The sequence below is a fragment of the Rhinatrema bivittatum genome, chromosome 3 (genome assembly GCF_901001135.1).
Source record: "Rhinatrema bivittatum chromosome 3, aRhiBiv1.1, whole genome shotgun sequence".
In the NCBI taxonomy this organism is placed as follows: Eukaryota; Metazoa; Chordata; class Amphibia; order Gymnophiona; family Rhinatrematidae; genus Rhinatrema; species Rhinatrema bivittatum.
In genome coordinates, this window is record NC_042617.1 from 500,967,802 (window position 1) to 501,256,159 (window position 288,358).

At 44.0% G+C, this 288,358-nt stretch overlaps 2 protein-coding genes across 3 annotated transcripts; both read right to left on the minus strand.

The window, feature by feature from the left end:
* Positions 1-4,143: 4,143 nt before the first annotated feature.
* On the minus strand, positions 4,144-146,346 carry TRAM2 (translocation associated membrane protein 2). Of its 2 annotated transcripts, none has more exons than XM_029596123.1 (11): positions 146,070-146,346; positions 93,703-93,766; positions 51,614-51,723; positions 43,020-43,136; positions 42,160-42,218; positions 34,295-34,379; positions 24,251-24,321; positions 23,537-23,641; positions 16,734-16,877; positions 12,919-13,094; positions 4,144-4,615 (listed from the first exon to the last, which is right to left on the minus strand). In XM_029596123.1, exons 1-11 carry the CDS (start codon positions 146,187-146,189, stop codon positions 4,542-4,544), a joined length of 1,125 nt encoding a protein of 374 aa, XP_029451983.1. In that variant the 5' UTR covers positions 146,190-146,346; the 3' UTR covers positions 4,144-4,541. The 2 variants fall into 2 exon arrangements, with proteins under 2 accessions (XP_029451983.1, XP_029451984.1); XM_029596124.1 differs by lacking the exon at positions 146,070-146,346 and adding an exon at positions 144,536-144,697.
* Positions 146,347-252,814: 106,468 nt separating this feature from the next.
* Positions 252,815-286,812, minus strand: XKR5 (XK related 5). Its single transcript, XM_029597029.1, is given in 7 exon segments — positions 252,815-256,453; positions 256,486-256,653; positions 257,639-257,750; positions 263,482-263,651; positions 268,029-268,238; positions 279,559-279,743; positions 286,634-286,812. Coding segments are annotated over 6 exon segments (1,821 nt in total). The 5' UTR covers positions 279,659-279,743; positions 286,634-286,812; the 3' UTR covers positions 252,815-255,392.
* Between the last annotated feature and the right edge of the window lie 1,546 nt (positions 286,813-288,358).

Genomic DNA, 288,358 nt, shown 5'->3' on the forward strand with positions numbered 1-288,358 from the left:
ATCTACAAGCTCAAACAAAAATAACCATTCCCTGTCTCCTAAAGAGAACAACTTTAAAAGCTTATGCCAAGAAAGATCTGTACCAAAATTATATGAGACCACAAATTAACTCAGCTTATATTAGGTTATCATTTCTGCTAGCAAACAAATGAGTACCCTACTGTTATGCTTTTATGGCTATATAATTTCACCCAGTGTTTGCCATTCAAACCAAAAATGCATGTATGAAAGGTAAACACGTAGACATTAATATAAATCCTTTTGGTCCCATTGTTCTAACAGAGCTGAGTTGCCAGATAGTTGGCTCTGTCAAGGGCAAAATCACCATGACTATTTCCTTTTCTCAGGGCTCATCACATCTCAAGGTTCATTGTTTATATTTATAGATTTGCTTTGTTAAATTCAAGTTATATGTATCAAATTTTTAGTTCAAAATTTTTTTGAGACCTAGAAAGGTAAGAAAAATGAAAATCTCTCTGGGGTTGTAATGTAAACTGCCTTTCGCACCCTAAAACTCAAAGTATTACTACTATAAACCAACAAAAGAGAAATCTAGAACATTTTTGTGAGGCTGAGTTCAGTGTTGCTGTATTAAAAAAAAACTCCCCAGGTTACCTTCTCAAATGAGGAAGGGGCCATAATGTCCCACCTTCCTACTCTGCTTTCTGATCATCAAGGAATTGCTTCGTCTAGTTCCTGGCTTATTTTTCTCCTGCATAAACACATGTATATACCTATGTACAATTATCGGCTGGAGTTCTTTTTTTGCGATCCAAAGATATAACAGAGAAATGCACCTGACCTTCTGAAAGTCTGTGGCAGAAACACAATACATCAAGGAAATTGTCTCCTGCATAACCTTGCGATAATACGTTTACGGCCTGGCAGTGTGAACAAATGCAGCAATAGACTACCTGGCTGGCCCAATAATTTAGTCATTCATGGAATTACTACACACCATGAAACAATATGGCCTCTCCTTTTCAATCAGGATGCCACAGGAAAAGATGCACTCTTCAACTTTCAGGTGAAAATACGGAACGTATTGGCAAATGAAGTTGGGATCGGAGCTTCAGTGCACCTCAAAGTTGAGATGAAACCATATGAAGCATCTCCTTTCAGCTGTCTGCATCTAATTTCTCTCTCGGGGACTCACCCTTTTTGGAAGATTCACGTACACCATTGACATTTTGGCACCAAAGGGCAACGTTTGATTTCCAACTTCAAAATATAGAAGATTTGAGCAAGAATCTTCTTAATTCTCAGGAGTCTGGCGAAGTTTCTGAGATGAATGATGAAATTTTAATTTTATATTGTATCCACAAATGTCAGTTTGTGTCAAATCTGTTTCACATCGGATTTTCAAATTATCTCCACGAAGATTGCACGAGACTCAGGGATCCGATTTGTACCAGCAGCTGATCCACAGCCAAAATACCCACCCCCCACCTCCCCGAGTCACGAAACCTAGAACTCCCAGTCACGTATCTTCAGAAGAGCTTAGTGTATAAATTTATGTGGGGGTGCAACAGGGCACAAGACTCTCAGTACTTCAGGTCCTTTCCAATGCCCATTACCAACAACAGAGCATGTGCCAGAAAAATCCGATTCCTGGCTGGGGGAGTGCACCAGCAAGATCTCCATCTCAGCATGCTTACCGAGGGGAAGAGCTCAGGAGAAGCTGCGGGTTATCTGGGACAGGCATGTTCTTGCCACTGACATCTCTCTCTCCTGCTGCTAAATGCTAATTCGTGATTCTCTTACCCTGAGGCTTCAGGCTAATAATGGGTGAAATTATGTCTGAAGAATCAGGTTCTCAATGGATTTGCTCAGCTGGGGCCTCCTGACTTCGGTATACGAGTGGAAGGCGTACAGCACTGGTACATGAAGGGGAAGGGACAGAGAGGCTTCACGCCATTTCCAGGCCCCCTGCCCATATTTTATTTGTTTTCCAATTTATTTAGAAGTTGTGGATTTTCCTTGGGCTTTACTAAATTTTTAGCTGGGTGTTGGGTTGTGCAAAGTGAATTGAAAAAAAATAGATTTAGGGTCCCAGGCGCTAAGCATTGCCTCCATATACGCAAAATGGGGAAACTCGAATTCATTCAGACCTTGGCATTAATTTAAAAAGAGAGATAATGTCAAACCAAATGTAGTGGTGCATAACAGCCGTATTGTGCAATACAGGTGAATCGCTTCCTCCAGTACAAAAGGGCTGACAGTGGAGGAAGGAAAAAGGAAGTGCGGAGTGGGCTTATAGCGCTGTCTGGCAGGAGTCAAGAGACTCATGCCTAGGATGGAAAATTTCCTGCCCTCCCCCAGACCTTGGAAGGCTCCCCCCGCTCCCCCTCCACTGTCTCTTCTCCACAGAACTCAGCTCTGGTGGCGATCCTCACAGGCCCTGCCCCTTCTGGGCTTCTATGCAGGAGGGGCAGGGCTGGAGAGTGCAGGCATGATGCCTGCGCGGTAAAGACCGCTGCTGGAGCTGAGGTCTGGGGGCACTGGTGTGCATAGCTCAGACATTTGGGGGGGAGAAGACATGGTAGCGACAACAAACCAGTGCCTTGGTGAGGCAACAAACCAAGGTCCAGATACGCTGAGGGGCGTGTTAAGAACATAAAAAGTTCCAGCTGGGTCAGACCAATTCTCGATCAAGCATGGCATCCTGTCTCCAAGAGTGGCTGGTCCAGTACCTTCCATTTGATGTCTCTGGCCACAAGTCCGAGTATATTCATCCATCACCCAGCTAAAAATTTAGTGGAAACTAAAGAAGGGCTCAAAATGTCACATTAAAAGGCAAAATGAAAAGGTGTTGGAAACAAGATGAAGTACACCGAACCAGCTGACTCCCCACTCACTAATTTCCAAAGGAGGCGGTTTTTAAAAAACTTGTGAAGCTTGCAGTAACCAGGGAACTGCAAGATAATTTGCAAAGGGAAAAGCCCTGTGGAGAAGCAGGTCAGCAGGAGAGCACGGGCATGCACTCTTGTGCTTTCATACACGGCACCTGCTCTGAAACACGTGCAAGATGAATGCATTAATGTACCACCCGGGATTTCAAAATGAAATCCCCAGATGGGCTTCCCTACGCCCGACCTAACCCGCCCAGCTTCAGCCACACTCGAGGATGGGTGGCCGTTTGGAATCTCGTTTACACGCAGGCGAACTGTGCAGCATTCCCTTTTTAGGTGAATGCCATACAGAAACCAGCGTGATACGTGAAGGCAGCGGTCGGGCGATAGGTGGGAGCGCGCCTTTCCACGCTCACAAAAGCTAACATTTCAGGATCCTGCACGCTTGTTATTAGCAACAACAACGACACAGCTTCACATTCTTCCCAGAATTACATTCTTTTTTGGTTTGTTTGGGTTTTTTTTTTTGCTTATTTTAGTTGGTAAAATTAGGAGATACCGGAGAAAAGTGACATTAACGTCTAGTGTGTGGAGAAAAAAAAGTCTCCAGAGGTTCCAATGGAGAAGGGAGACTCCAAGCTCTGAAGGAGAGGATTATGCATCCCCGAGACATTGAACTTTTCTGGTTTTTTTTCCTGCTCCCATAGAACTCGGAGCGACATGCTAAATCAGTTCACCCACTGCGTTGATCCCGGAGCTAACCACCTTCTTCCTAAACTGAGAAGGGCATCTGCTGGGTCTGTTTCCTGACGATCCGATGCGGGAGGATTCTTCGCCAATTTCCAATGGGTGTAGCTTGATGATGAAACCAAAACGAATCTCTAAGACGCTCCATTTCAGTTGCTGCTCCGGGGAACAGCTAAAATTGCATTGGATAGGACAAAAAGCAAGCATAAAAAAGCACTTATTCAAAAATGGCTTACGCACATCTTACAAATGCCATCAAATGTCATATTATAGGATCCTTGAAGTCCTTTAAGATGCACTTAATACGTGCAGACAGGTAAGGTACTTTAGATGGACAGCTACCAGTGTGCAAAGAGCAGGCCTGGGCAGACCAGAACAGGTTCCACACACAACACCCCCCCCCCCCCCCCAGTCTCCCATCGCCCTCCTGCTGCTTCTTGCAAGTCCTGGTTTCGCTGTATCTTTTACAACCTCAGACTCTTGTCACACCCCCCCCCCCCCCCCCCCCCCCGTTCAGGAACCAAAGGGAGGAACTTTTCAGGAATCTGTGGATACTAGAACCTTTTTTTTTTTTTTTTTACACAATGCAATAATTAAAAAAAAAAAAAATTGCACTGCATTCTGAAATGAGTCTTCCATGGTAAATAGAAAAGACCAGAAATGGAATGGCTCTGGGTTCAAACACATTACTACTAGGGATGGAACGGAGGGAAGGGACACAAAGATATGGGGGAGAAGAGAGGAAAAAGAGGTGATGGAGGAGGTGGTGGTGGTGGTGGAGGGAGCGGATTGCCAAATACTCCTAAAGAAAACTATTTTTCGAAGGCACATTTCACCCATGGAATGCACAGGTTACAAGAACAGCGCTGAAGGTATTGGTGATTAGTCCAGGGGGAAGAGGAGGGGGGCCTCCCCCTGCTTCTGGTCAGCGAGACTTTGGTTTTAAGGCGACTTCAGCTTCTTCAGTCGAGGAGAGGTTCCGTTCTCAGCTTTTAGTACTCCATTTTCATGATAGCCTAGCACGAGGAAGAGAATTAAAAAGAAAAACAAAATGAGGGTCTTTATTAGAACATGCTCACCTCTACTTTTCTACTGTAACAAAGATAAGAGCCATATTGTTTTATTTTGCATTTTTCTTTGCAGGATTCCTGGCATTTGCTCTGCTCTTCCGGCGGTAGCAATCATGATATTTTACAGGGATGCCCGTCAGGTCCCTGAAAGCGGGAATATGACAAGGCACAGCGATGGTGCAGCAGTCAAATACACCTGATAGGGAAGCCAGATGGGTTCAACCTGCAGAGCCAGGGTCCTTTTATTTCAAATTGCATATCCTTGCTATTGCACAAGTGTGAACAATTACCAGCTTTTTACTTTTTTTTTTTTTTTTTAAGAATTTTAATTGTTTATAAAAAGAAAATGTTTACAATTTGCAATCATTAATGTAGCATTGGATAACGTGCAATTAAACTAAGATCAGCTACATAAATGTTATAACTGGCAGATTACTACCCTTAACCAATTACTGTAAACTTGATTCTTCTGATGCAATTGCAACATTGCTCTCCACTTCAATGAGAGGGAAAAAGAGGAATTGAATTCAGACGACAGCCAACACTGGGCCCTGGACCTTTACAGTCCAGGGTACTGATACACAGATTTTAGGAAAAAGTGCAGGACTGCTTCTACAGTCAAGTCCAAAAGCAAAACATGTTCAAGCAGCAGAATTGTCTGAATTATTAAGAAGGTCGCTCACCCCGTAAAAAGGTTGCAAGCAGTAATTTTGCTATGGGTTTGACAGTTGCTTGGTTTTAATTGTAAATACTGCTACCCTTAACATAAGGCTTGGGGGTAACCTGTACAGAGCAGCAATTACGACTATAAGAAACTTGCTGGGCAGACTGGATGGACCATTTGGTCTTTTTCTGCAGTCATTACTACGGTACTATATTACTGTAGAGACTATTAGGTCTCCACTAGATGGCCCTAGTCCCTGCCCTTTAGTTATCAGCTAGGAGGGACAAACCATGCCAAAGACAACTCCCTTTGAGAATTGCCTAGGTGGCAGCATCCTTATTTGGTAAGGGAGAGTTAGCCTAGGGAGTGAGGGAAAGCCATGTGTTCAGTGAGCTTTCCAAGTTAGGCTTCCAGTCTAGCGCAGAGAGGGAGAGGTACTGCCTGGCCAATCTTGGTGAAAAACCGGCAGGAAGAGGGACCTAGAGGGATGATTTTTTTCTATTTTGCTCAGAGAATTTGGATTTTTGTGCCTTCTGGGAAAGCTCAAATCCCCTCTCCAGAGGTGCAGGAGACATCTGTACATCCCTTCACATCATCCAGAGGAGATTGCAGAGACTTGCAATTAAATACAAGTATTGTTTTTGGTAAGATAGGTGCTTTTCATCTTTTGGGAAAAAATATTTTGCTGCCCTCTTCCTTGCCCAGACCTGGACTGTAAGAACTGTTCCAGCAGAGGCCCTTCCTCCAGGAGGGATATATCTGTATTTTTTTTTTTTTTAAGGGGAGTCGATGAGGGAAGGAGAAAGAAACATTCTAGAGACCACCCAACAGAGTTTGTTTATTAATTTAGACATTTATATTCATTAAAATCAGATTAAACAAAACATATCAATTCAAAACAATTCACATACTTAACAATAAAATATTAAAAACAAAAACAAACATTAAAACAACAGAAAGGTTACAGCTTCAGAAAACTTAGCCAAAGGTTTCAGTAAACAACCATGATTTTAATTGCTTTTTATTCTGCCACAAATTGCAGATTTTTTGGTAAAATGTTCCACATCTGTGGTCCAATAATTGAGAACGCTCATTCATGAGGCTCCTTTGGATGCACTTGTTTTATAGAAGAAGTTTCTACCCCAGGATGCAGGACACAGGCAGATTGAGAGTTCAGGAGTGACCTCTGGACATCCGTCCTAGTTAGGACACCCCAACCACCTTGGGACACCAATTCATGCCACACTATAGATGAAATACTGGTTCCAGGCTGCAGTACCAAGGGACACTTTCACAGAGGGAGATACAACTTAAAGCTGTGCTCCCTTAAGGATAAAAAATCTGGATGTACTTCAACACTGTTATTTACTCTTATTGATTTTTATACAATCAACCTTAGTAAATATTATTTTGAACACCCATCGTATGAGTCCCGCCTGTCTGTAAAGGTACCTGTGTAGTACGTTTTAACTGATCATGCCAAAGAGGTGTTGAAGATCTTATGTACACATTGGCCAATATTGGTGATTCATGATATTTTTTAATCTTGACCTAGATTTGCCTATTCTCAAGGACGCAACATTCAATATATGTTGGTTCATTCTACTTCTGAGTCAATACCAAACAGGGACACTGAGGACTTAAGGAAAGGGAATTATCCCTATGGAACATATGATATGTGCACCCAAGCTATAACAGGTTGTCAGTGGTGTCACCCTAGTTTGAATCTTTTTTTTTTTTTAAATGTTACACTACTAGCGATTCAGAGAGGGTAATCTATGCCATTCAATGTCCTTGTGATTTGATCTATATTGGACGAACGAAGAGAAAAAATACGAGTACATATGATGGAATATAAGAGTTGTATCAAGACGTTGAAGATGACAGCTCTGACGGTGACTCATTGTGTACAAAATGCCCATCAATTTCAGGATTTAAAATGGACCATTTTGGAACAGACTGATTTGCCAGTTCGAGGGGGTGATATTCAAACTCGGTTGAATGAACGTGAAAAATTTTGGATCTTCAAATTAGATTCTATACAACCACGGGGTCTTAATGAATTAACTGGTATTCCATGGTATAATTAATTGTCCATTAATTGAGTATACATCATTTCCTTGAATAATATAAATACCTCCTCCTCTGCCATGTTTCTTTTAATTCATTATGAAGATGTAGTGATATTTGTAAGGATCGACTTGTTTTTTCAGATCATGAAGTGAGCATCAAGATTCATTAGAAATTGGACTTCATGTGAGCTTGGAGATTAGACCCCCCTGAAGCAGACTTTTTCAAAACATGAATTCATGTCTGGGTGTTTGACCTCTATGATATGGCAAGATAAGTACTATTTAAGTTTAAGTTGCTCACGTTTTTCTGATATAATATTAGGATCGAATGAGGATTGTTATTGCTCACTTCAGATTGAACTACATACAAGTTTTTATAAAAATTTTCATATAATTAAATAGAAATAATAAAGTAAAGTGGACATCAAACTAAGAGCAGCTTTCAAACTTTATAAGCTGAATGTGTCGATCCTACAAATATATAAAATAAATAAAAAATACTTTTTTGGGAGTGGGTTTTCAATATTGAAATATATGAGCAGAGGACACATCAGTTATATGGATACTAGCCAACACCTGCAAACATCTGCAGGGCAATGAAGACAATCTCTCCTCTCTCGTCCCTGTTAGACCACAGCTCTCTCATCACCCCTCCCCCCTGCTCAATCAAAGGACTTTCATCCATCCCTCTACCTAGCCCGACCCAAGTACATGTTCCCTTTTGCTCCTTCTACCTGTTCATGTCCAGAAGTTCCTCTGCCTTTCTCCAGTCTTGCAGCCCCAGGAGATGCTGTGCTTGCCTACGGTCTTGCAGACCCCCCTCCTCTTGACCTATGGCTCTAGGCATGCTTCTGCCCAAGTCTGGTCCCACAGCCTAATGGCACTGTAAAAAGCATGTATCAAGAGACTGCATGCCTATATACAGCCTTCTTATGTTCTTACACAAGTAGCTCAGCAGCCATCAGAATCCACAGAGCTCAGTGCGAGCTCAGCCTAAAAAAAACACTCATCCTCTTTCCCTCTGCTGGCATTTTCATGATCATTTTATTATTTGATTGTACTTTACTTTTATGTGTTTTACTCTAGATTTTGATACTTTACTCTTTTATATTATATTTATATTTAAGAACTTTAAGCCTGAGAAGTATGTGTTTTATTTTCTTAGTTTTAATATTGACTTTTAGTTTTGTAACCCTGTATTTTATTCTTTCAAATATGTAAACCATTGTGATAGCATGTCTGAATGACGGTATAGAAAATGTGATATTTTCTATACCGTTCAGTGCTATGAGCACAGCTCGGCAGCAGGGAGGGCATGCATGCTTCTTCATGAATTTGCACCCAGCTGACTGCTATGCTACATTAAGTTCCAATGTCTGTATGCATATATGTAGGTCCTGAAGTATGCGTATACTCCGGAAGGTATGCATGTATCTTACAGAGCATATGCTGATGCACATTCCACCTATTGCTGATGGACACCAACCAGAGGGCTAAGTGTTTTACATATACAGAGACAGATTATAGTTGCATACTGTTTTGAGTGGTGTTCACCTTTGAAATGCAGTTGATAAGAATTTGTAAATAAGAAGCTTTAAAGTAAGGTAAAAAAAAATCAGGCATCAACTGTCCCATTCCCATTTAATTGCTCCTTGAAAAGTATTGCTGTGTCACACAATCCATTTCAGAGTTCCAGATGAAGACGGTCCTGGTGATAGCTCTGACCACTGCTGCCATAGGTCACACCTGCACTAAATACTGGAGTACAGGAAGAGCCTCATTCTTGAGCACCATAACAGTTCCCCTTAATGGACAACTCTCTCATTTCTCCAGTCCCTACTTTCCAACTATTCTGATTCACACCCCCAGGATCTCAATCAGGTCTGGGGGAAAAAAAGCAGATCAGAAGCCAGGTCCCACTCTCCAAACAGCAGGGGCTCCGACTTCCTTCAGTTCACTTTTCATCCGAAAGGTCTTCTAATTCTTAGCATCTATCTTCCAGTGTCCTCAAGGTTTGATCTGGGCAGGTAATGATTTTGTCCATGCAGAACGAACATTTCATTTACTGTCTTCCTCTTGTGTCTGTTGCTGTGATCCCATTGATTCCCACGTGCCATCTTATGCTCCAAAAACAGCACTCTAACGCCGACAAACAGAAGAGATGAAAGATCGCAGCCTCATCTGACTCCTGATATGATGGGAAAGGGGTATGTTTTCCAGCCATTAACCATTGAAATGCTAAAAATATAGCATGCATTACCTTGACATACCTACAAAGCAACTCACCTATCTCAAACCTGCAGAGCATTCTGTCCAGGAAGTCATGGGAAATGCAGTTTAACACCTCTGGGTGTAGGTTCATGCTCAAATGCAGTAATCCTTAATATACTGGATCATGCCCTTGATTAGGGTCAGACTGTTCACTATCCTACATCCTGAAATCCTGCAGGTCTGGGTCCATGTGAAATAACGCTCTTTAGCTCGTTAGCCGTTACCTTTGCCAGAACCTTGTACTCCATAGAGAGAAAAGATGTGCTGCTGACAATCTCTTAGGGGATTGATGATTCTCTGGGAGCATACAAACTCACTGTTTCTTGAATTGCAATCGCCATCAGATGAAGGGCCCTCGTATTTCTTGCTGTAATGGATTTCTTTTTCAGCATTCATTCATTTGTTTGTACACCTTTTGTTTATTTATTTTATTTTTTGCCAGTTTATTATGTCACGTCTTCCTCACACTTTTACAAGCGTGCAAGCAGTCCCTCTCTCAGCACGTGCGGCATGCTGCCAAGCTCCATCTCCTTGTTCGGGTCCAGCTGGTTCGGCCTTGACAAGCTCATGCATCCTGACCGAGCTCAGCTGCGGGGCTGCTGCTGGCTGTGGTCCTGCTTGACTTGGAAGGATTTTGCAGCCCCAGGCAGCTCCTCCAAAGGGCTGTTCTTCCTGTGAGGGCTATGGTGACTCCCTTCCAGGAACCCGTCAGCGTGAACTGAATTGAAAACCGTGTGACCTCAAAGTCCTCAAAGAGGACCTCAAAGCTGCCTGTTATGGCCCTTGTGATATCCTCTCTCACCCGGAGCTTTCTGTTCTTGTCTGTCCGGGGAATTTCACAGTGTGAAGCTTCAAGGAGGAGCTGCAGTTCTTGTCCCTCTCCAGGTACTCCATTTGGGACCAAAAAGTGCCTTTCCTGGTCCTTCTTGGTTTCTTTCAGATCCTCAGTCATGCTCCATCCATGATACTCAGCTTGAGCAGAGTCTGCAGCTTATGCTGCAGAGCCCTGAACTTCCCTCTCTTCTTCCTGTCCCATCGATAAGACAGCCAGGGTAGGTTACAGATCAATATTCATAATAAAACAGACATACAAGCGATAAAACATAATGATCCCTCTCTGGCTGCCAATCTTCTCCTGAAAAAGCTGTGGAACCTCGCCTTCACCACACATACAGTGAGGGGGGGAACTGTCCTTTCCTTCCACTCGCTCATCTTCATGAAGGGCGCTGCTCAGTTTCCAGGGACCAAGGCCCACTGGAAAGCACCCTTGCACTCCTACTTGAAGGTGGATTAGTCTGTGGTCCATGACCTGTCGCCACGGGGCACTGTCTGACCTGTACGTGAGGAGGAAGTTGATCTAAGAGCACATAAAGCCGTTGAGTAAGTCCATAAGTAAGTCATACAGCCGGCTCCTTGCAAGAAGTATCCCTAATAATTTCCTGAACAGCCCAGAAGTAACATCCATTTAGTGTGCGCTCCCTGTATTGCACTGTCCATCCTCGATTGTGTAAGTGAAATCCCTTCCCATTACTATGATTTTGGAGGACACAGCCTGCAGTATGTGGCACCAGATCACTTCCAGATGCTCATTCTTGTCTGGGGGAACGCACATATTGATGAGCCTTAGGTGCTTTCCCGCCCTAGAGTCATCCATCATCTCCTAGGTGATTCTAATCTCCACACCAGAATGAAAGGGGCCCAAGTTAAGTGCATGACTGTGCTTATTGTCAGCAGGAAGCCAAATATCTACAACTTGTTGAATGTAGTTGAACTCTGACAGTATGTTTGCTTATGAGGCCATAGGTGTGGTCCTCCAGCTAGGCACAGTGTCAGCTTTTTTGCCTAATAAAGAATCAGCGAGTATTCACTGAAAGAAGATCACAGAGTTTGTCAAAAAGCCAGCTTTTCTTCTGCGCCAAGCTGGAAGATAAAGAGATCGGAGAAGCCAATCAGAACTGGCTCCTTACCCTGTTTGGATTCAGTAAAAATACTATGGCTCTTGGTGCCAGAATTCAGGAGCAGTTGTAGAGGGAGCAATGGCCAAAGTCTGAGCAGTTTTCAAGAAAGGAGGGAAGCTACAGTGGTGAGTGACTGCTCAGTTAGGAATCACGTCTGAATAGGAGTGGGACAACGAGGACTGGGGAGAGAGAGAGGGGCCGTTCTGGCCATCACAGAGGCACAGCTAGGAGGAACCCTTGAGAACCAGCTGCAGCAATAATAAACCACGGTGGTTGGTTTTTCCCCCTGCTTACCTGCCAGTTAATAGAAAGGTTCCTGCTGTTAAGGCAGTAGAGTCCGAGGGGGGGAGAGCGAGAGAGACCAACAGCAGACTGCACCAGGTAATGGAAGGGAGGAGGGAAACTGCTCCCAGCAATACTGGAGTTTGGTAACTAGTGTGCATACCCCTATTGGTACCCTCCCTGCCCAAGGACTTGCTGCACTGAGAAGGGTTTTTTTTCCACCCAGGGCTGGGTTTCTGTAAAACTGGAGTTCAATGATAAAACATCCCCATGGACGAGGACTAAAAAGTAAGTGGCACCAGCAGTTTCTGAACACAAACAAGAAAGGATAAAGACTTACACATTCAGCTCTAGGATGCAGTTGGGATTTTCAGTTGCTCAACACAACTAGGATTAGTCTGAATCCTAGGAAACCCTCCAGCATCAACGTATAAAGCTTGACTTGCTATCAAGTTCGTAACAGGATTGCAGTCATCTATAGTAGACACTATTGAGCAGACTATTAGGTGTATTTTTTTCCTGTAGTTATTAGGGTTGACCTTTCCCTGTTCCTGCTTACCCTTTACATTATTTAAATGCAAATTCCTGCAGTATTCTTTGGTGCCCTTTATTCTATGATTTTCATGTTATGATCTGCCTTAAGGTTGCCTAAATGTTTCAGTAAGTTAAAGTTTATTCTTATATTCGGAGTATCGCTTTTCAGACTAGGACGGGGCTTGGCAAATCAAATTGGTGGGATCCATGGACAAAAAAGGGGTACTCCAGAATGGTGGAGAACGGGCACAGTGGCACTGTCTATCCCCAGTTGATCAGGAACCTGCAAACCACCGATTCTCTGATTTATAGTGTGTACCAGTTTCCCCCCTCTCCTGGCACCCATTACATTGTATTGCCTGAGGGGGCACTACAGTTAGAAACTGGTATGATACCAAGTCAAGCATTGCACCAAACCATCCTCCCCCCTAGCCTACCACAGGAGTGGTATAGGTGCCCGGGATTTACCAGACTCTCTCTTTGTGGGTTTTGCTTGCTGTTTAGTCACGGTGGTCGTTGCAGCATTGGCGGCAGCGGCTCTCCTCTGCTCATTCCAGTATTCCCGCCAACGTCGGAGCTGAAAGTGAATGAAGCGCCACATCACCCAGGCCTGGGAAAGACAGAGCAGAAGCAGCACACACATCCTAGGAGGGGAAAAACAAACAAACCAGATGCAGCATATGGGCTCAGAGAAGAAGGTCAGGCTCAGCCTCGCCAGGTCTTCCCCACTATCCTCAAAAAATAAAATAAATAAATAAAGCTTACATCTTATTTCCTTCCAGCTTCACAGAAAATGGGTACAAGTACCTATGTCAACCTTACTTATGAAAGCAGGATTCAGCGCAGGGTCTATATTCAGTCAGCTGTGTGTGTGGACAAGTCCACGCCAGCTGAATATCTGGTTTAAAATTAACAAAATTATTTAGGGAGCTCGCTGAATATCAGCAGTGCCTGGAATAAAACCATGCCCTTGGAATGCACAACACCCCCCCCCCCCCCATGTAGCCTCTTAATTCTTAAATATGGACCTCTGTCCTTGTTTTATGAACAAACCTGGTGCAAGACTGTTTTGCATCCTAGACAAACCTTCTTCCCCACCCCCAAGTTAACTTTCAGGTCCCTAGGCCACTGCCCCCTCTTTGGAGATTTTGATAACACTGATCTACAGCCAAAATGAATGCAGTCAACCTCTACTAAATCTGGGTCACTGAGAATGAAAATGATGCTTAAAATTGTTGACTGGCTTTAGTTTTGAAGATATGCTACCAGGTCAGTATATACGACCTCTGACTTGGGAATTTGCAGAGGATAAGTGAGTTAAGAAGGGAAAGGATCTCAAATTAAACCAGAAATAACCAATATACATCTTTGACTGAATCTATGAATAAATCTATGACTGGGTTTACATAGCAAGGGTTTGAAAGCCTTCCAAGTTAGTGGTAGCAAATGTTCTTAGAAACAACAAGCCAGGCAACTATAAGGAGTTGGTGGGAAACCTCAAGGCATACAAAAGCCCTGGCTATAACATCTCAGTCATTTTTTGCACACTCATCTAAATTTTTTTCCACCCAACTCTGGAGCAGTGAGCAATGAGCATGGCGAGTGATTTCACCAGAACATTGCAGCAATGGAAATATGGTATCAAGGCAAATGGAGCCCATCGATGCTTGCAGACTATTGCTGACAGTGACAAGAGATGTTCCATTTAATGAATACAAGAGACAAGCCAAGAAGAGCTGAGTAGCCACTAAACTATGTACATAGATATACATACATTTTTTGGCCTTTTGTTTCAATGTAAATTTTATTCCTATAATCCTTTTGTTGATTTTTAAAAAAGAGTTACATAAACAAGACAGGTGAAATATTATTCAACCATAAATACACAAAAAGACCTAAGTTTACAATTTATGAGTAAAAACTCTAACCATGCACTATCTATGCAATAGACAGACATAAAATGTAAAAAACTGAATATCATGGAAACAGTAGCCAATCAGCTGGTTTAATTGTCCTATTTCAATTCAGCACATCAGCATCAATAATAAATGGCACATTGTATCGCTGAAGCAGACGACTTCTAAAAATCTGAATACCGGTGTAATTAAACACAATAATCGGGACCTCCCACTACAGGGCTGTTAAAAAAAAAAAAAAAAAGCAAGCCCTTACACACACACAGGTACGACAATATTCAAAAGCTTGCCCTAAAAAAATGCAGGCACATATGGCAGAGGCGTTCCAGTTGGGGTTAAATCAGGAAGGAAATTTATATAGCTTTGCATTTTCAGAACCACAATGGTTATTTTGAAGGCAAAAATAACCCAGAGAAAAAGCAGGTGCAGACCTCAGTAGGTGCCTGTTCCCAAAGCCATTTCCAAAGAAGAGTTATGTTTCGCCTTGAGACTTGGTGCAAAGCCCAAGGTAAAAGTGCCGGTGGACTCTGTACCAAAATTCAGTTTGGAAAATTTCTCCCATGCTTGGAAATATTAAAAACTCTGTTCCGTGCACTCTCTGTATACATAATAAAAATGTTTTCAGAAATCAGTCACAGTGTCTAATGAACGGATCACCTGTGATTTCTAGGGAAAGACTGCAAAATTAAAAAAAAAATGTACACATAAAAAAAAAATCCATAATGCATAGGTTGAAGGCAGTCTCTAGAATGGCTGGCTGGGCTGAACTAAGGCGTTTCCTGTTACTACTCACCAGATCAAAAATAAAATCCCAATGATTTTGTCTCTTCAGGACAGCAAAGCAAACTCCCTCCATCAGCAGGCACTTTGAGGGCAACTTTCAAACTATGTGCAGACGTGTACAGTCTGTGGGTACATTTTTACTGCAGCTTTGCTGATTTTCAAAGAAAAATCTTTCCTTTTTTTTTTTTTTTTAAATAACTTATCTTTGAAAATTGGGTTGGAAAAAGGTACATGAACAGACCAGCACCTGCTATTTGTGTGGGTACTTTTTCCAGCACTATCCCCTCCTCTCTCTGCATGGAAAAGTATGTGGATACTGGCATGATACATACACGTCTATGTGCAGGGTGGGCAGGCTATTTTCAAAGAGCCCATTTCCATGCATAAAACAGTGCTTTTACCCTCTGTAATGCCTCTGAAAATTGCTCTTTCTCCGAAAAAATACTAAACCTTCCAAAATAGTCACTCAGAACTTACTATATGTAGCAAATCTGCCATACCATAACAGCACTAACTGCTAGGACTGAAACAGCAACAAGCCTACTCGAGAAAAAGCAGTAATGCAAACTGTTACATGCTGAGCCTTAGAACAGCCTCACTATTCTTCCCAATAGGGAAAAGCAGTGTGGTTAAAAGAAATTGTCTGAGAACCAGGGTTCAAATCCCACTTTCCTCACTGACACACACTGTGAACTTGGGCAAGTCGCTTTATCTCCCATTGCCTCAGGCACTCACATGCATGTGAATTTTCAAAGTAGTTATGCACGTAAATGTAACATACTTTCACAGCAATTTTTGAAACCCATTTACCCGCGTTGAGTGCACTTAAAGACAGGTAAATCCTACTGACAATTCAATGGCACACTGTAGCAATTTTCAAAGCCCATTTACACATGTAGAACCCAGTTTTAAGTATGTAAATGATTCTGAAAATTAGGCCCTTAGATTGTAAGCTCTTTTGGGCAATGATTTACTGGACTAAAATTCTAAAACTGCTATAAGTATCTCTGAGCATTATCTAGAAAGGTGGACTAAAAATCCAAACTTATTCAAATAAATCCAAATGTATTAACACAAACAGAACGCAAACAAATCCTCACCAAATGCACAATAAGTGATCATAAATTATAAATAGAAATATGCAGACAAAACCTAAACTTCCATCCACGCCAGCCTTCCCCCACTTCCCTTGTTCCTTTCAGGACAGGAAGGGGAGGGGGAAAAACAGGAGATTTGGGGGGGGGGGGGTGCTGTATTTGGTTGCAGTGTAGTGGTTCTGCTCTGTCCAGTCTAATGTTGATCTCCCCCACTTCCTGCTCCATGCACACTACCTGGGGTGGGAGGGCTGGAGCAGTCAGAGGACTGTTCTCCGTTGTCGGATTCAACGTGCTGGTCACTAGAAGCAGTGGGGCAGAGCCCTGTGCCCTCATTCTAGCAAAGCCCTTGGTGGCGCCCCCATAACTGTTGCACTCTAGGCAATCACCCAGATCACCTAAATGGAAGAGTCGGCCTAGTTTATAAAACACAAATTTTTGCTGTAACCCATGAACGAGATGAAAGCGATTAGCAAGCCGGCACTCTCACCTAAAAGGCAACGTGTTGAAATTTCCTCTCTCCGGATCAAAAGCATGATTCTCCGCCCGAGCCAGCCCAAATCCAATGGCCAGCACAGAGAGGGTGAGGGTGAAGAGGCGGGTAACCACAAACACTCCTGCCCAGGCGTTAAACCTAGAGAAGACAAAAGAGACACCAATCTATCTTAACTACACTCGACTACGACCATACGTTCTGCAAACACTTATTTGTGCCAAGCACAATGGAGGAGGGGTTTCTGCATCAATGGCAGATACAGGCACAGTAGAAAAATCTGTTTCCGTTTTGTAGGCATACAAGTGTTTTTTTGGGGAGGGGAGCTGGTCTGGCAGGTCAGTGGTAAGCACTGCTAAGCTGGACCTGGCTGTTCCTTGGGCAGGTTGAGAGTATGGATGCTGCAGAGGCAGCACTGACCACCCCCCAGGAGTGGTGGGGGGAGAGGGGGACACCCAGCCACATCTAATGGTCAGATTCAAGGGACAGGCGTTCCAGGTTCCTATCTTTGCAGTCTATGGCTCTTGGGTCACAAATGGCACACTGATGGTTTAGCTGCATGGGAGAGTGGGAAGAAAGTTATTAAAAGCAGAGGTGGCGTTGGGGAGGGGAAGTGTGGGGAGAACATTCAAAAGAGTTGTAAATGGAGGAGAATGGTGCTGTGGCCTCAGTAGGAGCTGCATCTGACCGAGCCTGAAGCCCAAAGGGGGCAGGAGAAACTGCCAAGCAAAATGTTTAAAAGCAAAATAAAAAGTGTTTGGTCTGTGCAAAATTGACCTCACTCACTACATCATACAGTGAAGAACTTAGCCATTTCTCTCGAAGGAAGAAAAAAAATAAAGGCCCTTATGTAATAAGGTGCGCTGGGTTCTGTGCACATTTTTCTGCGTACAACTTCTCTCCTGATGCAACAAGCAGTACAGTGAACAAAAGAAAATGTGAGTAAAAAAACCCCAAAAAAACACAAAACAAAACAAAAACTGTAAGGTCCATATTCAGAAGTATTTAATCAGATATCTCAGAAGTTATCTGGGAGGACAAGAGTTAGGTGGATAAGTTATCCGACCAAGTCAGGTCATCCCATATACCTGTCCTAAAGTTAGCCACATAAAATTAACGGGTTAGCTTTAGGGTTGCTGGATATATTTAGTGGCATGGCCATGCCACTGAATATATAGGCAAAGTTAGCCAGATAAGTTTATCTTCCTGACTTGCCGAGCCACACAGCGGCTGCAAATGGACTCCTGTGTGATAGCCTAATGCTATCAAATCCCACGTTATTCAAGACATTAGCTATGACGTCCCCATGCAGAGAGGGGTGTTAGCTTCACTTGTTTTAGTAATTGTTTTAGTAATTGTTTACTGTTAGTTATCTATTTATTTTTCTATTTATTTATTAATTGTTATTTTATCTATTTATTATTACTTCTTAATTGTTAACATTATTATATATATTTTCCTGTTATCTGGATTAACCATGTTCATTGTAAACCGCTAACTTGAAGCGATAGTTACTGTTCATTGTAAACCGAGGTGATATGTATATTATACAGGAACCTCCGGTATATAAACCCTTAATTAAATAAATAAATAAATAAATAAATAAATAAATAATTCTGAGAATTTAACTTATGTTCAGACATGGAGTAAAGTTTCTGGGGCTAGTGTTAGTCTATGGAGCTGAACCTGGAGTTTGTGGTGCGGGAGTCCTGTACTTGGCATTTCTGTGCATAAAAAAGGGTTATGCACATTGTTGTGTGAAGAACATGATTTCATTGATTTGTGTGTATAAAAGTTGTGGACCTAAAAGTTTGTGAGCAAAAAACATGAGTTAGGAGCACAAGTTTTATGTACAGAAATCATGATTTATGCTCCTAACTCATGTTCTGTGTGCATAAACCATGCTGTGCGTGCAGAAAACATGTTTCATATAAATCATATTTTGCGTGCGCTAAGCATACCTTCTACACGTTTTCAGGTTAGCGTGCTCTTTTAAACTCCTGGTACATTAGCACACCGATGGCTTACTGAATCAGGAATTAAATTATTTTTTGGCACAGGTGTTAAACTGTACTCTGAATTTCAGCACATGGCTTTAATGCTCAGCTTGCCACACTGGTGGCCAAAGAGAGCAATTTTCAAGCTGTCTGCACAGGGACAAAGACCACACTTACTTTCTATTCATGGGCTTTGCACCAATTCTCAAAGCAAAACTACACACGTCTGTTCACTTTGAAACGTATCATTGGTACAATGTGCACCTGGTCATGTGTACCTAACTTTTCCGAGGGTAGATTTATAATTGAAAAGAGCAAGCCAAAATCTGAAAATGCCATCTTCATGCACACTTTTCCTTTCCCCGACCCCTCAACCTCAAAACGCCCTCAGAAATGCCTCCTCTCGCTGTGCAACATGCAAACCTTTAGCCACACTGAAAGGGAAGGGAAGCAATTTTCAGACAGCCATTTAAGGCAGGTAAGATGCTTTTTATCTAAGCATGACAGTGTCCCAAAACGTGTCCCTTACTATATACCTAAGTGTCCCCAAAGGTCAAAGAGGTGACGTGAGTACTGGTGTTTCAGACACTTCCCACCGGTGAGTAGTTTCTATATAGCAGAGGAACCCCAAAGGTTCCCAGTTCTTTCCTGCTGGCTCTCCTCCAGGGAGGTTGACTGGGTTCAAGGATGGAGCACCCAGGGCTTCAGGAGAAGGAGTGGAGCTTGAAGTCCAGGAGGATTCTGAGTGAATCAGGAGGTGATCCTTAGTGAAAAGGAGTGTGCTCTTCGTTCAAAAGTTCTTTTTTACTCAACGCACAATTAAACTCTGGAATTTGTTGCCAGAGAATGTGGTTAGTGCAGTTAGTATAGCTGTGTTTAAAAAAGGATTGGATAAGTTCTTGGAGGAGAAGTTCATTACTTGCTATTAAGTTCACTTAGAGAATAGCCACTGCCATTAGCAATGGTTACATGGAATAGACTTAGTTTTTGGGTACTTGCCAGGTTCTTATGGCCTGGATTGGCCACTGTTGGAAACAGGATGCTGGGCTTGATGGACCCTTGGTCTGACCCAGTATGGCATTTTCTTATGTTCATCCTCTGAATGGGAGGAGCCGGGCTTAGCAAAGTCCGAGGAGGCCATCTCTCCCTGGGCTTCCTCACAATGCTGACATAAGCAAGAATCCAGGTCAGCCTGTGCAGGCCTAATATGACAAGCAGCGCAGAGAGAAAAGCGCCTATGTTTCTTTGCTGTTGGAGCCATTGGCGACGGTAACTGCGTGTCCAGACAGCTCGCGCTTAAAATTTTATGAGCACAGATTTCAGGTGCCTACGCAGGCCGCAGCGAGGCACACACTCAGCCTGTGCACCAGGCTTTACTTGTATTCTGAGCCTAGAAAGTTGTGCGCATATGTACGCGTGTGATGTTATACGTACTGCACATACCGAAGCTCTATGGTGGACAATACAGGCACAAAAACATGCACAAGACTGCGCTGCAGCAGCCTACCATGAGGTGTGTCAACCAAGCTTAACGCGGGGCTTAGCGCTTACCGGCCAAGTACAGAGATAGTCTCAGGCTGTGGGGGGAGAGGGCTTTGGCTGTCACCGCCACGCTCGGCTTCCTGCACCCGCTGCCTTTCAGCTGCTTCAGCAGCAAGTCCACACCAGGAACCAGCTACCAGACCAAGGCACACCTCTGAGGGATCTCGGAAATCACCTCAGGAATTCTCAACTGCAGGAGGGACCTTTAGGTATCACCACAGGATATCTTTTCTACAATTTAAAAATAGAATTTCTTCTTCCAAAAGGTACTGCAATCCCCATAGGGAAAGCATGTCTGCATCTCCTGAAGATGGAGAAATACTGAAGGGCTGTGGTCACTGCAGGGGTGTATCTAGGGCAGTGGTTCTCAACTGGTGTGTCGCGACACACAAGTGTGTTGCCAAGAACACGCAGGTGTGTCGCCACACTCCCTGATCCTCCTCCGCCCAGACTTAAAATGCTGTCAGCCCGGGCGGAACGCAGCAGAACAGCTGGAGTCAGCGGCACCGGCATGGTCTCTTCTTCCCGCCCCCCCCCCCCCCGCGGCCCGAAAGAGGACGTGGTGAGCAGCGGGTGCGTGTGCGGGAAGAAGAGACCATGCTAGTGTAGTCAGCGTCGGCCCGAAGACCAGAAGAGAGGCGCGGCCGGAGGAATGAGCAGCGCGGCTCAGAGAAAAATGAAGAAGAACGTCAACCCTCGCGGCCCATGGGACTCCTTTCTCTGCGCGAGGGCTGAAAATGAAGGAGGTTAGGGTTGAGAGGAGGCTGCTGCTGCCGCTAGTTCCAGGGAGGGAGGGAGAGAGAGTGAATGAGCAAGCAAGCATGTGTGTTTGGGATCCTGTGTGTGTATGTGTGTGAGTGAGATAGCATGTATGTGAATGATTGAGAGCCTGTATATGTGAAAGAGAGTATATGTCTGTGATTGAGAGCCTGCCTGTGAGAGAGAGAACATGAATGCAAGTTTACGATTGGGAACCTGTATGTGTAAGTTTGTGATTGAAAACCTGTTTGCGTGAAAGAGTATGTGTGTGTGATTGAGATCCTTTGTGTGTGAGAGAGATCATGTGTATGTATGATTAAAAGCCTGTGTGTATAAGTAAGAGAGAGAGCATGTGTGTCTGTGTGTGATTGAGAGCTGGTTTAGGTGAGGGAGCATGTGAGTATGTGATTGAGAGCCTGTGTTTAAATGAGAGAGAGAGACCATGTGTGTCTGTGTGTGATTGAGAGCTGATTTAGGTGAGGGAGCATGTGAGTATGTGATTGAGAGCCTTTGTGTAAATGAGAGAAACAGAGAGCATATGAGTCTGTGTGTGATTGAGAGCTGGTTTAGGTGAGGGAGCATGTGAGTATGTGATTGAGAGCCTGTGTGTAAATGAGAGAAACAGAGAGCATATGAGTCTGTGTGTGATTGAGAGCTGGTTTAGGTGAGGGAGCATGTGAGTATGTGATTGAAAGCCTGTGTGTAAATGAGAGAAAGAGAGAGCATATGCGTAAGCATGTGAATGAGTGTCTGTGTGTGAGAGAAAAAGACCGCATGTATGTGTGTGATTGAAAGCCTTGTGTGTAAGCCTGAAAAGATAGGCAGCATGTGTGTAAATGTGTAATTAAGAGCCTATATAAGTGAGAGAAAAGCATGTGTATATGTGAGTGACTGAGAGCATGTGTGTATAGGTGTGTAATTGATAGCCAGTGTGAGAGAGAGAGCGCTGGTATGTGACTGAGAGAGGAGAAATTTCCAAGCAAACCACCCCTCCTCCTGCTAATTCAGAACAATCTCAGGACACCTGGATATCAAAATGTTCCCAGGTATGCAGAGCAAAAAAAATTTTGTATCCTTATTTTTCATTACTGGGTCTTTGTGTCTGCTATTTTGAAATATTTTATTGGTATCTAGAAATTTTTTATATGAGTTTTTAATTATTGGATATTCCACTCATCAGCTGTTTCAAAATAATCTGTTCTTTTTGTTAGTATGGTTTTACTGCTACAGATTTTATATTTCTTGATTTGTTTTATAAGGATGGGTGATGTTTCTTTTTTCCTTTATTACACTGCATATAGAGAGTCTGGTTTGTTGCAGTTTCCAATTCAGTTTTTGTCTGCATGCTTCTAGTTATACGTTTTGGTCTCTTTATTCTTTGTTAGGTGAGGGTCAGCACGTGATTCAGGTGAGGTTCTCTGCTGGCGTGTAGTTTCTGTGTAGGACTCTATAGCAGCCTGACTTGGTCCGTTTTCCTAATAGGAGATGTATTAGTGTCTTAAGGCCTGGTGTAATATTTCCAGTGTTGCCTTTTCTTAGGTAAGGTGGTTACTGTTTAAGTGCTGGAAATTGGTGCTGTTTTGGTGTGGGTTGTTTACTATTTATGCAATTTCTGTTCAGACAGAATATATATATATATTCCTTGTGTCATTTTAAACAATAAAAATAATTACTGGACCTTTACTTTTTATTTCCGCCGTGAATTGTAATGAGAGGTGTGTCACACATGTGAGTGTGGCCTGTCCAGTGTGTCACGATGGGAAAAAGGTTGAGAACTACTGATCTAGGGTGATGTCAGCCTTGAAACCTGACTGTCTCCATCTGCTGGCGGGGAACATAAACCCATTGGTCCTGCGTCCATCTGGCTACACGCTATGAAAATGGCGTTTGAATATGGACCTCTGTATATATTTGTTATCTGGTATCATGACTGAGATGCAATTGTAAATCTTCTTGAGAATGATAACGTGACTCAGAAATGTGAATGAATAAATACAATAGATTCTGCATATGATTAAAAATACTTGATTGTTTTTGTACTCCCTAATTCACAAACACAAATTTTCACATTTTGTACTGAATTTAGCTTTGGCAGGAACCTGTCCCCCAACCCTGTCCCATGCAGAAACAAAACAAAACAACAACAAAAACCCATATTGTCAGATATGAAAGTGTCTAACTGGTGCCCATCTGGGTCACATGACTGAAGGCCGCACTTCAAGAAGCAGGTAGCAAGTGACTTGATAGCATCAGAGCTAACATTTTGGGAGGAGTCGGCAGCATCTTATGTCAGCCATGAACTTCTCAGTACCATCATCCAAGTCATCAATTACAATATCGAATCCTACCAGTCAGGGTTGACCCCTATGGAGTCCCACCTCACCCACTACAAAGCAACATACACACAGTGTACATTATGAATCTATTGTGTAAAACAGAGTTGGAAACCTGACCGAGGCTGAGATGCATCGCGTCTACAGCTTCCGTCGCGGCAGCACTTACAACTTCTGATTGTTTTCATCGATGAAGTAGAACAGACGGGCCACATGGAAGAGGAACTCTGCGACGTGCTGTAAGAGCAGCAGGATCAGACCCAGACGGGTCAAACTAAGGAAAGAGAGAGAGAGAATGCAAAATAGTAAATCACTTCCCCCAGGCAGAGAGCGGCTAAGGAGTAGCCCTTGCTTTGCTCCAATGGAGCATCATTTCTAAAAGCCCAGCAGGCTGCAACTACTCAGGGAGCTGCCAACAGAAGGGGGAAAAGGCTTGCTGGTTACAGCAATGGGCTGCAAGCCAGGAAAACCAGAAGTCAAATCCCACTTCCCTCACCACTAATCTTTATGACCTTGGGCAAGTCACTTCCGCTGCCTCAAGCAGCCACTTAAGATGGTAAGCTCTCTGAAGCAGGGACTTATCATACCTGAAAACAATGTTATAAACCATCTTGAGCCAAAAACTGAAAAGGTGATCTAGAAATACAAATTATTATTATGTAAATTACAAGGCAAGATGGTCTGGTAGTGTGAAAATAAGCACCAGTGAAGATAAGGCTGCTTAGTATTCCCTTTGCTGTTAAAAAAAAAAAAAAGAATCTTGCACTTTTTTCACTTCAACTGCCCCAATGCTGACAAATGAACTGACAGCAAAACATCTGGAATTGCAATTTCTTTCATGAAAAGGTATCTGTACTGCAACGCGAGGACGCATTGAACTTACTTTAGAACGTATGCACCAGCTATATGAACCAGGTATAGACAAATATACTGCAGCTGGCGGGGGATTTCTTCCTAGGGAAAAAAAAATAAAGTTCATAAAGGAAGGGGAAAAGACAGAGGGATGAGCAGAGACTATGAGCAACCAAAGGGGAGAACACGGAGTCGGCATCAGCGTATGCTAGTGAGCCAGATCATTTTTGCTAGCAGGAAAAAGGAGCCATGCAAATATACTCAACCTCAGTTTGCACTGGGCAAGGATTATTTGCTTTTGCAAAACCATCAATTCAGAAAGCATATAAAGATTTTTAGTTTCTCAGGGTGTGCAACGCAGCCTCTGGCCCCCATCTCCAGGCAGATACAGAGGTAAGTAATGACACGAGAGCACGCGCAAAGAAGGTGGGCACCAGGCTAAGAGGTTTTGTTTTGCTTTCTTAAGAGAGGTATTACCTTGGCATGATAGGCTCTCAGCATTTAGGAGGCACTTTTGAAATAGTCTATGTAGTTTCAGAAGCATGCCAACGCTTTTAATTGCAGGTGTTCACAGCTAATTTTGACTGAGAAACTCCCCGGGCTCATCTCTGACAGCTAGCCAGTCGCCAAGGCACTGGAAAAATCATGCACCTACTTTTGAAAAGCCCAAGTATTGTGCATATGCTATTTTACTCCTGACCTAACACCCCTTTCCTGCACCCAGGACCGCCTCCCTTTATCCTGCTTAGAGGTCTGCACACGGTGAAAGCCCGCATGTTATCCGTCTAAATAGGTTTTGAATATGGACCTCCTAATGTTTTCCTCTTTTTAAGAGGTACAATACAATAACTTCTCATTTGTGGTAATGTATTAGTGTACATTATTTGCATTTTCACTGCACTTTTTTGCATATTACAAAAACCCCAGAGAAAGCAATGTTATCTGATTCCTAGAATTTTTCTTATTTTAGAAAAACTTCAGGTCAGGCATTTTTGATTTGAGTTAGTGCATTTGACTGCCAACCCTCTCCTGGAGGAAGTGGAGTTTTCAGGATTGCCATAATGAAAATGCATGAGATAGATTTCCATACACTAGGTCTCCTTATTTTGTGCATATTCATTAAGGATATCCTGAAAACCAGACTGGTTCATATGCCTCCAGGAGAGGGTTAGAAACCCTGAATTAGTGAGTGCACTTCCCTGACTGCATAGGGAATGCAGATTCCCCGCTGGCTGGCTCCACTTCTCCACACAGCATGATCCATGCTGGTTTTAACTCCTCCCTCCCCCTAGGTCTGCACGCATGGAATCAAAGCCTTATTCAAAAAGGACTTTTCCCCATTTTGTTCCTATAAAAAAATTAATCCTCTTTATTAAAGGCGGCCCTATGGTCCTGCTTTTCTTAGGGAAAAATTAGAGTTCTTTAAACTCTATAGATGCTTTGTGGAAAAGCTATAACTAAAACAACCTGTCTGGGAGGAAAACACACACACACAAAAAAAGCCAGCTGGCAACCCTAAGTGGTAGCACTGCGGACCAGGAGAATTGGCAGTGCATACCAGGTAGCCAAATTGAATTTAGAGAGGATTGTGCAGGTGAATTTGCAAAGGAGTTACACATGTAAAGGTAGCATACTATCTTAGCAATTTTCAAAAGCACACTTAACGCAGGTATATATGGCATATAGTGTTGCAATTTTCAAAAGCCCATTTCCACGGGTAAAGTGCATTTACACATGTAAAACCCAGTTTTAAGTAAGTAAATGCTTTTACAAATCAGACTCTAAGTGCATAACTCAGCTAAGAGAAAAAAAAACCCAACAAAAGAAAAACTTCTGAACACAGCAGCCCTATTGGCTCTCTGTTAACATAATATCCAGCCTGATTTCCAATTTATTTTCTCTTGTGCAAAAATGTTAAAGGAACATTGATTCTTACCTAATTTTCGTTCCTGAAGTACGCCAGATCAGTCCAGACAAGTGGGTTTATGCATCCCTATCAGCCAGATGGAGGCAGAGAACAAAACTTTGAGGCACCGCTACATAACCGAGAGTGCCACCTGCAGTCCCTCAGTATAGATCGGAACCCAAGCCAAGATGTCCACCTTAACAAATCCCCTAATAAACCTTGGGCGAACAGAGACAAAGTTGGAGCCCCCTGCAAACTAGGCCCCCTTGACTTAAAACATATACCAACTATGTACAGTTTTCATCACTCTGATCAAATCTTCCTAGACGTCTTTGATGCCGAGCTCCTCCAACACCTGGGGAATCAATGGACCTAGTTCCTCTTTCTGGAACAGCCAGACCACACACGGGTCATCTCCTTCCACGACCGAAATCGCCTCCGGATCCTGCATAGGATCCCCCAAGACCCCCAATGGATCTCGATCCAGGTTCTGTGTCGGATCTCCCAGGGCACTAACAGGGTCATTGTCCGGTGCCACCGGACCTCTTTGGAGCTGGTCAGGATCATCCAGGCTACCCGAAGAATTGTCCTCCTCTGGGGCTCGCCCGAGACCCAGCATCCGCAGGATCCCTCCTGACTCCACAGGCCCTCTAGCCCTCTTGGCTGTCTCTTTGGCCCTAACTCCTTCTGGGCTAAATAAGCCTTATGAAAGAGAAGCACAAAACCCGTGGAAAAGGCCTCCGGGCCCAAGGAGGAAGAGTCCTTATAGACTCCCTCCAGAGCCCCACCCTGTCCCCTGCCACCAGCAGGGTCCTTTCCCACAGGAAAAAGCATGAAAGGGGAATCCCGGGGCTCAGAAATGGCAGCCTGCACTTCTGCATGTGCTTCCAAAATGGCCACCGGCTCCCGGAGCCTCAGGAGCTGATCCAGCCTCCTATACTTTTTCGCTGTTCCCCGGGAGTCCTGCCGAGGTCCCAACACCCTCCCCAAGCACAATCATGGGAAAACGAGGCCTCAGAGAGGTAAGAATGCCTCAGCCTGCAACTGCGGCAAAGTCTGCTGCACTGCGCAGGAGCCAGCATGTCAGGGCGGTTAGGCCTGCACACGCGGTCAAGCCTAAAAATAAAAGTAGCAGCAGCGATCGCTCTGATTGCTGTCCCGGTGCTGAAATACAGCACTACCCGACTCCAATAAAGGCAAGCAATTCGGCCCGTTCCCTCTTGCCTGCCTCCCGGCAAGAAAAAACAAACTTACCTGCTCCTCAGGCCTGCACACAAACTCTGCTGCAGCCTCCCTGTCCCTGCTTCTCTCTTTTTTTTTTTTTTTTAAAGAAACAGGGCCTAAAGGAAAAACAGGAAAGAAAGACTACTTCCCCTGCTTCTGGAAGCTACCCACAGAGGAACCAGGCACACCGAGGGAGCGAAGGGCCCAGAGGGGGAGAGGGAACCAGGGCCCCTGGCTATCTACCCCCTTGCCAAAAAAGGGCCGAGTCCTGACAAGGATTGCCAACCCCCCCCCCCGCTTGGCCTGCTCTCCCCGAGGAATGGCCCACGAAGGAACCTAACACCTCGGGGAGCTGAATCTTCTTCTTATCCTCTTCTTCTCTTTTTAAAACACCACCTCCAGATTGCAGGTATGCACCTCTACCATCTGCTGGAGACAGAGAAATATTGAGAGACTGCAGGTGGCACTCTCGGTTATGTAGCAGTGCCTCAAAGTTTTGTTCTCTGCCTCCATCTGCTGGTAGAGAGGCATAAACCCACTCGTCTGGACTGCTCTGGGGTACAACCAGGAAGCTACGATTCTGCTATTTTCATTTTAGTTAAAAGGCAGCGAATGCAAGAGAAAAAAAATGGCTAGATGCAAGCACTTGGCGATCACAAGCAATGTCTGATGTTACGGTAAAGGAGGTGCGCTTCCTGACCTGCATGTCATAGCTCTAAGTGGGAGAAAGCAAAATCAGGGCATTGTGTACCCATCTACCATTCACATCACTGTTCAGCTTCAGTCCCGTGGAGCTGGAGATGGGATACTAACCGGGCATTTCCAAACCTTGTCCACACAGTGCTTCAGATTCATGCACAATACTGCAAGTGGCCAAGGCCTCCAGAGAGCAGGTGAGGGTCCTATCTGCCTTCCTCGCTAAGGACACATTTGTCACAGGCAAGGGCTAGCTTATTTAAAAAAAAAATCAGGCTTACCAGATAGCAACAAGTCATGAAGAACCAGTATTGGTCACGGACACATTGGTTGTTATTAGGCTTGCTTCAGTATAGACTCTCCTGTTTCAATTACTGGTGTGTCTGCTTCCTTTGCCTGCTCCAGGTCATGGGGAAACAGCTCGAGTGGTGTCCAGTTTTGTCCCACTGCATCTCTGGATGGGTAGTCCAGTTTTTCTCAGATAAACTGGAAAATACAAGTAACAGAGATGCAACGGGGCAAAAGCAGGAGTGGCTCAGCATGCCCCGATGACAAGCAGCCCATCTGGTAAATCCCCCAAAGTTAGCGGGTTGGTAAATGGGAGCATTTTCAGAAATTAACAACTTTGCCATAAACGAAGGCATTCATAACCACACAGGCAGCTAACTACCTACTGGAGAAAGCAATGAAAAGTCTGAGGAAGAGAGGAGGACTTTGCCTCGTTTACTCTGTGGCGGAGGCGGCAGCAGCAGCTGTGCATTCCTGTGGGCAAGCCCAGGGCTCCCTGTCAGCTGACACACGCACACAGCTGGGAGCCGTCACGTCAGTCAGGTACCAAAATGGGCAGCCAGATCTTCCCTGCCAAAAGGCGGCTGCAAATGCAAACCTCTGAAGTCATGAAACTAAAAAGCGGGCCGCGAAGCTTGCCTGGATGAAGAAAAAGCATTCTGTTACTGCAGTGCTATGTCACTGTATTTCCCAGGACTAACGATAATGTTTGATTGGTATTTTTGAGTTTGCAAATGACTAAAGAACTATTAAAAATGGAAAAAAAAAACCCCAAACCCAGGCCTGTTTTGATACTATTTATTTCTAAAGCGCTGTCAGCTGCACAGCTACAAAGGGTGAAATAGACAACCCAAAAAGCTTATAACAAATCTAACAGAAAGGGAGAGAACCACGTACATAAGGAGAGGACAGAAGAGGAAGCTAGTGTAATAAGATGTTAAAAGCTGTGCACTGAATTTCAGTACACAGTTTCTTAAACACCCAAACGAAAAATGTTTTTAACTGCCAATGCCTGTTAGCTAATCATAGGTTAAGGAATCAGGAGTTAAAAAATGCACAACAATGTCTGTTCTGTACTGTGCGGGATATAGGGTGGGGGTGGGAGGGGGGGGGGGATAGGAGGTTGGGGAGGGGGGGGTTACCCTGTAGGTTGTAGGACAAGTTCTTACAGAGAGGGATCTGAACACACCAGTCTCTGTGTTATCTGTTTTTTTTGTTAAAACTCAATAAAAATTGTTTTACATAAAAAAAAAAAATGCACAAAAAATCAAAAAGTGTGTAAAAAATACTTAGTGTGCATAGCATGATACTGAGGGAGCACTGAGAGCTGCAGAAGATTTTTCTGGCAGCTGAAGAGGATTGATGAGTAATTTTGGGACTTAATGTCTGGGGAAGAGTGAGACTGGAATAAACGAATCTTTAGTTTGTGTGCTTTATTAAAAAGGAAAGGTGGGTAATTCTAAGCGTGCGCCTCATAAAAAGAAAAGAAAGGGAGGTAATTCTAAGCGTGCGCCTCATAAAAAGAAAAGAAAGGGAGGTAATTCTAAGCGTGCGCCTCATATAAAGAAAAGAAAGGGAGGTAATTCTAAGCGTGCGCCTCATATAAAGAAAAGAAAGGGAGGTAATTCTAAGCGTGCGCCTCATATAAAGAAAAGAAAGGGAGGTAATTCTAAGCGTGCGCCTCATATAAAGAAAAGAAAGGGATGTAATTCTAAGCGTGCGCCTCATAAAAGAAAAGAAAAGGAGGTAATTCTAAGCGTGCGCCTCATAAAAAGAAAAGAAAGGGAGGTAATTCTAAGCGTGCGCCTCATAAAAAGAAAAGAAAGGGAGGTAATTCTAAGCGTGCGCCTCATATAAAGAAAAGAAAGGGAGGTAATTCTAAGCGTGCGCCTCATATAAAGAAAAGAAAGGGAGGTAATTCTAAGTGTGCGCCTCATATAAAGAAAAGAAAGGGAGGTAATTCTAAGCGTGCGCCTCATATAAAGAAAAGAAAGGGAGGTAATTCTAAGCGTGCGCCTCATATAAAGAAAAGAAAGGGAGGTAATTCTAAGCTTGTCTTTATTTCTTTTCCTCCCACTCACCCCTAAGCAGATTCTTTGATTTAAAGATTCTTATCCCATATAAGAGGAAAAGAGGCATTTTCACACCAAAAATCAATCAGTGATTTATCTAAAACAAGGGAGTGACCCAGCCCTTATCAATAGATTACTTGTCCCCCTGCAGGCCTTTGCCAAATTAATGTTAAATATACCACATACATTTAAAGGACTTTAGTTATTACATCCCTACTTCTTTAGCATCCTAAATTAACTAAGAACACAAGATGCAGACAGTAGTCTAGCAGTGGACACATAGCCACTGAAGCCGAACCAGTGTAGGGGTGATGTGGTCAATGTGGTTCTTTCCACTAATTAAACGTGCTTGAGAACTTCACTGTAGAGGTCTTCACGTAGGGGCTGGATGCCATCTCTCTCTCTCCCACTATTTATACACACGCACAGCATTACAGTAACTATGATAGGGAATGTAAATGCCTGAACTACTGACAAGGGGATAGCTAAAGCCAGACAAATGCCGGACTCTATAGAGAGAGGAATAACCAGTAAAAAAATAAAATAAATAAAAAGGAGGTGATGATGCCCTTGTACAGATCCTTGTTAAGGCCTCACCTGAAGTACTGTGTTGAGTTCTGGAGCCCGTATCTCAAAAAAGGATGGAGACAGGACAAAGGCAGTTCAGAGAAGGGAGACCAAAATGGTGTGGGGTCTTTATCGGAAGACTTATCAGGAGAGGCTGAAGGATTTAAATATGTATACCCTGGAAGAGAGGAGGTGCAGGGGAGATATGATACAGACCTTCAGATACCTGAAAGGTTTTAATGATGTACGATCCTCGAACCCTTTTCCGTTGGAAAGCAAACAGTAGTACTATGGGTCACGATATGAAACTCTAAGGGGGGCGACTCATACCATACATCAGAAAATATCACGGACAGGATGGTGGATGCCTGGAATTCCCTGCCAGAAGAGGTGGTAAAGATGAAAACAGTAAACAAATTCAAAAAGGCATGGGATGAACACCGTAGATCCCTAGAGGCTGGAGGCGGAAATGAAAAAAAGGGGGGCATGGAGTAACCTGCAAAGAGCGGCTGCTACTACTCCAACAGAAGGCAGGAGAATTGCTACCTTAAATTAGCCTTGATGCAAATGAAACACTGCTCTCCACTTCAATCTCAGCAGCGGAAGGAAAGGGGGCGGAGGGGGAGACCGGATTCAGATAACATCCAATGCTGGGCTCTGACTTTTACAGTCCGGGGTTACTGATACACAGACATTAGAGAAAAAGTGCAGAACTGTTTCTACAGCCAAGTCCAAAACAAAGCATATTCAAACAGCATCGTCTGAATTTTCAAGAAGGCTGCTCTCCTCTAAAAATGTTGCTAGCAGCAATTTTGTTGTGGATTTGACAGCTGTTTGGATTTGATTGTTAATATTACCACCCTTAATATAAGGCTTGGAGGTAACCTGCACAGAGTGGCAGTTACTGCCCTTAACAGAAACACTGGGGTAACCTGCATGGAGTGGCAGTTACTATCATAAGAAGCTTCCTGGGCAGACTGGATGGGCCAGATGGTCTTTTTCTGCCATCATGAGCTCCACAACCACGAGACGACAGCTCCTCGGAAAAGAAGAGACTGTAGAGGGACCTGGCATGGATGCGTTGATAGTGGCATGCTGGGCATGCTCAATGTGCCAGTGAAAGTTCTAGAAACTTTGACACAAGTTTTCTGTGCTGGGCTCCATCTGATGATGTCACCCATGTGTAAGGACTACCATCCTGCTTGTCCTAGGAGAACTGCTAATGCCTTCATTAGCATGGGATTTGCCTGAGAGGGTGTTAAATATGTATACACATTGTTATGCGCAAAGCTCCTTGCTTCCATCCATAGTAAAGTTAAACTGTGCAGTCTGTCGAGCGCGTCTTATTACATCAGCCCCACAGGAAATGAATATCCAAAGTTACATAGCGACTCAAACCAAGCCAACCTAGAAACACGTTTCCCAGGCCACTCTACTGATCATTTTTTCCATAAACTGGCTTTTTCTTTGTTCTTATCTTTATTTGAACCTGACAAGTTTCTCCTGCTCCTTTATGCTTCCAGCTCAATCAGAACCAGGGCTGGGAACTGGAACTGCACACCTTCGTATTTGTATGATTTTAATATATAATGAATGTTCTACGTTTTTTTGATTTTATTGTCTTGATTTTTATGAGGTATGATGATTTTCCCCCTTCTGCGTTTTCTCCTAACTCACTTTAGCCATTCACTGCAACAACAGTCCCTTGCCAGGGATGCCTTCTGGAACCCTGCATTCATGGGCCTCAAATCCAGCAATCATGCTTTAATCTGGCACCATAACTGACTCTCTCCTCCCAAGAGGTAGTGAACACTGCCTCCGCAACATCCCCATCCCTGGTCGACCCAGGAAGCAGGAGCCAAAAATGAAACCCAGCTCCTCTGCATGGGACATGCACAGCACTGCCAGGGAGCCACAGGCCAGCTCCAAACTGTTTTTTTTAAAGCAGGTCTTACACTTATAGATGCTTCAAACTGGCTGATATAAAAAGTTCTCATATAGATATACAATACTAAACAAAAGTGTTTTATACCTCCAGATTTCTTAAACATTAAGATGGATACTTTTTCCAAACTTAAGCTCTTGGTGCACAGCCAGACAAGGCTTCATTCCCTCCCTCCGTGCAGTGCCAGTGCAAGGAGTTCAGCCGCCTTGGGCAGTGATATCACCCTACCACATGATCTCTCTCTCTCTCCGTGATCTCGCTAATTATGCTTCGCGCCACGTGTGCCCTCACATTGACTGCGACTCCCTGCCCACTTCTGGCGCCTTATGCAGCTGCCCAGTTCGCCTAATGCCTCCCGCCGGCCCGACCTCTGTGCACACCACAGCACTGAGTCTTTTATGAAAGCTACAGACAGAGGAAAGGTGGACAATTGCCAGATCCAAAAAAAAGGAGAAAATACTCGTGGTTTTCTGTCTATCAGCCAATATAATGGGAATAGTTTTACAGCAACTATAAAAGTTTTAAAGGAGCTTAGTGATATCAACCTACATCGTCATCATCAGGCACCAGGTTTTAAGATTAATACTACCTCTTTAAAAAAAAAAAAAATTAAAAAACAAAACAAAAAAACAAATCCACCACCACAAATAAAATAAAGTCCTGGGCTAGACACACTATTTTTGTTAGGCTAATGAATGGTTCAGACGAAAGCTTTCAGGTCTAGTAAGGTCCAAGATGCAGGCAAAACTGTTTGAAAACTAAGAAGCTTTCGAGTAATCTACACCTGCTGTGTCCTCCTCTTCGGGTACAGGAAGCCCTGCTTGCTGCATAAGAACTGCCGACCTTCCTGGGAACCCCCTGGGGATTTCCCGGGCACCAGGGACACTCAAATGTTGAAATCGCCCACAGCTGCCAGCAGGAATGCACCTGCAGCCCAGACATAATGGTCTCTTTCCCCCAGACTTCCCCGGTTACTTACAGCCAGTTTATCACAATCACTACAAATTCTATTTGCATCCAACATTATGATTCTTTTCATAAATGCGTACAAACCATAGTTTGCAGCTGCTGTTCCTTATAAGCAAAACATTTTTTGGTGCATTTTACTTCCTGCAGCACGTGTGAAGTGGTCTCAAAGTTTCGGGTGGGATTTTGGGGAGGAGTTGTCACCTAATGCATTTACCAGCATTTGCTCTAGTAGTTTTCCTGTGAATAACTTTCATCACTGAATGAATGTCTGTCTTTCCGTTACCCCTAAAAACACTAAAGCTCTCACGCTCTGCTTTTTTTAGATCCGTGACTGGATTGCTTTGAGGGTTTTCTGGTTGCATTTCTCACAGGCACTACATAGAAGGATGAAGGGGAACGAGCACTCACCTTTCGCACCTTCTGGAAGTAAAGTTCAGGCAGGGCGTGCAGCCAATATGCCAGCTGGCAAAGGTAGAAAAACTTCACCTGGAAACTAGAAGAATTTTTAAAAGAAAAAGCAAAAACAAAAAAAAAAAAGCTGTGAAAAATGACAGAACTCAGACAAGCCCACGGGTACAACTCAAGAGTTCGTCAGAGACGAGAGACTGCACTTTGACATTACTAAACGCACCCGAGTGCTCTCAGCACATCCAGCGGCACAAGACCTGGAGTTGGCCAGATCTATGCAATGCTCCCTCAAGCCCAACGAGAAGGGAAAAATAACAGTTTAAAGGCTTTGCTTCTAAATTTAGTGCTCGTGAATGGTTGGTGGATTAAACAGCATTGGAAACATGGGATAAGAAACCTATAATAAATGCTAAACTGGGTCAGCCCATCTGGCCCAGCATCCCATCTCCAATGTGGTATATTAAACAGGGCATGTGCAGAGTGGTCTGCCCCCTAGCACGCCCTCCCAGAAGTCCAGATGGGATGGTAAGCAGCACAAAATTATTTCAATTTGTTAAACCTCAGGCGGATTGTGAGAAATTGCAGGAGGACTTTACAAGACTAGGGACAGGGCAGCCAAATGGCAGATGACATTTAAATGTAGACATGTGCAAAGTGATGCACATAGGGAAAAATAATCCAAACTGTAGTTACACAATGTTATGTTCTATATTTGGCATCACCAACTGGGAAAGGGATCTGGGCATCATCGCGGACAATATGTTGATCTCCTTGACTCAGTGTATGGCGGTGGGCAAAAATACAATGTTAGGAAAGGAATGGAGAACAAATCAGAATATCATCATGCCTCTGTATCGCTTCATGGAAAGGCTGCACCAAGAGAATTATGTGCCATTCTGGTTGCCACATCTCAGAAAAGACAGAGCTGAACTGGAAACAGTACAGAGCAGGGCAACCAAAATGATAAAGGGGATGGAATGGCTAAACAAGCTGGGGTTCTTCAGGATTAGAGAAGGGATGGCTGAGTGAAGATATGTTACAGGTCTATAAAAAAACGTGAGTGGGATGAAAATGGTACATGCAAATCGTTGTATAAAAAAAAAAAAAAAAAAAAAGACTAGGGCAGAGCTTCTCAACCACTGTGCCGATTTGGTCTCCCTTTCCCCCATGGTAGTATTGCATTGCAGCCTATAACTTTTGAACCTCCACAAGTCCCTAACAGCCCACCTTGTATGACAGATCACACAGCAGACCCCCAAGGGCAGCAGAAGAAACACCAGAAGTATTTGATACACAGGCAGATACAGTACAGTGTGCGCCAGCGGAGCGCACTGTTAACCCGCGTTTGGACGCGTGTTTTCGACGCGCTAGCTTTACCCCTTACTCAGCCAAGCCGCACATTTTACTTTCAGAAATTAGCGCCTACCCAACGGTAGGCGTTAATTTCTGCCAGCACCGGGAAAGTGTACAGAAAAGCAGTAAAAACTGCTTTTCTGTACACCCTCCGACTTAATATCATGGCGATATTAAGTCAGAGGTCCCAAAAGTAAAAAATAATTTAAAAAAAAAAAATTTAAATCAGCCACCGGCATGAAAACCGGACGCTCAGTTTTGCTGGCATCCGGTTTCCGAACCCGTGGCTGTCAGCGGGTTTGAGAACCGACGCTGGCAAAATTGAGCATCGGCTGTCAAACTCGCTGACAGCCGCCGCTTCTGTCAAAAAAGAGGTGCTAGGGACGCGCTAGGGGATTCGCCCCATTTGTCGGCTAATTTTTCCAATTCGCTTCCAAACAGGAGGGCTCCTTTAAAGAGCATTCTTGTGAGCTTCATCTTGGAGGTCACGTCGGCTGACCAGTTTCGGAGCCAGAGTTGTCTTCCGGCCGCCACAATGGATGAGACTCTCCTGGCTGAGGTGTGCACCAGGTCGGACGTCGCATCCGTGAGGAAGGATATCGCTGGTTCTAATGCTTCGATGGGCGTGGTAGCATTCCTGGCAAGTGATAAGCAGGCACGTGTCACCATTGCATAACAGGCAGTGATCTGTAGTGACATAACTGCTGCATCAAATGACTGTTTAAGGATGGATTCCTGACGTCTGTCCTGAGCATCCTCGAGTGCTGCTCCTCCTTCGACTGGAATGGTAGTGCGCTTCGTGACAGCGCAGACCATGGCGTCCACTTTGGGGAACACCAGGAGTACTTTGGCTGAGGGTTCCAGTAGATATAGGGCTTCTAGGGCCTGTCCTCCTTTGAAACTGGCCTCCGGAGCATTCCATTCCAAGTCGATCAGTTGTTGTACAGCCTGCAGCAATGGGAAACGGTGTGAGGCCTGATGGAGCCCAACCAGCAGAGGGTTTGTCTTTGGCTCCACTGTGGTGCTTGTGCCTGGGATGGCCAGCTCCTTCAGGCTCAGAGACACGAGGTCTGGTAACTCGTCTCTGGAGAAGAAACGCATCATGGTTCGGTATGGTTCCGTTCCTGGAGGGATTTCTCCTTCCTCCAGGGAGTCTGGTTCTTCCTCCGAGGTGTCTGTGTCCCCTAAGAGGAGGCTTTTGTCCGGAGGGGGCATGTCTCGGGGAGGCCGAGAGGGGCCTGGAAGGTTTTGATCTTCTGGTGGAGGCTGTGGCTGTGTCACCGGTGGCACCGATTGTGCCTGGACAAAGGTTGCAGCCCTTTGAAGAATTTACCCAGGAAAAGGTTCCTGGGTCCATATTGAAGCCAGCGGCGTTCCCCGAGGGGCCCAACTGAGTAGGGGCCAAGTCGGGGATAGAGAGGTCCAGGGTACTATCGTTGGTGGAGCCGGATTGCTCTACTGGCCGGGGGGGCCTTGTCCTGGTTCCCCCAGGGCCTCTTTGCACTGCAGGCACAGGGCAGAAGAGCCGCTCTCAGGTGGCAGGCTGGGCAGAGAGCTTGTCCCTTGGCTTTCTTGGCTGGTGGTGCCATGATTTGAGCATGTGGAGTCGATCAAAACTCGTCTGTGCGCCTATATGCACGCAGCGGGAGGCTTAGCTATGCGCTCCTGGTGCGTCGAAGATATGCGTGCAAGCTGCGGAAGATGTGCGTGCAGGCCGCTATGTGCGACTGGGGAGAGATGTGCGCGCCGCTATGCGCACCAGTTTAATTTGTGCACCCGGCGCCGTTGAGCTTGCCGCTGTGCGCCCGGCACCTTTGTGCGCGTCGCTGTGCACACGGCACAGGTGTACACGCCGCTATGCGGACAAGTAGTTTATGTGCCCAGCTCGCCGCTGAGCACACAGCTCAACTGTGCAGACAATACGGTGATCAAGGGGGGGAGATGGCGCTGGCGACCATGCAGCCAAGATGGCGGTCCCCCTCCCCCCCGAGGGTCTCCACGAGGGAGAACCCTCATACCGAATTGGGGTCTAGGCCGGACAGGGCTGTTCAACCCGATGGGACAGACACCGGAGGGCGATCTGTGCGGCTATCCGAGCCTCGGAGACTGGAGACTTTAAGAAAAGATTTCTACCTTATCTTGTCTCGGCGCTTCCCGGTCTCCAGCTGCGGGGGGAGAGGGAAATACCTTCACCGCCGCTCTCGGTATTGCACCCGCTGCCTCTCAGCCACTCCCGTTCCTGGGGGCTAAGTCCACGCTGGGAACCGGCTACCAGACCGAGGTTTACCTCTTGGGGATCTCAGAAATCACCTCAGGAATTCTCGACTGGGGGAGGGTCACTTAGGTATCACCGCAGGAGAGCGGGGCTCGTCTCGTAGAGGTAAGATTTTGTAATTTTCTTTCTTCTTTGGTTTGGATTTCCTAACGCTGTGTGTAGAGTCCCAAACTGCTAAGGAGATGGAGAAATACTGAAGAGCAGAGCTTCCTGCACGAGTATATGTAGTGCTGACGTCAGATTGAAATCTGACTCCGTCTCCAGCTATCAGGAGCACACTATACCCATTGGTCCTGAGCCCATCTGCTACACGCTAAGAAAGTTAGTTTTTTTTTAATTATTGAATGTTTGTCAGCTGTTTTAACATTTATTCTTTTTATTAGTATAATTTTAATATTATGGATGTTTTATGTCTTTATTTTACTGCTTGATGTTTTGTGAAGAAAGATGATGTTTCTGTTTTTCCACTGTTGCTCTGCATAATATGGTTTTGCTTATGGTTTCCAGTTCAGTTTTTGTTGGCATGTTTCTATTTTTACTTTATGGCTTATTTTGTTTTGGTGAGGGTCTGTCTTGTATAACTAATTCATGCTGTGAAACTGATATTTCTTATCACTGGCTTTTATGGCATTATGATCCTCCCCTCTTCATTTCTATTTTAACAAACGTTTGTTCTTTATTAATTTCACCTGCATGCAGAAAGCAGTTTTGCATGTTATTGCTGAAAATAATTTTTCATACACATTTTATTTTCACTGCTGTTATTAGACATTATTTATTTATTTATTTATAACTTTTTTTATACCAAAGTTCAAGTAACAGGGTTACTTAAAATTTCGGTTTACATTACAACAAGTAGCAAATAATGACAAATATGTCTTACAATGAACAAGGATGTGAACAACTTGGAGCATATAACTAGGAAAAAAGAACAATGTGTGCAGTTACAACGAATTGGATTAAAGTGGTATCAGGCTAAATAGGAGGGAAATTAACTAATGGAGGGGGAAGGGGGGGAAGACGTTACTGTGGCTGAGTAAACATAAACGTAGGTCATGGGTAGCGATAGTCTGTGACAGTCTGTGGAAGCTATGGATGACTCAAGAAATTATGGGAATGCTTGACCGAACAGCCATGTCTTGAGTCTTTTCTTGAACGTGGTAGGGCAATGAATCAGCCTGAGCTCAGGAGGAAGCAAATTCCACTGTTAGGTGATTATTTTAAGCAAGGGATGGACTTAGGCAATGTTCCTTTTAAGGACTGGGTTGCTGTGAACCTAAAATTGATAGGCTCTTTTTGCATCAAAAAAGTAGTGCTCACAGGGTAATGTAACAAAAACACTTGCTCACGTGCAAACATTTTTGCACACAGCAAACCAATCCTCAAAGGGAACACTGGGCATTGAGGAGAAGGAGATTGGGATTGATCTTGAATGGGGTTGGGTTTATAGAGAAGAAGAGTGCTGTTTGGGTTGGCCCTTGGAGAGGGAATATAATGCATGTTCAATTTAGTTAAAAGTACATATCCTGGCATTTTCACAGTCACATGACCAATGACAAGTAGGTATGAATGTATGTGACATTGTAAAATTTGGTTCAGTGCGCCACAAGGATCAAGCAAACTTAAAAGTGAGCTCTGATATAAAAAAAAGGTTGAGAAGCTCTGGACTAGGGGACACTCCATGAAGTTACTAAGTAGCACATTTAAAACAAAATTGGAGAAAATATTTTTTCACTCAAGGTACAATTATGTTCTGGAATTCATTGCTGGGGGACGTGGTAAATGCAGTTAATATAGCTGGGTTTGGACAAGTTCCTGGAGTAAAAGTCCATAAACTGTTATTAGCCAGGTAGACCTTGAGGTTAGCCACTAAAGATCCCTGGGCATTAGCAGCATGGGATCTGTCTACTATTTGGGATCTTGCCAGGTACTTGTGATTTGGATTGGCCACTGTTGGAAACAGGATACTGGGCTTAATGGACCCTCAATCTGACACTGTATGGAGGTTCTAGCCTGTGACTGATCTATTTCACTATATACTGTAGGTGTCGAGTCTATTGTTTCCTAGCTCTGTCCTGGAAGAACACCAAGCCAGTCTGGTTTTCAGGAAAATCACCAAAATATGCATGAGATAGATTTGCGTACAATGGATCTAGTTCCTAGAGGTTTCCAATTTATGTAAATCTCTCATATGCATACCATGAAAACCAAACCGGTTAGGTGTGTCTCCAGGACAAAGTTGAAAATCACTGAATCCCTTTTTGAACTCAGTTTAGATTATTTACCTCTACAATACCTTCTAGCAATGAGCTCCACAAAGTAAGTAGGAGTTGTGTGAAGAAGAAGTGCCTTTAAACCCAGCTTTAAACCTTGTTCTTGCATTATGAGACTTTGCGAATAATAGTTGCCCCCTTTACATTCTCCCTATTTTCAGGATTCTCCCGCTCTTATCATGATCGCCTCCCAGTCAGCCTTTTTTCCTAATCTGAAGACTCCTAGTTTGCAGCAATTCTCTCCTCATACTGAATTTGATCCAATTCTGATTCTCCTTTTTGTTCCTTTGTATTTTCCTTTTTGACCACCAACGCACTGGGCCATAGGTTTTAGAAAACTAACCACAATGTCTTGGAGACCTTTCCCCCCACTGAGTGATAACGGTCAAACTCGATCCTGTTACTGTGAGTTAAGCAGTGGATTTGAGCCTGAGCTTCAGAGACTACCTGGCCATTTGGGTTTTCAGGATTGCCACAATGATCATACATATGAAATATCCGCATGCACTGTATGCAAATATATCTCATGCATATTCATTGTGGATATCCTGAAAAACAGACTGGCCAGGTGGTTCTCGAGGGCTGGGTTGAGAATCACTAGGTTAGAGGTCCCTTTGTTTATCCACAGGACAGGTATAGGATGGGTAGCGAAAGTGCAAGATTCCCCACACTGCCCTGCCAAACACCTCCTAAGGGTGAGGGGACAATTTCCTCTGTGCTCATTTAATCCTTGCTCTGACAACATTGCTGCTAGGAAGTCAAGTGGTATCCACCGTCCCATAGAAACTGGGCTCAGACAACCAGCGCAGCTTTCAGATCTCAGAGAACACATTTGTGCTACCTCTTTAATCGTCCAACCCATGCCGCCTCCATCCCCTAACCACTGCTGCCCAGGCGTCCCCATGATCACCTTCCTCCTTTACTGCCATGTGTCTAGTCTAGCTTCTGAGGAAACAGATTTAAAGGTAAACCAGGCGACAAGTTAAAATTAAGCGCAATCCGGAAGCAACACAATTCTTTTCTCCTTCGGGAGGTGTATAAAACTAATTTCATTACCATAGAACGGCAGGGATGATGTAGCTCTAAAAGTCTTATGAATATTCAGAACTACTCTGGCTTGCTGAGATCATCAGATGGCGAGGTGGGATTCTGTTGCAAATCAATCACTGCATTTATGCAGATTCCCACAGCATACAGAGTACACGCGGAGGAACGGCACAATCTTTACCCAGGTAAAATATTACATAACTATGTAAGGGCTGGGTACAAAGTCTGCAGCAGCCATCCCAAAACACTCATAGAAACCAACTAATTCCCCCATCAGTGAGCTTCCTGTAGGTCTTATTTTTACAAAATGGTTTCCAATGGTTTGAAAGCATTTGATTGCAGTATGTCAACCTGGTAATCCTCCTGACTATTCCCACTGATGCTCTTTCTCCCATCCACAGTGAAATAACCATTTTTGCTATTAAAAAAAAAAGTTTGCATCCTAGAAATTCATTTCCACGTCCTTGGTAACTATTGAGCATACAAAAGACTTTTAAAGTACCTCCTTTCAGTTGCACAAATTTATTTATACTTAACATGCCCATCCAAAAACTCTGAACGATCTGAATACATATTTAGTACAAAATCACAAGTAAAATGAATCATATAAAAATGAACGAAAATATCAGAACAATTCGTGTCTGTTTGGGGGCAACATAATGTTTGTAATATGTTTTTGCTATTCTTCAATAAAATATATTTTGAAAAAAAACAAAACTATCTAGTCTAGGTCAATCAAAAACAGAATTAAAACTGAAAATACACAACTTCAAAAAGCGATACTACAGTCCTGTTAAGCATTACTACACACAAACAGAATAAGCACCAAGAAACATTTTACAAGACTTGTGCAGAAAAACCAAAACAAAACACTAGCCAGCTCAAAATGCAAGGCTGGCCAGATTGGGAGTACTTACGAGAGGTAAACATGAGGGTAGTTTTCCCACAAGCTTCGGGGATTCGATACATATCCTTCCTGAAGAACAAAGTCAAAATAAATAAAAAGAATAAAAACCTGAGAAATCTGAGAGGATGCAGACGCTGGCGCAGCCATCACACAGATGGAATGTAACAAACATTTGCTTACTGCTGCCTAGAAGGATCACTGTGACGAGGCCAAGATACAAGAGGCATGGAAAAAAGGGGGCACATCCCTTAAACTGCCATGGATTCACCCAGGGTTACAATGTGGCTCCCAGTTATTTGGAACAGGCTGATCCAGTTCTGGTGTTGTCCCAATTTACCACTGGGCTCGCAGTTCCAATTACTTTTTGAGAAAAAGGAATTCAAGCCCACGGAAGCAACTGGGCATAGCCAAGACTGGAGCAGCCCGGCCCAGCCGATATAGAGACATCTGGTAATCCTAATGTAATGTTTGTTAAACCACAACTGAAAATTCAGTGAATTATTTAAAATAATATTAAAATAAAAATGAAAAGGAACAAATAAAGTTTTAAAAGTATATGCTGAATATATCTGACAAAACAAATAGGACGTGAGCATTAGTCACAGACAAGTGATGAAAGGAAAAGATGGTAAAACAGCTGCAGTTTTTGGGCCTGGCAGGCAGGGGTTCATGGATAGTTTTCAGCAGTCAGAAACCCTCAAAACCTGAGGCTCAGGAACTAATGGAGTGAGGCCAAACTGTGCGATTCCTAGGAGCGTCTGTTGCAGACCGGCCGGCTGGGACTTCCTGGTCATAGTTGTTTGCTCACCCGCTACCCCTGCCGAAGCTCTGCAAGAAGCACCTCGCAGCAAAGTCCACTGTGTCACTCACCGTTACAATCACATACAAGCACCAGAACACGGACGCCAGATGAAAAGCCACCAGCTGACCAGATTCATTGAATTTGCTGTGCTTGAGTTTGGAGAGATGAAGCCGCCTGTTGATTTTCTAAAGGCAATGAAGACGACAAAAAAATATATATATTTAAAAATAAAGCAAATACATTAGCGCCACCAATCCTTAAAGAAAAATGTTTCTGAGTGCTGTCTCAAGGCATCCCTATCAGTAATGATGATACTATGAAGCTTATTTTATAGACATTGGTGAGTCAGAGACAGCAGATAGGATCAACAAAAGAAAGAAGTTAATGGTCTTTTTAGAAGTTATCATACAACTGGATACTGCCCATTGGTGCTTCACAGAAGATAACACTGTCAATCACAGCCACCCTGCGCTTCACTTCCTGTGCTCTGGGAGAGTTTCCTCAGCAACCAAAGAAACAGGCCACTTTACACAGGAAGCAGAGACTGATGCTGTTTTGGTTTTTAGCTACAAGAGTGATTCCCCATGAGACCGCTTAGTATTTTCATCCTGAAAGGCTGGCCTCAAAATAGATGTGTCTTCTCCATAGACACAAGAAGGGGGAACTCCTTTAACACATCTAGCCTTCAAATGGCAATTTACAGCTTGTTCTAGAAATATTAAAGGAAAATTGGTTCTTATCTGCTTTTTGTTGCTGTAGTACCGCAGATCAGTCCAGACTACTGGGTTTTGCCTCCCTGTCAGCAGATGGAGACAGAGAAAGATTCACCAACACTGTACATAACCCAGTGTGCCACCTGCAGTCCCTCAGTACTGAGCTGTACCCAAGCCAAGATGACAGCAACAACCATACATTTCTAAGAAGCTTCTAAGCAAACTCACTCCTCTCTAATGAGCCGGAAGAAGGTGAAGGTGCCCAAAAGGTCAACAGAAAACTCGTTTCCCAAATTTAACATAAGCGATTAGCATTGAAAACCTCCAACAACTCTGCACTATAATACAAAGCAACAGTACGAGTGGTGGACTCTCCCCTCCAGTAAATGGGTGGGTTTCTGGACTGATCTGTGGTACTACAGGAACGAAAATTAGCAGGTAAGAACCAATTTTCTTTTCCCTGTACGTACCCAGATCAGTCCAGAATCCTGGGATGTACCTAAGCTCCCCCTTAACTCGGTTGGGATGCAGAGAGTTCCGCTTGAAGAACACTCTCACTAAAGCTGGAGCCCCAACATCCAAGCGATAATGCCCAGCAAAAATGGCCAACGATTTCCCAGAAGTTACCGTGCAAATTTCATGCAGAGATACCTGATGTGACTCAGCGCAGGAAGTCGCCTGAGAACGTGTCAAGTGCGCCCCTAAACCCCCCGGCAGCAGGCACCCTTTAGAAATGTAAGTTGACTCGACCGCTTCCTTCATCCAGTGCACAATTGTAGCCTGCATGAGGTGTAGAGGAATCCAAATCCATAGAAGCTAGAAGTTCTACTGTCTAACCAAGATGGAACGCCTCGGGTAGAAAAGAAGGCATCATGCACAAAGATACCTGTAGGAAGGGATCTCAACACAACAGGGCCTGGAGCTCTGAAATTCTCCTGGCTGAACAAATAGCAACCAATAAAACCACTTTAAGAGTCAAGTCTTTAACTGTAGCTCTCTTTAGTGGTTCAAACAGAGCCTCACACAATCCTCTAAGGACTAGATTCAGATTCCAAGATGGACAAATGTTCCGCACCTGAGGACACAAGTTCATAGCTCCCTGAAAGAACCATAGAACATACAGATGTGCGGTCAGAGGATACGCTTGCACCTTACTCCGGAGGCAACCCAATGTCACTACCTGGATATCAGTTAAAGGCTAGTCCCTTTCTGTAGAAAAGCCAAAATATGAGACACCGGGAGGAAATGATGTCTTCGAGACTATCAGCAGCTTAAATTGTGAGCTCTCTCCTCAGCTGGTCTAATTTAGCTGATATTTCAGACATCTGCAAATTGTTGCTCCTTTTAATCCTCCAGCTTCATTGTCAAAGTACTACTGATGTCTACTAGGTGAAAATCGGTGGATTTCAAGCAATTTTCATATCAAAAATCTGAACCAAACTGAAAGTCTGCTTTCACAAAAATGGCGGCGATCAAGAACGCTGATGCTGACAGTGCGGTGGAAAACACTCCCAATTCCTCAATTTTGTATTTTCCTACCCGAACTGAAATACGTTCCTGGTTTGGAGAGCTATATCAAGACCTAAAACATTATAAACAAGAGATGATGGCGCTGGTAGGAGAAAAGAAGGAAGAGTTGGCAGAATTGGGTAGGAAGGTGGATGAAGTGGACACGCGGACGGAGTCGCAGGCAGAAGACTTATCCCTCATGCAACAAGAGCAGAAATCTTTGCACGCAGACTATGCTACCTTGGCAGAAAAGTTAGAAGATCTCGAAAATCATACCAGACACTGCAATTTATGCTTCCGTGGGGGTGCTGGAGTCCCCAGAATATCAGGATTGCACTGACATTGTGATTCCAATATGAAAAATCTTCTGTCTGCTACCTCGCCTGATGATTCCTCTCCTACCTTTGAAATCAAACTGGAATGGGCTCATCTCTCCTTAGGTCCGAAGGCGGACAACAAACCATGCGACATAATAGCATGTTTCCATAGTTTCCAGATAAAAGATAAAATTCATAACCTGGTTCGCAAACAAGCTTCTTGGTCTTGAAACAACCACATCTCTATTTTTGCCAATTTATTGCCGACAACATTGCGAAAGCGGCAGGAGTTCCGCCCTGTCACTGCCTCTCTCAGAAAGAACAACATTTGATATCGATGGCTGTTTCCCTTCGGGATATGGTTCTCCACAAAGGTTGTATCTCAAACTATCGCAGAGGCGAATGCGGCTTTCCAAGAACTAGGCCTTCTGGCCGTACAGCACATCTGGGCCTCAGCCTCTGGTCTCCAGTAAAGAAAATCTTCATCAGTGGCAGCGAGTAGGCAAGGGCAGGAGAAGACTCTGCCGTAACTCCAAGAGAACGTCTGTGACACAAGATGCAAAGTGAAGACACTAAGTGAACTTCAGGGTTTCCAAATTTGCATATGCCGATTCATAACTGGCATAAGTTGGGGAATGAGGACATATATACACTGATTATATACTGTTATAGTTCTGTTTACATTTTATAGCTTTCTTCAGCTTTATTTGTTGCAGAATGTTGTTTCTTTGATTTAATTAGCCACAGGAGGGGTCACTAATGGCCTAGATGATGTTTCCTCCTATAGACAATATAGGTCTACAAGTTTTTTCTAAGCAGACCAGTTTGGGAATGGGGATGGGGGATGTGGAAGAAGGGGGAGGGGTTAGAAATGCCAGAAATATCACCAATATCATTACTGGTAAATCTATTAGAGGGATGGAAGATAAGGTATTTTTTCTTGAAGTCTTCCTCACAAATGTTTGCTCCCCTAATCTGCACTATAAGTGTTGCTTACTTGCAATTTAACTACAGGCGTTTTTAAAATATGCTCAATTAATGTAAAGGGCTTTAATTCAGGGTGGAAGCAATATCTCCTTTTTGACGAAATGCGCCACCTTCATGCTGCGGTGGTTTTGGTGCAGGAGACCTATTTGAAAGCACGTTATGATCATCTAATGCGCTCAAGTGAATTTCCTTCATAGTTCTGGGCAGTATGTTCCAAGTCTGCTAAATACACAGGAGTGAGAATATTTATTCATAAGGTTCATATTTATGAGTTTATAGGATTTCATAAAGATCCAGGAGGTTGTTTCTTTATCCTGATTATTAAAATAGAACAAGAGCTTTACACTCTAGTCTCTGTCTATGCTCCCAATACACAACTATTTCAGTTGTTAAGCAACAAGATCTGGGAAAATTCTGCTGGATCTTTAATAATTGGGGGAGGGGGGGATTTTAATGTCACATTGAATCCTGTATTAAATAATTCCTCAGGCTTTTTCTCTGATGCTCAGGGTGGATGGAGTGGTTTGAAACCATTTCTTATGCATGTTAATCTGGTGGTTGTTTGACGTTCCCACAATTACACCTTTTATTCTTGTGCACATAAATCTTATTCTAGGTTAGATCTAGTTTTAATAGATAAGGGTATCAATAGAGTTCATTCCACTGATATCGAACCCATAACATGGTCTGATCATGCACCAGTTTGGTTCACAATTCAATTTAATAATTATTATAGAGGGCATTTATTTTGGAAATTAAATGATAGTCTCCTCATAGATGAGAACTTTTGTAGGTAAGTTCGGAATCACATGCAATCCTACCTTGCTATTAATGACATGCCAGAAGTTTCTCCGGTTACTTTATGGGCGTGTCTAAAAGCAGTATTGCATGGTTATTTTATAGCCAAAGTATCTTGAGAAAAAATGCAGAGAGAAAGTAAGGCACGAGTTAATCCATAAGATCTCAGAGGCGGAAAGCTCTCATAAGACCTCTCTCTTTCCTCCCAGATTTATCACGAACTACAAAATTGTAAAGCTAGGTTGCTTGAGCTAGATGCTGCATCAATAGCTCATGCTCTAGAACTAGTAGAACAGAGACATTTTGAGAGCGATAAAGCAGGTAAAATATTGGCCAACAAGCTGAGGGGGCAATGTAGTCGGAATAATATGGTGAAAATAAAAGACGAGAATGGGAACATTTTAACCACGAATAAAGAGATTAGACAACGATTCCTGAGTTTTTATTCTGATCTTTACAGTGCGAATCTTTCTAGAAAACCAAAGAACATTGACACTTATTTGACAGATTTCTTTGCCCGGTTTCACTGAACAACAGCGAGACTAGCTGGAATGTGAGATTTCTCAGCTAGAAGTTTTACAAGTAATTAAGAAACTTAAGATGGGTAAATCTCCGAGCCTCAATGGATATACAGCCCAATTCTATCATGTATCTGCTGATCAATTAACTTTACCTTTAATGAAAATGTTCAGTGCCCTTAGAGGAAATCAAGCTCTTAACCGTTTTTCCAACGTGCTGGGTATTACAGTTCTAGCCAAACCGGGTAGAGACCCAGTACTCTGTGGGTCTTCTAGACCAATTTCTTACTAAATTTAGATTTGAAAATACTTGCCAGATAGACTTAAGACTATCTTGCCTACCTTTGTCCACCCTGACCAATCAGGATTTGTTATAGGTCGTACAACATCTGATAATGTCTGAAAAATAACTGATTTTGTCTGGTGGGAGGGTAAGCAGAAGGATCCTTTTCTTTTACTTACAACTGACGCTGAAAAAGCGTTCAATTTAGTTCATTGGCGTTTCTTTTTAGCACCTTGGAGAAAATGAAGTTATTTTCTTGCAATGGATCTCTAAACTCTACGACCATCCCAAAGCATGTGTTAAAGTAAATGGAGGTTTCTCAGATTTATTTGAAGTAGCCAGAGATACGAAACAAGGTTGTCCCTTATCTCCATTAATTTTTGCAATTTTTTTGGAACCTCTCTACACAAGGATAAGAGCTAACCCACTGATTCATGGGGGTCATGCATGACTGATCTAGCCTAGTTTCAGCCATATTGCAGGACAAGAGCTCCAGTACATCGAACAGCAGGCAGAAGTGGGGAATCAGCTTTTAAATAAGGTCTGTGAGCAACATGGAGTGAGTGGACTGCTTATGCTAAAAGTCACTCTGCACAAAAACAAAAAACCAACCACCGTTTTGGTTTTACACTTTGGGATTCCCAGTCCTTATTGCTCGGTTTATGAGCTAAAATTATTTTTATATACTCTACAGCAACTCTGGTCCCTGAGTGCCACAAGCCAGAAAAGATTTCAAGCTATCAACACTGAATATTCATGAGAAGTATTTGCAAGCACGGCCTCCATTGCATGCAAATGTATCTCATGTATATTCATTGTGGATATCCTGAAAATCTGACTGGCTTGCAGTACTCGAGGACTGGAATTGCTTGCCCCTGCTCTAGAGGGACAGCTGTCAAATATCATAAGGAGAAAGGATCCATTGCGAGCTTTGTACTGCCAATTCTAGTTTCATTTGTAAATAAAAGACTAGAATCAAAGACAAACAGGACTGGAAGGATCCGCAAGAGGTCATTTAGTCCAGTGGTATCAATTCAGTCCTTTGGAGCCACTCTGGCCAGTCTGATTTATAGAATATCCACAATAAACAAACATGAGATAGATTTTTATACAGTGGGAGGTAATGCCAGTAAATCTCTTGCATGTGTTCACTGTGAATATTTTGTGAAGTGTTGCAAAGTGAATAAATAAATACATTAAATCAAGTTGGTCAGGTGGGTTTCTGAGGACAAGCTGAGAACCACTGATCTAGTCCATTCTCTGCTTCCAAAGCAGGACACATTGTACCGAAACCACCTCAAACACCTGGTCATCTAATTAGTCTAGTAGAAACATCTAGTGATGAAGATTCTACCAGCTTCTTAAGCAACTTATGCTGGGACTTTATTTATCATTAGACGTAGAAAGTTATTCTGAATTTCTATCCCAAAATCTCTCCTGTTGCTATTTAAATGTATTGCTTTTTAACCTATTACCAGTGAAGTTGAAGAACAGTTAACCATCTTCTTTATAACTTTCTTTACTGTTTTGAAGTTGCCTTCTATTTTCTAGATGTTCTCTGCAAGAAAAGGCCTAATGCCCTAGTTGTCTGTCTGTCTGTGACACCTGTGTTATGGTACTCCGGGACCAGGTACATGGAAGCGATGTGACAGGGACAGGAACTGGACACACGCTTCTGTATGGCCCAGGGAGACAGGGACAGCAGCTGGACACAGGCTTCTGTATGGCCCAGGGAGACTGTCCACTAGAGTGCTGTGCTGGGGAAAACACAGTGCCAACATCTCGAGCTGTGAAGATGGTGTTGTGACATATGCATCTGGCAACCTAGGGACGCCTGCCTCTAGATGGCGCTATGGGCCGGTAAAACAGAATGTCGGCACCAAGCCCCACAGGACAATACGCATGGTAAGAGTTGGCGCAGAGGAGAGGGAGAGGACGCTACCAGCTTTTGCACCAAAGTTCCATAAGCTAAACACACATATTTTATCTGTATACACCTCAGGATGTATAACTTTTCCAACTTATAAATAAACTAAACACCCTTGGTATGGGCATTATATTGACTGACCAGGTTAAAAACTGGTTGAGTGGGAGGTGACAAAATGTAGTGGTAAATGGAGTTCACTCCAAAGAGAGGGGCGTTACTAGTGGTGTGCTGCAAAGATTGGTCCTTGGCCCACTTAACCTTTTTGTAAGTGATGTTGCGAAAGAACTATTGGGAAAGGTTTGTCTTTCTGCGGACGATATCAAAATCTGCAACAGGGTAGACAACCAGAAAGGTATGGAAAACATGAGGAGAGATCCAGTGAAGCGGATCGATATCAAAATCTGCAACAGGGTAGACAACCAGAAAGGTATGGAAAACATGAGGAGAGATCCAATGAAGCTTGAGGAATAGCAGCTACGATTTAATGATAAAAAATGCAGAATCAGGTATTTGGGATGCAAAAACCTAAGGGGTATAAGTTTTCTATGCACAAATCAAGAGTGGGATCTGGGAGTGCTTGTGTCTTATGATCAAGGTGGACAAACAGGTGGATAAGGCGACGGCAAAAGTCAGAAAGATGCTTGGGTGCATAGGGAGAGTAAAGGTCAGCAGAAAAAAAAAGGGAAGCAATATTGCCCTTGTTTGAGTCCCTGGTGAGACCTCATTTGGAATACTGTGTACAGTTCTGGAAACCGCACCTTCAAATAGGATATAAACAGGATGGGTGGTTACTAAAATGGTCAGTGGTCTTCACTGTAAAGCATATGGGGACATACAAAGATTTAAACATGTATACCCCAGAGGAAAGGCGAGATGGGGGAGATATTATAGAGGTATTTAAATACCTCAGAGATATTAAGATGCAGAAGATGGGTCTCTTTCAATGGAAAGGAGACTCTGAAATGAGGGGGGAGAGTGGCTACACTGAGGAGTAATCTAAGGAAAGGGTGATGGATGCATGAAGACAGCTTCCCAGTAGAGGTGATATAGACAAGGACAGTATCTGAACTCAAAAAGACAATGGGCAAGCATAGGGGATTTCTAAGGGAGTGGTAAGTGTTATATAGCTAAGCAGTTGCGTGGATGGGTAGACTAGAAAGGTCGTATGGTCCTTTTTTGCTGTCATATTTCTATGTTTGTCTTTTCTCTAGGCTAAATAAAGCCAGCTCCTTCAGCTTTTCCTCACAGGTCAGATTTTCTAGCCTTCCTCTCATTTTTGTTGCTCTTCTCTGGAGCTTGTCCAGAATCTATCTTTAACTAGGAGTCCCAGAACCAGAAAGATAAAACTCCAACGAAGACCTGCCAACAGTGATCAAGATGAGAGAATTCTCACAAGTAAACTAAGCCGCTCTAAGCTGGAAGTCAAAGGGCAGCCACCCATAAGCAAGGTTAAGGTCCCATCTGTTACAAAGCAGAAACTTTAAAACAATTTATATTATAACAAAAGTGGGCTGTGCCCAGTTCTTAAGAAACTTAACACAGAGACACACACATGGTTTATTTACTTCATCCCATCTCAGAAAAACAGAAAGTCCAGAAGAATCACTTACGTCTAGGATATATTCCTGCACCACTGCATGCAGAATAATTGCTATGAAGACATAAAATAGGATGGTGACCAAATCTTTGATCCCATAGTGATAGTAAACAGTCTCACCATCTGTATTAAAAAAAAAAACAACATACAAGCTCAAGTATTCAGAACGTTATAGAACATTATATACCATAAGGTCAATATTCAAAGACATTTAGACAAATAACTCATACATTATCTATCTAATTGGCAGATTTATTACAATATTTTGCCATTTGTCTGGCTAGATTTTAACCAGATAAGTCATTATCCTGTTAAAATCTAACCAGATAAAAAAAAAAGAGGCGCTCCACTTAACTATAACCAGCTAAGGCCTGGATTTATTAAAATGCGAAAAATATTGCAAGAGAGAGAGAGAGACAGACAGACAGACATACTAGCCATAATGTGCTCACACTAGATAGGTATTTATATCTCCATGGGAAGTCCACCTAGTAACTCGAGGTGAGGTGTAGGGATTAGGGGCGACTGACATTCAAAGTGAGCCGTACGAACAGCAGAGTGCTCTCTTGTGAAGATTTGAGGATCTTCGAGTGAGGAAACTCAGCCAAAGATGAGATTTGTGTAATGTTCTCTCAACCTAGCTTGATGGACTCTCTACCTGGGTAACATCAAGCTAGGTTGAGAGAACATTGCATAAATCTCATCTTTGGCTGTTCGTACGTCTCACCTTGAATGTCAAATTGGCCCCTAACCCCTACACTAATACCTAAACCTCACCTCGAGTTACTAGGTGGGCTTTCCATAGAGATATAAATGTTCCAGGGGCATTTTGAAGAGGAGTTAAAAAAAAAAATCAGCCAAGTTAGTCAAATAACTTAACTATAACCCGCTAAGGCCTGGATTTATCAAAATGCGAAAAATATTGTATGAGAGGGAGAGAGAGAGAGAGAGACTAGCTATAATGCCCTCACACTAGATAGGTTATAATAATACAGAGGGTAATCTTTTTAAATATAACGCCCTATAGCTCTATCATTAACTCTACCACACAAATGGAGAGACAACAAATTCACAATATGTGTAATATTTATTGAATACATTCACATGTTCACCTATATAAACACTTTAAAAACTAAACTAGCACATACACACATTCATGCATCCCAATTAAAACAACAGATGTCCATACAATATTTTAATCCAAACAGAATATATATATAGAATGTATAATCCTTTCTATGTGATAATACTTTCTTAAAAAATGGAACTGAATTTTTACAAACACTTCTTTTGGGTTCACAATCATTTACAAATGTATCTCTCTCAATTCATGAATTCAAGCTGAAAAATATCAGTTTTACTGTATTATAAATCTTTATCATGACAAAAAGTATTCTTGGCTTTTAACCACTAGACCATGTTCCTTGATTTTAACCATATGTCCAACAAAAGATATCTTCGTTTCACCCCTAATGGACAGGGCTTCCTCAGGGACTGAGTTTTATCAGATGTTAATTCATTTTCCTCCACTAATATGGGGACTAAGTAACTAAAAGTTACCCTTCCAAGTTCAAACCATTACTTTAATAGATCAAGCGGAATCATTTTTTGACCGCATCAGTCACAATGATGTCACGTTCTCGTTAAGCGTGTTTAAATCATTTTACAAGAGCCAAATTGAACTTCATTCCGCTAAACACTGACAATGAAGCTGTAGTTCTACAGCGCCATGCCTCCGTGTCAAGGCGCCAATTCGCATGCTCAAAGGAACATTTCTGTATCGCTGGAAATGACACAACCCTCCGTCATTCAACCAAAACGTTTTGGTGAATCTGATAAAAAAAAATTTTTTTAACTCTTCAAAATGCCCCTGGAGCGCCTCTTTTTTTTTTTTAATCTGGTTAGATTTTAACAGGATAATGACTGTTAAACCAAAACGTTTTGGTGAATGACAGAGGGTTGCGTCATTTCCGGCGATACAGAAATGTTCCTTTGAGGATGCGAATTGGCGCCTTGACACGGAGGCGCGGCGCTGTAGAACTACAGCTTCATTGTCAGTGTTTAGCGGAATGAAGTTCAATTTGGCTCTTGTAAAATGATTTAAACACGCTTAACGAGATCGTGACATCATTGTGACTGATGCAGTCAAAAAATGATTCCGCTTGATCTATTAAAGTAATGGTTTGAACTTGGAAGGGTAACTTTTAGTTACTTAGTCCCCATATTAGTGGAGGAAAATGAATTAACATCTGATAAAACTCAGTCCCTGAGGAAGCCCTGTCCATTAGGGGTGAAACGAAGATATCTTTTGTTGGACATATGGTTAAAATCAAGGAACATGGTCTAGTGGTTAAAAGCCAAGAATACTTTTTGTCATGATAAAGATTTATAATACAGTAAAACTGATATTTTTCAGCTTGAATTCATGAATTGAGAGAGATATATTTGTAAATGATTGTGAACTTAAAAGAAGTGTTTGTAAAAAATTCAGTTCCATTTTTTAAGAAAGTATTATCACATTGAAAGGATTACATATTCTATTTGGATTAAAATATTGTACGGACATCTGTTGTTTTAATTGGGATGCATGAATGTGTGTGTGTGCTTAATTGGGATGCATGGATGTGTGTGAATGTATTCAATAAATATTAATCAATCACCAGAAGCTAAATATCCTCACCTACCAATTCACTCAATACAAAAAAAGGAGGATGTATTGTGTTCTATTTTATAATTTTTAAAGTGCTAAATAGATTATCCTTATCAACTCATTACATAGGAACGAGTATTCGTTCCTATGTAATGAGTTGATAAGGATAATCTATTTAGCACTTTAAAAATTATAAAATAGAACACAATACATCCTCCTTTTTTTGTATTCAATAAATATTACACATATTGTGAATTTGTTGTCTCTCTATTTGTGTGGTAGAGTTAATGTTTTCAAAGATAGGCAGTTAAGTAGCAATATAAAAATCAATAAAAAAAAAAAAGATGTAAAAAGAGCTTGTGGGCCATTCTTCCTTCTCCTCCTCCAAATTTAGTATATGGCTCTGTTGGGCTGTGCACCACCCATCCCAAAACCTCTCCAAAATAAAATAAAGTGTCACAGGTTCACAGGTCAGGCCTATACCCCCCCCCCCCCCCCTTTTCCCTCCTTCCTGGTTTCTATGTAATTTAATCTGGATGCCCTGTGACCCTCATGTCATTTTTATATCCTCGGTCACACGCCCCTGCCCCCCTGCCTGATCCCCTCCCCCTCCCTGAAACCTAAAAATAAAAAAAATGTTAAAAACTTACCCGATCCCAGCGCTCCAGCACGCTTCTGTCAGAAACAGCACTGGCAGCAGATACGTTTGTACCTCGCTCCCGGTTGGGTTTTTTTTTTTTTAAAGGTATTGGGAGGATGGGGTTAGGTCTATAGAAACTGCAGCAGGGTGAGTGGGTCACATGGTAGCCTAATTACATTACACAGAAGCCAGGAAGAGGTGTGGGGAGCAGGCTCAGCTCGTGGACCCACCATACTTTTATCTTCTTTAGGAGGGGTTTGGGGGTGGGGAGTGCACGGCCCGACAGAACCATATATTAAATTTGGAAGAGGAGAGGGTGAGAATTGCCCACAGGCCACTTTTACTTTTTTTTTTTTTTTGAGCTCACTACTTAACCGGATATCTTTGAAGGCATTTAAGTAACTAGCTATCCAGCCACACAACACCGGATTACTGAAAAAATCTAACTAGCTGGTTAGGTTTTTCAGTTACCCAGCTAACAGTATTCAGCAGGACATTTATCCCGCTGAATATCTAGGACATGTTATCCGGCTACCTTTATCCGAATAACTTGTCCACTCACCGGCCATCTGAACATTGGCCTCCATAAACATAAAAGCTTCAAACTGTGGCTAAATTTTCAAGGAATATAAAACAACATGCATGTCTTTTCACTTAAATCTGTTTCCCAGGAGGCTAAGGACAAATGAATAACTTACATCAAGTCAAACACAGTGTTTCTGACCAGCACATCCATTAAAAAAAAAAAAAATAAATAAGGGGAATTCTCACAAAAATCACAATGCACGTAGATAAAAATCTGTACCCTCCATTTTAATTTGCTTCATATTCACATGCCTCATTTCATGGACATTTTTAAATGTTACCCAAGACATGTAAAATAAAGCAACCTCTACCGTTTATAATAAGTTACTGAAGTAGCATGCTCAGTTAAATACAGCTCGGCATTTACAGCAAAAATCCAGTGAACGACCAGAGAAGAGACACAGAATTAATTACATGAGAGGCCTAGGGTTCCTCTCCATTGGTCAAAGGGGCAGGGATCACTAGGGTTACGTGCAGTGGTTCAGTAATGAGAGCAGTGTGATCCCGGCTCCTCAGGGCATCACAGCAGCTCTCCCCGTACGTCACCATGCCAAGGAGTAAGACATCAATAGTGATGTAACTGTTCGTCTGTAAACTGGCGATAACCTGGACATAAACAGGGGGGGGGGGGGGGGGATGGAGGCCATGCTTACTACCTTTCCCTGCAAACCCGCCCCTCTGCAGGGTAATATAAGTATTTAAGAATGGATAATCCCACCCTGCCAAAAAGTATCTTCCACAGGTGAAAAGGAAAGTCTAGGATGCATTAGCAGAAGACGCATTTTCCCTTGAAGGCAGGAAGATGGTCTGTGTGTATCTGTCTCAAGAACCAGGCACTAAAATAAACACAACACAGTTTTATTTTACTGTGCTTGATGCTGGAAAAATGAAATAGATTAACAAAAAACAATATAGTAACATAGTAAATGTTGGCAGAAAAAGACTCAAGTGGTCCATCCAGTCTGCTAAGCAGGTCTTTTTTATTTTTAGGGTAACTGCTGTTCTGTGCAGGTTACCAAATCAACACGAGTTACCTCTTTTGTCATCTCCGTCATGTAATCTTTTGTGCTTATCATTCCATGCCCTTTTGAATTCCATTACCATCCTTGCCCTCACTACTTCTACTGGGAGGGCATCCATGCACCCACCACCCTTTCCGTAAAGAAATACTTCCTGATATTGGTCCTGACTCGACCACTTTGGAGCTGTCCTACAGTTTTCTTTCCATCAAAAAATATTTAATTCCTGTGCATTAATACTGCCCCCCTCCCCCAGTGTATACACATTTAGGTCGGTCAATCTCACCTCATAACTCTTCTGCGGCAGGCCCCACACCATTTTGGCAGCCTCTCTCTGGACTGCTTCAATCCTGTTTATCCGTTTTGAGATACGGTTTCCAGAACTGCACACACTACTCCAGATGAGGTCTCACTATTATCACATCTTTTCTTCTGTTGGTTATTCCTCTCTCTATCCAGCCCAGCATCCCTCTGGCCTTAGCCACTGCCTTGCATATTGCTTCATCACCTTTAGATCATTGGATACTATCACCCCCAAGGTCTCTCTCCCAGTCTGTGCACAAGAGACTTTATCTCCCCCCATCACATACAGCTCCTTTGAATTTCTGCACCCAAATGCATGACTGCACTTCTTGGCATTAAATCCCAGCTGCCAATCCTTCTCTTATTCCTCAAGTTTTCTTAGATCACTTTTTATTTTCTTTACTCTTTCAGAAGTGTCCACCCCATTGCAGATCTCAATATCATCCTCAAAAAGACAAAAAAACTTTTCCTTCTAACCCTTCCGTAATATCACTCACAAAGATTTTGAATAGAACCAGTCAAAGAACCGATCCCCGATGCACTCCATTTATGTTTTTGTCCTCAGAGTAGGTTCCATTTACGACTACTCGCTGTCATCTGTCAGTCAATCAATTTCTAATCCATTCTACCATAATGGGACCCATTTCCAGACTTTTCAATTTGTTCCTATGTGGGACTGTTTCAAAAGCTTTGCTGAAATGCAGATAAATCACATCAAGTGCTCATCCTTGCTCTAACTCTCTAGTCATGCAATCGAAAAAGGTCAATCAGATTTGTCTGGCATGATGCTCCTCTGGTAAACCATGTTGCCTCAGATCATGCAACCCACTGTACTGCAGATAGTTCACTATCCTTTCCCTCGAAAGTATCTCCATTAATTTTCCCATTACCCAAGGTAGCTAACCAGCCTGTAGTTTCAGTCTCCACCCCGCTACCATTTTTGTGAAGCAGGACCACAATCGCTCTTCTTCAATCCTGTGGCACCATTCCCGTTTCCAATGATCTATTGAACAGGTCTTTCAGCAGACTCGCCAGCACCTCTCTGAGCTCCTTCAGTACCCTGGGATATATATCTCATCCACTCCTATGGCTTTGTCTACTTTCAGTTTCGCTAGTTTCACCCAAACACTCTCTTCTGTAAGTCGAATGGTAACTATCCCCCCCCACCCCCCAATCCGTGCTCTTATCAACCAGCAATGGCCCTTCCCCGAGGTCTTTAGTGAACACCAAAATGAAGTGTGCGTTTCATGCTCCTACTTTTTCCTCTTCTCCACACAGTGATCCTTATCTTAGTTTAATATTACAAAACCACCTCTGGTCTTCCTCCTTTTTCTGCTATATCTGGAAAATGTTTTGTCACCTCACTTTATCTCTTTGGCGATCCTTTCTTCCACTGGAATTTTCACAATCCTGATTTCTTTTCTCGCCTCTTTTAATTTCATCAGATATTCTGTGTGCCTCTTTTTGAATTCCTTTGTCCTTGATCTTTTTGCCTTTTATTTTTTCTGCCACCATTTTAGAGAATCATATTGGTTTCCTTTTCTTATTTTTATCAACTTTTCTTACATGAAGATTTGTTGCCTTTGTTACAGCTCATTTTAAATTTAGCCCACTGTTTCACTTCTCCCATCTCCTCCCAGCCTTCTAGCTCTTTTTCTCAAGGTACTTCCCCATTTTTTCCAACATCTGTATTTCTGAAATCTATGACTTTGACCTTCGTGTGACTTCTCTTCTTCTTAGCTACTGTATCAAACCATACTGTCAGATGATCACTGGCGCCCAGACAGGCACCCACTCAGACAGAGATATTATTTCCATTTGTGAGTATCAGGTTCAGTAGCACTCCTTCCCTTATGGATTTCATCACCATTTGTCTAAGCAGAGCCCCTTGAAGGTATCCACAATCCCCCTACTCCTAGCAGATTCTGCAGCAGGGATACTCCAATCCACATTCAGTAGATTAAAATCTCCAACGAGAAACATTTCTTCCTTCTCTCCTAAATCTGTCTAGTTCTTCTCTCTGATTCAGAGGCCTGTAGACCACCCCCCAGTGTAAATGGAAGTGCTATCATTATTTTTTATCTTTTAAGACTGCCCAGAGCGCTTACCCCATGTCCTCTGCATTTCAATTACTAAGATATTGCTTTTGACATAAAGAGCTACTCCTCCCCATTTTTTTTTGCCCCCTCCATCTTTTCTCAACAGGTTATAACCTGAGATGGCTGTATCCCATCATGAGACTCACTGAACCATTTCTCCATAACAGCAACAATATCCAAGTCCACCTCCACCATCAGGGCCTGCAAGTTTGGAATTTTGTTGCTCAGACTGACAGCACTTGTGCTCATAGCTTTCCAGCTTTTTTCCCCGCTTTACAGCAATGCTCTTAACACAATTTCTTTTTATAGGTAACCAGATTCAGCCCTAAATAGAAACATGAAGACAAAAACTGAACTGGAAACTTCAGCAAGCCAGACTCTGTATACAGAACAATATTTATTTATTTATTTACTTTTATATACCGACATTCGTCGGAACATCATGCCGGTTTACATTGTAACAAATTAACAAGAGAGTGAAATACAATAAACAGGGAAGGGGAAGGGGGAGCAGCAATGAAGGAGGAGAGAGGACAACAGTACGAAGGATAGAGAAAGAGAGATATTTTATAGGAACATTCGAAATATAAATTAACAATAAACAATATATGTACAGGTGGATATTTGAAAAAATATAAATTAACAATAGACAATATGGGGCGGATTTTAAATGCCCTGCGCGCATTGGTTAATATAGCTCAGATTTTCCTGTTGATTTCTGAGGTGTTCCCCAGCAAATGAACAAGTCATCCATGACCCTTTGATTGAAGGACTACTCATATGGCTGTAACACTCTGCTGAATTGTTCCTCTAATGTATTTTGGATTCCCAGAAGGTAGGTCACCTGGAAATGGGCATTGATGTTTTGCTCACAATCAGATTCAGATGGCCTCCTGACAAGAATGTGTAAAGTTCCGATACACAGAACATAGCTACTTGGTTGTCTGTCTGAATTAAGATTCTTTCCTAAAAGGATGTGAGAGAAAGCTCTCAGAGCATACAAATGGCTTGCTGTTCCAGATGGTAGATTTGCAGATGATTCTCCACTGGAGACCACAATACTTGGGTCCACTCCACACAGGTCTTCACCTCCACCCTTTGGTGGAGTCATTGGTAAACAGGCTCATTTGATGGAGTAGGACTCCTAGGAAGAGACCAACCTTTAGAACTTCTGAATTCATCCACCACTGAAAGTTTGCTCTCATCCCGGAGGTTGTATGGCAAAAAGCCAGTGACTTTTTGCCATACAACCATACAACAATAAGAGTGTGTGCATAATTTATCTTGAGCCACCAGCCATGCACAGAGACTGAACCAATGTGCAGGCCTAAGCATCACAAAGATGGAGTCTTCAACTATGTGAAGATCTTGGCTACTTCAACTAGAACTATGAATCACACAGAAGAGAAGAAATTGCAATTGTTCTTTCCTATCAAACATTTGTCTGTACCTCACAATGTGCTAGAACACCCAGGACAAAAACTGAACATGCCCTTGATGAAAACTTGTATCTAGTCATAAAACCAGTTATGAAATGGGTATTTTTCAGCATATCTCCACTGATGAACTCACTACCCACAGTGAAAATATTTATATGCATCTGGACTCAGACTGTGTTATTTGTATCCCACCCTGTGTCTATAGATGGTGGTAACATCCAATCAAGATCAACGCTGGATCCTGTAGAACTGAATATGCAATGAAGTTCCGAACAGAGAAAATGATTCTGAACTATACAGACTGTGAACATTTTCCTAAAGGATTTTTCCCAGGGAATTTTCTTCCCCATAACTTTGCCTCCTAGCAAGCCTAAGAGTGAGTCCCGTGCTCAATATAGGCTGCTCCACTAATCTTTAAGTAGATGCCTTGCCAACTTATTCCCTGAAAGAACTTTGGCAAGCCAAGGACTTCTTTAACCTGTTCCTGCCAGCATATCTCACAGAGACATCTGTGAGATCTCTGAGCTTTAATGTTCCTGTCATTTGCTGGCTCGGTTGTTGAATTCCGGAACTATGCTTCTAGCAGGATTGTGACTCACCAACAGCTGAGAGTGAGATAAACTGGTTTAAATAATCTTTCAGCTGGGTTAATTAGTTTGGCATTGTGTATTTGTCAAGTGCAAGCTGACTTGGTGATAACGCAAGAGTCATTCTCATTTTTCATAATAGTGCTTTGCTCTGTAAAATTAGGAACTTAAAAAAGAAAATATATGTATGGTATTAAACCTTGTATACTTATGCTGCTACAACAAAACTGATTGATTACCTCACACAAAATTTAAGCAACTGCTCCCTTAAAACTAATTAATTCGTATCATCAGATTATCAGTTAAAACTGCTATAAACACCTGCATCTTATTTATTCTACAAAGTCAGGGATATTTGGTGTGCCTTTCTCTGCACCTCCTATGATGCCACATACGTCTGAACCATATTTAAGCCCCACCATGGGGGGGAGGAGGAGGTGGAGGGAGACAGCCTTCCCATTTCCCATGCTTACAGAAATGAGGGGGGAGGGGAATTTCCCATCTTGATTTCCTACATCAAAAGCCTAACAATGCTGCTCTCTGACGTGCAGCTGCACTGCTCTGCCTCATGCCAAGTCTTGAGCTCTTATTTACCAATGCCTTCCTTACAGCTTCCATCTTTCAGATGTGAAACTGCTGCTGTATCTTGGGGGACATACGACAGCTGCAGCAGCTGTGGTCTGGGCCCAAGCATCAGTAGCAGATGGTATGTGTAACTATGATAAACATCTGGTGTCCACAGATACAGGCTTTAAACCTGCTCACCCTAGGCTTTTTGGCCTTGGGCTTCTCCTTGCTTTTAGACATCTGTTGTATCTAATTTTTTTTTAAGAACTTAAAAGTAATGGCTATTGAAAAATTGGTGACCTTTCTTGTTGTTCTAACTACAGATTTGCATTCAAAATTTCAATCCCAAGAACAATGTATTTCTATTTGTGAGAAGAAGATATCTGAAACAGAGGCTTCCTTAGTGCAAATTAGAGGTACAGAGTAATAGGATTAAAGATTTATCTGTATCTTAAAGGACTGAAAATATTGGAAATTCTCTCAAATCTTTAAATTTGAGAGTTCTTAATTTTTCTCAAATGTCTCTAATTTCTCCTTCTGAGTTCTTTACCTATTATTTAAAGGAGGTTTTTCAAATTCCAGAAACTGCTTTGCCTCCTATTGGGAAACATTTATTATTTTAGTAACAGAGATCATGGAATAGAACAATTGATATTTAAACAAACAGAGACTTTGTTTATTAACTTATTACATATCTTTAAAATTTTGCAGCATATAACCCTATTGTGTTATGGTGAAACTGAAAAAAACAAAAACAAAAATGAAAAATTTCAGAAAATAAAGAAAAAAACACAAAAAAACAGAAAATGAAAAATAAACCCTAGAAGTGCATATCATTATTGTCCCATTTATACATCTACAATATGCTTAATATAAAAGTTCCTAAACTAATATAATAATATTATTTGATAAGATTGTGTTACTTACAAACTTCCTTTCAGTGTCCATCCCATGTATGTCGGCATGTACTCTATGTTACCTGATCTATTTAAACTGACTTCAACCAATCATAATGCTCACACCCCTTTGACCATATCAGGACAAACCAGTCCTTTAAAAATGCCTTTAATAGTCATAAAGGGGGGGGGGTGTCCTAATATTCTTTGAAAATGTATACTAAAGAACACTCAATATGTAAATCATTTGCTCTGTGTCCAATTTCTATCACTAATCATTGTATCAACTGGCTACAATATAGAACATATTCAGAAAACCTTCAGAAAACCTCCCATTCATTACTTTTGTAATTTGGAACAGTCTATAGCGGTTATTGTACATAGTAAGATTTATTATTTGCCTACTCCTAAGAAAGCAACTGGAGCTGCTTCAGTGGAATTCTCTACTGGTTTTTCAAACTTTTTGGAGAATTCTGGAGAGGATAATGTGGTTGGGTGAGCTACAATACTCATATTTTCCATCTCTGTTTTTGCCATAAGAATGTTTTGTTCAAAGGGCAGATAATTTGGATGTTTCCTGATCTTGCTAGAGTCAAGCAGGAATGTAAGAGGAAGTTTCTGGCCATGAAACCTGAAGTATTGTCTCTCGGGGCTACATGTGTTATTCGTCACCCTTGCAAATGGGTTATAACTCTTGACGCTTCTAGGTTTCTTGTTTTTGATCTGTTACAGCTAAGAGAGTTTATAGATGCCAGACATAGCATTGTATTGTAATCTGCCTCTGTGTTACGTGTAATTGAGATTAATGGGTAGTGTTCTGCACTGATGTTTTCATCTTTTGATTTGTATTACTTTTTTGTAAGCCTTATCATTGGCTTTTTTCTGTTCCCCCTCTTAATTGGGGTCTAAAGTTGGCTTATGCTATATTATAAAATTTGTATTTTTGTATTTCTGTTGTATGATTTAATCTTGCGTAATGCCTTTTTTCTTTCAAATGTGTTGTATATTTGATTTGTTTCAAAATGCATAAATAGAAAATGTAAAAAAAAAAACTTTAAAATTTCTGTTTGAGGTGCTACCAAGGTAGTGGCAGCAAAAAAAAAAAAAAAAAAGAAAAAACCTGAAGCAAGCAACGAGGCATATAGGGGGCACTAGGCACCAAAAGGTATGAAAAAATTCAAGAGAATTGGACATGCCCATGCAGTAACTCAGATGAAGAAAGACCAAGAGGCTCATTAGGCAGCGTGGCAATTCCCGCACATGCTCAGTAAAGACTTACTGAACTCTGAGAGCTGGGTCTATGTTAGTGCTGTTGGATAACATCACTCACATGTAATGGCTAATTCATGCCTGCTTGTCAATGGAAAAAATATGCAAGGATTTTCACTTTGAAGATTGATGTGGGTACAAAGTGGCATCTGCTTTTTCTGCAGGAAAAGTTTTGCTGAAGAACATGTTGAGATTTGAAAATGCCATCTATGTATATACTTTTCCTCTCCTGGAAGCACCTCCTTTCAATGCAGCTAAAAGTACATGTATTGTGGAACAATGAGCAGACTTTTAGCCATACTGAGGGTGAGCAAATTTCAACATCCGATTTATATGGGTCAAATGCTTTGGAGTGAATTTTCAAAGGATAAAAAGTAGCATACATTGTAGCAATTTTCAAAAGCTGATTTAGGCATGTAAAACATTTTGGAAAACTCAGTGAAAGTAAAAAGTTGCAATTTTCAGAAGATATTGGATAGAATTTAAGAAATGTTCTTGTTTTTAAAGCTCTAAATTCAGGTGGGCCCTCATATCTAGCTGATCTACTTAAGTACTATGTCCCGACTCTGACCTTAAGGTCCAAAGATAAGAATTTATTGGTAATGCCTGCTATTTAGACAGCACGATTGCATGAGACATGGGTTAGGACTTTTTGTGTTGCAGGGTCAAAGTTATGGTATGACCTACCTGAGACTGAAAGGGCCTGTAACAATATTAAAATATTTAGAAAGCAACTTAAAATGTTTAGGCAGGCTTTTGATCCTTAATGTTAAGGAAGTGCACTTCTAAGTGATTAAATAACATTTTTTTAGGTTTGTTTTTACTGTTTTAATAAGTGAATCTATTTTAGATGTTAAACAATTTGGGGCAGATTTTAAATACTTGCGCGAGCGCGTACTTTTGTTCGCGCAGCAGGCGCGAACAAAAGTACGCTGGATTTTATAAGATATGTGCATATCTTATAAAATCCGGGGTCGGCGCGCACAAGGGGGTGCACATTTGTGCAATCTGCGCACGCCGAGCCCAGTGCGCGCTGCCTGTTCCCTCCGAGGGCGCTCCGATTTCGGAGCGGCCTCGGAGGGAACTTTCCTTCGCCCTCCCCCCACCTTCCCCTCCCTTCCCCTACCTAACCCACCCCCCCGGCCCTATCTAAACCCCCCCCCTTACCTTTGCGCGCGTCGGCCGGCTGCCCTGCTCCGTGGTCCGGTCCCGGGGGCTGTTCCGGAGGCCGCGGCCACGCCCCCGGAATGCCCCCGGGCCGAAACCATGCCCATGTCGCTGCCCCCGAAACCCTGCGCCCCACCCCCCTAAATGCCGCATCATCCCGACACGCCCCCGACAGGAAGCCCCGGGACTTACGCGCGTCCCGGGGCTCTGCGCGCGCCGGCAGCCTATGCAAAATAGGCTGCCGGCGCACAAGGGTTTTAAAATCCGCCCCTTTATGTTATTGTAATCTGCCTAGCAAGCATTGATCGATATAGACGGAAAATAATCATTTCTAAATAAATAATACATAGAGCCATTTACTTATGTGAAACCCAGTTTTATGTGCATAAATCCTTTTGAAAATTACCTCCTTTGAAAATTCCCTCCCCATGAATACATATTTACCAGCAATCAATCACATACTGTAATCCCCCACCCATAGTTTTATGGGGGATCAGTATGGAACATTTTCTCCTTCCTATTACTAAAAAATGTCTCATTTAATATAAAAAAGATTGGCAGAGAAATAAATACTTTAAAGCATCTTAAGAATGTTTAAATCTGTAAAGAAAGTAAGGAAGCATATGTTAGCCATATAAAAATATTATTATGTCAAGGAGAAAAGTGTAAACTAGAAAAATTAGAGAAAAATATCCTCAAATGCTACAATGTTATAAGGAGGGAAAAAAAAAGAAAAAATAAATACTTTATACAGATTTATGTATTGAGTTACTTCTTGATTGAATTTGGCATCCCCAAGTCGTCCCCTGTTCACTATTCAAAAAAGAAAAAGAAAAAAAAAAGAGAGAGACTTACTTTGATCATATTCATAAAATACATATCTAGCTGTACAGAAGAGACTTGAGAGTTTTGCCCGGTATAAAGTAGTTTTCATTTTTAGAAAATCTAACCATCAATGTTTACTTTGGAATAGAAACAGAATTAGGAAATTAATTTAGGTTAGAATTAAAAATTTTGGAACCTAGGCCCGCGGAGAAGGAGTCTGAAAGCTTTTTCTGACCTAATAACAGCTGCTCGAGTCCGGGGTAACTAGCAGCAGCTGGGATTGCTGACATTGAGGGGTGGGACCTGGAGGTAGGTCCCGGAAGTGCACCCTTATAAATCGGCCTGCACGCGGCGCGCAGCAGACGCCGGCGCGCCGCTTTGCCTAAGGGACGCATGGCTTTGCCCGGCTTTGCCTGGATTTCATAAGGACTTTAACTTCTTAACTGGAACATTTATAACATTTCTTAGAGTTTATTTTCACAACTCCCTTCTCCAAGAGTCAACAGAGACATGGTAAGGCAAAATACTGGCATAGTTTGGGGCTGGTGCGGACTTACCCTATTGTTTAGGCAAAAGTAAATTATCAATACTTGCTATGCCTGCAAAACGAAAAGGTAAGATGAGAGTTTATCCTTCCCTGCCATTACCTTCACCCATTCAACAGGAGATAAGCCGCTTTATGCTCTCACCCATGCCCGATTTTATAACATGCTCCATGCGCATGTTATAAAATCGGGCATAGAGTTGTTCGCGCCGGGTTGAGCGAATAAATCTATGCCCTCGCGCTGTTTTTAAAACCTGGCCCTTAGTTTCTCTGCCACCATGTGGAATTTCAATATTTTGTTTGATATAGTAATGGTACTGGTTAATTAAGAAATGATGATATATAGTGATATTATACTTATTATATGTAATGAATAATTACCAATCCATGTTTTTCTATTGCAAACTAATGACTTTGTTTGTATTATTGAAAATTATAAATAAAGAATTAAAAAAAATGTTTTGGGACCTTTACAAATATTTTTTAAAATGGTCCCACATGTTAATGAGCTTTCAATATCCTCACCCCTCCCCCCCCCCAGGTCCTTCAGGCATCAATTCATCATCAATATAACCCAAATCACCATAACCAACACAAGCAAAAATCTGTTTGAAGCAATTCTCTAACAAAGGCAAAAAAAGCCTTGCTCGAGCAGTTTTTAGATATGAAATAAATAAAACCTATTTGTTCCTTTTCTAGCCTTCATTGTTCCTGGAGACAGCTACTAAATTTCCTCAAGTTAATTTCTGTATTGATTGGCAGCTGAGACAGATTAATCCCAATGGTAAACAGATCTAGGAGAATGTTTTGAGATGCACTGTGCATGCAGTGAACCCAGGTCCATGCTTTCTGAGCACCCAGGGGCCTATAGGCTGCACGTTTTGTGTTTCTGTTGCTTATTTACCATAGCTTCCATTCTCTAAAATTTGTTTCTCCGAATTAAAATTCTATTCAGTGAGCGAGGAAGAAATCCTGTGAATAAAAAAAAAAATAACTGCATTCTGGAGTTCAGAAGACAGTGCTGCAGACCTCAGTGCCTTTTGTATAACTGGGGCTTATGCAGGTTTGTAAGCCCAGCCCCTGCTCTGAGCAATCACCACCGAGCAGTCAAAGAGCTGCTCGCACTTCCATCCATCCATCTGAATTGCACGTGCATAATTCAGGAGACAAAGCGCTAAACTCCAAGCAATTCAATACCACACACGCATACTTGAATATTAATATATTATGGTTATTATAGTTAATGATGTTAGCATATTACCCTTGAAACACAATGTTTCTGTAAAGCCTGTTGCTGTTAAATGTTTTACTGTTTAAACTGTTATATGTAAAGCCTGTTGCTAATTTATTGTTTCACTGTAAACCGAGGTGATGTATAACTATACGTACCACGGTATAAAAGAATCTATAAATAAATAAATAAATAAATAAATAAATAAATATAGCAGCTACTTTACAAGTAACACACACTATTAAGTTACTACACATACCAAAAATGGTTGCACAACAGAGGAGGTCAAGGTTTTGAAACAAAGAAGCACTCTTCAAATTCTGTCAGTTTATGCCATCATAGCCTTGTTACCTTGAACCTGCGTAAGTCTCTCGAGTCTCCCCATCAAGACCAAGCCTCCTTCTTACCTCATGTCTCCGACTATCTGACCCCAGCGCACAGGTCTCCCTGCACAGATTCGGCCATCTCTGGTTTCCTCAGAGGTCTCCTCTTGCAGGACATGCGTATAAATGAGGCTACCATCAGTTTGCCCTGCATGGCAGCATCTCAAGGTATCCCAAAATCTCACTCCCAGGAAAGAGCTAGGCTTCAGGACACACGCTTGATCTGCAAGGAGCGGCAGGGGAACCCGCCACATTCCAGGAGAGGGGAGGGAAGAGAGAAAGAACAGATACCAGTTCCCCCTCCATCTAGAAAAAGCTGCAGAAGGACAGGGCAATAGTAATGCCCACTAACTGTAATCCCCACTAAAATAAAAGTTTAAAAAACGATATATAAAAAACTAAATGTGATATGCTAATTTTACTTGGTATGGATACAGCAAGGTGTTTATGACTGGGGGGGGGGGACTTGGGAGGAGGGTGAGATGGAAAAGAGATTTGGGTTTGGAAGAACTGAGGGGGATATGGAGAGAGGATATGAGTGGGGAAAGGTGATGTTTAGTGGGTCAGCTGTATGGAGGCAAATGTATTTTAAGTGTGAGGGATAAAAAAAAGGGGGCAGAGAAGGAAGAAATAGAACAAGTGGAGGAAATGGTGGGGGCCGATGGCTAATGCAGACTACATCGGGAACTATCACTCAGTGCTGGCAAGAGGAACAAGGAGTAGCAGAAGGGTCTGAGAGAGAGAGGTGAGGCGATAATGGTTTGGGGTGAGAAGGTATTTTTTAAAAAGTGGAGCAACCTCGGGAGAGGAGATGGAGAGATCAAGAGGGCAATGGAGGTGAAGAAGAGGTATGAAACCAGGGGGAATTGGAGGGGTGGGGAAAAAAATTAGTGGGGGGAAGAGAAAGGGGAGATAACGGGTGAAAGAGGGTGGGAGTAAGAGAAGGGGCAATGGTGGGGTGAAAGATGCAAGGAAGGGAAATGGAAGAGAAGGTTCAGACAAACTCATCGGCGACGCAGCACACTGAGGGCTATGCTTTACCCTCTCAGCTGTGCTATCACCACCGCCCATCCATACCTGCTTGCCTCACTTCGGCTGCTATTCTTGTTGATGGAGCAAGGGAGTAATGACAAATGTCAAGATATCCTTGCACCCAAAGTTACAGGATTTCTGAAGGAATGCCCCTCACTACTCCTGCAAAATATCCCAATCACTAAGACGGGATTATAAGAGGTCATGACTTTATGGAATTTAGTTATCAAATACAAGCAAACCCACTCCTCAAATTACTGGTGGGTACTCACAATCACAACGAATCTAAAAAGTGAATAAAAACAGGACACACCTGCAGGGGTAAGAACTCACATGACCACTACCTGGCCACTGACATGTTGCTTTATTCACTCACTGATGAAGGCTTTTGCATAAATGAAAACATCAGTAGCCAAACAGGTGGCTGCACAAGTTCATTTGATGGCTACTTATCGCTATAGATAGATATAATGAAACCTGGGTGCATCAGATGTACGGAATTTAGTTTTTATCTGACATATAATGGAAGAATGGGACGGTTAGGGCTGCCAGTCAGTGCAAGCCATGCATCCACATGGGATGTACTATCCTCCTGGTGCATAATCTATACCAGGGGTGGGCAATTCCATTCCTCGAGGGCCACAAACCTGTCGAGGTTTTAGGATATCCTAATGAATATGCATGACATAGATTTGCATACAACTGAGGCAGAGTGCATGCAAATCTCTCATGCATATTCATTAGGGATATCCTGAAAACCAGACTGGTTTGTGGCCCTCGAGGACCGGAAGTGCCCACCCCTGATCTATACTTATATACGGCTACTGCAGCCCCCTGCGTTAGCCATACATAAGTCACATTCATGTGACTTGCTGAGTTTTCTCTGGAAGAAGGGAAGGTTTAATTAGGTTCTTACCTAATTGGCTTTCCTTGGGGCCGATGCAATAACTATGCGCAGAAAGTGGGCACTGAACAGTCAGCGCCCGCTTTCTTAACATGCCCCCAGGCGCATGCAATATTTAAATTAGGGAGTCGTGTTAGCAAGGAGGTGCTAGGGTCGCTTGCGTGCCCCTAGCGCTTCCTTGCTAACGAGAACCCGATCGACGGTCATCTGCTGGTTAGGAAAACCGACACCGAGTTTATCGGCGACAGTTTTTCTAAACGCTGCACAGCCGCACAGCCAGGGGGTTCAGGAAACGGACACTTGTCAGTTGAGCGTCCGTTTCCTGCACCCGATTGCCGGTGTTTTTTTTTTTTAACTTTATTTTGTTTTGTTTTTCCTCCTACTTAATATCTGTACTAGTTTTAAGAGCGCTCAGCTATTAATGCCTGCACCAGGCAGGCGTTAGCGCTCAGAAATTAAATGTGCGTCCTAGACGCACATTTCTTTTTGCATCGGGAGTGAATGACTAATAGCCTCAATCACATGCATTTGCATGTGAGGAGCGCTATTAGATTCACTCCGCGTTGGACGGGCGTTGTAGAAGCGCTTATCTCCTTATTGCATAAGGGGATTAATTAGCGTCTATACAACTGTATTGCATCGGCCTCCTTGTGTCCTACAATGGGACTAGTTTTTATTTATTGAATTTTCAACATACATTTACAAGAATATTTCTTGCTATATGAAATAATAGATAAACTGATTACTTTATCCATATAATATAACATTTAAAGGTATTCTAATACAAAGGTTTCTGTTTTAAACCAAAGAAAAAATAAGTGATACCTCTTGAATCATGAACGACTAAATACATTAAGGGGTAGATTTTCAGAGCCCTGCTCGCCTAAATCCGCCCAAAACCGGGCGGATTTAGGCGAGCAGGGCCCTGCGCGCCGGGAAGCCTATTTTACATAGGCCTCCCGGCGCGCGCAGAGCCCCGGGACTCGCGTAAGTCCCGGGGTTCTCGGAGGGGGGCGTGTCGGGGGCGTGTCGGGGGCGGGCCCGGTCGTCGCGGCGTTCCGGGGGCGTGTCGGCAGCGTTTTGGGGGCGGGTACGGGGCGTGGCTACGGCCCGGGGGCGTGGCCGCGCCCTCCGTACCCGCCCCCAGGTCGCGGCCCGGCGCGCAGCAGGCCCGCTGGCGCGCGGGGATTTACGTCTCCCTCCGGGAGGCGTAAATCCCCCGACAAAGGTAAGGGGGGGGTGTAGACAGGGCCGGGTGGGTGGGTTAGGTAGGGGAAGGGAGGGTAAGGTGAGGGGAGGGCAAAGGAAAGTTCCCTCCGAGGCCGCTCCGATTTCGGAGCGGCCTTGGAGGGAACGGGGGGAGGCAGCGCGGCTCGGCGCGCGCAGGCTATACAAAATCGATAGCCTTGCGCGCGCCGATCCAGGATTTTAGCCGATACGCGCGACTACGCGCGTATCTACTAAAATCCAGCGTACTTTTGTTTGCGCCTGGAGCGCAAACAAAAGTAGGCTGTTCGCGCTTGTCTGAAAATCTACCCCTAAGGTAAACTAATTCTATAAGAAATAGTGCAATTAATACCCCTTTATCGACTTCATAGCTGGTGTTATTTCTGCAAGAAGACTCTAAAGATTATCTGGATCTGTAAACAAAAAAATTTTCTCTTCATACTTAACGCATCTACAGGGGTATTTAAGTAAGAAAAAACCACCCCTATCTAAGACTTCTTTCCTAAGTAACAGAAATTTTACCAAATCAGGGAATATCCATATTCTCTGCCCGTAAAACAATTTCTGTCTATTACGGAAAAAATATTTCATAGGATTATCCTTAATCTGTAATGAACGCAAATTGAATCAAGAATGTTCCTCTATCTTTTATTTCAAAGTCCTCATGGGACTTTTGTAGAAAATCAGAAATATTTATAGAATTTTCATCAGGGATCTTTTGTTCTATACCTTCACCACCCTTAGGGGTAGATTTTCAAATAGCGCGCATAGGCGTACTTTTGTTGGCGCTCCAGGCGCTCCAGGCGCCAACAAAAGTACGCTGGATTTTAGTAGATACGCGCGGAGCCGCGCGTATCCGCTAAAATCCGGGATCGGCGCGCGCAGCCTACCCCCGTTCCCTCCGAGGCCGCTCCGAAATCGGAGCGGCCTCGGAGGGAACTTCCTTTTGCCCTCCCCTCACCTTCCCCTCCCTTCCCCTACCTAACCCACCCACCCGGCCCTGTCTAAGCCCCCCCCCTTACCTTTGTCGGGGGATTTACGCCTCCCAGAGGGAGGCGTAAATCCCCACGCGTCAGCGGGCCTCCTGCGCGCCGGGACGCGACCTGGTGGCGGGTCCGGAGGGCGCGGCCACGCCCCCGGGCTGCCCCGGGCCGTAACCACGCCTCTGGGTCCGCCCCCGAAACGCTCCCGGCACGCCCCCTAAACGCCGCGCGGTTCGGGCCCGCCCCCCGACACGCCCCCGCCCCCCCCGACACGCCCCCCTCGGAGAACCCCGGGACTTATGCGAGTCCCGGGGCTCTGCGCGCGCCGGTAGGCCTATGTAAAATAGGCTTACCGGCGCGCAGGGCCCTGCTCGCCTAAATCCGCCCGGTTTTGGGCGGATTTAGGCGAGCAGGGCTCTGAAAATCCGCCCCTTAACTTCTTGGGCTATCTGAATTTGTTCTTGTTCCCTTTTTCGGGTTCCGAAATAAAAAGCTCTTACAATTACAGGTGAACACTGTTCTGGAATATTAAGAACTTGTAAAGTATAACTTTTAAATAATTCCAAAGGACGCAATTGTTTTATAATTGGGAAATCAATAACTCTCAAATTCAATGTTCTTATTGAATTTTCTAAGTTTTCAAATTTTCTTTGAAACTCTCCTTCCATATTAATTTGATGATTCTGAATGTTTTCAATTTGTAAAATACGTTTATCTAAACCATCTATTTCTTTTTGATGCTCTTCTATTTTTTCAGTGTTTTTCTTTAAAGAGTTATTAGTTTCCAGTACAGCATCAGTTAAATTTGTAATTGCAACATCTAATTTAGCAATATAATTCCACAAGGTTTCCAATGTAATATTTGCTGGTTCGACATCAATGTAGTAGAAGGTTTTAATACTACTTCAACATCCTGTTTTTTTTTCTTAAGAAAGTTTTCTGACTTAGGTGTACTTTTGTGTTTAGAATTCAGAGAAAAACTTTCCAAATCTCCAAGTACAGATGATCCATTGGGTTCTTGACCCTCTAACTCTGCAGCTTTTAATCCTTGATTTTCTTTTTCTATGAAATCTTCTCCTGTTACCTCCAGTATACTTAGATCTTCTTGCCGTGTACCTGGCCATTCTAAGGAGGGAAACCCCTTCTTTTCCAGGTGGTGAAGGTGTTACCGGCGCCCCTGGGCTCAATGAGGTCTCTTTGACCAAAGGGGATGGGCTCCACTCTGAACTCATTCCTATAGTGATCTGCTCTACAGGGGTATCCTGGGGCATACCTAACCATTCCTTTACCGTCCTCTGCCCCAGTACAACATTTGCAACATTAGAGAAAGGCTTTAGCCTTGCCTTCCTTTTGGAGTGCGGCATTAAACACTTAGGGGCAGATTTTCAAAGGGGTATGCGCGTAAGATACGTGCGTACCCCTCGAAAACCTGCCCCAACCTTCCCCTGCGCGTGCCGAGCCTATGTGAATAGGCTCGGCGGCGCGCACAAGCCCCGGGACACACGCAAGTCCTGGGGCTTTGCTAGGGGGGGCTTGTCGGGAGCATGTCGCAGCGGCGCATCATCCGGGGGCGGGGCCACGGGCGTGGCCGAGGCCTACGAAACTGCTCCCGGGCTGGGGAATTGTGCGCCGGCGGCTGGCCCAGTGCGCGCAAGTTACGCCTGCCTCGGGCAGGCGTAACTTTGCCAACAAAGGTGGGGGGGGGGGTGGAAGGAAAGTTCCCTCCCAGGCCGCTCCGATTTCGGAGCGGCCTGGGAGGGAATGGAGGCAGGCTGCGCGGCTCGGCGCGCGCAGGCTGCCGATTTTGCGCAGCCTTGTGCGCACCAACCCCGGATTTTAAAAGATACACGCGGCTACATGCGTATCTATTAAAATCCGGCGTACTCTTGTTCGCGCGGGCGTACTTTATAAAAATCTATTCCTTAGGTAATAAATAAAAAGGTAATCAATCACCGGGCGAAGAATGGTATGGAAGGTTCGCTGCACTTTATAATTGAGAGGTGCCATAATGGAGGTTTCAAGGCAGAAGGTATTTAAAATAAATGTACCTGAGATCAAAGTGGTGGAGACCCATCAAATCTTAAAGAGAGGAGGCAATCCAAACGGCGTTGGGCAGGGATCCAAACGAAAACTAATCGAAATCCAAGCGAAGCCAGGCAAAGCCCGGCAAGACTGCATGCCGTAAGCAGTCGCTCTTGTAGGTCAGCTTCCGGGTCCCGCCCTCGACGTCACCACCAATCACGCTGCTGATTACCGTCGGGGCAAGGAAACCTCTCACCCCCGGAGAATTTCAGCAGCGATAGGAAACACTCAGTTCCTTCTCCTCTCAGCCTTGACAAACGGACTAGTTTTTAAAGTACTAATACCAAAGGACCACATACAATTTATCAAACAATTCATACAATTAACATGGTTTTAAACAAATGAACTGTCAATATTTTATTCCACACATAACAATGCATATACAATACAAAAGTCATAATACATGTGCAAAATCAATCATATATCAAATTTATATCTCACTCCAACATACATGACCAAAAATATATTTTTTAAAAAGCCCTGTCATCCATTACCCCACTCATAATACATACAACTAAAACTATAAGATAATATGTAGCCCAATAGTTCTTCAAAACAATAATCTTTACTTGTAAAGCGTCAAATCTCTCTTTTCTATAATACACTTGCTCTTTACCCTTCTTAATAATTCCTTTATTAAGATCCTCGATCTGTATATCTTATTTATAATTCCCTCTTGCAATTCTCTTGCTGAAATCTACAACTCTATTATCTTTTTTATAATTCCCAATGTAGGGACCCTCGTTTCACCCACACTGGGCTTCTTCAGGGGACAAGCTTCTCCAAAGAATCAATGAGATCATAATTATGAGAGAATCACTGGTACGACTTCCATAGAAGTCACTGCACATACAGAATACATATATTACAGCCATTCTTACAACTGTTTCACAATGATCACCTCCTATATCTTCAAACAGATTTAAAAAACTCCTTACCAGCAACCATGTCTTCTGACTTAAAACATTCACAAGCAATTGATAGTATTACTAATGATTGAGATTTGACTCAACTGTGAATGGTTTAAGTAGGTTAGAAGAGATGGTTGCTGGTTGACTTGTTTGGCCTCTTGCCCTGCTTGATCATGGAAATCAGCACTTAATGTGGCCTGTTGTTCTAGAAGCCCAGTCCGTAACTCCTGCTGATGGACCCACCAAGGGAAAGAAAGCCACTGGGAACTCCCCTCCAGTGCTTGCTCCTTGGCACCGGAACTCGGAGTCCATTGAGTAGGTTCCTACAGGAGGTGAAGGTGAGTCAATTCCTCAGTACAACCCTCCTCCTTCAGTCAATGACTATTTCTGAGCTCCTCGAGAAACCAAAGAGACTAAAACTCTTGGTTACCCTAAGGAAGTTAAGGGAAGATCAGCCCTCAGAAGGACTGTCATCCATGAGGGGCCCCTCCTGGCCCTGGCTACACTAGGGGAAATGATCTTAAGGAAGGCCATTGCCCTACAGTTACCCCTTCCATGCCTATTCTATGTAGCTGCAGCACCAGACTATGTGTCTGCACATCTGTTGAGGCTGAGATAATACTGAAGTGCTGGGGCAGCACTGGACACTTATATTGAGAGCAGGCTCAGCGCTGAGCTTTTCTGTGCCTCTGCCTCCTTCTGCTGGCCAGAGGACATAATCCCATTTGTGCAGACTGGTCTGGCAGGATGATGAGGAAGAAGAAAATAAAGGGCTTATAAAGGACAGAATGCTGCCATCTTAGAGGACGGAACATTGAGTCACTATCCATGGGATGTCATCTTGAAGGGGCAGTAGCATCACCCTCACAATCTTAAAATAGTGTTTCCCAATCAGTGGGCCATGTAAAAGTCATCCCTGCCTGATGCTCAGATCCAGGCTAGCACCTGAGCTCTGTTCTCAGAACCTTGCAGCAACAATACACACCAGTGGTGGCTCTTAAACATATAGGAGCTTCTTTCTCATAGGAAGTGTAATCATGCATGTCTCTTCCTCCTAGCTATAGCATGAGCCTCAAGAGTGTAGTAATTAGTGGAAAGCACCTCCTCATCAACCCCTCATCAGCCTCTTCCAAGTCCTTCCAGCCTCTGTGCTATCCTCAGGTTGAGTGCAATGGGGAGAGTATGCACTGTGCACGGGATGTGAGTGCTGGGAGCAGCAGCAGTAGTATAGCAGCTCTAGCAGCTGTGTGTGGTAACCAAGGTAACTGAGACGGTCACCCACATCACACAGACACACACCCTTCTCCTGCACTTGTATACAGAGGGAGCAGATCCTTCATGACAGGTTCATGTATGTCTGATCCCCTTTATTTTAAAATTTTGAAGAGGGACTGGTCGGGTTTTCAATGCTTCCCTAGCTTTTCCTTTGGCCACATGAGGAGTCCTCTCCATGTCCGCACTGCTTGTTCCGTGGAGGTTGGTGTGCTCTACATCATTTTCGCTAAAGTAGGTGTACACTGGGCTTGAAAAAGCTGGAAAACATTGGCTTAGACATCAAGGTATGTGTGTGTTCTGTTTTATATAACTTATATAGCCGGTCCTGTTTGTGCATACAAACATCATCCAAGGGTACTTAGATTCCAGGTCCAAATCCGAATTGGGGGGAGGGGGGGAGAATCTATTCTCCTGGGCCCCTGGCACAGTTATTTACTATATCAGTCACGGTCTCACACTCTAGCCGAAAGATCTCCACCAGGAGCAAACAGGTCTAGTATAAAAGCAAGGACACCAAGATTTGTAAAATGGGTAAAAAGAATCAAACCAGTGTCCATCCAGTGCACTAGGTAAAAGAAGGAAAAATCAGAGGCCAAATGTGGTGTTCCAAATAATCAATTTACTGTAACTTAAAGAAGAATATCAGGCCAAAATCACAAAAAATCAAAACTAACATAAAAAAAATCACCATGATGAAAATAATGATTTCCTTGTCCATTTTAGATCTTCTTACCTTTCTTGCATCTTTATCCAGAGAAAAGATATCCTCACCAGTGAGTGTGGGATAGCTAGAGTGGAGCTCCAGAATAAGCTGTTCAGACAGAAAAATTATCCCCAAGCACAAACACGTTTGAAAAATCCCAACTGGTCAAAAACTCTTAAACAGTCTCTATAATTATCTTCTGAAAAGCCTTAATACTTCTCTTCAACCGTGCTGTTAACTAGTCTTCTGGGCAAAATGATCCTTTGATGCAGCCTTTTGGGATACCAGCAAAAATCTTCTCAAAAACAATAGCTCTTCTTTCTCCTAATCTTCTCCAAGATGCCAGAGACCCAGGGATGATCTCCAGCTTCTGCAATCCAATAACTCTCTCTCCAAATCCTAGCCCACTCTATAGTCACCTTCCCACTAAAGACAGAACATTTATATCCCACACAAGCCTCCCCCAAAAAGGCAGGATTATGGCAAGGGGAGGAATCCTATATATCAAAACCCCCTCCTACTATCCATTGCTGGAAAAATACTAGGGCACATTTTAGTGACTGGCAAAGCTCCATCACACATACATAAGAGAAATGTCACAGCAGATGAGTAATGGCACCAATGGATCCCTGCTAAGCACTCCTAAAGCACACAGGACATTTAAGGATAAGGAGCTTCCCTTCATTAATTTGACTTTGCAAGAGGAATAGGATAAGATTTTTTAGGAATTTAGAAGCCATCTGATCTCCTGCAAATTTGCTTTAACCTTCTTCCCTCTGGGTCTTCTCCCAGATATGTTGTCTGGGGGAAAGAGTGGTTTAAAGAGAATGGGCCTATTGAAAGAAATGAAATGTTAGGCTGCTGGATTTTGAATCTCTGAGATGTACTTATGATTTGGCTTTGCTTACATACAATATAGAAGGGTATTACAGATTACTTAATAGAAAGAAATGACAACAAAAAGGTACATCATCTGAGGTTTATAGCTTACAGAGGGACAAAGCAAGTAAAAGACATAATTCCATTTAACATGGGAAAAGGATCTGAGATATATCATATGCTTACAGAGATGCAATGGGAAAATATTCAGAACATGGCATCAAATCCTCTATTTTCAGTCTCAGTTTGGAAAACATATAAAATATTGTCCAGACAGCATCTTGTGCCACAAAGATTAAATAAAATATACTCAAGCTACTCCCCTCACTCATGCAGAAGGATGCGAATTGTTAGGGAATATGATATGCATTTGGTGGTATGGCCGCAAGATTTCTTTTTATGGAGAAAATTTCAAAATGATAACCAAGAATTTTACAACCGTAACACAAAGACTTTTCCACTTGGATTTGGAGATCCCTGAAATTGGGCCTAAAGTAAACAAACTGATGTCTCGCTTGTTGGTGGCTGCACAATGATGCCCTGTCATGTGGCAGGAAGCAGCCAGATCCCTCTGCTGTCGATGATTGAGAAATTACTACTTAACCTGATAATTTCCTTTTCTTTAAGACAGTCAGATTAATCCAGGTTATGCACCTCTACCAGCAGATGGAGACAGAGCAAACTGTCATCACAGTATATATAACCATGCAGTGACATCAGCCTGCCAGCAATCTCTTCAAAAGCAACTCTGGACAAACTAGAAAAACTTGATTAAACAGATAACCATTTCAACACTCAGACAACAAGGAGCTCAGACAAGAATGTATTAACACTAGTCTAGGGACTGGACTAACACCAGTAATCCATGTAACACATAGCTACTGAAGAGGACCATAATACAACTATTTGGCGACCAAGGAAGGGAAGCTGGATTCATTTGACTGTCCTAAAGAAGAGGAAAGTATCAGGTAAGCAGTAATTTCTCATTTCTTAGCATCCAGTCAGATGAATCCAGAACAAGTGGGATGTACCCAAGCTACTCCCAAATAGGGCGGGAGACTGCCTGTGGTCCAATCAAAACTGCACGTGCAAAAGCTGCATCCTTCCGAGCTTGCACATCAAGGTGATAATACCTGGAAAAAGTATATAACAAGGACCACATCGCAGCTCAGCAAATGTTGACAAGAGAGAATTTCACTTTTGCACATGACGCTGCCTGAGCCCTAGAGGAATGAGCCCTGACATGACTTGGTAACGGCTTCCCAGCATCAACATATGCAGCCGTGACTACTTTGTTAATCCAGCGAGCTATGGTAGCCTGCGAGCCCAGTTCTTCTTGCCTAGTATAGCCATGAAGGACAAACAAGCGATCCGTCTTCCGTAAGGCTTAGTAAACTCCAGATACCTGATAATATGTCTCTTGACATCCAAAGGTTGCAACAGACAACACTCACGCCTTTACATCTGTTTCTCTGTCCAGAGATGGTAGAGAGATGGATTGCTTCAAGTGAAAGTCAGTGGCCACCTTCAGTAGAAAAGAAGGAACTGAACGCAGCTGTAATGCCTCTGGAGTCACCATGAGGAATGGCTCCCGGCAAGACAAGGCCTGCAGTTCGGAAACCCTATGCGCAAAAAAAAATTGCCACAAGAAACAAGGTCAGGTTACGCATCGGTCTAAATGTAGGGCCCACTAAGAAATCCAATACCAAATTAAGACTCCATAAGGGCACCGGAAACCGCAAGGGAGGACAAAGATGTTTCACTCCTTTCAGGAAAGAGGCCATAATCAGGATGAGCTGACAAGGATCCACCATTCACCTGACCTCTGAAACAGGCAAGAACTGCTACTGTACTTTAAGGAATTAAGTGCCAAGCCATCCTGCAAAAATTCCAAAATGAACCAGATCTTGACTGAACAAGAAAGAGTACCATGATCCTCACACTAGGCCTCAAACACTCACCAAACCCACACACAGGCCAAGGAAGTGGAGAACTTTCTAGCTCTTAGCAAGGTGAAAATCATTGCCGCAGAGTATCCACGTTTCAGCAAGTGAGCCCTTTCAAGACAAAATCAAGTCTGATCTTCATGAAGAACAGGACCCTGCCACAACAAATCCCTGTGCACCAGAAACCGAAGGGGTGATTCCACCAGGAGCTGCCATAGAGCCACATACCACAATCTCATTTATTTACTTATTTATTTGTCGAGCTTTATATACTGTCATTTGGTTTCGCCATCACAACGGTTTACATGATTCCACAGATAGAGTTATACAGAGTTAATTTGCTATCTAAGGGTTAGTGCATACAGATGTTACAAAATACAGGATTTGTGAGCACGTATAGGTATTATAAGTGAAAGTACATCTCCGTGTTGTAGGTATTAATGTCCAGAAGCGTGGTAGTATGAGTTAGTGCGCCTGAAGGGGCATTTTAGTACAAATTCCAGGTGTACGTAAACAATGTTGGTTATAAATTTTCATGTGGTTGCAGGAGTTTTACAGGATCATAAGGTTTAGGAGGGATTTCCTTTGTAGTTTTGGTAGGCTTTGGTGAATAACCAGGTTTTTAGTTCTTTCTTGAAGGATTTTAAGTTTGGTTGTGTTCTTGGATCTGTTGGGAGTGTGTTCCAGAGTTTGGGGCTACCGAGAGTTATGGCTCCATCGTGGGTTGAGGTTAGTATTCCATGCATTAAGAAAGGTGGAAAGAAAGCAAAACGATTAGTGGCATGGTTAAAAGAAGAGGTGAAAGAAGTTATTTTAGCCAAAAGATCTTCATTCAAAAATTGGAAGAAGGATCCAACAGAAGAAAATAAGATAATGCATAAACTTTGGCAAGTTAAATGTAAGACATTGATAAGACAGGCTAAGAGAGAATTTGAAAGGAAGTTGGCCATAAAGGCAAAAACTCACAGTAAAATCTTTTTAAAATATATCCGAAGCAGAAAGCCTGTGAGGGAGTCAGTTGGACTGTTAGATGAATGAGGGGTTAAAGGGGCACTTAGAGAAGATAAGGCCATTGCCAGAAAGATTAAATGATTTCTTTTCTTCGGTGTTTACTGAAGAGGATGTTGGGGAAGTACCTGTACTGGAGAAGGTTTTCATGGGTAATGATTCAGATGGACTGAATCAAATCACGGTGAACCTAGAAGATGTGGTAGACCTGATTGACACACCTAAGAGTAATAAATCACCTGGACTGGATGGTATACACCCCAGAGTTCTGAAGGAACTAAAAAATGAAATTTCAGACCTATTAGTAAAAATTTGTAACCTATCATTAAAATCATCCTTGTACCTGAAGACTGGAGGATAACTAATGTAACCCCCATATTTAAAAAAGGCTCCAGGGGCGATCCGGGAAACTACAGACCGGTTAGCCTGACTTCAGTGCCAGGAAAAATAGTGGAAAATGTTCTAAACATCAAAATCACAGAACATATAGAAAGACATGGTTTAATGGAACAAAGTCAGCATGGCTTTACCCAAGGCAAGTCTTGCCTCACAAATCTGCTTCACTTTTTTGAAGGAGTTAATAAACATGTGGATAAAGGTGAACCAGTAGATGTAGTGTACTTGGATTTTCAGAAGGCATTTGACAAAGTTCCTCAAGAGAGGCTTCTAGGAAAAATAAAAAGTCATGGGATAGGTGGCGATGTCCTTTCGTGGATTACAAACTGGCTAAAAGACAGGAAACAGAGTAGGATTAAATGGACAATTGTCTCAGTGGAAGGGAGTGGGCAGTGGAGTGCCTCAAGGATCTGTATTGGGACCCTTACTTTTCAATATATTTATAAATGATCTGGAAAGAAATATGACAAGTGAGGTAATCAAATTTGCAGATGATACAAAATTGTTCAGAGTAGTTAAATCACAAGCAGATTGTGATAAATTGCAGGAAGACCTTGTGAGGCTGGAAAATTGGGCAATAAAAATGGCAGATGAAATTTAATGTGGACAAGTGCAAGGTGATGCATATAGTGAAAAATAACCCATGCTATAGTTACACAATGTTAGGTTCCATATTAGGTGCTACTACCCAAGAAAGAGATCTAGGCGTCATAGTGGATAACACATTGAAATTGTCGGTTCAGTGTGCTGCGGCAGTAAAAAAAAGCAAACAGAATGTTGGGAATTATTAGAAAGGGAATGGTGAATAAAACGGAAAATGTCATAATGCCTCTGTATCGCTTCATGGTGAGATCGCACCTTGAATACTGTGTACAATTCTGGTCGCCGCATCTCAAAAAATATATAATTGCGATGGAGAAGGTACGGAGAAGGGCAACCAAAATGATAAGGGGAATGGAACAGCTCCCCTATGAGGAAAGACTAAAGAGGTTAGGACTTTTCAGCTTGGAGAAGAGACAGCTGAGGGGGGATATGATAGAGGTGTTTAAAATCATGAGAGGTCTAGAACGAGTAGATGTGAATCGGTTATTTACTCTTTCGGATAATAGAAAGACTAGGGGGCACTCCATGAAGTTAGCATGGAGCACATTTAAAACTAATCGGAGAAAGTTCTTTTTCACTCAACGCACAATTAAACTCTGGAATTTGTTGCCAGAAGATGTGATTAGTGCAGTTAGTATAACTGTGTTTAAAAAAGGATTGGATAAGTTTTTGGAGGAGAAGTCCATTACCTGCTATTAATTAAATTGACTGTTTTTGGGTACTTGCCAGGTTCGTATGGCCTGGATTGGCCACTGTTGGAAACAGGATGCTAGGCTTGATGGACCCTTGGTCTGACCCAGTATGGCATGTTCTTATGTTCTTAATTGTTTAGGTCGTACAGGTGGCATTTTCAGGAGGCCTTTGTTGGTTGAGCGGAGGTTTCGTTGCGGTGTGTGGAGTCTTATCTTTGTTTTTAACCAGTTTGTCCTTCATGTATTAGTTTATGTATTAGGGTCAGTATTTTATACTCTATTCGGAATTTTATTGGGAGCCAATGTAGTGATATCAGAATTGGGGTAATATGCTCGTTTTTTTGTTCCAGAGAGGATTCTGGCGGCTGCGTTTTGTAAGATTTGTAGTGGGCGGATGGTGGAGAGTGGTAAACCGAGTATTAATTAATTGCAGTAGTCCAAGCTGGAGAAAATGAGTAGTTGTAGGACGGTTCTGAAGTCATCTGGGGATAGGAAAGGTTTTAGTCATCTTAGTGTTAGTAGTTTGTGGTATCCCTCCTTTATTTTAGTAGTGATGTGGTTCTTGAAAGATAGTTCACTGTCAATGATGATCCCTAAGTTGCGAGCGTGCGTGACTGGTGTAATTTCTGGTTTTTGGTTCTCCATTTTTAAGGGAGGAGGGGGTGAAGGCTTCTTTTTTCTATCCAGGATGATAATTTCTGTCTTTTCTATATTTATTATGAGTTTCATGTTGGTTGGTCTTTTCTTTATTTCGGTGATGTAGGTGGCTGTTTTTTTGTAGGTTTCCTCTATTGTATTCATTATTGGGATTAGAATTTGGATATCGTCCGCATATAAGAAGTGGGTAAGCCCAAGGTCATCAAGTAGTTTACATATTGGAAGAAGGTAGATGTTAGAGTGTCGCTGATAGTGCTGAGCCTTGGAGAAGTCCAGTGTTTAGGTTTATTTTCTTTGAGAGGGTATTGTTGAATGAGACCTGGTAGGTTCGGTTTGATAGATATTGCTCCTATTTCGGTCAGACGGTCATTAAGGATTGCGTGATTGACCATGTCAAATGCAGCGGATAGGTCTAGGAGGATTAATAGGTAGCTTTGGCCATTTTCAAAGCCTCTGAGCACTGTGTCATTTAATGAGAGGAGTAATGTTTCTATGCTTAGATGTTTCTTGAAGCCGAAATGCGCGGGGGAAAGAAGGTTGTTCGTTTCTAGGTAGTCGGTGAGCTGGGAGTGTACGATCTTTTCAATGATTTTGGCAATGAATGGTAGGTTAGATATGGGACGGTAGTTTAGTGGATTGTCGGGTCTAGGTTGTTCTTTAAGATGGCTTTAATGATTGCTGATTTTAGGCCATTTGGGTAACTTCCTTCTGTGAGGGATAAGTTGACTATGTCGGTTATCGTTTTTGTTAATGTTGGTTCAATAGCTTTGATTGTCGTTATGGGTATGCTGTTGATAGGGTGCAATGCTGGATTCATTTTTTTGATGATTGATTGGATTTCCAGTGATGAAGCAATGTCAAAGTTTGACCAGCTTTGTGTTTGTTTAGTTTGGATTTTGATGCTTTGTGTTTTATTATTGAGATTGTTCTTGATGAGATTGTTAATTTTCTCATTGAAGAATTCTGCAAGTTCATCACTACTTTTCTTGGGGTGAGGAGTTTTCTGGTCGTTTGAGGTTTTGGTGATGTTTTGTATGACTGTGACTAGCATTCTGGGGTTATGTTGGAATTTGTTTATTTTGTTTAAGTAGAATTCTTTCTTTGCGTTGTGGATAAGTTTTTTGTAGTATGCTAGGTGTGAGCTGTAAGCGGTGAGTAGTGTGGTTGATTTATTGTTATGCCAGGCTTTTTCCTTTCTTCGGAGTTCGCATTTGCTGTTCTGATACTCTCATTGTACCATTGATTCCAATGTTTTGGGTTTTTTATGTTTTTTTTTCTTATGTTGGAATTTAATTTATCCACGATTGCTTTAGTAATATTGATCCTTTTCAGCGTTAGACAGGTTAAGGTTTGTTAGTTCCAATTTTAGAGTTTCCTGGAGCTTCTCAATATTGAGTGGGGGGCGGTATGTAATCTCCTTAGGTACGTTTTTTTCAGTTGTGAGTTTGGAGTTGTAAGTCAGGTGTGTTTGAATTAGAGAGAGTGGTCTGACCAGGGGATTTTAGTTATGTTTGTGTGGTATGTCGAGCAGATGTTTCTATTGATAAAGACAAGGTCTAGGGTGTGACCAGCTTTGTGGGTTGGGCCAGTGATGATTTGTTTTAATCCAAAACTTGAAAGGGCGTCAGTGATCGTCCAACAGGTGAGTGAGAGGTGGCGTGCTTCCATGTGTAGGTTGAAGTCACCTAGGATGATGATTGGTTTATTTAGAGTCAAATTGATCAAAAGAATTCGATTAGTGGGGAGCAGTTTTTAATCGAGTGACCCGGGGGGGGGGGGGGGGGGGGGGCAGTATATTAGACAGATTTGTAATTTTGTGGAGTAGAATAGTGTGATTTCCAGGGGTGAACAGTTGGTTGATGGGTGTGTTTTCATCTGTAGGATTTTTCTGGTGATTAGCATTAAACCTCCCCCTTTCTTTTTTGGTCTGGGGATTGAGAATTTTCTATAGTTAGGGTTATTGATTTGGTTGAATAGGACCTGGTCTGAGTTTTTTATCCAAGTTTCCGTGATAGCTATGAAATCAGGTTTTGCATCGTCGAGTAGATCTGTGAATATGGGAATTTTCTTTATAATAGAACATAAGAACATAAGAAAATGCCATACTGGGTCAGACCAAGGGTCCATCAAGCCCAGCATCCTGTTTCCAACAGTGGCCAATCCAGGCCATAAGAACCTGGCAAGTACCCAAAAACTAAGTCTATTCCATGTAACCATTGCTAATGGCAGTGGCTATTCTCTAAGTGAACTTAATAGCAGGTAATGGACTTCTCCTCCAAGAACTTATCCAATCCTTTTTTAAACACAGCTATACTAACTGCACGAACCACATTCTCTGGCAACAAATTCCAGAGTTTAATTGTGCGTTGAGTAAAAAAGAACTTTCTCCGATTAGTTTTAAATGTGCCCCATGCTAACTTCATGGAGTGTCCCCTAATCCTTCTACTATCCGAAAGAGTAAATAACCGATTCACATCTACCCGTTCTAGACCTCTCATGATTTTAAACACCTCTATCATATCCCCCCTCAGTCGTCTCTTCTCCAAGCTGAAAAGTCCTAACCTCTTTAGTCTTTCCTCATAGGGGAGTTGTTCCACTCCCCTTGGGAGTTGAACAGTAGGAAAGATAATAATATGTAGCTACTGTGGACTTTTGTGTTGTTCTGTGTGATATTTGTGTGGTAGTACTCACGTCTGTTCATTTGATTTCTTTGTGGTTTCTTCGGTTGGGTATCTGTGTTTTGCTTCATTATGTTGGAGCTATTGCCATCGTTATCATGGATCAGGCTGTCTGTCATTTCAGAGGGAGAGTCGAAATGGGACAAGTATTGATTTGTTTGTGTGCTAAGGTGTGCATTAAGGTTTGCACTAAGAGGAGCACAAAGGGGAGTGCCCCTTTGTCGTGTCCCTTTGTCGTGCCCCTTTGTTCCGTCGCCGGCTTTATGTGTTCCTAGTCGCATGTGATGACTGGCCTCGGCGCCTCCCAATGAGGTAGGTCTCAGCGGAGACTTCAGCGTTTGGGGGCCGGCAGGGAGGCGGTCGTGGCAGGAGTACATCATGGGTCCGGGGGGTCCGCTGGTCCTCACCTCGAGGCCACGTGTACGCCCACTCGCCGAGGGGCGATCGCCGGAGGGTCTCGATCGCGGTCGGCGGCGAGAAGGAGGCTCAGGGCTCACCGTCGCGGTTCCTGTCCCTCGGCGCCTCCCGATGAGGTAGGTCTGGGCGGAGACTTCGGTGTTTGGGGGCCGGCAGGGAGGCTGTCGCGGCAGGAGTTGATTGCGGGTCCGGGGGGGTCCGCTGGCCGTCACCTTGAGGCCACGTGTAGGCCCATGCGCCAAGAGGGCCAATCTGAAGCAACTAAAAGCACCATCCCTCTGTGGTGCTTGATCCTTTGGGCTAATCTGCCCAACACGGGCCATGGAGGAAAGGCATACAGCAACCTTGTCTTCTGGCCACTCCTGACCCAAGGCAGTGATCACCAATGATGTCGGACTCTCCTGCGACTGAAGAATCGTGGAACTTTCGCATTGTGAGAAGTTGCCAGCAGGTCTACAAAAGGGAGACCCCCAGCAATCCAGAATCAGCTGAAACACTTTTGATTGCACCCATTCTCCTGGGTCCAGACTCTCCCTGCTAAGAAAGTCTGCTCTTACATTGTCTTTTCCTGCTATATGTGAGGCTGAGATCATCTGGAGATGTAGTTCAGCCCATTCCATAAGATGATCTATCTCCTGTGACACTTATTGCCTCTTGGTTCCTCTGTGCCAATTTATGTAAGCCACAGTCGTTGCATTGTCTGACATTATCCAGACCACTCAACCCTGCAGCCTGTTGTCAAACTGCAAACATGACTTCCAAACAATGAGTTCCAGAGAGACTCTTCTGCATCACAGTGCCCTTGCACTGTCAGCTCCTGACAGTGAGCTCCCCACCCATTGAGGCTCACATTTGTCATCAGTACTAGCCAGTCTGGTAGTGCTAGGTAAATTCCCTTCCTTAGATGATCCGGCTGTAGATACCACTGTAGTCGGGAGGAGACCTCCATTGGCAGGTGGAGCTGAATCGATTATTCCTGAGACCGCAGGTTCCACCAAGACAACAGGGAGCGCTGCCAAGGACACATATGCAGGGTTGCTGCCATTAAACCAAGTACTTGCAGGCAGGACCATACAGTCGGGCACAGCATGTTCATCAACAGACGTAGCTGTGCCATCAAATTCTGAATACGAGCTTCCAGCAGGAAAACCTTGCCCTGCTTCACATCAAACTGAACCCATATACAGTCCAATGACTGGACAGGCTGAAGACTGCTCTTGGCCAGGTTCACCACCCAACTATCTGGGACAAAAGGACTGAGACCTACCAAAAGGCCGATTCCTCTGAAAGGTCGCTCACGCTTGGATCCCCTAGCATAACCTCTCATGCTAAAGGAGCGTGGCATCTGCTTCTTATCCTCTGGTAATCAAGGGACCGGTGATTCGCCCCACTTACTGGCCAGTTTCTCCAACTTGCTCTCAATCAAGAGCGATTTCTCAGTCTTAACTGATACTTGGCCGCTATCACTGCTTGGAAGAGACTGCACATACAAGTGCACCCACCTTTGGAAAACGTTAAAGAATTTCTCTCCCCACTGGATCCAGAGGGTACAGGGCTTCCAAAACCCAACCTCCTTTGAAATTAGCCTCTGGGGCGTCCCACTCAAGATCAGTCAATTCTTGAATCTCCATCACAGGGAAAAAACAAGAGGCTTTATGCAGAGAAAATAAAATGGGATTTTTCTTTGGCTCAGACACAGAATCTACACCAGGTACTCTTAGCATATTCAAGGTCTGGGTAATCAGGGCCGGCAGTTCATTTCTATGGAAGAACCATAGCATAGTCCTATACGGTTCCAATCCCGGAAGATTTTCTCCATCCTCTGGAGAGTCAGAACTAGCCCCATCATTCGTACTATTCGAATCCCTATCAGGACCTGCTGCCAATCTCTGTGTACTCCGGCGCTTAACAGGTCCAAGCAAGGTTCCTCCCTGCGACTCTGCCCTGGGAGCACTGGACAGGGCTGAGGTCTCCGCCTGAAAAAAGAATTGCAATCCCTGGAAAAATTTTACGCTTGAAAATGTAGAAGGATCCATGCCAAAACCAGAAGGCACCTGAGGCGTACCCACTGAGCTACCTTCCCCTGCTGACGAACCAGTTAGGGGAGCTCCAATATCAGGAGGCCCACCTGCCGCATCTTTACCCAGACCCACATCCGGCTGGGAAGAACCAGGCTTAGTGAAATCAGAGAAAGATAATTCTCCTTGAGCCTCCAAACAGCAGTGGCACTAGTTTGTGGGCAGTCCAGGGTGAGATGCCCAAATGACAGGCAGCAGAAAGGAAAAGGTGCTTAGGCTTCTTAGGTATAGGTGCCATTAAGCCGCGAATGAAGGCGTGCGACTAGCTGTTTTGTTTTTTTAGGCGTCCCAAACCTGGGCATCCCTACAATTAGGCACCACAAAAAACTTAAGAGCACAGGTTGGCCATTTTGCTGTGCGCACAAGTTTTTTAGGGATGCCCAGGTATATATGTATATACACACACACTCATACATACACACACACAGAAACAGACAGAGAAGAAGAGTATTTTTTTTTTAAACTTACCTGAGCTCAGCCTTACCTGGCTGAGTACAGAGACGGTCTCCGGCTGTGGGAAGAGAAGGCATACGTCACCGCCGCACTCAACTTCCTGCACCTGCTGCATTTCAGCTGTTAAACAGCTACGTCCATGCTGGCTGAAAAATCAGCTAATGGACCAAGGAACTCATCTGAAGGACCAAGGAAATCACCTCAGGAATTCTCAACTAGGGAAGGAACCATTTGGTATCACCACAGGAGAATGGAGCAATTTAATTTTCCTTTTTCTTCTTTTCAATTCGAAGCAATCCCCTGTGGAGAGATGCATGTCCACCATCTGCTGGAGATGGAGAATGCTGGCAGGCTGTCACTGCAGGGATATATATACTGTGATGTCAGTTTGCATAACCCGCTTGTTCTGGATTCATCAGGCTGGATGCTAAGAAATGGCGGGTTTGTATTTGGGAAGTGTTTACAACAGACAGGATGACATTTGGTCTTAACAGCACACCGACAAATGCATTTTGGAGGTCCCTTTTGGAGAGTTTTGACAATTCAAGGTGATCAAAGCCTGAAACATCTAATTATCTGATTCAAGAAATGAAACTGAGTCAATGTGCATACAAATGCTGAAGTCTTCTAAACTGTTCTTAAAAAGGCTTTTGTGGACTCTATAGATTTCTAAAGCATCAAGCCTCATTGTTATTGGAAGCATTGGCGTTTAAAGGACTTCAGTAAAGGTTTTCCATTCGTTAATACTACAAACAGTGCACACCATATCAAGCACGCTCATCTCTCTCAAAATTATTCTTTTTAAACAATATAATGTTAAAAAAAAAAAAACCAACAAGAGAAAAAACATCAGTAGTCTCTGAAGGGATATTTGAAAAGGGATCTTTTGTAAACAAGATAACATTAGTATGCTTGAGAAATCAATATTTTTCTTTTGTAATTCCTAACTTATTGAATCAGCTCATAGGGTCATTCATTTTGACATCTGACCTGTTTTAAATCATCCTTAAAGCCATGGTTGGTTTAATTAAAATGATATTAAGACCAAGTTGTAATTGATGTAAGAGTGACAGTGTTAGGGACAGAATGATTTTTTTGTAAAAAGGATATTAAATAGATCCAATTTTATAGGACACTCATGCAGTTTAGGTAGGAAGGCTTAATTGATTGGCTGCGTTAAGATGGTTCTACGTATGGAAAGTGTCTGTAATGTTGCAATGTTGCTCTATGCTATTTATAATACATTGCTTTAAATTGCATTTTATGTATGTATTTGTTTTGTAAACTACTTTGAGAAAAAAAAAAGGCTTTATGGCCTATCTAGTCTGCTCATCTACCCAACCAATTTAGCTTTACAATTTCCATCACTCCCACAGAGATCCCCTGTGTTTCATGAATTCGGGTAATGTTTTTATGTCCACCACCTCCTCCAGGAAGCTGTTCCATGCATCCACTACCCTCCCAGAAAAGAAATATTTCCTACGATTACTCTTGAATCTTCCCCCTTACAGCCTCATTCCATGACCCCTTGATTTAGAGCCTCCTATTGAAAGAGGCCTGCTTCCTGTGCATGGAAACGTTTGAGATAGTTAAATGTCTCTATCATACCTCCCTATCTCACCCATCCTCTAGGGTATACATGTTTAGATCTTTAAATCTATCCCCATATGCTTTAGAATGAAGACCACTGGCCATTTCAGTAACCACCTTCCTGACCAATTCCAACTAGTTTATATCCTTTTGAAGATGCAGTCTCCAAATGAGGTCTCACCAGAGACACACAAGGAAAGGCTGAAGAGATTAGGGCTGTTCAGCTTGGAGAAGAGACGGCTGAGGGGGGATATGATAGAGGTCTTTAAGATCATGAGAGGTCTTGAACGAGTAGATGTGACTCAGTTATTTACACTTTCGAATAATAGAAGGACTAGAGGGCATTCCATGAAGTTAGCAAGTAGCACATTTAAGACTAATCGGAGAAAATTCTTTTTTACTCAACACACAATAAAGCTCTGGAATTTGTTGCCAGAGGAGGTGGTTAGTGCAGTTAGTGTAGCTGGGTTCAAAAAAGGTTTGGATAAGTTCTTGGAGGAGAAGTCCATTAATGGCTATTAATCAATTATACTTAGGGAATAGCCACTGCTATTAATTGCATCAGTAGCATGGGATCTTCTTAGTGTTTGGGTAATTGCCAGGTTCTTATGGCCTGGATTGGCCACTGTTGGAAACAGGATGCTGGGCTTGATGGACCCTTGGTCTGACCCAGCATGGCAATTTCTTATGTTCTTAAGGGCAATATCACCTCCATTTTTCTGCTGATCATTCCTCTCCCTAAGCACCCAAGCATTTTTCTGGCTTTTGCTTTATCCATCTTAAGATCATCAGATACAGTCACCCCCAGATCCCATTTTAGCATTAAATCTTAGCTGCCAGACTAAGCCATTCCTCGAGCTTCACTAGATCCCTCCTAATATTTTCCATATGGTTTATGTTTTATTTTTGATTTTTTATACAGTCACATCAGTAAATACCTTCACAACGGTGTACAATCGTTTAAAATTGAGGAAATACAATGATGAAATAAAATAGTAATAACAGCTAAAATATAGTCTATAGCTGTTAAAATTAGACTAAAAGTACTAAAAGACTAAAAGTATATACCTGGCTGTCTGCCAAAATGTTGAAAAGAACTGGTCCAAGGATCAATTCCTAAGGCGTACAGCTAGTAACCCCCCACCCCCCACACACACACACTCGAAATGAACACCATTTACTGCTACTCTTTGTTGCCTTCCATTCAGCCAGTTTCTAACCCAGACAGTCACTCTAAGGCTAATATCAAGAGTTCTCAATTTATATATAAGCCTTCTATGCAGAACCGAATTAAAAGCCTTAATAAAATCCAAGTACACTACCATCGAGCACTCCCTTCATCCAACTCTTTGGTCACCCATTCAAAGAAATTGTCAGATTCATTTGACAAAATCTTCCTCTGGTAAAACAATGCTGCCTCAGATTTTGCAATCCATTGGATTCCAAAAACTGCACTATCCTCTGTTTTTCAGCTACTTCTTTAGAAAACCACAGTGGCCTCTTTTTCCTCTTTCCTTTATTTTCTTTCCTTACAAAAAGATTGTCCTTTTAACATCTCTTTGTAGTTTTGAGAGTTCTCCCTGCAGAGAATCCAGGATCGCCCTGCTTCTAGAAGATACTGCAGATGGGATGTCCTGCAGATTGAAATCCTCTAGCAATAGCATTTCTCCTTTCATAGCAATCCTGTGAATATCCTCCATTAAATCTCTATCCATCTCCTCTGTCTGGGATGGAGGTCTGTATATTGTACCAATAAAAATAGATGTTCTATTCTCTCACTTTTATAGCAATATAGTCGAAAAAGACCCATCTAGTCTGCTCAGTTATCTGTCCACACCGCCAACAATATATCCCAGCTGCCAGTCAGTTCATGACCGCCTGTAAGAGGTCGCTCCTTATCCTCTTATTGTGCTTCACCTTCCCGAGTAGCTGAGCATGCAAGTTCACTTTCAGGTCACACCTCCCATTTCCAACTACAATGTCCCACAAAAATCTGTATAGCCACCAACAGCAGCAAGATGTTACCTGAACATGTGGCATCCTTGGTCCATTGTGGCCTTTTTTTCTGGATGGCACCCCGCCGAGACCAATCCAGTTAAGTAGAGCGTGGCTTGCCAGGCAGACCCAGCTACATGACTTCCTATTATTATTGTGCATGCTGCCTGTTAATTCATTCTTCTGCTATTTCTTCACCTTTTTTGGTTTTTTTAAACCAAGGATCCTCTGTGCTTGTCAGATACCTTCCTGGCACCAGTAACCATTTTAGCCTCCACTGCCTGCTCTGGAAAGGCATTCCATTCCACAAAACATGCACTTCCCCCCCCCGTTGCTCCTAAGTCTATCTGTTCCACCTGCAAAACCTCTCTTAACTTAACTCCTCTTCACATACTGGTCTCATAGGTACCCCATCTCCTCCACTTGAAGATGCCCTTGTTATTAAATACTTATACACCATAGTTGTTCAGCAGATCACCTGTAACCACCACCCTCCCAAACGGACAAGTATCCACCTTAAGCTCTTACTCTCTCCTTCTGTGGAGGAGGATATGTCTGCTTTATAGATTGCTAACCTGAGCATTACCACAAACCCTGCATCTTTCCACAGACCCCCCTCCTCCCACTGGCAGACAGAATTATTAACAATCGAGCTTTATCCTCAAATGGACAGTCAAGCCTAAATTAAAAGCAGTAAATCGGATTTGACCTTTACCTTTTTGAAAGCAGCCATTTTTATAGGGTTTTGGGGTTTGTTTTTTTTTGCTGTAGTCTGATAACAATTGTGTCAGTTTCCCCGTCCCACCCCATGGTGTAAAATGGTACAATGTCCTCCATTCTTTCCAGCAAAGTGCTTCTTTCAAAATTTTTGCATACTGAAAAGGACTAAAACGAAAGGTCAACAAAATTTACAAAAAGTTTGCCCACAGTGGGCCTATGTCTGCATGGAATGGCAGCTTCTGAGTTCTCTCTGCTTTTACATACCAAGTAAAAAAAAACAAAAAAACCCCAAGAAGCCCCACATAATGAACCTTATTACTAAAAAAATGTTACTAACCTTTCCACATCCAATGAAACAAAGCTTGGTTAGCTTCCAGGCACCCCCTCGGCCCTGCATGCTGGAACAGTGCTTAAATCATGCACTACAGGCAGCAGAGCAGAACAATCTCCTGGGAGAAATTACCTCACACAAACCTGAAATTTGGAGGTGCTTTTTGTCATGTGGGTACCTCTTACTGTGTAAGTGACTGGACTCACAGAACCACACTGCTTGCAGGCCTTTTCCCAAATCTGTGCTCTTGTATAATAATACACTAGCCTAGGGATCATACAGGATCAAATCCTTCACAGGAACCATGAATTTCAGCTGAAAATTGATTCTTTCCTTACCTGGTGCTGGCAGACTAATATTATACTGAGGTAAGATAAATAAGAAAGCCGTCTTAGCTGTAACCTATAGAAAAAAAAGAAAACAAAACAAAAAAAGAAAACAAAATTAAAATCAGAGCCCATTTAATGTGAGATTAAAAAAAAAAGTGAATCTACAGAGTTCCAATTAATTGTCTTCATCTTCTCAGGAGTTAAAGTAGCAGTGCCCTAATTTTCAAGGCCTAAAGACAGTGCTCCTTTAATAACGGCCACTACCCTGTTTTCTGAATCTCCTTCTTGGAGTCTGCTCTTCAGCTGCTTTTACTCTTCTCAGGCTTTATGTGGATCAGTAGTAGCTGTACTGGTTTCTAACACTCAGCACAGCAGGGCCCTGATTTGGAAAGGAGGTGACAAAATCCAACCGTGCCCCACAGGCCTTCCTCCTCTTATAGCTAATATCCTAGTAAGCTGGGTTAAGTGGGCGCAATAAACCATGCACAAAAGGCAGGAGTTAACTGGTTCCAGCATATCAATGTTTTATGGTGGCGAAAATAAGTGCAGCACTATATGTGCCACTTCAAGACCCTGTGTTTATCATTCTCGTTTGGGGCAGTGCAGACAGGAGTGCAACTCCGGTGCCCTTCCGGAGCATTCCTCCATGTAACTGTACCGCAGTCCTTCCAAACATGACCATGGCTGATTTTGTCAGCCGCTGCCCCTAGGCGCTGATTCAGTGCCTGTGCCATGCTGCTTCTCTACCCACCATCACCTCAGCAAACTTTTATGCGCAGTACCCCTGGACTTCTGCTCCAAAGGCAATCCTCAAAGCGTGCATGGGGATCAAGCCTGCGCTCATAGGCCCTGCCCCTCTGGACTTCCATAGTGGAGGAGAGGGGAGCAGCTGTAAATCAGGCTTAGTCTCTTGTGTACACTGTGCTTTCAGGATTGCTGCTGAAGCCAAGGTCTGGTGATGGGGGGAAGAGATAATGGTGGCAGAAGTAGTGGGATGGGGTGCACGCTGAGGTCCAGGGCGGAAACTTTGCTGACATCAGAACAGGCCTGTGTATAAATGCAGGCCTACCTAGAGCAGACCATGGCTCCACGGCACTCTTCAATGGTCAAAACAGGGGGGGGGAGGGGGTCTGGGAGAAAGTCAGTTCTAAAACTGTACCACAGATATTTTCACCCTTCCTAAAAAGCATAACACGCATTACATACATACATATTTTATACATGCACAGTATATACTGGCATCTGCAGGCAGAATATCTTAAAATGTACCATGCACGAAATGTTAGTTGCCTGTGTGCCCAGATATTTTTCCAGCCTTGACTCAGCTAATGTAGGCAGGAGTTCATTAGCAAAGGGTTTCATCTTGTCTTGTAGGAAAAAAAAATTCATTATAAATTAGGAAACCTGTTATTTAAAGAAAATAGAGTGATGTTCCTCATTAATCAGTGCCAATAACTTGAGAAAAATCAAACAGATGCCAGAACGTGAATGGAAAAAACACCCAAATACTGGCATTTCCATCCAGCACCAACATCTGACTTTTGTCTAATTCAGAATCACTGAACAGGAAAGGTACGGTACTTAAAATGCTAATGTTATACACAATACCTCCCAAGATGCCCAATACAAAGCAGTCCTCAGTTATTTTACCGCAGAATGTGAAAGTGTTAATAACTGCTATCAGAGAGGTACCAACGGTTTAATTAAGAGATTAGTCTGAGCGGCAGAACACACTGCCTCAAGATCATGCCCATGGACCTTTATTTGAAACTCAATTGACTTTTCCCCCTCCTCCTCTAGCAGTCTCTCTCAACAAAAGCAAGATCTCAGTTTTCTCTTTCGTCCACCTTCCCCAATTCTCTCCATCTGATCCCCACCCCTTACACACCTCGATTCTCTATCTGCTGTCTGTCTCGTTTCACAGTTGTGCTTCAGGTCCCGGCAAGCTGCCATTCCTAGGATGTGCTTTAAAAGCTAATTACCTGAGAGAGACAGCAGGTCCTGTATTTTTTTTTTTTTTTTAAATAAACTCCTTGAGGCCGTTATTCAAAATGGCACTTAGCCGGATTAAGTATTACATATTCTGCTAAAAGGCGCCGCTGACTATCCGGCTAGGCTCAGCGGGTGCCACTCAGCCAGATAAATCATTTACCTGGCTAAGTCAGTGACGGGGACTGGCCGGATCGGTGAGCTGTGGAGCTGGCCGGATATGTTAACCGGCTAACACTATATTCAGAGTTAGCTGGCTGAATTATCCGGCCAACTCCGTTTGGGCCACAGGACTGTCCTGAGGTTAGCCAGTTTAACTTTATCCAGCTAACTTTAAGATAGCTGTGTATATATTCAGCGGCGTGGCTGAATAAGGGCCTCCTTATTTTATACCCTCCTTCATCTCCAGCTTGGACCAATGGCCACAGCTCAGCTCTTTCTGGACTTGGTACTAGTTTCTGGTTATTTAGCCTCTGATCTGTTTGCACCTCTTCCTTTCTTTCTTTGAATCCACGCCTGTTTACGGTTTATACCTGCATCTGCCCTGCCATTTTTTTTTGTTTGTTTGTTTGTTTTGGTCCTGGTCTGCTCCTGCACCCTCAGGACACTGGCTTCTGACCTCAGCTTGGCCAGGAACTTGCTCTTCCCTTCCACATTTATTTAATTTTTTGCTAAAACGCAATAGTTTCAGTTTGCTTGCACCTGAACAATCTGCATCCTACACTTCAGTCGCAACCGTAAACAATATACTTGTACCCTCCCCACTGGCCTTAGCCAACAAGAAACCAAAACACACCCGGTTGTGGGGCCCATTAACAATTCCTAAAGATACTCAGCCAGTGCTCCGAGTTGAGCGCCCGCCCAGCCACTTCTCCTGGGCGCTCAATTCTTTATTTAAATGAGGGGGTCACGCTAATAAGGAGGCGCTAGGGACAACAGCATGTCCCTAGCGCCACCTAGGGGTGGCTGTCAGCGGGGCCAGAGAACCAACGCTCTATTTTACCGGTTTCTGAACCCCCTGACAGCCACTGTTAGGAAAATGGACATCTGTAAAACTGAGCGTCTGTTTTTCTAACCTGCTGACCAGCAGGTTGATTTATTTATTTATTTTTATTTTTGGTTCCTCCGACTTAATATCGCTTGCCTTGAGCAGGCAATTTCTGAGAGCAAAATGTGCGGTCTGGCTGCACATTTTACGTTCAGTATCCTGGGCGACTAACTAATAGACTCATCAATATGCATTTGTGTATGATGAGCGCTATTAGTTTTCTGGGGGTTGGACGCGCGTTTTCGATGCACTATTACTCCTTACAGTATAAGAGGTAATAGACGCGCGTCGAAAACACGCGTTGAGCGCACCATACAGTATCAGCCCGTGTGTCTGAATTTCATCTAACAAGTTAAGTCTGAATCTTTCAAGTTTAATCTTAAAAAACTGAATCTGCAACATGCTTTTGTCTTGTAAAAATCTGCAGATGTAGCCTAGGGTTAACTAGCTGTCCTGATCTCTTCTGGACAGTACAGATTTTTTAGGTACCATATGGAAAAAAAAAATGCCCCAGATTTTAGCCCTCCGGCTGCAGCTTAGCATCCGATCCTCCCCTGTGATTGCACAATACAGTGGATGCTTTGATGCTACTTTATATTCAAAATATGTCGGATACGTTTATTTTGGGTCACTTACATAGACTTCAGGCCATGATTTAATCAGAGGTCCAAAAAATGTTTTTGCAAAAGCTATAGCCAGCCCCCAAGCTGGTAAAAGCAAGCCTTTGTCAGAGTTAAAGATTTAGAACTAGAGATCACGATAGGAGGCTCCGAGTGGGCTCGGGAGCAACATCAGAAAGGGTTATGGATGCCTGGAACTAACTCCCAATGAAGGTGAAAGAGGCAAAAAAAAAAATCAGTAACAATTCAAGAAAGCACATAGTGAGTACGGAGGATCACTAATTGCAGAGAATTGAGAAGAAAACCAGAGATCAGCTGGGGGTCTGTAGTACTGTAAACTGGAAGTAAACTGGGAAGACTAGCTGGTCCTTATCTGCTATTACATTCTCTTTTTCTGTGCTTTTTTCTAATGATTTAGAGTGGCAATGAAAGTCACATGTGCAAAAACCTCCCTCCATGAAGATATTAAACAGCCTCCCCACGTGTGCGGAAATTTAATGGGTGAAAGGTGGCAACCCTAACGTAGCCCTGGACTACAATTTGTAGCTTCTTTCAAAGTCACCAATGACGATGATTGTAAGGCATGTTCTAGTGTTTTACTGCCTTGCAGTCTCTTGAAATATTATATAAACGTCAGCATTATCCCCTGCGCAGCAATCTGTCTTTTCACCCAGTTGCTAACATTTCATTCCCAGGCCCACTTGAATTTTTTTCTCGCTGCCAGTGGGCAAGATGCCATCCTACTGAATAAGACCAAATTTACTGCCTGCCCATCGGACCCAAGCCCAGCGTGGTTCATTACTCACCCTTTTGAGGCAGCTTTCAAATCCTAACCACTTCTCTACAGTAAAGACACTTCCTATAGACTTGTTTGTCAAGTAGGTTAGTCTTGACTAGACTGTTAGCTGCATGGAGCAAGGAGTGTCTTTTAGAAATAACTAGTAGTGGTAGTAATTAAGAAATGTCAGGATAACTCATGTGAGTGGTTACTTCAAACTGTGAACACCTCATCCAGGGAAGACACTGTCCCACAAGTCTTAAAAACTGCTTTGATTTGCCCCCATCCTGAAGAAATCTGGCTCAGACCCAAAGGATTATGCTAATTTGAAGCCTGGGTCACTTCTGCCTTTGTTACCTAAAATTATTGAGTGGGTTGTAGCTGTTCAGATGAGAGAGTTGGAGGGAAATAAAATCCTTGCTTATATAAGGTAGGGCTTCTGATTTTTGGTTAAACCCCAATAAAACCCAAAGGTGAAATTAGCGGGGGGTTTTTTGTTTTAACTGAAAACAAACAAACCCTAAAAAAGAGGTCCACTTTAGATGCTCCGACGACATCATCTGGCTGCTGCCAGCAGCTGCCGGATGACAACATTGGAGCAGGCCAGCAGGGAGCTCAAGCTCTGCTGGCTGAAGGAGGTTATGAGCAGGGAAGGAGAAAGGCATGGAGAAGGGGGAAAGGGTGGGGGGGTTGGACAGAGTGAAGAGGGCCGGGAAAGTGCAATGGAAGAAGAGGAGAGAGTGTGAAATGCATGGGGAGAGAGGAAGGGAGGAAAGAAAGGGAAGGGGGAGGGATCCACTCAAACCCGCCCCCACACACACAGTGCAACACAGCATGCAAACATTTTAAGATAAATCAATTTACGCCTTATTAAATTGAATCCACCTAAAAGATGCCAAAATTTGAATAAGCAGCACAAAAGACATCATTAAACACCTTTTTTTTTTTATAACCACCAAAAACACCTAATTATCTGAAAAATTAACTCCTAAATTTGCATTTTATAAACCCCTAAACTCAAAAGCCCTAATTATTCTCCTTGGCACTAGTTCTCTTAGGCCATGTGCCATTTTTGACCCTTTGGTCGTTCTAGTCTTATACAAGGTCCTTCTAATGATGGTTAAATGGCACTGCACTTAAATAGTTTGATTCGTTTTAGAGAACCATTATCAATCTGTAATGATGGAGCATCATCACTCCTGGATGCTCCCCGGGGCTCGATTCACTCTTTTTTAAAATATTTTTTGTTTGAAAAGTAGGTTTTTATTATTCAATAAAACAAACAAAAAGTTAAACATCCCAAAATACGGATACAATAAACATTTTCTCCCCAATCACAAGACACCCTTACTTTCAGCGTGTAGCACAATAAAAAATTCCCAGGTCATGTCACTGATAGGCCTTAATGATTCTGCTTTACACTATAGAAAAAGTACATGTTTCATCTGTATATAAAATTAATCATCTTTGTGAATCGTTTGGTAAAGATTTTATATATGCTCCAGTAACTTGTAAACCATGGATTGTAATCTTTCCATTTTGATAGCTGAAGTTCTAAATTCCATTTACAATAAATCTGTTTGGTCTCTCTATAATATGTACTACATTTTTCCCCAACAGTGCTGGACTCTGTTGTATCCCCATAAACAAGGTATCAAAGTGGCACTCCACCTTTTCCATTTAATCTGTGTTTAGAACAGCTAACAGATATAATTGACAGCTATTGCTTACAAGCTGTCTGCTAGACAACATACGGGTCCCTCAAGTGCAATCTACCAATCCTGCCAGTATCAATCAAAAGCTGGAAGTCATATATACCACTGGCTGAAATAAGTTGTGCCTTAATTCTTGTAAAATGGAAGTTTGGTAGGTAGGGCATTTGCCAAAAGAAACTTTAACATCTTCATTGCTGTTGTGCCATCAGCCACAGACTCCCTGCAGAGCTTAGAAATTTTGTTTTGACTTGCTGTCGGCAATGGAGCCACACATATTGCTAATATTTCCAAGGTATCTTCTTTTTGTTCCAAGATCCCCTTTGGCAGATTAACAATTATTTATCTAAAGGAGATCTACAATTCCAGCACTAATTCTTCCTCACTTGGACTACTGTAATTGCTTATTAATCAGGACTTCTGGCAAAATCCATTTGTAAGCTTCAATTAATCCGAAATAGTGCAGCCGGGCTCCTGTCCAGGACATCTCATCAGGATCCTGTCACTCCTATTTTGGTTTGTTTACACTGGCTGCCAGTTTCAATTTAAAAGTCTTTTACTGACATTTAACGTCATCCATGGTATTAGCCCAATATATCTTTGTTCCCTTTTTAGCATGGTATGTCCCTGCAAGACAGCTGAGATCAGCTAATGCTGCTTTACTGGTAGGGGAAGGCGTGGTTAGCCCTCACCAGGACCCATGCATTTTCTTTCTAGGTTCCAAATTTGTAGAACATGCTAACATTAGAGGCAAGAGGGACTGTCAACTGATATAAATCAGTTTAAAAAGATCAATAAAACATGGTTATTTACACAAGCCTTTGGGGTTTAATCCTAGTAATTGACTAAATGATCTAGTGGTTCCCTAGCTTGTTTGTTTTCCTGCCATATGGTGACTGTGTTGGAATGTTATTTGGGCAGATGAGGCTGTTGATATACTTTGTGAGTTTCTACAGTGCAAGCTATTGCGAGGTTATTATGCTAGTTATTTTATTTCATGTTTATTTTTAGTTTCTCTGTTTTATGATGATGTATGTGTTTTATATTTCAGTATGTAAGGATTTATATACTCTTATTTATGTTGCTTATTTATTTTATTTGTAATATTTTTATTCTGTACCACGCTCTTGAGATTTATTTAGTAATGTGTAATATAATAAACTGTTATTTGCTCCTAAAAGCAGCCTAGAAATGTTTCATTTGTGAAAGCTTGCCTCTACTGGCAAATCTTCATCAAACAGAAAGCTGAATGAAAGGTGGCATGTGTCTTGTTTTTAAAAAAGGACTCTTTTTGCACCTGAGGGATGCAACTGGGGGAAAGGGAAGACACCCCAGCAACAAGAAAAGAGAATTCAGTTCCTTACACTCAAACCCTGACCCTCATGCCAACCCACACATGTGCAACCTGATAAAAAACAAAACAAAACCACAACAATATATTATTAGCCAGTCACTACTGCTCTTTTAAAAAAAAAATGTTCTTTCCCACAGAAGTAATTAATGATGTAAGAACATTCTGCTTACAAGAAGGTTTTTGTCTGGTCAAAAAGGCAAGTTTCTATAAAAGGGATCCACTGTGGCAGCACAAAGCGCAACAGAGAGGAGAATGACACCACTCAGCGGCTGCCGCTTTCACAGGCTGTTTGAGAAGAGTAAATAAAGCAGTCCATGTTTCCAGGATGTCTTCACCTTTCCCATCAGCAGAGCTATGCAGCTTGGAGGCAGGCTCCCTGCCAAATTCCTGCCTGCGTCAACACTGGCATCAGCTGGAGCTGGGAATCTATTAAGTGGGGTGCCAGGTGATAATGCACAGACGGGTGGCATCCAGCAGGAAGTGGATGGGTGATGAGCAACTATTTATTGGAGATTGCTCCATGTTCATTAGCAACTGTGAGCTTCCCAGATATAACAGGAGATCCCCAGGCCCAACTTGCCAGCGAAGACAGTGTCATTAGAACAGGCTTCCCACGGTGCATCCTGCTAGTGGTCAAGCAGTCTCTTGAGTGTCTGGTATTGTGCTGTTGGCTCAACATTTCAGGTAACTGAAAAGAGGTCCCCAGAGATTCCCAGCAGTATTTGCCAACAGCCCTCGAAAACCTGTAGTTGCAGACAAAGTCCTGTATTAAGATAGCATCACATTCCATCTCTGGTCAACCGGAGCACAATCAAAGCTTTATAAAGTCTGGAAACCCCTGGGAAAACAGATCCTCACGGCTTTTTATTCTGGCAGCAGGAATTGTTACACAAATGATATCTCGCAATACGGTCACTAGAAAATGCGCAGCACGTCTCTTTATTGCCTCAATAAAATTATGCTGCACTAATTCCCGAAAACCTTCGAGAGCAAAAATGAAATGGCTGAAAATGTATTTCAACCAAGGACTGGTGTTAGAAGGGAATTTACAAGACCACATGCTGAGAGCAAAATAAAAAAACAGACCTCCAGAATAGCTTTGTAGAGTAGGCCTCATCCTAACAAAAACAGACTGTGCACCCACAAACATGTTCAATTCCACTCTCATTGTTTTCCTGCATTTTATTTTAAATGCAAAAGCTTTCAATGTCCCACACCACTCAGCATCCAACAGCAATTGCAGGATATGCAGAAAAAAATATATAAACCATATGCTGGATACATGGGAAAACATGTAAAGAAGGCTTAATTAGCTTGTTTGAAATCTGCGAGCTGTGAGATGATCCTTAAGTCTCCATATCTTACTTCTGTCACAAAATTTTAGATATTTATGCTGTCAACCATTCGAATTTCAGTATATCCAATCTCTTGCCTGCCTGCCCTTGTTTTAAGTTTTCTTTATGTCTTTTATGATTGTTGTGTAAACCGGTTGTTTTTCATTCCAGTTTTATGAATGTTTTAATTTGTAACCCGCTTTGATGCTTGGGGAGCGTGGGAAATAAAACTGGATTAAATAAACAAAGATAAATCCTGGAGATAAATGTACACAGAGGTAGTAAGAACAGGGTTGAGATGCTGAGTAAAGACAGGGTGGCGGGAAGGTGGTAGGCAGGATGGATATTGTTGGTTTAAGAAGGAACATCTAGGCCAGTGGTTCTCAACCCTGTCCTGGGGACCCCCCAGCCAGTCGGGTTTTCAGGATATCCACAATGAATATGCATGAGAGGGTTTTCAGGATATCCACAATGAATATGCATGAGAAAAAATTTGCATGCACTGCCTCCATAACATGCAAATTTTCTCTCATGCATATTCATTGTGGATATCCTGAAAACCCGACTGGCTGGGGGGGTCCCCAGGACAGGGTTGAGAACCACTGATCTAGACTCATCTACCCCAAATGGTAGAGGACCAAAGCAAAAAGACAACACAACTGACTTACAGAAGGAGCAGTATACTGCAGACGGTCAAGCCTGTATGGTTAGCCAAAATACTATCAAGGGAGTTAGGTCCACACTCCGTGTATACACAAAAGACTCTTTTGTCCCTCCCGACACAGCACTACTCAGTGAAACACTGTGCCCGTGTCAGGGGACATCTTAAATTGCTGTTTAAAGGTTGCCTTGAATTTCAGGAGACCTTTGAAATGATAATTTGTGCAGGTTTTAACAGATAGAAATAAAGAGAATTCTTATTAATTGAAAAGAGAAGGACTTTGAATTTTCTACATTCTCCTTTTCTTTCAAGCCTGTATGGTTGACAGCTGATTCTTTTCAACATTTTTTGAGAGCGTTATCGAGAAAAATATTGGGGAAAGTTTGGGGTTTTTTTTGCAGATTATACCAAAATCTGCAACAGAGTAGACACCCAGAAAGGCATGGAAAACATGAGGCGGTATCTAGCAAAAAGATTGAGGAATAGCCTAGAGCAGGGGCGGCCAACTCTGGTCCCTCAAAAGCCATAAAAAGGCCAGGTTTTCAGTATATCCAAAATGAATATGTACAAACAATGGAGGCAGTGCATGCAAATCTACCCCATTCATATTGTTTATTTATTTAGAGTTTTTTATATACCGATAATCGTTTGGAACATCTAATCAGTTTACAGAAAATGTAATGTAGCCACTGGCTTTACAATAAACATCGAACATTGGATAATAATACAAATGCAAGAAGCAAAAAAACAAGGGGAGGAATTAACTGTAGGATAAAATCAGAATTAACTATAGGATAAGGCCAAATCTACATGATATATGTACAGAGGCTATAGTATAAAGTCAAATATACATGACATATGTATAGCAGCTACAGGCGACTTTTGCAATATTTACAATTGGAAGGTGCGAGAGATGAGGAGGGGAGAAGAGGAAGGAGGGAGCAGGAAGGGAGGAAGGTAGGGTGGGACAAGGGCTAAGGGGTTAAATGTGGGGGGAGGGTGGAAGAGGGGTGGAAGCTGAGGGTGGAAGTGGGATGGTGGATGCGGGGTAAAGGCAGTAGGGACAGGGTAGATGAGGTCAAAGGGGGAATGGGTAGTTGAGGGTCATGTGAATGCTTGCATGAAAAGCCAGGTCTTGAGGTTCTGCTTAAATTTCTTAGGGCATTGATCTTGGCGAAGGCTGGGTGGCATTTTGTTCCAATGTGTAGGACCTGCTATGGAGAGGGCGCGGTCTGCGGTGCATTTGAGCTTTGCGGTTTTGTGAGAGGGCATGTGTAGGGTTGCCAACTGTTAGGTTCTGGTGGGGCTGCTATGGGTGCAAAATTGGAGGTGATCATTGAACCCGGGCATGTTCACTGGGAACATCCTGAAAATCTGGCCTGTTTGTGTATCTTGAGAACCAGAATTGGCTATCCCTGCTCTACAATCTGACAGCTAAAATGAATTGCTAAAATTGCAGAGAGTCATGCATTTAGGCTGCAAATCAACAAGGGGGTGGTACAGTATGGGGGCGAAATTCTAAGCATGAAACAAGAACAGGATCTGGGGGAGATTGTATCTGATGATCTCAAGGTGAATAAGATGACGGCAAAATCCAGAAGTATTATCATGGCTACGCTGGCCAATTTGAAGGTACCTCCTAGGCATGGGTATGCGGGGTTCAGGAGCAGGCAGGACAGTCAGAGCTCTTCTGCCTGACCAGCCATCTTTCCTTCGGGTTGGACCCTTAGGTGCTGGTGGCTGGCAGTTCTTATGGGGGGTGGGCAGTGGAACTGGCAGGCAGCAAGAAGCAAGGGACAGGAAGGTGCCTGGGCACACTGAACACAAACAGGGGTTTGCACGGACAAGACAAAGATGGACAAGTAAGCACAAGATAGAACAGGTCTAGAGACCAAACAAGGAAACATAAAAAGAACGGAACAGATAGCACAAGGGAACCACACTGTCACAGGGCCACAAGCAGAGACGCGACTCCACGCTGAGGTGGGAAGTAACCTCTGAAGGAGATTTTTATAGGACTGGCCTTGCTGCATCATGCAGCTTTCAAGGTGGAGGCCAGAATGGATCCAAGAATGGCCCAGTGAAGGCCCCTGCTGGCAAGGGGGGCCGCCTAGCTGCCAGTATTGTTACAAGCATGCATTGGGAGAAGAATGGTTAGCACAAAAAAGGAGGTGATATTGTCCCTGTATAGATCCCTGGTGAGACCTCATTTGGAATACCGTGTACAGTTCTGGAAATGCACCTTCAAAAGGATATAAACAGGATGGAGTCGGGCCACAGGGTGGCTACTAAAATGGCCATGTGGTCTTTGTTAAAATCTAAACAAGTATAACATACAGAAAAGGTGAGGTAGGGGAGATATAAGAGACATCTGCAAAGGAGGTGGGTCTCTTTCAGTGGAAAGGAGGTTCTGGAAAGAGGGCACATGGGATAAGGGGGTAGACTCCGGAGAAATCTAAGGAAATATTTCTTCACAGAAAGGGAGGTGGATGCTTGGAACAGACTCCCAGACTCCTTGGACAGTATCTGAATACAAGAAAGCATGGGACAAGCACAAGCAATCTATGAAGGAGTGCTAAGGATTGTACAGTTAAGCAACTAGTGTGGATGGACAGATTAAATAGGCCACATTGGAGAAATTACTTACCTGATAATTTCGTTTTCCTTAGTGTAGGCAGATGGACTCAGGACCAATGGGTATAGTGTACTCCTGATAGCAGTTGGAGACTAATCAGATTTCAATCTGACGTCAGCCCTAGTACATATACCCCTGCAGGAAGTGCAGCTCTTCAGTATTCTCCTCGAAAAGCAATTGTGGATATATACATGACTGAATAACTTGAACTTGGATAACTTGATTACCGGTAATTTGAATTGGTTGAATTGGTTATAGCTGGAGACTGCCAGTGCCCTCAACTGAGAAATGTCGACACCCGGTAGGATGGGTGTTCTAGTTGGAGGAAAGCATGGCTTACCCGTGAATCACTCGCTCTCAGGGATGTCACCCGAGAATTCCATGAATAACAGCAGCCGTGGGTGGGATGCCGAGTCCATCTGTCTACACTAAGGAAAACGAAATTATCAGGTAAGTAATTTCTCCATTTCCTAGCGTGTAGCAGATGGACTCAGGACCAATGGGAAGTATAAAAGCTACTCCCGAACCCGGTGGGAGGCTGCCCGTGGCCCATTTAGTACTGCCTTTGCAAATGCTGTGTCCTCTCGAGCCTGAACATCCAGGCGGTAAAACCTGGAGAAGGATTTACTTCTTATTTTTGAATACTAGATATGAATACTAGACAGAAACACTTTTGGTGAGATAAATGTTAATATTGTTGAAACTTTTTGTTCTGAATTCATTCATGGATGATTGCTTGTTGTATAATGGAAATGCATAAATAAAAAATAAAAAAAAAAAAAAACCTGGAGAAGGTGTGGATGGAGGACCATGTTGCCGCCCGACAGATCTCGGCGGGTGACAGCATCTTGGTTTCCGCCCAGGACACTGCCTGGGCTCTAGTGGAATGGGCCTTGACTTGTAAAGGCAGTGGCTTGCCTGCTTCTACGTAGGCCGCCTTGATGACTTCTTTGATCCAGCGGGCTATGGTTGCTCACGAGGCCGCTTCCCCTTGCTTCTTCCTGCTGTGAAGGATGAATAGATGGTCCGTCTTTCGAATGGGTTCCGACCTTTCCGGATATCGGACTAGGAGTCTGCCGACGTTGAGGTGGCGTAGACTGCGAGACTCTTCTGAATTCTTATGCTCATCTGGCGATGGTAGCGAGATGGTTTGGTTGAGATGGAAATGAGAAACCACTTTGGGGAGGAAGGACGGGAACGTGCGTAACTGGATGGTTTCCGGGGTGAGTCTGAGGAATGGCTCCCGGCAGGACAGTGCTTGTAGCTCAGAGATACGATGGGCCGAACAGACTGCCACCAGGAAGGCTGTCTTCAATGTTAATAGTCGGAGGGACAGGCTGCGAAGAGGTATGAAGAAGGCTCCTGCTAAGAAATCTAGGACCAGGTTGAGGTTCCAAAGAGGCACCGGCCACTTTAGGGGTGGTCGGATCTGCTTGACTTCCTTCAGAAAGCAGGAGACATCCGGGTGAGAGGCTAGGCTGCCGCTCTCACTCTTGGTAATAAGTGGGCCTGAACAGAAAACCAACATGGAGAAGGAAATCCCCAGAATCCCTCTGCTTTTCTTTAGCCTGCTTGGGCTGAATGAACTCTAAGTGACTTTCTGAGCATGACTTGCAGAATTTCCCTGGATATCTATGAATGCAGACAAGCTGGCACCAGAAAGGTGAGGCCTATTCATTGGGTCACAAAGAAGAAACCAACGGCGGGAGCTTCAGAAACTATTCTCAGGAGTTTTTATCAATACAGCCACAGATGTGTTAATTATCTTGACCAGTAAGATTTTAACAGAACAAAGGACTATCTCGAGAGTGAGGGCAATGGGCACTCTCTCGGTTGTATTGCCCTTATTACCGAGCGTAGGGTTTCCATGAGGAAGCGAGAAATCTTCAGGTGGTGGTTGACCGACTTGAGGTCCAGGATGGGTCGGAACGTTCCTTCTTTCTTGGAAATGATAAAATAGATGGAATAATGGCCAGTATTTATTTGTTGTGCGGGCACCGGTGTTATAGCCTCTAAGGCTAGCAATTTAGTCAGTGTAGCTTCCACTGCCATCCTCTTGGAAGGGTCGTGGCAGGGGGATTCCACAAACTTGTCTGGAGGGAGGTGGTGGAAATCCAGGTAATATCCCTCTCGAATGATGGCTAGGACCCACTTGTCCGAAGTTATCTCGACCCATCTTTGGTAGAATAGGGCAAGTCTGCCCCCTATGGCTTCTTCCTTTGGACGGGTTGGCTGATTTTCATTGTGGGGTGTGGCTGGAGCATGGGCCCGAGCCGGCTCCTCTTTTGTTGTGCTTGTTCCGAAAGGACTGGCTCCTGCCTGCGGGGCGAGCCGCTTGATATGTGCTTCTGTATGGGTTGAAGCGCTGTGATCCTCTGCCCCTGGAAGTTCGGGGGAAGGGTCGCTGGTTTCTCTTATTCCTGTTCTCCGGTAGCCGCGACAGTGGGGATTTGCCCCATTTGTTGGCTAGCTTCTCTAGTTCGCTTCCGAACAGGAAGGTTGTCTTGAAGGGCATCCTTGTGAGTCTTGTTTTGGAAGATGCGTCGGCCGACCAGCTTCGGAGCCAGAGTTGTCTTCTCGCTGCCACGGCTGATGACACTCCTCTAGCTGCGGTGTGCACCAGATCAGAAGCGGCATCCGTGAGGAATGATACTGCTGGTTCCAGGGCTTCCCCAGGAGTGTTGTTCCTGGTCTGTGATAAGCAGGCGCATGTCACCACGGCACAACAGGCTGCGATCTGTAGAGACATAGCGGAGACGTCAAAAGACTGTTTGAGGATGGATTCTAGACGTCTGTCTTGAGCATCCTTGAGTGCTGCTCCTCCCTCAACTGGGATAGTAGTGCATTTCGAGACCGCACAGACCATGGCATACACTTTCGGACATGCCAGGAGGTCTTTGGCAGCTGGGTCCAGAGGGTACATGGCTGCCAAGGCACGCCCCCCCCCCCTTTGAACGAAGTCTCCGGGGCATCCCATTCCAGGTCAATTAGCTGCTGGATGGCTTGTAATAGTGGGAAATGGCGGGGGGGGTCTGACGGAGTCCCTCTAGTAGGGGATTCGTCTTAGGTTCCCCCGAGGAACTTGTGCCCGGGATAGCAAGCTCTTTCAAGTTGTGTGTGACCAGGTCTGGAAGCTCGTCCTTGGTGAAGAAGCGCCTCATGGTTCAGTGGGGCTCTGTCCCCGGGGGGAGTTCCCCTTCCTCCAGGGGGTTCTGATTCCTCATCTGAGTTGTCTGTGTCTCCAAAGGTGGGGCTTCTGGGCAGTGGAATCACTTCCCTGGGCATAGAGGGTCCCGGGATGTTGAGGTCCTCTGGCGGAGGTTGTGGCCGTATTATCAGAGGCCCCGGTTGCATGTGGACGAAGGAATGCAGGCCTTTGAAGAATTCCACCCAGGAGATAGATGCTGGGTCTAAATTAAGAGGCACTGTGTCCCTGGGGAGTCCCGTTTGAGGGAGGGTCCCGCTGGGAGACGCCAGGTCCGGCGTACTTTTCGAGAAGCTGGAACCCGGCACCAGCTGGGGAGGGCCATGGGCTGGATCCCCCAGGGCCTCCTCGCACTATATACATAGGGCCGTGGCCTCCTCATGCTGTGCAGCTCTAATGTGGCATGCTATGCAAAGGCACTGAGCCTTAAGCTTCTGTTCCGGTGGTGCCATGGCTTGTGTGCATAAAATACAGGGCCCAGGTGGCTTAGTTATGTGCTCCGGTGCGTCGAAGTTATGCGCGTAGGATTGGTACGCGCTCAGGGAGATGTGCGCGCTGCTGTGCACACAGATCAAAGTTATACACCTGGCACAGTAAGCGCGTGGCTATGTGCGTCGCCTGTGTGCACGGAACTTGGGCGCGCGACGTTGTGTGCACAAGATATTTGTGCACACGGCTCTCCTCTGTGTGCACGGATCGGGGCGGCGGACAGGGCGGTGAACAGATCAAGATGGTGACTGCAACCACGCGGACAATATGGCGACCATCTCGGAGGGTCTCCACGTGGGAGGACCCTCAGATCTGACCGGGTCTAGCCCTGCTAGGGCAGATCAACCCAGTGACACTGGTCCCAGCTGGCGACCTGTGCAACTCCTCGAGCTTCGGCGACCGGAGACTTTTAAATAGATTTCTACCTTACCTTGTCTTGGCGTTTCCCGGGCTCGTTCCGGGTGGTCTCCGGCTGTGGGGGGAGAGGGAAAATACCTTCACCCCCACGCTCGAAGTTGCACCCGCTGCCTCTCAGCTTCACCCGATGTCGGGGGCTAGGTCCCTGCCTAGGGTCGGCCGCCGGACCGAGGCTTACCTCCGAGGGATCGCGGAAATCACCTCGGGAATTCTCAACTGGGGAGGGACCCAATGGGTGTCACCGCAGGAGAGCGGGGCTCGTCTGTAGAGGTAAGATTTCTTCTTGTTTTGGTTTTCTTTGCTAAATTACTCTATCGCTGTGCTAACATGCATAGAGTCCCGAACTGCTATGGAGACGGAAAATACTGAAGAGGTGCACTTCCTGTAGGGGTATATGTACTAGGGCTGACGTCAGATTGAAATCTGATCAGTCTCCAACTGCTATCAGGACTATACCCATTGGTCCTGAGTCCATCTGCTACATGCTAGGAAAGGTCTCTTTCTGCTATAATGCTTCTCTGTTTCCATCTATCCTTAGCTAAAACAGTGTAGATGGGCAAACTGGATGAGCTAATTGGTCCTTATCTGTCATCATTTACTATGGACTTCACCCATACCAGCCCTGTTCCCTGCAGGTTGAGCTTCGCTTAGGCAAGGGCCTTTTTTTTTTTTGTTTGTTTTTTTAATTTGCATTATTTCGCTTTTCAGGCACTTCAAAGTGGATTACATTCTGGTTCTCTCTGTATTTCCCTGTCTCCAGTGGGCTCACACTCTTAAGTCTATACCTGAGGCAATGGAAGATGAAATGACTTGTCCAAGGTCACAAGGAGCAGCAGCAGGAGCAGCAGCAGCAGCAGGATTTGAACCCTGATTTCCCTGGTTCACAGCCCTACTGCTCTAACCACTAGGATGTTCTTCCACCACTGTAAGATGTAGTCAGATGAAGTTGGGTAGTAAAGCAAAGTCAGGGGCTGGCAACAAGCAAGTGGTGTCGAGGTCCAGACCAAGGGCAGGGCAGACGGAGGTCAGGCAAAGTCAATGTCCAAGCTGAGGTCAGGGCAGGTAGCAGTCCAGAAGAGTAGTCAGAGTCTGAGGCCAGGGTCAGAACCAGAAGTCAGACAGAGACAAACAGACAGATAGACGACACAAGAACAAGGCACTGGGGACCAAGACACGGCAGGAGCAAATAAGGCAAGGCAAGGTAAGGCATGACTAGGTTAGGCAAAGAAACAGCAAGGCAAGACGAGGAACCAACAGGCAAGGCAAGCACAAAGATAGGAATAGCAACTCGCACTGCAAGAGCAAGAGGACCTGTTGCTGAGGCGCTGATGATCAGAACAGCTGAGTTTAAACAGCCAGCCTCCCGCTGTGGGGCCTATATCTAAGACAAGTGCACATGAGTGGTAGCAGTGGCATCCAAGATGCGAAGAGGAAGGCCTAGAGTTGGGACAGGTCGGCGGCGTCCTGGGGTTAAGTGTGGCCATTCACGGGGCCATCCCATGGTCGGTCAAGTGTTACAGATTTGTTTTAGCTCCTCTGAAACATCACCTTTAAATATAATTTCTGGCATGGGTATCTCCCTTTGATCTTCCTCCGTACAGGCCTTTTTACCACTTGATCATCTAATGGTCCATCTGACTCCCTTGCAGGCTTTTTGCTTCAAATGTACTGTACCTGCGAAAGATTTTATTATGAGTTTTTGCTTCCATAGCTTCTTTTCAAATTCTCTTTGCCTTAATATCACCACAATATTAAGTTGGAGGATGTACAGAAAAGCAGTATTTTTACGGCACCTTGGATGTGGCGTTGTGGAGGCACTAATCCCCTTTTAGCATAAGGGGCTGTGGACGTGCCTACACAACCCGCATCCAACTATGGGTTAAAGAGTGCGCTCAGCTGAGGGCACCGTATTGCATGGGCGCACAAGAATGGCATGAATAGCCTAAGGCACAGTGAGAGAGGCAAACATAGAAACATGATGGCAGAAAAAGCCCCTATGACCCATCCATCCAACTAATTAACATTAGAATTCTCATCTCTTCCTTAGAGATCCCCTGTATTTATCCCAGGCTTTCTTGAATTCAGATATTGGTTTTGTCTCCATCACCTCCACTGGGAGGCTGTTCCACACATCCACCACCCTCTCTGAAAATAAATATTTCTAAGATTACTCCTGACTCTACCCCCTTTCAACCTCATCTCATGACCCCCTCATTTTAGAGCTTCCTTCCCAGTGAAAAAGTTCTCACCTCCTTTTGCATGGAAACCTTTGAGATATTTGAATGTCTCTATCTTCAACCTCCAAAGTTTTTGCAGACCCCCACACGCTTCTCTTTCATTTTTACGTGCAGTTATATGACATATATAGAAAAGTTATTAAAGTACTAACAAAAAGAGAATTGTAATTATATATAGGTCAGATTCATTCATAATAGAACTTATTAAATAATGCTTAGTGATATAATAACTGCAAAGCACAGCAGTAAAGGTACAAGAATGTACTTATCTTTAATAACTCACGTAGTATAACTACAGGCAGCCACACAGCTGAATCTGTCTGGATCTGGAGCGACTTGGGGAAATGGACTTGTGAAGCAAGGGGGTGGGGGGGGGGGGGAGAAAGAGAAAGCCTGGCAAGGATGGACTGGTGGAGGAAGAGAGAGAGAGACTGACCAGGGTAGACTGATGCAGGGAAGGAGGGAGAGAGAGTGACCAGGGTGGATTGGTAGAGAGAAAGAGAGACTGGCAGGGATGGACTGGTGGACCGAGAGAGATTAGTGGCAACAGAGAGACTGAAGGGGATGGACTAGAGGAGGGAGACAGTGCCACTGGCATGGCTGGACTAGTGGAGGGAGAGAGGATGACTGTGGAGCGGGGAGAGAGAGAGAGAGAGAGAGACTGGTGGGGAAGGGGGAAGGAGGGATGTTTCAGATGGCGCACATCACTAAAAGGGAGAGGTGGAGAGTGCTTTAATGCACATACTCCCCTCCCAACCACTCCCCAATGCTTTTTTACTGGTGTCATCTCAGTAACAGCAACACAAACTCCCTCTATTACCAGGAACGTTGTGTAATACAAAATCCTGCAAACAAATGTACTCACAGCCTACAGGAAACCTGCCATGCCATAACACCCCAACTGCCAGACTCAAACAGTAACAACCCTATCTATGAAAAGGCAATACCTGAAATATTACACCAGGCCCTAAGACACCAATACACCTCCTATTAGGAAAACAGAAAAAGTCAGGTTGCTATAGATCCCTATACAGAAACTACAAGCTAGCAGAATACTTCATCTGAGTCACACATGCAGAACACAGACTGGCATACCCCCAAGGTTTTAAACACAGCATCTCTTAATGATGAAGCACTCAAAGGCACAGAAGAAGGACCTGACCAGATACAAAATCAAGAGACCATAAAATAGAAATACGAATGTGCAGACAAAAACTAAACTGGAAACCACAAGTCAGAATCCGTATGCTGTGCAACAATGGTAAAACAGAAACATCATTCCTCATAAAACCCATACAGAAATATAACATCATAATAGTAAAAACATACTAATAATGAATATTTCAAAACAGCTAATTAACAGAGTAACATCCAATGATTGGTAAATTTAAAAATTGTAGGTTTTTAAACACCAAAAATAATTTTAAAAAAATAAATAAAAAATAATAATAAAAATAAAAATAAAAATCCTCTGCTCTTCATAACCAGGAACTTTTCATTTCAGTCACCCTGAGATGTCTTGGATTAATGAAGTGTGGTGGGGGCGCATAAACTTTCTCCTCTCTGTCATATACACATTCTATAACACACAAATATTCATTCTCTCACATATTCCCTCTTCTTTCTCCCATATCTCACACACAGACTTTCACTCCAATAGATTCTCTCACACAAACATGCAGGCTCATTCCCGCATGCGCCCTCTCTCTTATACACACTGGGGTAGATTTTAAAAAAAAGCGCGTTCACGTACTTTTGTTGGCACACCAGGTGCAAACAAAGGTACGCTGGATTTTATAAGATACGCGCGTAGCCACGCGTATCTTATAAAATCCTGGATCGGCGCGCGCAAGGCTGCCGATTTTGGGCAGCCGGCGCGCGCCAAGCCGCGCAGCCTGCCTCCGTTCCCTCCGAGGCTGCTCCGAAATCAAGGGCAGACTCCGAAATCGGAGCGGCCTCAGAGGGAACTTTCTTTCGCCCTCCCCTCACCTTCCCCTCACCTTCCCCTACCTAACCCACCCCCCCAGCCCTATCTAAACCCCCCCCCCTACCTTTATCTATGGATTTATGCCTCGGGGGCATTCCCCGAAGATAACGTCACCCGCGATGGATATTTAAGGTCTTGGAATTTGGTAACACATCGAGTTAGCAAGGGTTTCGCTACCTAAACTACTCTGCCTCCTTGGACTTACCAGAGGTACCCGCTCCCCGGGGGCCTCACTCTCTCCTTGTTTTTTCAGGTGACAGTCTGGAACCGGTACTCGCTCCTCGAGGGCCCTGATCCCAGACTTGCTTCATATACTCCTCTGCCTGGAAGTTTTCACTACCAACTATATCAGCTACACCCTTCTCTTCCATCCCATTCCCAATACTCCGTTTCTTCCCACCTCCCCATCCTGCCTCCTCCTCCCCACTCTTGATCCCTCTCCCATTCCTTGTCTTCCCTCTCCCTCTGACTTCCATACCCCTCCCACCTAAGATTCCTTCTTCATGTCCCTTCTCTGCAGTCTCATCTCTTTCCATTCCTTCTTCCCCAGTACCAAATCACTAAGATCCCTTTTCCTCTAATAAGAAACTAAATTAACTGGACAAAGAAATAGCTGAAAAGGACTTTATTTGTATAAAATTAAAAATAAATTGCAAATATTTGCAAAATTGTGCAAATTTACCAATTACTTTTATTAGAAACAAAGCGCACACTGCAGTCTGCTTACTAACTATAGACTTACACTAAGCGACATTTTGTGGAGGAGTCACACCCAGGAAGTACATGCAGTGACTCCTTTCCACACACAAAAGGACAGAGAGGAAAAACTGCCGTGCCTGCCTGCCACTGCTGACAGTGAAACACAGATCTCTCTGTCCTTGCACTGCAGTGCTGAGCTCTTACCCCTAGTGAATAATACTGTATCCCTCTAAGAGAGAGATTACAGTGTCTTCTATGACACAGTGAAGAGCCCACCTTGCTTTCTCCCGTCTAAGTTCTTCTAAATTTTTTCTTTCACTCAGTCTCTCCATATTCCCTCTCTGGGAATCAACAGAAGAATGAATGAACAAAATGGTGACTGCTTGAAGTTAAGCTTTTCTTTCATTTGAAGACTGAAAAATCCATGAAATCACACTGAGACAGGCTAGTTGAAAAGGTGCTTTACCTTGTCCATCCCTACTCTGCTCTTCGTTTGAAGAGAAAACAAAACAAACACAAAAAAAAAAAGTACTTTTCCTTGCCCCTTAGACTATAATGTATCAAAAAATGAACAAAACAAAAGTTTTTAGTTTTCAGGAGGCACTGTCCATTTATTTCAGAAAAAAACTGAAAAATGTACTCATTTATCGCATTTTACCTATTCATTTCAAAATGAATGCATATCTGACTGGCTTAACACGGCACTGCGCGTGCATGTACCACAAAGAAACCTGAGATCTGCAAATAAAGCTCTACTAACTGTCCCCTCTGTCAAATCAGCACATCTCACGCAAGTAAGGGAAAGAGCACTTCACTGGCTGGTCCTGTACTCTGGAACACCATGCCACTCGAAATAAGACTACAGACAAATCTGAAATTATTCAAAACTAATCTGAAAACCTGGCTTTTTAAACAAGCATTTTATAAAGATAAAGAAAAGGAGAAAAATAGTTGAGCGATAAGGATGCACCAAGCTAGAAGTTTTTAGTAACCTACATAAGCATATTAATGTTAAAATCAAACTGCCTAATTTGTTCCTAACAATCAGGTTTAATTTACACACCTAGTTTATTATGTTAATTTGTTACCGTACTATGATGGCACATGAGTAATTTGTAATCTATACCACCCATATTTCTCTTTATCGTGCCCTTCTGTAAACCGTTGTGATGGTATTTAACTTAACGACGGCATAGAACATTTTTTAAATAAATAAATAAAAATCCTTAGTTAGGCAAATATTGCTTTCGCCGCTAAATGCCAGCTGAAGAGCCTTAGAAGCAGATCTGAAGAAAGAAGCATCCTGGAAGGTCACTAGAATAAGTACCCGACGAGAGTATAATAGGAAAATGCCGCCAATGATCATGAGGTCTCTGAAAAGAGATTCCACTGGGAAAGAGTAATGAGGGAGGCCAAACAAAAAAAAACAGGGAAGGTGGCAGGAGGGTCATAAGCAAAGTAATGATGAGTCCGACTTTGGTGATACTTTAATCACAATTATTACTCAACTGCAATGCATGAGGTTATTCTATCGCTTTGTTGATATTTGTAATCGGATGCCTGTATGATTCAGACGTGTCTGCTGAAGTGCTCTAGGATCCCGTTTAGAAGGAACATATTTTACGAAAACGAATTATTTGTAACTTTTCAAGCTCAGCAACTGATTTTACAATTGGTTGGCAAGAGGTCATCAAAGAGGAGCAGGGAAAGGGAATGCTATCTGTGCAGATGAATAATGTGTTCCAGAAAAAACTCTTGACTCTACCTAAATTCTTTTCTCCCTGAGACTCCAGTGCAACCCAAAAGTGCTCGTGACCACGAAACCAAAGATTTTTTTTTAAACTCTTACCCATTGGGGCTACGGCTACAAGTGTAACAGAAATTTGTACTGGGCTTTACAGGCAAGTCATGATTAAATTCAGGAGTTGCATCACAAGCCCTTGCAGTTTCAGCAGAAATTTGTGTTTACTTAGGGAAGGAAATGCCAAACTTTTTTTTTTTTTTTAGGAAATGGTCTTGAATTTATGACAATGCTTTCCCCTCGCCACCACTACCATACATATAATTTGATAGTTTGATTTTAACAAACTGTGCCAGTTTTTTTTTCCCCTAACATTCACCAAGAAATGTCGAGGCATTTTGCATATAAAAAGATTTGTAGGGGCAATTGGTAGCTTATATAAAGAAAGTGAAATAAATCATTTGGCCAACAGTTTATTTTATTACTTATGAGTTTGGACTTCACATGATTCTTTCTTACCCTTAATCTTTACTCTGTCCATACATTTTATTGGATCAAATGTAATTCTCATCTAGTGAAGGAAAGCAGTCCAAGACTTGGGTAAAACAAACAAAAAAAAGTACACGTTGAGACAACTCAACCTCATGCCAATCATCAAACGTGATGCAGATTTCTTTAAAGGTCACAGTGAAAAGGTCATGATAATCACACAGGAAAGATTGTTCAATTAGTTCTTACCTGCTAATTGTCTTTCCTTGAGCCCAGACAAGTGGGTCTTATCCCTCTTACCAGTCAATGGAAACAGAGAGCCAACTGTTTTGTCCCGACGTCCCTGCCTGTATAACCTGGGGCAGCAGGGAAGGCTTCAGAAGTCTCTTGCCCAAGCTGAAGAGTGAGGTTTTCCTGGAACTTAAATTGATTTTATGCAACTTATACCAAACCCCCCAAAAATCGAGTAAGACTGAGCCTCACTTCTGCTATTCTCTCCCCTGGACTGCATTTCCTTCCTGGAACATGGCTCTATGGTTTTATTTTCTTATTCCTTCAATTAATAACTGTACACATACTTTTTTTGGTGTCCAGTCTGTATTCAGGGTGATCTCTAGACTCTGTCAGGACTCAAGGAAAGACAATTAGCAGGTAAGATCTAACTGAACCTACTTCATTGTCCTGCCAGACCAGTCCAGTCAAGTAGGATGTACCTAAGCAGTACTTCCCCCAAGTAGGAGTACTCTAGTGCTGCTTCTAGTACCCCTGTAGCAAAGGTTGTGTCTCGTCTTTTGTGAAGATTCAGCAAGGACACTCATGTAGCTGCCCTGCAAATTTCTCCTGAGGTCACTACTCCGCACTCTATCCAGGATGCTGCCTGAGCTATTGTGGAGTGGTCCTCTAACCCCTCCAGTATTGGTTTTCCCTTTATTATATGCCATTGTGATTACTTATTTAATTCATCATGCAACTGATGCCTCTGCAGCTGCTTTATCTCTGCAGGCCCCTGCAAACACCACAAATAGCCTGCAATTCTCAAAAATGTGTGACTTCCAGGTATCTTAATAAAATTCTCCTGACCTAGAAGCCTGAGGTCCTTTCTCTGACCCTAGCGTTCTTTTTTGAAGCCTGGTAAGGTAACTACTTGATTGGAGTGGAAACCTGATACAACCTTTAGTAAGGAGGATGGGACTGGCCTAATTGTGACTTTCTCACTCAGAAAGATAAGGGTCTCTGTAAGAGAGTACCTGTAACTCTGAGATGCTTCTAGTTGAACAGATTGCTACCAATACATCTGTCTTTAGAGTTAAATCTTGTTAAGAGGTTCAAATGGTACCTTTGTTAATGCCCTCAGGAACAGGTTCAGGTTCCACAGTGGGTCAAGAAGCCTTACTGGCGGCCTAATGCAGCTTGCTTCCTTGAGGAAGCAGGCTATATCTGGGTGTGATACTAATGGGGCCCCTGTAACTTGTCCCCTGTAACATGCTATGGCAGCCTCTTCTCACACCATGCTTCAAATATTCTCCAAACTCGGTATAGACCAATGAGGTAGAGCTTTTTCTGAATTTCAGTAAGGCTGACATCATCTGAACTGAGTATCTTCTTCTGATGAATCTCTTCAAGGGTCATGCCATAAGACAGAACCTTGCTGGGTCCTCCATGGGCACCAGTCTATGGGCATATAGTAGATCCTTGTTCTGAGCGAACCTGAGTGGTTCTCCAATTTTGAGCCTGACCAGGTCTACATACTATAGTCACCTTGCCCAATCTAGAGCTACTAGACTGATTGAATATGGATACACTATCTTTTTCAGCACCTTTCACATTATTGGCCAAGATAGGAATACATACAGCAATGCATCTCTGGGCCAGATTTGTGCCAGGGCATCTATCCCCCTGGATTCCCCTTCTCTTCAGTTGAAGAACAACTTCGCCTTGGTGTTCTTTTGTGTTGCCATTAGATCCCATCGGGGACACCCCCATTTGCTACTATTTGGTTGAAGGCTTCTCCTGGGTCTAGCATCTGGCAGCTTATAAAGTCTGCCTGTATGTTGAGTGCTCCTGCTATGTGTGCAGCTGATATCTCCAAGAGATGTTGCTCTGCCCATCTCATAAATCATTTTGCTTCCTTTGCTACCTGTAGGCTCCTTGTTCCACCTTGTCTGTTCCCTTTTGGAACAGCATCCCTGTACCACTTCTCCATGAGACTGCACCCCCTATACTATTCTGCTCATGTCTGTGGCTACCGTCATGCATTGTGGGGGTTCCAAGCTGACTCTCCCCCCCCCCCTTTACCAGATTGGCCCTGACTAGCTAACAGTCTAGGCTGTTCTTGGCCTACTTCATCAAAAACAGTACCTTGCTGAAGTCCAGATGGTCACCATAGTGTAAGGAAAATAGACTCCTGTGCAGTGGGTGCATGGAGGCCCTTGCCCAGGGTTTCTCTTCTATATTTGCAGCCATTGAACCTAGCAGTTATAGATACTCGTAGTCTTGCAGGAAGGCTGATTCACGAATGCCTCTCACCTGGGCCTGCAGCTTGTGGATTTTCTTGTCTGTTAAGGAATCCCTCTCTAGCCTTGTATCAAGCTGTACCCCAATGAAGGTCATTAGCTGTGATGGCTCCAACTGGCTTTTGTCCTTGTTCACCATGCACCCTAACCTCTCCAGTGTCTGTATGACTCTGGTCATCATCTGGCACCCTTCTTGTAAGGAGTTGGCTCTTTTAACCAATTGTCTACATACAGATGCTCTATTACTCCCTTCTTGTACAGAGAGGCTGCCACCACTACCATGATCTTTGTAAAAGTCCTGGGGGCATGGCTAAACCAAAGGGTAACGCTTTTAACTGGTAGTCAAGTATCACAAAGTACAGGAAACATTGATGCTGTCTCCTGATTGGAATGTGGAAAGTAGGCCTCAGAGATCTGGGGCTGATAGAAATTCTCCTTTTCTTACTACCGTGATTACTGTATTCAAAGTTTCCATGTGGAAATGAAGCATCATCAGAGACTGATTTATTCCCTTCAGGTCCAGGATCATATGACAAGGTTCCTTCTTTTTTGGGGACAACAAAATAAATAGAGCAATTGCCCTTGCTTTGCGGCTCTGTTGGTACTTGTACTTTCGCCTACAGATATAATAATCTGTCTAGTGTTGTTTGCACTGCATCTCTCGTGTCATTTACATAGAGATTGCACAAAGGTGTCCTTTATTGGGGTTTTAGGTTCTTAGGCCATATCCCCACCTGATTACTTCTAGGACTCAGTGGTTCCTTGTATTTTGGGCATGCTCCTCATAATATCATTGTGGACATCCTCCTACCAATGGGGCGAGGAGTGGCTCTGCACACTGTCAAAGAGAGCCCTTGGTTGGACCTTGGTCCTACTTATCTGTGCTACCGTGTCAGCTCCCACAAAAAGGGCGGTACCCAGGCTGGATCTTTGTGAGCTGAAAGATCTACCTGGTCTATATCGTTTATATTCCACACTGGACAGATATTTGGAAGTAGCGGACTAAAAGATTTTAAATAAGATAAATTACTTTAATCAAGATTTTCCTAAGCTTCCTCTGGGTCCCATCCTGCCTTTATCCTCCAGCAACCTTTGGGGTTTTGATTCCCCGAGATCTTTCTTTAATTTTTTCAGCTCTTGTCCAACAGGAGTCTGCCCTTGAATGGAAGCCTGTTAAATTTAGATTTGGAGGCCAAATCAGCTGATCACATCCTTTCCCACAGCAGGTCTCTCTCCAAAACCATAATTGCCACATATTTGGCTGATAAGCTCACAAGATCATATAGTGTATCTGCTACAAAGGCTGCTGCTGACTTCAGCTATGCCTTCTCTGCCCCAATGGCTTGTGATGCCTCTAGGTCTGCACTCTGCATCCGCCTAACCAATGCTCATGCCACATACTCTCCACAAATGGCTCCCTGGAGCAAAAGGCTGATTCCACCTTCCTATCCTATGGATACTTTAAGGCTGTCCCTCCTACAAATGGTATTGTGGTCTTCATTGTAATTGCCGCATTTACTCTAGGGAGCATTAATAGCTGTTCCCATTGCTGCTATTGCACTGGATATAGCCTTATTCATAGTTTTCCTGAATTTAAATATTGAGTTGGATGCGCCCTCTCTGCTTCTAGCATCTCCAGTATGGCTATGTGTACTGGAAAGGCCTTAGAAGGCTTCTTTATTCTTGTTAGGATCTAGTCCCCTCTTATTCCTTCCTGTTTTGGTTTATTCTCTTCAAATGTCAATGACTGGGTCGCTTTGAGTATAAGTACCCCCTCCCCCCAAGATTTCTCACTCCTAAACAGGCTGCCAACTACATCAATTAATTCCCCTTTTTCTTCCTCATCTGGGGAATCTCTCAGTGATTCCTCATCTTTTTCCGAGTGGGAACCTTCTCCTTGCACTTTAAATTTCTTAGATGGCTAGGGTCCTGCCATTGGAGGGGTTTTTTTTTCCTCCACTGCTTTCCTGTCTCTATCTTTCATTCGACAGAAAACTTTATTCATTTTCACAAATTCAGTCGTAAAATTCTACTCCTCCTCTTCAAGGCCCCGTGTCTCTCCATTGCTCAAAAGGGAACCTTAAAAATAGCTCAGAGGATGCAGAGGAATGCCTAGAGTCCTGCTCTAGCAATATTGGGGAAGCTAAACTAGAGAGGCCCTGCTGCTCTGCAGAGGCTGCTTTAGATGGGCCTGACTCCCTTCCCAGTGCCATGTTCTCTTCTGCCCATTCACAGCTCCTACAAAAGGAGCCAAGCCCCATACTTCCTGCCACCATACTTGCTCTCAGAGGAATGCTGACAGCATCAGACTAGTCAGTGCTGTGAACCGCGGCTACTGCAGCTTTTTTTGGGGGGGGGGAGGGGAGGTTCTTAAAGGCACAGCTCCTAATCTATACTAGTAAAGAGAAATTCAGGGATCTAAACCAAAATTACCCTAGGGCAGTGGTTCTCAACCTTTCTAATGCCGTGACCCCGTAATACAGTTCCTCATGTTGCGGTGACCCCTCGCCCCGCCCTCGCCCTGCGAGGGCGGGACGAGGGCGGGATGAGGGTGGGGCTTTGGTCATATGGGGGCGGGGTTATGGATGGGGTTGGATTTTAGTGCATACTTAATTATTATGACATTTATAAACAGAATCACCATTCCTCATAAAATAATAAAATTAAGAAACATAAAGCATCAGTTATAATAGTAAAACCATACTAATAAAAGAATATTTTAAAATTACTGATAAATAGAATTTCTATTAATTAAAATCATATACATTTTTATAAATTCCCAAACACCAATAAAATATTTCAAAACAGCACATATATCAAATAACACACAATAATTAAAACTAATAAGGATTTTAAAAAGCCCCTGCTGTCCATACATGGGAGCTCTTGATTTCCAGTCACCCTGATATTGTCGAGGATTAGGAGGTTATCCTCTCTCTCTCACACATACTCTCACTTGTCCATTCTCTCTCATACATACACTGTCACATACATACACATTCATGCTCTTATACCACCATAACCTCTTGCTCTCACAGACACTGATACACTCTCAGGGTGTAAGACACTCTCCCCCCCCCCCCCACTCACACACACTCTTACTCCCCTGGATTTTCTCATACACACTCATGCTCTCACTCTTACTGGCTCCCTCACAACCTCAGAGCCTCTCAGATAAAACTCTATGCAGCAGAAATAATGCTGAATGTTGAGAATTGTGTTATGCCGACTAATCTGGAAAATGCACTAATTTCTACATGAGTCATAATGAATCAGTCCTCAGCTGCAGGCTTCAATTGATTATCCTGGCTCCCTTTAATTTAATGTTTGCCAAATACAGTTCATGTGTAACAGCAATCCTAATTCTCCACCAGATCAAGCTGATTTCACATCCCACTTCATACTTTGTCACCTCCAGCTGAGTCAAACAATTAATCTAATTACTGCCACTGCTGCCACGTGGCTATTGGGGAGGCGCTGATTGCTGCTATTGGCACTGAAGCCCATTCTGCTGCCTCCTCTGTGCAGGCCCCCTGGGTTTCCACTTCCTCCATGTTGATCTCGTACATTGTGAGATCCGCCATAGAGAAAGTGCTACTCTTGCACATTCCCAAAGATTACATGTACCAATCAGTAAAAAGTAATTTATTTTTTTTTACATCTGCTTCCCTTTATTTTTTTGCCATTTCCTTTTATATTGCCTTTTTTTCTGTTTCTTTTCTCTCCACCTGTCTTCTTCCCTCAAACACACAGTCAGGTTCTCATTCTCACATGCATTTCTCTCACACACACACAGGATCTCACTGTCACATGCTCTTTCTGTCATGCAATCATTCATACACACAGTCTCTCACTGGCACAGGCTGTCTGAGTCTCACACACAGGCTCTCTCACACCCCCACATGCTGCCTTGCTCAAGCACAGGCTCTCACTGTCACATGCTGTCTCTTTCACACACACAGAGGCTCTCACATGCTGTCTCTGCAAACACACACAGTCTCTCAATTCACTCTCACACACAATCTCTCAACTCATCTCATACTCGCACACACCTCTCTCTCACCTCTGGGCCTCTTCTTTACGGGTTGCCACAGGATGGGCTCTGCAGCGGCCCTAGTCTTCCCGCCCCGCTGCTCCTCTTCTGCACGCGGCTGACGCGCCTCCTCCTTCCTGCCCGTGCGGCTCCGGCAACATTTGTCTTCCGGGGCAGGGCGGGCAGGAAGTACCGTATTTTTCGCTCCATAAGACGCACCTAGGATTCAGAGGGGGAAAATTTAAAAAAAAAAAAAAAATTGTGCTAAACCGGCTCTGCGTCTGGGCGTCTTATGGAGCAAATTAGGGGAGTGCATAGCTTTTTTTTTTCTCCCCATTTTGTTTTCGGGTCTGGGGAGGGCCATTTCGGTCCACTCCCCAGATCAGAAAACTTTTTTCTCTGGGAACCCCTCCCCCCCCCAAAAAAAAAACCCCATCCCACACTTTAAATTAACAACCCCCACCCTCCTGACTCCCCCAAGACCTGCCGACTTAATTTACCACAACCCCCCACCCTCCTGACCCCCCCCCAAGACCTGCCGACTTAATTTACCGCACCCCCCCAAGACCTGCCGACTTAATTTACTGTAACCCCCCACCCTCCTGACCCCCCCAAGACCTGCCGACTTAATTTACCGCAACCCCCACCCTCCTGACCCCCCCAAGACCTGCCAAACGTCCCTGGTGGTCCAGCGGGGGTCCAGGAGCGGTCCGGGAACGATCTCCTGGGCGTGGGCCGTCGGCTGCCAGTAATCAAAATGGCGCCGACGGCCCTTTGCCCTCACTATGTCACTGAGACCGACCAATAGCAGCGGTCGGTCCCAGTGACATAGTGAGGGCAAAGGGCCGTCGGCGCCATTTTGATTACTGGCAGCCGACGGCCCATGCCCAGGAGATTGTTCCCGGACCGCTCCTGGACCCCCAGGGACGTTTGGCAGGTCTTGGGGGGGGGGGTCAGGAGGGTGGGGGGTTGCGGTAAATTAAGTCGGCAGGTCTTGGGGGGGTCAGGTGGGTGGGGGGTTGCGGTAAACTAAGTCGGCAGGTCTTGGGGGAGTCAGCAGGGGGGGGGGGTTGTTAGATTTTTGTTTGCTTTTTATTTTATATTCGCTCCATAAGACGCACATACATTTTCCCCCCACTTTTGGGGGAAAAAAAGTGCGTCTTATGGAGCGAAAAATACGGTAAGTAGGAGGAGCACCGCGACGCGCTCCCTTTTGGGGTTGGAGGAGGCAGGTCTCCAGCTTCGCCCGCCTCCCCGCAGCAGCCGCGGCACCGCGGACCGGCAAAAAACCCCAACGGCCCGGTACTGGTCTGCGGACCGGGCTGTTGGGGTCGGTCCGCAGACCAGTTTTGGTGGAACGACCTGTGTTTTGGTCGAACGACCAAAACACAGGCGACCCCTGTGTTTTGGTCGTTCGACCCCCGCCGGGGTCGCGACCCACAGGTTGAGAACCGCTGCCCTAGGGGGAAGGAAAAGCGACCACTTCAAATGACTGTCATCCCTGGAAGCCACCCCCTGCTCGACCAAGGCTTCTGCTGAGGAAAGGAAATCTTTAAAGAGACTGTCGCCTCAGGAACCATTCCACCTTCCTGTTGGATCAGAAGTTGCCTACCATTTGCTGGCGGCGAGGACTACCGACGCCTTCCCTACTGCACCAGGCTATATAGACAGGGATGTCAGTACAAAACAGTTTGCCCTCTGCCTCCATCTGCTGGTAGGATAGACAAGCCTCACTTGTCTGGATTTGTCTAGCAGGATGATGAAGCAGCAGAAATCTCAGATGCTGCAGGGGAAATCAAAGGTCCCTGAAATGTTTGGATTCCTTGACTGGGAGTCATAGGCAAGGAAATGTCATATCCTGACACAGAGATGCAAACTAATCCACTTTCTGGATGATAACTTTGAGCCAATATTGACTGACAACTCCTTGCTTTGTGGTACCTGTAGTGCTAATTTCAAAGGAAGAAAAGTATGATTATAAAGACCACAATGCACTGGAATACAATTTCAAAGGCCAAGAGTGGGGAAAAAAAAAGTTTCTTTAGAGCCTGGGTCACTTGGTTTCTATGGTAGCTCTGTTTAAAAAGGAAAAGCTATGATTGTTCTGCATCTACATATTGCTTCTAAAGCCCACACAGCAAGTAGCAACGCTGAGCTTATGTCAGTTATAAACTGTATCTTCTAGAAATTCTTTACACATCTTTTCTATAAAGTCCCTGAACCCTGGGGGGCGGTCATGTCTTGAAAATGGCTAAAATCTGTGCCCATATTCCGACCGTGCCACACCTAGGGACACAGGAAAAATTAAAAAAAGAGAGAAAGAAAAACACCCTTCAGGTTCTAGATCCTACAATTGTTTTAAGGTTATATTAGCGCTTACACGGGATTTTTCAAAATACTGCAGTTTCATTTTTCAGAATTACTACAGCCCATAAAGGACAAATTATTCTGGAGGACCTCACAAAAATATTCCATGCATTTGCCAAGTAAGCCATTTATCCCTCAGATAATTTTGGAAAGGAAACCAGTTAAACAAAACAAACAAAAAAAAACAACAGTCAAATCAATGCAACAGGATACTAATGGCAATAAAATAAGCATATGCAAATGATGTATAAGAACCCCCAATGTTCAGCAGCACAATCAAGGTTTTGTTTCCTTAAGTTAAAAGAAAGTAAATGACTCAGAAGCGGCAAAGCCTCAAGTTATGTGCCATCCCTAAATCAAAATTATTAATGAAGAAACTACAGACCAGTTAGCCTGACTTCAGTGCCAGGAAAAATAGTGGAAAATGTTCTGTGATTTTGATGTTTAGAACACATAGAAAGGCATGGGTTAATGGAACAAAGTCAGCATGGCTTTACCCAAGGCAAGTCTTGCCTCACAAATCTGCTTCACTTTTTTGAAGGGGTTAATAAACATGTAGATATAGGTGAACCGGTGGATGTAGTGTACTTGGATTTTCAGAAGGCGTTTGACAAAGTTCCTCACGAGAGGCTTCTAGGAAAAGTAAAAAGTCATGGGATAGGTGGCGATATCCTTTCGTGAATTACAAACTGGTTAAAAGATAGGAAACAGAGAGTAGGATTAAATGGACAATTTTTTCAGTGGAAAAGGGTATATAGTGGAGTGCCTCAAGGATCTGTATTAGGACCCGTGCTTTTCAATATATTTATAAATGATCTGGAAACGAATATGACGACTGAGGTAATCAAATTTGCAGATGATACAAAATTATTCAGATTGGTTAAATCGCAAGCGGATTGTGACAAATTGCAGGAGAGCCTTGTGAGACTGGAAAATTGGGCATCCAAATGGCAAATGAAATTTAATGTGGATAAGTGCAAGGTGATGCATATAGGGAAAAATAACCCTGCTGTAGTTACACGATGTTAGGATCCATATTAGGAGCTACCACCCAGGAAAGAGATCTAGGAGTCATAATGGATAATACTTTGAAATCGTAGGTCCAATGTGCTGTGGCAGTCAAAAAAGCAAACAGAATGTTAGGAATTAGGAAGGGAATGGTGAATAAAACAGAGGATGTCATAATGCCTCTATATCGCTACATGGTGAGACCGCACCTTGAGTACTGTGTACAATTCTGGTTGCCGCATCTCAAGAAAGATACAGTTTGGATGGAGAAGGTACAGAGTAGGGCGACCAAAATGATAAAGGGATTGGAACTGCTTCCCTATGAGGAAAGACTAAAGCGGTTAGAGCTAGAAGAGACGGCTGAGGGGGAATATGACAGAGGTCTTTAAAATCATGAGAGGTCTAGAACAGGTAAATGTGAATCAGTTATTTACTCATTTCTAATAATAGAAGGACTAGGGGGCACTCCATGAAGTTAGCATGTAGCACATTTAAAACTAAATCGGAGAAAATTATTTTTCACTCAGTGCACAATTAAACTCTGAAATTTGTTGCCAGGGGATGTGGTTAGTACAATTAGTGTAGCTGGGTTTAAAAAACGGTTTGGATAAGTACTTGGAGAAGAAGTTCATTACCTGCTATTAATCAAGCTGGCTTAGAAAATAGCCACTGCTATTACTAGCAACAGTAGCATGGGAGAGACTTAAATTTTGGGTACTTGCCAGGTACTTGTAGCCTCGATGGGTCACTGTTGGAAATAGGATGCGGGCTTGATGGACCCTTGGTCTGACCAAGTATGGCAATTTCTTATGCTCTTATGGAGAAATTACTTACCTGATAATTTCGTTTTCCTTAGTGTAGACAGATGGACTCATGACCAGTGGGTTTATGCTCCCCTGCCAGCAGATGGAGACAGAGCAAGCTGACGTCACCCTGCAGTGACCCAAGCCTGCCAGTATTCTCTTCAAAAGCAGTTGTGGACAGACTAGCAAAAGATTAAAACCCATGATTAAAAACAGGTAACAACTCAACCAACCATAAATACTAAACTCACGTAAGATTCTAGGTACCCCAGGAAGGAAGTGACGTCATCGGGAACGATGGCACCTTAAGTCCGGAGCTCCTCCCGGTGTCGGACAACCATCCCTGGTTTATGCGTTAAATACCCCAGATTTTTGCTTCGTTAACCTCTGGAATTGTTTTGGATCCTGTCCGGATGACGACGAGAAAGAAATCGGTTGATTTCCATCAGTACTCATATTGCAAAATAGTGGGGGACCGCGAGGAACAACAAAACAAAATGGCGGGCGCCATGGAAGAAGAAGATGGCGGGCCCGAGACGGACATGGAGCGGGACATTTCAGTATCAGCGGATTCCATACCTACACAAGCGGAATTCAGAACTTGGTTCAGCGATTTGCGGTTAGATTTTAAGAATCATAAAAAAGGTATCATGACGGCTATTAATGATATGAAGGAGGATATCGCTGACATCGGGCGCTGGATGGATGAGACTGAAAATAGACTGGACACTCAGGGGGAAGAATTTAAAAATTTGGAACACGACACGAAGGGAATACAGAATACTTGTGCTGATTTGGCAACCAAACTCGAAGATCTTGAGAACCGAACAAGAAGACACAATCTGCGGTTTAGAGGTGTCCCAGAGTCCAACGATACTCAGAATTGTGCAGACATTATACAAAAAATTTGAGCCTCTGTGCTGGCTGATATTGAAGGCGCAGCTACTGGAGAACAGGCTCACATTAAAGTTGATCGGGCGCACAGAGCACTGGGTCAGAAGCGTCCGAATCAAGCCAGAGACATTATCGTATGTTTCCATGACTATACAGAAAAGGAGAGAATCTACCAGAAGGCTCAGCAACAAGCGTCTATAACTTGGAGAGGACATACAATAACTATTTTTGCGGAACTGGCGGCTACTACCCTCCGGAAACGCCAGGAAATGAGAGCGGTTACGGCCTTACTTAGGCAGGAGGATATATGATATAGGTGGCTATATCCCTTTGGGCTGCAATTTATGAAGCAAGGTACTACTTATAGGATTCACTGTCTGGAGGAGGCGGTGAAAACACTTACAGAGGCAGGATATTCACTTCAGGATGTGAAGAACTCAATGCCGACTCCGGCTCCGACCTCCAGGAGATCAGAACATCCGCGCTGGCAGAGGGTCGCTCGTGGAGGATGGCATTTCCAGCGGCATCCTACAAGCCCTTTATCCACCCCTAAAAATGCCACTTGAAGGGGACTGGCATACACAGGGCTTTACTAAAATGTTTTGTTATGCTATTTTACTGGATGCAAAATGTTTTGTGTCTTTTCTCTGTGGTTCTCGTTGGACATATGTTCTAGGGCTAACCCGTACCTATTATCTTATCCATCTGGGGTATAAAGCTCAGAAGGTTGGAAACCTTAAATCTGGGTGTTACTATTGTTATTGGTTTTATAGCATTTTTTATGCTAGGGGTGGTCGTCTGGGATACGGAAACATGAGTTCCTGATGACTTTCCTCCCTGGTTACTTTCCAATCCTCCCTGCGGGGTCGACTGTTATCGGGCATAGTTGGGGGGGGGGGGGGAGGGAGGGGAAGGGGATATGGGATCTCACTGCTCGGATAAGTATTCTGTAGGACTGGATTTTAGGGTATCGGTTGTTCCCTATGTCTACATGGGGCAGGGTAAACAGGCGGGAGTACAACGGTTCATCAGCTTGTCTGGAAGGGACACTTATTTCGGGCCCTTGTGGTATGTCTTAGTTGCAACAATGCTACATGTTCCATATTTTATGGATGGCAGATTATAAGATAATGTCCCTGAATGTTAAGGGACTAAACTCATTCCGCAAACGTAAACTGTTACTCAATGATTTACAGCGTCAGAAGGTCGCCATCGCGATGATCCAGGAATCCCATCTCACAACCCGTCATTTGGGTTTAATGAGATCCTCACAATATCCCATTCAATACTGGGCGGCGGCCGGTAAATGCTCGAAGTATGCTGGGGTTGGCATTCTTTTTCGGAAAGTGTGTATTTGATAAGATTAAGTGCATTCGAGCTAAAGATGGCAGATACCTACTTTTGGTTATTTCTATTGATGGCCATAAATTTAGCCTGGTTATGGCCTATGCACCCAATCAACATCAAGTGGTATTTTTTCATGACTTGGCTGACATTGTCCAACAATCAGTGGAGGGTTCCCTCATTTTTGGGGGTGATTTTAATATGACCCTGAACCCATCATTGGACAACTCTCGGGGATCAGCAGCAGCCACCCATAAAGATAGAAAAGCGTTAAAGAACTTGATGAGTGACCACGTGCCGAGCGGCCTGGGCCTGCCTTTGCCACCTGTACCGTCAACCACAGGGTATCACGCCTTTCCTACACATACAAAATAATGGTTATTTTCTACCGGGAGAGGGGGACACACCCTTTAAGAGATGGAAAGCGGAGGGACTCATATTTCTCTCTCAATTGTTTGACCCGTCCACTGGGACCTTATATAGCTTTGGGGACCTCCAACACCAATTCAATATTCCACACACTGATTTTTATGCCTTCTTACAAATTCGCCATTTTATGCAGTCCTGTGCTGCGCATTGGAATGATTCCTCACGCCACACTGCCCTCAGACACCTTCTCTGCACAGCGGCTAATAAGCCCCCCAAAATCTCGGGTTTTTATAAAGAATTGGCCCAACCGAGAGAGATAGGTCATTTGCAATCCTTATACCAGAGATGGTCCATTTGGAGTGAGCTGGACCTTACTTATGAGGATTTTTTGAAATGTTTTGCAACTATTCCCGATATCTCCGTTAATGAGGATATGCGGGAGACCCAATACAAATTCTTATGGCGGGGCTACATTCCTCCCACTCAAGCCTATAAGGCTAACCTTTGTGATTCTCCTCTTTGCAGAAAGTGTGGAATGTCTCCAGGTACTTTTACCCATGTTTTTTGGACTTGCCCGAATGTCCAGTCTTTGTGGCGGGCGATCAGCTCCTTTTGTGCTCGTCTTTGGCATTGTCAGCTACCACAGACACCTGCATTTTGGCTGTTGGGGGTTGTGCCCAGTGATATTATGGCAAGTCCCCGTAGAGCACTATTGAAAGCTTTTATACTTAAAGCGGCCCTCACAGGCAAGAAAGTGATCCTTACAAAATGGCTGGATGCTGATGCCCCAACGTGGGATATATGGTTTACACTATTTCTCCGACTTTTTACTCATGAAATGTATATCTGTAATCACCAATCATCCTTGCATACCTCAGATCTTGCACTGCTATGGGCACCCTTTCTTAAGTACTTACAACCCACCACGGGATAAGATAGCGGGCTCTTTATGATACATTGCACTGGCCGTCACTGATTTTTTCCTGTTCTTGTACAGCCCATACACAGGATACACTCAAGTGGGAAGGGAGGGGGGAATTGGGGATGGCAGGGATGGGGGTAGGTGGGGGGAGGGGAGGGAGATGGGGGCTTTGTTACCCTTAGATCTGATGGGTCGATGTGCACCCTATCCAGCATCAAGCTCCTGTTGTGAGAATTGTTTTGTGGTCTGACTAATGTACGACGAGCTGAGTTTGCTGGTTTATTATGTTCAGTTTAGGTACTTGGTGTGGATTGTAAACTTTAATTACCTGTTGTTCGATGTTGTACGGTATCCTACCTTGTACTTTGTACCCATTATGTGCTGATGTATGGTTACGGTCCCATCACTGGGAATATATGAACAAAACTCAATAAACAGAGTTAAAAAAAAAAAAAAAAAAAAAAAGAACTTGATGGCGGATCTAAATGTGGTAGATGTGTGGAGAAATCGATTTCCTAAATCTAAGAATTATAGTTATTATTCCCGTTCACAGGAAACCTACTCTAGAATAGATATGATCATGGTGGATAAGGGACTGGTATCTAATATCACGAAGGTCGACATAGAAAATATTATATGGTCAGACCATAGCCCGGTTTGGATAGAACTTTCCTTGCAATTTATTGATAGAGGGCAATTATTTTGGAAATTGAATGACTCTCTTCTGGATGACGACACGTTTGTTCCCCTTTTGAGAGACACCATTAAGGAATACTTACATCTTAATGATACTGGGGACGTATCCCCTGCTACAGTATGGGATGGTTTGAAAGCTGTCACCCGGGGTTAAGAAACAGAAAGATAAAGAAAGGAGTTTATTGTCCCAATTAAGCCGGGCAGAACGGGCTCATAAAGCTCACCCTACACAGGAAAACTGGCATGTCCTACTAGGCATTAGAGAAAATCTGGCGAACTCAGACGCCGCATTGATACCGTTCCATTTGGATATTCTCAAACAGAAGTTTTTTGAAGGGGGGGAACAGAGCTGGGAAGCTACTTGCCCGCAAATTGAAAAAGTTTCAAACGTAAAACAATATAGTAAAAATAAAAAATGAAAAGGGGACGATTCTGACTGGGGCCAGGGATATTAGACAATGCTTTCTCCAATTTTATGCTGCTTTATATAGTGCAGATAGCAATATTAAAGAGGAGGCTATAATCTAGATAATGTAGAAATTCCTTCTTTAAATGAGTTGGGACGCCTTTGTCTTGATAAGGAAATCTCTTCATTGGAAGTACGGGCTGCTATTAAACATCTTAAGGTTGGGAAATCTCCGGGCTTGGATGGATTCACAGCAAAATTTTAAAAGACTTTTGAGAATGAACTAATAGCACCTCTTACTAAGATGTTTAACTCCCTGAGAGATAGTGGTCTAATTTCCAGGACTCCTAATACGGCGGGCATTACCATTTTGGCCAAGCCGGGGCGTGACCCATCCCTGTGCGGGTCTTATCGCCCGATCTCTCTTATTAATTTGGATTTAAAGATCTTGGCCAAGATTTTGGCAGATAGATTGAAGGGGGTGGTGACAGATCTTATTTACCCTGACCAGGCTGGTTTTATTCCGGATCGGATGGCCTCGGATAATGTAAGGAAGGCAATAGATTTTATCTGGTGGGCACAAACAGAGAAGGTAACTGCTTTACTCCTCACTATCGATGCCGAAAAAGCATTCGATTTAGTACATTGGCCGTATTTATTTAATTTACTAAAGCATATGCAATTTGGTCCCCAATTCATCCAATGGATTTCCAAATTATACGACTCTCCAATGGCATGCCTTAAAGTGAATGGAGGATACTCAGCTCCATTTCAAGTACAGAGAGGTACCCGTCAAGGGTGTCCTTTGTCACTTCTATTATTTGCCCTTTTCTTGGAGCCATTCGCCATCCGAATTCATAATAATCTGAGGATAACAGGTATGCATATTGGGGATTTCTCCTCTAAAATGGCCCTTTTTGCAGATGATATTCTGTTTTCTGTATCTGATCTGGACACATCTTTACCGGAGATTGTAGCGGAAATTTCCAAATTTAGTTCTATCTCAGGCTTTAAAATAAACTGGGATAAGTCAGAAATATTAAATTTATCTGTACCAGTTGATCAGGCAGCGAACTTAAAGGCGACATTTGCGTTTAAATGGCCGTCTAAAAAGATTAAATATCTGGGGATATATCTTGGCAGCCTAGATATTTTTCATTTAAACTACATGCCCTTACTAACAAAAATTTATAAAGAACTAGAAGAATGGGACAGATACCATATATCTTGGATGGGCAGAATTGCTGTACTAAAAATGAATGTTCTCCCGTGTCTTAGCTGTCTATTCCAAATTCTCCCTATCTTGGTTCCTCAAAAGGATTTACAGCGGTGGCAGAGTAGGTTTATGAAATATATATGGAAAGGCAGAAAACCCAGAGTATCCAGGAAAATTCTATATCTGTCTAAAAATCAGGGAGGATTAGCCGTTCCTAATCTGATGTGGTATCATGCGGTGGCCCATATCCGAGCTATCGTCGATTGGCATAAAACGCCCGTAGATAAAATTTGGGTGAAAATGGAACAGGCTATGGTGAGTAATATGCCCTTGCCAGCTCTTATTTGGCAGTCGCGCACTTCATGGCAGACACTCAATATGACCTCCTTACCACTACAGACTATGCTTTGGAATTGGGATAGGTGGAGATGGAGATTCTTAGGCTCAAAGGTTTACTCCACCAATCATATCTGTTCCACAATAGGGCTTTTTTGCCGGGGATCCCCTCACAGGCCTTTACTGATTGGAAAGATAGACAGATACACACTATTGCACAGGTGTGGGGGCCTCAGGGGATGTATGCTTTTGAGGATTTAAGCACTAAATATGACTTTTCTCCTCAGGAATTATATCGTTACCTACAATTAAAGCATTTCTTAATGTCTATCCCAGTTCGTAGCAACCTACTTCAAGGGGTCACCTTTTTTGAAGGGTTATGTAAGAGGGCTAATAAGGTGTCAAAAATTATCTCCAAGTTATATAGGTTTTTAAATGAGGACTTGTCAGATAAACCTCACTTTATTAAGTCCTGGGAAAAGGACCTTGGGCTGGAAGTGGATATGGAAAGTTGGCAGGAAGTTTACAAGAGTATTGGAAAGGTTCTGATAGCTGCTTCATTAACTGAAAACTGCTATAAACTGGTTTACCGCTGGCATTATAGCCCCCAGCAACTGCGCAGGTTTTACCCTGGAACATCCGGGAAATGTTGGAAACAATGCCAACAGGAGGACTCTTATATGCATGTGTGGTGGACTTGCCCTTATATACAACAGTTCTGGCAGCAGATATTCCATTGGATCTTGGAGATGCGCTCTACTAACGTGACTTTTATTGCCAGTCAAGTCTTGTTTAATGTTTCAGAGTCCTTAATATCTCTTCCCTGGGCGACTCTAGAATATCATATATTTGTTGCCACGCGCTGTGTTATCGCCCAATATTGGGGCACATCCACTATTCCCAAATTGTTTGAGGTGCAAGACGAAGTTTCTCTAATATATATAGAGTAAAATTACTGCATTTAAAAATAAGAAGGTCCGTGCCTTTCAAACATTGTGGGAACCGTACATTACATGGAGAATACTCGGAGGGGACTAGGAGCTTTTGAGGAATGTTGATGATTTATTACTCTACTATACGGGATTGAAGTTTATAGAGTTGCATTGTTAAAAACTTTGCCTAAATCAGTAGATAATGCCTGATATAAGATAAAGGTCTACAGCAAGGGAAGACGCTGAATTGTTCATGCTGTAAAGGAAATTTGACATTTTTTTTTTAATTTTGATTATACCTCTGAGTAGGGGAGGGGTTTGGGGGGATTCTGGGGATATTCATGAGAATGTGATGCATTTTTTTTTATTGAAGAGTCAGGTGCTTTCAATGTATACGGTTATGTTTGCTTCATAGGGGGACATCGATTTCTTTATGTTTGACTGTGACAGATGTTTGGGTTATTCTTTGTCTGGTTAACCGGTGTATGCAATAATTGTACCCCTCATTATCTGGTAAATTTGTATTGTTTTATTGCATCATAATAAAAACACTATAATTAAAAAAAAAAAAAGATTCTAGGTACCCCAAGTTAGGGACAGGATGAATACTTACCAATAATCCCTTGGGACCCAGAGCCCCACAGGATGACTACTGATACACTAATGCAGCAGCCGAGGGCGGGAAGTTGAGTCCATCTGTCTACACAAAGGAAAATGAAATTATCAGGTAAATAATTTCTACATTTCCTAGCATGCAGACAGATGGACTCAGGACCAGTGGAATGTACCAAAGCTACTCCCCAACAGGGTGGGAGGCTGCCTGCGGCCCAGTCAACACCACACGTGAAAAGACTGCATCCTCCCAGGCCTGAACATCCAGACGATAAAACTTGGAAAAAGTGTGTAAGGAGGACCATGTCACAGCTTGGCTGATATCGACGGGAGACAACAGACTAAACTCCGCCCATGACACTGCCTGAGCTCTAGTGGAAAAGCCCTAACCTGAGTAGGCAATGGCTTTCCAGCATCCACATACGCGGCCGTGACTACCTTCTTAATCCTCGAGCTATGGTAGCCCGTGAAGCCAGAGCGCCCTGCATATTCCCGGAGAACAAACAGGCGATCCATTCAGAGTCCTCCAGATACCGCACAACAAGGCACTTGACATCCAAGGAGCACAAGAGGCGATACTCCTCCGCATTCCTGACCTTCTCCAGGGTGGCAAGGAGATGGACTGATTCAAATGAAAGTCCAAGACTACCTTGGGCAAGAAGGATGAAACAGTTTGCAGCTGTAACGTCCCCAGAGATACCTGAAGGAATGGCTCCCGGCAAGACAAGGCCTACAGCTCAGAAATTTAACGTGCAGAACATACAGCCACCAGGAACACAGTCTTCAAGGTCAACAACTGTAAAGAAAGGCAATGCAGTGGTGGAACTTAGGGCCTGCCAAAAAATCCAGCACCAAATTAAGATTCCACAATGGAACCGGTAACCTCAAGAGAGACCTAAGATGCTTCACTCCCTTCAAAAAATGGGCCTCATCAGAATGAGGCGACAATGAAATACCATTCACTAGGCCTCTGAAACAGGCAAGATCCGCAACATGCACATTCAAGGAATTAAGGGCCAATCCTTTATTCAATCCACCCTGCAAAATATTCAGAATGAGAGGAATCTTAACTCAATGAGGAAGACCACCCTGCTCCTCACATCAGGCCTCAAAAACTCTCCAAACCTGCACATAAGCCCAAGGAAGTGGAGTAAGGTGGCAATCACTGCAGAGGAATAACCATGCTTTAACAGGCGAGCCATCTCAAGGGCCAAACCGCAAAAAAGAACTAAGTCAGATCCTCGTGAAGAAGCAATCCCTGCTGTAAAAGATCCATGTGCAGCAGAAGACAAAGGGGGGCCTCCACCAGGAGTATTCACAAATCTGCATACCATGGACGCCTGGGCCAGTTCGGTGCCACCAGAAGTACTAGCCCCCTATGGCTTTTGATCTTGCAAATTATCCTGCCAAGCAAGGGCCATGGAGGAAAGGCATAAAGCAATCTGTCTTCCGGCCAGACCTGTATGAAAGCATCTATTCCCAGGGCCCATGGATCTCTCAGACTGTAGGATCGAGGATCTTTTGCCTTATGAGAAGTCGCAAGCAGGTCGGAAGGCACCAGCGATGCACAATCAGCTGAAACGCCTCGACTGACAACACCCACTCATCTGGATCCAGACTCTCCCTGCTGAGAAAGTCTGCTCTTAACGTTGTCTTTACCTGCAATGTGAGAGGCCAAGATCATTTTCAGATGACTTTCTGCCCATTCCATAAGCTGGTCTATTTCCTGCAACACTTGCTGGCTCTTGATTCCTCCCTAGCAATTGATATACGCCACCGTCGTTGCATTGTCCGACATCACATGAACCGCATGATCCTGCAGCCTGTGGCTGAACTGCAAGCATACCAGCCGCACCACCCGGGCCTCCAAGCAATTGATGTTCCAGCGGGACTCTCTGGCATTCCAACGCCCCGGGCCATTAACTACAGACAGTGAGCACCCCAAGCATGGAGACTCGCATAGGTTGGCATAGGTTGTGAGTACCAACGAGGTCGGAGAGGACAAGGGAGCTCCCTTTCTCAGATGATCCTGAAATCACTACTGGATGTGGGAGCAGATTTCCATCGGCAGGTGGCGCCGAACCACATAGTTCTGAGACTGCGGGTTCCAACAAGATAGCAGAGAGTGCTGAAGAGGACACATATGCGCCCTTGCCCCTGGCATCACTTTCGGGCCAATACAGTAAAGTCTGCGGGAGAGCAGGCGAATGCCCGCTCTCCCGGCACGCGCACAGGCCACTCTCCTGTGCACGCGATTCAGTATGCAAATTAGGCCTGGCGGTAAAAAGAGGTGCTAGGGACACTAGCGCGTCCTTAGCGCCTCTTTTTGGACCGGAGTGGCAGCTGTCAGCTGGTTTGACAGCCAACGCTCAATTTTGCTGGCGTCAGTTCTCGAGCCCGCTGACAGCCACGGGTTTGGAAACCGGACGCCAGCAAAATTGAACGTCCGGTTTTCGACCTGTGAGCCGCAGGCCGACTTCAAATTTTTTATTTTTTTTTTTAACTTTTGGTAACTTTCGGGACCTCCAACTTAATATCGCCATGATATTAAGTCGGAGGGTGCACACAAAAGCAGTTTTTACTGCTTTTCTGTGCACTTTCCCGGTGCCTGAGGAAATTAGCACCTACCTTTGGGTAGGCGCTAATTTCTGAAAGTAAAATGTGCGGCTTGGCTGCACATTTTCCTTCCTGAATCGCGCGGGAATACCTAAGCGGGCGCTATTAGGTTCGGGGGGGGGGGGGTTGGACGCGCGTTTTCGACCCCTTACTGAATAAGGGGTAACGCTAGCGCGTCGAAAACGCGTGTCTAATCGAGGGTTAACAGTCCGCTCCGTCGGAGCGCACTGTACTGTATCGGCCCGTTTCAGGGTAAACAGAAACAAGACAGACCAGTTGCCTTAGCTTGAAGATATTTATTGGCACATAATTGAATAAAATATTCATACATTTAAATACATGAATATCCATATAAAAATATAAATACGCACATAAAAAATGTATATAGTAGAATAGGGAAAGAAAAGGAATTATGTATGAATGTATTGCAACATAATTCCTTTTCTTTCCCTTCTTTTATTATATACATCTTTTATGTGGGCACTGAAACCACAACCCTCAGTCTGAGAAGCCTTTGAAACATGATCTCCACTGCCTGCTTCTTCTGAGGAGAGTGGCAAGGGAACACCATGAACAAGTCCCAAGGAATACTGCGAAATTCCAGGGCATAGCCTTCTCGTATCACCTCCAAGACCCACTGGTCCGACGTGATCTTGACCCACCACCATAAAAGAGAGAAAGTCGTCCCCCTCCCTTTTTCTCTCTCTGTGTGTTATCTTCTTATTTTCTCAGCAAAGTTGTTAACACGCTTTGTTCTATAAAATGCATAAAGAAATAAAGAAAAAAAAAAGTCATCCTCCTATTTCCTGTTCCAGAAGGTGGGTTGGCAAACCTTCATCATTGGGAAGCTCAGGAAGGTCCACCACCCAAGCCTGCTCCTCTCCTAGGCTGTCGTGGACGAAAGGACTGAGGCCTATCGAAAGGCCAAGTCCGCTGAAAGGTCATCCCTCTGTAGGGACGAAACACCTGGAACCCTGGAGACAAACCCTCATATCAAAAGGGGCGCTATAACTGCTTCTTATCCTCTAGCAACCAAGGAACTAGAGACACACCCCACTTACTGGCCAGTTTCTCCAACTCGCTCCCAAACAAGAGCCAGCCTTTAAAGGGCATCTTGGTGAGATTGGCTTTGGAGGCTGTGCCAGCGGACCAGTTTCACAACCACAGTTGACGCCTGGCCGCTATCACTGAAGCCACTCCTCTGGCCGAGGTCCAGACCACAGACCAAATTACAGTCTGTGTCTGCTAAAAAAGGCAGTAGCAGGCTCCATAACCGCTCTGGAATTCCCTCCAGACTCATAAACCTCTTGAGAGAACAGCAGACAAGATCTCGCCACTAGGACGCAACAGAAGGCAATCTGTAAAGTCATCACCATCGCCTCATCAGCTTGCTTAAGAATCCTTCTATCATGTACGTCCTTCAAGGCCACTCCTCCCTCTACGGAGGATAGTTGTCCGCTTAGAGATGGCACATACCAATGCATCCACTTTGGGAAAAAGCAAACACTCTCTCACAGCCAGGTCCAGGGGGTACAGGCCTTCCAATGTCCGACCCCCTTTAAAATAAGCTTCTGGGCGTCCCATTCCAGATCAATCAATTCCTGAATGGCTTCCATTACAATGGGAACAGTGGAAAACTTTGTGCGCATAAAAAGCATGCCCAAAAATCGGGCGCACAACGCGTGTGAAGAGCCATCACGCCGCGCACACCGATGGCCTGTAGAGGGCAGCAGAACACGCACAGGAGCGAGAAAACAGCCACCGTGGCCTACCATGCAGCGTGCAAGAAAAAAGTCCAAGTGCGGGGCCTAGCCCAACGGGGCGGGGGAGGTGCTCAACCCGCCAGGGTGTCCAGTTCCCCAACCCGCAACGGGAGCAGGAACAAATGTTGGTATGGAGCGCCGAGTACAGAGACCGGAGGAAGTCCTGAAACCCCTCTACCTGATTCAAGGTAAAACTTTCTTTCCTGTTTTTTTAAACCTTACCTGTGCTCAGCACTTACCAGCTGAGTACAGAGACAGTCTCCAGCTACGGGGGAAGAGGGCATCTGCCATCACTGCCACGCTCGGCCTCCTGCACCCACTGCCTTTCAGCTGAACTAGCAGCTAAGTCCACACCGGGAAACCCAGCTACTGGACCAAGGCATATCTCCTAGGGACTACGGAAATCGCCTCAGGAATTCTCAACTGGGGGGAGGGACCTTGAGGTATCACCGCAGAAGAGCGGGGCTTACTTTTCCTGAATTCAGAATTTCAAATTTCTCCTTCCAAAAAGTTCAAAACAATCCCCATAGGGAAATGCACGTCCACCATCTGCTGGAGACGGAGAATACTGGCAGGCTGGGGTCACTGCAGAGTTATATATATACTGTGACATCAGCTTGTGCCATCTCCATCTGCTAGCAGGGGAGCATAAATCCACTAACCCTGAGTCCAACTGTCTACACGCTAAGAAAGTTTGCTCATCTCCACTCTTCTTTCATATTAAAAAAGGATTTAAATACAGGGGGAAAAAATTTAACTCCTGAAAAATAGTAGGAGGCCCTTGCTATGTGAAGTGTCCACACCAAGACCAGATTTAAGATTTGGGGGCCAAAGGCAGGACTGGAGCGAGCAGGGATGGAAGGGATCAGATTGCTACAGTGGTGCCCCTTTCTAGCACATGATCCTAAAAAAAGGGGATGCAAGCTTTTCTTTGGCCCAGCTATCTAATACCCTAGGCAGCTGCCTGTACCTAAATCTGGGCCTGGTCCACACCAGGGCAGATTATTATATAAGTCCCCATTTTATAAATGTTTCAAATTAAGTTATGCTTCAAGAAATGTATGAGATAATACTGCATAAGGGTGATCACACATAGCATGTGGTATAACAAAGAGATGGCTACTCAAAACCAAAAAGTAAACCAAACATTATCAATTCCAATTTGTTTGGTACAAATGTCTATCTCAGGGGTCAGGAACCTATGGCTCGGGAGCCAGATATGGCTCTTTTGATGGCTGCATCTGGCTCGCAGACAAATCTTTAATAAAAAAGTAAAAATCTAACAATATCCCCCACCCTCCTGATGCCCCTCAAGACCTCCAAAATTAATTTACTACAACCCCCACCCTCCTGACCCCCCCCAAGACCTGCCAAAAGTCCCTGGTGGTCCAGCAGGGGTCCAGGAGCGGTCTGGGAGTGATCTCCTGGACTTGGGCTGTCGGCTGCCAGTAGTCAAAATGGCGCCGACGGCCCTTTGCCCTCACTATGTCACTGGGGTCGACCAATGGCGGCGGTAACCCCTGTGACATAGTAAGGGCAAAGGGCCGTCGGCTGCCAGTAATCAAAATGGCATCGACGGCCCTTTACCCTTACTATGTCACAGGGGCTACCGCCGCCATTGGTCGACCCCAGTGACATAGTGAGGGCAAAGGGCCGTCGGCGCCATTTTGACTACTGGCAGCCGACAGCCCAAGTCCAGGAGATCGCTCCCGGACCCCCGCTGGACCACCAGGGATTTTTGGCAGGTCTTGGGGGGGGGGGGTCAGGAGGGAGGGGGTTGTAGTAAATTAATTTTGGAGGTCTTGGGGGGCGTCAGGAGGGTGGGGGGTTTTGTTAGATTTTTACTTTTTTATTAAAGATTTGTCTGCGAGCCCTGGACCCCTGCTGGATCACCAGGGACTTTTGGCAGGTCTTGGGGGGGGGGGGTTAGGAGGACGGGGGTTGTAGTAAATTAATTTGGCAGGTCTTGGGGGCGTCAGGAGAGTAGGGGGTTGAGGTAAATTAATTTGGTAGGTCTTGGGGGAGTCAGGAGGGTGAGGGGTTGTAGTTAGTATGGCTCTCACGGAATTACATTTTAAAATATGTGGCGTTCATGGCTCTCTCAGCCAAAAAGGTTCCCGACCCCTGGTCTATCTAGTCAGATTCATCCAAGGGCAAGTTAAGAAATTACTTATATTTTACTAACTTTTTACAAATGATGTGTGCTCTCCCACCAAGATATATATATATATGTAAAAATTTATTTTTATGTTTCCTTTGTTAACTAAGCTGTTTCATTGTATTCGACTAAGGATTTTTTTTCCTGCTTTTTCTGTTTCACTGTAAACCGGCATGATTTGCATTTAATGCAAGAATGTCGGTATATAAAAGTTAAAAATAAATAAATAAATAAGATGTTGGCAATAGCTTCTTTACAAAACAAGTCCCATTACAAAGCCAGATATAATCTTCAACTTCCTTTAACCTAATTTTCTACAAATAAAAAGGGAAAATCTCGGTTCATCAGGACATCAAAAATTACTGAATCCTCTTGCAAGGACAAACCCCTCTCAATGTATAAGCAGAATATTTTTTCGCAAGTCATTTCTGCTTTTATATCTTGGGCTCATTTGATTCCACTGAGCTGTTCAGGTTTTCTGCTATATGCAAATGTTTTATCTCGTTAAGGAAATGACTTGTCACTTCTGCATTTAAGCGAACGAAAAGGATTGCTGGGTAGTTTTAACTAAAATGCAAACAGAAAGCTTCGGGGAGAGGATCCCCCTCTCCGCTTTTCCAACTCCAGTCTCCCAGCTGTGCGCCGGTCATTTCAAAGTCTGAAACGTGGCAGTGAGCTGGAAGTCTGGAAAAGTAAAGAGGGAAAAAAAAAGAGAGAGAGCGAGCGAAAGCCTTTCAATGAAAGGCCTTCGAGAGCGCAGCTCCCCCGTTATGAGTGGGCGGGAAGCGCGCGCCTCCCGCCACAAGGGCCGAACATTCCCCGGGAGCGAAGCTCTGGCCCAGGACAGCAGCGCAGAGTTTTGCTAATCGCCGAATTCCTCACATGTTTTCATTTTGTAACTGCACCAGGGCTCAGCCTGTCTGAATATTTTCGTTTTCTCTGCCCCCCCCTCCCCCCCGCTTTACTGCGGGAGGCTCCTCTGTCAGTGTCCCAGCAGCAGAGAAGGGAGAGGCGATACAAAAAAAAAAAAAAAAAAGCCGCCAGCCTGGGGATTCTCTGGGGCAGTCAGACTTTCCTCTTCAATTATTCATCTCTCTCCGGTTTTCACAAACAAAAGAAATTAGAGAAAAGAAGCCGGGCCAGGACAAGGAAAGGGATATGAATTCAAGCCTGCAATAACTTGTTATGTCTGCGAGTCTTTTATCCTCAGTCTGACACCTACCCCTCCCCCTCGGCATTAATGTCTTCTGTTTATAATTATTCACTCAGGCAAATGCCAATATTTAGAATTAATCGTTTAATCCTTTCCATACCTTTTGTTTTATAGTAATGAGTAAGATCCGCCCCCTCCCTCCCTTTTATCTAGTTGCAGGATTACTCTTGTACAAGGAGTTCAGGGAAAGTCCTGCTTGTCTCGGTTTTTGCACGGGGATCCTGAAGGAGAGGGGAATAAAGCGAACCGTACGACTCCGCTTTCATTTCCTCTGCAATCCTTCTTTTGTGGGAAGCAATGCACACCGATCCCAGACATAACTTAGCGGGGCATGGACGGCTGTGCCAATCTTATCTACTCATCTATCTCCAACAATCTGATGCTTTTAGTTTCCAGTATCCCCCATCTTTAAAGTTCCATGGATGGTCAAGCTCCTTCTCCCCCACCATTATGGCAAACTTTACAAAGTGCAAACTGACACTCCATCCCGAAAGTGAGAGGAAGCTGCCCAAGCAACAAGGTGCCTACTGTTCCTTTAGCCCAAGTAGCAAGTGCCTGGCGGTATGAAGGAACAGGAAGGTCTAAAGCAGACAGGCCGCCACCTTTCAAAGCTGGACATATCTAAGGCCATATGTTTGGGGGGGGGGGGGGGGGGGGGGCGTAGGACTGACATTTTTGTTTTGGAGTCGTGCAAATGCTTCCTTCTATAGAGCGGCCCATTCAAATCTTAGAGTCCCAGGGAGGGACCAGACAAGCCTCGCACCAGAGGGAGTCTAAGTCCAGATCCCATTCCTGTACTGAAATGGAGTAAAAGACGAAACCTCACCCTTACACAGCATGGCCAGACAGACCCATTCTTCCTGCACAAGTCAAAGCCAGTGGCAGAGCCCCACTCCAGTAAGGACACTTCTACACTGACCCCCCCACCCTCCCTACATAGTTTAAATGAGAAAGCCGGGCATTATATTAAACCTCCTGTTCACAGCCCCATGCTTTAAAGTGAAAAAATAACTTCCTTCCCACCATCTCCACCTTCCGGCTGGGACGGTACCATCTGTAGAGGCAGAAAGGCCTGACCTCTCTCCTAATCCCAGAGGGAGGAAGAGAAGAGGCATCTCCCAGTTACACGGTGCCCGTCACCAAGTCACATTTCAGGAGCTACCGATCCTGATTTTTTTTTTTTATTTGCAATGCATATATGGTGGGTGGAGGACGGCGAGCAATGAAACCCGGCAGCCGGTCTCACCTCGAACATAAGTCCAAGGAGGATGCACACCACGATGCAGAAGCCGATGTCGGCGTGGTTGTGGATGACAAACTCCTGACTGAAGAGGGGGTAACTTTTGGTTCTCTTGCGGAAAGCCATGACCTGGGTCTAGTCGTTCTGGCCCAGTACCCGAGAGCCGCAACCCCACACGCACCAGACGGGCTCTGCTCAAACTTCTGCTCGGGCGCAGGACAGCAGTAGAGCGCAGCAAAGAGCCGCATTCCTCACATTTTTTTTATTTTGTAACTGCCAGAAAGCTTTTTTTTCTCTCTCTCTCTCTCCTTTAACTTCCTGCGGGGAGGGGAAGGAAAAGGGGAAAAAAATCTCAGGCTGGGAGGCGCCCCTCTCAGAGTCCCAGCAGCGGAAGAAAAAGGGGGGGGGGGGGGGCGGTGCAAAAGTAAACAAAGCCCCAGTCTGGAATTTTCTTTGGGGGAGCGGGAGGTCAGACGAGGGTAAGAGCTGCCAGACTTTCTTCTTCAACTCTTAATTAATCTCTCTTATTTACGTAAACAAAAAGCAATCAGGAAAGGGAAGCCAGGGCAAAGTATATGCAAGAGATACATTCTAAATAGACTACAATCGGTGTATGCAAATTTATCTCGAGCACATTGCTTGTGGATGTTTCGAAAAGCCGACTAGCTGTGAGTCTCTAGGACAGGTTTGGGAAGCTGTGACTTATGGAAAGGAAGCAGACCCGAAGTCTGCAATAATTTGGTACGTCTGCGAGTCCTTTATCCTCAGTCTGACACTTGCCGCTTCCGCCAGGTCACCCGCATTCTGCCTGAGCACTAATCGGTTTCTTTTTCTTAATTATTATGGAATCTGGCAGTGCAGATTTAGAATTAATCGTTTAATTCCGACCCTATCCCATACTTTTACATTAAGGACGAGGACCCCCACCCACTCCCTCTAGTTCCAGCATTACTAGGAATTAGTTCAGGGAAAGTCCTGCCTGCCTCGGTTTCTGCTCGGGTAACCTGGGAGGGAGGTCAGCAAAACAGTACAACTCCGCTTTCATACTTGAAACAATCGACACTCTACAACACCTCCCCCACCCCCCTTATGTGGGAGGCACATCAAGCCCAAACATGCCCCCTCCCTAGGCCTTGCTCTAGATGGGCACGAATGGTTGTGCCAGTAGTCCTTGTCTGCTCAGATCTCTTCAGGAATCTGATGCACCCAGCTCCCTTCACCTACTCCATCTTTAAATCTCCATGGATAGCCAGGGTCCTCAACCCCCACCTCTAGGCTGGGACAATGAGCCATGCTGCTCCATCTGGAAAGGCACGGAGCCCTGACACCGCCCTCACCCGGGAGGGAGGGTCTGAGCAGGGGTATCCATGCCTGTGGTGCGGCATTTGGGAGGAGGAAGAGGAGAGGCATTTCCCGGCTGCATGGTGCCTGTCATTAAGTCACATTTCAGGGGGGTTGCCGATCTGATTTGCTTTTTTTTTTTTTCTTTGCAATATGTGTGGAAGGAAGGCAAGCAATAAAACTCAGCAGCCAGTCTCACCTCGAACATGAGCCCAATGAGGATACACACCACAATGCAGAAACCGATGTCGGCGTGGTTGTGGATGACAAACTCCTGGCTGAAGAGCGGGTAACTTTTGGCTCTCTTGCGGAAAGCCATGGCCTGGTCCTAGTCGTTCTGTCCCAGAGCCGGAGAACTCCGGCCCCTCACCCACCAGCCCTGGGCTCTGCTCAAACTTCAGCTTCTTCCCTCAGCCAACTTCTGCAGCCCGGCCCCCTGCGCCTGCCCTCCCTCCGGCGCAGGCGCACTGCACCCCACCAGCTTAACCCTACTTCCACCGTAGCCGCACAGCACTGAAGACACCGTCCCTGGCTGTAGGGGCGGCGGAAGGGGGCGGGGGGGCTACCACTAAGTCTGGTCGCCTGGGGCTACAGTGTTCCTTTTTCATAGATCTTGTCTGTTAGGGTGCAGGACCCTTTAAGAATCTGCTGGTGCCCACCTCTCCCCCTGAGTGTAAGCACCGACCCCTTTACCTTAAAAGGAAGCGAACGCTGCCGGGTCGCAGGCTAATGCCCCCTCTCTAGGAGTAGGGGGTGGCGCGCTGGCGGGTCCCACCCCTGCCCTGCACGTTTACTTTGGGACAATCCCAAGTTTCTGGAGGCAGAAGATGCGCTTTCGGGAACGTGGGGAATGGAAGAGCTGCTTTTTAACACTCAGCCTCTTTGTTTCAGGCGCTGAGGAAGTTCCTTAGGCAGAGAGTGTTTCAAACCAAACCGGGTTTGAGTAGGGGCAGCGCTGAGGATGCCAACTGAGGGAGGAAATGAGGAGTAAAGCAGAGACAAAAACTTTGGGCTAGGGACAGAGCGACCGAATAACAGCAAATGGGAAGAAGGATGCTAAAGAGCAGTAAGACGGGAGGGCGGCAGGTTGGTGCAGTGCCATTGAATCTTATAAGGTTGCATTGTTTACGTGGATAATTTAATACTTTAGCTTAATAATTTAAATGATCAGTTTAGAATACAGGTTTTGAGGAGGAGATACAACATCCCTCCTTTCACCCCTCATCATGGTTTTTGATTTTCAAATAGAAAACTGGAGGTATTATATAGAGTTAGTCATTGCAGGATGTCATTAGTACTTTCTGTTTTCAGATGACATGCAGGAAAGCCAAAAAAGGCATAGTTTATAAGCACATAAGATAGATCATTCTGAGTCAGATCAAAGGTTCATCGAGTCCAGCATCCTGTCTCAGACAGTGGCTAATCCATATCACAAATACCCAGCAGATCCCAAACAGAATAAATGTATTTCTTGTTGCTCACTCCCATGGATAAGTAATGGCTTTTCCAATTCTATATGGTAATATTAATTTATGAACTTTCTTCCAGAAACTTTTCCACACTCCTTTTGAATTTATATTTATTCAAATGTATTAATTGCTTATGCCCAGGCCCTAAGCAATTCACATAGTAAATAGTAGTTAGAAAAATACAAACTCAAACAAAATATCACACCATGTAAAACAAAACGAAATGAGCCATTACCAGGATTGTGGTCAGGTGTCTTAAAATCTCAATGAATGTCCAACTGTATCATATCAGACAAAAGCTAGCCCCAGTAGAAAATATTTTAATAGTGCTTTAAAGGATTTAGTGCATTCCATCAGTCTCACTGCATCTGGTATTGTGCTCCAAATAGCGTGTGCAGGAAAAGGCACAGTCTCTTAACAGTGACAGTGGAGCTGCCCTTACTGAAGGTACCACAAAGATCCCTCTTTCTTGAGATCTCAGGTTTCTTGTTGGTTTATCTAGTCGCAACAGACAACTTGTCCACAGTAGGGAGTTAGTACTGAGAAGCTTATGGGTTATGAGTAATACTTTTAAACTTGACTTGAAAATCCATGGGTAGCCATTGAAAATGAAAAAGAGTTGATGTAATATGATGAAAGTGCTTCTTGCCACTAATTAAGCGAGCTGTATAGTTCAAAGGTAAGGGTTTCAGTGTGGAAGCTGGCAGCCCAAGATAAATAGCATAACAGTAGTCCAAGATGGGTAGCACAGCTGCCTGCACCACCACTTTAAAATCTTCAAATTGCAATAAGGTTTTTAAACTGAGCTATGCTACATGCCTTAACAACATACTCCAGCAACACATTCCTCAGCTTGATTGTGCACTGAATTAAGAAATATGTTCTCTAATTTGTTTTAAATCTGCTACCAGTTAGTTTCATGGGGTGTCTCTAGTCTTATTATTTGAAATAATAAATAGCCATCCCCTGTGTTTCTGTTCCACCCAACTCATGATTTTATAAACCTTTAGCATATCCCCTCTCACTTGCTCCTTTTCGAAGCTGAAGAGCTCCAACCTGTTTAGCCTTTTTTTTCATAAGGGAGTGGCTCCATCCCCATTATTTTTTTTTTTTTTTGCCCTTCTGTGCACCTTTTCTAGTTCTGCTTTTTCTTTTTAGAGATGGGGTAATCAGTACTGCACACAGTATTCAAGGTGGGGACGGTTCTATAATGAGGCAGGGTGAGGCGGCTGCTTCAGGTGGCAAAATTACCCCCTGAAACCTTCCTGCCACAGCTGCCTCACCCTGACTTTATTATGCCTTTTTTATTTTTTGTATTTCCCTGCCGAAGAGAAGAAGAGGGGCTGCTGGCGCTGCAGCCCAAAGAGAAACCTGCCAGAAGACAGCCAGCCATGCAGGGCCAGAAGAGAGGCCTGCAAGGCCGCGGCAGAGCCCATCCTGCCGCGGTTGGAAGAAAGCCGTGTGGGGGCCCCTGTAGATCCCATCCTAGCCAGCAGCAGCTGAAGATTGAAAGAGAGGCCACGAGCCACCGCTGGAGCCCAAGCTGGCAGCGGCAGAAGAAATGGAAGAGGGGCCACCCCTGGAGCACAAACTGGCTACAGCTGAAGAGAGAGCCTTAGCGTGCCTATGGTCAATATGGCCATGGCCGTAGGCGCCGCTATGAAAAGGCATCAATGAGAGCAGTGCAGCTGGCCGCCAGCAGGTCCCCAGCAAAAGAAAAGCAGCGTTGCCCCGTCAAAAGTGATGGCGTGGTAAGCACTGCCTTAGTAAATGGAAAAGCAGCACAGCCCTGCTAGCAATACTGCTGATTCTGGTGGGGCTGCATTGCCTTTCCATTTACTAAAGCAGTGCTTACCACGCCGACAATTTCAGCAGGGCCGCACTGCTTTAGGCCTGGTGTAATATTTGTAGTATTAGCATTCATAGGTAGGGTTGCTGCTGCTTGAGTGCTAGCAGTTAGAAAAACTTTTTTCTCATGGCTCTCCGCGGGTCATGCCCATGCCCAAGATGCATTACAGTAGGCCTAACACCATATAGATTCCAAGCATCTCTTGCTTTTTTGCAGGGTTTTCTGGTTGGCACCTCAGCATTGCATGTAAATATAATATAATATGTATTGTAAATTATATTTTTATCTCAGAAGACTGTGCTTTGAATGTTCTTTATCATGTAAAATCTATATTATAAATGCATAATTTTTAATTGTGTGTGAGGAGGGTGTAATGGGGGGGTGGGGGTGCAAGGCTATAAAGTTTTCCTAGGGCCTCTAATACCCTTGCACTGGTCATGGGCATTGCTGTATAAACATTTAACAGAATCTCTCAACTCGTGCTGTCATGTCTTGGGTAAAGAGGGAGGGCGCAGATTTTCACTTGGTCATAGATGCCAAATTGCCTGGCTACAGCTCTGGCTGAAGAAATGGAAGAGAAGCCCAAGTGTTGGCACCGGAACCCAGGAGAGTGATGGCCGAGAGGAGAAAAGAGGCCACGAGCTGCCGCCAGAACCCGAGCTAGAGGCGGCAAAGAAAAAAGGAAAGGAGTCCACGGGCCTCCTCCAGAGCCGAGGTCGGTGGCAACTGAAGAATGGGAAAAGGCACAATTTAAGTGTGTGTTGTGTGTGAGGCAGCCTGCTTGTGGGTGTGTTTGTATGTGTATATACGAGAGTTTTTTTGTGTGTGTCTATGAGGGAGAGTGCCTGCGCACATGTATGCATGTGTTAGAGTACCTGAATATGTGTGTGTGTGAGAGAGGTTAAAGTTCGTGCTCCCTCCTCCAATCTACGACAATCTCAGGAGGACTGAAAATCTAAAGTTCCTAGGAATGGAGAGTGGGAGAGTTTTTCTTTTTTTTCTTTTTTTTTATATCCTTGTTAGTTTTAATTATTGGATGTGATGTATCTGCTGTTTGAAATATTGTATTAGTGTTGGGTAATATTTTAAACATTTCTAGATGTGTTTTTAATTGGCTGAATTTATCAGCAGGTTTGACATTCTTTTTATTGATATGTTTAATGTTTATATTTCTTGATTGTGTTTGCATTGCTTACAGAGTTTGGCTTCTTGTGATTTCCAGTTCAGTTTTTGTCTGCACATTTCAATTTATATTTTATGATTTCTTTATTCTGTATTTGGTGAGAGTCTATCTGTGTTTTGCTTGTGTGACTGAAGCTTTAGGTATTCTGCTAGCATGTAGTTTCTGTGTAGGGATTTAGAACAAACTGACTTTAATCTGTTTTCCTAATTGGTATTGGTATTGGTGTTTAGGGCCTGATGTAGTATTTGCCGTATGACTTTTTCATAGGTTGAGTGATGGCAATTATGATATGGAAAGCTTACTATATTGGAATTATAGTTCAGTTTATTCCTGGCTTTTGTTGGACCAAGTCCACACCCAGTGCACTTTACCATAAGTGTAATATCATATGGGATCCAGTAAACCACCTTGATTACTATAAGAAAGGTAGTTTATTAAGTCTATTAAACTATTATTGAAAGTGTGTTTTGTTTTGTTTTTCATGAGGAATGGTGAAATTCTTGTTTTTCCATTGTTGCACTGTATAGAGTCTGGCATGATGCGTTTTACAGTTCAGTTGTTGTCTGCACATTCTATTTATACTTTATGTGGCTTTATTCTGTATTTGGTGAGGGTTTGTGTTCTGCATGCAATGTCTGAGATGAAGCATTCTTTTAATATGTGGTTTCTCTGTAGGGATCTGTAGTAGCTTTAGCTTGGCCTGTTCTGTTTCCTGATAGGAGGTGTATATTGCTATTTTAGATTCTGGTGTAATATTTGTGGTATTCTTTTTCTTAGGTAGGGTTGTTATTCTTTGAGTGTTGGCAGATAGTACTGTGTTGATACAGGAGGACCATGCCGAAATATATCACAATAGGTATGATGCCATATGAATTCCAAGATGCAAAGTTTTCTTGTTGGCATCACAACAGTGCATGAAGTTATCACAACAACGTGAATATTAATTTTACCTTAGAATGTAATTTTTCATGTAAAATATGTTGTTATAAATGCATAATTTAAAATTGCGTATGGGTAAGTTGGGGGAGGGGGCACCAGGTTGTAAGGTTTGCCTAGGGCGCCTAATAGCCTTGCACCGGACCTGATTCCACTCATTAAGGAAGGTGGAAGGAAGGCCAAATGATTACCGGCATGGTTAAAAGGTGAGGTGAAAGAGGCTATTTTAGACAAAAGATCTTCCTTCAAAAATTGGAAGAAGGATCTATCTGAAGAAAATAGGAAAGAGCATAAGCATTGGCAAGTTAAATGTAAAACATCATTAAGACAGGGTAAAAGAGAATTTGAAAAGAAGTTGGTCATAGAGACAAAATCTCATAATAAAAACTTTTTAAAATATATCCAAAGCAGCCTGCGAGTGAGTCGGTTGGACCATTAGATGATCAAGGGGTTAAAGGGGCACTTAGAGAAGATAAGGCCATCGCAGAAACTAGCAAGCCGATGCAATACTGGCACGCCGATCGACCTCTCTGGGGCGGTAAAAAGGAGGCACTAGGAGAAATTGTGTGCCCCTAGTGCATCTTCAGAGGTGGGTACCCAGCAGAGGTGCCTTTCAACGGGTTAGGAAAATGGATGCTCAATTTAAGAGTGTCCGTTTTCCTAACCTGACCACCAGCACGTTTTTTTTTTGGGGGGGGGGAGGGGTTGGACAGTTCTACTTTTTCACTTTCTCTGATCTAATATCGCCACAATATTAAGTTAGAGAAAATACAGAAAAGCAGTATTTTCTGTTTTTCTGTACACTTTTTGGGCTCCTCAAAAATTAACGCCTGTTCTGGGGCAGGTATTAATTTTGGAGAGTAAAAATGTACGCGTCGGGCACACATGTATTTTTTTCAATGGGGGGGAATAGCTAATAGCCTCATCAATATGAATTTACAAGTGATGAGCACTATTGGCTACGCACTCTATTGGACGTGTGCTAACCCCTGTTTTGCATCGGGGGTTATGGGTGCACATCCAATCGCTTGTTGAGCCGCGTGGCCAGCGCACGGTATTGCAATGGCCTATAAATAAATTCTTTACTTCAGTATTTATTGAGGAGGTTGATGAGGAGATAACGTTCCTGAGACGGCTTTCAAGGGTGATGATTCAGATGAACTAACCCAAATCAAAATGAAGCTAGAAGATGTAGTAGACCAGACTGACAAACTGAAGAGTAGCAAATCATCTGGACCGGAGGATATACATCCCAGAAAGAAACCAAAAATTAAATTTCAGACCTATTACAAGTAATTTGTAACCTATCATTAAAATCATCAGTTGTACCTGAAGAATGGAAGGTGGCCAATATAACCCTGAAATATAAAAAGGACCCTAGAGGCGATCCGGCAAACTATAGGCCAATGAGCCTGACTTCAGTGCTGGGAAAAATCGTGAAAACTATTATAAAAACAATAAAATCACAGAACATATAGATAGACATGATTTAATGGGACACAGTATGGATTTACCCAAGGGAAATTTTGCCTCACAAATCAATATTTTTTGAAGGGGTGAATAAACATAGGGATAAAGGTGAACTGGTAGATGCAATGTATTTTGATTTTCAGACAAAGTCTCTGATGAGAGGTTTCTAAGAAAACTAAAAAGTCATATGATAAGAGGAGATGGATTGCAGACGGGTTAAAAGACAGGAAACAGAGTAGGATTACTCTTTGTTTTCACAGTGGAAAAAGGTAAACAATAGAGTGCCTCAGGGATCTGTACTTGGATCAGTGCTACATGATCTGGAAAGCGAGTGAGGCGATCAAATTTTCAGATGACAAAATTATTCAGAGTAGTTAAATCACAAGTGGATTGTAATAAATTGCAGGAGGACCTTGCGAGACTGGAAGATTGGGCATCCATATGGGAGATGAATATAATGTGTACAAGTGCAAGGTTATGCATAAAGGGAAAAATAACCCATGCTGTAGCTGCACAGTTAGGTTCCATTTTAGGAGTTACCACCCAGAAACAATTCTGGGCGTTATAGTTGATATTACATTGAAATCATCGGCTCAATGTGCTGTGGCAGTCCAAAAAGCAAACAATGGGGGTCATTTATCAAATCGTGTTATGGCGTTTTCTCATGCGTTAAGTGCCTTTAACGCCTGCAAAAATCCCTTAACGCATGCGATAGCACTATAATGCATGAGGAGGAGTTAGGGGCAGGCTCAAAGTTTTGCAAAGCCCTATTGCATGGCTTTAACTACACCTTTTTCATTGGTGTTAGGCTGAGAGAGAGAGAGAGAGAGAGAGAGAGCATGCGAGTGCCTAGCTGTATTGCCTTCCCACTAGATAGGTATTTATATCTCTATGGGAAACCCACCTAGTAACTCGAGGTGAGGTTTTAAGACAAATGTTTCCACCTTTATTCAAGGATATTTAGAGTAATGTTTCGGTCCCCCGACACGGGCCATGTTCTGCCACATAGGCTGCATTGGAGGGACAGGAGCCCGGAGGACACTGTTATTAAATATTGTTCCAAGAATTCAGTAATAGGAATTGCCAAAGGTTGGAAACGGGCACCTTGTGGAGGAGTATTCAAAGGAGCTTACAAAAAGCCATAATCAATGGCTTGCAGAGAGATTCCAACCCTTACAACAACGCAACGCATTAACCTGAAAACCGAGTGGTGGCGGCGTCTCCGTAAGGCCAGTCTTCACTTTGTATTTTTTGAGCTACTCATCATAAGGATCCGTGAAACTTCAGCGCTGTACCATTTCTTCGGGTTAATTACCACTAACGTACACCGCTCATCATCTCCACTTCCTATTAGCTATAATATTCCTAATACCATATGGGTTCAAAGTGGCTTTTTTGCAGAGTTTTCTGGTTGGCATCACAATAGTGCATGTAAAAATAATGTGATATTTTTACCTCAGAACCATGAATGTTTTTTTCATGTAAAATCTAATGAAATTTAATGTGGATAAGTGCAAGGTGATGCATATAGGGAAAAATAACCCATGCTATAGTTACACAATGTTAGGTTCCATATTAGGAGCTACCACCCAAGAAAGAGATCTGGGCAAAATAGTGGATAACACATTGAAATCATCAGTTCAGTGTGCTGCAGCAGTCAAAAAAAGCAAACAGAATGTTGGGAATTATTAGAAAGAGAATGGTGAATAAAACGGAAAATGTCATAATGCCTCTGTATCGCTCCATGGTGAGACCGCACCTTGAATACTGTGTACAATTCTGGTCGCCGCAGCTCAAAAAAGATATAGTTGCGATGGAGAAGGTACAGAAAAGGGCGACCAAAATGATAAAGGGGATGGAACAGCTCCCCTATGAGGAAAGGCTGAAGAGGTTAGGACTTTTCAGTTTGGAGAAGAGACGGCTGAGGGGGGATATGATAGAGGTGTTTAAAATCATGAGAGGTCTAGAACGGGTTAATACGAAACAATTATTTACTCTTTCGGATAATAGAAAGACTAGGGGGCACTCCATGAAGTTAGCATGTGGCACAGTTAAAACTAATCGGAAAAAGTTCTTTTTCACTCAGCGCACAATTAAACTCTGGAATTTGTTGCCAGAGGATGTGGTTAGTGTAGCTGTGTTTAAAAAAGGATTGGATAAGTTCTTGGAGGAAAAGTCCATTACCTGCTATTAATTAAGTTGACTTAGAAAATAGCCACTGCTATTACTAGCAACGGTAACATAGAATAGACTTTGTTTTTGGGTACTTGCCAGGTTCTTATGGCCTGGATTGGCCACTGTTGGAAACAGGATGCTGGGCTTGATGGACCCTTGGTCTGACCCAGTATGGCATGTTCTTATGATCTGTTATCAGAAATGTACGGTTTTTAATCGTGGTTGGTGATGGGAGTGAAGGAGGGGGCACAAGGCTATTAAGTTTGCTTAGGGCCCTTGCACAAATTTGAAGAGCGTGCACCATACCATTCATCCATCTCCCACTTCACCAGGGGGTAAATGCTGGGGAAACATGGGAGGCAGCTGTAGGGTTCCTGGGAGAGTGGCAGGTTTGCCAATTTCCTAGAAATTTTATGACTGGCAGTTTATCCGTCACTCCTCTGGGAACTCCTCCTGCAGCAATTCATTCACCGAAGGGGCCAGACTCCAAGGGGACCCTCTCCCATTGGCCTTCAATGATTTCAGCTGTACCATGCCTTTCGGGGGGGGGGGGGGGGGGGGGGGTTGCGGGAGCGCCATCGCATCCCTTGCCTCAGGCATTAGATTGTCTTGAGTCATTTCTGATTGGCATCTGATACTTATCCCCTCCTTGAGAATGCACAGACAAGATCAATGGCAAACCATCATAAATCTTCAAAAGCATGAGGAAAGGTTAGGCAATGGTTACTAATGAAGCTTCGAGATGCCTGTTTTAACAGGCAACTATTATGTTACTGATAAATGTTTCCTCAACATACATGTGGTCTACTGATATACAAAAGCTGACAAGGAGAAATAATCATTTATATCACATATGTGGTATGACAATAAGAAAAAATGTTTAATGTAAAAGTCTGATGGAATAGTCAGATGTTGAGAAAACAACTGTAGTATCACTACGAGGGATGGTGCAATCCTGGACCTAGTGCTCACAATTGGGGATAATGTCTATAATGTCCAGACAGGTGCCCACCTGAGTACAAGTAATCATCAGACGGTATGGTTTGATATTATAAATAAGATACAAAGAAGTCAACGAAGACCCGAATTTTGAATTTCAACTATATGGACTTTGACAAAATAGTGATGTACATGCAGGAAGAACTGGAAGACTGGGAGTAAATGGGTGAGGTGGAACAGTGGGCTAAATTAAAAGGAGCTATTACAAAGGCAACAAAACTATATGTTAGAAAAGTAAACAAAAGTTCAAGGAAAAAGAAACCAATTTGGTTCTCAAAGGAGGTGGCTGCAAAAATAAAGGCAAAAAGATCAGCTTTCAAGAAATATAAAAGTTCCCAAAAGAGGAATATAGGGTCAATACCTGGTGAAAATGAGGGAGATGAAAGAAATCAGATAGCAAAAGGTCAAGCGGAATAAAGGATTGCCCATGAGATAAAGAGAGGTGACAAAAATTATTCAGATATATAAGAGAAAGAATGAAAGCTTGAAGTGCTATACTGAAATTGAAAGGTGATGAGGAGCAATGTGCCAAGACAGACAAGGAAATGGCAGAAATATTAAACAAATTCTTCAGTTCTGTGTTCACTAAAGATGACCCTGGAGAAGGACCATTGCTGGTTGACAAAGACCGTAGAAGGGAATGAACTAGACACAACTCCTTTTACGGAAGAGTATGTATGGCAAGAGCTAGGAAAACTGAATGTGGACAAGTCCATGGGGCCAGATGAGGTACATCCTAGGACAGCGCTTCTCAACCGGTGTGTCGTGACACACCAGTGTGTCGTCAAGCACCGGCAGGTGTGTCGCGTGCTCCTGGTCTCTCCCGCTGCTCTTCCTTCCCTGCTGCCGTTGCCACCTGGCTATCAGCACATTCAAGCCCAGTGGGAACAGCAGCGATGCTAGAAGATGCTGTGGCACCCATGGCTGGCCTTTTCTTCTTCCCGCACCTGCCCCCCCCCGTGACCCGGAACAGGAAGTGATACAAAGAGCGGTGCACGGGAAGGAGAAAGGCCGTGCCGCGTGGAAAAGTAGCAGCGGTGGCGGCAGCAGCGGCCCCCGAGCAATCTAAACAGCTGGTAATCGGGAAAGGAGACAGCAGCATGAGCCTCCCGCAGCCGATGGGATTCTTCTTTCTTGGCCTGCGGGGGCTGGAGGAGGAGGCTGCTGCAGCTACCATTTGTGCTTGGGGGGGGAAGAGGAAGTGAGTGAGAGAAAGAGAGAGAAGCAGCCAGCAAGCCTGTTTGTATATGAGAGAATGTGTGTGTGTGATTGAGAGCCTGTGTGTGAGAGAATGTATTTGATTGAGAGCATGTGTGTGACTGAGAGAAATGGTCAGAGAGCTGATGTGTGTGTATATGTGAGAGACAGTGAAAGTACTGCTCAGGGAGATGACTGATGTGTATGTGAGTGTGAGTGTGAGAGAGAGAAAAAGCATGGAAGTGAGAAATCTGGGTATGTGCATGGGAGTAAGAAGCCTGATTATGTGAGAGAGAGCATGGGAGTGGGAAGCGTGTGTGTGTGTGTGTATGCATGAGAGAGAGAGAGACTGGTTGGTAAGGTGACGGTGTGTGTGAGAGAAAGAGACTGGTGTGTGTGAATGTGAGAGAAAGAATGTGATTCAGGGAATGAGAAGCCTGTGCACGTGGAGAGCGAGCATGGATATGAGAGAGAAACTGGTGTGTGTGTGTGTGTGTAAGAGAGAGAAAGTGATTATGGGAATGAGAAGCCTGTGCATGCGAAGAGAGTGAGCATGGGAGTGAGAAACTTGTGTGTGTGTGAGACACAGCATGGGAGTGAGAAGCCTGCATATCTGAAAGAGAACATGGGAGTGGGAAGCCTGTGTGTGTGTATGCATGAGAGAGATCAGGTGACTGGTGTGTGTTTGTGTGTGTGAGAGAAAGAAAGTGATTATGGGAATGAGAAGCCTGTGCATGTGGAGAGAACAAGCATGGGAGTGAGAGACTGGTGAGTGTGTGTGTGAGAGAAAGTGATTATGAGAGTGAGAAGCCCATATATGTAAGTAGAACACGGGAGTGGGAAGCCTGTGTGTGTGTATGGCATGAGAGAAACTGTTCAGGAAGGTGACTGGTGTGTGTGTGTGTCAAAGACTGGGAGATGATGGTGTGTGAGAGACAGAAACTGGTCATGGGGGCATGACTGGTATGGTGTGTGTGTGAGAGACATGGGCACTAAGGAAGAGGACCATGAGTATAGAGCTTAGCCTCTACTGCTGCTTCTGCTGTGTGCTACGGCCTGCATGGAAGAGGAGTAGGAGAGCTGCTGGAGGGGGTAAGTAAAGGTGGCTTTTTAAGTTTATTTTTCTTGATTGACTGCCATTTTAATTATTAATATTATGTGATGTCTGCTTTTTTGAAATATTTTATTGGTGTTTGGAGAATGTTTAATAGTTTTTATGAGTTTTTAATTGTTGGATGTTATTCTGTTCATAGCTGTTTTGAAACATTTATTCTGCTTATTAGTATAGTTTTACAATTATTTCTGTGTGGGGATCTATAGCTGCTTGCTAGTTCTGTTTTCCTAATAAGAGGTGTATTGGTTTTTAGGGCCTGATTTAATATTTGTAGTGTTGCCTTTTCATAGGTAGGATTGTTACTGTTTGAGTGTATTCCATAATACAGGTGTAACTATGTGCAGATTAGTTTATGTTCATTACTATAGATCCTGGGAATATGTTAGGTCGGTTCTGTGTCTGTTACCGAGATGAGATATTTTACTAGCATGTAAGCGTTTTTATCAGTCTTATTTGTTGTCTTTTCTCAAGAGGACATGCATTGGTGGTAAACTGCTGTCTTTTCATAAGTAGGGCTATTGAGCCTGGAAGTAGAAGGAGTTTGAGTTGCTGTTACTGAGATGACACTAGAACCAGAATATCTTTTTTGTATGGTGAGTTGTATGGGGAATGTCGTAATTCTGCTTTACATCCATTATTGTGGGTCAGGGGGTTCCCGTGGGTGCAAACTGTACTTTTACATCTAGCCCCGTGACGATCATGGGTCAGTGTGTCATGCATGTGAGAACCATCTGTCAGGTGTGTCCCGACAGAAAAAAGGTTGAGAACCACTGTCCTCGGATACTACAAAAACTCAGTGATGTTCTGGTGAGTCTGCTAAATAACCTGTTCAATAGATCCCTGGAAACAGGAGTGGTGCTATGAGATTAGAGAAGAGCGGTTGTGGTCCCGCTTCATAAGAGTGGTAGCAGTGAGGAGGCTGGAAACTACAGGCTGGTTAGCTTCACTTCAGAGGTTTTTTCAATAAGTTTGGTGGTGAAGTTTGTTTAGATCATGCCTGAGCTCAAGTTTAAAACTCACTGTTTCAACTAAGCACATCTAGTGCTTTCAAGCACCGCGGGTGGCTCCACTGACCCATGGCTTAGGATCCTTATTTGCTGCAGGTTCAATCCTTACAAACGCTTCGTGCAATACACACTGAAGTTCAGCATTCACGTCAAGTGATTCAGTTGATCACCCTAGATTTTCTAGACTGCATACAATCAACCCAAAGTATCCTGCATCGAGATGCTCTAACCCTTAAGAGTCACAGAAGTTTTGGTCCCACTGATGCAGGCCTTGATGCGAAACATGGCTGTGTCAGGGTCCTTGTGTGTTTTATATTTTCTGTGACTGTGTACTTAGAAATATATACTACATTGGTGATTGTATGTACAATTAAAATGTCTATCTTGTTAAGAGATATTGATCAGTATATTGTTTGCCACACATTACTTTTTGTTGTAAATTTGTGAGGATGACAGTTTTCAACCAGGACAGTCTAGATGGGTAAATATTTAATCTCCTGGCGAGATCCTTTCAAAAACTGTCCTACTTGTGCTGTTGGTATGGTAAAATGATTTTAACACAGCCTGTAAAGGATCTCTCTCTCACACATACACACATGCATATTGGCTCTTTCAAACATCCTCTCTCACACGTACTTACAGGCTCTCTACACACAAACACACTTGCTGTCTCACACACATCTCACACCTTTCCCTTCCTCTCTGTCACTCACACCACACTTCCCTTCCCTCTCCTGCCCTCCATTTTGGTCTCTTCCACCCCAGGTCTTCTTACTACTGTTGGTGGGGAGTGGGACCCCTTCCAGGACATCTGCAGCACCACTATCTCTGTGGGGCCTTCCTACTGCTGGCAGGGAGTGGGAATCCCATCAGCACATCATCCGCAGCACCGCCGCCACTGTGAGGTATTCCTACTGCTGATGTGCTGGTGGGATACCCACTCCCTATCATAATAGAACAAAGCCACCGTGGTGTCTTCCTACACCCCCCTCCCTTGCCAGCATGTCATCTTGCAATGCTGCTCTGCGGACCTTCCTGTCAAGAGAATGTATTTTGGGGGACAGTTTGCTATTGCCCCCAAATTTTTCCAGCTGCAGCATCTGCCTCACCCTACCTCATTATAGAACTGCCAAGATGCTAATCCATAAGGAGCAATAATGGATTTGTCAACTTTGGTCCCTCCAGCCGCGAGGTTTGAATTTCTGTACTGTGTCATACTGTTGGGTTTGTGGCATAGTGTGGACATAGTGTGGACACAGTGTGGGAACCACAGCGATAGGCTAGACTCAGAAAGCAGACCCTGGAGATGGAAAGCTTTATTGTACTGCTGTAGATAGATGGTAATTATGCAGGAAGGAATGGCACTGAAGTCCAGCAAGGTGCCAATACGCTCAGACAGTCTTAGATGGAGAAGTCTCACCCAGATGTACAAGGTTGGTGTTGGGGATCTGCTGCTCGAGTTAGCAATCTGTTAGTGAACTGCTGCTGGATGCTCCTGTAAAGGGAGGAGTTAGCAATCTGTTGTGGGATCGGCTGCTAGAGAGAGTAATCGGATAGGATCTTGCTGCTGGATACTCCCACAAGGGGAGGAGCCAGCAATCTGTTGTAATACTGCTAGCGGTTAGCAATCTGTTGCAGGGTCTGCAATGCGGATGGGAGGAGCGAGCAGATGTGAATAGCAGTCTGATGGAAGTCCCTCTCCTAAGGGAGGAATAGCAATCTGTAGTGAACTGCCTCCTATGGGTCTGCTAAGGAATGGCAACATAAATGTAGACTGCAGAGTTGGCAATCTGTACCAGCGGAGTACTGGAGATGGTGCTTAGCTGGACAGAAAGTAAATAGGTGAATCCTTGGGCCGATGGCAGATGACAGCACCCTCAGGAGGGAGTCCTAAGAGGGACCACCAGCGAGGCTGGAGTATGGAGACAGACACAGATAGTTTTTTATTAGATAAGTAGTATAACCACCAGAGGTGGCAGTAGTGAGTTGGTATGCCCAGCAGGACTGAAGTCCCTCAGATACTGGAACTGTGATTCCCAGGTCGCTGAGCTGCAAAGAGATAGTGAATAGACAGGATATGCAAATATACATAGCCAGTACTAGATGGTATCTCACACAAGGTCTTGATATGGTAGTTGGAAAGGGTTAGGCCCTTGAGGAGCGAGTACCTGGTTCCAGGAAAGCTCTGAGAGCGGTGGTCACTCACACTAACCTGTATCTGGAATAGCTTCTAGTCAATAGAGAATCTTCAGAGTGTTCAGGAACATAGGCCCTCGAGGAGCGAGTACCGGTTCCTATATACCATCTGAAATAGTAACTCACAATGTCTGTACCTGTGATGGCTTCTGGGCAAGGAGAATCTTCAGAGTGTTCAGGAACATAGGTCCGTGAGGAGCGCGTACCGGTTCCTGTCTGTAGTCTGAGATAATAACTCACAATGTCCGTCTCTTGCGATCGCTTCTAGGCAATGGAGAGTCTTCAGAGGGTTTAGGAACATGGGCCCTCGAGAAGCAAGAACCGGTTCCTTTCTGTAATCTGAAATAGAGAAAGAGAAGGAGGCCCCCGAGGAGCTCATTGCAGCATTGCCTCTCCGGACCTGGTAGGTCCGGAGAGGCAATGCTGCAAGAGTGAAGCAGGTCCGGAGGAATCCTGCAAACACTCCTGTGGTGCAAGGTAGTCTTTGGACAGCCAGAGCTAGTCCAATCAGAGTCCTTGCTAACTCAAGTTTTTAGCAAAAGAAAAGACCTTTTATGTTGGAAGTAGATGACGTCAATACAGGGGGACGCCCCTGAGGTTTGCGCCTTTGCTGGTACATACTTCGGAGCGTGCGCCCTATGTCATCAGGAACATGGCGGATCCACAGCGTCGAGCCGGCCCGGGGATGCCGGGGAAGCAGCAGCATGGAGACCCCGTGGCATCAAGCCATCCATCAGGCACGGAGGGAGTCGCCACACAGGTAGAGAGGGTGGAGCGAGGGCGAAAGCAGGTAGGATTCCGCTGAGCGGGATAAGCCGAACCTGGTGGGTGGAAGTGGAGAGCTGGATCATAAAGGTACTCACTGAAGAGTAGTGCAGGAATCCTCCTGGTGATGGTGAAGGCGGACCCGAGGTCCGTAGTGCTGGATACTCTGAGCTGGTAGGCACTCGAGGAGCGAGTACCTGGGAGCGCAGAATCCTGAAAGAGAAGAGAGACTCCCGAGAAGCGGTTGTCTAGTTAGTAGAAACCCCGAAGGGTAGTTGGAAGCGAAAAACCCCCAAGGAGCGGGTGCCCAGAGCTTCTTCAGGAGCGAGATCCCCTGGAGGGTAGCGAGGAGTCTAAGCATGCAGCTTAGAAGTGGTCAGAGTAGCTAAACTGAAGTCCTTGCTAACTCAGTGGTTCCATCTGAGTTAGAGCCTTAAATACCCCGGCAAGGGTGGAGAACATCCGGGGGAGCTGTCCAAGGTTTCCCGCGCTAGCCCCTTTAAGACAGGGGCTGGCTTCACCAAGTGCATCTAAGAGACGTCGGGGGGCGGGGCTTCAGTGGCGGCAGCGTTCCTGCAGCGGAGAGAGGCCTCTCGACGCCGGAGCAGGTCTCGGGGAGAGCGGGCGTGCCCCCGAGCTCTGCTTCGGAGCCCTGAAGAGCAATGGGCCGTGGCTGAAGCAGGTGAGCTCGGTCGACCACGGCCTCTGTGGTTGACCGGCGTAACACATACAATTTTGTGATGCTTGACTGTGGGAATTTTTTTTTTTAAGACAATTTCTTTATTTTCATAACTTGTATTGAGGTGGGTCAGTGTCAGATTGGATAATATTAGACCAATGGAGGATTAGCAGAGGGATGATTGAATGGAATCTGATTAGGTGTAAACTTTGGATCTTGGCCATTTAATCAATGTTGATTCGGGGTGAGGTTGCTGTTTGTTTAAGGGGTCTCCAAACTTTTTAAAGAAAGGGCTGCAAGGGACATTTGAAATCCCAAGAGAGGGCTGGGGGCAGGGGAGTGTCCTTTTGGAGATGTGATGCTTTGGGGGGGGGGGGGGGGGTGGATTCTTCCTTGCAGTCTGGCTGTTTATGTGATTTGAAATGCTACTGAAGGGCGGAGGCAGGCAGTTGGATTCCCGCAGAAGTATGGCAGATAGGAATATTTTTACTGATACCCTAGGAACGTTACAACCCTGGTACACCCCTGGAATCTATCCCGCCTGCCTGCCCCCTTCTTGAGCATCTGCATTTGTCCCCTGGGGTGATGGGGGCTGAATAGCTGTGAGCTGTGTTTGTGGCACACTTTCTCCCACTCACACCCCGTACACTCTTGCTCTCTTTTTCCATCCCCTTTCTCACCCTTCTCCTCCTTCCCTCCTCTCTCCTTCGCACTCCTTTTCCCTCCTCTCGCACCCCTTTTCTCCTTTCAGTCTCTCTCTCTCTTTTCTTTCACTCACACGTACTGCATCTTTCCCTCCCTTCACCCTGACTGGGGATTCTGTTCGGCTGGTGGGGTTTGGAGAGCCCCCCTCCCCTCCAGCACTTCCTACTCCTTCAGCCATCATGCATGGTAAAAAAAATAAATAAAATAAAATGTAAACCTTGCTCCGCGGAGCGATTCTGCCACAAGCAGGGAATTGTTTGGCAAACTGGAAAAATTACTCATGGGAATGGATGTGGCCTGTGGGCTGTAGTTTGGGGGGGACCCCTGGCTTAAATCATTATGGAGGCAGTTCTTCTTTAAAAACTTTCCTGGGAGATATGGTTCCTCACAGTTTGTGCTGAAGCAGCCTTGGACTTTAAGGTTTTGGGGTTTGTTTTTTTTTACCTATGATGGTCCCGTGAGCCACCTTACTCACCTCAGACGCTGCTAGCGCAGGACGCCACCAACGGCGCTTTGCGGCGGGAACATCACCATTGCTCTTGCATGCCCGGCTGCCCCTTAGGCATGCGCGCACCTGACGACCCATCTCTTAAGGGTTCCACGGCGGGAACGCAGCCGCAGCGCCCTTTGATGACATCATCAGCCTCCCTGCATTTAAATCTCCTCTCAAGGAGCAGAAGACGTCTCAACAGTAGGTCTCCTGCTGTGCCTTGTGTGTGTTGCTATCCCTACATTGTCTCTTTACTTTGTTGGTGCCTTGGCCTTGTTTGTCTCATTGTCTTGTCCTGTTCCCTTCAGCTTGACTTCCTGGATTCTGACCCTGGCTTGCATTCTGACCTTCTGAGATCACTGCCTGGACCTGATCCCCTGCTTTGGACTCGACTTCGCTCTGGATGCTGCCTTCCCTAACCTCCAGCTCATTTCTCATTTCCATTGTCTGCTGCCTTGCCTTGTCTCATCTCTGGATAGCCCCAGGGACCCACCCGACAGAACCCAAGTGCTCAACCAGCTTCTTGCCTGAGCTTGCTTGCATGTGAACGTATCTGGATTCCAGCTCCTGGCCTGTAGATTCAGCTTCCTGCTCAAGTCTGCTTTTGTGTGAAATTGTTCCTGATTCAAGTCCCTGGCCTGCAACTCCAGTACCTGCTCAAGCCTGCTTCTGTGTGAATCCATTCCTGACTCCAGCCCCTGACTTAGCTTACTACACAAGTATGCTACTGCTTGCAACCCATTGGATCCTTGAGCTCTTCCCAGTCTGTCCAAGGCCTGATCTGGCCCGGCCTGAGCACCTCGTGCCAGGGCTTAGTCCTGCCTGAGTCTGTAAGTAACTGGAGAGAGAGAACTCAGCACCTTCACAGAGGCATTAAAATATCCTCCGTTTTCTTTGCCAATGCCGTTCTTTTCCAAATAATTCTGTTAGGTTTTTGACTGCTGCTGTACAGAGGTGAGGATTTCAATGTATTGCCCATAATGATTCCAAGACCCTTTTCCTGGATGGTTATTCCTAATTTGAAACCCAGCTTTCTGTATCTAAATTTGGTGTTAATTTTCCCTGTCATCTGCCATTTAGATGCCCAGTTCTTGTTATGAATTGTGTCTCTTGCTGCACTTACCCACTCCATCGAGTGGCGGACGAGCCAGCCTCAGTCAACACCGCAGTCACCCTGGCCCCTCTAGCAATTGCTTTAGGTGTGTGCACACAGCACGCTTGGTTATTTAAAGGAGCCATGCCGGGAATTCCCTCACGGCGTTCAAAGATAACTTCAGTGACTCCCCCTTCATAAGGTTGCTCCAGACGTCACACAGATGCCTCAACAACAGGTCCCCTGGTGTCCTTATAGCCCAGTCCATGCAGCTACTCTCTCTCTCTTGTATTATTGCCTTGTATTCCTTCCCTTGTTCCTGCCTCTCTAGTCTAGTCTGTGCCTGGTCCTTCCCCGTCACTTCCATGTCTGTCCCTGGTTCCGCTATTGACTGTCTTGTCACTGTACCTTCGGCCTGATTCCCTTGTTTGTCTTCAGCATGGATTGTTCTCTGCCTGACTGCTGCCTGGACCTGACCTCTCATTCGAAACCAGCCTCGCTTGCCTTCTGCCTTCCTCGATCTTCAGCCCGGTCCTCGTCTGTGCTGTCTGCTACCTGCCCCAACCTCTGGCCCGTCCTACAGTCTCCACTGACCTCTGCCTGCCTCAGCCCATGCTCTACTGAACTTTGTTACTGATTTGCCCTAGGGATCCACCTGAGTCCTCCCAGCCCCTGGAGCCCAAGGACTCAACCCATGGGGAATGGGGCTGGTATAGGCGAAGTTCCAGTCCGTCCCGCCATAGGACACCTCAGCCAACTAATGGGATGGACCTAGTGGGCTTGCTCACTAGGTTGTGCCAACCTCCCCTCAGTACTAAGGGTCCACAATTCGGCATCACAGTTTTCCAGTCTCACTCATTTTTTCTGCAGTTCCTCATAGTTTGCCTGTGTTTTAACTACTTGACTATTTTTGTGTCATCTGCAAATCTGATCACTTCATTCATCGCTCCCTTTTCAAGATGATTTATAACACAGGTCCCAGGACAGATCCCTGGTGCACTCCACTATGCCCCTTTCCCCACTGGGAGAACTGACTAGTCCTACGCTTTGTTTCCTATGTTTTAACTAGTTACCATTCCAGAGTAAGACATCATTTCCTATCCCATGGCTTTTCAGTTTTCTGAGGAGTCTTTCATGAGGGACTTTATCAAATGCCTAATGAAAATCCAAATACACTATCAATCAGCTTACTTTTATCCACATGCTTATTTAAACCTTAAAAGAATTCTTATAGTTCAGTGAGGCATGACTTTCCTTTGCTAAATCTATGCTGGCTCTTCCCCATTAAGCCATGTTAATCTATATGACTAGTAATTTTGTTCTTAATTATAGCTTTCACCATTATTCCAGTCACAAATGTCAGGCTTATTGGTCTGTATATACTCAGGACCCTGGAAGCCCTTTCTGCTACCCTCCAGTCCTCAGTTATGGAGGCAGATTTCTAGTAGTAATTCTGCAATTTAATATTTGAGTTCCTTTAGAGGAATGAATACTGTCAGATCCTAGTGATTTGCTACAATTTAGTTTGTCAAAGCTATTACTAGCAACAGTAACATGGAATAGACTTAGTTTTTGGGTACTTGCCAGGTTCTTATGGCCTGGATTGGCCACTGTTGGGAACAGGATGCTGGGCTTGATGGACCCTTGGTCTGACCCAGTATGGTTCAGGTGTGGGTATCTCCCCATCATACTCCTTTTTAAAGACTGAAGTGAAAAGTTTATTTAGTTTTTCTGCTATTGCCTTATCCTTGAGTTCCCCTTTTGCCCCGGTATTGTAATGGTCCAGCTGACTCCCTTGCAGGTTTTTATGTTTCTAATATACTTGAAAAGGTATTTTATTATTTGCTTTTGCATTTTTGGCAAGTTTCACCTCATATTCTCTCTTGGCTTGCATTATTGATGTTTTTATACCTAATTTTATACCTAATTTGCTTGTGTCGCTTTCTATGGTCCTCATTAGGCCCTGCTTTCCATGTTTTTAAATGCCCTTTTCACTTTGATAGCCTATTTCACAGCACCATTTAACCATACTGGTACATGCGTGTTCTGCTTTTGGCCTTTTTATATTTGCAGAATAAATTATATCTGGGCTTCCAAAATGGTGTTTTTAAACAGTCTTCATGCCTCATATAGACTTTTAACTCTTGTAGCTCCTTTTAGTTTTCTTCTAACTAGTTTACCCTTTCCAAGTTATGGGGCAGATTTACGTGCGATTTACCTGCATTAACACGCGCAGGGGGGGGGTTACGCGTGCTGGGCCAATTTTCAAAAGGCCAGGCGGCGCGCATAAAGCCCTGAGACGCGTGTAAGTCCCGGGGCTTGAAAAAATGGGCGGGCCAGGGGTGTGGCCAGAGGCACGTGGCCTCTGGCAGGCGTAACTTCTGGGAGAAAGGTACGGGAGTATTTTTTTGTCGGGCTGGGGGCAGGACAGGTAGGGGGAAGAGGCCTGAAGGAAAGTTCCCTCCGAGGTCGCTCCGATTTCGGAGCGGCCTCGAAGAGAACGGGGGAAAGCCATCGGGGCTCCCCTTGCGTGCGCAGACCCCAGATTTTATAACATGCGCGCGGCTGCACGCGCATGATATAAAATCAGGCACACATTTGTGCGCGCCAGGTTGCACGCACAAATGTACGCCTGTGCGTACGACTTAAAATCCGGCCCTATGTTATTGCAGTAGTTTTCCAGTCATTTTTCCTCCAGTGACTATCTCAAATTTGATTGCATTATGACCAGTTTTGCCAAACAGCTCCACTACTGAGAAATGAAGTAAATGTAAAAAGTGAAATTTTCATTAGCAGATTTATTTTGTTTGTTGCTAAATGAAACGAAACAGCCTGTCTCATTGCATAGTTCATTTAGTTTTCAAACTAATGCACTATACACTTAGAGGCTGTTGTGTTCGGCCTCAAAAGGCCTTGCATTCTGTTGAGAACGGTGGTTTTCGTGTGCCCATGGGCCTCAGCCTGACCCAGACCTTCCGGACCGAGCCAAGGGTTGACGGTGGCCCCGCGTGGCTGAACAATCTGCCCTCGGCCAGGCCGGCAAGCTCCCATGGCCAACATCCAAGGATGATGGAAGGTGAATGGTCCTCCGACCATTCCGGGCCCTTTCGGACCTGCTGCGAGCAGCATGGAGCAGCAGGCCTGGCCTGAGGCTGAGGGCAGACGGGCCTTGACATGAAGACATGACTATGGCTGATGCGACGGCATCCAGACGAAGACACATGGCTGATGCAACGGCATCCAGGGAGGAAGACACATGGCTGATGCAACGGCATCCAGGACGAGGACACATGGCTGATGCAACAGCATCCAAGGACGAGACTCTTGACATCCACAAAGGCAACACGAGGCATGGACATTGGCACTGTCTCTCAGGGCGCCCTACTCAGGCCACCCGCGGGACTGAGTCGCGTACCACCCTGTCCGTTACGCGCCCTACACAGCCCCAAAGGCTGGTCACGGACCACGACAGGAGTGGGACAGCACAGGAACACACATCCGGGACATGACGGCTCAGGAGCACAGGACAACCATCCACCGGCAGGCTAGTCCACTCAGGGGTACTGCATCTGAGGGACCCCCGGCCTACCGGACCAGAAGGCTCGAGAGCGAAGACGAGGCGTGGCGTAGGAAAGGACCTCAAGGAAGGCAGGAACACTAGGATGTAGAGGATAACGAAGACACCTGGACATGGACCTCAGGCACGAAGACTTGACATGGAACAGCTGAACGAAACAAGGAGCTCCTAGAAGACTGGAAGACCTTACATGGACTCTGGCAGGCCGGGGCCTCTAGAGCGAAGACTCCACAACGATGCAAGGCCAGGAACAACAAACGGAGCAGCCCTTTATAGGGCTGAGCAGGAAACAGTCATCAAGGTGGGGCCCAGACACTTCCTGTGTCTGGCCCTTTAAATATTGAAGAAAGACGCGGCCGCATGCCTAGGAGGAGAGTAGGAGCTGTGCAGGACCGCGGACAGCGGCCTGCACCGACGCACGACGTCAGAAGAGGCAGGGCTGGCCTGGGACGCAGGCCCAACGTCTGCAGCGGCTCCAGCCGCTGCAGGAGGCCCCGGGGGCGGCTCCAGCCGCTACTCCAGCCCGGGGCTGCGGCCTTAGTGCCGCAAAGAGGAAGTCAGCGTCGGGGGTGGTCCCAGCCCCGAAGAAGGCCGCGGTTCCGGCCACGGAAGCCAAGAGCGACCTCCGGGCCGCATGGGCAGGCCGACGGCGGCGTCCTGCCGCGTTGGCGAAGAAAACGTGGTGAGTCAGAGCCTGCTCGCGGGGAAACCCGCGGGCAGCGTGATTCATAACAGAGGCCAATATTAAAAAAAAACCAATACAACTTACATTTAGACATCAAGCTTAGAGCCAGATTCATTAAGGCTTTTCTCCCATTTTGTGCCTAGGGGAAAACCCCTTAGTTTCCTATTTTCACCCAAACTTAGAAACCTAAGTTTTTAGATAAATTTAGAAGCTTAAAACTAAAGTACCTAAATTTAGGTTTGTTATTCATTTGCCTTAGTTTAAGGTTCTAAATTAGTTGCCTAGTGCTGAAAATCAATGCTAAGCATCTAGCTTTTTTCCCTACTTTTTAGGATCCCAAATTTAGGAGACTAGTAAAACTAAGAGCCTAAATTTAGGAATGCAACCCTAGTAAATTTTCAGAAGGACCAATTTAGGGGCTTGATTCGTAAAGTTAGGAAGCTAAACCCTTTGAAAAGTGACCTCTTTAATTTTACATATAAAAAAGTTATGCAGAGGGATAGGTATATATACATATATCTGTTTGCTAAACTGACTTGAAAATTGCATTTTGACATGAGAAATGGATGTAAGAGTAAAAAGGTAAGAATTTTAAGAAATACCAAGCTTGGTCAGACCAATAGTCTATCAAACCCACCATCCTGACATTATCCAGTACAAGCACTTGGTAGTACCCATCAGAAGCCAATGTAAAGTATAGAAAATGTAAGCAGTGTAAGATAATTTGAGCGGGCCATGTTCGGGGGAGGCAGGGGGAAATAATAATAATATGTTAACAAGAGGAGTTTAACAACTTCATGGCAGTAGGTCTACAGAACAAGGATGAACAAAAAGGGTTTTAAAAAAACAAAGCTGCAGCCAGGATGCCCACATTCTAAGAGTCAAACAGTCCAATGAAGATATGCATTGGAGGCACTGTAGGGGATAACAGTGGGATAGGGAAACCATGGCCCATGAAGAATCAAGTCATAAGGGCAGATAATCTTATGATGTTTAATGCACACTGGTTACAGTTTCAAAACTTTTGGAGGAAATCAATCTATTCTGAATAGCTGTTTCAAGGAGAGAATTAAATTGTTAATGTGGGAGGTTTACATTTTAGCTGTCAACTCTCAGGCAAGGAATTTAATGGGAATTTTAACAGGGATCAGGTAAGGTTCCAAATTATTAGTAAATAGATTGATTGGATGTTCATTGTAACTGTTCTTTTATTGTACATCACATTGAACTGTTATGATTATGTGATGTATAAATGTAACTTATAAATAGATAAATAGACAAAAAGTAGAAGAAACCTGGAACACATTTTGAGGATAATGTTAAAAGGAGGAAAAATATTCAGAATTATATTTTAGGAAGATTTGTAGCATGACTTCCATTGTAGACCTTTACTGTAATGATCCTTTTTCTCTGTGAATAGTGGTAAACATAAAATATAAATTAATTACCTGGGTGTCCTGGGGTGAGATGAGTCTGATTGGGACTGTGGCCGGAGTGCAGACCTGGGGCCCTGAACCTGGAAAAGAGAAGCAGCTTTGGAGCAGTGCTTGGCTGCCTGAGGCAGGTGGGGCCTGGTGTGGAGCCCAGAAACAGGGTCTGAAGGGGGTGGGGGGTGGGAGGGGGGTCAAGAAGCATGGCCGAGAATGAAAGTGCCACAGGGATGAGGTCAGCGGGGTGAGGGGCTTATAGATGGGGTCGTGTGAGACTGTGTGGTTGTGCTGCAGATGAAAAGTGCTGGGGGAGCATGAGAGAAGTTCCTTGCGGCCTGAAAAAGGCAAGCAAGGGGGTGTGGGGTGTGGAACAAGACTGTGAACGTTGGGTTGCTGCCACCGCTGCAGCTACCACCAATGTCCCGGATGCAGCAGTGGTGTCCCAGAGCCTGCACTGCTGCAGCAGGAAGTTGGAAAAGCCCCTGGCTTGATTTCATTGTGCAGGCCTTATTTCAGTGATATCATCAATGATGTCAGTGCTAAACCATGGTTTGGCCTGGGAGGAACTTAATAATTAAAAAAAAAAAACAACTTACAGCAGATACATTTAAAATTAAGTACAGGGAGTAGTGACTAGGGGTCTCAGGATATTAACTGATGTCAATGTTTTTTAAATACATTTTTTTAAAATAAATTCTTTACAATTTTAAAAGCATTGACATCAGTTAACATCAATATTTACATATTATTAGTAGAGGCTATTCTATAACCTAGAATAAAAAAAGAAAGAGATGCTATTAGATTTGTTATACTTGCTGTGGAATCTGTATTATGCCCTTCGATTTGGTACTTTTGAATCGGCTATTTATGTCATTATCTATTGTTTATAGTTTTGTTCTTATATGTATATAGTGATTATGCTGTATCTATTTATTGACTACATGGACTCTGCCCAGTATAGTCAGCTCTATACCCTTCCAAGTTTTAGCCTCCTTTTTATCAGTTACATGTAAGGGCCCTGCCCAAAAGTTACGCTGTTTTACAATGTTATATGTAAGGGTTTCCGCCCATCTGTTACTGTTTAATTGTAAACCGATGCGATGTGTGAACGGTCATCGGTATAAAAGAGACTTTAAATAAATAAATAAATAAATAAATGTGTTTGTTTCTTTAAACTGTTTTCAATTAATATAATAACTTATTTTGGTTAATAAAGGAAAATGTCATTATTTGGAATACTCAACTTCCTTTCCTGATTCTTTTATCCCTGCTCTCCCTCCTTACCTCCAGGAGATTAGGTTGGGTGGGCTTCAGGCCCCAACATAATAGAACTGAACAGGAGAGAGAGAGGACATAAGTGCACATATTTTTCCCCTTGCCTTTGGCCTACAACACCTCAGCGGGAGGACCAACCCTTGTAGGGTGCTTTTACATGAAAGCTAGTGTCAGTATACTCTTCACTGATTTTGGACAGATGGTTTAAGTCCCCTTGAACACTGTGTGGGATGACCTAGCAACTTTCTTAGACTGGAGGAAGAAACCACACTGACTCCAGCCTTCTCAACAGATTCTAAGTTAATTTACACTTTTCAACATACAATCAATAGAAGACTGCCTACCTTCTAGCAGCAAAAGTCACAGCTTTATTCCAGACAAATGTATTGTAGGAGCTGCCTTCTCTGAGACATTGCTTACCTCCAGCAGCAATACTCACAGCTGTAGTAAGGAGCTGCCTTCTCCTAGAAACGTGGGGCCTCCTGATCCCAGCTGGGTCTCACCCATAGAGGTCTTCCTGCCTAGCAGGGTCCCGGCCACAGAGCTCTTTCTCTCTGTTGGGATTTAGGGTAGACCAGGCACCTAGCCTGACCCGTACAGGTTAAGGAGGGGTAGTGAGGGCACTCCGTCACACATTGCTTCCCTATTTCCATAATTTTACCATTTGCCAAGTCACCTTCTCCCCAGCTGTTTCTTAAAGAAGGCAAAGAAAAGGTAAGTATAGTTGCTGTTATCTGTTTCTGATCTTTTTCTCTTTCACTTGTCTGAGATCAGTGTCTTCTTTCCTTTTTAACACTGTCTGTTTTTATCTTTTCTCCCTGGTACTTTTATCTATATTCTTTACTCTGTGTCTCTTTATTTATAGATATGTAGTCCTTTTTAGTCTTCCTTTTTCTCCTTGTTTTGCCTTTGGTTCCCAAACATTTAGCCAATGTGACCCCATTTTAGCATTTAAAAATTCACATGACCCCAGAGGACAGCCAAAACAAAGTAGCAGGAGATTGATTCCCCTCCAACATTCATTCCACTTCCCCTTCTCACACTTCTGCTGATCCCCTTTCTCAACATCTATCCTCTCTGTCAACCTTCATCCCCTCCGGAAGACCTCCTCTGAACTCTGGCTGATCCCCTCTTACCTTCCCAGCCCTCCAGCACTTTTCATATCCTCCCAGCTGATCCTCTCTTACCTCCAAGCCATTTTAATAATCCCCAATTGATCCTTTGGTATCCCCTCCTTCTCACCCCATCACTCATTGCCACTCTCTCACCTCTTCCCCTCAACCCTTCTCTCAAATCCCCCCAATTGATTCCCTCTCTCCTCCAGCTCCTCTCTTACATCCCCAAGTTGATCTGTCATTTTCTCTGTTGTGCCCATCGGTCGCAGACGGCTGCACCCTATGTTGCTCACCTTTTTTCTGCCTGACTCAGTCCATTTTGGTAAGATGGCTGCCTCTGCTTCTCCACGCCAACCCCTCCAGCGTTCCCAGTCCGGCATGGGCGATTGCTTTTGCCATCTTTCTCCCAGAGTCACCTAGGGCACACACGCGCGCAGCCCCGTCTTTTACGTGCGTCATGGCGGGAACCTCGGGGCCACTGCATGACGTCACAAGCTCTGGTATTTAATCTCAGTTCATGATTCCTAATACGAGTTAGCAAGGAATCTTCCATGCTGATCTCTCCACACTACCGGACGCTTCCATTCTGTGTACTCTCGCTCCAGGACAACTTAGGTACCCGCTCCTCGGAGGCTTTGCCTCGCTCCTCTATACTCTCCAGGGTTATCTGCTACCAACCAGGACGCTTAAGGATTCCGCTCCTCGGGGGCTTTGCCTCGCTCCTTGCACCCTTCAGGGTTACCTGCTACCAATGAGGACGCCTAAGGTACCCGCTCCTCGGGGGCCTTATTTCATCCTGGACTCCCGCTCCGCAGGGGTTCTCTCCTACTACAACTACCAGCATCAGAGTGAGTACTACTGCTCCAGTTCTGTCTCTGCATTGTCTCATCTCTCTCTTCATAGATCCTTGGCCTACCCAACACCGTGAACCACTACCGGATCTACTCTCACTGGCCTTTCCATCTAGGCCTGAGTTCTCGGCCTACCCCTCTTTGCGGACCACTACTGGACCCGGTGAGACTGTGTACTGCCTTTTCACTCTAAGTCTTCAGATGGAACATTACCATCTACATTGCAGTATAACAAAGACTCACTTTCTCTGTGTCCATCTCTGCCTAGAGCTAGCCTAGCGCTGCAAATCCCCACAGGGTTCCACTCTGTGGGAGATGCCATCTCTTGCAGCGACCAAGGGCCCACACCTCTATGTCCAAAACACAACATTCCCCTCACCCTCCACAGCCAAACCCTCTGCAGCTCATTCAAAGCTCAAACCCTTCATGCAGCTTATCCCTTCCTTCAAACAGCCACTTCTCCAAACATTTCTCTGATGTGAGCCAGCAGCAACATTTTCCTTTGGGCCTTGGGCCAAAGCTGGATGACAACTAGTGGGAAGAGATGGCAGGCTGCTGACAGGCAATATTTATCTCTAGATAGGTTCAGTGGTGGGTAAGGATAGAGAAACAGTAGCAATCTACACTTAGCCCATCCTACCCTTCAAGCCTGATAGTGATCTGCAAGAGGTAGCAGCATTAATAATGAAAGTCAGGATGGGGTCTGTGAGCCATTACAAGCTCCTGAGTGGTCCTGACCTGTCTTCATGCAGGGCTTTCTGTTATCACAGAAACTCATGCAAGGACAGGGCTGTGAGCATGTGCTGGCTCACAGACCTCACGATGACTTCAATTATTAATGTTGCTGCTGGTGCCCAAAGAGCACTGCCCTTTGACGTACTTGTGACCCCAGCTGAAGGTTTTGTGACCCCCCATTTGGGGTCCCAACCCACAATTTGGGAAGCCCTGATCTAGCTAGTCTTTCTTTTCGTGCGTACACTTAGTTGAGAATCGGTTGCTGAAGCAGCTTGCGGAACGGGACTAGAGATTGCCGCTAACTAGCACAGGTTCAGCTTCCCACTGTTGATAGAGATCATACGGGCCGATACAGTACAGTGCGCACTGTTAGCCCGGGTTTGGACGCGCGTTTTCGATGCGCTAGCTTTACCCCTTATACAGTAAGGGGTAATAGCACGTAGAAAACGCGCGTCCAACCACCCCCCCCCAAAACTAATAGCGCCCGCAACATGCAAATGCATGTTGATGAGCCTGTTAGACATTCCAGTGCGATACAGAAAGCAAATTGTGCAGCTGCACATTTTATTTTCAGAAATTAACGCCTGCCCAAAGGCAGGCGCTACTTTTGGCCGGCACTGGGGAAGTGTACAGAAAAGTAGAAAAAACTGCTTTTCTGTATACCCTCCAACTTAATATCATAGAGATATTAAGTTGACGCCCCAAAAATAAAAAAAAAATTGAAATTAAAAAAAAAAATTTGAAATGTGCCCGCGGCCCGCGGGTTGGAAGACAGACACTCAATTATGCCGGCGTCCATTTTCCGAACCCGTGTGTCAGCGGGCTCGAGAACCGATGCTGGTAAAATTGAGCATCGGCTGTCAAACCCGCTGACATCCGCCGTTTCTGTCAAAAAAGGAGGCGCTGGGGACGCGCTAGTGTCCTTAGCGCCTCTTTTTATCGCGGGCCCTCATTTGCATGCGGGCCGATACTAAATCGCACGCTCAGGAGAGTGGCCTGTGCGCGCATCGGGAGAGCTGATGCTCGCCGGCTCTCCCGCATTTTTTCTGTATCGGCCCGATAATCAGCTATCGTAGCTTGCGGGTATGGCTTGAGTAGCTAGGAAGTATTTGGTTGTCCTTCTCCAATTCTTTACCACTTAACAAAGTCTCTCTTTGTGGTGTGATGTCTTCGCCTCTCTGATTTCCCTAACTACATTTTTAATAAAATAATAGTGTGTCTTATATTTATAATAGCTGCAAGAATCTTCCAAAGATACACTAGGTATTCCCTATGGGGCAGATTTAAAAAAGTTGCGCAGGCGCGAACAAAAGTACGCCTGATTTTATAAGATACGTGCGTAGCCGCGCGTATCTTATAAAATCTGGGGACGGCGCGCGCAAGGCTGCGCAAAATCGGCAGCCTGCGCGCGCCAAGCCGCGCAGCCTGCCTCCGTTCCCTCCGAGGCCGCTCCGATTTCGGAGCGGCCTCGGAGGGAACTTTCCTTCGCCCTCCCCGCACCTTCCCCTACCTAACCCACCCCCCCGGCCCTATCTAACCCCCCCTTACCTTTGTCGGCAAAGTTACGCCTGCTGGAAGCAGTTACGCCTGCTGGAAGCAGGCGGATTTTCAAAGGCCCGCGCCAGCGCGCGCGGGCCTTTGAAAATCCGCCCCTATATGTGGTCTGCAATAGTTTGTTGTACTTATGCTAGTCTAAGTTAACAAAGCAATACATAATATAAAAATCACTGATCTCTCTAAATAAAGCGAGTAGAAAGGTGTGAAATAGTATGTACTGTTTTGTCTAATACTCTGATTCACACTTTTGTTGACACCATTTAACTTTATTCTGTTACTATTTGCTGTTCTCAGTAATTTCTAAGCTCACTTTCTTTCCATAAATGAGGTGTTCTGATTCCACTTCACATCTGTCAGTGGCTTTCTGGGTGTCCAAACTGTTCAATGTATGCACAGTGGAATATAAAAAAAAAATAAAAAATCTAAATAAATAAATACATATTTTCCTTATAGTGGGTAAACTGTCTCTTAAAGAAATATATTACTTCTTTCTCACAAATATTAAAGCAGTACTTCTGTTTTCAACCTTATCTGAATTAATATAATTTGACAAGGATGCATTTGTTCACAGCACTTATTCACTCACATGTGCTGGATTCTTTTACTGAATCTTGATGCAACATTTATTATTTATTTATGTTCTGTCAGATTGTTATGGCCAACCAGGGGATATACGAAATATTATGTCTCACTATCCTCCTCCATTCACTTCAAATATTCTCAAAAGGCTGATAAAATAATACACAATTCAGCCAATTTTACTTTTGACTAGTGCTTCCTGCTATCTTACCATGAACTAGTTTCTTCAAAATGAATAAACAATTCTAATAATTCACACATACTCTCTCTCACTCATTCTTGTGTGGAATACACCTTTCCTTTTGTGGTGTTATTGCTGTTCAACACAGGAGCAGCCTCCGTGAAAAGGAATAGAAAAAAATATTCCTGTTCTTTCTGTGTTTTCCATTGCTCTCCTCAGATACTGTAACTGTCAGACCTTTTTCTGTACAGCGAGATCCTTGCTTGGCTGAGATCATAAGAAATAAATTAGTGTTAAAGGATATTCTGAGATGGTACTGTTGTCAATAAAATGATTTAATACTTCCCCACTGACAGTGTCAAAGCAGAATAGGAATTGTTCGTATAATTTTAAATGGCTATTTGGACTTAAAACCCTAAGTGGGACAGATTACTGTATATCTTTAGGGGTTGTTATGCCTGCCTCTTTACCATTTTTTTTTTAATTATCTGCCAGGAGGCAACTCAGTTTCCATAAATACAGCTACACTTGTGCATTCCAAACTGGAATGTTGCCAGTCCCTGCTCAAGCTTCCCAAAAACTTGGACTAGATTGCAAAACCAGTCTTGATCAGAGTTAAATTTTAAAAATAAATTTTATTGCAAAATTTTCTTTTCCCTCAGAACATATTAATTAGACGTCATTAAAGAGTTCTATGAGGATTTTGTTAATTTTGACTCTCCCTTTTTTCTTAATTTATTCCACAAATGTAGCGAAAGTATGGACAGCCAAAGTATTTATTTTTAAGATTTTAACAATAACAGCTCATCTTGATACTCTCTATTTTTGTTTTGACTTATTTTTTTCATTTTAAGTGTTTTTAACCCTTTTATCCTGGCATTAGTAAACACCACAAATTTAATCAATTTTAGTCCCTAAAAATCACATCGGACGTCATATTAAGGCTTTTAAACATTCTCTAGATGTCCCTTATAACTATTTTAATTTATTTAGAGCTGTTTTATATGATTTTAAACTTGGTGCCAGGCTTGCTATTGTTCTTTCCAGGACTTCAAAATTCATGGGATCCTCCTCTAGCCCTCCCCATCTCAAATCAGGATTTTTCAAATTTATTTATTTATTTTTTATTTATTTTTTTATTTAAGATTTATAAAGAACAACCAGGATATAACAATATCATATAATACTGATAATATCACGAAAATAAAGGGGCGGATTTTAAAAGGCCCGCGCGCCTATTTTGCATAGACTGCTGGCGCGTGTAAAGCCCCGGGACGCGCGTAAGTCCCGGGGCTTTCGAAAAGGGGCGGGAGGGGGCGTGTCTGGGGAGCGTTCCCAAAACGATGCGGCGTTTCGGGGGCGGGCCCAGGGGTGTGGCGCTGGCTCGGGGGCGTGGTCGAGGCCTCCGGACCAGCCCCCGGGACCAGAGGACGGAGCGGGGCTGCCGGCCGACGCGCGCAAAGTTACGCCTGCTTTCAGCAGGCGTAACTTTGCCGACAAAGGTAGGGGGGGGTTTAGATAGGGCCGGGGGGGGGTGGGTTAGGTAGGGGAAGGGAGGGGAAGGTGGGGGGAGGGCGAAGGAAAGTTCCCTCTGAGGCCGCTCTGAAATCGGAGCGACCTCGGAGGGAACAGGCAGCACACGCTGGGCTCGGCGCGCGCAGGTTGCACAAATGTGCACCCCCTTGCGTGCGCCGACCCCGGATTTTATAAGATACGCGCGTATCTTATAAAAATCCAGCGTACTTTTTAAAATCTGCCCCAAAGGGTACATTCCACAACATCTAATACTAAGATAGCAGAAGCATTCACATGAACTTAGTACCATTAATCCAAGATAATCCATCTTAACACGTTATAGCCAATACATATATATGCTGCCACAGTCGTTTTTCCCCCTTTTTTGAACTACCCTCCCCCCCCCCCATCCCCTCACACATTGTCACAGTAAAGCTTCAGTATTCTATCTGCCATAGCTGGAAGTAGGAACAAGAGAATGGGATGCAGGTCCTAGAGTGTAAAGCTCAGCGTGCTAATATTAGCCTGCCATTATTTCCTTCCTTGTAGGTATTATAGGAGGACCCAATATATAAAGACTAGAGAATATACTCCATCACGCCACAGTACTCCAGGTGGAAGTCTCAGTAGTAACTTAAGTGCTCTCTTGAGCACCGGAAGTCCAATCTACATAGGCTCGCCAGCGGGAATGAAACTGTGTCAAGCGTTTATGTCTAGCAGCCGTCAAATGTTCTAAATAGTGAATCTGCGCAAGTTTATGAGTCACTTGCTGTTGAGTTGGCGCTTCGACCTGCTTCCAGCCCCTAGCAATGGCTGTCCTAGCGGCAATCAATATTTGTGTAATTAGATATATATTTTCTATTGTCTCGTCTGTAGTCTGTATATTTAATAAAAACAGTGCTGGGTTTGGACTAAGTTTGGTGTGAGTTATTTGAAGAATTAAATTTGCAATATCCTCCCATAAACCTTTATTTTAGGACAGGACCACCACATATGAATATAAGAGCCTGTGTTACCACACTTCCGCCAGCATATGCCATCCCATTTGTTAGAAAACTTGTGTAGCTTAGATGGAGTAATATGCCATCTGTATAAGAGCTTATAGCCAAGTTCCACCAAATTGGCAGATATGGAGCACTTCTGAATTCTTATGAAACCCTCTCTCCAAAACTGATGATCCTTTAAGGCTGGGACATCCCTCTCCCAACTTGTAATGTGAGCAGGGGTTCCAGAAGATCACTATTAAGCAAAAGATAGATTTTGGAGATAACCTTGGCCATATTCTCTGCCTTTTCACAATATCCCTCAAATAAAGTTTTCCCTTGCAACAACTCCCTCTTAACTATCGATTGTGTCACAAAATGTTTGAGTTGAAGATAAAAATAATGGTCTGTTGGAGGCAAATCATAGTGTATCATCAAATCGTGGAAATCCCGAACCTCCCCATCCTTGATGAGATGCCCCAAGTTGGAACAGCCCCTCTCTAACCATCTCCGGGCCACCACAGAATTGCATCCTGGAAGGAACCCCTTGTGAAAGAATATTGGTGTACTAAAGAAAAACATCCGTGTTCCCACCAGTTTGGCCTTCCAATCATCCCATAGTGCTAGTGTATGGCGTATTGTGGGCGCAACCTGTTTAATCTCTGGTCTGTCTACCTTCCGCAGCCAGAGGAGGGAACCAAGTCCTCCTCCCCGTATCCAAGCCCTTTCCAGTTCAACCCATCTCCTCCCTTTTCCAGATGCATGCCAATGAATAGCCGAACGTAACTGCGCTGCCACATAATACCAAGACAAACACAGTACCCCAAGCCCTCCCCTCTGCTTGGATAGATATAGCACTTGTCTACTGACTCTAGGTGGTCTGAGTCGCCAGATAAATCGCATTAACTTCCTTTGCCATAAAGTAAAATACTCCCCTGGAATGGCTATAGGTAAAGTTTGAAACAGATAATTAAACCTGGATAAGATATTCATTTTTACCATCGCAATGCGACCTAACCATGACAATCCTAGTCATTTCCACGCCTGTAAGTCTTGTACAATTTTCGACCATAGACTCCCATAGTTTAGCTGTAACAAGTTTTCCAACTTAGGGCCAATTTTGACTCCTAGATATTTTAGACATTTATGTACCACAGTAAAGGGGAACTTCTTTTGTATCTTATCAAATTGAGCCTGTGGGACAGACACATTTAGCAATTCAGATTTCTCTGCATTCAGGCGGTAACCAGAAACATCACTGAACTTGGATAGAGCGGACAGTAAGGGGCGGATTTTAAGAGCCCTGCTCGCCGGTGCGCCTATTTTACATAGGCCTACCGGCGCGCGCAGAGCCCCGGGACTCGCGTAAGTCCCGGGGTTTTCCGAGGGGGGGGCGTGTCGGGGGCGGGCCCGATCCGCGCGGCGTTTTCGGGGCGGGACGTAGCGTTTCGGGGGCGGGTCCGGGGTGTGGCCACGCCCTCCGGACCCGCCCCCAGGTCGAGTCCCGGCGCACTAGCGGCCCGCTGGCGCGCGGGGATTTACGTCTCCCTCCGGGAGGCGTAAATCCCCCGACAAAGGTAAGTGAGGGGTTTAGACAGGGCCGGGCGGGTGGGTTAGGTAGGGGAAGGGAGGGGAAGGTGAGGGGAGGGCAAAGGAAAGTTCCCTTCGAGGCCGCTCCGATTTCGGAGCAGCCTCGGAGGGAACGGAGGTAGGCTGCGCGGCTCGGCACGCGCCGGCTATACGGAATCGGTAGCCTTACGCGCGCCGATCCAGGATTTTAGCGGCTACGCGCGTATCTACTAAAATCCAGCGTACTTTTGTTGGCGCCTGATGCGCCAACAAAAGTACGCCAAATCGCGCTGTTTGAAAATCTACCCGTAAGTGTGTTAACAACACCTCAGGATAAGAGATAGTAAATAAAACATCATCAGCGAACATAGAAAGTTTATATTCTTGATCTCCCACCTTTAGCCCTTGAATCGCTCCTTGAGACCTAATCGCCTCCACTAAAGGCTCTAGATATAAGGCAAACAGTAAGGGCGATAGTGGGCACCGCTGCCTCGTTCCCCGTTCGATTTGGAATGTGGGGGAATAACCACCATTCACTTTGATGCAGGCATTTGGACTCCGATATAACTCCTTAATCCAGGTGGAGAAATTACCGCCCAATCCCATTTTATCTAATACTGCGAATAGGTAATCCCAAAGCACCATATCAAATGCCTTCTCGGCATCTACTGTGAGAAGAACCATTGCACTTGTTCTTTCTGTCCCCACCAAATCAAATCTAATACCCGTCTCACGTTGTCTGCTGCAAGCCTTCCGGGTACAAACCCCGTCTGATCTGGATGAATTAGAGAGGTTGCAACACCCCCCAAGCGAGTAGCAAGAACTTTAGCTAGAATCTTCAGATCTAAGTTGATTAGTGAAATAGGCCGGTAAGACCCACACTGCGTCGGATCCTTACCTGGTTTGGCCAAAATCGTGATTCCCGCTTTGCCTGATCCGATATTGTCCCTTCATAGAGCAGATGGTTAAAAGCTCTTGTCAAGGGCCCCACTACCACTGTGTTCAACTTTTTATAAAAGCCAGCAGAGAAACCATCCACCCCCGGTGACTTGCCCATTTTCAAGCCCTTAATAGCCTGTGTGATCTCCAATTCCGTTATTTCCTTATTTATCTGCTCCCGTTGGAGATCACCCAGTTTGGGAAGTTGAATATCAGATAAGTAAGCTCGAATGTCTCCCTGCAAGATGTCCTGTCTTCTAGAATAAAGCTGCTGGTAAAACTGGGTAAAGCGGTCTCTAATTGCCGCATTTTCTGAAAGCATTTCACCCTTCGCACTTTGAATCTTCAGTATTTGGTTAAGACTCATCCTTGCTTTGAGGCATCTAGCCAACAGTCTGCCCGCTTTATTACCTCCCTCGAAATATGCCTGCTTTGCCCTATCTAGTTGGTGTGCAATATTTCGCAGGTCCAATTGATCCAGGTCTTCCCGCAGCCTTTTTATTTGTGATCTAAGTTGAGGATCAGGGTTCCGCTTATTATGTGCCTCCAATTTGCCTAATTGTTGAAGAATATTAAATCTCTGACTTTCTCGTTCCCGCTTAACATGGGTGGCACGCGCAATGAGCTTACCTCTTGCCACTGCCTTAAGACAATCCCATACCACCATAGGAGATATATCCCCACTATCATTTTCTACAACATATTGTTCCATTTCCTGACGAAATTGGTGATCATACTGGCCATCATCCAATAAACTCTCATTTAGTTTCCAGAATCTTTCCCCTCCTTGGTCCCCCACTCCCTGCAAGATAAGACGAATAGCTGCATGATCAGATCAGGTAATCACATCAATACTGGCATCTTTTACAAAATTAACCAAACTTTTATCTATGAGAAACATGTCTATCCTGGAATAAGAACTATGTGCCGCTGAGATGAAGGTATAGTCCCTCGCAGATGTGTGAATATGTCTCCAAATATCTACCAAGTCCCACTCCTGCATTAATTTTCTAAGACTTTTTCTATGTGTCTTAGTGTATGCAGATTTGCCTGTACTGGTGTCTAAGTAAGGGTAGCAAGGCAAATTGAAATCTCCTCCCACTATCACGAGGCCCTCCGCCCATTGCCTCAATACTGTAGCCATTTTGTCTATAAAGGTACCTTGACTTGTATTTGGGACATAGATATTTACTATTGTATAAACTTGGTGGGCTATTTTCAGTTTCAACAGAAGATAGCGACCCTCCGTATCCCTAATAGGGATGTGAATCGTTTTTTGACGATTTAAAATATCGTCCGATACATTTTAAATTGTCAAAAATCGTTAGAAGCGCGATACAATAGGAATTCCCCCGATTTATCGTCAAAAATCGTAAATCGGGGGAAGGGGGAGGGCGGAAAAACCGGCACACTAAAACAACCCTAAAACCCACCCCGACTAAAATAAATCCCCCACTCTCCCGAACCCCCCCAAAATGCCTTAAATTACCTGGGGTCCAGAGCGGGGGGTCCCAGTGTGATCTTTTACTCTCGGGCCTGCGGTGCGTTGTAGAAATAGCACCGGCGCTACCTTTGCCCTGTCATATGACAGGGCAAAGGTAGCGCCGGCGCCATTTTGTTTTTTGTCCCCCGACGTCAGGAGCGTAGGAGATCGCTCCCGGACCCCCGCTGGACCCCCAGGGACTTTTGGCCAGCTTGGGGGGGCCTCCTGACCCCCACAAGACTTGCCAAAAGTCCAGCGGGGGTCCGGGAGCGATCTCCTGCACTCGAATCGTTTTGCCGTACAAAATGGCGCCGGCCATACGGTGTATGGCCGGCGCCATTTTGTACGGCAAAACGACGTCAGGAGCATAGGAGATCGCTCCCGGACCCCCGCTGGACCCCCAGGGACTTTTGGCCAGCTTGGGGGGGGCCTCCTGACCCCCACAAGACTTACCAAAAGTCCAGCGGGGGTCCGGGAGCGATCTCCTTCGCTCCTGACGTCGGGGGACAAAAAACAAAATGGCGCCGGCGCTACCTTTGTCCTGTCATATGACAGGGCAAAGGTAGCGCCGGCGCCATTTCTACAACGCACCGCAGGCCTGAGAGTAAAAGATCATACAGGGACCCCCGCTCTGGACCCCAGGTAATTTAAGGCATTTTGGGGGGGTTCGGGAGGGTGGGGGATTTATTTTAAAGGGTCGGGGTGGGTTTTAGGGATGTTTTAGTGTGCCGGTTTTCCCGCCCTCCCCCGATTTACGATTTACATGATATTTACAAAAACAAAACCGCGATGATCCGATTCCCTCCCCCCCCCCCAGCCGAAATCGATTGTTAAGACGATCGATCACACGATTCACATCTCTAATCACTGTCTGCACATCCACTGTTATATTTTTGGAAAAATGGATACCCACTCCATTATATTTGCCCTTCACCGTGGCAGCTGCATAATACTGAGTTGGGAAATGATGAGAAATCATCATTTTCTCATGATTTTTTCTTAAGTGCGTCTCTTGACAGAATAAAATATCTGTCTTGGCATTAATAGCATCCTGTAGCAGACGCTTATGCTTGGTATAGGTTTGCAAGCCCTTCACATTCCAAGATAATAATTTAATGGAGCCCGCCATACTTAAATGTTAACCTCTAATACACTGAGAACTGTACCCCCCTCCGGCTTTGTGAAACAATTTTCCTGCTTTGCCATTCACCAATCTCCTCCTTCCTTAGCCTTAATCCCTCCTCTAATTACCTTTCCCCCCCTATCCCCCTTCCTCCCCTCCCTCTCCCCTTTCTATATGAGAATGAATGACCACTCAATGGATTCCCTAGGAACCCGAACTTACAGTTACTAAATGTAAACTGGCATAAAACTTGTAGCAATGAAAAGATATCAACACTCTAACTTTGTCCTGAACATATAACTAAGCCTTTGAAAGAGTGCAGTTTCAAACGTCCTTAGACCTCCAACTGTCTATAGGAGAGAACATCAATCGTGAAATAATTTTTTAAAGCTCTTGTAAGTGTTTTCCTTCATCTGTTGGAATCCGAATCCGAATTAGTCCCCTCCGAGTTCCTGTGTAGCCTCTTGCCTCCAGATTTTACTCTCTGCCATCTCTGCGACTGATCCCTCTTATCCTGTTCAGCGGTCTGAGCTGCGTCTTCTCTATGTAGGGATAACAGCCCTGCCTCAGCGAGAAGTTTTCTGACTTCTTTCACTTGCTGTACCCTATTCAGGACTCCTTTGTTGGTGAAGGAAAGTTCAAAAGGAAAAAGCCATTTGTAGCGTATTTCTCCTTTACGTAGAGCTTTCAAATGTATTTTTATTCTTAACTAGCTGTACCCGACCATGCGTTGCTGTGGCTCAGTCTGGTTAAATGGAAAAGAAAGAAAAGAGAAAGTGCACGTTTCGAATATGTTTAATTTCACAATGCTTGTGGGTATACAATATTTTTTGTTGTTCCATTCTCTGTGCAGATATAGAGATTGCTTGGTTTGCCGACTCTAGAACACGCAACATATAATTGTCCATGTGAGAAGCAATCCGTGTCTAGATGTAAACCGCATAATTCTAGGAATGAAAAAGAATGAAAAAAGAAAAAACAAACTATACTCACTAAATGAACGGTATGGTAAACAACACAGCTCAATTCCAATGCAATGACACACGAAATAATTAAATCAAAATGCTGGGCTTGATGGACCCTTGGTCTGACCCAGTATGGCATTTTCTTAAAATAAATCGAAATCTATGAAAATTAAATTTAACAATGCAATCGGAAACATTGAAATGGAATCGTAAAATATGTAGTCCAAGCTGTTAAGCCCGTTATAACAGGTGAGATTTTTGTCCCCTCTGCTCCTACGTCTTTGCTCTGCTCCACTTCTCCCCCCCCCCCCTCAGCACCACGAAGAGCCAGAGGCAGCGGCGGTGGTAGGAGCTGCAGCGGTGGCCAAGGGGGATCTCGCGAGGTGTAATGGTCCTACCATCCCAACTCCCTCCCCCCTTCCCTGGTGACGGAGGGACAGGCTCAGACCCCTTTCACTCTATTGTTACAGGCTCCAACTCCTTTGCTCTCCCATTCCCCTCTACACTGAACCCCTTCCACTGTAACCTATAATTGGAGAGCTGGGGGGGGGGGGGGCGGTAAGAGAATATCTCTCTCATACAGCCCCCTACATAGGCTTCCTCTCTCTCTCTCTCTCTTGCACATATACTCTCTCCCTCTGTCCCTCACACATGCACGCCCAATCCCTCTCACACACATACACAATTCCTCACATAGTCTCCCTCTCTCTCTGGCACTCACACTCGCCTTCAGCGCACATTACCACACTTCTCCCTCACTTCTCCCTCCCCACCTCCCCACTTCTCCCTCACTTCTCCCTCCCCACCTAAGTCTTTGCTCTGCACTCGCAAGAGCTTGCAAAGTTCCCATGCCAGTTGTGTCTGGGAGAGTGAGGAAAACACTCTGTCCCCTCCCTCCCCTCGCAAAGGGCAGGCGGCAGGCACTGCAACAGATTTGGGACATGTTATCTAGCTTAATTTGCTCTTTCTGGGAGACCTGTGCCTTTAAGAAATCCGATCGGGGGCTTGAGAGGGAGGAGGGAGCAGGGCTCTGGCTTTCACTTTCGTCACGGTGCTTTGTTGGGAGTGTGGGTGGAGTGATGCCCATGTAAACTCTTCCCATGGCGGCTGAGACCCACGGGCGGGTTGACAGCACTGCCTTCTCCCCCCCCCCCCCCCCCCCGCAGTTGCTGGATATTTACTTGGCTTCTCCTTAGCTGCGGGACTCAGGGGGCGGGGGAGGAGGGCGAGCTGTTCTGTGTTCAGCTCTTTGCATTTTGGCTACTGCAGGCTGCAGCTGCTTGTGATCTCTTCACAGCCGCTTTCTACTGCATTTGCTCTGCTCCGGCCGTCCCAACTCCCTCCCCCCCTTCCCAGGCGGTGGACGGACTGGCTCGGCAACTCTTCTACCTTTTCCTCCTCCTGTGTGTAACTGTCCGGCAGTCCCTACTCCCTCCCCCCTTCCCCAGCGGGGAAGGAATGGGCTGAGCCGTTTCTCGGAGCAGCGACTCGTCTGCCCTTTCCTCCTCCCCTCTGTGACACCCAGCACGTAGTGCAGAGCTCAATGGTCTGCACATGCACGGTAGAGCTGCTCTCTACTGTGCATTTGCGGGCCATCGGTCAGAGCCCATTTATATTGTAGATAGCGTGTGTTGCTTGTACGTCCAACAGATGGCGCTGTTTTTCCAAAAAAGCATGTTTTTACCTGTCACAGGTGTGACATCTATATAATATAGGTATATAAAAACACGCGCGTATTCAAATGCAACTTTGTGTCAAAATTTCAAAGCAATCGATGAAGAACTTTTGGAGATTTAAGATTTTGAACAAACGGACATTTACATTTTTATTTATATAGATTGTGGCAGAGCCGTGGGACCTGGAAGTGACATCATTGATTGCACCATTCCTTTCTCACATACACACACACAGAAGCACCATTCCTTTCTCACATACACACCACATACACACAGAGAAGCACCATTCCTTTCTCACATACACACACACACAGAAGCACCATTCCTTTCTCACAAACACATCACATCACATACACACACTAGGGATGTGAATCGTTTTTTGACGATTTAAAATATCGTCCGATATATTTTAAATCGTCAAAAAATCGTTAGGGCCACGATACAATACCAATTCCCCCGATTTATCGTTAAAAAATCGTAAATCGGGGGAAGGGGGAGGGCAGGAAAACCGGCACACTAAAACCCCCTAAAACCCACCCCCGACCCTTTAAATTAAATCCCCCACCCTCCCGAACCCCCCCCCAATGCTTTAAATTACCTGGGGATCCGGCGGTGGTCCAGAACGGCGGTGGTCTGGAACGGCCCCCTCAATAGAATCGTGTTGTCTTCAGCCGGCGCCATTTTTCAAAATGGCCGCCGCAAAATGGCGGCAGCTATAGACAAAAACGATTCGACGGAGGAGGTCATTCCGGACCCCCGCTGGACTTTTGGCAAGTCTTGTGGGGGTCAGGAGGCCCCCCCAAGCTGGCCAAAAGTTTCCTGGGAGTCCAGCGGGGTTCCGGGAGCGATTTCTTGCCGCGAATCGTTTTCGTACGGAAAATGGCGCCGGCAGGAGATCGACTGCAGGAGGTCGTTCAGCGGGGGTTCCGGACCGCCGCTGAACGACCTCCTGCAGTCGATCTCCTGCCGGCGCCATTTTCCGTACGAAAACGATTCGCGGCAAGAAATCGCTCCCGGAACCCCGCTGGACTCCCAGGAAACTTTTGGCCAGCTTGGGGGGGCCTCCTGACCCCCACAAGACTTGCCAAAAGTCCAGCGGGGGTCCGGAACGACCTCCTCCGTCGAATCGTTTTTGTCTATGGCCGCCGCCATTTTGCGGCGGCCATTTTGAAAAATGGCGCCGGCTGAAGACAACACGATTCTATTGAGGGGGCCGTTCCGGACCGCCGCTGTTCTGGACCACCGCCAGATCCCCAGGTAATTTAAAGCATTTGGGGGGGGGGTTCGGGAGGGTGGGGGATTTAATTTAAAGGGTCGGGGTGGGTTTTAGGGGGGTTTAGTGTGCCGGCTCACGATTTTAACGATTTTTCACGATAGTTTACACACCCAAACGGCAACAATACGATTCCCTCCCCCTCCCAGCCGAAATCGATCGTTAAGACGATCGAGGACACGATTCACATCTCTAACACACACACAGAAGCACCATTCCTTTCTCACATACACACACACAGAAGCACCATTCCTTTCTCACATACACACCACATCACATACACACACACATAAGCACCCTTCCGATCTCAAATACACATACACACAAAAACCCCCAGCTGAACAGCTGATCTTTGCCCCGCCGGCCTGGTCTCTGGTGGCGGCTGGCAGCGCGGTCTTCTTTTCTTTGGCCCCGCCGGCCTGGTCTCCGGTGACGGCTGGCAGTGCCAATCTTCATTTCTTTTCGGCCCCCGCTGGCCTGGTCTCTGGCGGCAGCTAGCAGCGCCAGTCTTCATTTCTTTGGCCCCCGCCGGCCTGGTCTCTGGCGGCAGCTAGAAGCGCCAGTCTTCATTTCTTTGGCCCCGCCGGCCTGGTCTCCGGCGATGGCTGCCAGTGCCAGTCTTCATTTCTTCGGCCCCCGCTGGCCTGGTCTCCCGCGGCAGCTAGCAGTGCCAGTCTTCATTTCTTCGGCCCCCGCCGGCCTGGTCTCCAGCGGCAGCTAGCAGCGCCAGTCTTCATTTCTTTGGCCCCGCCGGCCTGGTCTCCGGCGACGGCTGCCAGTGCCAGTCTTCATTTCTTCGGCCCCCGCTGTCCTGGTCTCCGGCGGCAGCTAGCAGTGCCAGTCTTCATTTCTTCGGTCCCCGCCGGCCTGGTCTCCAGCGGCAGCTAGCAGCGCCAGTCTTCATTTCTTCGGCCCCCGCCGGCCAGGTCTCCGGCGGCAGCTAGCAGCGCCAGTCTTCTTTTCTTCGGCCCCGCCGGCTGCGAGTAGCACGCGACACACCGGTTGAGAATCGCTGGCCTAGGTCCTGCAGCTGCCATCAGTGTCGGGAATCGGAACAAAATGTTTTCACAATTCTGAGCAGGTCCGATGGAAGCAGTAGGAGCCTGCTGGATCGCCCCTAAACCTGTGGCACCCTAGGCGATCGCCTACTTCGCCTAGTGCTTCCACCAGCCCTGCTCATGAGCCCTTGACTGCGAGTAAACTTTACTCCACCTCCAGAGCTGGTGTTAATTTTCCGGCATAAAAAATATGTGTAGGATGCCACCCTTTGAGCAGCAATAGCTAATGTCTTTGCATGAAATTTAAATGCCATGGGCGCTATCCGGTATGCATTTGTTAGGGCATGAGTTTTAGACGCGCTAATCGCCTTGCTGCATTGGATTCTATTATTGTGTGCCTGAAACGGACGCCCAACCAGAAGTAAAACCGTGCGCTAGGCTGGGCACACCTTATTGCATCGGCCTGAGTATGGTCATTGCTGCATGCTCCTAGTAGTAACATTCAAAGATGCTGCTGGGATCATTGCTGCAGGTTTGGGGAATTTAACTCTAGTATTACTGTCAGCAATTGAAGCTTTCGAAAACCATGGCATTTGAAATGGGAGTGGTGGAAATCGGTCCCTAGTAAGGTGTTACTGGTTCCTCCAGTGGCAGCATCTCACCATCCAGAGAGGAGGACATTTAAAATGGGGGCACTCAGGTGCCATTAGATAGAGGGGCCCCCTGGCTGGTGGTGTCAGTTCAGGCCCAGATTTAGCCATAGGCATCTACCTAAGGCACCAAATATCCAAGGCCAAAGAGGAGCCTGCTTCTGCTATCACAGCTTCAAAAGGGTGCTGCCTTGGCGTTCTGCCTTTAGGTGCCAAAATCTTAACTCCAGCCTTGTATCAGTTTAGTTGTAAAAACAGCTGCCTAGGACTCTGACCAGGGAAATATACGGTAAATATAAATCTAGTTATGAAACCAAAAAAAGGGTTGACTCAAACCATGAATCGGGGGTGGGGCCAGGCTCTGGTGATGATGAGTTCAGTTCACCAGGACATCAAAAACCACTGAATCATCTAGCAAAAAAAAAAAAACCAAAACAAAAAACCCCCTTTTCAACAACATCAGAATATGTTTTTTGCATGAGGTCTGTATTTATAGCTTAGGTCAGCTGTTTCTAGGGCTCCTGTTTCGATTTCATGAGAGCTGTTCAGGTTTCTAGCCTGTATGTAAAGATTTCATCTTGTTAAGGAAATGATTCTTCACGTCTGCATTAAGGTGGAGGAATGAAAATTGGGGGAGAGTTTTAGGAAGAGGTTTTTTTTTTTTCTGCACAAGGGGAAGACATGGGGGGGGGGGAGTTCCCCCTCCTCTTTTTTTCCTCCAGTCTCCTAGCTGTATGCTGGTCATTTCAGTCTGAAACGTGGCAATGAGCAGGAAGTCTGGAAAGTAAGGGGGGGGGGGGGGGGGGGAGTGCATTTCGATGAAAGGCGCTCGTGAGCGCAGCTCTCCTGTTATGAGTGGACGGGAGGCTTGCGTCTCCCACCACAAGGGCTAAGTGTTCCCGGGAGTGAAGCTCCGGCACACAACCGCTCAGCCAAATTCACATTTATTTTGTAACTGCACCAGGGCTCGGACTGCTAGAAACCTTTTCTCTCTCTCTCTTCAACTTCCTGCAGGGAGGGAAAGGAAAAAGGGAGAAAAAAAAAATAATCTCAGACTGGGAGGTGCCTCTTTCAGGGTCCCAGCAGCTGGGGGAGGGGGGCAGGGCGAAAAACAAAACCCCCACCGTGGGAAGCTCTTTACGGGGAGGAAAAAGGGTAGCCAGGCTTTCCTCTTTAATTTTAATCCATCGCTCTGGTTTACACAAACAAAAGCAATTAGGGAAAGGAAGCCGGGCCAGCATAAGGGGAGGAATGTGAACTGAAGTCTGCAATCCCTTATTATGTCTGCGAGTCCTTTCTCCTCAGTCTGACACCTGCCCCTCCCCCCACTCCTAGCGGCGTCACCCGAACTCTCAGTCTCTGCAGTGATTTCTTCTGCGTTTATTGACTCTTGTACAAGGAATTAGTTCAGGGAAAGTCCCGCCTGCCCTGGTTACTGCTCGGGTATCTTGGGAGGTCCCAAGAAGAGTACAACTGTGCTTTCATTCTTGAAACAGCCATTCCCTCTTCAAACCCCCCCCCTTGTGTGAGAAGTACATTGAATCTAGGCATTGCCTTAGAGGACATGGAGGGTTGTGCCAATGGTCCTCGTAGGCTTGGATTCGCTCCAGAAATCTGATGCAGCCAGCCCGCCTCCCCATCTTTAAATCTTCATAGATGGCCACACTCCTTCACCCCTACCATGGTAGCAAGTGTTTCAGACTAAAAGATGACACACTGAACTCCAAAGGCCAGAGGAAGCTGTTTAAGATGAAATGTGCTTCCATTTCCTTAATCCTAAGCAGCAAGTGTCAGGTGGTATGAATGGATAAGGAAAATCTAAAGCAGTCAGGATGCTGCCTTTCAAAGCATGGCCTATCCGAGACCACATCCGTTTGTGGGGAAGGACTGATATTTTTGTCTTGGATTCATGTCATTAGTGCAAGTGCTCCCTTCTATAGAGTGGTTAGATCTCAGCAGAGCCCCAGCCCAGGTTAGGGAGGGACCAGATAAGACTCGCATCAGAGGGAGTCTAGAGCCAGATCCCATTTGTGTACTGAAATGAAGCAAAAGATGAAACCTCACCCTTACACAGGGAGGCCAGACAGACCCATTCTTCCTGCACAAGTCAAAGCCTGTGACAAACCCCCCCTCTTCAGCAAGAGTGGGGAGTCAGGACCCTTTCACCCTCCCTGCACAGTTTAAATGGGAAAGCTGAAGCATTATTAAACCTCATTTTCACAGGCCCAGGGGTTAAAGAAGCACCTCATAGCTAGGACAGTGAGCAGGGCTGTTGCATCTGTGGAGCAGCAGAGGCCTGACTACCTCCTGAGGGAGACTCTGAGCAGTATCCATGTCTGTGCAGTGGCACCTCACAGGAGGAGAAGTGGCATCTCCCAGCTGCAGGGTGCCTGTTACCAAGTCACATTTTGGGAGCTGCCAATCTGCTATTGCCTATGGCAAGGAGCCCAGGAAACAACTTTTCAAAATGACCAGGGGTGCTAAACAACAAAAATTACGGCTCCCTGGGGGTTCTCAAGCACCCAGAGACAGGCCAATACAGAAGCTGAGTGCACCGTTAGCCCCCGTTTGGACGCGCTATTACCCCTTATACAGTAAGGGGTAGTAACAGCACGTGGAAAACGCGCAGCCAAACTCCCCCCCGCCCGAAACTAATAGTGCTTATCACATGCAAATGCATGTTGATGAGCTTATTAGGTATTCACCTGCAATACAGAAAGCATATTTTACTTTCAAAAATTAACTCCTGCCAAAGGCAGGAATTAATTTCAGACGGCACCGGGCAAGTGTACAGAAAAGCAGAAAAAACTGCTTTTCTGTACACCCTCCGACTTACTATCATAGCGATATTAAGTCGGAGGCCCCAAAAATAAAAAAAAAATAAAAATAAAAATCTTTTTAAAAAAATCTGCTCGTGGCCCGCGGGTTGGAAAACGGACGCTCAATTTTACCGGCGTCTATTTTCCGAACCCATGGCTGTCAGCAGGTTCGACAACAGACGCCGATAAAATTAAGCGTCGGCTGTCAGACCCGCTGACAGCCACCACTTCCGCCAATAGCAGAATTAGCGCGGGCCTTAATTTAAATAGTGAATCATGCGCCCAGGAGAGGTGCCTGTACATCCTCTGACTTACTATCATGGCAAGATTGAGTCAGAGGAACCAAAAGGTTAAAAAAAAAAAAGTGTGCTAGCGGGTCAGGTTAGGAAAATGGATGCTCAATTTTATGAACCCACTGACAGCCACCTCTCCTGGGCTTCTACTGCTAAGGAGATGCTAGGGGCACGCTATTGTCCCTAGTGCCTCCTTTTTAGCAGGACCCCTCATTTAAATATGGTATCCCGCACCTAGGAGAGGTGGCTGGGCAGGTGTTAGGAAAGTGGGCGCTCAACACTCAGCACCCGTTTTCCATACATCTTTACTGTATCGGCCTGTATGCATGAGGTAACAGCCAAGAAAGCAAATAGAATGCTAGGGATTATTAGGATAGGAATGGAAAATAAAACAGAGAATATCACAATGCCTTTGTATCGCTCCATGGTGCAACCTCATCTTGAGTGTTGTGTGCAGCTCTGGTCACCACATCTCAAGAAAGATATAGCAGAATTAGAAAAGGTACAGAGAAGGGCGACTGAAATGATAAAGGGGATGGAACAATTCCCCTATGAAGAAAGGCTAACTAGATTAGTACTCTTTAGCTTGGAGAAGGCACGGCTGGGGGGAGATACGATAGAGGTCTATAAAATGAGTGGAATGGAACCAGTAAACTTTAATCAGTTGTTTACTCTTTCGAAAAGTACAAAGATCAGGGGACACATAATGAAGTTACTAGGTAACAATTTAAAACTAATAAGAGAAAATATTTTTTTACTCAATGCATAGCTAAGCTCTGGAATTCATTGCCAGAGGATGTGGTGAAAACTATTAGTGCAGCTACATTTAAAAAAGGTTTGGACAAGTTCCTGGAGTAAAAGTCCATTAACCATTATTAAGGTGAAGTTGCAGATATTCAATGCTTATTCTTGGGATAAGCAGCTTGGAATCTGTCTACTCCTTGGGATCCTGCCAGGTACTTTTGACCTGGCTTGGCCACTGTTGGAAACAGGATACTGGGGTTCATGGACCTTTGGTCTGGCCTAGTATAGCAAGTCTTTATGTTCTTATGCATCCTGTACTCTTTCTATGAAAATATATTTTCTGATGTTACCCCAAACCTAACCCTTTGGAACCGCGGACCGTGACTTCTTATTCTAGAACTTCCAAAGCAAATGATTAAAGCTAGTTTGCTGTGCATTTATATCTTTGAGGTATTTGAATGTCTCTCATATCCCCTGGCTCTCTTCTCATTTAGGGTATACATATTTAGATTCGTAAGTATCACAGGGCTTTTGGTGCAGAACCTGCATCATTAGACCACCTGGATCATGTTTATACTGGGGCTTCTCATACCTGGAGAATGACAGGGTAAGGGCCTTGCTCTAGAGAACCCTCATTTTTTTCTGATAGCACCAAAAAAGATGCATGTGCTTAAAGTAGACAATTTACTCCTCTCTACATCTTTTGCAGGTCCAGACACCAGCATGCACAAGGCGCATGCTACAGAACTCTACAGTTGCCACAAAGAGACTTTTCTGTGGCTTGTATGGAGATAGAGAAGAGTCATAAGTATCAAATAATGCAATCAGAGACCAAGAAAATGTGCAAAAGATACAGAAATAGACCCAATTGTACTAGATGCCACTGGCCTGATTAAAAAAAGTTCTGAGGGCAGCTGGACATGGCACCTATGCATATAACATCTTATTAACTTCACTTTTGCACAATGCAAGTATTAAGGACATTAAAACTTATGTTGAAAGACTGAAATAATACTCAACATATCCTGGCTTACAAGTGAAATTCATTCCTGTCAAAATATGTGCAAAAGCAACCCACTTGGAGATATTGCCACAGAAAGGAATCTGAGCAATTAGCCACTGGTTTCATTCCAAAGTGTGCACCATGCACATCTGGAATGCACAGACCATACTCTCAGATTATATCTGGCCTGAATAGTTTGGAAAGATAAGGAGAGGGCTCAGATGCTGCGTATTCCAGGCTTTGGAATCCAGCCCTGTAATGAATCTGATAGCCTTAAGATTGGAGGCCAATGTCAGCGGAGCATCCTCCCTCTATATCCACCATGTGGTGTTGAGGCAGCAATGGCACAATGCCACCATCCATGAGAGTTTCAAAGCTATGCAGAAAGAACTGTGTATAATACCTTCACAGAATAGCTAGACCTGGTATGCTGAAGGAAGCCATAGATGACCAGATAGCTGCTTATGCAGCAATCTTGACATGCTTGCTGTGGTCATTGGACATAAGAACATAAGAAAATGCCATACTGGGTCAGACCAAGGGTCCATCAAGCCCAGCATCCTGTTTCCAACAGTGGCCAATCCAGGCCATAAGAACCTGGCAAGTACCCAAAAACTAAGTCTATTCCATGTAACCATTGCTAATGACAGTGGCTATTCTCTAAGTGAACTTAATAGCAGGTAATGGACTTCTCCTCCAAGAACTTATCCAATCCTTTTTTAAACACAGCTATACTAACTGCACGAACCACATTCTCTGGCAACAAATTCCAGAGTTTAATTGTGCGTTGAGTAAAAAAGAACTTTCTCCGATTAGTTTTAAATGTGCCCCATGCTAACTTCATGGAGTGTCCCCTAGTCTTTCTACTATCTGAAAGAGTAAATAACAGATTCACATCTACCTGTTCTAGACCTCTCATGATTTTAAACACCTCTATCATATCCCCCCTCTATCATATCCCCCCTCAGTCCAGCAGTGACTGGATTGATTCTCATTGTTCACACAAACATGATCATCATCATGTGGTCCAGCAATGCAAGCATCAACAGTACATTTACAAATTCTTATTGTTGCATTATACAATAACACTTGTTCTAAGCAGATTATAGATTATAAAACACTTATTACACTTACAAGAACAATAAGACATGGACATAAATCAGCTGAATAGGTAAATGAATCCTAAAATTAAGATAGTTAAAAACTGAAATCACAAACTCCAGGAACTGTAAATGCCTGAGCAAGTGAAAGGTCTTGAACTGTTTTCTAAAACAGTTCTTGTATAGTTCTGCGAGTTCTCATACACTTAATGGCAGTGAATTTCACAATAATTGACCAGCTACTGAGAAAGGGCTACCAAAATGATAAGGGGAATGGAACCAGGGGCGGATTGAGGGAAAATAGTGGCCCGGGGGATTTTTCCCCATACTGGCCCATGGGTACCCAATTACATATACAATATAATTTGCATATATAATTTACATATATAAGTACACACCCCTATATTTCAGCATGGTCCTCCTGTATCAACACAGTACTATTTGCCAAAACTCAAAGAATAACAACCTCACCTATGAAAAAGTATACCACAAATATTACACCAGAATCTAAAATATCAATACACCTCCTATCAAGAAAACAGAACAGGCCAAGCTACTACAGATCCCTACAGAGAAACCACATGCTAAAAGAATGCTTCATCTCAGTTTTTGCATGCAGAACACAAACTCTCACCAAATACAGAATAAAGCCACATAAAGTATAAATAGAATTGTGCAGACAAAAACTAAACTGTAAAACATATATGCCAGACTCTATACAGTGCAACAATGGAAAAACAAAAATGTCACCATTCCTCATGAAACAATCAATAAAATCAAGATATATAAATCATGAATCATAATTATAAAATCATACTAATAAAATAATTTCAAAACAGCTGATGAATAGAATATCCAATAATTAAAGACTCAAGCAAATTTTGAAACCTTTACCAAACACCAATAAAATTTTTCAAACAGCAGACACATCACATACTACCCAATAATTAAAATGGTAGTCAATCAAGAAAAATGAACTTAAAAAGCCACCTTTAATTACCCTCTCCAGCAGTTTTCCTACTCCTTTCCCTTGCAGGCCACACCAGAAGCAGTAGTAGCTGCTGAAGCTGTCCTCACGGTCCTCTTCCTTAGGGACCCCAACCAATCTCTTCTCTCTCTCTCTCACACACAACCAGTCATACCTTCAAGACCAGTTTCTGTCTCTTACACACCAATCATCTCCCTAACCAGTCTCTCTCACTCTCTCTCTCACACACACACACACACACACACACATACCAGTCATCTCCCTGATCAGTCTCACACATACACACGTCACCTCTCTGGCCAGTCTCTCTCAATCACACAATGCTCTCGCTCCCTCTTACACACAGGATTTCAATCACACACATGCTCTATTTCACTTACACACAAGCTCTCAATCATACACATGTTCTATCTCACTTACAAACAGGCTCAATCACACATATGCCCTCTCTCACAGCCACAAGCCAGCCAAAAACATGCTCCATCTCTCTCGCACACACACACTGACACACACAAGCACCCTCCCTGACTCACATACACATTACACTCACAGAAGCACCTTGCTTTCAGACTTGCAGCATTTTTCACTTTTACTAAAGTGAAAGTGATGATCCCAACCATTAAATAAGAAAACCACATTCCTATCAGAAGGCGAAATGACACCCTTCCTTCAGGTTCTGTCCTCCCAAGGGACAGCCACCCACACAGTACAGCTTCTCTTGTTTTACGCTTTCAGGCAATAAAGCAAGTGTCTTTCTTCAAACTATCAGTCGTATGATTATTCATGTGGGAGATATGGAACCGAAAGACATCCTTAGTCAACTTCCCTTTTAAATGGGAAGATTCCAGTCTTAGTCATTTAAAAATATACTTTTTCTAAAGGCTTAAAAAAAAATAGCAAAACCATTTCAGATTGGAACTATTCTAGTCTTCATGCTTAAATTATGCTTAAAAAAAACCCCAAACCCCACCTGGCATCAGTATCTTAAATTTGTGATTTTGCTGAAATGAACATTTTAAATAGTTTAATTTTTTTTTTTTTGCTTTAGTATTTGTCTCTACCCACTTTGCTAAATTTTATTTTCCAGAAGAGGGATGCTTAAAATTCAGTAATTTCATCTTTCATCCAACTTTTCAAAAGTTGCGCTACCAGCACAAAAGTTGAGGTATATGTATTATCACATTTCTTTTTTTTTTTTAAACTGGCAGATTCCTTTCTCACATACATAACACACACACACACAGAAGCACCATTCCTTTCTCACATTTACACATACACACACATACAGAAGCATCATTCCTTTCTCACATTCACACATACATACACACACACAAGCACTGTTCCTTTCTCACATACACACAGAAGCACCCTTCTGATCTAAGGCCCCCAGCTGAACAGCTGGTCTCCGGTGGTGGTTAGCAGCACGGGTGTTCACTTCTTCAGCCTCCGCCGGCCTCGATTTTAATATCTTCGGCCCCCACCGGAGACCAAGCGGGGGCTGGCTGGGCGGCACGCGCATCTTCTTTTCTTTGGCCTCTGCCGCCACCGGCCTCGATTTTAATTTATTCAGCCCCTGCCGGCTTGGTCTCCGGCGGGGAGGCTCCCATCTTCATTTCTTCGGCCCCTACTGGCTTGGTCTCCTGCAGGGGCTGGCGGATCTTCTTTTCTTCGGCCTCTGCCGGCCTCAATTTTTATTTCTTCGGCCCCCGCTGGCTTGTCTCCAGCGGGGGCTGGCTGGGAGACGCTGAGGCTGGGCTGAGGAAGAGCCACGCGGTCGAGACCACATGACCAGCTAGACCTGCCCACTGGGGGAAGCCCGATCCCCCGATAGGCCAATCCGCTCCTGAATGGAACCGCTCCCCTATGAGGAAAGACTAAAGAGGTTAGGACTTTTCAGTTTGGAGAAGAGACTGCTGAGTGGGGATATGATAGAGGTGTTTAAAATCATGAGAGGTCTAGAACAGGTAGATGTGAATTGGTTATTTATTCTTTCAGATAATAGAAAGACTAGGGGGCACTCCATGAAGTTAGCATGTGGCACATTTAAAACTAATCGGAGAAAGTTCTTTTTCACTCATTGCACAATTAAACTCTGGAATTTGTTGCCAGGGGATGTGGATAGTGCAGTTAGTATAGCTGTGTTTAAAAAAGGATTGGATAAGTTCATGGAGGAGAAGTCCAATACCTGCTATTAATTGAGTTGACTTAGAGAATAGCCACTGCTATTACTAGCAATGGTAACATGGAATAGACAGTTTTTGGGTACTTGCCAGGGTCTTATGGCCTGGATTGGCCACTGTTGGAAACAGGATGCTGGGCTTGATGGACCCTTGGTCTGACCCAGTATGGCATGTTCTTATGTTCTTAAAATATGATTCCAAGTTTTTTGGAGCCAGGTCCTTTTCATGGTTGAAATACCATTCAGTGATGTTCTAGGTATCTAAGTGTGCATCAGGGTGTTTATTTCTCAATTACGTTGGATAAGTAGCTAGAATCTCCCTCATTAATTGCCTTAAATACAAGTATAATCAATTTAAAATTTATCCTATATGTAATAGGTAGCCTATGAAGATCTCACTGTCATGGGGAGATGTGTTCCCCCTTGGGGCAACCTGCAATCAACCGGGCTGTGGAATTTTGTAGAAGCTGCACTTCTCAACAAGGGTTTAGGTAAACCAACATACAGAACATTACAATAATCCAAAGACCCAATCGCGAGAGATCAGACAATTGTCCAAAAATCATCTTACATGATGGATTAGTCTTAGTTTTAAAAAAGGCAGCTCTCAGCACCATTTTTACCTGGGAATGTATGGATAGCCTAGAATAGAGTGGCACATTCATTAGAAAAAGGGATCACTAACCCTGCATCTGGTGGTGGGACAGACTGGCTCATTGACCACAATTCAGATTTTTGGATATTTATGACTGAATCCAGTTATTAATCACATGAACACACTCAACCAGTGTAGTCATGGTGTTGGATAAATCTGAGCTGACAAGTGCAAAGAGTTGAATGCCCTCAGCAAAAATCTGATAATTAATTCCAACGGATACTATGATGGCTCCGAAGGATTTCAGATACAAGAAATGTTAAAAAGAGGGTTGCCAAAAGTGCAGAGCCTTGAGGTACTCCAGATCTTATAGGCTTCCAAGTTGAAATCCGATCCCCTATTCTAATCTTGAAGGTCCAACTTGTAAGAAATGAGTTAAACCATTGGAGTACCTTAACTCCCAACTCATTGTTATGCTGTCTGTCGAACAGGATGTAGTGACTGAGAGCATCGAATACTGCAGATATAGCCAATACTACTAAAATGACAGCAATATATTTAACTAGATCAGATAATATAGCACCCTGTAGTGAGACCCACAGAGTTTTGGTGCTGTGGCAGCTCCAAAACCCACACTGAAAGGTGTTAATATTGTTCTCATCGGAGAAGGCCTGGAGCTATATGAAGTGCACATTTTTCCAATATCTTACTCAAAGAGAGAAGATTAGAAATGGGTTGATAACTGGATGGTTACATGTCTAAATATATAGATTTTTTGATAACAGACTGAAGCTTTCTTTAAGCTATCGGGGAAAGTGCCTTCTACAAAAAAAAAAAAAGTACTAACAAGTTTTGCTAAGATTTCAGAAACTTTGTGCTTTAAACTATGAATAATACAAGTGTACAAGTGTCAAGGGAGCATGATATAGTTTTTAACTGAACCAGGAGGCTGGATTTCTCATGTGGAATGACTTCATAAAATTCACACCATTTCTCAGGAAATGAGGATGACCCAAAGGTTGGAGAATCATTACTCACTGACTTAATTTTAGCACCTAAGCCTGAAATCTTGGCAATAAAGAAATCTGCAATTATTTCATGCTTCAAACTAGTGTTTGGATCAGTACTACTAGGCTTATCCTCTAGATTTCTAAGGATCTGAAATAATGCATTAGGCTTGTTTAGGGATCTCTGTAGCCGTGCAGAAAAATAGGATTTCTTAGTGGTATAAAACATGTGGCTTCTTTACACATAAAGCAACAGTATCTTGTGATCCAACATGAAAATACCAATACTAATCTATGGCCTACCGAAAAGAAGCAATAAAAGCACCATGTAACCTATCCACAAAAGTACCAATAGAACTATGTAGCCCAGCCACACAAGCACCAATGGCAGCATATAGTCCATTTATTGAAGTTAGTTTAACCTCTTAACCTCAACCGTGCATGTAGGTGCAGCCTTGTCAAAAGGGTCCAGATCAGAGGTGAAAAGACAGGAGTGCCAAACATTGGTAAGAAGCTGCCTGACCATCGTCCCTCCTAGCTCCTCCTCTGTGACTTGGTTGCAGTCATGTCTCCACTGCAACAGCTGTCTTGCAGAGAGTGGGAAGCAGCTGCCACTACCCAATACATATAATACATGCAGAGATATATTTGTGCAGGTTCATGGCAATAGCTAGGGACTTGGGGTATCACTATTTCCATTTCTTTTTTTTTTTTTCTTTAAGTTTTATTAAGGTCAAAGCCAATAGCAAAACATTTACAAATGTGTATATGATTCAGCAGCTCAAGAAGATAATCAAAATATTGACCACACATTTTAAGTTTTCCCCCTCCCTTCCCCATCTGACCATCCATTGCTACATACAAAACATTTGCATACAGTAACAGAAAGGAAAACAGTAGAGTTTAGAGGCTAAGGCCTAAGGTGGCCCCCGGATGGTGGCACTCAGTTGATTTCGCCAGCCAATGCTCATATGGATCCCGCAATTTAACAAAAGCTTTTCCACTCACCGGTTTGTAGTGAGTGGTAGAAATAACGCTACTCACAGATTCCTGCTGTCTTCCCCCCCCCCCCCCCCTCGCACCAACATATGTAACTTAAATAAAAAAACATTAAGAAACTTTAAGTAAGCTTAATAATTAACATCATCATCTACTGATATACCATACTTGCTGTATATGAACTGCATCTGTGTCATTATAGACCTTGCATGAAAACCAATTTAAATGAAAACGATCTTGCTTAATGTCAGATCTTTAGATCAGGGTTGAATATTCCCTCATTTGACTATAATGAGGTGCAGCTATGGCCCTTAGCAAGCACAAAATCACTACTGATACCAGCCAAAACGTGTCCATGTTTCATGTTTCTGATAACTTAGAGGATGTAGAGCCCCCAGAATTTCTTCTTGCTCTCTGCCATCTTGGCATTTCTTTGGGTTGATCTTGCATCGTAATTTGAGAGTCTGATAGTGGAGGGGTTGTTATCTCCACTGTTTTAAGTATCTGCACTGCTTCAATGTAGGTCTTAACTCTTGAGGTAACCCCACTGATTTTGATTGCTAAGCCGAAAGGAAAATGCCACCTGTATTTTATGTTCTCTCGCCATAAGACCTCTGTGATCATTTGAAAGCTTTTCCTTTTTTGCAGTTTCACCAGAGACAAATCAGCATACACCGCTATTTTATTACCCTGCCACAATATTTGGCTGTCTTTCATTGCAGTTTGGAAGATTTGTTCTTTCAGTGGGAAACTCCGGTAGCAGGCTATAATGTCCCTGGGTAAATTATTGCATTCCGGGCCCAAAGTTCTGTGGGTTCTTTCTATTTGTATATCTTCAAGGTTAGTTCAGTTAGTGGCCTTCAGCAGTAAGAATTTACTGAATTGTTGCACCACATTTACAGCATTGCTGTATTCCTCTCGTTCAGGAATCTCCCGGAAGCATAAACTGCATCAGCGTGATCTGTTCTCCAAGTCCTCTAATTTATCCTGGGGAGTTGTCTGCAAAGATTCAAGATCCAATAGTTTTTTTGTCATTTTATCACTGGCCACAATTTGTCCACCCGATGGCCTATCTTGCCGATGTCACACCTTAATTTGGCAACCAGCTGAGTAAGTTCCATCATGAGCCCACCAATGTTAGTATTTAAGTCTTCGAACCACTTTATGAAGTCTGCTTTGGAGCTAGACTCATAAGTATTCAACTTTGAGTCATCCGTTAGTGTGTCCCACGTTGCTGCCTGCTGTTCAACTATGGGCCGGGCAGCCATTTTGTCTTTGTCTCTGCTGCTGATCTCTGATTTGGTTGTAGTGTAAGAAAACTGGCTCAAGTCCACAGTTTTCTTCTTTGATGTCATCTAGGGCTATATTGAATATTTGCTAGTGAGCAACCTGAGGTATCTAGCATTTTTTAGGTTCTTAATTTCTTGAAATAAGCAGCGGGGAGGCAGGAACTCCACAGTTAAGCTGTCATCTATAATCAGTGATGTCACTCCCCCCCCCCCCCCCTATTTCCATTTCTGACACTTATGTGCTATAAATGTTTTGAAGTGTAGAGTATAAAAAAAGCATTATCCTTTGTCAACCTTTGGCTTATAAATACATTTAGGTTGTGTAAAATGTGGAGTAATTTGTTAAATGCTCAAGTGTATATTGCTGTGTGGCCTCTATTGCCCTCTCCTGGACACTACTGTATGAGCCCCATCTCCTCCATCTCTAAGCCCCACTGCATCTTGTTGCTTGAACCCTTTCAAAGAACACCCTATAATGTTCTGCCTATATTCTCAGTAGTGCCCTGTGCATCCTATTATTATATATTGGGAGGGGCACCAGATAAAGGGGCCAATGCAAAACAATGCATGGAAAGCGGATACTGAAAAGTCAGTTTTTTCTGCTTTTCTGTACTTTTTTTCAATGCGCTCAGCTATTAACGCCTTCTCCAGCGATAAATGTCTGAGACGCACATTTATTTTTTTTGCATTTGGAGTGAATGAGTAATAACTAGTGAACTGAAACCATTAATCGTTCATTTAAGACTCCACCATATGTAGATGAAATTTTATATTAAGCAATTAAAATATTATCCTTCATTTTTATGTGGCCGGACTGCCTGATTTGGATCCCTGCCCCCCAGGTTTTACCTGGGGGGGCAGGGATGTATGGTGTAACCCAGGGACAGAAAAAATGAAAACAAACAACAAAAAATAACTAGACTGGTGACAACTGTATTCCAGATTTGCAGCAAGGGGACAACTGGGCACTGTTTTCCCTGTGGAGCAGAGAGATGTCATAATAAAACTGTTTCAGTTTAAATCCAGCATGAGACTTGTGCTGTTACAAACAAGCAGCGGTTATCGGATTACAAGATGCACTGGGGGTTCAGTTACTAAAATGAGCCAATGGGGAGCCAGCTTACTACCCGGAGAGAGAAGAGAACGTCAGACCAATCAGTGAGGAGCAAGCAAAAAAAGGCACGAGGCTGTGTCTGAGATCAGCGAGAGAGAGCAGCAGGGAAAGGAAAGCAGAGAGCTGTGCTTGGGCTAGGATCCCTCCTTGCCCTTCACCAATGGCTACCAGGAGACAGAGCACAGCCAAAGGAGAGTCCAGGAGCTGAGAGTTTACGCCCCCCTCCTGCAGGACCTAGTTCAGCTAAGAAATCCTACTTTGCTCAACAGCCGTACAGCAATTCCAGCTGTCTTTCTGGGGGCCCAGACTATTGCATCAGTGAGCTGCAAGATAAACCCCTGCTGTTTGTTACCAACCAAGTAGGGGCCTACCCTGAATTTCTAAATCCCTGCATCAGGGCAGGGAACCAGCTTGTTTTCCCCTGGTTTGGAGCCTCTATAAGCTTAGAGTTTCCCCAGAGAGAGCCATTACTTTTCAACTTATACAGCCTGCATTGACTATGATTTAACAACCATTTTATTTATACCCAGGCCCTACGTTCTTGTTATTTTTCCTCTTTTTTTTTTTGTGTATACACTCCTTGGACTGGGGACTAATGAGAGTAACAGTAAAACATTTTGTGCACTGGTATGACATCTACCCTTAAGGTCTTTGGTAACCCTCAGGTTTTCCAGAGGGCAGTCTGAGCAAGAGAATCCACAGACTGCTACTGATAATTCAAGTTGCTCATAGCCCTGGTTGACTGGGCAGGTTTCTTAATTTACTAGACAAATATTTGGCCAATTTTTGATTGTCAGGCTTATGGATGCGTGCTATTAATAATTATTTTCCCTTCTTTTGCTTTATCATTTCTGTATTGTTCTGCATACCTGTTCATAGTAAAAGAAGTTAAGGTTTACAGTAAAGTGGTGATTTTTGTGCTGTACACTGTTCCCAGGTATGGGGTGAAAACCACAAAGACCCCTAGAAGAGAGGATCGGGGCATTTGGATCATTTATCCCAGAGGTGCTAACATAACCCGCAACCCCCCACTCTGATACTCATACCCACGGGTGAAGGTGGGGGTTATTCTTCTTGTGCAGCCCCTCTGCTTTGGCAGCATAATACTTGAGGGGTTGCTACATTTATTTATCCAAAAAGATTATTTATAATTAAAAAAATATTTTTGAAAGAGGAAAAGACCTCAGTACTGGTAAAGAATCTGATTTTGCAGATTCTAAACAACTAGATGTTACAATCATGGGTCTTACAACCTCTTATTTTTTGACTGATTTTTCTTAAAAATTCCTTCATTTTGCGTGAATCTTCTATGAATTTCAATCAAATGATAATGCCACTCCTTGTATCTTTTTAAGTTGATAATTTCTTCTTATATAAATTTCAATCGAATGGCAATTTCACTTGAGATTCAAAGACTTTTTTTGTGCTTTAAATCGGAGACTTCAGTGTCTTAACAGCATCCATTATTTAGCTGTGATACCCGACATTTAAATGCTCTATGAATGGAGACATCAACAGTCTTTGTCGCATTCTTTATTCATATATTTGACCTGACATGTGAATAAATCGATTCTGCACTTATCTTTCAACTTGCATCATAATAATGTTTCTATTCTTCTTTAGCAAGGACATGCCTCATGAAATGATATGTTTCCTCAGCCGCCAACATTGTCAACGTTTCACTAACACTGCATCAGGGCAGGTTCTATGATATGAGGAACAACCGCATTAAAGTCATAGTCATGATTCAATTTTTACATCACCTCTAAATGTAACAACATTTATCTTATCATTTATGTCGGTATTACTCACTGTTGTGTTTTCAACCTTCCGTCTCTAATGGTCGGGGGGCTTAACTAAATGCACTGACATGGCTGCCTCCATTTGAACTCAAAGCTCACTTCAATTGTAGCCAATCATGGCTTACGTATTCACGTATCCACGAGTTGACGAATCTCTATTTAAATGCCTTACCGTGTACCCCTTAATGAATTCAACTATTCCATTCAATTTTATTATTTAATCCATTTGGTTCTTCAGATGCCAACTTAAAAATCCTTTGGTGTTCCTTCCGATATAACCATCGTTCATAGTTATCCCCTCTTGCATCAGGTTTGATATTTATTTATTTATTTATTTATTTAGAGATTTTTATATACCAAGGTATAGCAAGCTGCCTTCACTCCGGTTTACATTTTTTACAACTTATTACAGACTAAAACAGTAAAACCAAGCTACATCTTAACAACGCATTAGAAACCATTCTATATATAGGCGAATTGAGCAGTTTTTTGGGTTTTTTTTGTTTTTTTTTTAGAGTACAGAGTACGGACAGGTCTTACTGATAACCAACATAGTAGAAGTAGAGTCTAAGCAGGTCTCACAGTGTAAAAGTAATGTCTAAGCAGGATACAAACTGGTAATGATAAACATATTCCATAAGGAGACTCGAGAACGCCATCGAGTCACCAGAGTGTGGGCAGTCTGATTATCCAATACCATCTGTGAATATCTGTCGGACATTCTTGAATGATTTGATGTTGTTGATGGATATGATCTATCGCGTCCGTTTCCTGCACCCGACTGTCAAGTGTTTTGTTTTTTTTTAAACTTGTTTCTGTTTTTCCTCCTATTAAGTAGGAGGAAGTACAGATAAGCAGTTTTTTTCTGCTTTTCTGTACTTGTTTTAAATGCACTCAGTTATTAACGCCTGCTCCAGGCAGGCATTAACAGCTGATCGCTAAATGTGTGTCTGAGAGGCACATTTTTTTGCATCAGGAGTGAATGCCTAATAGCTTCATTCACATGCATTTGCATGTGATGAACGCTATCTCATTCACTCTGTGTCGGACGTGCGTTAAATATTTATTTATTATTTATTTTTGGGTTTTTATATACCGATCTTCTTGCATTGGATGGAAATCAAACCGGTTTACAGTGAAACAATTTAACTTGCCTAGGGGCATTACATGGAACAAAGAACATCAAACCAATAAGAGTGCTTATGAGCATTACATAGAAACAAAAGAGGAACACTTAAACATTTAAACTCTGTCTCAGAGATTCTCTGCAAGTCAAAACCTATAAAAAACCTTTGGTAACTATTCTTATACAGAAAGTGAGAAAAGAGCCATCAATGTTAAAATGAAATCAAGCGGATGATTGTCTCGATTGAGAAGGAGTATTGGGAAGGGAGATGGAGGGAGGACACGGGGAATGGAAGAAGGGGTGGAGGGACGGGTAGAAAGGAGTAGGATAGGGGAGCATAAGAGGGTGAATTAATATTAAATAGAACCAATCAAAGATATCATGGGTAGTACATTATGGGCCATCAAGGAAACGCAAGGCTGAATAGCCATGTTTTCATGGGAATAGGCACTAATAGCCTATAGTAATAGTTTCATGGGAATAGGCACTAATAGCCAATAGTAATAGTTTTCATGGGAATAGGCACTAATAGCCATGTTTTCATGGGAATAGGCACTAATCGGACAACTTCCCTGCCACTAAGGCAATCCAAGCCTTAGAATCATAGCGAAATCCTAGAACTCTGCTTGCCTCACTTATTAGCTCTGCTATGGTAATGCTGTATGATCAAATCCGATTGATGTGCTGGGAAGTTTCGCCCAATTAGCCCAATTTATATATGTATGAATGAATGTTTGTTTTAATTTATTTATTTATTTTATTTAAAAGCTCTTCTATACCGTCGTTAAGTTAGATAACAGTCACAACGGTTTACAGCAAGGCATGATAATGAAAAAAGTGAGTGGTATAGATTACAATTAATCATGTGCCATCATAGTGCGGTAACAATTCATTTCAATAAACTATGTGTGTACATTAAGCTTGTCTGTTGGGAGCATATTAGGCGGATTGAATTTAACATTAATGTGCAGTTGTAGGTTACAATTAACAATTTCTAGTTTGGTGCGTCCTAATCAATCAACTGCTTTTTTCCTTCTCTTTATCTTTATAAAAAGCTTGTTTAAACAGCCAGGTTTTCAGATTGGATTTGAATATTTTGAAGTTTCTCTGCAGCCTTATTTCAAGTGGCATGGTGTTCCATAGCACGGGGCCAGCCAGTGATAGTGCTCTCTCCCTAACTTGCGTGAGGCGTGCTGTTTTGACAGAGGGGCAGTTAGTAGAGCCTTATTAGCAGATCTTAGGTTTCTTTGTGGGACATGTGTGCACAGAGCAGTGTAAGCCAGTCAGCTTTTTCATCGTGGATTAGTTTATATATTATGCATAAAGCCTTATATTGAATTCTTTGTTCAATTGGGAGCCAGTGTAAATCGGCAAGCATTCCTGTAATGTGATCATTCTTTTTTTTGCCAGTCAAAATTCTAGCAGCTGAATTTTGTAATATTTGTAGTGGCCGAATTGTAGATTGTGGTAGTCCTAAAAGTAGGGAGTTGCAGTAGTCTGTACTTGCGAATATCATTGCCTGCAAAACTGTGCAGAAATTGTTTAGTGTTAGTAGATGTTTTAGTCGTCTCAGGATCATTAGTTTCGCATATCCTTCTTTTATTTTCAATGAGATGTGTTGTTTCATGTTTAGCTCAGGGTCAATTATTGCTCCTAGATTTCGTATAGTTGCTTGCTCAATGGTTTGGTTATTTTTAATTGTGAGTGTTGGTTGAATGTGGTGTATGTTTTTACGTTCAAGGTGTAAGAATTCCGTTTTGTCGATGTTTATTACCAGTTCCATCTGATTTAAGAGCTGTTTAATTATCTTAAGATACATATTGGCAAGTTTCATTGTTTCTTCAATGGTGTTTACAATTGGCAGCAGTAGCTGTATATCGTCTGCATATAAGTAATGCATGATTCCAAGTCCTGCTAGTAGGTGACATACCGGGAGGAGATAAATGTTAAAGAGTGTTGCCGACAGGGCCGATCCCTGTGGGACACCGGTTAGCAGTGTGACTTTGTCCGAAAGTGTATTTTTAATTTGTGTTTGGAAACATCTATTTTTAAGGTATGACTCAAACCATTTTATTGTTTTATTAGCGAGACCTATTTCTTTCAGTCTATTGAGTAGTATTTTGTGATTTACTGTGTTGAATGCTGCGGAGAGATCTAATAGAACTAGAATATAGTGTGTTCCAGTATCAAATCCTCTTAAGATATTATCTGATAAAGCTAAAAGCAGAGTTTCAGTGCTGTAGTGTTTGCGAAACCCATATTGCGTTGGGTAAAATATGTTATTACATTCAATATGGTTTGACAATTGTTGTTGTACTGTTTTTTCAATTAGTTTGGCTAGTAGGGGTAAGTTAGAGACTGGTCTATAGTTATTGAGAACTAGTGGGTCAAGGTTCTTTTTTTTAATTATTGGTTTAATAATGGCTCCTTTCAAGGTATCCGGCATTACTCCTTCATCAAGTGAGAGGTTGATGATTTTAGTTAGGGTTGGGGATATTGTGTTGGTGAGTTTTTTTAGTTCAGTAATGGGAATGGTGTCAATTACGTGGGTGGCAGGGTTCATTTGATTTATCATTTTCTCGACTTCATCTTGTGATACTTCTTCAAATTCTGACCAGTTACTAACGTCTTTAGTGGGCATTTTAATCTCTTGTTTGGTAGTGTTAGGGATTTTTTTTCTCAGGTTCTCAATTTTTCTCTTTAAAGAATTGAGCTACCTCATTGCATTGGTTCTCTTGTCGTGTTAGGCAGTTGTTTGTATTGTCACTAGTTAGATTCTTTACTATGTTAAATAGGGTTCTGGCATTATTTGAAAATGTTTCTATTTATGTATGCTAATTATGTATGCTAATTATGTATGCTTTTATTGTAAACCGCCTAGATGGCCAGGCCCTGACAATTTTGTGGTATACAAAAACTTTTAAAATAAATAAATTAGCGTTTATGCTCATGCTGAACTTGGAATTTAATTGAACACATAACACGCTTGCGAGATGACAGTATTGCAGTTTATTGTACATTATCATCTGTTTTCAATTGTTGTATTATTGCCATATTGTTATCCTGTTTGTGAATTATTCAATAAAAAATATCAATTGCAAAAAAAAAAAAAAATAGACGCTAATCCCCCTATTGCATTAGGGGATGGATTAGCACCTATTTAACCCACGTCCGACTGCGGGTTATACAGTGCGCTTGGCTGAGTGCACTGTATTGCATCGGCCCCAAAGTCAGCTGCCCATGGTGGGAGGGAAGCCCATGCATCAGTAACAATCTGGAGCAAGATTAGGGGCAGGAAACCATTGTTATGGTTCAAGCCTCAGCATGTCTGCTCTGGTTGTCAGCCAAACCAAACCACGGAAAGGATAACAATGGCCATGACAATCAGGCCAATAACTTCAGATCTGGCCCACCAGGCAACACTATTAAAACACTGTGCCTTCTACATTGTTTATTGTTTTCAATTTGATAATTCGCCCTTACACTATTGGTGCCTTCAGCAAGGTTTAATCAAACATTACCAAGAATATAAAACTAATAAAATAAAATCATCACACAGCCACTTACACACAAATAATGTAATTAAAATTGTCATTCTAGAAGGCTAATACACCAAAACTAAAAAGATCACATAATTCATAAACCTTTGTTAATCAATCAAACAAACATATGAGTAGATTAAAATTGTCCTGCCTACTCAATGCCCTCTCTTTGTTCTGCATCTCCCCCCTTTCTCATATATTTTACTAATCTCTGTACTTCACTTCATGCACCTGACGAAGTGGGCTCTCCTCGAAAGTTTAATGCCTCAATAAATTGACTAATCTATAAAGTGCCATCCGCCTTGTGCCATTTTAATCCAAACATTATTTGTTATTTTTAAACTGGTTTTTATGAATGTATCTTTGTAAACCGCTTAATAATGTTGATGAGGTCTAGAAATGTTTTAAATAAATAAATAAATAAATACATAGATAAATGGCAGTGCATTACTTAAAAGCTTGCTCAAAGAGCCAACAAGTGCCACAAAGAATGAGAACATCTCCTAGAATGAAACCACAAATAAAATCCAAATGGCAGTGTGTTAAAAGCCTACTCAAACAGCCATGTCTTTGTTAGTTTCTAAAACATTACGGGTCAATTTTCAAACCCCGCTGTGCACAAATACCAGAAGATACATGCGCGCGCATACCTAGCGCATTTTCAAAGCAGCTTGGCCATGCGTGTATCTCCCAGTATGCGCGGAAGAGCCGGGTTTCTAAAAAGGGGTGGGCTGGGGTCTGGGTAGGGGCCAGCTGGGACAGCATCATTAGGTGCTGTCCCGGTGAAGCACGCGCTGGCAGTCAGCTGGCGTGTGGAACTTACTTATGCTTGCGAGAGCGGGTAAGTTTTAAAACAAAAAAATTTAATGCGAATTGGGGGGGGGGGGGGGGGTTACGGGTCAGGGCAGAGAGGGGAAAAATGAGGAAGGATAGTTAGGGGTTAGGGAAGTGGAGTGGGAGGGAACTGGGGAAGGCTCGACCGTGTCACCGCATTCTTTTAAATAAAATGCCCCCATGTTGTAAAATTGGCGCGTTTTTAAAAAAAATTTCCTTTTAATTTATTTATTTAAAGGCTTTTATATACCGAAGATCATGTACTAGTACATATCGCTTCGGTTTACAGATAACCAGAATTGGAATTACCATAGACATGGTGTACATAGAACAATAAACAATAAATAATAAACAAGCAAGCAGTAAACAGGGTGTACCTTGAACATGGAGTACATTGGAAGTATTATGTATGGAAAAAACATTAAATATGTATGGTACAGTTTAAGTAGTATAGGACTTTATTATTAGCATGGGACTTTAAGTGAAGGCTTCTGTGAAGAGCCAGGTTTTCAATTTTTTCTTGAATGTCAGCAGGCAGGGTTCTAAGCGAAGGTCTGATGGTAGATTGTTCCAGTGAGTAGGGCCGGCTATCGAGAAGGCACGTTTCTTCATTGAAGACTTGGCCGGGGGTACATAAAGGGTGCCTAGATACGTTGTTCTAATGGGTCTGGATGCTGTTTTATATCGGAGAGGGCAATTTAATTCGAGTGCGGTTTGTGAGTGGATGGTTTTGTGTATAATAGCACTTTGTAAAGAATTCTGAACTTAATGGGGAGCCAGTGTAGGCTCTTAAGTATAGGAGTGATGAGTTCACTTCTGCTGGTATTGGTTAGGATCCTGGCTGCGGAGTTCTGTAGCATTTGTAATGGCTTTGTAGTGACAGCTGGGAGGCCGATTAGAATGGAGTTGCAGTAGTCAATTTTTGAAAATAGGATAGCTTGGAGAACTGTACGGAAGTCATGGAGATGGAGGAGAGGTTTCAAGTTTTTTAATATATGTAGTTTGTGAAAACATTCTTTTGTTGTGTTATTGACAAATTTTTTTAAGTTCAGCTGGTTATCTATGGTTACTCCTAGATCTCTTACATGTGTGGTCAAGGTCATTTGAGTTGATGGGGAGTTTTCATCCTGAGTGATGAGCAGAAGTTCAGTTTTTGAAGTGTTGAGCACTAAATTAAGGCTGGTGAGGAGTGTGTTTATGGATTGTAGGCAGTTGTTCCAAAAATTAAATGTTTTTGCTATTGATTCTGAGACTGGTATCAGGATCTGGACGTCGTCGGCGTAAATAAAATGCGTAACCTTTAGGTTTGTGAGAAGTTGACAGAGGGGTAGAAGATAGATGTTAAATAGAGTGGGGGATAAAGAGGATGCTTGAGGGACTCCAAGAGTGGCTTTGACCGGGTGCGAATCTTTGTTATTTATTCTGACCTTGAATTTTCTATTGTCAAGGAATGACTTGAACCAGTCCAGGGCCGTTCCAGATATTCCGATGTCTGATAGACGATTGATAAGTATAGAGTGCTTCACAGTGTCAAAGGCCGCGGATATGTCGAGTAGAGCCAGCAAGTAGGGGGTCTTTTTTTCAAGGCCTGTGTAGATTCTGTCAGTCAGCGAAATAAGAAGGGATTCCGTATTGAGGGTTTTACGGAAACCAAATTGTGCTGGAGCTAGAATCTTATTTTTCTCTGGTAATAGCCTCTGGTAGAATCAAATTCCATAGCCATGGATCAAAATATGAAAAGGCACATTGCCTAGTTGCAATGAGTTTAATCTCAGAGTGTGGAGGCACATAAATCAATGAAAACTTCAAAGAATTAAGAAATCTTGCTGGAATATAAGATCATAAAAAGATTTGTAAACAGCTTAGATGCAACTCGTGCAGCAATTTGAAAGCAATAACCAAGCATCTTAAATTTAATTTTCCAGGCAACTAGCCAGTACAGATTATAGAAAATTGGGGTAACATGATCTCACACTCCTGCATCATCAATATCCTAGCTATTGTATTTTGCATTAATTAAATCCTTTTCAGTCTCCTCTTGGTCATGCTATTATATACAATGGATTACAGTAATCAATACAATGACGAGTAATGATGGCAAAATCTTTCCTATCTAAAAGTGAACAGAGTTACTGAATAAATCTGAAATAAAAGAAAATACTCTTTACAGCTGTCATTACTTGTTTGTCAGTAGACCACTCTGCAACTAACCAGACACCTAAGCTATGCACTGCCTCTTTAGGTAATAATTCCATTCCCTCTAATATAGGAAAGACGGATAACACCTTAGTTTAGTTTAGATTATTTATCTTGATTAATCGCTTTTCTAACATAAAATCAAAGTGATTTACAAAATTATTTATTATAAAACTTGAAATCATAACAGATTACATATAATAGCAAATAAAAACAATTATAATAAATAAATTAAAAGGTTATAAAACAATAGCTACAAAAGACTACGATAAAAATATTTAGAATAAACTGTGAAATTTTTAAGCAGAAAGTGCCTACTATCCTTAAAAAATAATTTCAGTTAGATAGAATACTTGAATTTAACAGACTCTTTTTCTAAACGTAGAGCTAATAGTAGTGAGTTCCAAATGCTGGGTGCAAGATATGAGAAACAAGTTTCGTGGGTTCTCTTTAGCCTAATCATTTTAAGTGAGGGAAGCGTTTGGAGTTCTTGCTGTGGAGACTATGCTTAGGCTGATAGAGGATGAGACAATTGAATAAATACTGAAATACCCCATCTGACAGCTTATTTTAAACTTTATACAAAGTGATATAAGAAGCCAATGAACTAATGGTGTAACATGATCTGTTTTCTTTAAGCAAAAAAATTGGCTTAGAAGTATTTTGGATAGTTTGAAGTTTTGATTTGATTTGATGTCAGGCCATGACATAATGGGTGACATCATCAGATGGAGCCCGGTACAGAAGGCACACTGAGCATGCCCAGCATGCCGCTAAGCACGCAGGGTCCCTCTTCAATCTTACAATATAGAATTCATGAAAAATAAAGAAACCCAACTCCACGGGGAGGCGGGCGGGTTTCGTAAGGACTAACTTTCTAGAAACTTTGACAAAAGTTTTCTGTACTGGGCTCCATCTGATGATGTCACCCATGTGTGAGGACTAACATCCTGCTCTCCTTGGAGAACACCTGTTACAGGTAAGCAACTCTGCTTTTTCTTTTATTCATAATAGATTCCTTGAGCCAATTTATATATATAAATCTTATTTTTTTTATATGTCTAAATAGTATTTGGAGTGGCTTTTACAGCAAGTCTTAGTATTCACTTTATGAAGCTGGGATAAATGAAAGAGCGCAAGAATATTAACTAGTTCTGTATGGTTGATTTCCTTGGAGAATACCTGTTACAGGTAAGCAACTCTGTTTTCATCAAGGACAAGCAGGATGGGAGTCCTCACACATGGGTGAATATGTAGCTATAGGCTGCTCCCAACATAGGCAGCATTTAACAGGTGCAAACATGCACAACTAGAGCTGCTAAAACATGGGGAGGAAGCCTGCAACCAAAGAAAGGGCCCAAGGCAGGAAGAATTGAGTTTTCATGGTTGAAATAGATTACGGAGGACCGACTGACCGAAATGGTCCAGACAATAATGAGAGGCGAATGTGTGAAGTGAACTCCAGGTCGCCGCCCTGCATATCTCATGAATGGGTACTGCACGTAAGTGAGCCACTGAAACTGACATGGCCCGAACCAAATGAGCTTTGATGTGACCTTCAAGTTGCAGTCCTGCTTGAGCACAGCAGAAGGAAATACATTCTGCTAGCCAATGGGATAAGGTCTGCTTAGACACTGCAACTCCTAACCTGTTTCTGTCAAAGGAGACAAAGAGTTGAGTGGATGGGCAGTTGAGTCGCTGTTCGTTCCAGGTAAAAGGCCAGGGCCCTTTTAGAAACCAGAGTGTGCAGGGCATGCGGTCTTGGAAAGAAAATAGGCAATACAATGTATCGATTGAGATGGAATTCCGTGACCACCTTTGGAAGGAACTTCAGGTGTACACAAGACCACCTTATCATGGCCAAATTTTGTATAAGGGGGGTACGACACCAAAGCTTGAAGCTCACTGACCCTGCGCGCTGAAGTGACCGCCACCAAGATCATGACCTTCCAGGATAGGTACTTCAGATTGCAAGACCATAGGGGCTGAAACGGCACCCTCATGAGATGGACCAGGACCACAGTGAGATCCCAAGAGACCACCAAAGGCCGTGTTGGTGGCTTAAGTTGCAACAAGCCTCACATGAACCACCCTACGAGCGGATGGGCAGAAATGGAAGTGTCATCCATCCCCTAATGATGTGCTCTGATAGCAGTGAGATGAACTCTCACCAAAGTGGTTTTCAAGCCAGCCTCAGTGGGGAACATGAGAATGGGTCCAGACCGTGTCCTTCACACCAAACTGAGAACCTCTTCCACTTGAGATTGTAAGACCTCCTCGTGGAAGGCTTCCTGGACTCCAAGAGAACCCGAGACACACCTTCCAAAAGGTCCAGGTCCTGCATGGTCACTCGGTCAACAACCAAGCCATGAGGCTCAAGGCTTGGAGGTTGGGGTGACGTGGCTTGCCCTGGTCTTGAGTGATCAGATCTGGAGCAATTCCCAGCCAGATTGGAGGGTGTGAGGCCAGTTCCCGTAGAAGAGGGAACCAGATCTGGTGGTGCCAAAAGGGTGCAACCAGGATAATTGGTGCCTCAGTCCTGTAGGAGCTTTTGAAGTGTCTTCGAGATCAACGGAAGGGGAGGATAAGCATACAGGAGACCAGTGCCCCAGTGGTGTGAAAAGGCATCCAACTTCGATCCCTTGCCCGCCTGTCCCAGGGAGCAGAACCGATCCACTTTCTTGTTCTCTGGGGAAGTAAACAGATCTATGTCCGGTGTCCCCCACAGGCGGAAGATGCGGTTCACCACCTCTTGGTTCAGGGACCATTCGTGGGGTCGGAAGGCTCGACTCAATGAGTCTGCCAGGATGTTGTCTGTCCCCAGGGAGGTACGCAGCTTGGAGGAAGATGCCGTTCTGGAGAGCCCATGACCAAATTTGGACTGCCTCTTGGCAGAGGAGGTACAAACCCGTCCCACCTTGCTTGTTCAAGTACCACATCACCACCTGATTGTTAGTTTGAACCAGGAGTACCTTGTTGAGCAAGTGCTCCCAGAACGCCCTCAGGGTGTTATGGATCACCCATAACTCCAGGATATTTATCTGGAAATAGCGTTCCTGCACGGAACAAAGGCCGTGAGTGTTGAGAGCTGCAACATGGGCTCCCCAACCCTTGTGAGACGTGTCTGTGGTGAGGACAATCTGGGGCTGAGGGACCCAGAAGGGCATCCTCTTCTCCAGATTGGATAGGGTTTCCCACCACATGAAGGATTGCTGAAGGGGAGTGGTAACCAGGACACAAGCCCAAAGATCCCGAGTGGCTTGGCACCATTGCGAATGCAATGACCACTATACCCTGCGCATGTGTAGTCGAGCAAACAGAGTGATGTGAATTGTCGCTGCCATGTGCCCCAAAAGGCACAGAAACTGGTGTGCCGTGACATGAGGGCAACAGGAGACTACACATGCCAGAGAAGCAAGGCTCATTGCTTTGTCTCGGGGCAAGAAGGCCTTCTTCTGGATAGTGTCCAGCCTGGCTCCGATGAAGTCAAATTGCAATGATGGCTGGAGTTGGGATTTCGGGTAGTTGATTAGAAATCTTCGGCCCTCCAGGGCACATATGGTGGACTGTAGAGAATAGTTCAACCAAATAAATGCAGACAATGTTGCATAGTCCATATAGGTATTCAAAAAATAATTCTTTTATTATTATTCCTACACAAATGGCAGCTCCACTGTTGTCATCAATATTTTTCAATGGGTCCCCTGACATGGACCCGTGTTTCGCCAAGACTGCATCAGGAGGGACAAATGACTTTAATCAACAATTCTGAAAATGAAACATACAAATGGACTATGTAAATAAATGAACTATGGACCGGCATAGAGATATAACTTCCAAAACAGAGTTTGTTACATACTGTAATGCTTCTTAATCATGTTTGGCAGGGAGCACGTACACAAGTAATATAGTGGGGTTTTAAACAATGTCAGAAAAGGCGCAAAAACAACGGACCAATCAGCATTTTCAGGGGAAACAACCAATCAGAAACCAGGTAAAGCATAACCAATCAAAATCAAGTAAAATAAGTCCATTCCAGTTCCTTATTCAAGCCGTGGGGGATGACAGTATTGAGGAACTGGAATGGACTTATTTTACTTGATTTTGATTGGTTATGCTTTACCTGGTTTCTGATTGGTTGTTTCCCCTGAAAATGCTGATTGGTCTGTTGTTTTCACACCTTTTCTGACATTGTTTAAAACCCCACTATACTACTTGTGCACGTGCTCCCTGCCAAACATGATTAAGAAGCATTACAGTATGTAACAAACTCTGTTTTGGAAGTTATGTCTCTATGCCGGTCCATAGTTCATTTATTTACATAGTCCATTTATATTTTTCATTTTCAGAATTGTTGATTAAAGTCATTTGTCCCTCCTGATGCAGTCTTGGCGAAACACGGGTCCATGTCAGGGGACCCATTGAAAAATATTGATGACAACAGTGGAGCTGCCATTTGTGTAGGAATAATAATAAAAGAATTATTTTTTGAATACCTATATGGACTAAGCAACATTGTCTGCACTTATTTTGTTGAACTATAATTGCTGAGTGCAGTTTTGCCCTTGTGTTCCTTTGGACTGTAGAGAATGCAATACCCCCTCCCTGGAATCGCCCTTGATTAGCTAATTAACACAGTAAGGAAAGACATGTACCCCTTTTGCCTCCAGAGATAGGCCCCTACTACTACCATGCATTTTGTGAAGACACGGGATGCCGACTGGAAGTGCTCTTCCTCTACCATGAACCGCAGATACCTCTGATCTGTGGGAGAAATGGGGATGTAGGCATATGCGTCTTTGAGGTCGAGGGAGCAGAACCAGTCCCCAGCTCTGAGGAGAGGGATCAGAGTTCCCAAGATCCAGTGTGGGGTGAAGGCCACCAGTTTTATTGGGAATCAGGAAATACCTGGAGAAGAATCCATCTCCTTGTTGGCCTGGTAGGACTGGTTTGACTGCTCGAACCATTAAGAGGGCAGAAAGCTCTGCTCGGAGTATCTGCTGGTTTACTATGCTTCTCCACCGAGGACACGGAGGAGAATGAGGAGTTCATTGGAAATGCAAACTGTACCCCTCACGATGGACACGACCCAGTTGTCAGAGGTAACTGAAATCCATCACTCGGTGAAGAGCTGCAGGCGGCCCCTCACTGGGGGGGGGGGGGGGGGGGGCGGTTTCCTGTGGTACGGTTTGCTGGCTCAAATCCCCTGGCCACCAGTCAAAATCCCATGATAGAGCTCAGAGGTGGGGCAGGGGTTGGACAGGGGGCATGGGGCTGCCATGTCCTCGGTCTAGCTGGCACCTGCTGGGGTCTTGCTCTGGATGCTAGCAGATATTTCCATGGCCAGTAAAAAGGCCATCTTGTATAGTGCCTGGCAGGCTTCTTACCTGATGATTGAATGTCCAAAGTGCTGGCTGCAACCTTTGAAGGGTTTTGTGATAGTCCTTCAATTGCGCAACAGCTTCCTTAATTTTGTCCCCAAAAAGGTTCTCCCCTGTACAGGAAAGATCCGCCAGACAATCTTGCACTTCGGGGCAGAGATCGGAAGCGTGCAGCCAGGCCATGCGACGAGCCCCAATGCTGGCTGCCGCAACCCTCATAACGGTGTCAAAACATGTCATATGCACAGCGGACTTCCTGTTTATCACAGTCCAAGCCCTGTTGAACTATCTTCTGGAACTCGCCCTCAAACTGTTGCAGTAGGTGTTCCCCCAATTCCTGGACTTGTTTCCAGAGGTTTCTGGAGTATTGGCCCATATAAAGTTGATAGCAGGCAATACTGGCTGCCAGCACCGAGCCCTGGAACACCCGTCGTCCAAGAGCATCCAGAGCTCTGTGTTCACGGTCCGGGGAGGGGGCTGAAGCATGAGTCTTGAGTCTCTTTGCCTTCTTTAAGGCTGATTCCACCACCACTGACTGGTGTGGAAGCTGTCTGCAATCAAAGCCTGTGGTGGGCTGGACTAGATAGACCGCATCAGTCTTCTGGTTCACTGGAGGGATGGAGATGGGATGTTCCCAAAGCTGGACAACTAGCTCCTTAAAAATGTCATGTACTGGTACAGCCACCACTTCTTTAGGAGCATCAATAAATTGCAGGATCTCTAACATCTTATGATGAGAATCCTGCTCTTTTAAGAGCTGGAAAGGCAGACTCCGCCATGGCCTTGACAAACCCAGCAAAACATAGATCCTCTGGAGGGGATTTACACCTCTCCTCCAGTGGAGAGGGTTCGGAAGGCAAGTCCTCAGATTCCTCCATGGAAGAAAAAGATGCCTCTCCCTCCCAAGGATTGTACGGGGCTTCCCCCTTACTTTGAATGCTCGGAGATGCTGGAGGTGGAGCCCCAACCAGAGCCCTAAGCCTCAACGATAAAGGCCGAGAGGGTATCAATGGATCCGAAGGCACCAGTGGGATTCTGGGGTGCATCAGCACAAATGGAGCCACAGGCATTGGGAACACAGGGGTAATTGATGGCACCGGTCCCAAAGGCCCCGGAAGTGCTAGTGCCTGTCGGGGCATCGTGCGTAGTCTGGGTGCCATCGACCTCGATGAACCTTCCTCATCTGAGGAGTCACTCACCAGAATAGGGACTGGTGGTGGCAGCAGCAATGCTCCTCTGACAGTGAAGGGGTTCGGGGCATTGGAGCTAGCTGCGTCGGTAAGACACCGAGCAGCAGGTCCAGCCGCTCCAACAGAGGCTCAAGCACCCATGGCGTCAGCTCTTGCGGTGGTCCTGGTGGAACCTGAGACTCAATGCCCTGCAGGGCACAGCTGACCACCAACCGCACACGTCTCTCTAACTCCTCCTCAAAGGTGCTGAGGATAGGACAGCTTGAGGAGGCAGCGGAAGTGGAATCAGATTGACCCCGGAGTCACGGGGAGGGGGGGGGGGGATGAATCTTCCAGTGGTATTGGTGGGGACCGCTGAGATTCCTTGGGATGACCGGAGGGTATAATCTCCTCCACACGGGACCGCTTCGGGGAAAGCACGGACCCGGTCAGTCTTCCCGTCGTCAAATGTCTTCAAGGAGGAAGACCGGTGTCTGTGTTTCCTGGACTTTCCCGGTGCTCACCTTGGTCCTTCCCCGAGATCGATGGAGACAGAGAGGAACCCGATCTGTACCATGAGGATATGGACTTCGCTTGGTCCTCTGCCCCTACCTCGGGATCAAGGATCAATAGCAGAGGGGACACTGAGGGGTGTCAGGGCCAAGACTCCTTTTCCTTGTAGTGTAGAAGTCCCAGTCACCGAAGTCAAAGTTTCTGATTTTTTAGCACCGAACAGCTTCTCCATTTTATTCAGGCGTGCCCAACGGCCCTTGGGGGTCATCTGGGCACAAAGATCGCAGATACGGACATCATGCGAAGCCCCCAGACAAAGGACACAGACCTCATGGGGGTCTGTGATAGACATGGTCTGGGGGCAGCGGCAAAAGCCAGATAACCCCATGGCAAAAAGAATGAGGTGCGCGGTCGATGTCCGGCAGCCACCGCGAGGAGACACAGTCGGTAATCAACCGCAAAGTATCACAAAAACTTACCAATACCAAGAGAAAAAACCCCAAAACATGCAGAGGGACTCGGGAAGAAAGAAAAAGATTATTTCTCGGAGAAAAAAGTGCAAGCTCCACAGCCACGAGACTTCAGTTTCACGGAAAAAGAAAGACTGAAGAAGGACCCCGCGTGGATGCATGGTTAGCAGCATGCTGGGCATGCTCAGTGTGCCTGTTAATGTTTCTAGAAACTTTTGACAAAAGTTTTCCATGCCGGGCTCTATCTGATAATGTCACCCATGTGTAAGGGCTAACATCCTGCTTGTCCTTGGAGAAAGTAGCGTTTCAGGCTGTAGCAACAAGAGGACATCCGTTAAAAAACATTTTCAATGGTGAGCCGAAGTAAAATGCATATGCAGAAGATATAGACTAAAGTACTAGAAGCTTTTATTTCTCACCCATAGTCAAGCAAAGGCAATTGGCTCGAGTGTGTTTATTTTCCCTAGTGACCCAAGGTCATCTTTTCCTGCTCACAGTATTTCAGACGCATTTATGCTCATGGTTTCCTGGAAGATTGCAAGGTTACTTGGCTCGCTGGCAGTCTCGCACAGCCTGCAGTGAGGTCAGTCTTTTAAACAAATCACTTAACAAGCAGAACTCTGTAGTATCCAACAGGCTGAAGGTACAATACAGGGAGCCCAATATTAAAACCGCGTTCAGTGCTATATAGCCAAATAAGCAGGACTTATGCAGCTAAGAAGCGGCCACTGAATATGCTCTTACATTCAGCAGCCGCTGCTTAACCATATAAGTCCCTTATATAACTAAAAGTTACACACACAAAAATGTAGGGGTCTATTGGGCAGATCAGGGGCAGAGAGAGTTAACCATAAACCTTAAATGGCTAACTACTGATATTCTGAGTTAGCCGCACAAGTATATGTGTAAGTTTAGATGTGTAAGTTTAGATGTGTAAGTTTAGATGTGTAAGATGTGTAATGTGTAAGTGTAATGTGTAAGATGTGTAATGTGTAAGTTTAGATGTGTAAGTTTAGATTTGTATCTTTTACTTATACCTATATTAGGCAATGTATCTTTACTGGTTAACCCCATATTTACTTATCCAAGTTATATCGACCTGTTCTTTGTAAGACATTTACTTGTCAATGTTATTGTTCTGTTAAAATGTAAACCGAATTGATCAGTAATTCTGTTATTGGAAAGTCGGTATATAAAAATGCTAAATAAATAAAATAAATGTGTAAGTTTAGATGTGTAAGTTTAAACCCCTGCTTCTTTTCTCTGATCCAAGTTATATTACTCCCTTGTTTTATTGTAACTGCATTCCTTAGCCTTCTCTTGTTTAATGTTTTTACTACTATTATTATTATTTTTATTACTTAGATCAATGTTATTTTTTACCTTTTGTTCCCTATCCACTTGTTAATTGTAAACCGACATGATGCGATATTTATCGCGAATGCTGGTATAGAAAAAATAAATAAATAAAAATAAATAAAAATAGATAACGCCATAGAGCAGGTCTACACTTAGCCAGGTAGAATTATCGGCTAAGTATATATATATATATATATATATATATAAATATACACGCTTCAATGGCTTCACTGTGCCACTGAATATACATCATAACTTAGCCAAATAAGATCTAACCAGCTAAGTTACTTACGTGGCGAGCTTTGAATATCTACCTCGGAGTATTGAAAACAGGAGTACTGGAGTACAGGCTGAAGTCGCTGAAACCGAAACAATAACAGGTGAATTTTCAAACTGTCACGGTCAGTCAGGCTGGGATCAGGGATTACCCTAGAGGAGTAGTCAGACCTTACAGGAAGGCTGAATCTTTTACCTGGCCAGCCATCTCCCTCACTAGTTGAGCCCTTGGGTTCTGGTGGCCGACAGGACTAAGGCTGGAACGGGAGATAAGTTGGGTCCTGAGGCGAGACAGAGTTGGAACAAGGCACAGGCTAGGCTGGAGGCACGGCTAGTACAAAGGGAAGGCAGGAGCAAAATACAGGGCAGGGATGGAATCAAGTGTCAGGCTTGGGCTGGAGAAAAGGACTGGAGCAGTAGAAAATGCTGGGACTCAAGACAGGCAAATAAGGACTTGAAGTGAGGGCAGGACCTGGACTGGAAACAGGAACTGGACAAGATTAGACGGGGTAGGACAAGACTAGACTAGGACTGGACAAGGACAGGTCTAGAACAGCAAACAATAAACAAGAAGGCCCAAACAGGGTACAAGGTTGGGTTAGGTGAACCTAGAAGGCCCAAAGGCAGCAAGGCAAGACAGGGAGGCCAAGGAGGCTACTGAGCAAAGCAGAAAGACTGAGAAGTCCACAGAGCAAGGCAGGGAGGCCTGGAAGGCACAAAACAAGGCAGGAGACAGAGGTAGGCCACAAGCCAAATAAATCAAGGATGGCCAGGTCATGGAGCTGAGGTGACTCAATGAAGAGACAAGGAAAGAATAGATAGGCTGAGTTAAGTAGGGCTGGAGTCACTGTCTCATGGGATCAGCAAGAAGGCGGCAAGAACGGCTGTGAGCGAGGCTCGCTGATGACCTCTGTTGGCGGGGGTGGGGCTGTATAGCAGGCAGAATCGTGACACAAAGGAGTTACATATGTAAATATAGCACACGATTTTAGCAATATTCAAAAGTCATTTACCCATATTAAGTACACTTAACACAGGTAAAACCTATTGGCAATTTAATGGCGTAGCAATTTTCAAAAGCCCATTTACATAGGTAAAATGCATTTACATGTGTGAAACTCAGTTTTAAACACGTAAATGCTTTTGAAAATCTGGTCCTAAGGCTACAGGAGGTAGGGTCACAGAAACTGATGAAAACAGGAACAAATTTGTGGCTACCAGAGACAGGTCAGACCAGGAACTGGAATTGGAGGGTGTCAAAGGTTGCAGAAACATCAAATAAGACTAGCACTATTGACTCTCCATGATCTAATTCATAGGGAAAAAATTCACTTATAGCAACCAAGGTGGTTTTTGATCTGTGGCCCAGTCTAAATCCACATCAATGAGCATTTAAAGACGTCTCTCTCATTTAAAACACTGGTGTAACTGATTCAATATCCACTTTTCAATTATCTCTGCCAAGGACCTTGGGCGAGTCACTTTACTCTTCATTGCCTCAGATACAAACTTCTAGGGAGATTTTTCAAGCCGTGATATTTTATCACAGAAGGGGCAAAATATCAGGGGGGTAGGAGGTGGTCTCGTGAGATTTTTCCCCTCCCTGATAAAATATCGCAGCGACATCACCATGTTATTTATTATTGTGGGAAAACTAAGATAAAAAAAAGAATGCACCAGAGGCCGCAATGACACACAATTGTGGACTGTTGCTGGAGCCGCCAATATTTTAAAGGGCCACATAGCCCGACACCAACCCCCCTACCTGAAAGTGTCAATGAAAACCCCGGTGTCTTGCAAGACCCAACTCACCCCCTATCAAAATGTTGCTGAGTCCAAAAGTAAAAAAAAAAAAAAGTTTAACTTGAATGGTGATGGGTGATGCCCCACCCCTTCCCAAACCCTTCCCCATTTGTCAAAAACAAATCCCCATTCCAACCAAATCCCCCCATTACAGAACCCCACCCCCGCTGACAATCTCATGATCCCCCCTTTCCAAAATAGGCCAGAATCCCTGATGCCTAGTGGGTCCCCTTACATCAAAAAAGACCTGGTAGTCTAGGGGGGTGCCCAGATTTCCATCTCCTCCCCCAGAACCCCCTCATACCTCGATTAAGCTTCATTGATGGGGTAGTGGAGACCCAGAGCACCTCCTAACTCCAGACCCAGTCAACACCATTTTAGAAAATTGTACCAACCGGCCATTGCCCTACAACATGATTATCACGATAGGGGCAATGGCCGGTTGATACCATTTTCCAAAATGGTGTTGACTGGGCCTGGAGCTAGGAGGTGCTCCTGGCCTAAACTACCTCCCTAACAAACCTGAAGTATGGAGGGGCTCCAGGAGTGGGGGTTCAGAGACCACCTAGACTGCCAGGTCCTTTTTTGATATAAAGGGAGAGGGAGAGGCCCACTAATTGCCAGGGATTCTGGCCTATTTTGGAAACGGGGGGACGAGAGGATGTCAGCTTGTGTGGGGCGGTTCTGAAAGGAGTGATTTGGTTGGAACAGGGTTTTTTTTTTCACAAAGAGGAGGGTTTTCAGAATGGGGCAGGGGATCACGATGCAAGTTAACTTTCTTTTTTTTTTTTTTTTTACTTTTGGACTTTGTGCCCCCTCAATAGGTGGTGGAAAAGTGGATGGGGGTCTCACAAAACCCCCAAGCGGGGGAAATTATAACTTTATGGAGGGGTTGTAGTTTTAGGACTTAGGGCCCTTTAAATTTTACCATGGGAGCATCGGGACCCATGTTAGTAAAATATCTACACTTCCTTCAAATGTGATAAAATAATGGGGCTGATTTTCTCTGTCAGCCATAGGATTAGGTATATATTATTTGCTTTGATTAGATTTGCAAAATTCATTATATGCAAATCACATACAAAGCAGCTAATTGTAATAGAGGCTTGTTGGGGCTTAAGTACTGTGCAATATTGTGAATATTGCTGTGATTTGGCTATATCACTTATTAAATCTAGGTCTTAGACTGGGGACAGGGAAATACCTAGAGTACCTGAATGTAATCTGCTTTGAAGTGTCTGAAAAGCAGAATATAAATAAATAAAATAAAAAATAAATAAATTAGAAATCGGGTGAAAGCTAGAAGTCCAGATTCATCCAGCTCCTGTATTTTTAAGACAGGGCGTATAAAGGCCTTCTTTAAAGCTGCTGGAATAAGGCCTGCTGTTAGTGAATCATTCACAATAGAGAATGGGATTTAAAAAATTGTTTTCAAGGGCTCGAATTATCCATAAAGGACAAGGATCTAGAAATAAAAAGTGACAAGCGAAGACAAAATATGGATACTTCCAAACTCATAACACAGGCGAAAGAGTTCCAACATGGGTCAGATTTAATATTTTTGAAATCTGTGTAGCTGGACTGCCTGATTTGGGTCCCTGCCCCCCAGACCTTACCTGGGCAGAGAGGTATGGTATAACCCAGGGATAAGAAAAATAAAAGGACAACAGAGAATAACTGTATCTCAGAATTGCAGCAAGGGGACAACTGGGCACGGTTGTTTTTTCCTGTGGAGCAGAGAGAGGTCATAATAAAACTGTTTCAGTTTAGATCCAACATGAGACTTGTGCTGTTGCAAAAAGCAGCAGTATCGGATTACAAGAGCCAATGGGGAGCCAGCTTACTACCTGGAGAGAGGAGAGTGTCAGACCAATCAGTGCAGAGCAAGCTAAAAAAGGCACGAGGTTGTGTGTGAGTTCGGGGAGAGAGAGAGAGCAGCAGGGAAAGGAAAGAGAGCTGTGCTTGGGCTAGGATCCCTCCTTGCCCTTCGCCCATGGCTACCAGGATACAGAGCACAGCAGGAGATTCCAGGAGCTGAGAGCTGGCGTCCCCCTCCTGCAGGATAAAGTTCAGCTAAGTAATCCTAATTTGCTCAGCAGCAGTACAGAGATTCCTTGGTCATTCTGGGCCCCAGACGGTTGCATCAGGGAGCTGCAAGATAAACCCCTGCTGTTTGCTACCAAGTAGAGGCCGGCCCAGACTTTCTAAATCCCTGCATCAGGGCAGGGAACCAGCTTGTTTCCTCTGTGTTGGAGCCTCTATAAGACTGGAGTTTCCAGAGAGTGCCAATACATTCTCAACTTATACAGCCGGAATTGATTAGGATACAACAACCACTTTCTTACTGATACTCGTGCTCAGCGTTCTTGGGATTTTCCTTTTTTTTTTTTTGGGGTGTACACTCCTTGGACTGGGGACTAATGAGAGTAACCGTATAACATTTATTTTGTGCACTGGTATGATATTTACCCTTAAGGTCTTGGGTAACCATAAGGTTTGCCAGAGGGCAGTCTGAACAGGACAATCCTCAGGCTGCTACTGAAAATTCAAGTTGCTCATAGCCCTGGTTTACTGGGCAGGTTGATTAATGTACCAGAACAATATTTGGCCAAATTGTGATTGGTATGCTTATGGATGCGTGCTATTACTAATTATTTTCACTTCATTTGCTTTATCATTTCTGCAGTGTTCTATGTACCTGTTAACAGTAAAAGAAGTTAATGTTTACATTAAAGTGGTGATTTTTGTGCTGTACACTGTTCCCGGGGGGTGGGGGGTTTGAGAACCACAGAGGCTCCTAGAAGAGATGGGTCGGGCATTTGGATCATTTATCCCAGAGGTGCTAACGTAAGCCGCAACCCCCCACTCTGATAATCATACCCACAGGTGCAGGTGGGGGTTATTCTTCTTGTGCAGCCCCTCTCCCTTGGCAGCATAATACTTGAGGGGGCGTGACATCTGTAAGGATAATATTGAGTCAGCAGAGAAAGCAACTTGTAGATTCTTGATTTTGTTCACAAAGAAGTTTGCTAACTCATCAAAACTGGAAGAATCTGCACTAATCTTAGAGGAAGATTTTTCTAGGAGTTGTCTGATAATTTAAAAAAGTTCCTGTATAAATGCCCGTTTTAGATAAAATAATTACCTGAGGACAAACACAATTAAACTGTTGATTTGCTGATTTTAATATATGTTGTGTATTTCTCATTATGCTTTATATCTTGTTTATATTCTGACTCTTACATGTTTGTAACTTGTCTTGGGGCAATTTTGGAAAGAAAATTAACGATTGATTTGAAGCAGCCCTGCTGGCTGGGATCTTGCCTTGTTTACTTTCACCACTGTTTTATTTTATGGTTTTCACTGGGCCGGGAAATCCCATAAAGTACAAAATCCTAAGCAGCACGCACGAGGCGCTGAGATAACGAACTCTGCCACACTGACCCGTGTGGTAAGCCACCTTTCTGTTGCCACCGGCTCCTGTTCCTGGCAGTGCTCTGATGCAGAGTGCGGTTATCGAGTGTTCCAGGTTGCAGAACATGCTTTGGCTGGATGGCAATGCACCAAGACTCGCTTGGATATGTTCTGATTCATGGCAGCTAGCTATAACAGGACCTGCACACTACAAATCAGACCATTAAATACTTGTCTGGCTTGATTCTAAAATGTAACTCTGAAATGAATCCATACATGTAATCCAGCAGAGTTATAATAGTGTTCTTGAACTGAGTGCCTATGAAAAAAAATAGTTCCCCTTTACAATTTTTTTTTTTTTTTTTTACCTTCATCTAACTCCTCATGGCTCCTCTACCGTTTAGTATTAGACTGCCTACAGCCAGCAACTCAAACATGAGTGCAGATGTTTTGAAAGAGCAGAAACTCATAGGCATATTCACTGCCTGAAATGCACGCCCCCTCAAAGCTGTTATCAGCCCTTCAAGTGGGGGTTTTAAATTACAGTCAAGCTAAACTTCCAAAAACATTTTAACTTATTAACTAACTGTTTTGGAACAAGTACAGTGAATACATTGCCCTGGAAGACCTTACCTGTGAGATCCCGGACTCAGGGCTAGTGCTAGCTTTTTTTGCTGCCCTGTGCGAATAATTACTGTGCTGCACCCTTCCCCCCCCCCCCCCCCGATTCATTCAGTGTCTGTTCCGGGCCCTTCAAAAAAAAGCCCAGCTTCCTCCAGCAATCTTATTTTTTAAATCTGACACCATCCCACAAACAGAACCCATGATCAAGGGAAGTGATTTACGTACCCTAGGCAAATATTACAGCTTTGCACAAACACATACACCTTCTACAGATGCACACGCACATATAGAAACATAGAAATGACGGCACACAGACACACATTCAAATGGCCCATCCAGTCTGCCCAGCAAGTTTCGCACCCTTTTTTTTTTCCCTCATACTTACCTGTTTCTCTTGGCTCTTAGTAACCTATTGGTTCTATTCAATTATGCATTTATAATAGATTTTACATTTATTTATTTTGAACTTTACATGAGAAAAACACATTCAAAAGTCAGTCTTCTGAGGCAAAAATATCACTTACAACATGCATATTATATTTACATGCACTGCTGTAGTGTGATCCAGAAAACACGGCAAAAAAGACACTTGGAACGCCCATGGAATTAGACTTTTTGTAATGCATGCTGTGTGTGGGCTCTGCCCTCAGAAAGCCATGAATAAAGGAATTACCATTGCAATATAGTAAACCTCCCATACCAAAACAACCCTAACTGCCAGCACTCAAACTATAACAGGGAGGAGGAATAGCCTAGTGGTTAGAGCAGTGGGCTACGAACCAGGAGACCAGGGTCCAAGTCCCGCTATCGCTCCTTGTGACCTTGGGCAAGTCACTTTACCCTCCATTGCCTCAGGTACAAACTTAGATTGTAAGCTCTCTGGGGATAGGGAAATACCTACAGTATCTGAATGTAAACCGATGTGATATCTCAGATCAAATGTCGGTATATAAAAAAAATAAATAACAACCTTAGCTACAAAAAGGCAATACTGCACATTTATCTGTAGGGTTCTATATATATATATATATATATATATATATATATATAGAACCCTACAGATAAATTATATGGTAGCAGAGTCACAGACTACCTCACTTTGGTCACACATGGAAGAGAACAGAGTCACAGACTACCTCACTTTGGTCACACATGGAAGAGAACAGAAACAGACCTTGACCAAACACAGATGCAGAACTGAACTGGAACCCATAACAAGCCAACATCTATAAGCAGAGTAACAATGGAAAAACAGAAGCATTACCATTCTTCATAAAACGTTAAATAATGAAATCAATCATCATAATAAAATCATTATCATAAAAAGAATAAATATTTCAAAACAGTTAAATAGAATATCCCAAACACCAATAAAATAATTCAAACATCTGATGAATAAAAAAATCCAATAATTAAAATGTTCTAATATCCCCCCAAAAAATAAAATATTCAAAACAGCACAAGCCATCAAATTACACCCAATAATTAAAACTAATAAGGATTAAAAAATCTCCTGCTCTCCATACCTGGGATCCTTTGATTTTCAGTCACCTTGACATTGTCATGCATTTGGAGAGGTAGGGCCACACAAACTATCTTCACACACATTTCATATCTCATATACATGCCTACGTTCTCACATACACTCCCTCTCTCTCCCTCAGACACATTGGGTGCATGCCTGTGAGAGCCTATATGTGATTACATTTTGTAATCCACGCACGAGCAAAGGGGGGTAGATTTCTGCAACTTTCGCATGACAACGCATCGCGGCCTTCCCTAGTCCGCTCCTTAATTGGAGTGGACTGGGAGGGAACGTTCTTACCCCCTGCCCTAACCTCCCTTCCCCAACCCCTATTCCTACCTTTTTTCGGTCTCTTTTCACAACTTGGCAGCCAGCGCATGAGGCTCTGGGACAGTGATCAATGCCGCTGTCCTGGCCTGTTGCCCCCCACCCCCCTCCCCTTGGAAGAGGTCTGACTCTTGTGTGCCTAACGGGACTTACACGAGCAGCCCCCCCCTTCTAAAATGCGCACGGTGAGCGCAAGGCCTGGCCGCATGCGTAACCCCCGTTTTCCCGCTCGCACTTTTTAAAAATTGACCCAATAGGTTCTCATAGGTACACTCACACGCACCCCCTCACACAGACACTTGAAAACAAGCTCTCTCACTCACACCCACACACACAAAGCTCTCTCTCACTCACACCCACACACACAAAGCTCTCTCTCACTCACACACACACACACAAAGCTCTCTCTCACTCACACACACACACACACACACACAAAGCTCTCTCTCACTCACACACACACACACATACCAGCTCTGATACAGACACGTGCACACACATACACAGCCGCCTTTCTCCAGGCTCCTCGCATGGTTCCATCCATCCTCTTCTTCACCTAAGGCCATGGTAGGACGAGCTCCAGCACAGCCCCACAAACTTGTCTTTTCTTTGGCCCCATTGGCCTTCTTGCGATTGATGGGGGGCAGGGGCTGGAAAGTTGTGAGTGGGATGCACATGCGGCTAACAGCGAAAACTGCTGTGACCTTTCCTCAACCCACCAATGGCCCGCCTAACTTCTTCTCAGCCTTTTCTCATTTTTAGCCACCAGCGGTCCTGTGTCCTCGTCTGCTGCCTCCGCCTCCTCAGGGGTGCCGCCCCATGCAAATGCACCGTGTGCACACTCTGTTGCCCTAGGCCTGCCTGGATTGCTGAAACAGGCAGTGTGCAGTCAAGCCATAATGCAGGATCAATAGCTGAGCGGATGCTTCTTTAAGGCATGTACGTCTGACGTTCATTTTCAGTTGAATTATTGAAATCTTGCTATATAAACGTAGAGGGATTAATCTTATATAAAGTGACCATCATATAGCGGCACCGGCTGCTAATAGCTTTTTTGAATAAGCCCTGAAAAGCGTTAGGGCTTTATAATCATCGGTCACTGTGATAAGATTTAAAGATTCTTCAAAATGAAGCTGTCAGTGCACTTATCTGAATGACTGGTTTGATCAAGTCCACAATATGGTCAGGCTTCCTAATAATCCATGATGATGACTGACTATCTGGATAAAGTCCACAATAAGGATCGGCTTCTTAAGATTTGTTGTTCTATCCAACACTGCAGGGTTTTGGAGTGAACTCTCCTTCTTCAGGGAATCAAATCGCTAAAGTGCCGGCTTCTGAATTGTAGACTGCAGTGGACTCATCTGTAACATGTGCAACAAAAAAAAGAAATCCCTTTTAAATGTATGCTTCATATTAATATGATGGTATATGGACTGGAAATGACACTTAATCTGTGCGAAGCGGTCAGCAAACTATTGAGACGAATGCATCTATAATGCTAAAAAAATAATAAATTAAATTAGCTAAAAGTGCTGTAAGATCTCTAAAGTATTATATTTATAATGAAAAGTCCACTTGGCGGCGATGACGTCTCGAGAGACGGAAGTGCATGGGTAGAACTCTGTGGCCTCGCTCCCCGAAATTAACTTAAATGCTTGCTCTCTCGCATTCAAAAATTTTCAAATTCGATTGCTGGGAGTCCCTCACACTGTCGGCTGCACGCTGGGGAGTCGCCAGCCGGATCGGGGAAGGGCTTGCTTTACTCCCGTCTTGTTCGGGGCGCCACGAGAGCTGTGGAAAATGGCAGGGGCTCTCTCTCCTTGATCTCTGTGCTGCGTGGTCAGGCGGCTGCCGCGTTCCAGCCTTCTTCACGCCTGGGGAACCGGCGGCCATCGCTGATCCGGCTGCAGGGAGACCCTCGGGACGCCTGACCTACACTCGAGGAGCTGCAAAACGGGTCGGGGGAGGACTTGTGCTACACCCTTCCTACTCGGGCCCACCGTGAGAGTCTGGGAAATGATGGGGGCCTTCTTCCGCTGAATTCTGTGCCACGTGGGTCCGGTAATTGACGCATACAGCTTTCTTTGCGCCAAGGGGGATTCAGTGGCAGTGCATACTGCTCCATTTGCAGGGAGGCCCTTGGAACGCCGGATGCATGCTCGGTGTGCTGCAGCTTTGGTTAGGTGACAACTTGTGCTACACACGAGACGGTGGCGGGGGCCTCTTTCCTCCTCTTTTGATTTCTGGGCCGTGTGGTCCGGCGGCTAGTGCGTTCCTGATCCTTTCACGCCGGGGGTTTAAGAGGAAGTGAATCCTGCTCTGATTGCTGGGAATCCCTTGGGGTGCTGGACATAGGCTTGCGGAGCTGCAGGCTGGGCCGGGCGACAGATTGTGCTGAACCCACTTTCTTTGGAACTGCTGTGCGAGCGCAGGGGAGTGGTGGAGGCCTTCTTAAAATCCCGGCTTCCTTAGACCCCAGTTCCCTGGGAGCCGGCACTGGGCATGCGAAATCGCAGCGGCCGCTGCACCAACGACCGCAATACTCACCGGACACGTGTTGTGAAGCCTAAAATGGCAGCAACCTCTGCTAGTGAAAATTTGACATCCTCCTTTATGGAAGAGGCCCTGAAACAGATCTCTCAGCGAGTTACCGAAGCCCTAGATGGTAGGCTTATTAAACTTCAAACCTTTATAGAGGATATAAAATCTTCTATGGAGAACCAATCCAAGCGCCTGGACACGGCTGAGGCCACCATCTCGGATCTTGGGGACAGAGTTTCGGACTCGGAGAGACAAGTGGAGGAGCTGCGTACCCAACAGCGCGACCTCCTGAACAGGATGGAAGAACAAGAGGATCGTGGACGCCGGAACAATTTGAAAATTATTGGTCTTCTGGAGCTAGTCAAGGATGGAGAACTGCGACACTTCATTGAGAAATGGCTTCCAGAGCAAGTCGGGTTGGACTTAGCAGGTGAACGCTTACAGTGCGAAAGAATTCATCGGATGGGGCCTCCGTGTGAAGGAGCTGGCAGGCCTCGGCCTGTAATGGCACGTATCCTGCACTGGGAACATAAAACACAATTGATGCGGGCCTTCTGTAAAAAAGCAGTGGTGGAGTACCAGCAAAGCCGCATTTTGTTGTTCAATGATTTCTCCACGAGCACTGCCGCTCAGCGGAAGCTGTTATCTCTAACCTGTATGGAGCTGCACAAACGGGGCATTCAACTCGCGCTGTTGTATCCCGCGAAGTTATGCGTCCAACACGATAATAAAACTTTCTTTTTTACCTCTAAAGAAGCAGCAGATGATTTTCTTAAGACTTTACCATGGCATGAGGAAGAGTGAGGCAGGAGTGTCTCTGTGCGCGGATCCTAGTTTCTGTTTTGGGCATGATTCCGTACGAAGACCCACTGTGATTTCTGTGTTGTGCTAAGGACAGCAAGGTAGCTGCCCCAGGGGACTGGCCCTGTCGTCCGTACACTTGCCCACTAAGTAGCACACTTGGAACTTGGCAAAAGTCGAATTGCCTGGCTTGGTGAAAGTATCCATATCATCTTGCTGCTGGTGGTGGTGCAACACTGATGGGGAAATCTATGCTGTCATCCAAAAGCTTAAATTGGGTAAAGCAGCGGGCCAAGATGGGCTAGGCTCCGAATTTTATAAGATATTGAAATTTCTAGTCTTGTCCACATTACAGAAATATTATGCTGATCTTTTAATCACTAATCGTATTACCGAGACCTCCAATTGGTCAGTCATTGTTGTTCTCCCAAAGCCAGAGAAAGACCCCTTTGGAGGTGGGTTCGTATAGGCCTATCTCCCTGTTAAATGTAGATGTAAAAATTCTGGCAGCTGTCCTTGCGGCTCGATTAAATGGAATTTTACCCCTCCTTATCCACGAGGATCAAACGGGTTTTGTCAAAGGGAGACAAGGGGTATGTAATGTGCGACGACTGTTGGCGGTTTTAAGTTATCAATCAACAGCAGAGGCCTTGGTCTTGAGTCTGGATGTGGAAAAGGCATTTGACTCCTTATCATGGGAATATGTGTTTTGGGCTTTACGACGCTATGGATTCTCAGGGGCTTACCTTCAATAGTTGGAGGCTCTTTACTGTAACCCTAGTGCCTCTATTTTGCTTAATGGGGAGCTCACAGAACCCTTTTCTTTATATTGTGGGGTCCGGAAAGGTTGCCCCCTCTCCCCGCTGCTATTTGTGTTAGCCTTGGAGCCTTTGGCCATCCGGCTCCGGCGAGACCCGGGATTCACAGGCATTAGTGTAAATGGTCATCCCTTGAAAACTGCTTTATTTGCTGACAACATCCTTCTATTTGTGGGCCGACTTCGTACCAGTGTGCCTATTATTATTAGTCTTTTTGATCAGTTCAGACTGGTGGTGGGGCTGAAGATCAATTATGGAAAGTCAGAGTCCTTGGCTTTAAATGCAGATCTGCCGGGATCTTGGGATGGCCCTTTTCCCTTTCAATGGACCCTCAATAAGATTAAATATTTGGGTGTTTGGGTTCCCAGGCAATTGGACAATCTTTATGAGTTAAATATTACCCCTTGTCTCCTTAAGCTTAGGGCGCAGTTGAAGTTGTGGATCCCTATGCCGCTTTCCCTCCTAGGTAGAAGTGCTCTTATCAAAATGGTGGTGGTGCCACGGCTTCTTTATTTGTTGCATATGATTCTTTGCTGGCTGCGGGCAGGTGACCTTCGTCACTTGTGTGCCAGTTTACAACAGTTTTTATGGACAGGGAAGCAGGCCCATTTGGCATACACAGTCCTGGAGCGTCCCAGGGAGCAAGGAGGGTTTAATTTGCCTGATTTCAGGCTTTATAATGTGGCCTGTCAGATGTGTTATGTGGGTGAATGGATCACGGGGATGTATAACTACTGTGCACCCGGGATGTTACGTAGGATGTCGCACCCTAACTCCCCTTTAAGCATTCTTCAACTGCGCCCGGGGCTGAGGTATAGCATGGTGTATCCTAGAATATTCCTCCATCCATGTATATGGGCTTGGAGGTGGTTACGGAGACATTGGGGGTTGCGGGGCATAACTTCCCTCTTTATGCCTTTTTTGGGGAATGCGAGTTTTGTGCCGGGGCGGGACAGCAAGGCTGTTTTTCAGGCTTGGGCTGATAATGGAGTGGTATACATATTTCATTTATTAGCTCCGGACTCTCATGTTATTCAAGATTACGCCACTCTTGCACACACATTTCTGTTACCTAACAAGTATTTCTATGCATATCTGCAAGCCCGACATTATATCCAATCCTTCTCCTGGTCTGTGGAGGAAATGACAGCGGAACTTGCGTTCGCTACCACAATCTTTGGCACTGCATGCCTCAGTAACACGATTACCGGATGGAAAAAATTGGGTCAGTCGCGTGGACAGGCAGGACGACTTCAGCTTCTTGTGACGCGCTGGAATGCCCTGTTGGATTCACCGATTGCTCCTGATTTTCTGAAGAGCTGTTTTACGGCTCTTTATCAGTTGTTGCCTGATGTGGGTCTTCGTGAGGTTCAATTTAAAATTATTCATCATATCTACTGTGATGATGTTCGTAGTATCATATGAAAATTACTCAGTCTCCATTATGTAGCAAGTGTGGAACTGCTGAAGGCCACTTATACCACCGATTGCTGATGTGTCCGTGAGTGGAGTCTTTTTGGAAGTTCGTTTCTGAGGTGATCAACAAAAGTACCGGTTGTGTTCTCTCTAACAAGGGGCTCCTTTTGCTGGCTCATCAGCAAACGGGTCGGGTTCCCGGTACGCGCTCCAGAGCAATGTTTGAACGCCTAGCGGTTATGATGGCATGCCGTACCATACTGGCTACTTGAACTGATCCATTGGCACAGCCTTCCGTCGACGCCTGGTTTGGAAGGATGGCCTCGGTATTACAGATGGAATATATGGACTTCTGTTTTGGTAAGAGGAAGCCGGACAAGCTATATTGCGCCTGTTGGAATGCATGTTATGTGCTGTTTCCTCCAGCTTTGCAGACTGAGCTCAGCAATAATGGCTATGTCTATATGGTTTTAATTGTGGTTCCCTGGGGGGGGGGGGGGGGGGGTTTGTATGAGGTGTGCATGAGGTATGACTGGGATTGCTTTGCTTTGGAGTTGTTTCTGCGGGGAAGGAGTGGTAGGGAGGGGAATGGCTGAAGGGAAGGAAAGGGAAATCAGGGAGTACGAGCACAGTGGAAATGGTTGCTGTACGATTTGTTTATGTACACCACTTTACATGTACACTGTTCTTTCATTGTATTACGTTATTTTGTCTCTCGAGGGTGTGTCGTATTCCCGTTAATAAAAATTATTTTGGCAAAAACAAAATAGAAAGTCCACTTGACTTACATACACAGTGAAATGGTCTACCTGCTGTACTAAGATGGCGGGTCAGTCACTGACAAGCGAATAGTTTCGTTTTGAAGAATCTTTAAATTTTATCACAGTGACCGATGATTATAAAGCCCTAACGCTTTTCAGGGCTTATTCAAAAAAGCTATTAGCGACCGGTGGTGCTATATGATGGTCATTTTATATAAGATTAATTCCTCTACGTTTATATAGCAAGATTTCAATAATTTGGCTATTTTATTATTTTCATGGTATATCTGGTTTTTTTTTTTTATTAATTAGTATTATACAATAAGTTCCCAGTTCTGATGGCTGCTACAGATTGGAAAGACACGTTTAGTTACTCCGCTGACTATATAGCTCACATAGCGTAAGAAGTTTCACTATTTTCTGATTCAGTGACACCAGCTCCCATTTCAGACTTATTAGGAGATCTCACAAAGTTACACAAAAGATGTGCTAGAGCGGAGTTACATGGAGTCACATTGATAGAATATGTTAAGCAACAACTCATACCTAGAGGTCTGCGTATTAACAAACTCATGTTTACCGATCATCCTGACTTCCTTTCCAAATGGGCGGCAATATTAAATAAGTGCTCGTAGGACTTAATGTTACTCATCATAAGAGTATACTAAAACAGTTACTGAGGAAATCAAAGCAGAAATAGTTGTCACAGAAGACGAATATAAACAGAATACCGCAACAGATACAGTGAGGACATCGCTGGAAGAACTACAGCAATCCATAGATAAATTTAAGACGGACATTAAGCGTAATAAAATTTCCAAATTTAAAAGAGATAAAAATGATTACGCTAACGCCAATGTGTATTCATTGCTGAATAAACAAGAAGACAACACTCAAAAGCCAAAGAAAGTTACATTTGCCACATCAGATGATTCTTCTAGTGGGTCCGATGAACAACAAGACACTAGACAGCAAAGATCATCTTTTTTAGACAGACGCTGGAATCCACCTCGATCATCTCTAACTTATGGCAAAAAAACAAGTTAACAACAGACACACGATGACGATGCGCAATGGCACAAACCATTCACTCGGTCCCAAACACAAAACAATCGCAGATAATACATTTGTCTAATCATGTGCTTACTAAAGAAGAAGAGCACGTACTGAACAGAGGTCTCTCCTTTGTTCCTACCAATTTACATAACTCATTCACGTATAAGATTGCACTGCATAGATTTTTACATCTTTTAATGATTAAATTATACTTATCTACATCATCAGATGTTTCACAAGATATGTCAGTCATTAAGACCAAATCACGTTGGATGCCACCCAGACCTATAGATGAGCAGATCAAGGCCTTTCAGACATTGGTACTACAAGATATCGCCAAAGTGGAAGAAAATAAGCACCGTACTTTTTTCAATTTATCAGCAGGAGAAAATCACGCGCTAAAAATTTTAGCCGATAATAAAGACATTATCATCAAACCAGCGGATAAGGGGGGAGCAGTGGTCATTATGAACTATAGTGATTATCAGAAACATTTTTTTCGACAATTAGGTAATCAGGTTTTTTATTCTCCGCTTCCTACTGATCCTACTCCAGAGTTGAAAGTCAAAATACAACCATTACAACAGGCTCTATCTATTGGGTTTTTGACCACCAAACAATACAACTTTTTGAATGTTGGCTTCCCACGGATCCCTGTTATATATGGAGTTCCTAAAATCCATAAAACTTTGCAGAATCCACCATATAGACCCATAGTTGCAGCCAATGCAACTTTGGGTCCATTTTAGAGCCATTAGCAAAATTCGTGGATATTTTTCTCCAACCTGCTGTACGCAAGGCAGCATCTTACATACAGGATACTTCGGATATGCTTAAGAAACTCGCATGATTAGGCCAAATACCAAGAGAGGCTTTTTTAGTTAATTTAGACGTTTAAGCCCTGTACACCAATGTACCTCAAACTGAAGCTTTAGATTTAGTTAAGGCAGTTTTGTCTCAAAGAGATAGACCCCAGTGTATCCCCTCAGAGTTTTTGATATCACTAACAAAATTGGTATTATTCAACAACTTTTTTTCTTTTGAACAGAAATATTTTCTGCAGGTTCATGGAGTAGCCATGGGGTCTCCTGTAGCCCCTGATGTGGCTAACCTTTTTCTCACGAAGTATGAAGCAATTGTAGTCTATTCATCAAAATTTTTTGAACATGCCATACAACGGTCACGTTACATAGACGACATTTTTCATATGGACGGATACTGGAGAACAGTTGAAGTGTTTTCACACTTGGCTTAATCAATCCCATCCACATTTAAATTTTACGCTCTCCTACCATCGTGAACATCTTCCTTTTTTAGACATCAACATCAGCAAAAATATGTATGGCATACAAACTACCCTTCATAGGAAAACTACAGACAGAAATCATTTTCTCCGTTTTGAAAAAGTCACCATCCATGTCGGTTCAAAGAAGGACTTCCAGTTGGTCAATTCTTTCATATTCGTAGGATCTGCTCTGATAAACAAGAATTTTTTGACCAAGCATTGCTATTAAGAGAAAGATTTTGTAAAAGAGGTTATCCTAACCGTGTAATCAATCGGGCAATTAAAAGAGCTACGTTCTCTGACCGGGAACAACTGTTAGAATACAGACAAAGGACCCAGACTCCAAGTCTAATATGTGTACTACAACACACAGAATTGAACCAACAAATTATGAAAGTGATCCGACAGAATTGGCATGTGTTAAGTCCACATTCCATTTTTCAGATGCCACCTATGTTTGCCTATACAAGGGGCAAGAATATAAAACAGCACATTGTTAGAGCTATTCCTCAGGCAAGGCCATGTAATAGCCTGGTAGGACAAGTCCAATGTGGCACGTGTACTTTCTGTGCGCAGGTGCACACAGGCACAGAATGGCAAGATCTGTGTAGTGGTTGTAGTGGTTTAAAATTTTCAGCAAACATGATGTCAACTATAACAGATTATGTGATTTATGGCCTCCAATGTCCTTGTCCTAAAATTTATGTTGGCCGCATGAAGCTCAAGATACATACACGACTTACAGAACACAAGAGTCGCATTAATAATATAGATTTGAAAGCGCCCATCGTCCAGCATTGTATTGAAGAATATCATCATTTTGAAGATTTCAAATGGATTATTTTAGAGCATGTCCCTCCCATGTGGCGCGGAGGAGACAGACAATCCATTCTTAACTTCAAAGAAAATCAATGGATCTATCGCCTTCAGTCTGTTGAACCGTTCGGTTTAAATGAAAAAATAGAGTGGTATTCCTTAATTTGACAGAAAGGAAAGCCTTTCATTTTAAGATGGCTTCCCTATTACCATATACCTATATTAGGTATTTCTAGCTCCATCATAGATGTCATGTCCGGCTGTCAATCTCTGATGCCGGTGGAAATCATCTTTAAAATGGCGGCTCATTGAGCAGCCGCTTGTCAGTGACAGACTTGCCATCTTGGTACAGCAGGTAGACCATTTCACCGCGTATGTAAGTCAAGTGGACTTTTCATTATAAACATAATACTTTAGAGATCTTACAACACTTTTAGCTAATCTGATTTATTATTTTTTTAGCATTATAGATGCATTAGTCTCGATAGTTCGCTGACCGCTTCACACAGACTAAGTGTCATTTCCAGTCCATATATCATCATATTAATATGAAGCATTCATTTAAAAGGGATTTTTTTTTTGTTGCACATGTTACAGATGAGTCCACTGCAGTCTACAATTCAGAAGCCGGCACTTTAGCGATTCAATTCCATGAAGAAGGAGCGTTCACTCCGAAACATTGCAGTGTCGGATAGAACAACAAATCTTAAGAAGCTCGACCTTATTGTGGACTTTATCCAGATAGTCATCATTATGCATTATTAAGAAGCCCGACCATATTGTGGACTTGATCAAACCAGTCATTCAGATAAGTGCCCTCATCACTTCATTTTGAAGAATCTTTAAATCTTATCGCAGTGACCGATGATTATAAAGCCCTAGTGCTTTTCAGGGCTTATTAAAAAATGCTATTAGCAGCTAGTGGCGCTATATGATGGTCACTTTTGTATAAGATTAATCCCTCTACGTTTATATAGCAAGATTTCAATAATTTGGCTATTTGATTTTTTTTCATGCTATATCTGAGTTTTTTTGATTCATTTTCAGTTGAACCATTTTTTTTTCCAGGAAAATTATATAAAACGTGTATCCGAAAGGAGGCAGGCATCAGGGATATTGTTTTAGCTTACAATTCACAGCCTATATAACATCATTGTCAGATATTAAAACAGCTTTTCCTGCCAAAATAAACAAACAGTATGAAAAACCCTACAAATAATACTAAAAAGAGAAGGTGCCATTTAATTGTTGGCATGTTTCAATAAAATAAACAGAGCCTCCCACCTTCACCCAAACTGCGTGAAACAGGACATATCCTGGAGGTGGTTGCCAAGTCATATTAGGTACAGCCTTGGGGATTTTCACTGCTAACACCTGTTGCCTGCTTCCTCCACCGCCAATGTGATTATAAAAAAATGATATATTTGTAGCTATTTATAACAAGGGGTGCGGAATACAGACGCAAAAGCCTCCCCTTCTCCCAAGGACGGTTACAGGACTGGTGCTTTCTTGAAATTCCTCCCTCCCCCCCCCCCCCGATATAATAAAGCTCAAATATCCTTGAACTCTTGAATCTGGGATGTTTTTTTGGAGTGCAGTAACATGTGAAGTTTTTTTTTTACACACTCACCTGGGTCTGATTTGTAAAGAGAGAGAATGATTTAACTATAAATTGAAAGTCCAGAAGAATAGGTACATCTGGCAAATGTTTCTCCTGAAAATCCCTAAGACGTACAAAACTGAACACAATAAATTGAAAACATTTATTTAACGTTTAAAACTGGCATATAAAATGTATACAATTTAAGCTAAACCATATACGCGTAATAATTTTAAAACAATGCTAATAGTAAACAGACACACACAGGTTAACAGTGGATAATTTTGCATTTCTTTTGCAAAAAAAAAACAACAAAAAACAGAGTACCATACAGTTAAGTTGCAGACAATATCTAAAGCTGAATAAAGAATACTGCTCTTCAGAGTTTAGTTGACCAGAATAAACCTGTTTAACAGAGCTGAACAGCAGGGTAGCAATACAATTATTTTATGGTTCATATTTTTCTTAAGTGCAATTTTAGAACACTTTGCAGAGATGCTGAAGTCCCACCTTCCTTGAAACAGTTTTCCCACTGAGAAGCCTCAAAGGGCCATCGAGTGCTGGAATGCAATTTCTAGTTTTCCAGTTACTCAGTGGAAAGGTTAACTGGGAACAGGTAAGTGAAAGCTAGAAGCCAGCAACCAATTAGCCCCCATCCACCTCTTCATGAACCTGCCAAGTTCGCCCTACTTATGCCTCCCAAACAAACTAGCAAGACACCACATTACCTCCCCACAATTTTCACATTTTCAATTAACAGCATCTGAGATCTCATCTCAAGCAGGCACCTTCCTTGAAACAGTTTTCCCACTGAGAAGCCTCAAAGGGCCATCGAGTGCTGGAATGCAATTTCTAGTTTTCCAGTTACTCAGTGGAAAGGTTAACTGGGAACAGGTAAGTGAAAGCTAGAAGCCAGCAACCAATTAGCCCCCATCCACCTCTTCATGAACCTGCCAAGTTCGCCCTACTTATGCCTCCCAAACAAACTAGCAAGACACCACATTACCTCCCCACAATTTTCACATTTTCAATTAACAGCATCTGAGATCTCATCTCATCCGAACTTTTCTAACTTTAAGAAAACCACAGCCAGGTTCACTCAGTGGGATGGGAAGGGTCCATTATTTTTTTTATTTTTTTCATTCTCTGTTGCGTCATTGGTTATTCTGCTCATTGTAATTTAGGACAAAAAGCAGAATTAGAGAGGTAGGGATCAATAATAAGAACTGACCAAGTCCTCACAGACCATGGTGGTCAGAAGGGATGGCAGATTTTAAACGGGTGAAAGCATGACCAAGAAAACCCACAAAAAATAAAACATTAGCAGATCATGGTCTCCGATGGGAAGATGGATTAAAACAAATATTAAGGAAAACCGAACAGAAGATTTACACCGCCTGTGTTATCATAGTCAGCATGTCTGCTCTTGTGTTTTACATCCACTGCCACCCCTCCAGCGTGCAGATGGTTCATGGGCAATCCCAGAGGCACGAAGGAGTCAAGGACAGGTAGCGCAGTTAAGAAATAGAAGGGCTTTCTTATAACTATGATGTACATAAAAACCCCAACTGAAACAAGAACAGGGCGGGGGAAAAAAGATCCAACACATAAAAAAAACCATGTTAAGCACCTGTCTCAACCCCTTGCCAATATGAAAACTATTGGATCATGGTTTGAATGCGGCAGTGAGAAGCACATCAGCATTTGGCAATCCAGGTAACCGAAGAACCTGCTCAGTAACTATATTGCACCATCTCATCACTCCTCAAGCTAGCTTCAGTGTTTAAAGGTCTCTTATTAGCAAGCATGACTAAAACAGCCTTCTTATTCAGAAAGGCATACTGGACTCTCTCTCCTTACATGCCGTTTGTTTTGTCTTCACTTATCCTTTCGTTACGTGATCATAATTCTACTTGCTGTGCCCCAGGATGAAAAGATATGGGCAAGGGAACTATATGACCCATCCAGAGATATTTCCCATGAAAATGAATGGAAAACTCTGATGAATCAAAGTGCTTTTTTTTTTCTGGCTGCTTTTCCTCTAACATACAGGATGGTGCAATAATGTGCACTGTGGCCAGCGCACGGCTCAACACGCAATTGGATGCGTGACCATAACCCCCTGATGCAAAACGGGGACGTCCAATTGGGTGCATAGCTAATAGCACTCAGCACATGTAAACTAAATGTAGATGAGGCTATTAGCTAATCTCCGCGATGCAAAAAATGTCCCGCACTCCTTGTAAAAACCCCAAATTCCTGCTTTCTGTGATCCCTCCTACTAGTACTGTCACAATACTAAGTAGGAGGGACCACAAAAAGCAGAATTAGTAAAAAAAAATAAATAAAAATTTGCAAAAAAAAAAATAAATTTTTTCTGAGTGCCCAATATACACCCACAATATACATGGTCCAGGCCATATATCTCGCATGTGTATATTGTGCCATAGAGGGAGAAAATGGACACTCGTATTGAGCATCTGTTGTTTTTTTTAACTCGCACTCGCGTCCCTAGCACCTCCTCCGCCCGATGCGGAGGAGGTGCTAGGGACGCATGATTTCCCCTAGCACCTCCTTTTTACTACGGCAGCCAATTAAAATATTAAATTGTGTGACCGGGAGAGATGGATCGGCACATTAGCTCAATCATGAGTGCCCTTTTATGTACGCCGATATTGCATCAGCCTGATAGTGTTATGCATGAGGCTAGTAATTCAGAATTACTCAGGATTGCAGATAAGTCTGTCTGATCTAAAGAATGCCTCAGTATTTTAAAGTGCTAATAAACTAAAAATAAAAAAAATAAGACCTGAACCACCATTCCCCAAATTTGCAAGTAGCAGCTTTCACGCAACTTTATATGAATTTTTGTAAAAGTAGAACGCAAAAAAATTAAATTGGTTTATTTGCAGAGGATGCTCAGGGTTGACATTTCATCCCAAGTTTGTTCTATTTTCTAAAAATGTCAATAACTGAACAGACCTTAAAGTGACTTGAGGCTGTTAATAAAAGGAGACATCAGATTCTCATACTAGATCAATGGAAGCGTGGAAGCTAATAAGCACGACCTAGGATCAAATATTCTATCTGCCCAACAGAGCAGGTTACTGCTATGTGGGTCTGCAAATCTTTCTATTCGCCATTCTTCCTCAATTGATCTACTTCAACCTTCAATCTCCTCCCTGGTGAGGGGATCACTTATGCTGCTATTGGATACCAGGATTCGTCCCTCCCGATTTGTTTCAGACCTCCTTTCAGATCCCTAATTTTAGAAATTCTTCTGATCTCTAGTCTATGTTTTCTCCCCTTCATCTTGGAGGCGGCCCGACTGGCCAATGTTTATTCTGCTTGCTTTCCCTTTTGGCTGCCTCCCCAGACTGCTATCAATTACTATTTAAGCTGATTCCAGATAGTTATTTTTCAATTGTTCATGCTTTTTGGGCCTTTGGAAAATCCTAGGTTTCCTTACTTCTGCTGGGACTCTGATTTAAGAATTTTGATTTTAAAAAGGCCCTATTACAGACTATTTTCTCTTCTTCACATGTTGCTGTTAAATGCATGGCTCATCCCACAAGAGATTCCTTTAAAGCTAATGCTACCTTATCCATTACCCCTACTTACTGGTTTTAATGTGGATACTAATGAACAAATCCCACAATGTTGTCTAGTGTTTTGTGCAAGTGCATTGGGTGTTCTGGTTTCTTATTCAAACTAATAATTTATCGAGAACCCCAAATTAAAAGGAAGTTATTACAGAGGTTAACAAATTAAAAAAAAAAAAAGAAAAAAATGAAACCATATCCATATATAAATGCACATTACTTACTTAGAGTTAATACTATGGAACCCCAGTGGCACAGTGCACGGAGGTTTTTCACAAATTATATTTTTGGTCACGAGGGGAAAAATACCTCATTACATAAGGTCCAAAATTATTATTTAAACAGAATACTGCTAAAACTATGCCATGCATTATTTAGACAGCTTTTGTATGTAGCTATACTCACCATACACTCCTGAATACCATGACATATTTCTTGATTATTCACAGAGAATAAACTTAATTCACCCAACCAGCAGGCCTTTCTACTCAGTTTCATCAAATAACATTTGCATGAAAAGGACATTAAGGGCCCGATTAACATAGAAAATGTCAAAGAACTATTAGTCCACCATTTATACCTGCTACTGTATTTTCACAGCCTTCTCTGATTCACTTTTTCCTCCCAATTCTGTCTCTATGGAAAAAGGCCCTGATTATTCAGGCTTGAGGTTATTAATGTAAAAGGCAGTCATTGGCACCTACACCTTCAATAGCCTTTTTTTGTTGTTATTACAGTTAACTAGATCAGTTTATGATTTGAAAGTAACTAACTGAACTGCCATGTTGCTGGCTTCCATACTGAAAGCAAAAGCTGAAATCCTATATCCATGGCCCCCCCAAGTTTCCTGTGCATGCACAGGGATAGAATCTACAGTGATACTTTGAAATTCAGGGGCACATTAAATAATGCACATTACATAGTGTTTGGATATTTTGTTTGGTTTTTATAAGTGAAGGAAAAAGGCATCTTAATGATCTGTATGGAGAAGGTTGGAAGGATATCAAGAATGACAGGGAGGTGAGGAAAGGGAAGGATGGACAGTGGTCATGTTGATGGGATCTTGTGAATTGTGGAGGCAGGATCAGAGATAGGGGGGCTGAGGGGAATCTGGTAGACGATCCTCTCTCTCAAACACACTCCTAAGTAGCGCAGAGCTCCCCTCTCTCAGAACACACATATGCCCCCAAATTCTGTATTAATGGGTTAGCGGTTAAGTTCAATATTTACATGTGAGTTTGATTTTGTTTATATCTATTGTAATCAGTAACATTATTACTTGGTAACTTACATCAAGGATTTATTTTCAAATGAAATGACAGAACTCCTAATAAATAACTAAATTCCCTCTCTCTCTCTCATATTGCTTCCCCAGTGCTAATTCCCCATCTCCTCTCTCTCTCACACACGTCACTTCCTCTGCTCCAATCCCTTTTCATGCCCTGTTCCCATAGCCAATTCTCCCTTCTCGCCTCTTCTCTCTCAGCCTGCTTCTCTCTTATCCCCACCTGCACCTCCACAGAAAATCTCCCCTATCCAATCCAACACCCCCTCCTGCTAGCAGCAATTCTCCCCACTCTGAGCCAGCAAGAGGAGGAGTGCAATGATGCCTTGGATCCTATCCTCTGCCAGCTAGGGCCTGACTGGTACCGTAAACCGCATGAGGCACCAGACTGCCAACCTAGTAAAAATGCAATTGGGGGCCAAGGCGGCAGAGGAGGAGGATGTGGCCTGAGATGCCACCACTCTCCTCATCTATTGCTAGTACAGGGGCTGAGGGAGCAGGAATCAGAGCCAGAGGGATGATCAGCCTCACCTGGCGGGCAGAAGAGAATTTGGCTTGTGGATGTGGGGATGGCAGGCCCCGGGGGAGTGGATAAGTGGGGGAAGGGAGGGAAGAAAGCTCGACTGCCTGCCCCCACCTGCCCCCTGGTTGCCTGCAATTCCACAAGATTTTGCATCCCTTGCTGTAACGCAGCAGAAAACATCCTGTGAGCAGAATCTGAGAGGAAAAAAAAGGTGATTATTTTCTGAATAGAGACTGAATAGTGCAAAGTTATCTTGGACAATCCTAAAGGCTTTACATAGAGCAGCTGTTCTTCGATAAGACACTATAGTTGGTAGCTTTAAAATTAAAAGTCAAGATGAAAGCATGAAACTTTAGGAGCTAGTGGAACTTTTTTATATTAATAAATCATGTATTCACTATGTACAATTCTTATTCTTATGTACACTTGATGGAGAAGGGATATATAATCAACATGCACTATATTCAAATTATTATTCTTTGTTACAACAAAAATAAGGTCACTAACTCCTACAGTGTCAAGATTAATACATTTTAAAACTACACACATTTGCAGAACTGTTTTCCAGGGATTATGAGCAATGAATGCTACAACTTTAAACCTTAACTGTTTGACCTAAAAATACCACAAAATCCAATAGCAATAAAAATACCACAGTAAAATATCATTAAGTGCAACACTTTCAGGTCAGAGGGCTGTGTGTGCCCTACTTAATACTAATTCATAAAATAGGTGGATTATAATACAAATTAAATCAGAGGCTACAATGTAATCTCATATTGACAGATATTGCCACTCAGCACATAAGCAGCACCTTTTAAAATGGAAATGATTGCAAACAGCTCCTGAAAAGCTGATTAAAATTTCTTTGTGTAAATATAAATCCCCAGATATTAATGTGAACATTAACGATGCAGCCTCTGTACAAGGCGTACCTGGCAGTGCTGCGGGAGGTTACAGAGCAGAGCTGCTAAACTGCACGTGCCACATCCAGTATGCGGGGGGAGGGGGTGCAATTTCCAAACTGTCCACCCTGAGACAAAGCCTTCGGGGTACTTTTTACCCACAGACTTTGCACCAAGCACCAACCAGAAAGTGTGCGCGTTCTTTCGCTCTGAAACCCTGCCAGAGAAGACGGTTTTGTAGCTGCTTTTTTGCACAAGTAGGTTTTCCTCAGAAAAATAGCCTGTGTAGGCATGAAATACGATCTACACCGGTTATTCTCCTATTCTGGGAACACCTCTCCAAACTGTGGCTAAAAGGACACACGTTGAGGGACCCCTCCCCCAGTGAATCGCTATTTACCCACATAAACGGCTTTGCAAATTATCCTTCCCACCTCTTTATGCTGAAACCTGAATCTCCTTTGGGGCATGAACACTGGCAACCAGGTAAAGATGATTTAGTTAAATATTTTCTTCTTTTAATTAAAAATTTCCAGCTCGATTGGTTCTTCTCCAATTCAGGCGATGTCTACATGGTTTAGTGGTTAAAAATCACTTTGTGGGATTGACCTACTGGCTCGGTGGCAACGCCGCAAGCTGTCATGGGCAGGGCCCTTCTGTGCCCTGGTTTGGCTGGGGATGCTGCGGAGCCAGCGTTCACAGCCTCTGAGCTTGAGGAGAGGTGGAGTGAGAGGGAGTCATGGTCATTACTAAAGTTAACATCGGATGGCTGGACTTAGACTCAGTGATACAGGGTTCTAGGAGTCCTGGTGCCTGGCTGCCAACCTCAGGATCGCTGCTGCAGTGACCAGACTAGGAACAGTGCGAGAGAGGACATGTCAGAATAGAGGGAAACATCCCTGGGTAGTTCTGAATGAAGAATCATGGTATCAAAATGCCAGTTCTGGTTCTAATTCAGCAGGAAAGAGGGCTAAAAAAAAACAACACACCACTTTTTTTTTTTTTTTAAATAGTTTCTGTGTAGTAAACATTTCCAACTCCCATCAGAATGTGTTCTTTGCTGAGCAGGTGTCAGATACCATTGCTGGACAAGAATATCCCCATTTAATGTCGTTACCCCTGACAACGTATCTTGAGCTCCATTTTTCGTTTTCAATCTATGGGAAAAATAAAATAAATGTGGAGCAGACTGGACCTGGAAACAATGTAACAGCAACACAGGGGTTTAAACTGAAGAACTCATTCTTCAGTAAAACAACTTGTATCTCCCTGAGGTATTAAGATTAGAACCAGTTTCTTTAATATGGAAATCTAGCCATCAATCAGCAGTTACAGGAGCTACTGATGGCTTTCACTGGGCAAAAGTCACTTCTATGGTACAGAAGAGGCCTCAGTCTTCATCTGCCATAATTACTGTACGACTCCTTTCTTCTACAGGTCTTTTAACTCCACAACCAGAACAACCTCACAGACCGAGATGCATCTCACAGTTATAACGAAACAAATCTCCGATTACTTATTTTTACAGTAACCTCAGGAAACGCTCTCATAAATCTGACACAAAAACACTTTTTTATACCAATACAAAATATGTTTTTTTCATTCACAAAACAAAACCAAAACCAAAACAACCCAACAAAAAACCCAACCCATATAATCTACTGAAAGCTCTCTCTTCCACATTATTATTTATGGAGAAAAGATTTCAAATACCCTTTTCTCCTTCATAATGAAGATATGTTGTAATCTTTTCAATGACACCAACAATAAGCAAGCTTTGACTCCCTCATTTAAAAATACACATATGATTTATTTTTAAAGGCAGTACTAAGCCTTGTCCTATGTGGATAACTAATAATGATTAAATAATACCTTTAAAGTATATATTTAGAGGTTAAAGAGGGTTTTTCTTTTTTTTTTATTAGGAAAACGAATTAATAACACATGATAAAATATTTATCATACCTGAATGTAATCCTCTTTGCAGTGTCACGTAACATAAATAAAACAAACATGTGTAAGACACGTAGATTTGAGAATAAAGCATTATGGGATAGACAGATTAAGATAGCAGAGATAAAGAAACAACTGTTGTGGACAAATATGCTCTGCATAAAAGATCAAATAAAGAGAGATAAAAATGTAAATAAAAAATAAATTTATAAATAATTGCTTGAATAAGCCCTAAAACATAAAATCCAACATGGTCATGTTTCAGTTCCCACCAACACACCTTGCCTTCTCCAGATTAGGTATGCTGTGCAAGCTTTTTGTTTGAATTTGCCTGGTTATGTTTCTACAACATGGATTTATTTACAGAGCTGATTTTATATTGTTTTGGCTTTTTTTTTTTTTTTAAATAGTGTACCAGGACACTGAATTTCATTTTACAATGTTTATCATGATTGTTTTGTTGTTGTTAAATATGTATGTATTTGGTTGTTTTTGACTTTGATGGAGGTAGTATTGCTGAAACATGGTCATGTTGGGTTTTATGTTTTAGGGCATGGTTAAAAGGGGAGGTGAAAGAAGCTATTTTAGCCAAAAGATCTTCATTCAAAAATTTGAAGAAGGATCCAACAGAAGAAAATAGGATAATGCATAAACGTTGGCTGTAGAGGCAAAAACTCACAGTAAAAACTTTTAAAAATATATCCGAAGCAGAAAGCCTGTGAGGGCAGTTGGACCATTAGATGACTGAGGAGTTAAAGGGGCACTTAGAGAAGATAAGGCCATCGCGGAAAGATTAAATGATTTCTTTGCTTCGGTGTTTACTGAAGAGGATGTTGGGGAGGTACCCGTACCGGAGAAGGTTTTCATGGGTAATGATTCAGATGGACTGAACCAAATCACGGTGAACCTAGAAGATGTGGTAGACCTGATTGATAAACTAAAGAGTAGTAAATCACCTGGACCAGATGGTATACACCCTAGAGTTCTGAAGGAACTAAAAAATGAAATTTCAGATCTATTAGTAAAAATTTGTAACCTATCATTAAAATCATCCATTGTACCTGAAGACTGAGGATAGCTAATGTAACCCCAATAGTTAAAAAGGGCTCCAGGTGCGATCTAGGAAACTACAGACCGGTTAGCGTGATTTCAGTGCCAGGAAAAATAGTGGAAAGTGTTCTAAACATCAAAATCACAGAACATATAGAAAGACATGGTTTAATGGAACAAAGTCAGCATGACTTCACCCAAGGCAAGTCTTGCCTCACAAATCTGCTTCACATTTTTGAAGGAATTAATAAACATGTGGATAAAGGTGAACCGGTAGATATAGTATACTTGGATTTTCAGAAGGCGTTTGACAAAAGTTCCTCATGAGAGGCTTCTAGGAAAAGTAAAAAGTCATGGGATAGGTGGCGATGTCCTTTCGTGGATTGCAAACTGGCTAAAAGACAGGAAACAGAGTAGGATTAAATGGACAATTTTCTCAGTGGAAGGGAGTGGGCAGTGGAGTGCCTCAGGGATCTGTATTGGGACCCTTACTTTTCAATATATTTATAAATGATCTGGAAAGAAATACGAGGAGTGAGATAATCAAATTTGCAGAGGACACAAAATTGTTCAGAGTACGAGCAGATTGTGATAAATTGCAGAAAGACCTTGTGAGACTGGAAAATTGGGCATCAAAATGGCAGATGAAATTTAATGTGGATAAGTGCAAGGTGATGCATTTAGGGAAAAATAACCCATGCTATAGTTACACAATGTTAGGTTCCATATTAGGTGCTACAACCCAAGAAAGAGATTTAGGCGTCATAGTGGATAACACATTGAAATCGTCGGTTCAGTGTGTTGCAGCAGTCAAAAAAGTAAACAGAATGTTGGGAATTATTAGAAAGGGAATGGTGAATAAAACGGAAAATGTCATAATGTCCCTGTATCGCTCCATGGTGAGACCGCTCCTTGAATACTGTGTACAATTCTGGTCAACGCATCTCAAAAAAGATATAATTGCAATGGAGAAGGTACAGAGAAAGGCTACCAAAATAAGGGGAATGGAACAGTTCCCCTACGAGGAAAGACTAAAGAGGTTAGGACTTTTCAGCTTGGAGAAGAGATGGCTGAGGGGGGATATGATAGAGGTGTTTAAAATCATGAGAGGTCTAGAACGGGTAGATGTGAATCGGTTATTTACTCTTTTGGATAATAGAAAGACTAGGGGGCACTCCATGAATTTAGCAAGTGGCACATTTAAAACTAATCGAAGAAAGTTCTTTTTCACTCAACGTACAATTAAACTCTGGAATTTGTTGCCAGAGGATGTGGTTAGTGCAGTTAGTATAGCTGTGTTTAAAAAAGGATTGGATAAGTTCTTGGAGGAGAAGTCCATTACCTGCTATTAATTGAGTTGACTTAGAAAATAGCCACTGCTATTACTAGCAACGGTAACATGGAATAGACTTAGTTTTTGGGCACTTGCCAGGTTCTTATGGCCTGGATTGGCCACTGTTGGAAACAGGATGCTGGGCTTGATGGACCCTTGGTTTGACCCAGTATGGATGTTCTTATGTTCTTGTTTATTAAAGTAATCATTTGTTTCATTTTTATTTCTATTTACTCTTTTATGCATAGCATATTTATCCATAATAGTTACTTCTTTACTGCTGTTCTCTACCTCTGTTCCTCTAAAGGTACTGTCCTTTCTCTATGTATTTCTTTTGAATAAAGCATTATCCTTATAGTATCTCAGATCTAAACTTTCTGACTGGTACGATGTACAGGCACCAATAACAAAACTTGTGGACTGCAAGGGGTAACGAGCCAGCATCCTGTAGGGCTGGTTAGGCCCCATAGAGTGCACAGAGGAACTTTCTAGCAATGAGGAGTATGAATGTTTTTAGTGGTGTTAATATCCATCCCCTAAAGGGTGAATCAGAAATAAAAGGAATTAGTCCTTGAAGGCACTAAGGGAGAGGCGGCAAGAGCTGTAGCTCTCCTTAGCTCCCGGAAGGGGAATGTGGTTTTGCCTTTCATTTCCATAGGGAGAGTTGTGTTTTCTTTCTCAAGCGGCTGGAGAGATCCCAGGAGGGGTCCCGTAGGCTGCAGTGCTGTGGAAGGCATTTGTCTCCTATGCTCTCAAGCAAGACAGCTTGCCTGTGACGCTGAAGACATCAACCAGGTAGTGCCAAACGTTACAAGGGCTCCAGTTTCTGAGAGGTGTAAAGGGAAAACCTACCCCATTGGGAGATAGAGAAGGACCCAGTTTCTTACTAAATTGACTCAAGAAGCATGAGAGACTGTATTTTTTGTGCTAAAGACTGTGAATTGCGGGATTTTGTCTTCTGCTTATTTTTGGCATTAGTAAATTTATTTTGGAACAATACCCAGTTGTGGACATTCTGTTTTTAAGGGACTGTGTGCATGATCGCCATGGATCTTAGAGCTTTACTGTCCCCATGAAAGAATCCCGATCCTTAACCTCTGCAGCATCTGAAGGTGGCCTCTTCCTGTTTCTGGGAGTGCCTGGAAAAATGGGGGTTACAATCCTCTCGCAAAAGCAGACAACCCTTCCTGAAAGGCAATGCCCTTGTCGGACAATTCATTGGCCAATCACACTTCCCCACCCCCCCACGTTTCAGTTTGCAAGTGGGGGCCAGAAATGAACCCCACTGGTGGGACCATCACTACTTCTCCTCTACCCTGCTCTCACTGAACTTCCTGTACAGTCAGCGAGTCACTCTTCTCTGGTAGGAATAGGTCAAGCAGCAAAGCTGCAGGACTTGTTGGCTACCTGTTGACATCCTATTTATTTGGATTTACCTCATACCTATTCATTAGTAGTGAAAGGCGAGTTACATTCAGGTACAGTAAGTATTTCCCCTGTTCCCGGGTGGTTTGCTGCCCTTCTCTGGGGCAGCGAGCATTAGCAAAAACCAAAGACAGACAGATGTCAGGGCAGCTTTCTAGTTGGCAAGCATTGCAAATACGTTGGGTTAGTGGCTAAAACTGATGCCATGTGGAACTGTGAGGATAATGAAATCTCAGAGATGTGTTTTCACTGTGATCAAAAACTTTTTTTCAGACCTTTTTTGGTTTCCTCAGCAGTTTTAGAAAGTGGTGGTAAAGCTGCCATTCTTTCAGCCCCTCAAACTGGAAGGACACTAGAGAAAGCAGAGTTTGAAAACTGGCCCCCATAATGTATTGCTAATTTCTATCCTGAATATATAGCTGCTGGTTTTTTTTTTAAATGTAACAGTGACAAAATATCTTTTACATTTTAAAAAAGCAGTATATGTTTTCAGGATATCTTCAGCAAATGAATCAGGAACGCCCCCACCCCAAGTACGGTAACAGGAAATGTGAATAAACAGACCTTGTTTTGCAGACTGTTTCACTGGCAAGCATCAGAAATTGGGAGCCACATTTCCAGTAATAATTGTCAGAAAAAAAAAAAGAAAAACAGGAAATACAGTTACATGCGTCTGCTGAAGCCTGCCATGCAGAAATATTAAAAGGTCAGCAAGAAGGCATGACTGAATGCTGACTCAACACAGGGTATTCCTTGTACAGCCAAATTATGGTTCACAAAGGGAAAAAGGACTTGGCAACGTCCAGAAAATTAAGACAAAGCATATTGTGTGCGTGTTACTTAAACAATGACCTGTGTGCATGCAGCATGTACCTGTACTGCATTCAGGGTGGGAACTCTCTCCGCATCCATGCGCATGAAGGCACAGCAGGAACTGTAGCATGGCGATGGGAAACACTATCATACAATCCTATGTCATACCCCTAGCGCAGATCGCCGGAGGACAGACTGCGCTTGGTTGACAACTGGACATAGCTGTCAGATTTAAGACGAGGATCCAAATTCACAAAATAAGATCTTTTGTTTTAAAATGCGGGGGGGGGGAGTCCATGACGTTCTACGACACGACTAACTCATCTATGTCAAGATAGCACCTTGTGATTAAAACAGAACTTCCCATTAAAATACCACCTCAACGTTCTCCAGTGAAAATACCTGTATGATCACCGTGGAACGTTTAAAATCAAGGCATCAGAGAGGTACAGTAACTATTTAACACTATTATCCTCTGCATAAGATATAGCATTGCAGCTGTTAAGTGGAACCTAAAATTCTTTAGTGCTATTGAGAAACATGCATTTCCACTAAAGTTTCATTCTTTTCTATTTCTCTCTGTCAGCTGACTAAGCTTTTTCCTTGCGTTTGATTTCCGCAATGCTAGCTCCTGCCCTATTGGTTCTGGTTTTGGGGTAGACGTAAAACACGGTTCCTCCTCTACTCCAGGCCTGACTGTCATGGCCGCTGAGATCCCAGTAGTCCTAAAATTCTTACACGGCACCCCTAAAATGTCCTCTTTCTCCAGAAGGTTCAAGAAGTGTGTAGACAAAGTGGACTCATCATGCTGGCTGGCGAGGTCCAGAGCTGTGCTTCTTCTGAAGTTACTGTTCAAGCCAACGTTTAATATCGGGCTGATGCTTGTTACTGGGAAGATCTCTTCCTCAATGTCATGCTTCCTAGACCTTGCAGCCAAATTTATGTCATTTTCCAAGCCGACTTTATTCATCTGTTGAAGCTCTCCAGTATCTCTATCTGAGGACAAAACCCCTTCTGTACTGACACTGAAATACACTGTAGAACTATCAGGTGCTTCAGCTCTTCTTGTGCGCATCCCCAAACCATCTGCCGTATCAAATCTTCCTTCAGTGAAGACCGGTGTTTCTTCATTCGTCAGTTCACCTGCCGTATCAACTTCACCTTGGCTTATCAACAAGTCCGCAGGCTGTGACGGAACATCAGCTGGTTTATTTTGTGAATTACATTCCTCTCCCACTGCCGGCAGTGTGCTGGACTTTAAATCCTCATGTTTACCACTTGCAAGGCTGACATAATTAGACGTTTCACAAAGGTCCTTCAAGTCATCCATAACCCTTAGCTCCTTTACCAGGCAATTTTCTGTCACCAAATCAAGGTTAGGCATCATGTGGCATTTTTGTGTGGAAGACAGATGGTTTCCCATTAACCCATGCTCAACACTGCTATGCTTGCATTCCAACCACCCAGAAGGAAAAATGCCTCCAATGCCGCCATCTCCAAAGGCTGAATTTATCTTGGATACATCTCCAGTTTTCAAAGCCAGTTTTAACAGCAGCCAGTGGTGATGGCTCCTGTAGGTATCTATCAGAGTTATATGGGCCTCAGGGTCTGTATCGGATACTGCCACATTAGCTCCATTTATTCTTGAACACACTGCATCTGATGCTTTCATGAGTCTGCTTTGGTTGACAGACTGGCAAGCAGGTCCCCGGCTGGCCTCCTCCTGGGGAACATGTCTACGTGATTTCTTCTGCAGCTATGAGAGATTTCTGTGGATTTAGGGTGCAGCAGGCTGTAATAAATTATCAGGGCTACACAGCCTGCAAGAAAAACAACAATGTCATGTTTCTCCATTCCTCCCACAATACAAACATTTTTAAGAACTGTTCTGTCTGGAGCAATTATTTTGGAGGTTTGCAGAAGAGGTGGTTTTTTTTTTTTTTGGGTTTGTTTTTTTTAAAGGTTCCTGTAAAATTTCATTTTTAGAAATAATTAACTAAAATGCTGTCAGAATCTGCATATTCTCAAACAGGAGCAGAAAACAGATGCAAATGGTAGTAATCCAAACACAAATTTGCTTTTTCACTGCCAATACTTGGTCTCTCCTGATGTCAGAAATGGAGTCAGTGTTAATGCTACAATTCCAGTGACAGCAACTGTATCTCAGGTACAAAGGCAGTGTGTAAAACTGATTGACATATTAATTTTTATCAACTACCAAAATATTCAATGACACGTGCTTTGTGGTTACAAATACAGTATAATCTTGTACAAAGGAAAGATTGTGTTAAACTAAAATACCTGAAGGCAGGCTGGCCTTGTGCCTCAGGCAATAGCACTGTAGTGAGGGATATCCTGATTTGAATCCCTTGTCCACTGGGGCAGGTTTTGGGTGAGTGCACCATGGAGGTGGTTTACTCAATGTCCATAGAGTGAAATTGGTTGGTTGCCACTAGTGTAGCGGCCCCTTTCAGCTAACAAACAGTAAAAGGGGTAGACCTGGAAGGAGGTGGGCCCTCCAGCTAGCAAGGCTCAAATGAATTGCCCTGGCATGACATCTGGGGAAAAGGGAATGACACAGAGAGAGAAAAGGGGGAAAAAAAGATAACTCCCACTACCCCCCCTCCAGCTGACCCCCCCCATTCCAAAAGAGAGTAGCCTCTTCTGGGGTGGAAGAATCAGTAGACTCTATGAATGTCCATTAATATACTGCTACATTAGGCCATCTAATGTAGGTAGCCTAGACTCTTCTTGTACCATTTGGTCTTATGCTTAGATAGCAAGGATGTGAGGGATGAGTCTCACCAATAATGAATCCAGACATGTAGACAACATTCATCCACACGTTACTCCACGGCGTCCTCTGCTGAAAGTCTGCGGCCAACAGCAGAAGGATAGTGTTTTCTATCAGCATCACCTGCGAGGCAAAAGGAAAAAGCTCGCAATAAACACCACTGTAATGCAGCTGACGCTAAATCGCATTATAACCTACACTCAGTTTAAAGGTTTTTGCATTAAGGTTATTGGCCTGCACTAAAAATATACAGAACCCTAACAACTGGAAGCCCCGGAGAAAACGCGCAGTCTCACTGAATGTAAGACACAAATTAATATGCTATAATTGTAATCACTGTTTTCAAAGGGGATCCTTTTCAAACTGCCCACCATTGATGCAAAGTCTGTGCGTACTTCTTAATCCACAATACACCGGTTTTCAAAGGGAAAATATTCATACACTTTCCCAGTGAAAATTGCTGCGGATACTGCTGACACCTGCTTTTTTGTGCAGGGGAAGTTTTGCTGGAAAATTACACAAATAGATTTGAAAACACAATCCAAAGGGTGAATTTTCAAAATGTTACGAGCATATAAAATTAGCACATATGTACATGAGTAACCTCTACTCGTGTATTCCATAATTTATAAAAGTTGAAAAATGCGCACATATTTACATTTTCACGAGCACAATTACATGTGTAAAAAAGGGGTGCTCCAGGGCAGGACCAACACTTATGCATGTTAAGTTGATATTTTAAAAGATGTGCGTACATTTGCCAACTTGCATATTTTGACACCTGTTAATTGTTTGGCATAATGTTGAGATTACTTACCTGAAAATCTCGTTTTCCTTAGTGTAGACAGATGGACTCAGAACAAGTGGGTATAGTGTGCTCGTGCTAGCAGTTGGAGACGGATCTGACGTCAGCACGGGTACATATACCCCCACAGGAAGTGAGGCAATTCAGTAATCTTCCTTGCAAAAGCTGTTATGGATATATGTGTACTGACGATCAATGAAATAGTGAAACAGGATTCCCCTGACCGATTGATAGGAGCTGGAGACCGCCAGCATTCCCAACCGGAAGGCATCGACACCTGCAAAGGGGACGCTCTTATGTAAGAAAATGGCATGGCTTACCTTGAATCGGTGAAACCCATGTATACTGGCAGCCGGGCGGGATGCTGAGTCCATCTGTCTACACTAAGGAAAACGAGATTATCAGGTAAGTAATCTCAACATTTCCTAGTGTGTAGCCAGATGGACTCAGAACAAGTGGGATGTACAAAAGCTTTACTCCCGGACTGGGTGGGAGGCTGCCTGAGGACCGCGTAGGACTGCCCTTGCAAATGCTGTGTCCTCCCTGGCCTGAATGTCCAGACGGTAGAACCTGGAGAAGGTATGGAGGGAGGACCATGTCACCGCTTCATATATTTCTGCAGGCGACAGCATCCTAGACTCTGCCCAAGATGCTGCTTGGGCTCTGGTAGAATGAGCCTTGACTTGCAGAGGTGGTGACTTCCCGGCCTCTACGTAGGCCGCTCTGATAACTTCTTTGATCCAGCGGGCGATGGTGGGCCATGAAGCCGCTTCTCCTTGTTTCTTCCCGCTGTGAAGGACGAACAGATGGTCCGTCTTTCGTACTGCTTCTGTCATTTCCAGGTATCTGGGCAGTAATCTGCCGATGTCGAGATGGCGTAACAAACGCCCTTCTTCTGATTTCTTCAAACCCACCGTGGTTGGCAAGGATATGGTCTGGTTGAGGTGAAATTGTGAGACTACCTTAGGCAAGAAGGATGGAACCGTGCGAAGATGGATAGCCTCTGGAGTGATTCTAAGAAAGGGATCACGGCAGGACAGCGCTTGTAGTTCCGAAATGCGGCGTGCTGAACATACAGCCAGTAAGACTGTAGAAAGTAGAAAGTAGTATTGGAAAACACGCTCAGCGAGCGTGCAGGCTCTCCAAACTGCTTTGGAGACGGAAATTACTGAATTGCCTCACTTCCTGTGGGGGTATATGTACCCGTGCTGATGTCAGATCTGTCTCCAACTGCTAGCACGAGCACACTATACCCACTTGTTCTGAGTCCATCTGGCTACACGCTAGGAAAGTGATATTAAATGGATTTATTGGGTAATACTGACCGAGTTGGAGGACTTGGTGAACTGGGGGATGCTGAAGAGCGAGGAAAGTCTCGATGACCTGGAGGGCTGAGTGAACTGATGGACTAATTTGATAAAACTGGCTGATTTTATTTATGTGCATGTTTTAAAACTGGTCACCTTACACAAGCAAGTCCAACTTTACTTTCTCATATAAAATATACACATGTAGCTTTAAAATAGGTAAGGAAAAATATGTACATTCAATGCATTGATATCCATAGTTTCAATCCATTGCATGTATATGTGCACAAGCCTACATACTGTATGTGTGTATGATGCAGGGAGAGAGATATGCATATTTTATATACGTCGGTTACAAATACTTGCATGGATCTGCTTGCAGCCATATGCATGTGTATATGCCTCCATGCGGATTTGTTTGAAAGTCAACCTCTATGCATGTACTTTTTCTCCGGAAACACCTCCTCTCAATGCAGCTACACCGAGTGTTGTGGATGTGTTGTGGAAGCTTTTAGTCTCATTGAGGGACAGTGATTTTCAGGAAGCCAATTAACCTGTGTAAATCACTTTGAAAATTGTATTCAAGGGGGGTAATATTCAGCCATTGACCAGCTGGTAAAGTTAGCTGGGTAAACTTATTCGGCTAACTTCGGCAGGATATTCAGCAACACAGGTAACACCACCGAGTACAGCATCTTAAAATTAGCCAGATAAGCTTTTCTGGCTAACTTTTTAAAACTACTCTACAACACAACCAGGCTCCTATGCTATCTGGCTAAACTTTAGCCCCCAAGTATACTGTAGACCACATGCAGGAGGTTCAACATGGGCAGACATGAGAACAAAATGTGCCAAAGGTGTAACAAGGAAAAGGATCCTTGATTCACAAGATGCTCTGCCACTTTTATCACTTTTCTACGTGTTTGTCTTCTGTTTGTTTCTAGAAATATTCAGGAATACACATTGAAAAATCAGAATTATGTATATCCCCTGAGGGATGTGAAAATTATGCCTTTTCCAATGAGATTTACTTTTCAAACTTAATAAAATACTAGCTAAAATTTGTAGATGCAGTCCTCATCCTAGGAAAAGTTAGTTATTCTCCCAAAAATGGAAATCAGAGGACATTCCACCAGAACAAAAAAAAGGAGGAAAAGAAAAGATATAATTAAATGGGGAAAAGCATATTACCACAAAAACATTGCAAGGAGGTATTTTAAAAAAATATGGTACTCCAGCTATGGCGTACTTTCAATGGGAGTTTAGAGGAAAGGGGGATTCAAGACTGCCCTGGCAGGAGTTTCCCTGTCATGTGAGTTAGGAGTGTAATTTTCAAACAGGCCACAAAGGCTAAAGTCTGAGGGTAGAATTTACCAGCTGACTTTAGCCAGAATTTCAAAGTGGATTTAAGTGCACGTCTTGTACTGCAGTTCCCTCTGCTGCTGATGCCTGTCTGCAAGTTTCATTAAACTTGGACAGAAACTCCAGTGTTAAATTCCAAAACAGGATTCACTGCTTCCCCTATTAAACTTTAGTGAAAACAAGTGAAATGAAATAATTGATTGGACTTAAAATATGGCGACTGAACCAAAATATTTTTCCATGCACATCCCCTATCTGCAAGTATCGCTCATTTCAGCAATAATGCCACAGGAGGAATGCTGCCTGTTACTGGTCAGTAGTTCTGGTCCAGGATTTGGTTTTCGGCTTCGCGGGCCATCAGAGGCCACGTGCTACAAAGTTAGTGCTCACCTTGCCTAAGAAGTGGGAGGAAAGTCATGAAACTGAACTCGCAGCAAAGTCTTTCAGCCAATATTATCATGCCTCTGTATACAGCTCTGGTGCAACCATACCTGAAGTACCGCATACAGTTCTCACTGACTCATCTGTAGAAAAGGATGTGGCGGAGCTCAAGAAGTTACAGAGAAGGGAAACCAGAATGGTGGGAGGATTGGGGCATCTTTCATATGAAGAAAGGCTAAACAAAAAAAAAGGGAAGACTGAGGTGGGGGGAGGGGGGACATGATAGAGAACTACGAGACCATGAATGGAAAATAAAAAGCCACAAGCAAGCAGTTATTTACACTGTCCAAAAATACTAGGGCCAGGAGGCATTCAATCAAACTATATGCTAGCAGTTTTAACATAAGAAAGTATCTATTTAGTCAGCGGCTAGTTAAACTGTGGAATCTGATGTCACCAAATGTAGTCAAAGCAAGCAACATAGCAGGGTTCAAGAGGGGTCAGGATGCACCCCTGAACAGTGGCGTATTAAGGGGGGGGGTGCAGTCTGCCCCGGGTGCCAGCCAGGAAGTCTGTGGCCACGAGCGGAGCCCATCCCGCTCATGATGGAAGAAGAGGGAGGCCTCTGGGCCATGCGAGGTGGAAGCAAGGCAGGTGTGTAAGCTACGGGTCTGGAACTGGCAACTGCACAGCCTTTACTTCTTCCCACCCGCGTGGCCTGGAAGAGGAAGTGGTGGGTCGGCACCGGCGGGAAAACGGAAAGGTCATGGAGTCGCGGCCTGAAGCAGAAGGAAGATCAGTGAGTGTCCCGGGTCGCACAAAGAGGCAGCGTTAGCGTTTGCATGTGGCGCAGCAACAACGCTGTCCCTCCTAGCCACTGCAAGTGCAGGAAGCAGAGCTGCACCAGCCCCCACGCGGCCTCAAGAAAAATGAAGAGACCCTGTCTGTCGTGGGGGCTGAAGGAGGAAGTTGTTGCTGTATTTCTGATGGGGAGCGGGGTAGGAAGTGAGAGAGAGGGTGCTTATGTCTCTGTGTAAGTTGGAGGGGTGGGGTGCATGTTTATGTGTGAAAGAGGGAGCCTGTATGAAGGTGAACCGGAGATCACTGGGGGGGTGGAGAAGTGACTGTCATTAATTTCTGGACTCAAAGCCAGGGCAACAAGAACACTTCAACTCAGCAAGAGGTTTAAAATTTAGTTTATTTTGGCTTTGTAAAGAAGAGTCAAAGACAAGTGTTCCTGGGAGATGCTTTATGCCCTCTATCTGTAATAACTAGCATCTCAATGAATATATGACATGCCCTGACTTATATAATCAAAATACAGCACTACCGAAGTTTCCAGAATCATGTAACTGCCCACAACCTCAGAGATGGAGAAGTGAATTGGAAGGAGAAGGGGATGGAGAAGTGAATTGGGGCAGGGGGTGCCAAAGAAAGTATCCACCCCAGGTGCCAAATACTTTAGGTATGCCACTGCCCCTGAAAACAAGGGTATAAACGTATACTAGATACTAAGTGGAGGCCAAGTGGCTTCATATTTTATAGATCTACAGGGAGCACTTAGATGAACTCTGATTTTCATCTAGTGACTCTGGGGCCGTTGACAGAGATAGGATGCTGGGCTGGAGATGGAGCATTATTCTGGCCCATCTTGGCCATTCTTATGATCAAAACAACTGAGCAGCACTATAACTCGCTCTGGTAGGTGTTGTCCTCTAATCTTCCCAGTGGCAGAAGGACACTGTCTATGGCTGCCTCATGTAGTGAGGAGAAAGTAGACTGTGGACAACATAATTATTCTAGTACAAAACAGCCTGGGATCTTTAAAGTTCATGGAGTAATGAAGATCCCAGTAAGGTAGCATTCACGCCCATGCTGCACCATGAAGATACCACTATGTACAAGTCAAGTCCAGAAGGGATAAAAAGTAACTAGAACTCAAAGCAGAGCATGTTGCCAAGTAAGTCAAGTACATCCATTACCCACAAAGAATACTTACTGTGTAAAAAATGGTGGTTCTATACCTCGAAGGGCTGTCCTTGAAATTAATATAGCAGAAAACATAAACTGCTCCTATAGCAATATTAAACAGCTTCCAGTGAGATGATCTTGTTATAATGTCAGTCTGCTGAGCTACAAGCCAAAAGGACATCACCAGCCAGTGAGCACCTGCAAGAATAGGAGAGCACACATGAGGTGAGGGAGAACAAGAACAGGAGAAAAAGGCATGAGGAGAGAAAGAGCAACCAAGGACAGGATAAAAAGCACATGAGGTAGAGCATGCAAAGACAGAAAATAAATAAAAAGGACATGAGGTGAGGGAGAGTATGTAAGGACAGAAGAAAAAACACATGAGATGAAGAATAACTTGCAGTTAACTTCCTTGCAGTTCTACTACCTGTAGAGTATTCACTTTGGGCTAAATGTGGTTTCCAAATGCAGATATGGGACACTGATCTAAAACGAAAAGCCCCAACAACTCCACCCACCACAAAGACCTGGTGCACCCAACATGCTTTGGTTATCACACTACTAGGCCACCATTCTACAAATAGATTCTTCTGCTTGCAGATGAGTGTATAAAATCGGCAGTTTGTGGCACTCACACACACCTGCACCATACAGGCTCAGACTGCTGCTGAGGAGAGTCATGCAAAATCTTCCCGAGGCTGGAACCTTCTTTATAAAATAGAGACTCACTACCACAGAAGTGAGGTTGAAAGCACATACACTGCCCTCGTCTTACTCAGTATTGGCCCTTACTTGTAGACTGGATAACGGATGTCCTTAAGACCAATATACATGTCAAACCCTGGCATGCTCTATTGAATCTACCTATAGCTGAGTTGAATAAAGATCAGCAACGGTTTGTACAACAAGTCTTTTATTGCTGCTCGCTCTGAGCTTGCTCAGTTCTGGAACAAGAGTAACCCTCCCAGTATAGCTCAAGTACAATCTTGTCTCCACACTTATTACCAATTGAGTTGTCTTACAGCTGTCCACCACGATCGATTAAGTGCCTTTTACAAGATATGGGCTCCATATAGTCAATGGCTGGAAGCACTTTAATGCCATCTGTTTCAAGTTGAGGTTTTGCTTTTGAATAGGTTCTTGTAGCACTTGTACTGGCACATCATGTGGATAATTCTATCGCTTACCACCCATCACAACAGCACACACTACCCTAACCAACACCTCACAGTTCAGTATTCTATTACTTTAGAACATAAGAACATAAGAAATTGCCAAGCTGGGTCAGACCAAGGGTCCATGAAGCCCAGCATCCTGTTTCCAACAGAGGCCAAACCAGGCCACAAGAACCTGGCAATTACCCAAACACTAAGAAGATCCCATGCCACTGATGCAATTAATAACAGTGGCTATTCCCTAAGTAAATTTGATTAATAGCCGTTAATGGACTTCTCCTCCAAGAACTTATCCAAACCTTTTTTTGAACCCAGCTACACTAACTGCACTAACCACCTCCTCTGGCAACAAATTCCAGAGCTTTATTGTGCGTTGAGTGAAAAAGAATTTCTCTCCGATTAGTCTTAAATGTGCTACTTGCTAACTTCATGGAATGCCCCCTAGTCCTTCTATTATCGAAAGTGTAAATAACCGATTCACATCTACCCGTTCAAGACTTCTCATGATCTTAAAGACCTCTATCATATCCCCCCCTCAGCCGTCTCTTCTCCAAGCTGAACAGCCCTAACCTCTTCAGCCTTTCCTCACAGGGGAGCTGTTCCATCCCCTTTATCATTTTGGTTGCCCTTCTCTGTACCTTCTCCATCTCAACTATATCTTTTTTGAGATGCGGCAACCAGAATTGTACACAGTATTCCAGGTGTGGTCTCACCATGGAGCGATATAGAGGCATTATGAAATGTTCCGTTTTATTAACCATTCCCTTTCTAATAATTCCTAACATTCTGTTTGCTTTTTTGACTGCTGCAGCACACTGAGCCGACAATTTTAAAGTATTATCCACTATGATGCCTAGATCTTTTTCCTGGGTGGTAGTTCCTAATATGGAACCTAACATCGTGTAACTACAGCAAGGGTTATTTTTCCATATATGCAACACCTTGCACTTGTCCACATTAAATTTCATCTGCCATTTGGATGCCCAATCTTCCAGTCTTGCAAGGTCCTCCTGTAATGTATCACAATCCGCTTGTGATTTAACTACTCTGAATAATTTTGTATCATCTGCAAATTTGATAACCTCACTCGTCGTATTCCTTTCCAGATCATTTATATATATATTGAAAAGCACCGGTCCAAGTACAGATCCCTGAGGCACTCCACTGTTTACCCTTTTCCACTGAGAAAATTGACCATTTAATCCTACTCTCTGTTTCCTGTCTTCTAACCAGCTTGTAATCCACGAAAGGACATCGCCTCCTATCCCATGACTTTTTAGTTTTCGTAGAAGCCTCTCATGAGGGACTTTGTCAAACACCTTCTGAAAATCCAAATACACTACATCTACCGGTTCACCTTTATCCACATGATTGTTGAGTGTATTGGATATGTTACCCTTTTATCTTTATACACACATTCTTGTCGGGGGGGGGGGGGGGGGGGTGTATTCTGTATTTTGTAAAATGATGCCCAGACGGTTGGTTCACAATGTTATCTATTTGCTTCTTTGTACGCCAATTACACGTTCTGTTTATCTGGTTATTATGTCATTCTGAGGCTGTCTGAGTCAATAAAAATCTTTAAAAAAAAAAAAAAAAAGAAAGCACATACACTTATTTTTCCCCACAAGGAGCTGCCAGAGTGACAACCTAAATAAGCACTGGTGGAAGGCAAGTAGGGCTACCACAGGCAAACTTGGGCTATGATAACAGAAAAACGGAGCAAGTGAAAGGACGGAAGGTTATTCTTCTGCTGTAAAGGATGATTTAGCACTTAGCAATTCAGCTTAGCAGAAGGGTGCAAGAACTGACACGCTAGATGAGCACTGCTGGCCATCAAGAGCAGTGCAACAAAATGGACGTGGGCTGCTACTGCCTGGTCCTTCTCAAGCCTTCCTGCCCTCTGACATCATCTGCAGAGCACTTTCAAAATACAAGGCAATAAAAATAATATCTCATGCCACCAAATTCTTAAATATATATCTATATATTATCATATATCATTTTTGTAATACCCTTTATCAAAAATATAAAGCTACAAAAAAATACATACAAATTTATATTCAAAGGAGTATAACCACAATTCAAAACACCAATATCAAAAGCACTAAAAATATATACCTCACGTCATTCATACCCAAATACACCAAATATATCTAAAAAAAAGTCACAAATGACTATTTTCTAACATGTTTCGCATAACAAAGCTTCTTCAGGGGAGAAATCACAAAACTGGTGTCAGAATCGTAGAAAAGTGGTTTCAATTCAATAATTCCCAATCATAGCAGGCATCTTCATATGGGGATCAATATCACATTACACAAACAGCTGTTCCTTGTTTCTTTTCTTTTATCATTTCACATGCAGAGCATGATCTTATACAATCTGAAAAAAAATACAATATACTTCTCATAATAAATCTGATCTGTCATTAGAATTTCTATTTCTATAAATCAAAACTCATCATCACATACAACTGAGGTTCCCTCTGTCATGTAAATTCAGACCAAAGTGAAGTATTATCCCCTCAACACATCTCAACAAATCACCATTTATAATTCTGTGAAAACAATATCAAAACCATACAAACCAAAAAAGCCATACAGATACAAATTTATAAAACAATGTTGATACTGATGTTTAGAATTGTGGATATACTCCTGTGAATATAAATTTTATTTTGTATTTTTTGTAGCTTTATATTTTTGATAAAGATTATTATAGATATATTATCATATCATTTTTGTATCTAACCATCTGCAAAGCGGCAATGACTCTCTGCCTGCTGCCTCTCTCTACAGAGTCTGCCCCTTACTAGAGGGGGAGAGTGTAAAACCATCAGTCTTCCACTGCTGCTGCAGTATCTAACAGTGCAGAGAGAGGCCAAGAGAGAAAATATGTATATGGGGCTGTGAGTGCCTCTGTAAGTAGGTATTGAGAAGAGTAGGAAGTAGACAACAGATTGGTAGGTTATTGTACAATTTTATATTTCTGGCTACCTCACCAATTTAAACAGTCAAATAAGTTCTCAGCCATGCTGAATTGTTGCTTTAAAGCTAAGTATCAGTGTATTCACAAATTTCATCATTTTAGAAAGAAACAGAAATTAAGCTGGTACTCAATTTTGACAAAAAAAAAAAAAAATCTTACTTGGGACCCGTGCATTTTTCAAGCAATGTGCCTCCTGACAAGGATTAAATCTCCATTTTTCTAACACAGAGCCACATCCTGACACCAGCAAATCTTCTGCAGCATTTTCCGGCATGTTTTTTTTGTTGCAGTTTTTGCTTTTGAAAGCTGCTGTTTCTAGTTTTGTTCCACTGACAAGAGTACACATTCCTCCAGCTGAGTCAGGAGTAAGGAAAGAAAGATGGCACACACACAGGAACACTGATCATACCTCCAGCCGCAAAGACCCAGAAACGATAAGCCCTGGCGAAGACCATCAAAGCCATGACCCTGGTCCCAAGCATCCCCATCCGCCAAAGGAGCTGGCACAGCAGGGCGGCTGCGGGCATATGCAGGTGACCCGGTTTCATGAGACACATGAAGCGACTGTACGACACCAGAGCCCAAGAGAGAGACAGCAGTGACAGCCCGGCACTCACAGCTGGAAACAGAAAACCAGGATCAGTAAAAAATATCTGCAAACAAGATGCCAACCAAAAGAAGACTAACGTCACTTCAGGCAGAAACACAGGGCAAACATCTTTAAGACACTACTCCAGTAAATAAGTCACTCTGTCAAAAAGCTGTCACCCACAGTGTCCTCCATGCTTCCTGCCACAGGGTATCAGACAAACTAAGTTTTAAACGTGCCTTCACAAATTTCAACCAAGAGTCACCAGCTGTTAACATTCGGCAATCTAAATCTCACTCTCATCTCCCTAATGCTGTGTGAGGCAGAAGAAACACAGCTCTGTTCTTTCCCGCTAGGTTGGTTCTGCAGTATTGAGCCTAGTGGACGCTGATGCTAACTATAAACTAAAGCAAACATTGCACAGGAGGACAAAAGGAAATATTTGTACAATATCACAACCTTATTATTGCAAACTTCAACCTAGATTCATCATTTTGGTATAAATTTTGCATCATGTTTTGGGCTGCTGAGAAAGAGACACTTTTTAAAAGGCTCTCATATAAGTAAACTATTTATGCCACTGTAGGACGGTGTGAGAGGGAGAGAGACTCTCTTTAAAAGGCTCTCATACAAGTAAACTATGTCACTGTAGGAGGGTCAACAAGTAACTCGAGGTAGGGTTTTGGTGGTGCAGTTTTAAATGCAGTCAGAGGTACAAACAAGCACAGTAGACAACAGTGAAGATCTGATGTGATTTAGAGAGAGGAAAGATACACAAAGATGAGATTTGTACAATGTACTCTCAACCTAGCGTGATAGCACCTAGGTAGAGAGTACATCAAACTAGGTTGAGAGTACAATGTACAAACCTCATCTTTGTGTACCTTTAATCACTCCAAATCACGTCAAATCTTCACAGATGTGTACAGGAAAATGAGTTTCTTACCTGATAATTTTTCGTTTCTGTAGTACCACAGATCAGTCCAGACTCCTGGGTTTTGCCCCCCCCCCCCCTCTAGCAGATGGAGACAGAGAAATTTTCAAAACAAACTCCGCCTTATATAGGATGGTGCACCTACAGTCCGGAAGTATTATTCAATGTCAAAGCAGAATGGCTCTCAAAAACCACCATAACAATGTACAAAGAACCCTTCAACAAGAAAAAAGAAATAACCGGTTCACTGAACCCTCCTAGGACCTGAACCTGTAGAACCACTTTCTGCATATCTGAAGCGAACTAATAATAACCGAGCGGACTCTCCCTCACTTCCATGCCTCTGACGGGCGGGACGCTGGACTGATTCGGGTACTACAGGAATGAAATTATCAGGTAAGAAACTAATTTTCTTTTCCTTGTACGTACCTGGATCAGTCCAGACTCCTGGGATATACTAGGCGCTTTCTTACCTGGGATGGGATCTGGAGAGGCTCACTCGCAGCACACCTTCTCCAAATCCTCCAGGACCCGGTGCATGGACATCCAGTCTGTAATGCCTCGCAAATGTATGCAAGGATTTCCAAGTAGCCGCCCTGCAGATCTCCTGCGGCGATACCATCTGGCACTCCGCCCAAGACGCCGCTTGCGAACGAGTAGAGTGAGCACAAAGCCCAGCCAGAAGAGGTCTACCCCACAACAAATAGGCCGAGCTGATAGCCTCCTTCAACCAGCGAGCTATGGTAGTCTTAGATGCCATTCAACCTCGTTTGGGACCACTTCACAGTACAAAAAGATGGTCTGTTACTCGAAAGTCATTGGTAACCTCCAGATAACACAGCAATGCTCTGCGAACATCCAGCCTCCACAAGTCTCTAGACAGGGCATCCGATCAGTCTAAGTCCGCGAAGGCCGGGAGCTCCACCGATTGGTTGACATGAAAAGCAGAAACCACTTTCGGCAGAAAAGAAGGCACTGTCCGCAAGGAAACACCCAAATTCAAAATCCTCAAAAATGGTTCCCTACAGGAAGAGCTTGGAGCTCCAACACCCTGCGAGCCGACATAATGGCTACCAGAAAGATTACCTTCAAGGTAAGATCCTTCAGAGTCACCCTTTTCAAAGGCTCAAAGGGTGCTGAGCAAAGCCTTGTGAGAACTAAATTCAGACTCCAAGACGGACAAGGATGCCTCACCGGCGGACGCAAGTGCTTTGCTCCCCGGAGGAAATGATCACATCCGGATGCGCCACTAACGCTACTCCTTGAATGGTATCATGCAAACAACCAAGAGCCGCCACCTGTACCCTCAGCGAGCTACACGACAAACCCTTGGTCAGACCATTTGAAGAAAGCACAGAATATCTGATACCGAGGCCCTGATAGGAGCTACCTCCCGGTCCAGACCACCAAGACTCAAAAATCGTCCACACTCTAACACAATGCGAGGTTGGTGGATGTTTTACTCAAGCGCAGGCGCGTAGCCACAACAGCGGGAGAATAGCCCTTATGACTTAAGCGTGGCCTTTCAAAAAGTCATGCCGCTAGACAGAAGCGATCTACTTCTTCCAAACAAACGGGCCCTTGATGCAGCAGGTCTGGAAGAACTGGAAACCGCAGCGGCCCTTCCACCACCAATTGAGGAGGTTTGAAAACCAATGACGTCTTGGTCACACCGGGGCTTACCAGGATTACCTCCGCCAGGTGAATCTCTATTCGCCTGAGCACCTTCCTGATCAATGGCCAAGGCGGGAATATATACAGCAGAACCTCGATGGGCCAGGGCAGCACCAGGGCACCCACCCCTTCTGCTCCCGTATCTCTGCAACGGCCGTAGAACCATGGAGCTTTGGCATTCCAAAACGTCACATGAGGTCCATGCTGGGCGTGCCCCACGCATTGCATATGAGCTGAAAGGCTTGCGTCTGTCAATTCCCATTCCCCGGGATCTAGGCAGTGTCAGCTGAGAAAGTCTGCCTGCATGTTGTCCACGCCGGCAATGTGAGACGCTGCCTATGCTGACTAAATGCTGCTCTGCCCAGCTGATCAATTGTCAAGCTTCCACCGCCACCGGTTGACTCCTGGTTCCTCCTTGGCGATTGATATACGCCACTGTGGTTGCATTGATCGAGAGAATCCTGACCGTCCTCTCCTGCAGGAGAGGACGGAAACGCTTGCAACGCCAACCACACCGCTCGAGTCTCCAGAGATTGATCGACCACTGGGACTCCTCGGGAGACCATAATCCCTGTACCGATTTCCCCCGGCACACCGCCCCCCAGCCAGAGAGACTGGCATCCGTGATGACCACTGTCCAGTCGGGCACCTCCAGGGGGACTCCACGGGATAGATTGTCCGCAACCAGCCACCCAATCTGAGACTGGACTGTGCCGCATCCATTAATTGGAAGAGGAAGATGAAAGAGTTCGGAGACTGGATTCCATCTGGAAAGCAATGCGGACTGCAAAGGCTGCATATGAGCAAAGGCCCAGTATACCAGCTCCAAGGTTGAAGTCATTGAGCCGAGAACCTGCAAGTAATCCTGGGCCTGGGAGGACACTTTGAGCAATAAGCTTCTCACTTGACCTTGCAATTTGGAAATGTGTCTGTGGTAAGAAATATTCTTCCCTGCTGAGTTGTCGAATAGAGTCCCCAAATATTCCAAGGACTGAGAGAGCACGAGCCTGCTCTTGGATGAGGTTGACAAACCAAGCCCAGCGACTGAAGCAGCTGGAAGCACACTGTGAATCGCCTCCCGAGCAAGACATTCCGTATTTCGCCTCAGATCAGGCCATTGTCCAAGTAGGATGCCACCAGAATTACTTCCCTCGGAGATGGCTGCCACCACCATCACCTTGGTGGAATGTCCTGGGTGTGGTGGCAAGACCGAAGGGCATAGCTCGAAACTGAAAAGTGCTGGCCCAGAATTTGAAAAGCGAAGAAACTGCTGGTGATCCGGATGGATGCCTATATGAAGATAAGCCTCTGTGAGATCCAGGGATGCCAGAAACTCTCCCTTTCTCTCCGAGGCAATGACTGACCGAAGCGTTTCCATGCGAAAACGTGGCATTCAGAGGCATCTGTTTACTCTTGAGGTCCAGAATGGGCCGAAAGGATCCCTCTTTTTTTGGCACTATGAAGTAAATGGAGTAACGACCCTTCCTTCTTGCCTCCGAAGGCACTGGGACCATGGCCCCTAGCTGCAGAAGTCGCTGCAACGTGTCCTGGACCGCTCTTCGCTTGGTTGTGTAACCGCAGAGAGAGATGAGAAACTGGTCCTGAGGGCGCCGTGCAAAATCTAAAGCGTAGCCTTCTCTTATCATGGTCAGCACCCACTGGTCCATTGTTACCTTGGTCCACTCCTTGAAAATAGGGATAGTCTGCCCCATACGCAGGCACCGAGGAATGGACCGGTGCCCCTTTCATTGTGAAGACTTGGCCCCTGAAGTAGACTGGGCGTTACGGCTCTGCCGAATCTTCGGCCACGAAAGGACTGGGACCAGGACTGTTGCCTAGCTGGTGCTTGTCGAAGGAAAAAATAGGCACTCTAGCTGGTCGAAACCACCGATTTCCCTCTGAATCTGGCCCAGGATAAAAAAGGCACCTCGTGACAGAGGACTGTCCTCCAGTAACCGATGTACTTGTTCTCGCCCAGAGACTGAATCATATCTTCCAAGTCCTTTCCAAAAAGCAATTTACCCTTGAAGGGCAAAGATCCTAGCTGCGCCTTGGAGGAAATGTCCGCCGACCAATTTCTTAATCACAGGAGTCTATAGGCTGAGACCGCCAATACCATGGATCTTGCCGACGTCCGCAACAAGTCATGAAAGACATCAGCACAGTAGGCCACTGAGGCTTCCAGACAGCCTGCTTGGGCAGCCTCCTCATTCGAGAAACCAGCGTTGACTTTTAACTGCTGCACCCAGTGGAGGCCCACTCGCAATGCAAAGTTGCTGCACATAGCTGCCCTAACACCCAGTGCTGAAGCCTCAAATATCCTCTTAAGCTGCACCTCTAACTTCCTGTCCTGCAGGTCTTTGAGTGCTGTTGCCCCTGTAAGAGGGATCATGTTTTTTTTGGTAACCGCGGACTCCGCCACATTTACCTTGGGCACCTGCAGCAGGTCCAGAGCATCCTCCAGCAGAGAATATAGTTTATCCATGGCCTTACTCATCTTCAAGCCCAGCTCCGGGGTATCCCATTCCCGGAACAGCAAGTCTGTAGCCGAGAAATGAAAAGGAAAGGCAGTTGCAGGACCTCTCAGGCCCAACAAGACAGGATCCATAGCCCTCCAGTTTGTATTCCTCAGGTGGACCCTCAATGCCCAGCTCAGCTAGAATAGAAGGGATAAGTGGCCCAAGCTCCTCCTTCTGAAGGAGGCGAACCACCTTAGGATCATCGCCATCCGCAACATGTGAACCCTGGCTGACCCTTGTGCTGCAGATCAGGGTCTGCATCCACCCCCTGCGGGGGCTTGGACAGAAGGTCCGGGTCCCCTGGGCCTGTATCCTGCCCAGAAGTATCAGTATCAGGCTGAGGGACCCCAGGTTAGGTTTAGATGGCCCTGGACTACCCTTAGAACTGGACCGTTTCCTAGACTGAGGCTTGGAACCCAGAGAGGCGAACTTTCCTCCAGGCTGTAGATTTCCTGACTTCCTCGCTTTAAAAGCCTTATGGAACAATAAAACAAGGAAAAAGAGGAAGAGGAGTCAGAAACCCCCTCGGGGCCATCCTCCGTTGCAGGGGAATCATGCTGCAAAGGTTCCCTTTCTCCGGAAAACCTTTTCTGAGGAGAAAGAGGCGATAAAATCCCCTCGCCCATGGCTGCCTGAGTTGCAGACCTGAATGTCTGCAAAATGGCCTCTGTTCCCGCACTGAGCGGGAACAGGTCGACCCCAGCCTGACCAGCATCAGCTTTCCCTGCAAAAAGTGGAGTAGACAGTTTTGCAATATTTCTAATTTTCGCGGCTCCAGAGGATCCCTGACCCTCCCCGCCGGCAGACAGGCAGAGCAAAGGCCCTCACGAGAGAGATGCGTGCAGGCCGAGCCGCACGCGCAGCACGAGGCAGATCGCGGCATCGGAGAAGAAAAAATGACACAGAACCCAAAAAACTGCCCGGCAGTGGTTCAAGGTGCTGATCCTGCAGGGTGGAGTGAACCGGGCTCCCCGGTGTCGCACCCAAAGCTGCCAAAGGGAGATAATAGGGCCCTCAACCCTGTCTTGCAGCTGCCTCAACACCAGTGGGGGATGGCCCTCTCAGGACCTTACGACCCCCTGGGAGGCTGACGACCACACTGCTCCTTAATGTTAAAGTCTCCCCCCCCCCCCTTTTTTTTTTTTAAAAAAGCAAAATTGACCAAGCCAGAAGCAAAACAAATACAACCTAATTCTGACTAACTCCTATAATAAAACTAATCACACAGACCAGACTGTAGGTTTTGCACCTCCACTATCTGTGGAGACAGAGAGATATTGCCGGATTGTAGGTGGCACCATCCTATATAAGGCGGAGTTTTGTTTTGAAAACTTCTCTGTCTCCATCTGCTCGAGGGGAGGCAAAACCCAGGAGTCTGGACTGATCTGGGTACAGGAAAACAGAAAAGAATAGATGCCTCAGTCTTTTTTCAATATTTATTAAAACTAGGGATGTGCAGACCAAAAGTTTAAGTTCATAAGTCCATAAGTCGAAAGGGGGGGGTCAATATGGACATATGTACAATTCCATAAGTTGAGTCTATGTCCATACGTGCACCGATTCCCTAAATAAAAATTTAAACACCTCACCCTCCTTAATCCCCCCCCCCCCAAGACTTACCAAACTACTCCCCAAGCTGCCAAAAAGTTCCGTGAGGGTCCGGGAGCGGACGCGCGGGGAATCACGTGACGTCGCGTCACTCCGACATGACGCCGACGTCACGTGGTCCACCCGCGGTTCCGCTCCGGACCCCTCGTTGGACCCAAACGGCACTTTTGGCCAGCTTGGGGGGGCCCTCCTGACCCCCCCAAGCTGGCCAAAAGTGCCGTTTGGTCCAACGAGGGTCCGGGAGCGGACGCGCGGGGAATCACGTGATGTCGCGTCACTCCGACGTGACGCCGACGTCACGTGATTCCCCGTGCGTCCGCTCCCGGACCCTCACGGAACTTTTGGCCAGCTTGGGGAGTTTTGGTAAGTCTTGGGGGGGGGGATTAAGGAGGGTGAGGGGTTTAAATTTTTATTTAGGATCAACAATCGCGATTTCCAACGTATTCAACATAGCTATGTTGAATAAGTTGGAAAATCCGATCGTTTTCGCCTCATCACTTTTTTAAGTTAAAAAAAAAAATTACGTTGCGTTTTACATATATGTTGAAAACGAATGCACACCCCTAATTAAAACAGAGATGTGTTCACGAAATGCCCGACAGCCGCTGCCTCAGGGGCTACAATTAAACCAGACAAAAGTCATATAAGGATTACATCAATCTTTTAAACTAACACCAATAATAAACAACATCATTAAGATCTTATAAATATTAAAAAGTTTTTATAAAAAGTAAAAATCTTTTTAAATTATCACTAAGATCTCAGATATTTTCATTAAAAAACTTTTTATATAAAGAATTGTTTATATAAAGAATTTTTCTTATAGGTAGTTTGCTGAATAAAATATTTTTATTGCTTTGGTTGCTTTTATAAATATTTGTGATGTAGAATGTTTAGTACATTTTTGATATGTTAATGTATATGTGGTGTTTTTTGGATATTAAGTTTTTTTTTAAAGAATTCTTTTGTTGTTTCTTAAACATTAATGACTGTATGTGAGCTATACATTGTTCATAATTTTTAAAAAAAAATTTATATTTTAATATATGCTTATAATAACAGTGCTTCATACTTTTAAATTTGTACCTTTAGAATTGGAGCTAAATCTAGGTTTGATTGACAACAGGTATCGCTTAGACACGCCCACACGAATGACTAACATGTCCATTATTTTGGAGAATTCGATTTTTCATTTGTATAAGTAATCTTTTGTCTGGTTTAATTGTAGCCCCTGAGGCAGTGGCTGTCAAGCTGCGAAACTCGGCCTGAGTCGGGCATTTCGTGAACACATCTCTGTTTTAATAAATATTGAAAAAACACTGAGGCATCTATTCTCTTCTGTTTTCCTGACGGCTATCATAGATCGCCTACCTCTTTGTTTTCTTGGTCTGATCTGGGTACATACAGGGAATGTGCTGTTAGAACATCTGACTGCATGTAAAACTGGCCCCCAAAACCTAGACCACCACCAAAACCTCACCTTGAGTTACTTGCTGATCCTCCTACTGCGGTATAAAAAGTTGACTAATATGTGTGCTTCCCCAGAGGATCTCTCTCTCTTGAAACCGGATTTGCATTATTTAGCGTAAATCCCGGTTCGGGCATATAACACAGCATCTGGCGTTACGCTATCGCACATAACATGAAGCACCCCTCATTCTCATAAACTCCGCCCAAACGCCTCCCTTTTGACTAAATTCTCAAAACTTGCATACGCATCTCGCGATGCGCTATTTATCGCATGCGTTCCCGCGTTAAGGCCCCAATGCATTTTGATGAATGACCCTCTTAGTTATTCTACCTGGTGATGATTTAATCAGGTCTCCTGTGCTTATTCTGCTATTTAAAAACAATTTTTAAAAAATTGTATTTGGCAAATTTCTTCCTGGCTCCTTTGCTGTTTCAGTCAATTGGAACCTGCCTCTCTTGGTCTACATTGCCATGAGCCTTCACTTAGGCTTTTCCCCTATGTTTTTATTTCCAACCAGCCTGCCTGGCGACAATACTCAGCTTTGGCCACGAACTGCAGCACCTTCCAGCACCTGGCTAACGCAGACTGTAAGTCTGGCCACTGGGTGTCAATTCTATTTGATGGGTGAGACTTCCTCCCCTCCCTGGGGATGTGAACATTGGGCCTTATTTTCCAATATCGCATTGGTAACGCATTAGGGGGCGTTACCAATGCAAATGAGGCTTCTTTCGTGCAGTGGGGAAACATCGCGTGCGGTGATGTTTTCGCCATTCACGAAAACATTAGCGCCGCACGCGATGTTTTCCCAGTGCACGATGATTCTTTCAGGCCACGATAGTCCCAGACAGCCTGTTTCGGGAGAGAGGGGGAGGGGGAGGGGGAGGGGGGGGGGGGAGGGGGAGAGGGACTTACTATAGTGCCTATGCCCTACATAGGTATTTGAATCCCTATGGGAGGGCTACCTACTAACTCGGGGTGGGGATTAGGTATGAGCGTCGGGGGTTGGGGGCCACTTTCGCATTCCACATGAGACCTACGGACAGAACAGTGGTCTCTAGTGCAGATTTGCTGGCCGTCTGAGTGAGGACGCTCACTCCAAGAAGTGGTTTGGCCAACGTTCTCTCTACCTAGCTTGATGGAAACTCTACTTGGGCAACAACATGCTAGGTGGAGAGAATGTTGGCCAAACCACTTCTTGGAGTGAGCGTCCTCACTCCGACGGCCAGCAAATCTGCACTAGAGACCACTGTTCTGTCCGTAGGTCTCATGTGGAATATATATATATATATATCTCTCTCTCTCTCTCTCTCCCGGGAGCCTGAAACAGGCTGTCTGGGACTATCGTGGATGGCGATAATCCTTTTCTGGCCCGTAGCGCAGTCCATAACGCGAAGTTGGAGTTGTAGTTATTAGCCGCGATAGCAGCCGCGCTAACACTGTGGCTGTTTCGCCGCACACGATACACAGGTTCCCGCTTTACATATGCTCCGCCCCAACTCCGCCCCCTGAATACCAAATGACTAATTTGCATTCGCAAATCGCGTTAACAGCTGTTAACGCGATTTGCGAATTTATCGCACGCGGTAAAGTGCTTGGAAAATGAGGCCCATTGTCTCCGCAGCATCCCCAGCTGGTTGTGGGGAGCAGAGTCCCGGCCCAGGAATCAAACCCAAATCCCACACGTGGCAGCACACAGCACTTGCCACTAAGCAGCAAGGCTGACCCCAGAATTATATTTTAAGTTTACCAGCAGCACATTTTGATGGAGCTAGCATTTGATCCACTATTTTGGAGCTATTCAAACCCATTCAGCTTCACAAATCCAGTGAAAGTCTGCAGTTATAATTTTAGCCACACTCAACATTTTGTCAGGAGAATTATAAATTGGCAGCATGGATAGTGTGAAAGGTCTCGCACTCTCTCTTTTAGAGACCGGAGAAGCCTTAAAAAAAGAGCTGGGGTCCAGGTGCACAGGTAACAGCAAACTAGCGCCCAATTCTGCTTATAGCCCAGCATTAATGATTTGTGGTAAATGCATTTCCGCTTACAACGGGTCAGTGGCAAAAATATTTGTAAAGCATGTCACAGTTTGCTGTGAACTATTGTTAGAATCTATTCTTGGAAAATGTTTTGTGTTCATGGATAATTCTGTTACTTACAATGAGGTCTAGATTGAGTAAGATGGCAAGCACGAAAGTTATCTGGGGAAAGTTACCAGGAAAGCTAACTGGATATTCAGTGGAAATTACCCAAATAAGTGTTCCACTAAATATAAGTGAATAACATTATTCAGCTAACCTAATGACAAGTATTAGTCCAATTGGCTTAATTCTGTCTGGGTAGCACTGAACATCAGCACTCCCCAGGAAGACTTGAAACTGCACCCTGGGAATGCCCCCAGTGCCACTGCTCTTTACCCAGGAAAAATGTGGTGTGATCAGTGAGTTAACTCTGGCAAAATGTAGCCGGGGAATGGGAGGAAATATTCAAATCTCGGGTTTTCTCCAGCTAACACCAAAGGTTACCCAAACAAACCATTTGATTAATTAAATGACCTCAACATCTATAATTTCCCAAAAAAAAAAAAAATTCAGGATCAAAACAACATTTTTTCCTCAGAAAATAAGCAGGTGGTATTTTTTCATTTCCCTAGTGCTTTCTGTGCAAAGCCCTGCACACCTAAATTAAGAAGGAACAATCAAAACACTGAAGGGAACAGAGCTTGCCAAACCTAAATGTAGCTGCTTCTAAAAGGGTGAGATATCAGCAGGCCAGTCTGTGCACTCTGTACTGGAATCTAACCTGGACACTGGGATTAACATCCTTACTCCTGCAAAACATGACCCTGGGCAGAACAGAGATAACTTGGTCCAGATGGCGCTGTCTGCAGGACAAGGTTCCCCCCTTACAGCATGCAGCGGCACTAGTTCGGTTGAGAGTAGGAGAGGCTCTCTCAGCTACCATCACCAGCTCACTCCAGTGTGGCCTCCTACCCAAACACTGGCTGTCTCACAGCAGCCAGAGACCAGTGCAGTATGGCTGGAGGAAGGGGACAGTGAGGAACACATATCCACTAATGCTGGATTCCAGCCTATTCTAGGGCATCAGCCTATTCCTCATGATTCTCTCTTACTGCTCATTTACCTGGGAAAGCGTCTGTCTGCTCTACCGCAAGGTAAATGTACGTCTGCAGCAGCAGGTGGGGCAGTGCCTGAAGCAGAGCTTCCAGGAGCCGCAGCACCATCAGGTCTCCCTGCTGTAGGACCAGATCCCCAGCGCGGGGGGGTCTTCCATCTCCTCCTCCAGCTGCCCATAGCACATCCCAGTGTCTGGATAAGAAGAGAGACTTGATTCAGTCCAACAGGGCATTTCTAATACCTGCAAACTTCTACTCGATGTATAGACTGACAGCAAAAAGCATTTCCTCCATCAACTATTTAGTTACAATAATGTACCGGTATATTCCACATTCATTACCAAACTTTGCTTGAAGCAGATTACAACAGCAACAATAAAACGTAATTTCTTCAAACAAGTATCACAATGTCCTAAATTAAACATCCTTAAACAAGCGTATCCTCAACATTTCCTAAAACATTTATAATCCTGCACCATCATGACCAAATCTGATGGGAGAGAGTTCCAAAGAGTCAGAGCGACCTAGAAAAGGGGCGCAGCGACTTGTCTGCTGCAACAAAGCTGCCTTTGCCCCTGGAACAATGGTTGCAGAAGACAAATTGCTGTGCCTTTTACCAAGTCACTCCGACTCTTTGGAACTCTCTCTCTCTCATTGGGTTTGCGCATGACAACGCAGGATTATAAACGTAAGGCATGCTGTGGGCAGTAAATTAAGTACAGTTTTTTCAAAAAAGTCAGACATTCCCCATAGAGAGCCTGATGTACACAAGAACATAAGAAATTGCCATACTGGGTCAGACCAAGCCCAGCATCCTGTTTTCAACAGTGGTCAATCCCAGGCTACAAGTACCCAAAAACTAAGTATATCCCATGCTACTGATACTAGTAATAGCAGTGGCTATTTTCTAAGTCAACTTGATTAATAGCAGGTAATGGACTTCCCCTCCAAGAACTTATCCAAACTTTTTAAAACTCAGCTACACTAACTGCACTAACCACATCCCCTGGCAATAAATTCTAGAGTTTAATTATGCGTTGAGTGAAAAAGAATTTTCTTCAATTAGTTTTAAATGTGCTACATGCTAATTTCAGGTAGTGCCCCCTAGTCCTATTATCCGAGAGAGTAAATAACCAATTCACATTTACCTGTCCTAGAACTCTCATGATTTTAAACACCTCTATCATATCCCCACTCAGCAGTCTCTTCTTCAACCTGAACAGTCCTAACCTCTTTAGTCTTTCCTCATAGGGGAGTCATTCCATCCCCTTTATCATTTTGGTTGTTCTTCTCTGTACCTTCTCCATCGCAACTATATCTTTTTTGAGATGTGGTGACCAGAATTGTATACAGTATTCAAGGTGCGGTCTCTGCATGGAGCGATAGAAGCATTATGACATTTTCCGTTTATTCACCATTCCTTTTTAATAATTCCTAACATTGTTTGCTTTTTTGACTGGTGCAGCACACTGAGCCAACGATTTCAATGTTTTATCCACTATGATGCCCAGATCTCTTTCCAGGGTAGTAGCTCCTAAATGGAACTTAACATCGTGTAACTACAGCAGGGTTATTTTTCCCTATATGAATCACCTTGCACTTATCTACATTAAATTTCATCTGCCATTTGGATACCCAATTTTCCAGTCTCAAGGTCCTCCTGTAATGTATCACAATCTGCTTGTGATTTAACTACTAAGAATAATTTTGTATCATCTGCAATTTGATTACCTCACTCGTCGTATTCCTTTCCAAATCATTTATATATACATTGAAAAGCACCGGTCCAAGTACAGATCCCTGAGGCACTCCACTATTTACCCTTTTCCACTGAGAAAATTGACCATTTAATCCTACTCTCTGTTTCCTGTCTTTTAACCAGTTTGTAATCCACGAAAGGACATCGCCTCCTATCCCATGACTTTTTAGTTTTCGTAGAAGCCTCTCATGAGGGACTTTGTCAAACGCCTTCTGAAAATCCAAATACACTACATCTACCGGTTCACCTTTATCCACATGTTTATTAACCCCTTCAAAAAAATGAAGATTTGTTAAGCAAGACTTCCCTTGGGTAAATCCATGTTGACTGTGTCCCATTAAATCATGTCTTTCTATATGCTCTACGATTTTGATCTTGAGAATAGTTTCCACTATTTTTCCCGGCACTGAAGTGAGGCTCACTGGTCTATAGTTATCCGGATCACCCCTGGAGTCTTTTTTAAATATTGGGGTTACATTGGCCACCCTCCAGTCTTCAGGTACAATGGATGATTTTAATGATAGGTTACAAATTTTAACTAATAGATCAGAAATTTCATTTTTGAGTTCCTTCAGAACCCTAGGATGCATACTATCCGGTCCAGGTGATTTGCTACTCTTTAGTTTGTCAATCTGGTCTACTACATCTTCCAGGCTCACAGTGATTTCGATCAGTTCGTCTGACTCATCACCCCTGAAAACCATCTCCAGAACTGGTATCTCCCCAACATCCTCATTAGTAAACACGGAGGCAAAGAATTCATTTAGTCTTTCTGCAATGGCCTTATCTTCCCTAAGAGCCCCTTTAACCCCTCTGTCATCTAATGGTCCAACCAACTCCCTCCACAGGTTTCTTGCTTTGGATATATTTAAAAAGTTTATATTATGAGTTTTTGCCTCTATGGCCAACTTCATTTCAAATTCTCTCTTCGCCTGTCTTATCAATGTTTTACACTTACCTTGACAATGCTTATGTTTTATCCTGTTTTCTTCAGATGGATCCTTCTTCCAATTTTTGAAGGATGTTTTTTGGCTAAATAGCCTTTCACCTCACCTTTAACCATGACGGTAATAGTTTTGCCTTCCTTCCACCTTTCTTAATGCACGGAATACATATGGACTGCACTCTAGGATTGTATTTTTAAACAATGTCCAAGCCTGTTGAACACTTTTAACCTTTGCAGCTGCACCTTTCAGTTTTTTCTAACTATTTTCCTCATTTTATCAAACTTTCCCTTTTTAAAATTTAGTGTTAGAGCTGCAGATTTACTTATGTCCTCCTTCCAGTTATTAGTTTAAATTTATCATGTTATGATCACTGTTGCCAAGTGGCCCCACCACAGTTACTTCTCTCACATTACTTCTCTCACCAAATCTTGCGTTCCACTAAGAATTAAATCTAAAATAGCTCCCTCTCTTGTTGGTTCCTGAACCAATTGCTCCATGAAGCAATCATTTATTACATTCAGGAACTTTATGTCTCTAGCAAATCCTGATGTACATTTACCCAGTCAATATTGGGGTAATTGAAACTCCCATTATTATTGCACTGCCAAATTGGTTTGCTCCCCTGATTTCTCTTAGCATTTCATCATCTGTCTGACCATTTTGTCCAGGTGGACGGTAGTATACTCCTATCACTATACTCTTACCTACCCAACACATGGGATTTCTACCCATATAGATTCTACTGAGTATTTACTCTCTTGTATGATCTTATCCTGTTGGACTCTATACCCTCCCGGACATAAAGTGCCACACCCCCACCAAGTTGATCCTCCCTATCATTGCGATATAATTTGTACCCTGATATAGCACTGTCCCATTGGTTATCCTCCTTCCACCAAGTCTCTGTGATGCCAATTATGTCAATCTCATCATTTGCTGCTATATACTCTAACTCTCCCTTATTCTTCTTAGACTTCTGGCATTGGCATACAGACATTTCAAAGTGTGGTTTTTGCTTGTTTTAACAACCTGTTACGATCCCCCCTGTTGCTGCGCTACAGGTGGTATCTCACCTTCCACTGGAGGCCGCTTCGAAGCCAGGGCCTCGCCTGTGTTCCATCCAGGACTTGCTCCAGGGCCTGAGAGGCCTAGCTGTTCCTGAGGCCTGCCTGTGGCTCGCTTGGCTGTTTGGACTTCCTGGTTTCCGGCCACGCCCTTTTCCCTAGGGGCTGGCCCGCAGCTCTCCACCTTAGTTATAGGACCAGCTAGGGGCGGTCCTGGCAAACTCCTCCCAGGGAGTTACCCACTTCAGCTGTATAAAAGGACTTTCTTGTCAGTTCCTACTTGCCTTCGGATCGGGTTCTACAGTTGCCTGTAACCTTGCCTGATCCAGGTCCACCGTGGTCTGCCTTGCCTAGACGGTACCTTATCCTGACCTTGCCTTGATGTCTGTTCCTGTCTCTGCCTTGATGTCTGCTCTTGATCCAGTTCCGGTTGTTCTGCCCTACGTCTTGTCTGGCTCCTGAGCCTTCTGGCCTGTTTGGCCCTGGAGTGGCCAACAGGTGGGATTCTTCCCTGCGCTCTGGAGCTTCCCTGCCTGCCAGTCGATGGGACTTCGGATGTCATTGCTCCCGGCATCGGAGTTCCTGCTCGCCTGGATCTTCCCTGTGCTCTCCCGCTCTCAGCGTGGTCCGCGACCAGCCTTCCTGGGCTGAGTAGGGCGCGTATGGGACGGGGTGGTCCGCGACTCAGTCCCGCGGGTGGGCTGAGTAGGGCGCCCTGAGGGACAGTGCCCATGTCTCCCTTGCCTCTGATGTCTCTGCACCAGTCCTTGCCTTTGATGTCTCTGCACCAGTCCTTGCCTCTGATGTCTTCAGTGTAAAGGACTCTGTCTGCCCTCGTCCTCTGTCCGGCCTGCCGCCCATTGCCGTACCCAGCGGCAGGTCCGAAAGGGCCGGGAACAGTCGGAGGACCGTTCATCAATCAACTTCCCAGTGTTGGTTGCCATGGGCGTGCAGTTCCGGCTGAGGGTCAGACTCTGCTCCTTATCCCCGGCTTCCGTTCCTGCCTGCCTCACCATGCCAGCACCGGCTCACCTTCCACGGTGTGGCTGGGGCTCCTCCCTGGCTCTCGCCGTGGCCCAAGGGCTCACACCACCTGCTTGAGACGACCGCGCTCCGCGCGCGCTCGTAACACAACCTGCTTTTCAGTTGTTGGGATAATTCGGAAATCATTAGCTTTGGTGATTTTTTACATATAGGCATATGAACTTGTTTGCTTTTAATGGAACCTCTCTGTTGGGATGCCCTAACTCTCCTGTTTCATTAGTATCCTTCAAGGATACATTTCTCCGAACCATGCACTGCTGAATGACTGTCTGCTTTCCCCCTTGTTCTAGTTTAAAAGCTGCGCTATCTCATTTTTGAAAGTTAGTGCCAGCAGCTTGGTTCCAACTCTGGTTAAGGTGGAGCCCATCCTTTCGGAAAAGTCTCCCCTTTCACCAAAAGTTTCCCCAGTTCCTTACAAAGCTGAATCCCTCTTCCCTGCACCATCGTCTCATCCATGCATTGAAACTCTGGAACTCTGCCTGCCTCTGGGGACCTGCCACGTGGAACAGGAAGCATTTCAGAGGAATGCCCCCCTGGAGGTTCTGGATTTCAGCTTCCTACCTAAAATCCTAGATTTGGCTTCCAGAACCTCTCTCCCACATTTTTCCTATGGTCGTTGGTACCCACATGTACCACGACAGCCGACTCCTCCCCAGCACTGTCTGTCTATAATCCTATCTAGGTGACGCGTGAGGTTCTGCCACCTTCGCACCAGGCAGGCAAGTTACCAGGCGGTCCTCATTGTCCACCAGCCACCCTGCTATCTACAGTTCTAATAATCGAATCACCAAACTATGATGGCCGGCCCTAACCCTTCCCTCCTGGGCAGTAGCCCTGGGAGATTTTGTCCTCAGTGCGAGAGGACCAATACATCACCTGGAGAGCAGGTCCTTACTACAGGATCACATCCCTGCTACGCCAGGGTGATGTTCTCCTACTGGGAGACCTTCTGATCCAAGGCAGTACTGGGGCTTGCCAGAATGGATTTGGGACTTGGCTACTATGTCCCTGAAGGTCTCGTCAATGTACCTCTCTGTCTCCCTCAGCTCCCTCCAAATCTGCTACTCTAGCCTCCAAGAGATCGGACTTGTTCCCTGAGAGCCAGGAGCTCTTTGCCACGAGTGCACACATACAATCTCTCACAGGCGGGTAAAAATCATAGATGTGACACTTAATGCAAAAGACTGGAAAGCCCCCCCTCTTGCTGCTGGACTGCTGCCTTCATCTTAGTTTTATTGAGTTCCTAGTTACGTTTAGAATACTAAGGGAGTTGGAATGAGAGTACTTTAAATTTACAGTTGAATTTAGCAATTAATCAGCTAGTATCCTACAAGGGGATGATTAAACATTTAATAAGGGCCTGGTACAATATTATGTTTTAGATAAGACCCTGATTGATTTTAATGTAAAAGTGTCTTGTGCCTAAAAATCAGGGGTTGAGTGGGTGGGAAAGACAGACACTAGATTTAACTATCTCTGGCTTGCTTATTACCCTCAGACCACACACAAACTCTAAAGAATATATCCCTTAATTTCACCTTTCACCAAACTTTTATAAGCCCAAAAATTTCTGAAAACTATACTTACCAAGATATACAAGAATTGATTTTTATGGCTGAAGAATGTCTTTTTAATAAAAAGGATTATTACATTTTATTAATTAATTTATGTTTATGTTATATGTAATATCATTTTCTATGTATCATTTTTATTTGTTCGTTTTACGACCGATTAGAGATCCTTGTATGAAAATGAATGCAGGAATGGTGGGAAAAGCAGAGACAGAAAATCTGGACAGAGTTCAAAACATCAATGTTTCTCTGCTAAGTTGCTTCATTTTGATTTCATTCCTAGATCTCCTTTTTCATTTGTCCTAAAACTTTATTTCTTCTATTTCCACAAATTGTTTTGGAATAAAAGCTATGCACCATTTGTTTTTATGGTCACCTTCCCAGCATTCACCTTACAGTTGTTGATGCACTAATTTTAAATAAAACCCCAAAGCGAATAAAGCAATGGTAATATGAAACTGTCTGTGCTGATTCCATTAGCATCTAAAATGAAGTTTTTTGCAAGTACCCTTCCTTTAAAATACCAGCATCCTGTTTACAGTAGGAGGAGGTTATCAGTAGAGTATAGCTCTTTGGTTTAACTACTAGAGTGCCACAGTGCTTCCACCTAGGGAGTGAAATTAAAATGAAGGAGCAGGTGACCAGAGGCCTGCAGAATCAACAACACTTCCACTGGGAATCATGCGTGCATCTCTTACCGCTTCAGTATCCCCAGCTGTAGTAGATGGACTATGGTTAGAGACCAGCATCCTCTGTGCCCATCTGTCCGAAACCAAATGAAACTCAGGCCCTGAGCCAAGCAGGCGGGCAGGAGGAGGGCAAGGCTCCACCAGCCCCACACACATTTGTTCCAAAAGAAAATAGTGGACTTATTAAGCCAGTCGTCTTGCAAAATAGAAGAAAACAGTTCATTAAAAACATGAGGACATCTATTTACCCCTCCCTTGTCCCTAGGTTTTTGGGGTTTTTTTTTAATATGTCAAATAGAAAAACCTAAATAAGACAAACCATATCAGTCAACACAGCAAAAAGCTAATATACTCTATATGTAGAATTTTTTTCTTCAATTTTGAACCCCATGGTTTCAAAAGTACAGAAAAGGACTCTATGAATAGTGCAAGTGTGTGTGTGTTTCTGAAAAGCAGGGAGCATGCAGAGAGCCCATGGTTTCCGCTGCCTTCAAAAGGGAAGTGAAGTAATGAGGGTACCCTGACCTAGTAATTCATAGAAACATAGAAAGGACGGCAGAAAAGGACCAATGGTCCATCCAGTCTGCCCAGCGAGCTCCCATGGTAGTTTCTGCTGGCACCGTGCAGGGTTACCCCCATGTACCAGTCAGTGCTGCTTAATTTGCTTTGTTTATGGACTTGGCCGTAGAAGCAGTCCTGTGTTTTTTCCTTAATGTCTGAGCATCAGTACTCCAGACTGCAAAAAGTCATGGCTCGTGCTGGTTGTCTCTGAATCCAAATTTCTCTTTCCTTTTCAGCCCCCACCCCCCTCTCCTTTGAAGCAGAGAGCAATGCTGCAGTTGCATCAAAACACGTATTGGTTAAGGGTAGTAATCCTATGTCTTCTGATAAGGGTAGTAACTACTGCTCTGTGCAGGTTACCCCCATTCTCATTAGTTCCACAGACCGTAAACGTCACGGCCCTCGATGGTTGCTGTCTGAATCCAATTCCCCTTTTCACCTGCCTTTGAAGCACAGAACAATGTTGGAGTTGCATAAAAAATATCAAGGCTTATTGGTTAAGAGTAGTAACCGCCGTACCAGCAAGTTACTCCATGCACATTTTCTTCGTTTCCTTTAAGACGTAGCCATAGAAGCAGTCCTGTGCTTTCCCCCATATGTCCGCGTAACAGTATCCCAGACCATGAAATGCGGGGCCCTCTGTTGACTGAATCCAATTCCTCTTATCCGCTGTCTAAGTGGGGAGCAAAGTTGTAGTTGCATTAAACGCATCAAAGCATATTGTTAAGGGTAGTAATCTCCGTGCCTTCTGCTGAGGGTAGTAACCACCGTACCAGCAAGTTAACATATCTCATTTCCATCCTCTAGCCTTTAGAGATCCACAGGGTTTATCCTATGCCCCTTTGAATTCTATGACTGTTTTCTTCTTCACCACTTCCTCCGGAAGGGCATTCCAGGCCTCCACCACCCTCTCCGTGAAGAAATATTTCCTAACATTGGATCTGAGTCGTCCCCCCTGGAGTTTCATCTCGTGATCCCTAATTCTATTGTTTTCTTTCCAACAGAAAAGGTTCAAAGTCCATGCATCATTGAAACTTTTTAGATATCTGAAAGTCTGTATCATAGCTCCCCTGCACCTCCTCTCTTCCAGGATATACATATTCAGATCCTTCAGCCTCTCCTCATAGGCCTTCCGATACAGAGCCCACACCATTTTCGTCGCCATTCTCTGGA

Bases quoted from the DNA above. Each gene is read 5' to 3' on its own strand.
- TRAM2 (XM_029596123.1), bottom strand. From the start codon at position 146,189: ATGGCTTTCCGCAAGAGAGCCAAAAGTTACCCGCTCTTCAGCCAGGAG. The intron at 43,137-51,613 runs GTAAGTGATTCT...CATTGCCTTTAG, and splicing joins TGCAGGAATATATCCTAGAC to AAAATCAACAGGCGGCTTCA. The intron at 16,878-23,536 runs GTAAGTGCTGCC...TGTCTTCTCTAG, and splicing joins GATGAAAACAATCAGAAGTT to GTTTAACGCCTGGGCAGGAG.